This window comes from Strix uralensis, chromosome 15 (assembly GCF_047716275.1).
Source record: "Strix uralensis isolate ZFMK-TIS-50842 chromosome 15, bStrUra1, whole genome shotgun sequence".
Lineage (NCBI taxonomy): Eukaryota > Metazoa > Chordata > Aves > Strigiformes > Strigidae > Strix > Strix uralensis.
This window is the reverse complement of record NC_133986.1, coordinates 16,215,065-16,430,643: the sequence shown is the minus strand read 5'-3', so window position 1 is coordinate 16,430,643 and position 215,579 is coordinate 16,215,065. Positions and strand designations below refer to the sequence as shown.

Sequence of the window (215,579 nt, the reverse complement as noted above, 5' to 3'; positions counted from 1 at the left end):
AGTGACATAAAACACGTAAGTTGGTTGTATTTCACAAGAGGATATCCGTATGCTTTCATGTCACATTAAAAATGTCAAAATATCTTTGTCCAGAGCATGCATGCCAGGAAAGGGTCAGAGTGGCATTTTCAACATTGAGCCCATGGTGCCCATCACCAGGCCAACTCCTCTCTGCCATAAGCACCTCCAACTGAGTTATCAACTCGGATATCCTTCCCTCCACAGCAAAGTGATGAATTTAAAAGCAGAAAGCTTACATAGAGTGTGTGTATTTTATATATATACACACACAAAAAAGTACCATTTTACCTGAATCAAAACACATTTAAAAATGTAACCCAAACTTTAGATCAAACTTAACACACATCATTATCTCTGGCCAAGAGAATGTTAAAAATTTATTTTCTAATTGCTCCAGAAATTCAGTGAAGCAAGTACATCAGTAGTATGTTTGAGGAAAGAACTGGTAGCTCATTTATCTCTTTATAGTGGTCTATACATGTTCAAGGAAAGATTTATTGCATTGTGGGTTTAAAGTTACTCACATTGAAGCAGCTTGGAAACAGCTTTCAGTATCACCAAATGTCCAACGGCTCCATTAAATGAACAGGACACCAAGGTGCTCAGGTCTTCACACAAGCAGGAAGAATTGTGACTAAAAATGAACTAACTTAAGATGTCTTTTTCTATGAAGCTCTTCAGCTGATTCATCCTAGTTCTGAGGTAGCTGAACATTTATAGATCCCTTACTGCCTTGAGGCAGGGTTGTAGTGAGGAAAGTTTGGAGACCCATCAACTTTGACATAGGAATTTGTTACATTCAGAGAGCAGGAATTTAATAAAACTGGGGTTTTAAGAGGACTGCCAGAAACAACCAACTGATATCTCAGGGGAACTCTGGTCTAGGCTTAACTCAGCAGTCAGAAAAATATACCTCTGCACCAATTACCTAATGATTACTCAGAAAACAAAACAAATCTTCCTGCCAGTGACATTTCTTTAAAAATTAGATTTTAATGTAACTAATGTGGTGAGGACTCAAAAAGACAAGGAACTTCAGCACTCTACACTGTGTTTACAAAGTGTCCCATCTCCTCTGGGTGATATTTCCAAAGCAGAAGAAAGCCTTGAGACACTGGGATGAGTGCCCCAGGGATCACACAACTCTTCTCCAAATTCCATAATGCAAAACCAAGTGTTCATTTTCAGTCATAAGAAAAAAAAAGTATTTCTAAATTAAAGACTTCCTCAGGTGAATAGGTAGCTCCCCACTGATAAACGCCAACAGACAGTCTATTCTTAAGAGACAAATCTGAAAGAATGACACCAAAATCACTACAGTTGCATTAATGCAACTGTACTAAGCTCAACCATAATTAAATCTTCACTCTACTCTTAACATTTGCCTTTCTCTAAGACACTGTAAATCATATCCAGACTACCAGCTGGTATAAACTGACATAACACCACAGTGGTGACCTTTACAATTCCAGGACCAAACCCATGCAACCATCAATTGCTTCTTGCTGGTGTTATCTTTAGAGGAAATTGTGAATGTCAAAAAACATAGTTTCATGTTTAATGCGAAGTGAAATGCAACTCCATCGGAAGACACTTGATTGCTCTTAACAGATATTTTTCTTTTCTTTTAAATCTATTTCTTTATCTCAAGTGCTGTTATTCCTAGTCTTCTGGTCTACTAGAGACTAGACTGCCATTTTTTCCCCAATGTCCATACATGTCCAACCATACTGATCCATGAGCTGGAGCCATTTCTGTTTCTTATTTTAAATAGTCTTACTGATGCAAAAAGGGGACATTGCTTGGCTTGCTCTTATTGCAGCAAAATTTTGTGTATATAAGTACATATTTGGATGACATGTTATTTAGATTTTATTTCATCAAGTCCTCATGCAACCTGAGGATTTCAAACTGAGACGGTATTGACTGGTCAGAGACTCCTGTCTCTGTCTCTCGATGCTCAGGCCACTGAGCACCAGCACAGCTATGACCTTGTCAGCTTTCCTTGGTGCTGGGTTTGCCTGCCACCAACTAAACCATAGAAAAAATAAACACATTTCAGTTACATCTTGTCTGTTCTCAAGCTTGGTTTTAGGACATGTTTTAGTAGCTCTGCTTCTTGTTCATAATAGCTTTTCCATATAAATCAGTAGGGTTGTTAAGCTGTTAGGCTCATGCTTCCTTCAGGCTTCAAGTCAACTGATAACAGTTTCAGGCTTAATACAAGTGTTTGCTTTTGCAGCAGTAACTTAGAGCACTCCTCGCTATATCCAGTAACGCTCTTCAACCCTTATGGACTCTCAGGAGTGCTTTATTGACATCACTGCTGTAAGCCTGATGTCACCAAAAAAACAGTCCCATAGAAAAACAATAGTTTCACATTTTCTTTAGTTGTCCCAAGCCCCTTAAAGTCTCTTTGCTATTCTTATCAGTCTCAAGTCTATAATTCTTCTGTCTGCTTTTACCTTTTGTGTCTCCTATGTGTCCCATCTATTTTTACGAAAGCTTTTAATTAATTAAAAACAGTAAAGAAGAACAGTTTTATTGTTAGTTGTTCACCCCTCCCCAGAAGTCCTCTCTCCCCACATTATATCACAAAAGAGCGGGTATGCCCAACACCACCAAGAACAGTATGGGTCAACTTCAAAGCAGGCTCCCATTGACATACTAATTCCCCATCACCTCAGAGATTTCATGTGCCAATTTCTTCAATAATTAGGCTCTGCTAGCAAAGAGGTGAAATTATTATTTTAATATTAGCCTTCCTTTTATCTTTGAAAAAGAGCATTTGTTTTGGCACTATCAAGACAAACCTTAATAAACTGACTGGCAAACAGTATGTTTAGCAATGAAAATGATACCCGGTCAGGGATTATAATGTAAGCAATAAGAGGGAATAGGGAGATTTAGGAAAGGATGTGATTTATAATGACTTTAAGGAGGATAAGCTTCTACATCTGTGATTGCTTGATTCTATAATATTTTAATTGATTATCAGAGCTAACAGGTTTATTTTTTCATGTGAATAAAAGCTGTTTTACTTTAGCTTTCACTTGCATTTATTTTACAGCCTATATTAGCATGGATATTTTTTCATAAATTTTGGCTCCATCATGTTGTACTCATTCCATAGGCTTAGAAACCTAAATTAGCTCAGGCTGAAGGAGGGAGCAGGGAAAGCCTGTGGTTACACCTGTTGCTCTGCACAGTAGTGGAGGGGTTTGGGGGATTTTAGACCAAAACCAGTATCACTCTGCATTGATTTACCCTCCTTTACTTTCTGCTGACAGGTCCCCCAGCAATTACCACTCTCCCTTTCAGGTTGATTTTCAGCCATGTTGACAAATTCACTGACAAAACCAACACAAAAACAAACCAAAAACCACATTTTCCCTGCAATTTAGGGAGGCACCTAAAACCATTCAATGTCCATTTTTTGCACCCCACTGAAGGCAACAGGCCTCCACACCTGTTGCTGAAATGAGGTAGGGTTGGTTGTTATTTGTTTCTCTATATACTAATCATTGTCTCACCAACTCAAAATTCAGGGAAAACTTTTAGGTGCTGGTAAAAATGGACAGAAATGCACAGTGCTGCTCAGATTGGGCTGCTCTTGTACAAGTGGCTTTAACTCACATTTATGAAAAAGGTAGTTTTTTCATAAAAATTCTATCATTTATAGAATATATTGTTTATAATTATTTACAAACGGGGTGCAGGCGTGAGGAGGGGAGCACACCCTGAACTGTACCTACTCCTCCCTTAGCAACTTGCACAGGGTGGCCAGAAGTGCCTGTGTGGGAGCTGTACATTTACAATACAAACATATGCACCAGAGGGAGACATCTGCACCTGATTTTTATTCCGCACAGATTGGGCCCCCAGCAAAACCTAAGGCAGGCGACTAACACGTCATCTGTATTGCACACAAAAAGCGCCTTTTTCTCTCCACTGAGTACAAGCTAGCTTAAATACTGTAGGTATTTGTAGGTATCTAGTGTTACGCAAGATGAATGCCATGCTATATCGTCTAAGTCGATTAAGAAGTTTAGGAATTCACAATTTTTAAATGAAATAATCCAAATTAAGTTCAGAATTAAGGAATTTTTCACCAGCTTCACATTTCCCCAAGCTCTGTCGTTACCCCACTAATTGAAGCAATGATGAGGAGCAGCTACAGCCAGATGGCTGCTCAGCTCCAGCCTCTGCCTGGCATATCAGCAACATGAATATTAGGCACCTGTTTCCAAGGCTTCCACAAAAATGTTTAGCTTTTGTACAGTCCCCCAACCTCATTCAGCCTTTGGGGATGGAAGAGATGCATCAGTATACTTACAGTCTTAAAGGTTTTTCCAACCTAAATGATTCATGATTCCAACCTCTGTGACTCTACAAAGTTTTGGGGTTCCTGAAGATATGGTAAAGATGTCATAAAAGAAATCCTGGGGCAGCCCTTGGGAAGGGGGAAGAAGCAGGCAAAAGCTCAATGGCTTTAAGTAAAAATACTAGAAGAAACCATTTACATATTTTCTGCCACTCAGCTAAAAAAAAAATGCAATGGCTTTTAAATCTAAACTGCAATGACATTTTGAAGACCTGACATTTAAGAGCTCTTATCTCCTTTTCAAAAATGCAATTATTCATAGCAGTGCATTTGCATGACAATCATGTCATATTAAGTCATTCCTGTGCATGTCCTAGTTGGCTTTTCCAACCAAGATTTTTATAAATTTTTTATTAAGAGTTTTCAGAAACTTTCCAGCATAGCTTCTCAACAGAAAGCCCTAAAAGCCAATAACTTTAGGAAAAATATACTTCACTTGATTCAAGTAGCTAAGTGAGAGCTGACTTATTGGGGGTAGGGATAAAATCAAGGTCTACATGTAGATGCTAAACTTATAAGCAGTGAGCAATGCAGACATCCTAAATGTGTAAGTAAAATATCAGTTCAGGTCAGGAGGGTTCCAATTCCCATGGTGAAAGAAAGAAGCCTACAAATTATAGTGAAAGTATCTAAGCCTACAAATTATTTCAGTGATGTCTGTACATGTAGACCAGCCTTTATATCTGTTAACATTTAACAGAATAATTAAAATACACTCTTAAAATTCAAGATTAAATGACTGCTTACTTTTCTCTCCCTACAAATCTTACAACTCTTATTGTGCAATTTCAAAGGAAAGCAAAAAAATCTTTAGTTTTAAAGTCTTCAGTTGAATGTGATTTGCATACATGCAAAACATTTGCTTTTATTAGAACTGCTGGGGAAGAAAAAAGATCAGCCTTTAACTGGCCACTGCAGTGGATCTTTTTTAAGGGAGTAAGCATTAAATTAAAATTAAGTCCATCCCTTACAACGTTATGCACCTCAGAGTGAAATCTGTCCCTATGAAGATTAGTAGGGATTTTGCATGTTTTGCCTCCATGAGACACTTGGAGAGCGCCTTGCTTCGGGCCCAAGGAACACGTGTATTATTAGCATACCGCAGTGCCAGTTTTACCTTTCAACACTTGATGGAGCAGTTTCCCTGGATTTCTGTTTGCCTGGGTCCCACTCCAGTCTACCTTCATGCTACCTCAATCCATCAGAAGTGTTTCCTACCAGCTTGCTCCCTTGGTGCTATTAAGAACACAAGCCCACATTGAGAGCCTTGTGAAAAAGCATCCTACCGAGTGTAACCTTACACAAAAAGAAAAGTCAGGAGCTTAACATTCAATTCCTTACATTCATATTGCTAATTTTTAAAAATGCTGAATTCCTCTTTTGTTTAAGTAGAGGCATTACAATATAGTCTGACTTGGGGTGGCGGGGGGGGGGAAGAAATATATTAAGCAGGGATTTGAAGAACAAGCCTTAGGGCTGTCTTCCAGAAAAGAAATTGGATGTCAGGCAGGCAGTGTCAGATACAGTCAATATCCTCCAAAGGAGACTGAAGTTTGCTCCTGCCCCAGTGTAATAACAGACTTCAGCATGGGCTTCCCTACCGTTGAAAATCTCATCCTCTCTCACAAAAAACTTTATTGGAAAACAGAAAGAGAGATAAATTCACACAGACAGCCACAGAAATGGACCAAACTAATTGATTACATCTCAGCAATAAGGGACCTCACATTTCTTATGAAATAAGGTTTCCATTTTATTAGAGATATATAGTTACAAGCTAACATAGAAAGAAGGATACAGGATGTTGTTCTGAAGGCTTAAAAAAAATCCTCTGTAATCAATATACTGGCAAATTACAACTTCAGCAGCAGCAGTTTGGTATCTGGCTTACTTCCTAATCCTTTAATCTTGTCTGCTACAACCAAGCCGATACTGCCAACAAATGCCATGCCATAAAAGGTGGGTATTCTCACATACTTTCCTATGCTTTGCATGATTAGAGCTTAAATCTACTCATCACGAACTTCCTGAATGATAATGGGATTTGGGCAAACAGTCAAGATTTCATGGTGACACTTGTGAACTGTAGTCTTTGGCTGAGAAGCATCCCTTTAAGCATATTAAGAATCAAAGTTCCTTCTTCCCTTTTCCATTTGCAAATTTTAGCAGACTCACTTTTCACGAAGTGATTTTTATTCCATATTTTTAATGTAAGGCTTTGTACAGCCCCAATGGTAATCACTAACAGAGCTGATGCCACGGGTGACCCACAAGAACTGGGGAGACCCACATAAATGATTGCAGACTGCTTGCCTGGATCTATTTTAAAGAAAGCAGCCGTAAATTTCTTGTAATCTTGTGCTGCAAGGTATCTATTACATATTTTGGTTAAGAGACAGACATCCTAGGAACAGGCTACTGTCAGTTCTCACCTCAGGAGTTGAGCCAAAACTTCTTATATTTCCACTGGAGTTGACATTCAAAAGGAAAACAAAGTCAGGGACAAAAAACCCCAACAAACCCAACAACTCTGCTTTGATTTAATTTGATGCAATTCCAAAGAACAAACAAAAATGTACAAGAGTAGCGGGAGAGGGAAAAGAGAAAGAGGTAGCCCCCTAACATGGATGCAGAGCTGCTGAACTTAAGAGTCTTTGAAAATAAAAGTCAGAGGGACTTTTTCCTATCAATGGTTTAGCCTGACACCTTGCGCCAAGTCCCTGACCAGCATAAATCACAGCAGCTTTGCTGAAGTTGCCTCTATTTATAACAGATGGGGACCTAGCACTGTAAAGTCACCTAAAAGTTAAGAGCTGGTTTGCATGTGTGCAGTTCCTACCAAGTTTACAGCTGAGAAGAGTACAGAGGCAAACCTCACATACTATCACAGTGTCAAAAATTTTTCCCTCCTTCTCCCTAAACCATGTAGTAAACTGTATGAGCTGGTCTGGAGAAAAGTAATTTTTCCTTTGCCTTACTTCTCCTGCAGCCCTGGCACTGCAGGCTTGCAAGGACACCTAAACAATTTCTCTATCTGAATGAAGGTTAGAAATCACTCTTGCCCAGGAAGATAGATGGTCTCCTTTTCATCTGACACATAGTGTGACCAAGACAACGGAAGCATTTGTCCCCCATTGCTCCAGGGCTTCGCTGGGCACAATATGATCTACCCCACTTTTATTAAGCTGGGAAGTGCCCTATAAACTTGCTTAGCTCATTTGCTTTGTTATTCAGCTTAAAGAAAAACAAAACCCCAAAACAAAACCCACCCTGTGCGGGAACAACAGACCAGTGAAGATTAAAGCAAATAAAAGCAAGTTTCTTCCCCCACCACTCTCCAAACCCTATCAGGACAGCAGCAAACTCAGACCCCTGAAACTACCTGGCTTAAAGGGTTGTAGTGAAACTAAAACCCAAGACCACAATCTGGGAGCACACCCTGTCCCACCCTACGTCAGGAGGGCAGCAATGGACAGGCTCCCCACAGACTGTACATCGGACCATCCTAAAATTCCTGCTGTCAGAACCCAAAGTGAATTGTTCCCAGCTTTACATCCTAACTTTTTATGGTACTTGTCCTGTGTTGTAAACCGATTTCCTTTTTCCAAGCAGAAACAGCTTTCAAGCTCATTACTGATTGGGCCTTATCTGAAAGGAGCTGCTGTCCCTCAGGAACATAGTGGAAACATGAAATCACAACAAAAGTTCTATCTGGAAACTTCACATGTGATGAGCTGAAACTTTGTTATGGGAAATATGCTGCTTCTGTTCAGCAAGAACCTTGGCAGAGTTCATTTTTTTCCCCAGAAATCAAGTCCCACATTGTTACGTGACAAAAGTAAATAATGACTCATTAAATTATCCTAAGAAGAAAAACCAAAGGCTTGCTCCTCTCAAAGGTATTTGCACTGGGAAATTTGATAATGTCACCAACCACAGCAGCAAACATTACTTGAAGATTTTCTGTCTTCGCTGAGCCAGCCAGCAGCATGCTGAAACTGCTGTTCTGTGTGGTTGTGCAGTCACCTTCACAACAAAGCTTTGTTTTTTCATCCTCAGAGAAAGATGGATACAGAAAAAGTTATACATCAAGAAGCCTGTGTGAAGAATTAGAGAGAAGAACTGCCACAGCTGGTGGTCTCAGTGTCAGGCACACTGTGCTCGAGACCAACTCTCTCACTGGAAGGCTTATTTTAATTCTACTTGAGTTGGACTCCAAAACCAATTCCTTTAACACCCATTTCCACAGTACTCACAGCCCTTGTACCAAACTAAAACACTTGAGCAAGACTCTCAAAGAGAGGAGGCAGATTTATTTAACAAAAATAGGAAAGCATGATATGGAAAGTCTTGTGACATGTCTGATACCACACAGCAAACCCACCACAGCGCTGGGGGACTTGAAGCCAACTTCAAAGACATTTAAAATTAAATAAATTCTTTCCCTCCATTTCACAGCATAACATTAAGGTATCAGCACTGCACAGGTTAAGCAGGCAATTCCTTTACTCCTCCTAAGTTACCTCAACTGTAGTAAGTTGTCTTAGTTAGGGCTTTGGAGGGGAAGAGGGGAGGATGGGTTGTCTTTCATTTGCAAGCACCACTTCGACACTGTAAGGTCTCTGCAATATCATTCTTCTTAGCAACTTCTTTAGAACTTACAGGAATAGTGCCCTGACCTTTGGCAGAGACTACAGTAACAAAAGAGTAATATATATTAGATTAAAAACTAGATAAGTTCTATTTATGAACAAAGTAAACCCTTTTATGTATTTCTGTAGCTAAAATTTGTGGCATATTCAGACCTGGAACTTCAGTAGAGTCATTAAAATGCAAACAAATTAGATGTAGCTGTCTACGGTAATAAGGGCATTCATATTTGCAGCTTGCTTCTCAAATCTATTAAGATTTACATACCTTTAAATAATTTTTCATCCAAGATGGTACATATAATTAAATCAGATGCAATCTTTTCACAATGATTTCTTCACACTGTAGGTTTATAGCTACATTTATTTTGCTTTTAATGATTCTATCTTTCTGTGTGCGCTCCTTGGCTATGCATTGGCATCGCAAGGTGTTCCCTGTCACTGGCTGCCAGTGCTGGAAGCAAGAGCCAAGACCTGCCCACACAATCCTGGCCATGCCCAGCCACGAGCCCAGGTGCTATTCCAGCCCCAGCCTCTTCTGAAATAAGCCTTGAATGCATTAACTTTGGGGCACAGCTCATCATCCTCTTCAGCCTTCATTTGACAGTAAGATGAGGCTGTGTCTGTCTTAGGGGAAAAGGGAAGAGGAGGATATAGCCACCAAGAGAGGGACAATGCTTTATGTGCAACACTGGGCTAGTGGTCATCTTGAGATCAGTAGAAGTAGGTTGACTGTTTAACTGCTTGCCACGCACTGCTCCAGGCCTGGATGACATTTGCCAAATGCAAAACCTCGGCCTTTATCCAACTTGCACAAAAACAAGTGAGCTTTTTATATTTAGGACTGATACGCCTTCTTAAGAAGGCTCTTTTACATTCATAAGCTTTAAGGTTACAAAACTTTCTGAAATACTTCAGTTCCCATGCCCAAAAGTGATCTTGGACTAGGACTCTATTTTCTTTTCAATATCAAACTGCCTGACTTGACTTCTCCCATAACGCATGACCACCTTGCAGACATTGAGCACATGTTTGTATACAGTGTTTATTGCAAGAGGCACAGTGGTGCAGTTTTCCTCAGTTTATAAATACCGACATGCTCCTTAAGCCTCCCCTGATAATTCTAGAGATACGGAGAGAGCAGGTTTTGTATCTACCTGTAAAGCTTTAGGTCTGCCATTTCTAAATAACTCCAGCAAGGAAAAAGCTATTGGATTTCAACATTTTCTGTTCAGCAAGCACCATGGTGTCACACAAATATGTTTTCACCTTCTGAACTCCAGCTCAGCCAAGCAACTGCTTGTCATTCCTACAAGTGGCTGCAGTTTATTGAAACTTTTCCTTAAGCCTACTCTCCTTTACCATCTCTAGATCACAAAAAACCTTCTGATAATTAAAGGGACTGAATTCTGAATGTTGCCAATACAGTGATCTTCTGTATAAACCAAGTTGATGCTGTTTTATAGCTCCCTGGCACTTTCAGAAGCTGTCTTTACCGCTGCTGCAACTTCTTACACATATTTAGGCTCAAATCAACTACTGTCAATACTGCAGTCAATAACAACTGCTTCTTTATATGTAAAACACTCTTCAAAGCTTTGTTGCTGTAGGCACTCATTTACATAGTGGAAATGCTTTACCGTTATCAGTGGGTTTGAAGCAGTTCATTTTGTGGCAGTTCCAGTCTCAGCAATTTTTTTTTTTTTAAATCTGCATAAGAAATATTTAGATATTTTAGTCCACTTTAAGTTGGATAAAACCACCATCCTTTTCCTCATCAGTTACATGCACAGGGTTTAAATACAATATTGTGGGTACTCCTCAGCTCTGAATGTCTCTGAATTCTCTTTCATTTTCTCTTTTCTACTCCCCACCTTCTTCCCCGTGATCCACCTCCTGCTTTCTCACATGTCTGACAATACTCAGAATATTTTGGTGGGGAAAAAGAAGCAGTAAAATTTTAAAGACACACTGAAAGCCAGAACATTCTCCTGATGTACAAGAATCTTGTCTTCAAAGTCCACATTTCCTGTGAATAGCATACGCATGTCAAAATTAGCAGGCTGTGCCCACATCCACATTCATGTCTCATTTTTAACTCAGCCCTTCCAGCCAGGTTAGCACAAGCTGGAGGATGCTGTGCTTCCACCCCTGCACATGAAAAGGGATGTCAAGTATCTCCAGCTCACTCTCCTTGCTGTGGTCATTTCATACACAATGCCCAAAATGATCCATACTTGTTTGAGAACAATCTTTCTAGGGGAACGAAACAGCTCTTGGTTGCAAGAACAACAGGCACAGCCACCCACACTTAGCAGATGCCACGTACAGCAAGCAACATCCTAAAGCAACACCCAGCAACATTAAAGCAGGACCTCTGACTGCAGAAATTACTCAAGTTCTGCTGAGGTGCATGAACAGGTGACAATTATCTCCACTTGACAACCTGCTCCAGAGGACATCCTGCTGCAGCAAGTTACATCAGCACATACATCTAAACCACAGTGGACTATTTAAGGAAAAACCTAAAAGGAACAACTTGAATTCTTATCAGGGGGTGCTTTGGCTAGAAATACCTAGTCAGGAAAGGTTCGCAGAAAGAATAGGGCCATCTCTGACAAAGACCCTACCAGAGGTGCTATTAAAGGTTCAACAACTGATTTTTCCGATGAGTAATCCCTAACTTTCATCTGCAGGTGGCTGTTTGAGTGAATTTTTCCTGAGCAGCTCAGGCATGTCCCTGCACTGCCCTTCTCCTGGCGAGCCGCTGCCCGCTGCAGCGTAAGGGAAACCAGCTCGGCCCACAGCGGGGTGGAACTATTTTAAGTAATAGTGTCTGATACTAGAGGAGCATGAAATTCAGTCCTATCATAGCTGAAATACCTAAACCCCCCTAAAAAAAAAAAAAAAAGGGCTATTGCCAAAACCCTCCCAGAGGTTTATAAACTGAACTCTGGAAATTGTTCTTAAGTTGTAAGCCAGTAAAAGTTAAGTTCTATATCTTACAACTTACTATTAAAAAAATTTAACAAAACACATCTATCCACAGCAACAGTCACACAGAGTTTTATCTATTGCTCAAGGACTGAGTTGTAGAGATGAGTTTTCTTGCCTCTATTCTAGGACTCATTATTGTGTATACAAAAGCATCCCACGTAACAACAACACGTAAACAGCAGTACTGCTGACTGATTTATGCAAGGCAGCAGAAGACACAGGGGAGGAAATGCACTGTCACAACAAATACCTGTAGGCATACAGTCCCTCACTTTCTAATACAAAAACTAGGACCAAAGAGTTTCATTGATCTGGCTTTAGTCAAACCCTAAACCATACAGGATTCCAACTAGAGAAAATGAAACTCAACTAAAAACACAAAGAAAGGAAGAATAAGATCCATAATTACTCTTGATATTGTCTTCATCATCCCACATAACCAATGAAAAAACCTCTACCAAGAAATGCTTAAAGCTGATGTCTGCTGAGTTTAACACTAACAATTTTCCCTTCCCCAAGAAACCACAGACAGTGCCATCATGGGCGGCCCAGGTTAGCCACACCGTGGTGTATTACTTTTTTTTTTTTTTTGAGAAAAAACAAACCAACCCATTGCAGAACCAGAAAACCAAACTAAAATGTTAGTTGAAAATATGACCAAGAAGAAAAACAATTATTTGCTTAATAATGACAAATCCAGCACCCAAGTGCCCCAAAACAATAGACTTTTAACCCTCTCATCAATAGCATTTCCACAGAGCCAGGAAAGTGGGGTGCCTCCTGTCTGCTTGAATGCAGAAACAGCCACAAAGGAGGTGACCAGGGCTCCAGCACCCTAAAGGATCCCTTTTCCTTGGTGCAGGGCCAGAGGGGCAGCTCCTGCCCCCAGCACTTGGGCACCTCTGCCCTGAGCTCCTGCATGCTTTGCCCACGTCATAAGCACTGGGCTAGGAGCTTTAGGAATAGACTACCTCAAGCCCAAGGCAGGCATAAAATGAGGTTGGTTTGGTTTTGGGGGGGGGGGTTGTTTGGTTTGGGGTTTTTTTTTTTACTACACCTGGTCCTTTTCTCCAGTTTCTTGCATCATTCTTCCTGATTTAATACATAATTTTATCTCCCTGTGTCATGGGTTATTGGCACACTCAGCTCTTGCTTAATAGTGCAAGCAATCTTCATGTTCTGTCCTAGCCTACTAATTTCCTTAGCAGATTAAATGCATTTCTCAGTCACTGTAAATAAGTCATGTAAAAATATAACTGAAGCTTTTTTCAGAGTTGGCATTCAGCTGATGTTACTAATCATAATTTGCTGCACTTTTCTGTTGCAAGCAGAATGCTTGGTCAATGTAATTCAATAGTTGTGCAGGAAAGGGCAGGCCCTTCACTGGGGTAAGTTGTCAGAAATCCACTGAAAAACATAGGACCATAGTGAGACACCAGCTGAGCATTGGCCCTTAAACAGCCCTAGACATAAGATGCAAAAATTATTTCACTGAGTTGTGTCTTTGCATGATACCATTTCCAGTCTTAAAAAGGATAATAATAATAATACAAAAAAGAAGTGGGTCAGGCAAATTTTGGCACATCATGGAGGAGCAGCAACATTGCTATGGCTCAACAGATATCTGGCAAACATGTTATAAGTGCAATTGAGAATTGGAGGGAAAGCTAGTCCCACCTACCAGTAGAGAGTAGACTGTTACTCCCATTTACAACCTGAGTTTTCAATTAGTGGAAGAACAGACCTGAAAATTATACAACCACTTCAGAAGTGAGGAACATCACTTCTGGGCACACGTACTCCTCTTTTCAAAAGCTCATATGATGTCTAACACTCTGAACAGAGTTGGGAGACCTGCTCACAAAGGCAGCAGTAGAGGACAAAAGCATTGTTACAACTCCAGGTTGCTGAAACACTGGTATACTAATATGAAGATGTGAAAAGTGTTGTTACCCACACATAACACTGCCTGTCTTACTCAAATCTAAAATACCTCAGTTTAAAATTTGTATTCCTCTTGGTGATATTATAGAACAGCAGAAATACAAGCAATAACCAATGGGAGAGGGTTTTTCTAAATATTACGTGAAAACAGCAGCATGTGTCACTATTACTGACTACAACCGAGGCACAAATTAAAGCCAGGTTAAGGCAGTGACACACCATGCAGAGCTGTTAAAAACTTTTTGGCTTATGTGCCATTTTCTCCCATTTCTCTCTTGTAAGTGCTCAAAGCCTGAACCTGCGAGCAGCTTGTTCTTCTGCAGTCCAGCACGTACACTCCCTGCCACATTCAGGTGTCAAAGGCAAATGCAGCCAGCCAAAAAGCAGAGTGCACGGCTCCAAAGGCAAATGTTCAGCATGATACACAGTCAATTTGCTGTTCATGTGCTGTGTGCAAAATTTGTGACTTTAAAATGTCCACATTTAATGAAGGAACAATGAATAAGTGCACTTCAAAAGATCATGAAGGAGAAAGCCCTTCTTCTAAGTATACCTAAACACTGGTAGCACCTACCCATCCAGTAAAGCATCTGGGGACCACTTTGCCAGACACTATACAGACACACTTTCCTTATTTCTTATGAATGAAGAAGCCCTGTTTAAAAAAAGCAAGAACAGCTGTTAAGCTGAACACTGGGCTCTTTGAAAGTTATGTGACATCTTTAGAAGGCAAAAACTATAACTCTATCCACAGAAATGTGTTGCTTATATAAGTGATGAAATAGAGGAAAGAGTTGAAGGATTATTTTTTTTAAACTGCTTACACCGTGACTAATGCGAGTCCTCTTTGGTTACTTTCCACTGAAACATCAGAGTGTAAAAATATTACCCACCTATTTGGTGTCTGTTGGAGTAAGTCACTTTGCCTGTGCTACACTATAAATAATGATATTAGTGGCAGGGAGTCAACCGCTCAAATACTAGCAGATCCCCAGCACTTTACTTGTCTGGGCAAGCAAATGCTTCGACTCCACATGAGCAACTGTCGGCCACTAAATCTTATACTTTTGGGTTGTGTTTAGTTTTGGGTTTTGTTGGGTTTTTTAACAGTTTCTACTTTTCCAAATGCAGAGGGAAGTACAATCTCCCATAAGAGGCAAGGGTTTTTTAACCATTTCCTCTTCCTTCTGAAGGCCACCCCCCAGCTTTCTACTTGTGTTTTGTTTCATAACACACTTGCAACTGGATCATAGGTAGAAATAATTTATTACGCCATCTCTGTAATAAGAAACCCTCTAGAGGCTCATCACTGTAAGCACAAACAGGTCAAGTCCTACAAAACCAGGAAATGTTCAAAAACTCATTTTAGAAACTGTCTCTATTGCTCACCAGTTCTCTAGTAATGGGAAGACAAAGGTTTTAAAGGTGTCCTTCATAGCCTAGCATTCAACTTGGTTGCACATTTAACTAAGAAATTACCTGAATTAAAATAACTTTGCAAATGAGTAAAATGTTATTTAACTTGACAGTGTTTTTGCCAAGAGCCGCAATACGATCCTTCTCTCTATCTCAGAGGATCTGTTCAGTGAGGGCTTTTCGGCCCCTTAGGGCATCACTGTACTTCTGCTCTGAAGCACATAAGACATGTAAAAACTGCAGAGTGCTCAGCAGTGTTAATAGCATGTGCAATTGTAGGCAACTCATTTTAACAGCACACTATAGCAACTCTTGGGTAAAGCTGGATCGTCATGAGCCAGAAGAGCACTCTTGAGCCAAATGTATTTAATAGTTTCTCCTCTGGTCCTGCAAGTGTTTTTTCTAACCAAGCCGTGTAGTACAGGCTCCATAAATCGCAGATCCTTTGCTGCTTTTTGAGTCTGTATTTTATCTTTCCTGCATCCGCACCAAGCAACTGCATGAGATAAACTACAGAGTCACTGCTTTAGTTAGGGTTGGCCTCTGTTAACTCTACCCACATGTCCCGGGGAGAGGTAACCCAGTACCATTTTCCCCACAGCATTCACAAGCCAGAATTTCATAACAAGGATGTAGTTCTTTATAAATGGATGATTTGCCAGGGACATAGTTTAAATGTTGTTATACACTCCTTACCGGGGGCTTCACCACCAGCCAGCACTGTTCATCTTGTGCTTGCGAGCATTGCTACTTTCAGAAGGACAAAAACCTAAACCCCACATACCACAAACCCCAAAACACATTTTCACCGTGTTGTGTTAACTGCTCCTCAGGTTGCTAGATCTGGCACAACAGCTTTTCTTTGAGATCTGTTTAGAAGGGCTAATACATGTAATGAAAGTTTCTCCATCTTGAAGTTCAAGCAATTCTCTTCTGTCCTGGTTGTCAAGAAAAACTAATAACTTTTCTCATAATCAACAGCTCCTCATGCAGCCCCACAGCCGTTTCCCTCTTGCTCAGACCTTCAGAAACGCTTTGGTCTATACCATTGGCTGGAAGTAGCACCTCCTGAGGCATGCAATATGGAAGTGCAGGCGGGATTTAAGGATCTAACAAATACGGCATTTGCTGGGAACCATTTCTGGGTTCATACCCCCGGACTGTTTTCTGGTTTGCTCAAGCCAAGAGTGCGCAATGTGTTACTTCAAGTGTCAGTTCATGCCAAAAGCACCACCACCGCAACAAATATTATTTCACATAAACCACACAGAAATGACAGATACTGTATTATTAGGGGCAGGTAGTCTTAAAAGGAGTATTAAATACAGTCGATAGGCTATGATCAGGATCAGTGCTAGAAACACACAGGTTGTCCATGACTCAGCCATAGGACACAAGGCAGAAAATCACCATGAGGAAATGGGGAAAGTCACCAAATATTAGGTACTCCTACCACAAGAAATAATGCAAAGCCCCTGCTGGCAGTTAGAATAGAAGCCACAGGCTACTTGTATTTAATCAGCAATACTTAGTAGGGATCTATAGATATAGCAATTAAAATGATAATTCCAAATGAAGCCCTTTGTCCTATTGAAAGGCAGCGTTTCTAATAAAATAAATATATACCTATATATTTACTATATAAAATTTAAAAAGTTTTGAGTTAAGCCGTCATTCATTACGCCTACCTAAACCATTTAGGATTAAAAGTTGCTAAATTTTACACACAGAATTGCCAGATTTGACTAGTCTAATCTATACTCTTCCCCCTGCTGGGGAGAAGTATATTAGTCTTTCAGGAAAAAAAGAGAAACATTCACTTTCTTAAGTTGAAGAAAGTGAATTATGGGAGAAGATTAAAAAGTGATCTGAATAAGACTGCCCAGTTTCAGTTCTCATATTGAACTCAAACTGCTGCTTTTGGTGTTTAAGCATCATTTATGAAAATTTGAGAAGTCCTTTCAAAGACAGACAAAGTGAAGTTACTACTATCACACACATTCCCATTTTCACAAGTGTATATTCATTTTTCCACTACCAAAGATATTTGAGATATGTTGCTATCTGATGTCCTTAACGATGTATCAATATTTATAAGCAAATCTAATGGATTTTTTAATTAGAGATTGCTTTAAATATCTAAAGGATCACAAAAAAAAGTTTTGAAAGACAGGATAAGAAAATAAATTAGGTTCCTTTTGCCTACTACTGAACAACATAATACTCTGAAGTGTCTCCATGCCTGCAGGATAAATTGAAAATAAATCCATTGGTTTCAGCCTACAACCATACATTTCCTTCATTTCAGAAGTGATTCCCCCTAGTCAAGAAGCATTAAATATTTTTGTGAAAAAAATAATAAATAAAAGTCAGGCTCAGCCCCATCGATCTAGTGAAGTCTATGTCATCTACTGGAAAAGTAACCAGATACCTTTGCCAGGGCAACAAGAGATCATATTTCATGGCCTGTGACTTGTGAAAGTACTGATCTTTCCTTACAGCTGAAGGAAGCTGGCTAACATTGAACACCTTATTAAACATGGATGTTCCTCCCTGACCCATGGGGACACACAGCAGTCACAAGCTCTGTCTGCTCCAAGGCTGCAGCTCCTTCACAAGGCTGATGCCGAGATGGGGTAAGGACAAGGTTTTCCCCATGACCGGTGCTGCCCTATGCACCTTCCCAAGAAGAGCAACCCGAGAACATTATTTCAGCTCCCCTTTTTTCCTTTCTGCAATATACCTCTCCCCACCACTCTTGTGAGCTATGGCAGTTCAGACTGCGGTCAGGTCCACAGCACTTTCCATGGTTTGATGTCACTGCAAGAAAATTAACTCTTTGTTGCTACAGGACCAGGGAGATATAACACTACTGATAAATAAATGAGACCATATGACACATTCCCCACTATCAACTTCCTCTGCGTGTTGCCATCGCACACTTCGGGTGGAGTTGCTGGAAGAGTCGCAGCCCCATTTATGGAACACAAAGTTACAGGACTTCTCGTTAGGGAGACCCGCCATAGCTGTGAACTCTCTGGTCACTCACAAGTCATGTCCACCCCGCTGTACCACCCATAAGCCCCTGGCTGTGAGATGCTGCCACCCACGAAACAGCGCAGGCATTAATTAGTTCTGCCCTATACCTGGTAAGCACCAATAGCACAGCTTGGCTTCCTGCAACGGGGACCACCAGCTGCTTTTCGGGGGTCATGCTCACTGGGGGTCTGCCAGCCTGTGCTGTACCTTCATATTCACCCTGCTCTGCCCTTGAGGGGAGGGTGCAACACACTGACCCAACAGCCGGAACAACTCTGCCATGACCTGACCTCCACTCTGCCCCCCCGCAGGTGGCCCTGTGTAATCTCCAAAATTAACAGGGCACCATCTGCCAAGGAAGGCCACTTCTGTGCCCCACAAAACCAGTCGTGGGGCAGCCAAGGCAGTTGCTCCCATCCCTGGGAATTTGCAACAAAGTTGACAAGTTCTTCCAGGGGCAAACATCCTCCCAAAACCCAAACTGAGCAGGTCGATCTGATGACCTACACTGAAACAGATTCTTTTCTCTCAGAGCTGTCATTTGTAATGGAGCAAAATGAAGGCCAAGAAATATCTACACAATATCCCAATTTGCCATGATGTGGTATATAAACGTCTTGGGTATAAGCTCTTTGCACAACGTAGAATATAACACAGAAGTAAAACCAATGCTCTTGTTCATAGGAAAGAGAAAATTAAACAGGAGGAAAATCCACAGCATTTAGCAAACATTTACAAAATGAACAGACAGAATTACAGGCTTCAGACAAAATTAATTGAGTTTGTTCATCCCTACATTTCTGAAAAATTTAGTTTGGCACAGAGTTTATAACATAGCCCTGGAGACCACATGTTAGGTGACATATGGAAAGGTAGCCAACTCAAACCCAAGAGGATCTAACATAGCTCTAAGAGGTAAAAGTTTTCATTAAAAAAGTGTTATCTCCACAGACTATCTGCAAGGGTAGTAAATCCTTTACCCAAGTGTATGCAGAAATTCCTTAACTGAACATGCAGACACAAATAACAATGGACTTAAAACTATTCAACATCACTTTTTCCATTTTACTTTTTACACTTGAGTCAACTAAGCAAATGTTGTCTCTTTCCACAAAGTATTTTTTTAAATTTCTGCCATTTACCAGTGAAAGTTCTAGTAAAGAACTGAAGGTGTGGACAGCTTTTATTTTATGTACTCATCAGGCAGACCATGAGCCATTACATACTCAAGTTCTTTCTTGTGTTCATGAGTTCGATATTTCCGCTGTAAGATCTCAAATGCCAGCTCTTGCATAGCTGGAAGCATATGAGGAGCAATGATCAAACAGGTGAATATAAAAAATGCTTGAAGAGTTTGAATTTTATTATTAAATACAATAGGAGCCTGACACATGCATGCGTGTACATAGTATAACTTGCTGTATGTAATTTTTCACATCTTTTATTCATGCTGGAAGAAATTCTGACAGGGACATATATATAGTCCAGCAACTAAAGGAATACAGTGCCAATACATCTCTGTGTGCTTTTTGGTAAGTGAAAAGCACAGTAATATGTCTAGATAAACAGCCAAGGAAAGAAGGTATAGATTTTAAAAACTGATTTTAACAGGTGGAATGCATTAACATTGTATTATGACTTCTGTTGACAGATAACCTTGTGTCCAAAGGGAACAGAGTTCAACAACATAGGCTTTCACTTATGCACGAAGGTGTAAACAGTCACTCTGAACCTACCTGAACATTTCTAAATGAGTGTTGAGCTACTTTACATCCCATGTGGGCATAGGAATAGGAATAATGTAATTCTACAACATAAAAACAAACACTTATTATTTCAGCAATTACCTGGAACAGTATAGAAGAAAGAAGAGCAGCTGATGTGAAGGCCTAGAAGATTATTGCATACTTCGGTTAAAAAGAGTGTAAGCAGGCAAGCCCAGCACTAATCCCAAATCACCACTCCATGGTAGAGGTGGGACAGCAAAGAGATCTCACACCAGGTCCTGGCACCAGCTGCCAGGGACTCTGCTCAAGTTATCCTGTCCACAGACCACCCCCAGCAGCTCTTTGGGCAGTCACATAACCTGGACAATGACCATCTGCCACAGAGGTTAAACGGGCATCGGTGGGGGAAAAGCACCGGGACTCTGCAGGCACCACAGCAGGTATGAGGACCTGAGCTCCTCACATTTCTTCTTCTGAAATAGAAGAGGACTTACTAGCGAGGGATTAAGCACCACTGCTCAGGGAAAGTACCATGACACACGTGAGAGGCTTGAGGAGTATCCAGAAGGGCTGGCGGTGATTGTGTTTGCAGAAAGCATCATCAGATGTTGCCCAATCTCAAGCTATGAACAAACCAAGAGCTGCCATGTAACTTCTGTGGTCACGCTGCCAGACCCAAGCCCAGGTAGTGGCTAAATGTGACATCATAAGCAGCATCCAGAATAACCAAGAATAATTTCCAAGAAGCAAGTGAGCATATCACTTCTTCAGTTTCTGACATTTTTAACAAAAACAGGGATAAAGAACTCAACAAAGAAAAAAAACTATTATTTCTCAGTATTTGCTAATGCACAGGTTACAATAGTCATCTATCCTTAGTTAAATACAGAATAAGAGGGTAGTTACATCAACACCACTGACTTGCAACATCAGCTTAATTTACTTCTCATACATGTGCATCTTATTCCCAGTAAGTGAAGACAGACATATACAGAGGAAAAAAAAAAATCCAGCAAAAATCTTAAACCCCATACCCTGAATCTAGAGTACAGATCAAGACAAGAACATCAGTACAGCACTGCCTGATCCAAAAAGCATCAACTGACCTGAAATAACAAAGAGACCAAAAGGCATTAACATGATTTTTTTTCCCAATTTGTTACTGAAGTCTGTCAGGAACAGAGAGAGGGAAAGGAGTAGCTTTACCAAGTACAGTGCACCTCCAGTTATTCCTCTAACTTGTGTGTTATAAAGAATTAGATTTGTTCCTCTATTGTTGTTAATCCTTAGAATATTGGCTATCATGTATTAATTAAAAATTAAGAAAGGATATTAAATATTAAGTATTAATTTTCCAACATTAAAATCTGTATTATCCTTAATTTAATTTACCCAAAATAATAAAATCCAGAGAGCCTTATTTTGGCAGTATATCATACTTTGGAATAATTTAATTAATCTGGTCTTAGCAAAACTTGGAATCAAAGTACAGCTGTTGAGCCATAATGATTCTTGAATCCCTGGTATCACACTGAAAACTTTTCCTTTCTCGCATTACTGCAAGATGGTCTGATGTTTGGGAAAATTTAGAGAAATAGCATTGCAGTAAAATAATATTTGTCAAAAGTCTCATTGCTCATTAAAGTATTGATAATCAGGACTGAAATATGCTGCCTTTCCTGGTCACACCCTGTGGTGATTGAAGCGGTCCCCGATTTGCACGCCTTTTCTTTTAGCAAGAGCCCAGATGGCAATTAACTAGTGCAAAAAATAAGCGTTGAAGGGGCATTTCAGTCAACAGTCTGAGGTTGTTTTTCCCTCCTATTCAACATACCCAACATCCATCTTTTTGTTGCCGTTTGATTGTGGCTGATGAAGTTTGACCCCACCAATAACAACCCACACTGGAAGCTAAAAATCACCCCAAACACACCCCACCACTGACCACCTTCACTTTACACTTTAATTCTCTCAGCACAACCCCTGCATTACAACTGCAGGCAGAAATGCATTTCCTTTACAGCAGCTTTGAAACAGCCTTCACAGTTTATCTTTATGCTTAATTCCCTGCAGCTGTCGGGGACGGCGGCAGGCACCGGCCGCACGCAGAACCCCACTGCAGTGCCCCAGAAGCGTTTTGTCATTTCTGCCTTTCTCCCCCTAATCCCCTTTGCTGGCCGCAATCTGACCAACGCCTCGTGAAAAAACAGATGGCAGTAACCGATATGGTCCATAATTGTGGCCAGTTAATAGCAGAGGATAAGAGTGAGATAAGGACCAAGCGCTGGTGGCCAGCTGCTGCTGAGTTAACCCTTCCTGGCATCACCTCAGCAGGGCTCAGCTGCTTGCAAAATCCTAGGGATGAATTATGGTTATTTCCAGTTCCCCCTCTCTGCTTTTTGCCATTTCATTCATTTCAGGGCTTTTGTGCCTATCAGGATAATGAATTTAAAGCCTGATTCTTCCCTTCCACCTTCCAGTCAAGGATCTCAACAGCCCCTGCTATTACTGAATTTCTTAGCAGAGCAGGTACCCTCAACCCATTTTCAAGAGTGGTCAAAGAGGAGGAGAGAAGCTAAGTGACTTCTCTAAAAGCTCAGCACCAGATTTCTGCTGGTATACACCCAGCATTACCCAGTTTAAACAAAGGAGTTGCTCTGTGTTTCAGTCAAATTCAGCCCTCAAAGTAAATATAAACAGAAATTCCATATTCCAAGCTATAAATGCCAAACTGAAAAAAAAGAAAAACTGAAAAATAATCTTCAAATCTAAGATACATGAAGCACAACCGTTTAATGCAAAAGCAAGCTCTATCCTAAATCAAGTGATTGAGATACTGCAGTTTTATTTTCTAGTCATGTATTCCCACCCAATTAAATAAAACATACATCACTTCATGAGGTACTCATCATGCACTGCTCATGTTGTCAGCTTCTCACTCAGGGAAAAACCCCCAACTATTGCTAGAATTTATTCAAACAACTTTATCTTGTCTATCTCCCATTAGAACTCATGGATATTTTAAAGTCAAGGGTTTTTTGGGGAAAAAAAATAAAAATCTTACTCAACACAGAGTGAGGGCAAGATGCTAAAACTCCATTCACATTAAAATAGCTTGTTTCAACTTTCTAAGAAGGAGAAATATCTAATTTTACTTTGAAAGTATTTATTTGGGAACTTCCAGTGTTACTGATCCAGACAGTACAAACAGAAAAAGGTGAACTCAAATATAAACATCTTGGGGTTTTTTGCTAAACCAAAATGGTTTAAAAATTTACTTGAAGTTTTCCTTAACAGAAAGCTCGATTATTTTTTTTCCACTCTGAACTGAAAGAGTGATTTTCCAAAATCTTAAAATCCTATGCAAAAACCCAGTTATTTCCATTCTTCACAAGGACTGTGACAGCCCTAACTCACTCATGCAAAAGGGCAGTACTGGCCACATCCAGCAGGAACCCCCCCTATATACAGCTCAGGATAACCATAAAGACACTGCAGAGGCTTATGGGTTTGGTATTATATTTAAAAATATTTCTGTTAAAAAAAAGGAAGAAGTGGATATGAAGTAATTTCACCATATGACACAGTATGTCACTATTTTAGTCTAAAGCCTGAGGTTTATCAAATTTCTCCACCTTTTTTAGCAAATGACATTGAATCACCATTGTCTCACTTGTCAGTCATCCCTGAGCACATGCAGATTGTACTCCAGTAGCACCTTCCCAATCCCATGCCAGCTAGTACACTAGCTTAGGGCCACCCCTTAGGTAGCCAGTGCCATTTTCACAGTTATCTCAGCTCTGAATATACTTTAAACCAGAAGGAATTAGAAAGTTCCCTTCCCCTCTACTATAAACACTAATAGATGAACCCATTCTTACCCTCTTATATGCTCTCTATCTTCCTACGAACAAGGAGCACTTGCTGTTCTTGAGCATCAGAGTAAGTAAAACCCAAATGTCAGCCCACATGGACTTTCCATTTGCTATTCTCTGGCACATATAAGGCAGGTACAGTCTCCCATCTCAGCAGTAGTACATGCAGGGGCATATCCTATCCTCTTATTCATACTACCAACATTCAGAAAGAAAACAGGCCACAGTTTAATCACAGAAGACACCATCACCAAAACAACTTCAGTAGATACAGCAGCCAGAAGTCACGGTGGGATTGCGCTGTGTGGGTCAAGTGCAGAACGACAAAGTAGAGAGCGTGCACTACTGCAAAAAGCATCAACTACAGTTTTATTCACCAGGTAACTACTCTAATATTCCACCAGATGTTTTCATTCAGCCATGGAAAAACCTCTGAAACTATTTTAGAGACTTCAGCCTCTCCTGCTTAATAGAAAATTCCTTGAGGGTTTCTTTCCATTGTGTCTGCTTGGAGGCAGAAACGTGATTTGTGCTAATGTAGATCTCTTGTATGATGTTTGGGCATCCTGTGCAGAGTCAAACAGACTCAAAGTCTATCCTTCAAGACAAGTGGGACTGCAGAAATCTAAAACATTACATTTAGGGCAACACATAATACAAATACAGAAGCAGTTCTGCATGCCTTAAGAGGTGTCCAAAAAACACAGCAGACTTGGGTAACTCAATTGTTTTGTTCATCAGTTAGTAAGAAACTGAAGGTGTGGTTGCATATCCCATTTCCCCTTCAACCCTCTTCGGGCCACTTAGACTTCCATAAAATGCAGCTTTTTCCTTCAGCTCAGACCACAAGTGAGTTCGGCCTCTAGCTGTTAATGACATTCTTTTCTAATTCTACTTTTACTTCTTTGTGGATAAAAGATATCTGCTTCAGATAATTGGATTTTTCTTCTATTGATTATTTAGATTTTTGTTAATAATTTTATTGAGAATCAGTTCCCAGGCAGTAATTTTTAAACTTGCCACTTGTATTGTGGTGGGTCTCTGCAGCAACACAACAGAAAAAGTATCTCCTAGTAAGCCAATTTCTGCAGTGCCATAGAGGTATTTCTTGGGTAAAACATCCCAATGACTACAGCTTGGAGCACTTGATGATTTCGCCCAAGTACAGACTTTGGTGGGATTAAACGAAGTATGAGCCACACCAGCAATGGGAGAGCAACCGTCACTTGATGCTGTGTAGGGCAGGGACTGTAATGATTATACATTTTTTAATCCTGTTTCCTTCTGGTGAAACAATAGATTTACTATGAGTTTATGGCCCCCGTATGTCAATCAGTCAGTTTCCATCACCAGCATTCCTCCCTCACCGCTGACACGTTGCTTCCACTTGGCCATAAGCCGCACACTAAACCCTTTCGTGCCGTGGAGTTTGATTTAGGCAGGAGGAGCAGCCCAGCTCACGTGCCCCTCTTGCAAGTGCAGAAGGCTGCGGTTGAACATCTTGTTTTTTCATTTGCTATAGACATTTGTTCTTGCAGCTGACCGTGTGCAGGAGAATTTGCTCATGTTCCAGAAAAGGACAGCTGCACCACAAATTACCTTAAACCTCCTTGCTTCAGGGATTATCTGGGTACAGTGAAGTGTGTGTATCCTAGGGCAGGGGTCTTTTCTTACTATAAACAGAGTTATTAACCTCTTATTTACTAGAAGTGTTTATAAACTCAGTAATGGAGACAGTTTTGATATCACTAGTCACTTCTTTCTGATAATTTTTTTGGATGGTCCATCAGTTTACACTCCCAGGCTAGTCTCCTCGACTACTTCTTTTATAGTTTTCCCTCATTAATTAAGTCTGCTACTAGCTACATGTACTTAGAGGACAACATACACCTCCTGGGGCTGTGTGCATGCAACACTGGGGACTCTAGTCCCTCTTTCCACATTCCCCTTTTTGGATCCTGCTACAGTGACCTCTCAGAGGTCTTCCACCACCCTTCCTGAGCAATCTCTACAGTAATTATGCCAAGCGTCAGTCTTGGCTCTCAGCATACTTAATTTTGGCATTTACAAGAGGAACTACAGGAGCAGAAGGAGCATCATTAAAGCCAAAGACAATCCAAAGAAACATACCCAACTCTAAATTTGTAAGCATCACTTCAGTAACACAACGACAGAAATAAATCTAAATGCAGGCAGTGAGCACTGTCATCAGCTGACTACTGTCCAGCATCAGGTGAGGAACCAGTCAAGGGACAGGCAAAGACAAAGCCGTTGGTACAGGTCCAATGAGACTACCAACTTTTCACAAATCTAAGTAATAATGAACAGACCTTCCATACATAACAGCATTCTGGCTATTTAAAATTAATTCTTTTAGTCTTCTATTTTTCTCCTTTTACATTTTCCATTAATGCAAATATTTTCAATATAAAGAGGCTTTTTACATGTGCCTCACATAAAAACGTTTAGCCTCCCTCTGGCCAAGATCAGTGTACTACCTCCTGGCTCCTGCTCTAAAGCCAGTACCTGCACTTTGACACTACAGCAAATTCTCTGCTACTGCAAATAGCCTCAGAGGAGCCCTATCCATTTCCAGCAGCAGAGGTCTTGGCTCACTCCCCTCAAAGTTGTTCTCCTCTCTATTTAAAGCTTCACAATAGACGAGAGGTTGACATGTTTAAAACAGGCAAACACACTTGCTTTATGAAACATCTATCTGCAAGTAATGAAGCTGAAACAAGAATGAAGAAAATAGGGAGTTTAATGGGATCCCTCACAGAGAGTTCACTGTTTTCACGTCACCGATGCAAACATTTGTGCAACTAAAACTGTGTCTTCGGTCTAACTTCAACTAGGACTCAAGTGGAAATTTTATGCATTCTCCAAATCTTCATTTGTAACTGGATGCCAATTAAGAAGTCTGAAAACACACGTCAATCAAAAACCTGAACCATAAGAGATAACATGCAAATAAAAAAAAATACTAAAAAACACTGTGACCAGCAACTGTTTCCTGAAAATCATTTTTAAGAGTTACTGCTTTGTTAAGCACAGGTGTCCAGCTGGCACAGTGCTCCAGCAGACATGCCATCCAGCATGTTTAATAGGCCTGATGGCAGTATACTCTCATCACCAGCAGTTAACCAGCTACCTCATGGCTTAGGCCTAGACAAGGTACAGTGTTACCTTTCACTGTGGTTCCCAGGTACTAAACCAATTTGCATCAGGCAATGGACATGTCAAATGGCAGAAGGCACCATGAACCCAGAAGCCCTGACGCCATGTCGCAGTGCTGGCTTGATGGCAATTCTCAAATTTTTTTTTGAATTTTCACCTGAGTTGATCCAAAATTAAGTCTTCCACAATTTCTATAAGCTGTAGAATTGAATGTAAGTTCATATTTCAGGCATCCCTCTTAGTGTGCATATTAATGACAGATTTTTTTTAAGAACACTAGGATCTCATGTGTAGATCCAACAGAGCAATATATTGCTCTGTTCCAATAGGATGTTATATCCAATAGGATATATTTAGGGATATGTTTTTACATGCAGAAAAAAACACCAGAAATATCCTCAAACTTAGAAATTAGATTCCAGCTGTCAAGGCAAAAATTAATAACAGCTCTTTTTTTTTTAAAAAAAAAAAAGTACTCAGCTTCTTACCAATGGAAAAATCCCACTAAAGTGGTTTTCAACATTCTTAATCATAAGCTGCCCTGATAAAAGTACTATGACCCTCCATGTTCAATAGCATGATGCGATTTGGCAACATGTTGGCTGTTACGTCTAGAGCCAAACACTTCCTAGATCCAGATAACCCTGTATTTACATTTTAGGCCACCCTGTTGTTCACAATACTTGGTACCAACAACTTTGAGCTATTTACATATATCTCATATTTTCAAGATCTTATCTAATAAAAGTAAGGATATCACTATGTATTAATTCATCAAAGCTTTTGCAAGTACAAGCTTAACATCTTTCTAAGAAGTGTTTCCATTTGTTCCAAAACTTTCACTCTGATTCCAAGTATTGTATTACACTTCTAGAAGTCAAGGGTTAGATATTGCTGGGAAAACTATGCAACACAAATTCCTGAAGTGTACTGGCAGCCCACAGCCACATCAAGACCAGTCTAAAAATAAGTCAATTTGCTCTGGTCCAGAAAACAAAGTACCAACACCAGCTCCTTGAAACAATCTTCCTTCCACTGCTACCAAACAAGCCAGAATCACTACCTGTCAAGAAAGAAATTGTGGAAGGAAGCACAGACTACTGCTCTTTGTTACTGTAGTAAGCTATGAGCTTCAAGGCATATTTGAAAATCAAATGTCAATGGTGCCTCTGAAATTAGATTCTCAGCCTGTTTTCATCACACAGTCCTCCCTCTCAGCATCTGAGGCTGTCTGTAGGCCACATATAAATCTCAGTCTTAAGAGATCACAAAAACCAATCCGGCAACCAAAGAGAAAATAGACCAGATTTCATTTTTTTTTTTTTTTTTAAAGAGACCAAGAAATGAACACGTTTGTACTAGTATTCTTCACTTATTCATATGAGCTAGAGAAAAATCTCCAACTTCTCTCATCACTGCTTTCCACTACAGCATTTAGAGAAGTCCAAGACACAGAGCTGCCAGCCCTCTAGCACATCTCTTTGTAACAGTTTCCTTTTTACTGGAAAGCATGGAACACTGGTATGTCCTGACCTGGCGCACACATACCCACCACCCTTGCCAAAACTGCCAAATCTCGCTTCTATCAGCGGAGCAGAACACACCTGCAAGATCAAGCCATATCTTATTCTGGCTTTTACCTTTTTAAGACGCCTTCTTCTCAGTGAAGTTTCACTGGTCTAACATGTATCAGTCATTGTTGGTCCACCAAAAGAGTCTATTCCTTACTGATTTAGTACAAACCAGCATCTGGGAATGGGGAGGAGAGTATCTGCAACCTGGCAATCCTTTCCTGGTGGGTCAGATGATTACGGAAAAAGAAAAGTAGACTCTTATGATACATGTGAACTGCAATCAGTAGGGACACCTAAACAAAGTGTACCTTGCACCATAGGTTTTCAGACTGTTTCTCTGAATACTACAGCTATAAAAAGACATGATTCCCCTAGTGCTAGAAACACTCATTGATTTGTCCAGTTTTCCACAAGCCCGTGTGCTAGAAAACACACGTCTCAAACAAGAGCATGTTATTCTGTCAGCTGGAACACATGAAAGCATACCCTCAGTTTCCCCTGTCCTTCTGCACAAGAAAGAGCTCCCCAAATGCCAGGCACAGACTCCCTTTCCAGATATCTGTGTTTCCTTATGGGGTCTCAAAATCAGGGAGAGGGTCAAAATGCCCTCCTGCAGGATGGGAAGAGGCTGTATGTTGGCAGGGAACACAGCATTTCCTCTGCCCTAGCCAGAAAGGGAGACAAGAGGTCAGCAGCTGTGGTGAAATCACTGTACCTGAATGAGACTGGAAACCTAATGGGAAGGGTTTTGCTTTCTTGGAAAGTCTTGTGGGGTGAGGTAGAAGGAGATGGAGATTAATTTTTTTTTTTTTTTTTTTTCTTTCCTAGAGACTTTGTAGGTAAGAAGGAAAACAGAGTTGTTCAACTGGAATGCCAAAGAGCCTGAAAGTTAACACTTCAGATGCATTTATTTCAATAGACAGTTTCATACTTAGGGAGCAGAAGCTATAGGATATAAATTGAGTTTTATTCCCAGAAAGGAGACACATGGCTTCAGGATGTTTATGATCGACACAGACAGCTCTGGTGGAAAGCAGTGGTAGAGGCTCTTCACATGTGCACCCACAGGGACCAGAGACTCTACAGTGTCCCCCACACTCTAACTGGGGCAGCCAATGGCACAGAGTTCACCCTTCTGATTTCCCCATGGTTATAGCATCCACCTGATGCAGCAAAGTTGGCACTTACCACTTCCAGGACAGCCATTTGAAGACAGCCTGAAACATATCCTAAAGCCCATTTTGAAACATTCACCTTTTGAGATGCAGTCACACTACTGCTGCGAGTATCAGTCAGCACCCTCTTAACTATGGGACCTTTGTGCAGAGCATGCGAGATGCTGCCAGGCTCTTCAACGACAACGGGCATCCCAAACTTTCACAGCACATCCAGTACATTTCAACAAGACAGATCAACTGGGGCTTCTTTTCCACAGCTCTCAGAGTTAAACAAATCAAAGCCCACACTTCCACAGTGTTAATTATATTGTTTTACATTAAAACGATAAAATACGCCCCACTTGCTTTTTATGTCCTTTCAGTCTTACTTAACATGCATTAGCTAAGGAAAGAAAGTAACATTACTGAACTGGGCGACTGCAGTTTTTACACAAAGAAGGAACAAAGCCATCCTAACTTGAATGTCTTTTCACCTACATATATCAAAAAGTGTTCAGGTTTTGTAAAGCATCCTTATATTTTGTGTGGCAAATATTAAGTGACAGTCAAGCATCAGGAAAGGTGCACGGAGTAGACTATGGTTTTCCTGGCACCTTGTGTCAAGTTCCACATTGTCCAGTGACTGACCCACTGCAAAGCATTTGAAACCCCAAAAAACATTCCTATCTAAACAGCATCTCTCGGCTTATATCTCCTTCCCATCATTAGGTCTAAAACAAAGATCTATTTTTAAATGCTTAGACTCTCTGAAGAGAAATAAAATAGGGCTGAAAGAGTTAAAGAGTTTATTGTGCTTTTGCACATTTTAAGAGATCATCTTTCAACAATGGCAGTGAAATCAGCATGTAGCCCTAATTTTCTATGGTTGAACCTTGAACGTGAATCATTATATTACAATGTACTTATTGATTTCAACAGGAAGAGGATTAAGCCCAGAAAATCAGGTTAGGAACCTGAAACTGGCCTGAGGAAAATGGAATTTTTCTGGTACTAAAAACCTCTTATGTTATGTAAAATACATTAGAATTTTAAATATGAGATTTGGCCATTTGGAAAATATTCTTAACATCTCAAAACTCAGCAGGGATGTGACAATGTCAGTGAACTGTAAATCTGATTTGTAACCAGTTCTTTGAATAAAACCCCTATTATTACACATATTATACAGTAATATCTGATTTTACCTACTTGCATAAACAACATATATAAAATGAAAGGTGTTTTAATGGAATATTCAACAGGTTTACAGAGAAAACATCTGTGACCACCGAGAGCTGTTTGTTGGCCACCAGTACCACATTACCACTGTGTGCATATATAAAATACACACACACAGAGTATACACAGTGTACTTCAAGTACAACCAGAACATCAAATAAGAGAAAGCATTTTCAATTACCTGTTTATTGGAAGTACCAGGCTAACTTAACCATGGGACTTGCTCCTGCTCCTCCACCATTTAACTTGCTGGAAAGCAAGCAACACATTTCAGCTGCACATCCATCAACCTTCCTTGCATTATTATTATTTGCTAGAGTCACTGGCAGCACACATACACACACCCCCCACCCAAATAATTTACCCAGAACTCCCCCTTGTAAAAATCCTAAGTTTACGGTTTTGTCAAGCAAATAACTTGGACAGATATTTTCTGTAATGGGCATATTTCTCTCTAAATTTGCTATGTGTGCTATTGAAGATCCCAGCTGAAACAGTTATTTGCTTGTCCCTATAACTGAAAGATGTATGTCTGTGGAGTCATTTGCCTGGTTGTTTCTAGTACTTACAGGCTTTGGAACAGAAACAAGGCAAGGACTGGCCTTAGCACAAAGACGGTCCCTTTAACCTGTAAAAATTCACCTAATTTGCCCAGATAGAGTTGTTTCCCACACCCCAGTTGAGGCAATCTCAGCTCAGCCACACACCACCATCCCGTACCTCATACATGCCAGCCGGACCATGAAGAAAACCAATCACCTGAGAGGAGGAAGGGGGAAGGAGTCAGGCTTGGGGCAGGCAGACACAGAGAAAGCTGGCAGGCTTTTTCATTACTGTGTCGCCACAGCTTTCAGACAACCCACAAAGGAGAATAAATAATAACATAGAAAATACACTCTTTTTTTATATGTGCATGTGATGCCCCAACGTGCCACTCTGCCTTGTCTGTGCTTTTCTAACCCCTGCTGAAAACTGCAGTCCAGTCCCCTGCTTGCAGCAGCAGAACTGTGAAGTGGCTTGAATGCTGGCACGGGCTGGCACCCTGGCAGTCCCCAGGCACCTTTTATTCAAACGGTTTATAAGAAGTTTTGCCCAAATTCCACATCCAACAAACATTTCTTAAAACGCTCTGGATAAGGATTTTCTTACACAGAGAATAGCAGTGTGTTATTTTAAAGGGTACACTGCAAACATCTTGAACTACTTTGAACTTCAAATGACCTGGTAACAAAAACAGACTCTGTAAGCAATAAGGAAGTCACATACTTCAGTGAGTAAGCACACAACTCCTTGAAATTTCCAACTTATTACAAATACTTAAATCAGAATTAGCTGTGTCAGAGAAGAGGGAAATTAATTCATTAAACTTTATCAGAAGACCAGGGATACTGGTAACACATGGGGGCAAATCGCTCCTGTGGTACTACCTCATTTTTATTTGAAGCAGTTTTGGGCAAACATAAAAGGCTGATAAAAATATTTTGGTCTGTGCAAGGTGGCTTGAACTAGAATATGGAAGTACTGGAAGTGACAAACCTTTCATCAAGAAAAAAGATGCAGCAAGGATGGGAAATTAATCCAAATTCACAATCGCAAGGCTCCCCTCTCTCTCCATCCCCCCCACCTCCCCAGCAGCCCCCGGCTACCTGCACACCAGTGCTGTTTGCTACCACCAGTGCCTTGATCTGCCCTCAGTGGGTCACAGGCTCTTCTCTGTCACCACCATGACTTGTGTCCAGCTAACTGGCTCTCTCCCAGCCCTCACACAAGGGTAGAAACAACTCTATTCCATTTCACTCCAGTAGTGCTTCACTGAAGCTTCAGATCAGGAGAAACAGATCTATGGGATACATACTGCCTTAAAAAATACAAAATGGGGGATGGTGCAAGCCCAGAGAAAGTGAACTACTGCAGCACTCCAAGTCACAGGACAAAAGGAAGATCTCTTGTTAAGCTGCAAATCTTATAAAAGACCAGATGGCACTAAGTTGGCACAGATGGCATGAAGTTGTTTAGGGTAAATCACAGCCTAAGGTAAATCTCAGCAAATACTTTAATTCCATTTTTAATCATTCCATTGTAAATGGAGTTAATTGCATGGTCACTTGCGAATAAGCCTTTTGCACTGAAGTCAAAGGTAAAAAATTGCCTTATGGAAGTAAGCAAACACTTCCACTAGCCATTTTTACCAAGTAACTGTCCAAAGTTAAATTAACAACATAACCAACAAAAAGGCAATTTTCTTTGGATTATGGGTCTCCAAGGGTAACATGACATGTTTGCAAGGCCCTAAGACACCATGTCTCTCTTGGGAGCTGACAGAATTGGAGGATAGTGATAGCTGATAGTGCTGGAGGAACATCAGAGGAGGCAAGAGCCGTGAGCACCCAGCACCTCTATGCTAGCTCCAAAGTGGCCAGAATGGAGCAGGGGAATGGGTGTGGATCAGGAGTGTTGACACCCGACTTAGGACACCCATTATCAAAATGAAGCTTGGTGTAGAGAACAGAAAATTAAAGTTCCACAAAGGTATGGACAGGTTACACCCAGGGCATCTCATCTTTGAGCACAACTAACATGCACTACCTACCAGTGGCATGGTTTCCACTCAAGGTAAAAGGCAGCAATAATGGAGTTTGCCACCCATTATTCAGTCATGCATGAAATGGAGCATCTGAAAAATGTTGCTGCATTCTGGAAACATACTGCTCTTATTTGATATTGCTGTATAAGCATCAAACTATTTTGTTTTAAAAGCCATGGTAAATTTATGAATGAAGCTGTGCAAGAGGGATTTAATAAGAGATCCATAGCAAGTGTTCAGTGGTCTGGATGTTGCCTGCCACCAGGGTAGCATGAAATCATTTGATAATTAGACCATGGCCACGCAGGATTAGCATACCATAAAAATATAGGGCTGCATTATTTTTATTTATATAACAGATGGATGTTTAAAAAGGTCGTGCATTTTTAATGAATGCAACGTCACGCCAGTGTTGACAGAAGATTTAGAAGTGCTGCAATATGGCTAAATCTAAAGCCTAAAAATGCTACCTTCCCTCCCTCCCCCCTCCTCTGGTCATGGAGCTGAGAAACAAACGTGCAATAGTGCTGTGAATTTCATTCCAGAGATCAGCTTAAGTACAGTATTTATAGGGCACTAGGTTATATTTTCTTCCATTTCATGTTCATTGTAGGTAATTACAAGACTTCCATTACTAAAGCCACCTGAAGGCCCCATACTCCTTGTTTAGCCCCACAACACATGGATAAGACAGAAGAACAACTACTACTAAAAAATATGGTAAAGTGCTAAACCTGTATTTTTTAAGCAGATCCATATTTATAAAATTTTCCATTAAATACAGGTTTACAGAATATTTATTCTTATTTAAAAAAAAAAAAAAACAAAAAACAACAAAACAAAACAGGAGAGAGACCTGGTAATGAAGTACCAGTTCCCGATACTGTAACATCACAGAAATCACATCCTGGCATTAACTGTGATCTACAACTCTCTGTTTTGGGGGGCAGCCCAAAGCTGCACAGCCAAGCTATAACAGAGAATGAACTTTGTGGCCCTGTGCAGCCGCTATGTCTCCATCACTGCCTACAGACAAGTCCCAAACAGCAGCCAAAGCGTGAACACATCCAGATCTTAAATAATTCAGAGCCATCACCCTTCATCAAAAATCCCACAGGCATCTTCTATGGAAAACAGCAGCAGTCTTCAGCCCCTGCCTTTCTGGCTTGCTCTGACCCTATTCTGGCATCACCATCAAAACACACAGGCAGTGGGGACAGGATACACATGGCAAACCTATATTAATGCTACACCAAGAACTGCACTCAAGCCCATTCCTATCAGCGTACCCACAGAATACATTGTTCTTTCTCCCTTACCAAGGGTGGGTTTTTTTCCCCCTCCCTCTCTAACACTAAAACTGACAGTAAGCCCCTTAAGTACTGATTCTCACTTTCCCTTGTATAACAATTTCATGAGAATTGGGCTTTGCCAGTCCAATTTGAAGAGATAAACTTCTAAATGTTTTCCTCAAAAATCTCATCCTTCACCTCCTCTCTCCCCCTCTTCCAGAGGGGAAGAGAAAAGGATGAGGGTCAATATCTAAAATACTGATATTCCAACAAAATATTTGAAAATAAAGAGGTAGGCAGAAAACCATTTTTAACGTTTTAGGGATTTTAACCAACAGCGGGGCTTTTTTTCCACTTAAAGTTATCACAAGAAGATACAGTAGGCATTTATTTATTTTTTAAATAAGCTCTTTTAGGCTCCAGTTTTCTTCTAAAAAGTTTTCATATGGAGCACTTGGAGTTCCAAGAAAATACGTAAGCAGGAATGTGATATGAACTTGTCCTCCTTTTTCCACAGGGTTGGTCCTGCCCCGGGTGGTACTACTGCAATCCTGCCACACTGGCAGTGGAAAAATGCTTTTAAACAACCACTATTTTAAACAACAGCGCTGGAAGAGGCCAAGGAGATTTCCAGGCATAGAGCCTGAAACAAGTAGAGGTGAGGGGAAGCTATTTACCAAACTGAGCATAATCACTGCATCAGCAAAATCTGCTTCCAGTGCGCTCCAGCTGCCTGCACACAACATGGCCTTAAAGAGGCTCATGCACGTAACAATACATGCACGTAACAATAAATGGTACCAACAGACAGGGCCTGTTTCTCTCCTGTAAACTGAAAACCACCTAACTGTGAAGCCATGTTCTCTCACAGCATTCAGTTTACCTACAAAATTAATTGTGAGCAAACATAATTGAAAGGTTTTTTTATGATTCATAAGAGATGGGAGACTTTGCTATTAGTGTTGGACAGCCCATCAGTATTTTTAGGCAAATATACAAGTTTCACATGCAAAGATCTAAATCACCTTTTTTATTCCAAAAACACTAATCTAAAACTTCCCCCTTCTTGCAGTTTCCTCAGGAGCAAGAGGTTGGAAAGAGAATGCTGGGCTATACAAGCTACCATTCCAACACAAAACGACGATCTTCATGTGCTACTGACTGGTTATCTGGTAACCTCTAACCACTCCAGCAATATGTAACAAGAAAGCTTTGCCTTAGTGATTCATTGTCATACAGTTAACTTTTGCCACTCACTGAAATAGCTTTGCTTGGGCAGGGTGGGGTTCTTTGAGGAGAGGAAAAAAAAAAAAAAAAAGGAAATACAGCAGCTATCTTCTCTTGATAGGAAATGAAGGAGCACATTATTAGTGATGCTCCTGTTTTACAATCAAAGGACACCACCCTGCATACAGTCAGGTTAGAGATCAGGCCTATTAGGCACCTTGATGCCCTCGTCTCTGAAGGTCCTTCTCTGTTTTTTCACCTCTGTTTAGTAAAATAAAACATCAGTGTGAAGCTCAATAGGGAATACAGTCCAGAAAAGACAGTTGGGGGATTAAGAACAGAGATCAAGTACAGGCATGCTCACAACGTTAGGCATTACTCCAGCTATTCTGCCTTTGATATTTCATGCTTAAGATCAGACTCTGCATTATTAATAAAAAGAAATTTTATTAAAGTGCTCTGCTGGAAATTTTTTTTTTCTTTCCAATCTTCTACTACACAAGACACATATCAGACAAATCTCACATATTCAATTCATGAACTAAGATCAGTCTTGAGAAAAACCAAACACCAAATCTGATGTTCCTTTCAAGTACATTAACTGAGATCAGAATCTGCGCCTGGACAATTGTATCAATAAATCAGTCAGGAAAGGCCTGTATATTGAAAAGCCTCTCTGCTGCCTTGAACGCAACTCTAAAGAGCTAAAGCACAAAGATATTTCATAGGTGGGTTTCATTACCTTAAAGATCTTGGAAGCCAAAAGCTTAGAAAGCAAGATCATGAATCACAAGACTCAAGCCAACACCTACACAGCAAAAAGTCTATAAAACAGAAGTATTTTAAAATTCACTCACCTTATAGATCCAGCTAATATAACACCGTGTCATGGCAATAAACACAGTTGTGCTTCAGTTGCGCTCTTCCATCTTGAAGATTCAGCTGATGACGATGTCTTTCTTCAACTCTAGAGATACAGGGATAGTTTAGGTAAAGTATACTCATTTCATATTACAGTATAAGACATACAGGAAAAACTGTGCAAGACAAATTACATTACATTCAGCTTCATGCAAATCAACTATTCCCATTAATCACCTCATATGAGGAGATCAGATGAGATATGCCATATACACTATCAGAGTAGTTGACTTTTGAGTCTGTTGAGATATCTTTAAGGGTGATTTTCATTCCAACGAATTTTAACAACCTAAAAACGAGGTGCCTAACCACATCTTTCCATCCAGGTTCTCTCTACAGTGAAAATGAAAGATGATACATCTGGAAGATGATTCATCACATCCATCTTAGACACTTAATTTAGGATGGAATGAGTCACTCTCTGGATGCACCATGTCTTGTCTCCGTAATGAACGGAGCCTGGACACCCGAGCTAATTCAGATTATCTATGTTTTAAACAGGTAAAGTGAGCTGACATGATCAAAGCCTTTGTCAAAAGCCCATACAGAAAGCAGAGCTGAGGGGATGGCAGTCTGTCAGGTACTATTTCTAAAGAGGTTAGGTGTCTTCATCACAATGAGAGGGGATTTTTCCAAAAAATCACCATCTGTGTGGCAGCTGTTACCTCATTTTAATTACTCATGGCTAGCCACTTGCACTGGGGAGAAGGATGATGGTGTGGGCAGAGATAAGAGCGAGGATGAAATTTTTTGAATGATTTTGGTTCGACTTCATGGACTGCATACTTGAGAGGCCATCTGAGGAGATGCAAGTTATTTAACTTGTGACTAATAGTTTGCATTAAAGTGCAGACCAACAGATGCCAATATTTCAGATTAATTTACCAAACCACCAGGCAGCACTATTGCTAATTGGGGGAAGCATTACTCAGGAGGCTGTTATCCTGAGACCAGATCATGTACTAATAACCCAGACAGCAAGAGTTTAGATAGCACAATTGATATCATTATATTTCTTTTTAAGGCCTTTCTTAATGGCCAATATCCATCATACTCAAGGCTCCAGCTGCCAAATCACGTATATTTTTTGTGTGAATCATGGCTGGGTAAGCTTGCTTGAGGTAATGCAAGTAAAGTGTTTTTTAGAGGAGATGACAATGAGCAATCAGGACCATAACAAACAGGCAGTGTTTCCATACTCAAATTGCTAAGCATTTTAATCAAAGATGGCAAATGATCCAGCACTGGAAATATTTAAAATCCTAGTTTTAACAAGATACAAGCCTATGACATTTCTGTACCTACATTAGGAATCACTTTTGTGAAGAAACTCCACATATGCAAACACGTGAGGAGAACATGGTCCTCAGGGGTGGAGCAAAGTTTTAAGACTTGTGAAGAAACATTAACAGGCCTCAGTTTCAAGAAAGTTAGGGTTTCACACCCATAGCATTTTCATTCACATTAAACAAAAACAGATATTTACAGTGATGGTAAGAGATCAAGAAGAACACTATTCCTGCCCACTTTATTATATACCTCTTTTCTCCTACACCTCCCCCCGCCCCAAATTACTCAGTCTTTCACTTACCCTCTGAAAAGAATTCTTCAAATTTGTTTTCTTTTATTCAAGATAAACAACTCTACAACGCCCTAAGCCCTGCAGAGCAGCAGCCCCAAGATGTCTGCCAGAAGAGCACCAACAGCAATTGTTTGGAGGAATCACCTGAGCACTATTTTTGAGTTTGCTCTAAATTAACCAGCATCTAGAAGTCTATTTCTACAGATAGCCCTAAAGCCTGCAGAAGACAAGAGAACTAGAGAATATTCGCAGCTGTGCTTTCTGCTAGCAATCAGCACAGTTTCAGATTTACAGACGTGAAGCAGGTCTGCTCTGCAGCCAAGAGCCACCTCTCCCAGCAGAACCTGAAGAGCTAATTCAACATGGCTGTACAAGCACAAAGGTTTCCAACACCACCAGCATTTTTATTTATTTCTTTGCTGCTTTCACCACCTGGAAGTCAGGATAAAAGATTACCTTTTCAAATCTTTCTCACAGCCACACTGAGATAGACACAAAGGAAAGACTGAAGACCTCTGCCAGAGCCTCCAAGGCCACACACTTCCTGTCCCTCATCTTACAGCCTGCAGACCCCATATCAACCAGACATTTATCTCTTCTAAAATAAAGGGCTACCTGAAGAAAACAGCACTCACCAGACACTTACACTATGCTCTCCACACTACTTTTATCCATCAACCAACCAGCCAGCCCAGCGCCACTGCCACCTCCACCTTTATTGCCTCACAAAAACAGGCTTCAGATGGTGCAAACTGGCTGCTTAGCTGGTGAGCTGGAAGGAGGCCTCTCCTTAACCCCTTCCAGCCTCTGCTGAGGGGCAGCAAGAGCACAGCAACAGCACAGGTATTTTTTCCTGCTCTATCCCTGTGTTTGTGAGGGAGCAAAGTCTCTCTGCTGTGGCCTTCACACCTGTTGCTGCTCCAGCAATCACCCAGCTGAGGTGGCTCACCAAAAGACCACCCAGTATCTGCTAAATAAGCAGCTTTTTTGGTCTCTCAGGTTTCTAAAACCAGGTTTTTTCTTCTTCTTCTTTTTAGACCCCTAGGAAACACTGTTCTTCTACAAAATACTGCAAGAAATCTTGATTGAACTCAGTGAAGGATCCAGCCAGTTTTGTCTCAGAACAGTGCACCATACACTGCTGCAACAGGAACTACACCAACGGACCACGGCCTGCCAGCAATGCTTTTAGAAAGTGAGTTTCCCTCCAGTGGCTTGTTTTATATGCTGAATGAAGAATTTAACATTTGTCACTATGAGAACTTACATAAAGGCTCCACTGACGACGGCAGTTTAAACTCCTTGCCTCCGCCATTTCAGCTCAGTTGCTGAGGAGAGCGGCTCCGAAGAGGAGGACAGCAGCGGGAGACCCTCCTGAAAGCATCAAAAACCCGCGGCAAAACTGCAAGACGCGAAGGCAGAAGCCCAAGGGAAGAGAAAGAACGTCAAGGCGCCTCCCCCCTGAGCGGGAAGAGCTGCCGCTAACGAGGGCAGCGGGGACTCAGAGTGGGCGGAGACCGGAGTGACAACACCCCACGCCCCTCACAAAAGCAGCCCCCAAGGAGCGCGGCAACAGGGCGGGCAAACGGCGCGTGGCGCGGCAGGTCGCGCAGGCAGGGCCAGCGGGCAGGGCGCAGGCCCGCTCCGGGGTCTAGAACTTATCTGAGCTAGGTTCATCTTATCGTCCTCCATGAGTAGACTGAACCATGGTCTCCACTCGCGTCAAAACCACCACCAGAAAGAACGTGGCGACCCAGACGGAGCTGCCACGCAAACACGCAGCGGTCCAGGTCCCGGGCTGCAGGGAGTGCCTGAGCCTGTCAGTCCTGCCGGAGGGCAGCAGTGACAGCACCTGTGTGCGCTGCGATCAGCTGGGTGACCTGCTCAGCCTGGTGGCGGACCTCAGAGAAGAGGTCGAGAGATTAAGAAGTATTAGGGAATGTAAAAGGGAAATTGATGGGTGGAGTAGCACCCTAGCACCCCTAAAACAACAGGAGCAAATGGAGGCTCCAAACGAGGTAGGTAATCCCTCATCCTCTTGCTACCAGGCAGAAGGAGGGGACCTAAGAGATGGGGGAGGCTGGAAACAGGTCCCTGCTCAGGGAGGCAGGAAAATCCTCTCCCGACCTCCCTCACCCTCCATGGTGCCTCTTCACAATAGATTTGGGGCCCTGGAACTTTTGAATGAAGAAGAGGAGGAAGAGAATGAGACAAACAAGGAGGAAGACCAAGGTCCACCAAGGCCAAGTCATTCTAGACCAGGTATTAAAACCAGTTCTAAGTGATTACAAAGAGGCTGTGAGGCTATGCAGGGTGGAAATCAGGAGGTCTAAAGCCCAGCTGGAAATTAATCTGGCTTCAGCAATCAAGGACAACAAGAAATTTTTCTCTAAGTATGTCAGTAGCAAAAGGGAGAGTCTCCATCCCCTGCTAGATGCAGGAGGAAACATGGTAACAAGTGATGAGGAAAAGGCTGAGGTCCTTAATGCCTTCTTTGCCTCAGTCTTTAATAACAAGACCAGTTGTACTGAGGGAATCCAGCCTCCTCAGCCAGAAGACAGAGACTGGGAGAACGACCCCCCCGCAATCCAGGAGGAGACAGTGACCTATTGCATCACATAGACACACACAAGTCTATGGGACCGGATGGGATACACCTGAGGGTGCTGAAGGAGCTGGCTGGGGAGCTCGCCAAGCCACTTTCCATCATTTACCAGCAGTCCTGGCTGACCGGGGAGGTCCTGATGGACTGGAAATCGGCCAATGTGACGCCCATCTATAAGAATGATTGGAAGGATGATCTGGGAAATTACAGGCCTGTCAGCTTGACGTCGGTGCCTGGGAAGCTGATGGAGCAGCTCATCCTGAGTACCATCACACAACACATGCGGGACAAACAGATGATCAGGCCCAGTCAGCATGGGTTTATGAAAGGCAGGACCTGCTTGACAAACCTGATCTCCTTCTACGACAGGGTGACCTGCTTATTGGATGAGGGAAAGGCTGTGGATGTTGTCTACCTTGACTTTTGTAAGGCCTTTGACACCGTTTCCCACAGCGTTCTCCTGGCGAAACTGGCTGCCTGAGGCTTGGATGGGCACACGCTTTGCTGGGTAAAAAACTGGCTGGATGGCCGGGCCCAAAGAGTGGTGGTGAATGGAGTTAAATCCAGTTGGTGGCCAGTCACGAGTGGTGTCCCCCAGGGCTCGGTTTTGGGGCCACTCCTGTTTAACATCTTTATTGATGATCTGGACGAGGGGATGGAGTGTACCCTCAGTCAGTTTGCAGATGACACTGAGTTGGGTGGGAGTGTTGATCTGCTCGAGGGTAGGGAGGCTCTGCAGAGAGATCTGGACAGGCTGGAGCGATGGGCTGAGGCCAACTGTATGAGCTTCAATAAGGCCAAATGCCAGGTGCTGCACTTTGGCCACAACAACCCCCAGCAGTGCTACAGGCTTGGGGAGGAGTGGCTGGAGAGCTGCCAGTCAGAGAGGGACCTGGGGGTGTTGATTGACAGCCGGCTGAACATGAGCCAGCAGTGTGCCCAGGTGGCCAAGAAGGCCAATGGTATCCTGGCTTGTATCAGAAATAGCGTGGCCAGCAGGGAGAGGGAAGTGATCTTACTCCTGTACTCAGCACTGGTGAGGCCACACCTCGATTACTGTGTTCAGTTTTGGGCCCCTCACTCCAAAAAGGCCATTGAATTACTCGAGCGTGTCCAGAGAAGGGCAACGGAGCTGGTGCAGGGTCTGGAGCACAGGTCTGATGGGGAGCGGCTGAGGGAACTGGGGGGGTTTAGTCTGGAGAAGAGGAGGCTGAGGGGAGACCTCATCATCCTCTACAACTCCCTGAAAGGAGGGTGCAGAGAGCTGGGGATGAGTCTCTTCAACCAAGTAATGAGCCATAAGACAAGAGGGAATGGCCTCAAGTTGCGCCAGGGAAGGTCTAGACTGAATATTAGGAAGCATTTCTTTCCAGAAGGGGTTGTTGGGCGTTGGAATGGGCTGCCCAGGGAGGTGGTGGAGTCCCCATCCCTGGAGGGGTTTAAGAGTAGGATCGACATAGCACTGAGGGATCTGGTGTAGTTGGGAACTGTCAGTGTGAGGTTAATGGTTGGACTGGATGATCTTCAAGGTCCTTTCCAACCTAGACGATTCTGATTCTGTGATTCTGTATTTAATTAGCTCCAAGTGCACATATGCCTTTAAGGGTAATAAAAACACAAACAAGGTTGTGATAGCAAAATGCATGTATTCTAAAGAGCTTAACTTCAGTGCTGTATACCTTCATATTACACCAATATAATCAAGAAAAAGACAACTTCTTAGTAAAAAGAAAGTAAAGTTGTTTTAGGACTCAGATCTTGCTGAGTCTAAGCACCTCCTGCATGGGAGGGTCAGATGGAACCCACAGCTGGCTGAGATCCCTTTGGTTTCTGAAGATGTGGAAGTACAAATAAGGCAAAATCTTTTTCCAGCTGAGCTGCTTTGTGCAAACACAGTGTAAGGTAAATAAATATACGATAAGGGGCCAGATTGCTTTGAACTAACCACAGACAGGTTAAGCATCCGTGAAGGAATTTAACATGGAGGCAGGAATAAAAGTAGCTTCCCCTGTCAAGCCATAAGCAGTTGGGATCTCTCCTCCTGTTTCTCTTAGCATAAGCCTAATGTTTACAAAACCAGAAGTAGGGACTTAACATGATGTTTATTATTTTATTCCTGAAGTAGAAGCAGCAGCAGTGTTTGCTTACAGTTATTGCATACACTACACTCTGCTTTCTACTCCCACTGCCAGTATTAACTTTTCTCTTCAATCAAGAGTTGAAAGTTTGGATCTGGAATGGTTTTTAAAGTAACTGCGTTGTACTGCGGGAAGCAATGAGTGCTCTGCCATTAGCTCAAGTGGCAAGAGGAGGGACCACACCACAGCAGAGGGAAGCATGGTGGCTGGTCTAATTCCTGCTCTTAAACTCTGTCCCTCATGGTGGTGTTTGGCACTTCACAGCAAATACCATCTTGCTTGAGAGCAAAAGAAACACTTCTTTTTAGTATTTCCTACCCTCAATGGCATCTGCCAGCTGGTACTACAGGATGCTGAACTTCAGCTTTGCAAAAGGCTGAATTTTAAGCACTTAGGTTCAAGGACTTAGCTCTGTTTAATGTCTCTTCTGCTCCTCAATCCATGGTTTTTCAAAGGACACACTCCTACCAAACTCCGTCCTTTTTCATAATTCAGAGATTGTCTTTGAACAAGGAACATGACTTACTAAAAGGGGTAGGGACTGCACGTATTACAGTCAGATCTTAATGACTTATCTGGCCCTAAGTACTGAAGGGTAATTGTCACCATACAACAACCATATTGTAACAAAATGCCTACACTTACTCAAAACAGTCTACTCATTGCAGTCAAAGCTGAGGGACAGTTTAGGAAAAATCTGTGGAGGGGAAACGTGCTAAAATGTACTGGTTTTTTTCCCCGTTTTTCCAGAATAAACCACCTGACAGTGTCAGAAATGTGTTGCTATACTTTGATGAGCAATGGTTTTCCGGTTTTGAATAAAATTACATAGTTGAATTTTGCATTTCTGAGGATGAAAGTGAACAGTGGTGGAATCATAAAAAGATGTAGATTTTCAAAAATCCATATGCAGGTCTTCCTTGATGTAGTATTAGAGCATTAGTACTAGTGACAGCAGCAAACCCTAAAATTAACTGTGTGCACTGCTGAAAAAGAAAACAGTAAACAGTGTGTTGAATCACATGATAGTAAGCTGCTTTAACAATGATAGCAAAATTAATTGTAACAAAATAAGACTTCCTGTTGTTTATTAGATGTTGCAAGAATGAAATGTACAGTATACAAAATGAATATAAAAAATGTTCACGAGCGATTTTAACACATTTTTCTTTGGATTAACTGCAGACAAGCAGCTTTTAAGAAATTATGCTGAGATCTATTTTCTATTAGAGGATCTCAAGCATATCACTATGTGCTATCTACAATTTTAATCTACAAAATGAAAACTACTTAATTTTTGCTGAATCTTGGTGGCATTTGTTGGAAAAGAATAGAACAGCAACATTAGCTTAAAAAATTAGGAGAAAAAAATTAGTTCAACAAATGTTGATTGTTCAAGTTCATAAACAAAACTGCTTTTGAAATTTCAAACCTTACATTTGTACCTTTTCAATTTCAAACACTTGCCGTAAGAAGTTACATTCTACTATACTGGTGACAAAGATTTTCAGCTTTGTTTTTCTTTTAGACAGATACATAATCCTGGTTTTCTTTTTCCTGATTAATTTTCACATCTTTAAAATTAGTGTTAAACAAAGTTCATTCTCCTAAAGAAACAATTTAAATATGGTGCATTTAATAAGATGAATGTTTTAATTCAAGGTATATCTATAGAAAGGACTGTAAATTGGTTTCCATTTGTTAAATCTGTGTATTTTCAGTTTATGTCATATTGCTAAGCAGAAAGATAAAGTAACTACTAATGACTAATCTTGATAGCCTAAAAACAGACTGTCTGTTCCATACATTACATGTTTGCCATAATGCTTTTCACTACAATATAAAATACACTAGAAAAACTGAAATTATTACCAGGGAATATTACATACAGTTATCAGTACTGACAATGTTTCCCTTATTTAAAAAAAAAACAACTTTACTTGAATTTCTTATACATGCTCTACTTTGCAACAGGAATATGATTTAAACTGAAAATTCTTCTCACGTTGTCCAAACAATTTTTCTTAATAGACACTGAATGTATTTGCACAATTGCAATGCATTCAAAATAGTGAACTGCTGCCAGATAAGCCAGTCAATGATTTAAAGTAGGAATGGGTGCCTGACAAAGAGTGGGCCAGCCTTCCAGAACAAATTAGATGGTGTCCTTTCTCTTGAGGTGTCTCTAACATAAATCACTTCGCCTTTTAAGTTGGCACATATCACAAGAACTCTTAAAACATTGCCTGTGAATGAACATGAAGACAAATCACAATACAAATGATGCAAAGCCATTCTTCAGAAATTTAGAAGAGTCCAAAAATATTTCTACTCTTATCTTTTAGCATTAAACTGGTAAAATTCAGTGGTTTGGGTATTGTATTTTTAAGAAATGAACTATTCAAATTATCTTATTCTGGGAACAGCTGGGCTTGCTGTTTTCTTTCCTTTTATGTGTTTAAGACCATTGGCAAGAACAATCTGTAGGCTCTTGGATTGAATAGCTGACCCAGGTTGAATTACTGGTGCAATACAATTGCACAGTCCGTCTCTGTAGTCCGAGCTCCCTGCAGCATTTGCAGAATCTTGCGTATGTGTTGATGTTGTAGTTGTAAATGCTTGCAGATGGGCACTTTCCATCACATGAAACAATGTTCACCTGGTAACAAACATGAAGAATAATCAGCAAATTGAAGCAGCTAGGAAATAAAGTTAGGGGTTCTCAAGAACATCCGAAGACATTAGGCACCCAAATTCAGTGGCAAAGCAATGAAAAATGTGGAGGTGTTTCCTCTAGCCCCTTATAAAATCCCACCACGTCTGAGTAATCAACTGAAGTACGTTGCCCAGATAGCTCTCAATTTTTATCTCACAGAGATTAATGATGACTTTCCTGACAATCTCAGTACACAGTAACAGCAGATTTTGGCTATTAACAGATGCAGAGGAACAATTTCAGTTTTGAATTTTAAAGTATTCATAACAACCTTGGCTTGAACATAGCACCAAATGTTCTGTCCACAGCTCCCCACAGTATTAATTTCAGTGATACACTGATGCAGTGTTGCTGTACTGATATCAGGAAGGAGGAATATAAAGAATTCATCCTTTGGAAAGCCAAGGGGAATTATTACTAATGATACCAAAACTGTAATACAGACTGTAACAGAAACAGTCATACAAACTGATAATTTTTTCAAGCTTAATAGTCAGGATTTGTGTTTCTGGTTGAATGAGACACTGAGACTAAATTTCCTGGCTGCTCAACAGTTTACTCTACAAAACATACTCTGAGTCATTTTAGAGGTTACAGCTGTTTCCCTATACTCTTTTATTACAGCTTTTCCAGGCGCTCTTACACATCTCACATGAGACGTCTGTCTGCACCCTTGCTGCTGCTCACACTGCCTTACTGCCCAGCAGGACACCATTGGTGTCCTCCTACAGTAAATCCTTCAGCAGACACAGAGATAGTGCCTCATTCTTCCTACACATTTCACAGTATGCTCGTGCTGCTGTCTAAAAAAACCTTCAGGACCCAAGATTCCTTTCTTCATGAAGTTGGCATTTAAATACTTTCCTTAGACAGATGGAAAGTTAAAACACATCTGCAGCCGTTTTACTGTAGTATATCACTGGCAAGATTCAGTTATATCAAAGTTAGTTTGCATATAATAATTGCATTATAGGGTGAACTGAGACCTTAGATTTGCACTAAATCAACATGCACCTAAACACATACAAAAGCAGATGTCACATCCCCCTTTCTCTTATTATTTGACAAGATGATTGCTGAGAAAGTAGGAAAACACTAAAACAGCTCTCTGAAACACAGAAACCTCGGTCTCTGCGAGAAAGAGATGCACACAACAGTCTTGTGGAATTCGTGTTCCCTTTCTTCCTTCTTGTTTTTCCTTATATTTTTTCTCTTCTTTTAAAAGAAATGGTGATAGTTATTTACTTACTGGTGTGTTACTCCTGCAGTCATTCTTGCGGATAGTCATCCTAACAGTCACCTTTTTACAGAATTTGCCATCTTCCTTACCTGCAAAATGGGCATTGATTGAAAAAATATCAGCTCAAAATTCTAAACATTTCAGAGACAAGAACATTCCTGAACATTTTATGGGGTTAAGAGACAGAAAGAAAAAGTGACATTAGCTATACATTGTATTGCTTTTAAAACTATTCTATTTCATGCATTAAAGTATCTGTATCCTTATATCTTCAATAACAATTATAAAAGGTTCATTCTTCACTCAGAAGCCTCTTAAGAGTAAGTCCACTGTCTTTCAAAAATTTTTGTAAAACTGATCAACTGCTCCTGTGAGAAGTCTTGTTGTTAATAATGCATAAAATGCATTTTCTATTAAATAACTGTAACAAACTTTAATAGTAGCAATTGCATTTTTAAACAGTTTAAAATGAATACTTAACAGCAAAATCTGATGAAGAATAGGGCTTCAGGGGGCTTTATATGTCTGTATGTTTTTATTAAATAAGAAAAAACACCAGGGAACAAATTATTTTTTTTATTTACACTTTTATTAGTGTTATTTCCACAATTTTTCTCACAGAAGTATGTACAAAGTATATGGATGAAATAAAAAAGATAAAGAAAAATCATGAAATGAAATGCGGACTTAAACTTAATTTAAAAAGGGAGTCCTGAACATTTGAAGAAAAACAAAGTAGTTCAGTATAAAGTTCAGTTCAGATCTTCTTATGATGATCCTCTCTATGCTGAAGAAACCACATCACACTGTAGGTCTGTAAGAGAAATCAACAGTCCATTCCATTATAACAGCTTCCACAGTTTCACAGCAGATTTTACACACCATGATGCAGTCGCACATGACTTTCCACTTACAGAGCTGCATTTTCTTTCCGCCAAGAAATCCAAAGATGTTGACCAAAGGTGAATACTGTTAGCTCCAGAAAAGCAAGGGCAATGAAAGACTCACCAGTTTGATCAATACCCAGTACTGAACTGTGACAGAAATTTATTACATCTTGATGTGCAACATCCAATTCCCTGCTCTAATCACTGCAAACCAGGTAATACTGGTTCTCAAAGAGAAATGTTTTTTGTGGTGTTTTATTTTTTTTTAAATACATAAGCCTGTTACTGTTTCTAGACATAGCTGAAGTTTCTAGAATATGAAAGAAAGGACAGCAATGAATCTTCTTGGAAGCAAATAAAAATCTACAATCAGAAATGGCTGGCTACTGCTTGACCATCATTGAATTATATTTGCTTAGGGAAAAAGTATATTGAGAATGAAAGAAAAAAATAATTGTTTTTGAAAATAAAAAACTCACCATTATTTCATGTTTTTCACAGTCCTATTCATGTCCTTTCTTCTTTTACTTTATATATGGTGTGCAGGATGGAGAATTCAGTGCAGCTGTGGGTATGACTTCATCCAGGCTATAGTTAAAGTATATCAGATCTCATGAAGAAATAAATATATAACATATTTCCATGGATGTATTTTAATGTCCAGTGGCTTTTAATGAGCTCTACAACATAATATACTTTTCCATGAACAACCTCACAAAACATGTGAGCATCTTATACACGTCGTATAACAATGGGATTCTTTTTCACAGTCTGTATGGTTGAAAATCCTTGCTTGGTTTTTGGGTTGACTCATAACACCATTGTCATTTGAAGTGATGTCAATATGCAAGAGTAAATATAGATTTCAGTGTAGTACTCCTAGAGTCATGAGTATAATCTAATGAAGGATGTATCACTCAGTGATGTACGAAATTACGGTCAACATTTCTCTTACAGAAATACAGAGACGTTTTCACAAAACAAATGCCAAAACAATTGCATTCATATCATGTTACAATTCAAAAAATTAACTTGCTCTATTAAAAAGAACAAAGATAATTTTCATGGAGAAAACACAGGCTCTCTCTTTTCAGTATACTGTCCTTAATATGGATGAGAAAGAAGTGAGCTGCTTCTACTGTATATGCCACTGGAAGCAAAACTATATGATACATCATCTGTGAAAATGTTGCTTACATAATAAGCTTTAACAAGCAAAGCCATTAGTCTCTATGTTCTACAACCCTGTAAACAATTAGCTTACATTTTTAAACAGAGCAATTTTACACATGCAGCAAGCTAAAGACTACGCAAGTTACTACCAACAGTACATTGTTGGCTAACAACAATGCACCGCCCACACAGTGCAAAATGAAAAACAAAACCAAACCAAAATGTGAGCCACTCTGAACCATCAGCAGTTCTACTACACTGCAGCTTTTGGCATAATTGGGTAACATGAGGCCTGATGCTCCTATCAGGGAGTACATTGTTGGAAATCAACAATGATGCTGTTTGGGTTGGTCCTACGTATTTCCCGGAAATGTACCTGTGTAACAGCTAGCATAGGCTGTAGGAGTGACTGGGCTAACAGGGAATGGGAGGAACACTGACACTGAAGAACCTGGTAAGAATATTACATATTGAACAGAGAACATGTTACAGAGGATTCCCTATCAGTATGAAACATTTCTGAGTTACTAGGTTTTGGCATATTTGAGAAAAGAATTCAACCTTAAAATGTCTGTATACTACAGGATCCCAGAACAGCTGAGGTTGAAGGCACCTCTGGAGGCCATCTGGTCCCACCTCCCTGCTCACGCAGGGATCACTGTGTCAGCAGCTCAGGACCATGTCCAGGTATTACTTTCATTGCTAAGCCTAACATCAACCAGGAAGAATCTGATCTACATTGGTATAACTAAGACAATCCGGTACCTTTGGGGCTACAAGAAAGAAATGATACCATTTTCTCTGAGAAGTATTTGTAAAAACTCTCTCAGTTTTGATGGAACGCCTGGGACTTCTTTCCCAAATACCACTTCAAGCTGCAAGCAAAAACCACAGTGGTTTCTAATGGTAAAGTATTTCAAAAGAAAACAAAAACCTGATAACCCCTCTCATAAACATCTCACACAGTTGCAGTTGACTAAGAGCTCTCATGCCAGATTTGTTTGGAGTCAGGATGAACTGCATGATTTATAGAGGTACTATTACTATCTTGTCTATAAACACCTGTGAAATCAAAATCATTTGAATCTGCTTGTAAATGCATCTCAGAAGTCACTGGATTTTTTCAAGTGTTTAATTTTACTTTGTAATACATGCTCCAGATTAATAACTTACTTTTGTCTTAATTAAAGAGTGTGGTTATGCTCTTTCCCTAAGTATAGTAGCAAGATCTTCTGCCTTGCTGAAAAGTAGCTTAATGGATTTTTAATGGTCTTAAGAAATTGTTCAGAATCTGGTTTATATGGCTGCTAAGGCATTGAAGGGTAATATCAGATAATCAAAAACTAATCTCAAAGAGCCTATGGAGAACTGGCTACAGAACTAGGACGTGTGATTGAAAGAGAGGTCCATCAGCATGAAAAAGCATGAGGAGATATTACCATTCCCTTACAGTGATCAGGAGCAGGAAAAAAAGATAAATCTTCCACAGTTTCAATAAACTTTGTACTACAGGATGTTATACATAATGAGTAACACCGAGAGGCACCTCCCAATTGGCAACACATATCCTACAGCAGTAACTGTGCACATGGTACAATATCTGGTAGTCATGATTGATCAAGTCCATCCCACCCAGCAGGAAATCCCTGCATTTTTCTCCAGCTCTCTCCCACACTTTATCTCCTACTATCTTTAGCTTTTAGGTCACTATTCCAGCCACTTATGCACATGAAGTGAGATTTTTGCACCTTTTTATAGATAATATGATACTGCCCAGTATAAAATCTGCTTTTCAATTGCTTATAACATTGTCAGCTTCAAGTATTTGAGGTTAAATGCTTCAGGCTAGGTGCCTGCCTTAGGCTAAGTTCTTCATTAAATCAGACAAAATGTTTCATCTATGTACCAGTGTACATAGTGTACTAAAGAAAAAAGTGTACTTAGCTCTTGATTCATATTAAGAATTAGCATATTTGGAACATGTTCTAAGAGAATTTTTTTTTTTCCCCCCCAGAAAACCTTTATTAGCTCTCTTAGATGTCAAAACATATCTGGTAATGAAGAGGGAATTTTTTAATTCTAAGTTCTTTTAAAAGATATTGCCTGAAAGCTTCTGAACTACATCTGTTAATGGAACCTAGGACTATATTACAATCAGTTAATCATTACAGATTAACTTACAAACTGCATAGATCAATCTTTATTTTTACCAGATATGAAGATGTGAATGTAAATGAAGCATGTTTTAAGGTGCCTGCCAAAACAAAGTACCTTTTGTTATACTAAATGCAGTAACTAATATTTTGAGGAGTTTTACGTGAGAACTACATAATACTCAAGGTAGCAGTTTTAGTGACTTGGTCAGCCACAATCACTGTCAGTGGAGTAAACCCTTCAGTGTTAAACTACTTTCTTCTGATTTAACTCCGCTAGTTTCACTGGTACTCGCATGAGTAAAACTGGGAAAAGTGTGGCCTTTGAGATCAGTGAATCAAGCTTTCATGTGGGAAAAATTCAACCTTATTTCTAAGGTAACAACAAATCAGACTTGTGAGGCAAGAACCGTCATTAATCACTTACATGTTTTGCAGCATCCTTCTAAGAATGGCACAACATAGCCTCCAACCTGATCAAGAGAGAAATAAAGAGGAAAAAACTTGATTTTTTTCAAACATTCTTTCCCATATATCTGCACTATTAGAAATATCTTTCAGATAAAGCTCTGCAACATTATTCAGGCAAATGCAGCACTCTGGTGAATGGATAAAGGTTTGGCTGTAAATGATCTAACTTGACTGTTTTAGCACAAGTGAGTATTAAGTGGTTATCACCGAATGCCACTAAACATCATCTGCTATCAAAATGCCACATTTGGAGAGAGAATGACTGTGTTAAGTCTGACTCCATCACGTGTTACTTAGAGTAAACCCCTGACTTCTTGTAGAGGCCATATTGACAATCACAAAAAAACGATTCCAAATTCAAAGCAGGAAGAAATCTCATCTAAATGAGAAGCCACCCACTCCCCACAACGGAGATTCATGGCTGTCTGCAGTGCAGTAGCATGAAGCACTCCCCAGAGTTCTGTGGGAAGAATAGCTGCAGCTTTTTAAAAGCTCTCTCAGGATTACATTGAAGGAGAGTTCTATTTTTGATGTCCACCTCATTATCTCAAGCCATGATGACCTATCTCTCCGCCTTAACTTTTTTAGTTCATCTAGAACAGCAAAAAGCCTTTCACCAGCCACATAACTGAGACTTTCTCTGAAGAACCAATCCATTGTTATCCGTGAGAAAGAACTACAGCCACCTAGTTCCTTTAGGACTGTACCCTGCTTGTGTACCATCGTTCGTTAAGGAAAGCATCCTCCCATCCACATGTAACTGTAGAGTTAGAGAGCAATACAAGATTGCTCCCTGCACACATTTCCTGGCACTTAGCCTAATCTCATTTCAAAAACTCAAATAGACCTTTTGCTTCTGCTGCAAAACTAGTCCACAAAACCTTATGTCTCACTGTAGAAAAGATCTTCCTGATATTCAGAAAATCTTTGCTTTTTTTCAATGTTTTTAACCTCCGATGAATCAAATTGCTATGCACAGAAAATCGGTTAGAAAGGAGAAGTCCAGCCCAGAAAAGCATCCAAGTTCAGACAGCTGTATGAAGTCTAGTTTAATATTACAAGCCTCTATGGAAAAAAAAAAAAGTTTTCTGAGAATAAGAAGAGGTCTCTCCAGCTGTGTAACTGGGCAGTCTGGTGGCACACTATATGTGTATAGTTAGAGCTTTTCACCTTCAAAAGTCTGGGCAAAAATGCAGGCATTGTAACAATTTATAACTTCTCCCTTCTTGAGGTAAAAAAATCTTTTTTCAGTGTTAGTCTTTTCATGCAAACATAAATCATAGCTGGAATGCAAACAATGTGTTGAATACTGACCTTCACACATTCAGTTTCATTAAAGGGGGGGCAGCCAACCGAAGAGGAAACCAGAACTGCTCCTATTGCTGTATTGGTGCATTCGTATCTGATGCAGTTTGAAATCCAAACAGTACCAGGCTGTTAAAAAATTGTAAAACAGAAACTTTACTGAGCAAAAACAGTAATATAACTATTTCTAATACAAATCAATTGAATGAGATCTTGTCTGAATCAAACGTAGTACTTATAGCAAAATATAACTTAGATGCATGTTAAAGTTCTGTTTAAGTACAGAACTTAAAAGTCCACTAAATATAAAATGTTAAGCAGGTTCCAAAAGAGTCAGGTCAATGATAATTCTCTGATATATCAAAACCCCTTAATCTTTGTAGACAGCTATGTGATTGACTCTCCAAGAAATTAATGTTGTATACATGCAAAACTATTCCCAGTATTTGGCCAAATAAAGCTCCTCTTTGCACATTTTATACAGCAACACGTGTACAGTATCTCACAATTGTTTTGTTTACTTCTAACTCTTTTGAGGGAATAAGACACAGAAACTTACGTTAAAATTGGAAACTGTGCCATTGCTGAAAGTGTGGAGACAAGATAAATTCTTACAGCTACCACAGCAAGTTGTTAAATCTTCTGGAGGCTGATAGACTTGGTTCTGCCAAAATCAAATAGATTACTCCTTGTATGAGACCATCTTGCAGCTCAACATTTTACTACTGTAATGGGCAGATTTTTTCAGGTATCTGATTATGGGGACAGTTTTTAAATAACTTTCAAAACTGCATAGCTTACATTTGTACACACTGTACATTCATAACACTTTTATAAAATACCTTTGGTCTTAATTGAAGTAAATAGGGAAAAGTTCTAACTCTGAGAGAATGAAGTGGTCTTTCTACCATTTTCAGCTGCAAGTCTTAACAGCTTACTTCAAGAACCACTGAAATTTTGACTTTTTACACATTAGACATCAAGTATGTGCATAATGAGAAAAAGTAATCTATATAATATTCCCATGGTAATGTTATCATACTTTGTAAAAAGACAAGGTATAATTTGCTTATTTTATAAAGCTGTTTTCACCACATTAATAATTATTCTTCTGTTTATAATTATGCTCTTCCCAGTTCTTACTAAGCTAATGTCTCCAAGGAATTTGTACCCGTTTGTGCATAATGCAGCTAAAGTTATCAAGGGATGCAAGGTGGCAGGATGCTATTAGTCCAAGCTGGCAGTATGCTATGTACGTTAGTTTGTGTGATTTTACACAGGGAAGAACACAGTGAGAGGAGTGAGACTTCTACAAATTTCTATCATTAGTGCAGTAGCACATCATTAGAGGGAGATCTCTTCCCATCTTGTTCCTATGACTGTAATCTACTCAACAAAACCCAATGAAATGTAATTAAGAGCACCAGTCACAATATACATGTCTAAAATTCTGAAATTCTTACAGCTTTGCACTTGACAGCACAGTCTATTGAAGATGTGTTTATTTGGTAATGTTTAGTGGAGGGATCAATCACATTTGTACAATAAGAAATATGGCAAATGCCATCTGCACTGTGTTCCACGATTGTCTGTCCAGGAAACAGCACACCTCTCTCATTACTCAGGCAAACTTTGTCTCTCACTACAAGAAAGCACAAAAATAAACAGCATGCTCAGGACAATCAGCTTGGTATCAAAACTCCGTTAAAAAATGTTTCGAACAGTAAAACAGGAATGGAAAAAGCTATTCTACCTCTTTAGGAATTATGGGTCAGATTTTCAAATATAAACTGTTAACAGTAGTCTAATGCTTCACTACAATGATCAAATTATTCTAAATATAACCATGCATGTAATCTAAATAAATATATAGTATTCTATTAGCTGCACCACCAAAATGACAGTCCAGGCTTCTTCAACTGATTTGTTTTATAAGTTTACTAATAAGGATAAGAAATATACCCGAGAAATATCTGCCTCCCCACCGATTATTGAGGGCACAGAGGATTATTAGCTCAGAAGTATACATCTTCATTGTAGAAATCAAGGCAAGGACAGTCCCAACTCTTGGCCAACTGCATGCCCCACAAAAGGTATTTTTTCCTGAGTCTTCCCAAATGCTATTGGGCATGCTCTGGGATGAATTTGCATGGTGCTGAATGATATCCTTGATCTTGTAAAGCATTATAAGCATGTCTACCAGATCCTGAGCAGTCCCATAATGGGTTAGTGGGACTTTTCTTTATGTGGACATTGAGTGTGTGACTTGCTGGATAATCTTGCAGGCTGCTTAGTCAACACCATCCAACTTTGCCAAAACTGTCTGCTATTTCTCTGCACAGACCTCCTGCTGCAGGCACTAACAGAATACAAGGACAAGCCATAATCAAATATTTAGTGAGGGGTCCTATTTTCTTCCCTTTTCTTACACTATTTGTGAACTATGTCAGTTAATTCTTTCCTCCTCAGTATCACGTTCAAAGTGAACATCCACTTTATAATTACTAATTTACCTTAGCACTTGAAAGTGTATTTCTTTGAATTAAATTATTTTCTGACTTACCACATTTGTACTTAATACAGTTGCAGATATTTTCTGTACTGTTCTGAAACTGTTCATCTATCTGAAGTTTCTGCCCCTAAGTGTATAAAAGCAGAAAAAGAAAAGTAGTGAAACCAACAATGCTTTATCTGTATGATCTTTTAAACACCTTTACTTCAGGATTTGAGTAGCAGTATCTCTTCCCCCTAAAAACCTATTTTGGATATACTTTCATCACCAACAGGGTCATTTAATTTAGTAATAACCAAATAAGAATTTTTTTTGCACCTGAAAAACAAGAATGGTTGTTGGTGTCACTACAGCAGACATTTAGGACAGAAGAGACTACAGCAGGCCAACAATGAAATGCAGTGGCTTGCCTTTGTACAGAAATCTCCATGCAGTGTGGAGTGTATTCTTTCATGGAATAACTTAATGGATATAAATAGTATTGCCATAGCACAGATGTACTATTTATTTTTGCCTTTTATTGTTTATACGCATGCATAGTTCTGCAAGTCCTGATTCCTTATGCCCAAGTTACTTCATCTATGAAATGAAGTATTAACAACAACCTTACTTACAAAGCATTTCTAATTTCCTCCATAAAAATGTGTACTATATCCAATTCCTTTCTAGGACTCCAAATCATAATTTTTATAAATTATTCCTATTGCAATATTATTTTCTGGATAAAATAACGACAAGCAAAATTAAAGCAAAGTACTGACTGAGAACCTAACCCAGCAATGCTAATAAGTATTTTTGTAATGCAGAACAAGTCACAATGAAATACAGTTTTCAAGTTCTGCTTAGTCAGCAGTCTAAGCGCATGATGTATGTTAACATATTTGCTATAACAAATAATATTAACAAAACACTGATGCTTTAAAGCATTTAGTTCTGACACTTTAAAACCAAAATTTTATTCTCAGGTGCATGAAAGCAGTTCCACTCTACAACTACTTCAGGGCAGGATATGGTTATAAAAAATTCCAGAAATACCAATGCTATACAGCCATTTTATTCTGCAAGATATTTAAGTTTAACTAGCTTCATAACTATAAATATTTCTTGTAAAGCAATTTAAAAAAAAAGAATGACATGGCATTTCATATTTCACTGATAAAACTATTAGTAAGACACTGATAAATAGATTTATTAAGAAAATAATAAAAGAATACTGACAAAGAAGATGAATTTCATACCAGTTTGCACTGAGGTTTGGGGATTGTTTCGCATGCACATTCTAAATCAAAATACAATAACAGAAATAATAGTTTAGAAAGTTATATGCCATTTGCTTAAAACAGAGCATCAGAATAGAAATTCCAGATCTACAAGTCATCACTGAAGAAGTTCTGCTAGTTTTTGAAATATACCCATCTGGGGAGTCCAGAATTATGTTTGACTTCTGTTCCATCCTGAAAACCAATACTATGTTCTATGACCACATTTACTTATTATAACAACTTACAACATTGTTATCAACAGCAGTCCACCTGAACATCTTAAAAAAAAGATGACCACTCTAGCCACTAGCCTCCTTGCAGTGATGACAATCATTATAATCAATATAAAGCAACAGAGAATTGTGTTTGAGGCATCACAAAGAGATGTACTACTGTCTTTGTAAACTAGCAAATTCCTAACCCATGACCCTAACTTTTTTTTAATTTAGCCATAAATAATTTAGTAACTGTGGTGGGTTGACCCTGGATGGACACCAGGTACCTACCAAAGCCGCTCTATCACTCACCCCCCCCAGCTGGACAGGGGAGAGAAAATATAACAGAAGTCTCATGGGTCAAGATAAGGGCAGGTAGAGATCACTCACCAATTACCATCACGGGCAAAACAGACTCAACTTGGGGAAATTAGTTTAATTTATCAGAGTAGGGTATTGAGAAATAAAACCAAATCTTAAAAACACCTTCCCCCCACTCCTCCCTTCTTCCCAGGCTCAACTTTGCTCCCAATTTTCTCTGCCAGCTCCCTGCCACAAGAGGGGCAGGGGATGGGGGTTGTGGTCAGTTCACCACCCCTTGTCTCTGCCACTGCTTCCTCCTCAGGGGAGGACTCCTCACACTCTTCCCCTACTCCGGCATGGGGTCCCTCCCACGGAAGAGACAGTCCTCCATGAACTTCTCCAAAGTTAGTCCTTCCCAGAGGGCTACAGCTCTTCACAAACTGCTCCAGCATGGGTTCCTTCTGTGTGCTGCAGTCCTTCAGGCACAGACTGTTCCAGCGTGGGTCCCCCCTGGGGTCACAAGTGTTGCTAGGAGCCTGCTCCAGTGTGGGCTCCTCTTTCCACAGCTCCTGCCAGGAGCCTGCTCCAGCGTGGGCTTCCCACTGGGTCACAGCCTCCTTAGGGCACATCCCCCTGCTCCGGCATGGGGCCCTCCCTGGGCTGCAGGTGGGTCTCTGCTCCCCCGTGGGCCTCCATGGGTGCAGGGCACAGCCTGACTCACCATGGGCTGCACCAGGGGCTGCAGGGGAATCTCTGCTCCAGCCCTGGGCACCTCCTCCCCCTCCTCCTTCATGGACCTTGGTGTCTGCAGAGTTGTTTATCTCACATAGTCTCACTCCTCTCTCTGGCTGAAGTTGTACGGTTTTGGGGGGCTTTTTTCCCCTTGTTAAATACGTTATCCCAGAGGCGCTACCACCGTCACTGATGGGCTCGGCCTTGGCCAGCGTCGGGTCTGACTTGGAGCCGGCTGGTGTTGGCTCCATCAGACATGGGGGAGGCTCCCAGCAGCTTCTCACAGAAGCCACCCCTGCAGCCCCCCCCGCTACCAAAACCTTGCCACACAAACCCAATACACTAACCCTTACAAAATTTTCAAGATAAGTCACTTAGTTTGGACAGGCAAATTCTACACAGTATGCTATCACCCTCATGAAGCAAGAAAAACAGATTAAGTAGTTCTGTACCATGAGATGGCTTTTCTATATCATTTGTTCATGATCAGATCACAGTGGTATAGCTGGCTGAAACCAGACTTAAACACAAGAGGCCAAAGCTGTTGTCAGTGTCTTTCTAAGGCAAATAAAATGAAAATCAGTCATTTTACCACATGTCCGAAAGGGGCAGCACTTCTCTGGGCTCCATACCTCCACCAAAGACATGCCTAGCATACATCTGAATTCAGGACAACGATGTATTTCACAAACTAAAATTAAAGAAAAGAAAGTCCAATAAACACAAGTTTGTCATATTTTGATGAATGGAAATATGAATCACGAGATAGTAAATTATTTATTAATAATAAATAACTTTAGAAAACATCTTACTTGAAAATACTAATAATCATAATTTAATTGTTAGCCATCAGGTAAGAGTAGTGTGGAGTACAACTACTCTAGGCAAATATTTAAAACAGTTTTAAATCTCCAGAATTTGGGGCCTGAAATTACTCATTGGTCTCCATGATACAGATATTCAGATAATGCTTTAGGCACATGAAATTCTAAAAGTAAAGATTATTTGTTCGGGAATACAGATGATAGCTTGCTTATATGCACAAGTGAAGCTGTATCTCAAATCCACCATTCTTGGCACTAAATCACACTACAAAATTTGACATGATTTTGATATTTTAAGTAACAGAGAACAAGTCAGACTTACTACACTGGTATGTAGGACAACACCTCTCTGTAGTGTTGCCATCCACAATAAGAACTTCTCCTTCTTGACATTTGGGTATTTGATCAGAGCAAGCCCCGCATGCTGGAGAAAACAATTATTTAAATCTAAAACCTAGGAAGAAATTTTACTACTGCCTAGGAAACATGCCCATAAGAAACAGCCGCATATGAAAGAGAACAGAGACACTCTGCATTCATCCCTTACAGTCCCTATAGAAGAGGCTAATTTTCAGTGCAGCTTGGCTTTTCTTTGTCCCCTGCTAAAAGAATGAATACATTGTTTGTGAATCAGATCACAACAAACAGGATTTTCTTTGTCATGAAAAATTATGCTAGATTTTCTCTCCTACCAAGTCACCCTGAACCAAGTTTTCAGGAATGCTCCTCTGTCTGAATTATAGGATCTTTGATCCCCAATAAAGGGCATCTCCTGTGATCCCAGTATTATCCTTCCACTGGAACACATATGAAAAACACAATAGGTACTTTTCGACATGTACAGTGCAAAGACTCATTATATCATAAAAGAGACAGAAGGATGCTGTGCAGACAGTGAGAAGAACCAAACACAGCACACTGCTATCACATGATCAAAGTGACCCCCTGTTTACTGTAAATAACAGACATGTAATTCAAGTTTTCTATTAACACTCAAATTTTTGCACATGGAAGAGCTAATCAAGACAACTCAGCCTTTGATTCACAGATATCTATGTGCAAAACCAGAGTAGATTCCATAGGACTTCATTATCACATTATTATCATACTGTAAACAACTGTATGGTAACACTGGAACTCCTATACTGATGCCAAAAGTGCAATTTTTACTATTGAAATAAGTCATTAAAGCCAAACCCCAGAAGAACTGCACAAATTTGCATACTACTTTCATACGGAATATTTATCAATGAGTAAGATGGGCTATAGCTGATACAACAGGATACAGGGAGCAAGAGCATATATAACTTCAGTTTTCTTTCAGATAAAATATTCATGCAGCTTAGTCCACACACATGCAGAGTCTCTTAAAAGCCCTTAACTTCCTCATCCATGGAGCCCACCACCACTCCTCTACATGACCCAAGAATACTATTCAGTTGCATGAAGCTGTTTTGTGACTCTTGGTGATTGTTGCTATTTCTTATGTTTTGTAAACTTAATGCCTCTTTTTCTAAACCCTTTCAAGCCTTATTATGTTGGGAGAACTAAAGTAGTACAAGGAGCCTTACTTGGCAAGATAATAGTAGACATCATTGTATATGCAAAAACACTTATAGTCTCAACCAGACAGGATACTCTACCACATATATAGGAAATGCAGCAGGTACCCTCCACCCGAGCAGCAACCAGTGTTTGATCATCTTGACAGCTTGGCATCTGCTCCATTGGTTCACATTTTGCTGGATCACATTCTGAAAGAAGTACAACAGATGTATTTCTTTATACAAAGTATAGCATTCCTCCTTTGTTATGCTATATCCCTAAGAAATGGCAGTTGAAAGCAGAGATATACTACAAGATACTTTAGAAAAACTTTTACCTTGTATTGCAAGAGAGCAAAGACATTCTCACCTGATCGTTAAACACAAGACTCCTTCATCACTGTATCTGCTCAGACTGAGGCACAGACCAACACTGAGCTTTTAGATGAAAGAGAATTTTGTAAATGGCCATACTAACAATGATGTATACACTAACTACCTTTTTGCTTTTAAGTTGATCTACTTAGTTTACTGAATGCCTTCTACAAGGTAGAAGTTTCTACCTTTTCAAAAGAAACCTACCGCAAACATAGCTGGGACAACAGGATTCTTCACTGTAGTAAGCAACCAGCTTTTCCAAACCATTACACTCGGGGATCAGGGGTTCACAAAGACTCTGATTACAAACTGTTACATAAAGGGAAAGAAAAAGAAAACCTTCTAAACTGTTTTAGACATTTATAAGTTGAATAGAGCAGTCGCAAGTGGTATTTGCAGTTTGATACCACAAATCTCCAAATAGCAACATGCATATGAAAACCACAACAAACCAGCAAAAAAACATGAGGCAATATTCAGAAGTGTCTGGCATTTGCAACATTCTCCATGGAGGCAAAGTTAAACTAGAATTCCTTGTGAGAATTTAAAAAAAACCCAAAACAAACAAAACAACATTCCTGTGGAAAACTCACTGAAACATCATCCCAGGTGGTTAAAACATGAAAACTGCTTGCAATTTCTTTCTGAAGATAGACTTTCTAAGCTAAATAAGGATAAAAAAAAGCTTTTACATCCTTTTTTTACTGCTCACTTTGTAAATTAGATAAACAATCATCTGATTTTTTTTTCTGAATTAATCGTTTATTTGTATTTGGATATTAAAAAAATAAATCAGTAGCCTGTACAGCTGAGAGAAACACAATTCATATCCAAATAAACACTGTGCTATTTCAGTCCTTATAACCGTTGTCCCCTCACTCGACCTCTCCCCCAGACCCTACTGGATATTGAGTCAAATAGTCCAAAGTTTCTACAGTTTTCTACATAATCTGCAATTTCAAACCAAAGTAATTTCCATTCACTTCAAAAGTAGGATGTGTAACAGGAAAACAAACCACGGAGAAAGGATATCTGCACATTCCAGTGGACAGTATTCATAATCATTAAGGAATACTTACTACAGATCTTCTGAGGACAACATGTCTGATCACCAGGAACAAGCAAGGCCACCTCTGCAAATCGCTGACAGTCTAAATCATGGATATCTGAACAGTTGTACTCCACTGGAATAATGGTCTCACTGTCAACACATTTTTGCATACAGCATCCGCTCAAAGAAGTTTTCCAGATTTCACCTACTGCATGAGGGGCTCCTGAGCTGTCTGTACAAGCTAGATCAGGACAACAGAAAACAGAACTAATTCCTTTTTACTTCAAATTTTGACCATCATTTTCTTCCACAGCGGATGTGGATCTATGAAGTATAAAAAAAAAATCCCAGAGTTTTAAAGGCATCATCTATCCCCATCACCCCACAAAAAAGTGAAAGAGGAGACAGTCCAAGACTGAGTTGGTATGGGAAAAAGCAAGATGCTCAATACCCTCCAGAGGATCAGGGCCTCCACTTTGTTTTGTGTCTCCACTGCAAGGTTAGTCATTTAAAATCCCAATCTAATCCTTTGCTTTTAAAGCAGTGATCTGAAAAGAAGTTACTTTTGTATTTCACACACTGCAAAACTGTTAGTAATTTATGGTGCTTTATGTAATCAGATTTATAATAAACTACATCTGTAAGGTTTGTGCTGTTAGTATTAAGTATTGGTCCACAACTTGGTGCGCTCAGAAAGAATTGTAACCAAAATAAACATGAAAGCTGGCAGAAGGAACATAGAGGACATATACAGGTATTATTCAAAATGTGCAATTAACTGTTGCTGTATGTCTTTTGAATGTCATTTAGTACTAATATGTTGGACCTTTGGCAGAGGGCTAGGTGAAAAGGAGACCAAGACTAACATACATAGAATACTAGAACATAAACATAAGCAAACCCTTCCATTTTGAAGAGCATCCTCCAGCTGAGAGAAGATGAGCAAAATTGTACATCATAAGGACATTCCCTGCTTGCTCACCTGTACAGTTAATGTTTACTAAATATCTAGAATCCTCAACTGAATGACATATGCAGAAACCACAAAACACCAGGCCAGAATTTGATTTATTACTAACAAATTATCTGACCACCAACTCGCAGATAATAAAGAAGAAAATCACATCCAAATATACCGCATTTTTCTTCAGGAATACAGACAGCAGTGTGAGCTCGGTGAAGGATGGTCCCTCCAGCACAGACACAGCCTTCTGTCAACACCGAGCAGGAATCTGAGTCCAGAGAAGCAACCTCGTTATTCTGACAACTATCTGGAACCTCACAGGCAGCTATACAAGCCTGATAGGAGAAGTTTTCAGAGCACGGAAAAGCTAGGAAGGAAATAAACAAATCACTCATTCTGCAGTTGTAATCTTATGAGAGGCAGTATCTAAGAGAAGATATTACTATTGTCTTGTCAACTTCCTGTGCTTGCCAATTCAGTAGGATCTACCAACCTAAACCACTGATACAGACCACTTACCTTCTATATGACAAATTCCAACAAAAGGAAGTTGCGAGCACTTTTACTTCTCTTTTTCTTGTAGTAACATTTTCATCAGGCTTTGATTTGCATTTTAGCAGTAAGGGTATCAAACCATGCAACAGTGTTGACACAAAGTAATTTAAACTTCCAAAGCATTTGCAAATACTGCACAGACTAACAATACACTGTTGTGAATCATTCTAAATACGATTCACTGATTACTAAAGGGCAGAGCTTTGTCAACTACAAAAATATGTATGTAAAGGCAAATTCAGCATTGCTTTATGTGGAATTATAAAGAATGGGGTGAATTCATTACTATATTTAATAGGTAATGACATTAATTACTCCCTTGTGTGTGTTATTTTTAAGGCAAAGAATACAGTTAAATTTAACATTCTTTACACTACTGATGTAAGTTCATTGGCATGCTATGGGTGCATGCAGGAACAGACCAAAAAAGCATCTAATTTTGACTTAACTTTTGCTGTTGAAAACTTAACATGATCTTTCATTGGTTCAAAACAGTGATTAAAGCTGCATAAATATGGCAAATGGAGAATGACTACAAATGCCAACAGTGTGGTTCTGTGAACTACCAAAATATAGGATCCTCATCATGTAACGATACCTAAATCATACAGCAACTCCACATGGACTCATGGTAATGAGACAAAGTCCAGTTCACAAAGGGACTGTCTGCTCAAAAATAAAGAAGGTTCCAGTTTAGATTTTAAAGATTAATTGGGAAAGGAGGTTGATTTTATTCAGCTCCTCACTACTAAAAAAAAAAATGGCCACAATGCCCCACAGGAAATATCTATTACAGCCTTGTAAATAGAGAAACTAAGGCTTTTAAAAAATCGGTCTACAGCATATCAACACTCAACACTCGGTGATCACAAAATCAAGATGTAACTTCATGGTTCTTCCTTGCTAGGGACGCACCACGAGAGGTCACTGTGGTGTAAAAATAAGAGTGTCCCGTCACAGTGGATGGATTACATAACTATATTTACAGATATATTTTGTAAGGTCCCTTTTTAAACAGTTATTTGCTAGTAAAATTCATAAAAATGGAAGATTTTTTTTTAAAATTGACCGTTTTTAAGCTTTAGACTCCATTACTATTATTTGCAGGGCATTATGACCTGCTTGCATGAAGACTGTACACATGTATGCACTTCAAATCACTTAAAAAAACAACATAACTTATGATTTCTATGTACAGTGAATTGTCTTATTTTTGAGGATCGCGCTTCAGTCTTTCCCTTTTCAAGCACTGAAACCACAGACCTCCCTACGTTATCACTGCGTGGGGCTTTTCCTAGGTGATCATTGACAGCATAAAGAGATGCTGTAATCCAAATTTTCTGTTTACTCCACTGACAGCTACAGATCCCACTTGGCCTCATATTTTAGTATGTTTCTATGGGAGATGTCTACTGCCAGGATACTCTAGCTCTCAGGTTTTACTCCTTACTTTCCATCTAATCTCAAAAGTGTTTCACTTCTCTAATCCTTTCTCCAAACACAGCTTTCTGGAACAGCATCAAGCAGACATCACCAATTCAAAGTACCACAGAACTTTCTTTGACTTCCTCCTTTCCCCAACCAATTCTGTTGTGTTTTGGTTTTATCAATGGAAAGTGGCTAAGAGAAATGAACACTATACTGCAAGTGAGAAGATTTGACTTCTACAGTTATTACAAGCCAGAGGTAGACTTCTTAGCAAGGTTCTTTAGCTTACCTTTTCCATCTGTGAAATGGCTATAACGATCCTGATTCCTTTTGCACACTGCTTTGAACTCTATCATAAAAATTACTAAATTTATTATGTCAATAATGACTTCCAAAGTATCAGAGGACTCAAGGAGCACTGGTATTTTCAACTTACAGTAACACTTATTTTAGGCAAATTTTGTCTGTGTACACTAGAGGTATGCATACACGCAGAATACTTACGGCAGTAATCAGAGCTCCTCCATTCTATACAAATATTAAATTTGTTGCACATTGCCACATAGGCAGCTAGCGAAATGCATGGATTTCGAATGTACTCAGTGTCTTGAACCCATATATTACAGAATACCTCCGGTGGAACCTAATAAAGAAAAAATAGAAAATATTGCACCTTCATAGAGACCCTGGCTAGGCAGGAAACAGACTGACTTTTTTGAATATCAGCTACAAATACTGAGATCAAAAGTTCCTGGTTCACAGTAAGCAAGAGGCCACCAGCCTTCATTGGCGTACACAGAGAGACTCTACTAGTACTTAAAAGGCTTCCTTAGTGTTGAAAAAAATGTCATCCTTATATTCCTGTTTCATCTTTTCTAAGTGCAAAGGCAAGAGCTAATACACTTTTTCCAATAGAAGGCATAATTACTCATTGTTCCTTGTTCTTCCTTACCTCTGTTTTTGTCTATTTTTGGCCTCTTCTTCATCAGATTCACCAATATATAAAAGGTGAAATGGTAAGTGGACTCATATGAGCACAAAGACATACTTTATTTGCACACTGAGTTTGTTATTTGCTTTAGGTTTGCTTTAAATGGTCTGTTCTACCCTCTTATCTCTCTAACCTGGAACTCCTTGTCTCTAGAGCCTTTGAAAATGCAGGCTCTCAGATCACCTACTGTGATTTGGAACTTGTTAAGTTACTGAACACTTAAGGATTAATTAAATCCTAAAACTATTTTATTTTACTTTGCTCTACATCATATACAGTTGAATTAGCTGGGACTGTTTTATAAATTAGATGGTATTGTCAAAACTAACAGATATATTATGAATTCTGATTGTGTTAGTTGCACTCTCTCTCCTATCAAGCTGCCAACACTCTTCAATTGTTTTTACCTTGCGACTGTATAGACAAAAAAGTATGCATCTCATTCCACAGATATGGTTACATAGAGTTTCACGTTAATGAAATTATCAAGTATACAAAATTGTATCAGAACTGCATGTGTCTCAAAATGTAAGCTTCTGAAATAGTTAACATACATAAGGATGACAGCTGCTGAAGGTCTGGTTCAACACCAGTCTTAAGCACTCTGAGCAGTCCATGACTGAGCAATTAGTTTCCTGATGCCTGTCTTCTCCAACATACTTTAACGTGTCTGGCACTTGCCAGCTGTCTATAAAAGTCGACAGAGCATCACTTTTGCTTAAAACCGTCCTGTTGGGTAGCATCAGGTCATTTTCCAAGCTTCTATCACAAAAACCTGTGTATTACCAGAAAAAAAAAGCAGGTTAACACCAAACTGTTCATTCTGAAGAATGTTTGAAGTGGCACATTCAAAAAAGTAAATAGCTTTTAAAAAACCTACACAATGTGACAGTATCACAACCCACACAGACGCGGAAGGTCTCTGGTAGATCAAAATATACAAAATTCCGACAAATTAAGCAAAGCAAAAGTAAAGATGCATTTAAGAATTAAGATGGGTGAAAGGAAATCTATTGCATATCAAAGAGCTGTTCAGAGAGGTCAGCTATGGCACACTCGGAAGGCAGCATCAAAGTTTGTGTTTAAACTAAATAGTTGACAATTTTGAAACACTTTGAAGCAAAGGAGGCAATGTGACATACGGAGAGTGACTTTGGTCCACACAGAACATCCAAGTATTATAGTAGTCTCCTCGGGAAGGTCCTTTAAGAGCCAGCAGGTACAAAAAAGCAGAATGGTGGATCAGTCCCCCATTCTTTGATCCTAATCACATTTTCTGAGACTTTTGTATCAGACTTCTAGAATGTTTTCTTCTGATGTTTCCACAAGCTTGCATGGTAATTCTAAATCTTTATCTGTTCAAAAACTATTTATAGATTTAATGCTTTTCTAAAGAACTGGTCTGTTTTACCATTTTTCACCAATTCTTGATGACAAGTGTGAGCCATTGACAATCAGTGATACAGCAATAGGCATTCAGAGTGTCAAACAGCTTTTGAAACTGTAACCATTTCAAAAAAGTTTCTGGTTGAACTTTACAAGGTTGTGAGTCTGTGCAACACAAATAGGAAGTACTTGATGATTGAGAGACTTCAAGGGATTGCTATCATGTCTGGGATACCTTTGTCCGCTTCTTCTCTTACACACTGACAAGGAGATTTAACACAGCAAAACTAAGGCTTCACATTTGGCTTCGCAGGATCTGATTGCAGCTAAAACTGACATGCTTGCACTCTCTTTCACCACTTTTGCTATGGAGATGTCCATGGTCCCTTCCCACATTCCTCATCTCCCACACCAGCTTTTCACCAGTTGCCACGCTTGCCCGATCCACTGTAAAAGACACCGTTGTCTCTGACACAGATCCTTCCAAGGGATGCTTGTGCTACAAAACTGTAACAGTGTCTTCAGTTTTATCACTTCCATGAAGCTGAGAAATCAGGATCTATCAGTACTGCAGTTCAGCCAAAAGACATCTGAGAAAGCTCAAATACAAGAAGCAGACTAACACAGAAAGCACAGGAGATCAGGGTAGACTAATTTACCCTGAATGGATGCAGTACAACCAGCTCATTTAAAGCAGGCTCTGGTAGGTCGCACCACACAGCACTGTGCAGCCAGACTTAGGCAGAGAATCCCAATCAGAGATGAATGCTGGAAAAATACAGCACATTCTCTGAAGAAGTTGGACTTGGAACATCATTCATGGAAATGTGTTGTCATCTACTTAAAGCGCCTTGTAAACCAGGAATATAATGTTCCCAGTTGTCCCTATCACAGTACTCAAACAGGTAAAGGCAAAAGAGACTTTCAGGATAACTTGAATCAATACAGTCTTTATGTTCTTGTTTCTATTTAATCTAATTACAGTAACAACTAGCAGAACAGAGCAAGAATGATGTTTAAAACAAAAGTTAGGGTAAGTTACAGGTAATAATCCAATTTCAAAATGGCAGTAAATTCAAACCCTCTTCCTTTACGAGTAGCATATTACTGTCTGCAGAACTTGGAACTGGACTGAACTATCATGGGTATTTGATACTGAGCTACAGGCATTTGCCCTTTCTGAAACTGGAAAGATATCCACTGTAATTATATGAACTATGTAACCCTGGTTTCCAGCTCCAATTTACAGCAGATAAATTTACAGATTCAGGTGTCACAGTGGGGATTTACATCAACAAATACAGGCTTGCAAGAGCTACAGCACCAACAGCTTATTCAAAGCTATGTTTTCAGAAAGAAACTATGTGAAACTATTGAGCAGACCTAACAGAGTGCAACATTATGGTAATTTAACCCATTACTGGTAAGAAATTCCCTCTGAACTATTTCCTCCAACAGATAAGTTAAGATTAGTTCTCTCAAGTTAACGTTTTCTGTGAATTCTGACCTTTAGAAACTGAAAATAGCACATATCACTTCCTATTAGATGGATATCAAAAACTAAATTTGTAAATGACCTTATTTGACATTATGGATTTATGCCTGACTTATTAGGGTTTGGTTACAGCAATCATACCTGTGATTCAAACAAGCTTCAGTTAGAGGCACCACTATGGATTATACAGATAGGTATCAAACATCATTTCAACAATTAAGAAATTTAATAATAATAATTTAATTTTAATAGTATCTTAAACTTTGCAAAGTTTTGCAATAACTCTTTTGGGCCAGATCCTGCAAAAGATAATTTATATAAATAGGAAAATTGTGCCTCCCTAGCAAAGCATCTGAACGTCTTTATTTCTTGAACTACTCTATACTTACCACATAGTCCCAAAGCTCTTGGTTCTCTGGTACTATTAAACTCAATAATCATCACACCTGTGTTGTGAAACCACTGAATTCTGATTTTTGTTGGGGTCTCAACTGCATACTTGAAGCCCGAATCCTCGACTTTGTATCCATATTTTCTAACAGTTGGCCAAGCAAATCTTGAATTTACTGTTATCTAAAACACACACAGAAAAGATGTTAAACGTCAGGTACCAAGTGTTAGAGGTAGAAGAACTAAAGGCAGACTCTCAACAGCTAAGGAATCTAATTCATAACTAATTTCAAAAGGAGTCAGGCTCACCCCCACAAAGATAAACTGTTAGTCTCTTCAGTACCTGTATTATTTATGTACCTTGCTCTGCAACTTACCTCATTAACAGTCCTTGTATCACAATTTGACTCTTTGAATTTACAAGCTGTTTACTAAATTACATAGTTGGAACAATGAATTAAATTGCCTATTTTGTCCTACTTCAATTTCCGGTATCCACATGAGGAGGTAGTTGATTACAGAAGTAAGATGCTATCTAAAAGGCAAAAAAAACTAACCCTCAAAATACTTACTTTTCTACTTAAACGATTGATAATAATTTGGTTGGATACATAGGTTAAATTCAACATTGCCAGGCACAAAGAAGTTGAATTTGAATTACTCTGTGGAGAAAGCAAAAATACATCAGCCATAGTCATGATGTGCAAAATCTTTTTACATTAACTGCTTATTGGTTTTAGGTACTGGGACATTAAGGATTTTGGCAAGGGGTATATTTTTAAGAGAGGAAAACTGCTGCTGTTGTAGTTTCAAGTCTGGACTACAAAGTTCATCTAGATAGCATTCTTGCAAAATAAACAAACAAAATATTATGACTTCATCGTGTTCAGCAACTGTGTTCTGTCATCCAGTCTTGAAATTACAACAGAAATAAAGATTTTTCAGGAAAAAAAAAAAAATATGCCAGACTAGCTGTTTGGACAGCATAAAAAATGAACTACATATCTGAGGGTAAACAAGACTGGGAATGATGAATCTATATGGTATATGAACAGTACAGAAGCAATGGATCAGAAATACATCCATGCTTCCTAAGCTACAAGGTGCTGAACAAAACAGAAATCACTGAATACAACAGAAAAACAGATCTGAAAGTCATAAACAGATCTCCTCCTCCATATCAGTCATCTGGAATTAGCTGCCGTAAGGTACTACCTGCGATCAAGCTTTGCAATGGACATTTATATGGACATCAAAATTACCTAGCCTTCATAGAAGAGACTGGAGTTTAAAGAGTTTTGTAAAGGCTCACAAGAAATTAACTCTTCATGACTTAAAGCCAATCTACGCTACCCATCAGGCAGAACGGCCATTACAGTTTCTCTCTTCCCTCTGAAACAACAAATATTTGCCCCTGTCAGAGACTTGGAATGAACAGGGTGGTCTAATTTACTCTGACAATCCTACAGTCTTTTATGGCTCTGAAAACTGGTGTTTCCAGTGCAAATTTCTCAGAAGGAACTACGTATACACAGTCAGGTGATAAAGTCCTATACAATTCGTAAGTGTTGTAAAGTGGAAATACAATTCGTAGGTATTGGCCAGAAGTGAATAATTAACCACAACTGTGTGGTATTACTATGCCCTTCCATTTAAGACATATCTTATGAGCCATTTGTTAGCTGATAAATGTTAGTTACCATTCTACAGTCAATGACATGGATGGTTATAGTTTCATCTTGAGTTTGACTAACAACATAGGATGCTTCTTTGAATAAAGCCAAGTGATTTCCATCATAGGTTACAATGCTCAGATCAGAGAAAATTGTGCAACGACCTAAGAAAATGAAAAAGGAATTAAACATTTTTTCCAACTTATTTTAAAATTTCTGTAAATATTACAAAATATTAAGATAAAACAATAAATGTTACAAGATTAAGTTTTATAGATGCGCACATATTTTCAACTATATTTGATACTGTTGTGTCTCTGTAAATGGACAGCAGAGTCAAATCCTGTTTCAGCGGGACAATGTGCAGGCCTCCGCAATCAGTTATTTTCTTACAGTTCTTGCCAGCAGAGGTTTGTAATTTTTACAAACCGAAAACTAGCAAAAACCATGAATGACATGATCCTTAGTTCCCTTCTAGTCTTGTTCCTAAGGCGGTAGCCCATATGGAAAGTTTCCTTCTTCCCAAGCTTATTTATTGCTAAAGCTTTTATGTTTCCAAGGGCTTGGAGTTCTACTCCTAGTTATTTCAAACTCTAAAGCATAAGCAGAAATTTGCATTGCTTATTGCTGCATTCTTTCTTTGGCATTATGGACTAAATTGAGTTTTCTTCAAGGTTTGGATTCTTCCTGCCCAATTCAGGGTAACTGATGGGAGTGACTACAGTATGGCTATGCTTCCAGAGTCCCCAGACTGTTAAGAGAGTCTAAGGAATCTTCTCATCCTGAAGTAGATCTAAGATAAACCAAAAAAATCCACCAACTATATCAACTATGTGTCCTCTGATTAGACACAAGACAAGATGGGTCTAATTCACACCTAGACATGTCCACTGCAAACATCTAAAGCTGGGTAAGAAATATCCTACATTAGAGGAGCATTTTGATTTCATTTCTCTGGATGTAGAGCTAGAATTATAAATTGCATTAGACAATGAATAACCCATACAATATGCATCTTCTGTTTCTATGCCACAGTATAGAAGTGTTAGTCCTTAGCCTGCTTCAGTATGCATTAAATTGTCACCTAAATTAACTTCAAAAGTACTGCATTATTAAAACTTACATGCACATTCCCACTTTGGGCAGCATTTGTCACCATTCATTTGAGTAGCAAATCCTAAAACTCCACAGCTGGGTTGAGTTGCATTGTACGGGCAGTTCTGCGACTTATTAACTTGGATCAGTTGTCCATCCAAGCAAATGTGTTTTATGCACTCATTCTCTGTGATTGGCTAAGGCATATTTAATAAAAGACATAGGTTACCATTCTTACCAAGTTAGTATCACAATATTGCAGAGTATTTGCTCAAAAAAGGGGCTCACATTCTTCAGGTACAGAATACTTATGAATCCCCATGACACTGGTGGAAGCTACAAGTGAAGAGCACATTTGAAAACCCAACCATCCTGAGGACGGTTTAAAACTGCTGTCTTGTTGTAAAGCAGAGAACAGCATTACTGAATTTTTAACTTCATGTTAAAAGAAGTTGAGAAGGAAAAGTATGGAAGCTAGAAATAATAACAGGGATTTCTGGAAAGATGTTCTTTATGGAGGGCAACATATCAAAAAAATGCCACTGTCCAATATGAAGCACCGTATTTTGCCGAAAAACCAGTCTCGTAAAACACAGAAAACTGAGGCCCAAACCAGTGTATTATAGCACTTACAAAAACCACGCTGTGTAATGAAATCATCCAAAGTTGGCTATAACTGAGAAGATAATAGGACTCCCTGTTTGATACAGATATTTTAAATCTTAAAGATCAAAAGATGGTTCACAATTTTTTTTATGAGTGTGTAGAAGTAACCAGACATATTCAAAACCAAACAGATAAATATTTATAGTTACTCACTGTACAAGTTTGAAGAGTTGCTGTTTCTCTAGGCAGCATAAAAGCTGATGCTGTGACTCCTGACATGCCTTCAGGTGTTGCCAGTCTGTCAGAAAATGTCGTAGTCAAGCCATAAAGTGGTTTGGTAGATAAATGGGCAAGTAAGGAAACTGATGAAGCTGTTGTGTCATTTGGATGGTCAGATGTCATTAGCAGTGAACTCCCAGAAGGCATTTGCACCTCAGATGATATTTCAGGTTTTGAAGTTTGAGTAGTACTGACCAATGACACAGCTATAGAAGAAAAAGGTTTTGGTTCAGAGGATGAATGTATAGTGGACAGTACTGATAGACTTACATTAGAAGGAACTGCAGTTGTGTTTGTGAAATATGGAGAGTAAAATGTCTGAGGTGTTTGTGGGGTAACAGTAGCACCTTCAGTATGGACAGCTTGGACTTCTGTTGTTAATTCTGGTTCTTCAGATTTTACTGTATCAAAGGACATGGCTCCTTTTGCTTCTGATGTAACAGAAGAATAGGTGGGCTTCACAGAGCTTGTGATGGATTCTGTTACTGCTTCTGCTCTGTCTGAAGCTGCTGATACAATACTAACATTTTGCCCAGTACTGCTTATCACTGAAGACGCTGAAGCTGCAGCTGATGAACGGGCCATAGCTGACAACACTGTACTTGATAGAAATGTGGAACTGTAGGCGGTGGTTGAAAGTGTGACAAGCTTAGGCAACGTTGCCGTTTTCTTCGTATCACTTTTGCCCATTGATGTGGACGGCCCACTCCCTATCATAATGGGAACTTCTGTTGTTTCTGGTAACAAAACCAATGAAGAGGTTGACTTAGATTCTGGTGAGGCTGTAGCTGTTTCAAGTGTTTGACTTGAATCAAATGATTCAGTAAATGAGGCCTGCCATGTGAATTTTAGACCAGTACCTGCCTTTTGTGTGGAAAATGAAGGAAATGCTTCTTTTTTAACTGTTGCTAAAGAAGAAGAACCTGCGAGCACTTCTGGTGAGGAAGAGAGAATTCTGGTGCCAAAAATCAAGTCAGCTGTTGTTCTAGTTGGGACTGTAGACTGCAAAACAGAGGAAGTTCTTGATACATATGGCTGCGTGACTGCATCAGTTAAACGCAACTCTTTTTCAGTTGGCAAAATAACTTGCGTAGGACCTACTGAGGTAGGAGATATACTTGAATGAATGCCTTCAGGGAGTGAAGTGATTAAGGGATAGGAGGAAGTCAATTCTACTGTAGCTTCAGTTGTGCTAAAGACACCTTGTGGCTGACCAGTGGATTTTGTTAGACTTTCTAGAGGATACTGGTAAATTGGGGTACTGCTTTGGCTTGTCAACAAAGGCCCAGAAGTCTGACGACCAAATTCCATAGCCTTCTGAGTAGAAAAATGTGGTATAGCCATGGTCTTTGTGGTCTGTACTGAAAGTTTATCTCCTGAAGATGTCTGCCAAGAAAAGGGGCCTACTGAAGATGGAAGAAAGGATGGCTGAGCTGTAATTGCTGCAAGTTTTACTGTATCTGTTATACTTTGGACTGTAGATTTCGATGCTGGGTATTTTGGTGTGGTTGTTACTTCTGGTATCATTTCTGTTAAAGGAGGTGAAGAAACCAATTTATCTGCTATATGGGTAGAGGTGGAGAAAGTGTAAGACGACCTTGTTACTGGAAGTACAACAGAAGGGGACAGAGTTGATTTTTCTTTGGCTGTCATTACTTTTTTGCTTGTTATGAGCTGACTGCTAAATTCAGAGGGTGGGGAGAATGTGGCATAAGTGATATTTAAAATGGCTTTGCCTGGTGATCTGTCGTGTGATACTGTTGTTATTGGACTTGACTGTTCTGTTATAGTCGGTAAAGTAGAGAAAGTCAGGACTGGAGAGGTCTTTTCTGTTGGTAACATAGATTTTGCTATAGTTGTTCCTGGATATAAAGAGATCATTTCATGGGATGTATGCACAGGACTGAGAGCTGTCAGTGATGCTTCTTTTCCAAATGACGGTAGTGAAGGAAGAGAAATGTTTAAAGAGATTAGAGAACTTGATGGTGAAGAAGGGAAAGCAGATGGCTTTCTAGTAGAGATGCTAGTAATTCTTTCCACTTGTGATTTATCAGGCTTGGTTGTCAACAGCGTGGTTTCAGTTGCACTAAGGAGAGAAAGTGGAGATCCAGTGATGGATGTTCTTTGAGCTGACTCTCCTTCTGTAGCTACAAAAGGAACTGTGGTGGTTTCTTTTGATGAGATAGAGGTTTTCACTGCTGATGTGGTAACACTACCTGAATATCCTGAAGTGCTTGTCTTCTCTGTACTTGAAACCAGAGTTGACTTGTACTTGGTAGATGTTTTTCCAGAAAATAAAGTGGACTTTGCTGCTAATTCAAAAGGGGATGTTATTTTGGATGTTACCTCAACAGACAAAGGTGTCACTCCGATAGTCTCAGCCACAAGAGGATATTTAGTGTATAATGTAGTCAGGAACTCTGTTGTGTTTAGGACTATGTATGAAGGATATCCTGTAGTGGAAACAGTTTTATATGTTTTTTTTAATTCACCTGAAGCTGGAGAAGCAGGAGTAGGACCAGACACTGAAGGTCTTTTTGTAGAAAGACTGATAGATTTTTCAGTTGTAGAACTAGGATGCAGTGAATATGGAGGGAAATAAGAACCTGACATATGCTCCACACGTGATGTTGTTTTGGGAGTTTCCTTTTTTTGAGTTGTAAATGATAACAAAGTTGTTTCTGATGATCTCTTTTGAGTTTGCAGAGTTGTTGTCTTTGGACCTGGAGTTGTAGTGAAGGGCACCTCTGAAGTACCAGTCAGGTGTTGAACCATTTCAGTAGAAGGTTCTGTAATTGCCTTTCCTAATGAAATGGGTGGTGTGGATGTTGGTGAAAATGTAGTCTTCACGCTCTGTTCGGTTATAACAATTGCTGCTTTTGTTGTCGCTGAAGACATTGGTTTTAACAAAGTAGTTCTCACAGGAGAAAATGACGTTAATGTAACATTAGCTACTGTGGTAAAAGACTGTCCTACACTTATTCTTGTCCCTTCTGAAGTTCCTGTTATATTTACTGGTGGTGTATATGAAGGCATGCCCAGAGGTGGTGATGAGGAAAACTGGGGCAGATAGAGAGTAGTTTTTTCTGTTATTGACTCAAATGAACTGGGTGTAAGTGCTGTAAGTCTTTCTGGTTTTACTTGTGCTTCTTTTGTGGGAAGTGTTCTTGTGGCTGTTTCTGGTATTTCCATTATTTTAGTTTTGACTGGAAATTCTGTTGTTCTAAGCATAAGCGGTGTTCCAGTAAATATAAAAGTAGAAATTGGTTTGCTTTCTGATTCTGTGCTTGTAGTCACTGCATGTGTAGCAGTTACTGTCTGAGGTTCTGTAGCCCTCAATAGTTTAGTGGAAACACCACTGATTGGTTGTATCTTTGTAAAAGTTTCTGAACTGACAGTAGATGGAAACAATGGAGAAGTGTCAACAGGAGAAGACAAGCTTACATTAAATTGTGTTGTCTCAGTCATGGCTGTAGTGCTTCTCATAGATGTCATCTCTGTTGACTGTGAAGAAATATTTGATGATAAAGTTATGGTTAGAAGTGTTGTATTAGATGTACCAGCTGAAAATTCAGTTTTCCCTGTAGTTGCAGTGAGTTGCAATTTTGAAGCAAGTGTTGTTTCCATGTCCTTTGCTTCAGGTACAGGAAATGAAGTTGCTGCTTCACTGATCCCTGCCAAACTTGTACTTGATGTCATGTGTGAAACTGCTGGTGTTCGACTGCTGGGTGGCAAAGGTGGACTATCATCTGCAGGTTCAATGCCTGAAATCAGACACAAGTAAATAGTAGTCTGAAATTTATGAATAATTATAGTCATGAAGGTAGCAGAGCTAGAAGGAAATTATGTTAACTTACATAAGACTTTTCAATTGCCTTTAAACTTCTAAAATTCATAGCCAAATTAAAAGATAAATTCATTAAATCATTTGCTACACATCTAATGCTACTGGAATGTTTTATGAAGAAAGAACATCTTAGTTTAAAATTTGTCTCAGATTTCTGAGGAGTGAAATTACTTTAACAAAAACGTATGTTCCGTGAGCTCAAGATTCATGTAACTAAGGTCATAGTTACACAAATTTAAGCATCAACATTTGAAAATTTGACTGAAGATCCAAGAAATTAATAAGCTACATATCATACATAGTATATAATTTTGCAAACATACAGTCTTCAAAATACACGCATCTTTGAGTGATTTCATCCAGCAACATATTGAGAGGACAGGCAGGGATGCATCCTTCCACTCTAAAAGAAAAACAGTAAGTATTAACTAGTTGAACAGCATCTGGATTGAGCATTTAATTTTTGGAAAACACAATTTATTTAGAAAGTATTTTTAAGTAGACAAAGATTTAGATAGACTTGTTCTATCTAAATCTCATCACCTCAGCGTACCCCTTCTAAATGCCATTGCCATGGCTTCCATTCCTACTCAGATCGAAGCTAAAGCATTAACTTTGCAATACCCTTTGAAATGAGTCATTGCAGGTTCAATAGTGAATGCAATTGCTTAAGAAATGCCAAATATTCTTTGCACACCAAAATCCAAATGCCAGTTTTACCGGGTACTTAGCACAAATTCCAATTGGAAGGAAAAGGCAAGAAGGACAGATATGGCTTTTGCAACGTCATAATGAAAAAGTAGGGGCACAACTCTTTGAAAAAAACTTGTAACCACCTCTCTTTATTAATACTCTATAATATCCCCCCAGCTTAAAAGTTAAAAATATTCTATTCAGAATCTCACAATACTTACCTAACAACTGAAATGTCACTTTTATGTAGCTGCCACAGCAGGTTGTATTCCATTTCTTTTCTCCTTCACTTGCCTCCTTATACAAGAACACCATCCTGCTGTACCGAGACTACATCTGGTCCCTCATATTCTTACTATGCTGCATAACCATACCACCCAAGGTACATAATTTTCCAAAAAAAAAAAAACCCCAAACACCCAACCAGATACTTACTTCGGTACTGCCTGACAGGTTTTTCCCAAAGGGTCCCTGCATGTCTTGAAACAAGGGCTTGTACAGGCATCATAATGCCACTCACATGCAGAACGGGATAGAAATTTAAATCTGACATCTGAAAAACAATCAAGACCTGTTATTCTCATATATTTCTAGAAACACACACAGATACATATCACTAAGAGGCATGCTTTCAGTTCACTGCAGCTCTAAATCTCTTACTGTTTCTACCTGTATTCTCTACAAATAAATTTGGTAATATTTTATGAACTGCTAAGGTCTTTAAAGCATAGACAAACAGTTTATGCTTATGCAGAGTATATTAAAGAGTGTGGGCTCTGCAGCCTGTTTTACTCTTTGCAGTGTAAAACACAACACTGAATTACCCACATTTACTGCATATTACAATCACTTGAAAATGAAGCCAGGCAAGTTAGAGCTATTGTTTTTAAGTTTTAACAACTGTATCAACAATAAAACTATATGTTTGGTTATTCAAACAAAATGCAAAATTAAGATTATGTTGATTGAGTACAATTATTGCTATTAGAATCAAAATAAAAAGCACCAGTTGGATACACTGATACTCTTTATAACATCATGTATCATAACAGTTGTTTGCTTATATGTAAAATTTGCTGGTATAGCACAAAGGTGCACATAATTTATATGATACAATTGTATTTTAAAAGCCAAAACAAACACCATTTCAAATAAAGGAAGCAGAAAGTATGTCAGTTCAGGCTCTTTAAAGCAATACATCTTAACAGTCTCCTCAACACAGTATAAGATAGCCACTCAAAGAGAAATTAATTCAAACCGCAAAACATTCTGAATCTGAAATTCTAACTTCTCCTACAACGAACAAAGTAACACAGATGAGACATGTAGTCTTGCAAAACGTAACTGAAAACATACTTCACCAGACAAAACAGTACCAATAATGAAAACCTAGGGCAAATTAAAAAAAAACCCACCGTCAAACAAGAAAAAAAACCCCAAACCACCTTCAGAGTATCTATGCAGACATTGTTTATTGAAAGACTACAAATTCACATAATTCAATCCCAAAATACATATTTAGATAGAGAAAGAGTTAAACTTCAAAGTGAGGATAAACAGAAATAAGGAGCAGCTATACTTCTAGTGCTGATTAAATTATGCAGGAACTTTACAATATTAAAGCTAAGAAGAAATAGACTGTAAAATCTGAGAAACGAATTTGTGACAATCATCATGTGGGTGACATGCACTTTTATGTTCAAATGCAGCATCACGCTTTCTTTTTCCCTATAGTCCTGCCCCATATGCACACAGAACTGTTTCCTGTACAATGCTGCATTAGCCCAGTGGCTCCTTCAACACCTGCATGGCTTAGGCAATACATCTGGATTTCAGTACCTGAACTACAACAGCCCACCCCAGCTCCTTCCTGGAGCAGTGAGGACAGAGCAGTGTTCCCATACCTTTACGCCTGCAGAAGATCACCATCATGACATATGGGTCCCCTCTAGATTTGTAAACCTGATCTTAGAGCTATGTTGTTCAGAGCCTATGAAGAGCAGCTGTTCTTAAACAATGTTTATACTAATGACCAGAAAGAAAATGCTTACTACTTAGAAGTTTCCATTTTTGGTCTTTTGAAGTCTTTTTGCTTTATAGTTTTGCTGATCTTTGCTTGACTGAGATACAAAGAGAGTGGCTCTTTTACATCTTCTGTGAGACATTCAATTTTTCCATGAGGATCCTAAGAAATTGTTCTTCCTGCAGTTTAGGGACATTGGCACTTACGGGCAATTATCTCTCCGCCACTATTAACCATTAATGTCGTCTTTTTAATACAAATAATTCTCTTAAATCAAAGGTATAAATGAAACTCACAACAAAAGAGTGCGTACGTTGCCATCTAGTGTTAATGTTTTTACACGCCACTCCATCCAAGGACATGTCACTGTTTTTGAAAACATGATTCTTATGACAGTAACGAATGCATTTATAAAATTACATTCCACTAAAAAGCTAATTAAATGTCGCTGAATTCTTCTGTGACCCCTTCTAGTGAAACAAACTTAAGTTGCTTAAATCTAATGGAGAAAGGGAATTATTTCCATACATTTTGCTGACTGATGTATAGGGTTTTGTATGCACACTGACAGGTCAGGGTGGTAAGGTTTAAGGACAAAAGAAGAAAATATATGACAAAAAGACAGAACATATCAGAGGCCTGTTGGCACAGGCAATCACTAACAGTAGTAATAACCAGCAATAACAGTATATCTAAGTGGAATCTAGGAAATCTCATTCATCAGACTACCTAGATGAAGTAGAGACAGATCCATAACTTTTAACGCTTGCCACCAACTTCTCCATTAATGACAAGTTTCAACCTCAATAAAGGCACAAGCTTTGCAGAACACATACTGTAGTCTGATGAAGAACATTAGTTTCTCAGTTTAGCAGAAGAGTGATCATGAATTAAGACTTCCAAGTGCTGGGATTAATATACCATCTCCCATTCTCCAAACTTAAGACTTTTATGAAATGACTGCCACATTTCCCTCAAGCTTTCACAGTTTGCTGGTGTTGCATGCATTGGTAGGAAATAGAGTGAATGTCTACATGAAGGCGTAGCATTTGTTGAGTGGTTCATAAACACTGCTTTCAGTCAAGAGCAAACAAAGTCATGCTTGTCTGCAAATTTTGTCTCTACTTCTGCAGAAAGAAGTATGGACAACAGATGAATCCATGAACCTGGTCATAAAATATGATTTCAAAGAAAATCTGTAGAACCAATAGACATTTAATTTTCCAGTCAAGGGATTTTAGAGAATTGAGTATGCCAGGCCAAGCTGTATTAGGTTTTTTAGTGTGTAAATTACATAAAAGAACAGAACAAATCACCACAGCAAGAGTTGAATACATTGCATGAATTGGTTTCCAGTATCTCAAAAGTTTTCAGTATGTCTCAGTAAACCCATCAGATATAATGAAATCTGTGCTTTTTTTTGAATTATGAGAAAATGCCTTTCCAGCATTAGGAAAATGTCCATTCAGTCATTCATCATATTTAAACTTTTCACAATTGGCAGTATCACTTCTGGAATGCCTGAGCAGCCTAAAGACTGAGCTCATTGACTGTGCAAGCCAGTGTAAAAAACCAAAACACCTCAAAAAAAGCACAACAAGATGCAGGTTCCTGCTTACAAAGTTTAGACTAAATAGAGATTAGACAGAAAATGAAGGGGAGGAGAAACAGAGGCACAGAGCTGTGTTCTGAACAAACATGAATTCAAGACTAAGCCAAGAGGACAATAAAGTATCTCTATACCTAGCTAAAATACATTATTTTGCCTCTTCTTAGCACATACATCATATTAACTATGACCACAATACCCACAATCATTAGGGTATAAGGAAAAGCTTTAAAGGCATTCAAGCATCCCTCTCCCTAAACTGAACAAAATATTCCTTTTACTCTCTGTATTGATTTTAGACATTGACTTGCACATCAGACCAACCTCAGGTTTATTGTTACTACAATACTGCTATTCCTGTGACAGAAACTACCACAGTTCAGAAACTGAATTTCACCAGTGTCATCACACAAATGCTTTCTGCTAGCCAGGATGCTAATCAGCCACCTCCACCACATGCTTCCCATTTTTTTAATACTTAAATTCCCCCTCCAGCAACCAGTAATACGAGCTTACTGTACTCTGTGCAACAGTACAGTTCACTCACAACAAAAGAATGATACACAGTTTACAGACAATGAGTCAAGCTGCTTATATCAGGCATATGTTCCTCAAAAAGATTTGTCATGGCATTTGAAAATAACCATGTGTCTCCTGGTGAAGTCTACCAGCATTTGTCTTCTGTTTGGTGACACAGCAAATCCTTCACAAAATGGTAAATTATGCCCTGGATGACAGTCACTCCAGCTGACACGCCAACTGAGCCCACAGTTCTTTTACCTAACAGGAGCTGAGCATATTGACATGTTACAGTACTGCAGAAAGCTTTTGTATGAATGCAGGTATACATGTTTCCAAAGACAATATATTAAAAGATATTCCCTGACTCCACTGTATTCTCACTTGCTTGGACATCAGAGAAGCATTTTGTTCCCTGTAACTTACGATTTTCATTCTTTCTGGCTTTCAAAAATATTTCTGTAGTAATGAGGACAGTTGCTACATTTAATTTCTTTTTTTTTATCACTGACAAACTGTGGTGTTCTGTTGAGATACAACAACTTTTCTTAGTACCTTGGTCACTTTTTTGTGTGTTGACAAGTCCATCCTGACTTTTTTTTTTTTCCTATGCCAACTTTTACCTCACAGGAACAAAATTTGCCATTGTCACAATCTGCATATTATTAATAATTTCATGCTATGCTCAAAAAATGGCTACTTCAAAAACTAAAATTTGAAGTGTTCTAATGTTAATAAAAGGTTGTATTTAAAATAAAGGTTTTAAAAATAAGGAAAAAATGTTAAGTATTTGGATTTTCATTCTCACCTGACACTTTTTTCTGTTTTGCTACTTTTCCCAAAGATTTCAAAAAAATCTAGTAGGAACAAAATTTGCTTTAGAATTAGTTCTATTTATAATTGCAGCAAAACTCTGCTTAGTAACGCAGATTGCCTATCTCCTCAGTTACAAGTTTAGAAACATGAAATCCTATCTACCCACTTAACACACACAAACTACTAACAAACTCTGCCCATGACTCTTAAATTTCTGCAAGGAGAAATGTAACCAAGTATCACTGGAAAAATTGAACTTTGTGCCCAGCCAAAACATCACTGAAAACAAGTATAATTATCTACCTCTCAGATAGTTTTGGTTTAGTTTACTATTACCATCCGAGAGGAATATAATCTTGTTAACGTAACTATTTAATCTCTTCCCATTTATTCAGGCAAAAATGGGAGTTCAAATGTTTGTGTTTGTGGTATAAATAGGAAAGATGTTATAATTCTACAGTAACCTCAGTCTGATTTCAAGACCTACAGAGCAGATGTGTTCAGTGACATACCCAGGATTCACAGGTACAACAGTGGTTGCTCAGCATTATCCAGTCCCAGGTTCCATGTCATGATCTTTTGGACTGACAAAGCATACGAGCTCAAATTAAACTTAAGAGCAACTCATTATAAGTGAAACACAACATTCTAGAAAATTAATTCTACTGATGGAAATAGATAAGAGAAAGTTGAAGTTAAAATCGTCAATGATATCACTTAACACGCAAGATGCTTTTGTAAAAGAAATAAAATTAATTCAATTTTCAGTTCTGTACTATGTTCCTGAATGTGTTTGTTAATTAAGATACAAACATTAAAAGCAACCAAAAATGCCTTCTATCAAACTTAGACATCAATAGACACCTCTGCGCAGTGTGCATATACTTATTACATCTTGAGATTTTAACTTTGGCTGAAAATTCTCTCTGAAACAGGCCTTATATTTACAGCAAGTTAGCTGTTAAAGCACATAATTAACATTAAGAACTTTGCTGCAAAACTTATATTGGGCAAGTCACATTTTTATAATATATATAAAACTAAGTCGCAGTGATCTTAAAAAGGTAAAGCGTATTATGATAATTCTATGAAGTGTAAAAGGTAACCAGCTTGAGCATGTTATTTTAAAAAAGGGTAAGAAAACTGCAGCTATATCCATAAAAAGGTCATGAATTCCCTACATCCACTAATTTCCCAACAATTTCAAATGTGAATTGATCGCTCTTACATGACACCTCTGTGCTTGTCCATCTGGTAAGACTAAGTGTATTCTTTCTTTTGACTGAACACATACCAATCCATTGCTGGTAAAAATTCCTGTATAAAAATGCAAAATGTATTTTCTTGTGAGTAAGTATACTCTAGATACTCAAATTCAGTTATCAACTCAAAGCCTCAAATGTTTGTGGGGACAGGACAGCAGACAAATCTCAGCATGATGAAGATAACCCAACTTAAAAGCTGAAGTGACTTCTCATGGAAAATACTTTGCAGCGTTAGCCCATCACATCTGCGCAATTTATAGTCAAAGTATTTCAATGTGACAATATTTATTGCTGTGAAACTGGAAAAAGTGACTCGTCAGCTGACTTTAAACAAACATGTATCTATTGCTGTGGTGATCAGGTCGTTTAAAATTCTTCCTTTTGAATGTGCGTCACAGAGCATGAAGAAGTCTCATGAGGAACTTTCTGGCCAAGAGGATTTACTGGGCCTATTATTCTGCTCCCGATATTTATCCTCTGATTCCGCAGGAATATCTGTTCCCGGTTCAAGAGTTTCTGATCTAATATGCAAAGCATTTACAATAGTCAGCAAGAAACTCAATACGCTTTTGCCTGTGCACTCTGGAGCTGGTGTAACTTTTCCATTAACTTAAACAAATGCTGCTGTATTTTTAGACCATGTAATTACCCTACATCAGCAGGCTGGCCCTTGTGAAAGTACACTGGAGAAAGATTCGAGCTCTATGTTTCTTGCTTATAAAACTCTGAAACCCAAGCCTTCGGATGTGGTGATTAATGAAATGCCTCTTGATCATTTGATCTGATCCCACTTGCTGAGGTAAATTGTTTTAGTTTTCCATTGGCATAGATAGGATTTTTTGGTATAATGACTGGAGGGTAAAAAGACTTCACACTTGAAAAGACATACCACTCTGTGTTAATGGACGACCACTGAGAATTGGAACATGTTTTAAACTTCTTCATTCCTCCCTCAAAGATAAAAGACTAAGGAGATATTTTTGTTATGTCCAAAAAAAGTTCCTTGCTTGAAATGCTGTAAGAACATCCTGGTAATAGCATTAGCTCTGTAATTCTGCTGTTCAAAACCCTCAACAGCTCTATGATTACAACCATTTGTCAAGAAGCAACAGGCATTTGGCAATGACAAAATCTGTCATTTTTTCTGAAGTTGGAGTGTGCCAGTCAACAGCTGCATTAGGCTGTCAGCATAATGCACCGCAAAACATCAGCAGATTCACAATGCCACCATTAACACTTTAATTCAATGTTTTGATAACAAGAAGCTCCACGAGGCATACAGTTGGCCTCTTCTGTCATAGAAGTCAGTGCCTGCTTCAGATTTGTCTGTGCTGAGATTCAAAATGGTCACCATAAAACATGGCCAGGCCATGCTTCATTTGTTACAATATTTAATTTTCCTTCTCTGCTTGTAAAACAAGTTTCAGTTTCAGAGAATGAAAAACTGGGTTTTAAAAATGGTATTGCCAAGAATTGCTACCCCAGTAAATTAATTACTACTGCATTTAAAATTACAGCACAATAAAAAGCTTTAGAACATTAAAATAAACACTTGTAGTGACTTTGGAATTTTATATACCACACAAAGGCCAGTGGTTTCAGCAAGTAACAGTTGTCACTGAAGTTCATAAAGTCATATGAATGCATTTGCTGTATCTGATGTATCAAGGCAAGCAGACACTAAAGCAAATGGCAGTTTCATGAATAATCTGGGTTTTTTAAATTTATAGGCCAACATAACTTTCATATATATTGTTCTTAACCTGTAAGGCCATCTTAATTTCAGCACATGGTTCCCAAGTGTTTAAGAATATGTCAAAACAGTTACTACTTCTTTTCCTTACCAATCTAAAAAAGTAAGAACTTGATTGATTAGTAATTTTTTTTAATGCGTGTTTTTTGTCATCAGTTCTTGTAGGAGCAACTTTCTGATCCAGCTCCTACAGAGTACTATCTCCTACATTTCTGATCCTTATGTCTCAGTGGAACGGGACGACTATTACAAGAATGGGAATCTCTCAAGTAGGTAGAAACACTCTTACAGCACTCTATGTTGTGTATGCAAAAGCTGTAGCTGTCCAAGAAATATTAGAGAAACAGACATGTAGATCCCCAAGAAGAGGCATACATCTCCACCTAGATGATGATGCCTGAAACACTAGGGGATAACATCCCAAAAGGCACAGCCTCTGTCAGTGGGTATACAGATAAAGGTTAAGGTGTTTTTCAGGGAAAACATGGGGTTTGAGGAGTGTAATCTACAGGCAATGTCCTTAGCACTGGATGGCATGAGCTCTGAAGAGACCACAAAGCTTGCAACAAGAATGCACTTAATGGAAGACTCTCTCTTTGTGGCAAAGGGAAAGGAGGGGAAAATATCATCCACAGACCTTAGAAAAGAACTGAATGCATCTCTAAAAGCTATTCCCTTCATGAATCCACTGTTCATCAGCATGAATTTTCTAGTCCTTAAGAACTTCCTCACTGTCTACAAAGCAAATATTGACCAGAAACTGTACACTAGGTTATGTATTTCCAAAAACCCATCAGCAAATAGACCAAAGTTCTGTGTTAGTCTATTTAATGGCTTTTGACTCATACTCACTACAAACCTCAGGGAAGAAGATTTTGAGCCTGTGTGCCACAGATTACCCACAGCTCCCAGTGATGTAGGGGAGAAGTAGGCAATCTCATCACCTCAGAAAATATCAGTACCATTTAGCAATGGTATTTTCATGTATTTTCACAGGGAGCAAACTGCTGTTCATAAAATACAACTTTAATTACTTACCTACAAGTTTAAAAAGGGTCGACAGTCTGAACTCCTCTGAATGATGGTACTTCAAAAGCTCAACTGAAGAGGCTGAAATGTGGATGAAGTATCCTGGTTCTGCAAATGACTCAAAGGAACTGTATCCTGAAAGCCATGTATTCTTATGAATGACAAATGTAGATCTGTTGTGAAATGCTTCTCTTTTTTCCCATTTAGAAAGAACAAGAGTATTATTGGAGGCCAAGTGAAGAAAATAGTTTGGTCTCTCAGCTGTTTCAAATGAAATCAAGTTGGAATCTGAAAAACACATAGAACTCCTTTACTTGCACATATATTTGTAATAAACTAAACTCATTCTGATGTCCCACTACTGGTATTTGTAGCACGAGCAATGAAAAGTGACTTTGGCCCAGTCAGTGAAAATAGCCAGCATCTGGTAAGAAAATATACTATATACCCATTTCAGAGTGCTAGATTCTGATGGATATTTAGTTTTCTAAACACCCTACAGATTTCAAGAGGAATACAAGCAGATTAAGACATTTACCCACACCAGGATAAAGGAATATAGCCCCACAGTCAAGCAGAACTTCAGTTACAGCCTTCACTAAGCCATTTATTAAATAAAAATTTAAACTTCATGTAACTAGCTTTACAAGTAATGTTTGCCATCAGGAATTTATAGCTTAAGAGCTCAACCTTTCATTAAAAATAAATTACAAAAATGTATTCTGCATTCAGCTTACAGCTTTATGTCTTAATTTCCAAACGGTCAGCCCTCTAGCCCTTCCCCTAAGAATGTTAACAGCAAAGTCTGTTTTCTGGTAAACGTACCCACATAATACCTTACCCTGAAAACAGTACTGCTGATTTCAAGCAAGCCTCTGTACAACCAATTGCAGAGTGGCAGATCTTGAGCCTGTTATAGGCATCTGTCGCTCACAGAATTACTTCATTCTATTTTGCTCTGCTCTTCTCTTGAAAACAACCATTAAACTACTGTAAAATCAACTAACCCTCCAGGTCTGGGTAGCACTTCTTGAAAAAGAAGAATGCATAGAAAACAAATGATCTCCATTAAACAGACAAGCTATCACATTCTGGTAGAACACTGCTGGAAGAACCACTTGTTTTCTGAGCATAAAAACTTCTATTAATCTGAAAAAGATAGTGGCACTTATGAATATCTTTTTATTAATTGTCTGCAGCAAGTAGATATTTGATAAGTAACAACAGTCAGTGTGATTTATAATACCTGCCATATAGCCAATCTGTACATCAATGACCAAAACTTTCCACTGTCCATGATTTGTCTGAAACTGATGAAAATACATCTATTTTTCTGAGACACCAGAAAACCATGAACACAGATATGTAAATGAAGACATGGATATGAAAAATATCATATTGATTCTATAAACTCCTCCAAGGCTAGATGATGAAATGCCATTTGCTCAAATGGGACCATAAGGCACAAATTCCATTTGCCAGGTTAAATTCTGAGTGAGAGATTTTTATATGGGAATAAAACAGGAGGACGGACCTTCCCTTTCCAAACCTAAATTGAACGCAATGTTCAAGTGTCTCAAAACTATGACTAATAAAAGAAATCTGGCCCTGGATATTCTGTTACATGAGTTCTTGTGTCAGTTCTACAGACAGCAGTATTACTAATCAAATGCTTGCCATTTTTTCAACTGACCTATATCCCTTCTTTGATTACACAAAGACAGCCACCTTCAGGCTGTCCAAGGAGCTAAATCAGGGGACTCTGGGCAGTTAAACTGTATTGAGACTCTAGTGGGCATTAAATGCTTGGTGGGAATAAAAATTGTGTATGCAGATGCAACGGCAACAAAGAAATCAGTGTCACAAAGTGCTGAATATATTCTCGTAAGCTTTCTCCACCTGTCTGAATGTGTGCAAGACCTCTTTCGTCTGCTGAACAAGCAACACAATCCTTCAGTAGAAACTTAAGTTGGGATCTGAAGGAGACAAATTTGCAGTATACACCCTTACAGAGCTCAGGTTAGTGCCAATGGGCATCTCTGTACAACTGGGCAGAAAATGAGCGATGGTGGAAAGCGAGTGAATTAGGGAGTACTTTTCTTGTACCATTTCTCTCCCATTCTTTCCCATGTCCCAGTCCTGCCAGATGAAAGGTGGAGGAAGCAACACATTATCTGGAGCACTGGGCTACACCACTGGTTTGGTGCTTCTGAAGGTTGGGGCAGGGAGCTGTTGTTTTTAATCTAAAAGTATCTGTTTATAGAGCCACAATCACCTAATTAAAACCAAACACATGAAAATTTTGGCAGAAAACGTTAAGGTACACAATCAACTGACAGGTAAAGAAAAGATTTTTTTGACCCAGGTGTATCCTTAAATGTAGGCTTATATTCAAGGGCAGAATTTACTCTGCCTTATGGAAGCCTCTAGGTTACAGCAACTTGAACTTTACCATGTGCTTTGGGTTTATAAAGTCCTGAAGTCAGCATAAAGCTCACTGCATGTCCAGGAACAATATCTTCTTCTCTCACTGGGAAAACAATACCATCCACCAGTTTCACCGCCATTACAAATTCTTCATCCAAATAGCTGACCAGTTTGTAGGGGCCCTTTCCCAAAGCTGTTAAAGGAAGAAAAAAAAAAAATCAGAATTACCTTTCATGTCAAATGTCACAATGCTTGAGCCCTGAATATTGTGATACAGCACAAAGAAAAACACACCTTCACTCTGAAAACAGCTCTAGGTGCCATGTGCTAAACTATAATGACTATCAAAACAAAGTCAAATTTTTTAGAAAATACTTGTGCTGAAAACTGTCCAGAATACCCAGTTACAGTTTTCAAGATTAGCTTCTCCTTTTCCTCCCTCTCATTCACTTCGGTTTCATGGTCACTTTAATAAAGTTAGCTCACTCCTCAGTTATTTGATTTAGAAGTAAACAGTGTTCTATAGACCACCCTGGGATCCCTCTAAATTGTTTATTTGTATGGTTGAACTGATTATACATTTCTTACTATTCTTGAAAACCTATTTTATTAGTGTCCAAAGTGTGAGGCATTTTGCAAGGAACAGAAGTTTGTTGTCATCAGGTATCAAAGAACTTGAACAGTGTATACACAAACGTAACCACTGGGAAGTAAGACAGGAAGAAATCAGCATCATAAGCAAACAAATGTTCATATTTTACCTATAAGAAAAAAAGCCAAAAGCATGCAGTTATTTTACAAATCTTACAATGTCACACCTCCTCACTTTGTTCCAATTTCACTGCAGAAAAGTATTTTAGAGTTTATTTTTAAATGTTATTTGAAATTATTTTTGTAAACTTCTCTGCTAAAACCAGGCATTTTAAACCACATGTGAGCGATTCACCTCACTACCATTTTACCCACAGGCCAGGACATGGCTAGCATACATCTACAGTAGAAGAGTCCCAGAACTTCCCAGCTGATAGTTGCAGCTAATACCATTGACCCTTAAAATCTATTCCAACAGGTTAAAAGTTTGGACTGCAATTTGCAGCCTACCCTCATGTTCTGGTTCTCCCTAATCTTAAAATTTGTTAAGTTTTGAAATTCTGAGGAGGCTGCACTGCTACCAGAGGTTTAGATTCTGAAGGCATGAATGGCCAGTTAGGACAGAAGCCCATGCCTAAACATGTACAGTGATACCTGGTTACTTTCAGTGCAGGAAGTTGGAAAACATTTTAAAAATTACTTAAAACATCTAACGTTCTGGAAATGTTAATATATGTTTAAGTCTCATATCTCAAGTCCATTCAAAACTTGAGAAACCACAGCTACCAGCTGAAAATTTCCCCTTAAAAACAAAAACCTTCTGCTCCTGCTTCTAGTACTGCAACTCTTTCACTCTGGATTCATGACAAAGTTACATAGACTAAACCTCTCTGTGGTCTAAGACAGTTTGTCTCCAAAACCAACTAATTCTGGAGAATGCTACTATATTTGAAGTAGAAAAGAAAATCTTCAGCTTAGAGATGATTTTTTTTCCCCCATTGGCAGCTCTGAAACATCCTGTGTTGAATACAGATGAGATGGATTAGCAAACAGTAAGAAGCTCATAGATGAGAAGTATATGCTAACCATATTTATTACAAGCTGATCATATGCACAACTCTCCACTATTTCAACTTATTTCTGTCAGTGACAATTCAGTAACAAGTAAAACTAATTAAACACTTTAAAAGTATCTGTTATCCTCTAACTTCACTTTGCTACTACTGCAGATGTTAGAGGCACTGCACTTTGAATCCGTTACAACTGCACTAAGATTATCTAGTATCAGACTGTATTTCATTTATAAAGCAAAAGCAACCAAAAAGGAAATACAATCACCTCTTATATTCAACTGGCCTTTATTTAAATTAATTTAAAGGCTTAAATAGTGATTTAGAGAAAAACCCACTGCATTAGCAATTTGACCCCACTCAAAATATTTTCAGCAGTCAGTATATCAGAAAAATGTAAATTTCTTGGCCTTATCCTTTGGGCCTGGCATGTTGCACAGGTCTCTTCTAATTTAAACTCAGTCCCTCTCTGAGATCTTTCTGGGGTTGAGCTGCTGCTATGTGAAGTCTAACAGAAGACCAAAATATCACAAACCATCTGCATAGACGGGCTGTGATACGAGCTTGATAAAGAGATTTATAGAATAAATAGCAGGACTCCTGACCGTTCCTCACATCAGGCTGGCTTGCAGGGCTTGAATGTATGTCACATCTAACTATGCAGACACTCGCTTTATGACTTTAGAATAGTCTGAATAGAGATTCCAGTGTTAACACAGCAGTACAGCACCCAGCGCACATGCAAGGTTTACTCTAGCACCTGGTCCAAGTTTTGCACCTCTCTCTGAGATTAAATCTAATGCAGCAGCAACGCTTGTTGCTCAGGAACTTAAAGCTAGGTCAGAAATACCTAACGGGGGAGTTATTCCCTATTTGGGCACAGAAAGCTGAAATATCTTAATACCTAGCTCCCTCTGGAGGCTGCACAGTAGATCAAGAAGGGTTTAACAGACCCACTGGGTCTCAGTTCTGAACTGCAGTATGCCTTAAGCAAGAAGTGCCACCAGGACTACTGGGTTGAACAGTCTATTAATTACTTAATCAATTAATTCTTTAATCATGATCCATAAAATGAAAATTAAACACATATTCTTGGGAGAGGACCAGAAATGAAAAAATATCATGAAATTAAAAGCCTTTGAAAAAGCAAAAGAAACCAGTAAAACAGAATCTTGGTTATTTAAATAATGTATCATTTGCAACTGTTTTCATTAACACAATTATTTTTATACTAAGTACTAAGACTTATATAAAGAAACCAAAGAGTCTATTGACATTTTATCAGCTCCTTTAGGGCTTACCTTTGTTGAAATATTCACAATCATAAGCTATAAAATAAAAAGAAATGCAGTTACAAGCATTCTGCAGATAAACAGGTTTTCTATTACCCTTTACAATTAAAGGGTAAGCCAAATGCTTGGCCAAGTTTGATCATACACAAACATTTATTAAACCATTATTGCCAAATATTTACTTTACTGCTTTAAATAAAGTACAAATAATTTAAACTACACTGATTTAAATAAAATGTTTTCGAGCAGGAAATACTAAGCTTACATACCCACCGCTGTCTTTTTGTGACCTCTAGTGGTTAAGACTAAGCTTTGCTGTTTTTCCATACTCACATTAAAGCACACGTACCATTTCTATCAAAAATTAGTAGTAACCCTCCCACTCTATGGCAAATTTCCTGGTGACTTTGAGCAAGCTGCATATTCTTTCTGTGCAACTGTGAAGCCAGAAAAATGCTTGTTTTCTTCCATTCTTTCTCTCTTGCACTTTTTTATCATGTCTTTGGGGAAATGACTGTCTCCTGTTAAGGCATTTGCACTAGGTACCATAGAAAAAGGCTTCAGGTTTTTTTACAACTTCTAAGCACTGTTGAATAGGGATACAAAGGTAGTGACAAAGTCTTGCTTAAAAACCTACTTGTTTTTCTGCAGAAGATCTTTATATTTCACACTTGCTCTGGGGCAGCAGTCAGGCAGCTATGTTTCCTAGACCCTGTTAAGAACTGAAGTCCTCCCGCAGATGGAAATTACTTGAGCTGTTCACTTTGCAACTTTAGTTTGAGGGATGCATGCCATATCCTAAGATAGACTTCCCACGACTTTTCCTTTCACATCATGGGACAAGGCATTAAAAACAGGAGAGTACCACCCACAAACATGGAAAGCAGCAAATAATCCAGCTAGATCAAAATGGACACAGAGAGCAGTGAAAGTCACCTACTCATCTTCCTACCAGTGTGGCTTCGTGAATCAATTCATGGCCCCAGGCAACTTAATGTGATTGATTTTTCAGGTCTGGGTCTCATGAATGCCGGCAGCGGCAGCCACTGGCAATGCTAGTCATGTAAACTTACGACACACTCTAGGAGACCTCCAGTCTACAGCAACTCCATGCTGGCAGCACTGATGGGCATATGCCGATACACTTGTACAGAAACACTCACAGTCACCTCCTTGGTTACAGCCACATGTATCTGTCAAGCAGTTTGAGTAAAACCAGGTGACGTCAATCTGGAAATACAAATACCACTTATCAAAAATATTCATATAGACACTGGCAACAATCACCTCAATACAAAGCTATGATTCTTTCAAAATTTAATATATAAGACTTTGAAGTATTAAAGATTTTAATTTAAATGTCTCCTGAAACACAAGAAAAACAGTTTATTAGAACACATCATAAAATCTTGTACAGTACTCAGTAACACAATTAAATCAATGACCCATTAAGAACATGCACACTAAGAAGTTGAAGTGAGCTTGTGTTTTCCATGGGTTTGTAATACTTAAACCATAATAAACTACAAAGAAGCTTATTTCATGAGAGAAACCCTCTCTAAACTGGTCACAAATCAATAAATCTCAGAAGTGTTAAGAAAGTTAGAGATACAGAAAATGTAAGACAAAGTAGATGGAAAACTTCTCATGAGAGTGGTTCATTCTCTTCATATTATTAGACAATTTCACAAGCAAATTTGTGACTTTTCACTTACATTATTTTTAAGTCTTAAGTGACAAAATTCCAAAGAGAACTTTCAATGCTAATTTGCTTATTGAATTTTTACATATTCTATTTGGATTTAGACTTGAGTAACACATACTTAAGAACTCCATTGCTACCTATATTATACAGTGGACTAAACCCACATCAAATTAATACAACTTTAACATCAGCTTTCCCCTTTCTTCCAAAATAATATACAAAGCAACCCTCCAAGATTCCTGGTTATCTTTCATACAAAATCTCCTTTCTTGCTAGGAACCCTTCTGACACTTACACTCTTTAAGCCATGCATGCAGTCTCACTACCTGAACATCTTGGGATGTGTTATTTTCCATATAAAACCTAGCTCTGGAAATCATTCCCCCCTCATTCTCCAACTGAACCTGAGACTGTTGACTATCAAAACATGTTGTATGGCTCATTTATTTCCTTAGGTGGTTGCCTGAGTGAGGAGATATATGCTTTTTTTTTTTTCTAGGAATGAGTTCTTCCCACCTGATACTGCCTAGAAGAAACTGACAATTTATTTAAAACATGCCTGAAAAACGTGCATGCTATGTAATATCTTTGAGCAAAATAAAGTAAGTGGCTATGCTTATGTAAATAATGCTTGGGATAAAACAAAAGATAACACAAATTGGGTATAATTTTGTCTGCATTAATTACAGAAGGGACTAATAGGACTACCCTTATTGTAGAATGCTAAATTGGTGCCAACACTGCTTACTGCCTAGGTCAGCTAAGTGCACATAGTCCTTATAGCAGATCTAGTTAAACATTCACATTTTAGAATCAGAACAGGTATGGGTTAGACTTTCGTCGCATTCCCTTTTGCTATAGTAGTCAAAATTATTACATTAGGGATGACAAAATGAAGATTTCAAGTGATGCACACTGAAGAGTAGTTTCTTTCTAGTGATATGTTCACTTTCATATCTTTCTATACGTGACCACAACTCACCACTGGATGGCAAGCTTCAAATGCTTCACTTAACAGTATTCCACATTCCTTCTTGGCAAATGGCTCTCTAAGAGGATTCAGACTGCACGGATTTCGAATGTCAGAGCTGTCAACACACTTAACCAGAAAGCAAAATCAAGGTGAGAAACTTGTTTCATAACCACTTTGTGTTTGAACTTGCAAAGCATGGATTTTTTTTTTTTTTTTAAAGAGATGTAAAACACAAAACAAATGCATCATTTATGAAACTAAATCCAGACTAAGATGTGGAATTAAAAAGGGGATGATAATCTGCAGAAAAGTACATAATCTGAAGAAATGTTTCATTTGTCTGACAGCAGCAGAAAAACATATACGTACATTTAAGTCTAAACAGAGCTGCCATGCAGTCCCAATCTGCAGTCCTTACACCGGAATAGCGTAGCTTACATAAATAACCAAGTTCACTTGGATGACACACATTAGAAGTGTCAGAAGTCAGATCTTTTTACTCTAACTACTAGGAAGGAACATATCTATGAACACCACCAGAAACATGACATTAACAAAGTTCAATTTTTAACTTTACAGCATATGAAAAGAGTATTTTTTGTTTCCATTGCTATGGTTTCACAGTTAAATATTTTCCAGCTATGAAAGATCAGCTAAGCTGACAACACAGGCTAAAGTCAACCCACGATTCTTCCATTACATAAAAAAAATTACTACTTTACTGTTCAATGTCTTCAAAACACTTGTAGATTCAGAGTTTTCTAAAGCATCTTCCTCTATACCATAGTGCTGTGTAGAAGAAACAGTGATTATTTTCTTCTCCTCAATGGATTATGGTATCTGCAAGAACGCTTGATATTGCCATTTACATTGCTGCCCTATTGATACTTTCAGGAATGATTTTCTGATTTCATTCTAGAGAATTATATGATGTAACAGCAGAAAATCTACTAGAAAACACATTCTTTTCACTATGTACCTCTACAGCTGTCCAGCTGTTTCCAAACTCTTGCGAGTTTGTTAACTCAAAATTATCTGGAGTCCTCAATTCGTTTACTGTTTTCAAATCAAAATTTCCACATAATCCAGTCAATTTACCCTAAGGAAAAAAGAGAAAGAGAGAGCACGAGCTATTTCCACATGATGTAAATTTGTCAAAATTTCATCCTTTTCAGCTACATTTCAGCCAAAACAGTTCAGCTTTTTGTGATAATGAAGCTATAGAAAATACTTTGACAACATCAATATTATTCCCTTTTGACTAAGTAATTCCAAGCCTTTGAGAAATAAACTGATCTTTTGTTCAGAGAAGTGACCTGTTTGCTAGCTATGTGCTTTTTTTATGCTTCAGCAAAATAACACCTGCTCCAGTCATATAAGGAATGAGCACTGAAGGAGAATGTTGCCTCAAAGATATTAGTTTCTGTTGTTAAAGAAGTAAAATAAGGTAAATGAGAATGAATATTTTAATTGACAAGTTAGTTGAATGCTTCTCTCCTTGACTCTGCCCGAGTTACTACGTAATTTCTGACATGTTGTCTATTCTCTGAATAATGACAACACATCTTACTTAATAAGACTTACATAAATACCTCAAAGAAATGACAATAAGAGTGTTGACTTTAACTTACCTGCCACTGATGACCCATCTGTACATGAACTGTTGTTCTCTGATCCCAAAGAATGGTGATGTGCTCATCAGGAAAATGAACAATGGTGAAAAATCCAGCTTTCCATAACTGTATTTTTTGTAGTTCATCCATATAACTAGATAAGCTCTGTTCAAAGTAAAACAAGGCAGCTTATAATGTAATGTCTTCACAAAATGTTCACTTGACAGAAAATGAAACACCTAAATAAAATGAACGACACAGTTCAGACAGAAGTCCAAAAACTGACAGAAGGCCACATAGGGATAAATGCTTAAACAAAAGTCTAGATTTGGATTGTGAACCATGTTGTATTTTTATGATCTTCCTATTTTAAAAGTTGATTTTATATCGAACTTACAGGATCGATAACAGCAACTGGAGTGAAGATTAAAATGTTAATGGTTCCTCTGGGAGGTAAAAAATTAGTCTTAGGGTTCCTGGTTATGATTTTCACTGAGTTATACATCACTGTATTCAGAAGGTCTTAGCCACATGCTTTTTTTGATTATGGATAGGTATAGACATGAATGGAGCATCTTCTTGAGATAAGGAATTGTCTAAATATGTCCAGATTGCCACCTTATTTACATAAAGCATTCTTCTCTCCATCCAGTAACAATCAGATTCCAAATTATTTGTAGCATGGACTAAGATGTCTGGTTTAATTATACAATATCTGATACAAAGAGACACAACTTCCTCTGTATAGTCAGTCTATAAACTGTAAATATACTAAATGCTTATACTAAAATTACTAAAAATATTAAATATTTAGGGCAGTAGAGTTTGCAGTTTGGCCAGAACAAACATTAAATTCAGGCTGTGGAGGATATAACAGGGACTGTAATTTATTTTTTACAACTGTATAGGAATATTCCTCCTATACATTCCAGACCAGTCAAAACTCCTAGTTCTAGTGGAATTAATAGCAAAACTCCCACTGACTTCACAATATCTATATTTCTCCTAAGACACTAAAAGAAATTAAGTCTAAACAAAAGAATCACAATCATCTCTTCTAATATTTCTGTGAAATAGACAGGATTTTGTTTAAGGTTTCTATTGAACAATCCAGATGTGATCAGCATCCATGGTAAATATATTTATGCCTCTGCTACTTAAGTGGTACAATAATTTTTTGCTTACAAAAGGAAAAAACTCCCAGAGAAGTACATATGCTACCTTTTGATTAGTGTTAAAGACTGAAACTTACTGGATTTCCAGTTTCATCATCAAATATTAAAAAAGATTTTCCAATATTAATGAAAATGTTTTTTCTGCAAATGATTCCAGTATTAAAGCAGTTAATATTCTCTATAATAACAGAGAAACTAGTTGAAGAAGTACCCTGAAGAAAAAAAAAAAAAAAGAAATGGACACTTTAAAATATACTAATTTAAATACATATATTGTTACATAGTTCAATTAGCAGAAAACTATGTTATGTATGATTCAAAATCCAAGCAACATCAAATCTTAAAAAACAGTACATAGGACTCAATAAAACATACAGATTGGAAATAAGTAGAAGAGTAATTTTTAACAGGTACTTTTAAAATCCAGTTTTAGAGAAGCTTTACAAAAAAGTCTCACCTTAACTAGGTAAACCTTACAAGTTCCAACAAAGTCAAATGTTAGTCCATCAAACGTTCTGTAATGCCGATCCCCATACGCAGTACACATTGATGGGCAAGGATGGAAGGTGCATTGAAATGATCCATGCTGGCAAATGCTGAAAAATGTATGACCAATAATGGTAATATCAACTGTAACCACAGACAAATGATTACAGCTATTGCACTGAGAAGCAAAAAACCAAGAGTCATGCAAGTATGATGACCATGGACAGAAGCATTTTGAAATGTTAACTAGAAGCAGCATATATAAATTTATATTCTGGGGGAAAAAAACCCCAACATATTGAACTCATACAAGTCTGTGTTTCTCTCTGTTAGAATGTATAGGTTCCAGAATATATAGACACTGAAAGGGCATTTCTTTTGTTGAAACAAGAAAACAAAAAATGCCATCTGAAAGTAATACAATTTATTCTCTAGTTACTCAGATCAGTAATGCTCCACAAAGGTTTCTTTTTCAGCTTCTCACACGTTTGTTTCTATACAAGCTGAATCTTAGCATCAACAACCAATGTGTCCTACTACTACAGTCTTTATTCACTCTCCGCTTGAATGAGAATTTCACAGAAGTGCAAAAGGAAAAATTTCAGCAGCACTATTTTGGTGCTTAAGTTCCTTAAAAGAACCATGGTTTGAGTTGTTGGATTTTTTTTTTTTTTTTTTTTTCAGATGGGTATCATCATCCCCTAACCCTAGCCTAACAGTTTAAGGGCTTCTGGAATAGTTCAAGTTCTGTCTATGGCCACCTTAAGCATAAAAAAAGCTCTCACACATACACTAAGTGACTGTTCAGACCTTTCTGAATTACCCTTGCTTTGTAACTGCCTAACAGCAAGGTTCTGTAGCACTGGATACTATGTCTATGCATCACCCTGTTGCAATCTAAATAACATTTTCAGAAATTACGTAAGATTTACAAATAATGGCTAGAACTTCATTTCCTGTATCCACAAGTAATTTTTAAGATATTACTGTTTATGTGTCTAAATCACCTGGACACAAAAAACTTCCCTTGATAAAGACAGCAGAGCTGGTGCCCTGGTATAGCTTTACTACAGGTATATTTTACCAATACAGGTTAAATTAAATACAGCATATGATGTAATTTTGGCACATATCTAAGTTTATTTTCAAACATATTGAATTTTAAATTTTCTGATTGAGTGCTTCACATTTGACAACTAAAGTATTAATCTGATTCATGGAAATACTTGATGAATCACTGATGTTTGACATCTCATACTGAAGCACCAAGAGGTATGAAGCTTTTTGTCAGTATAACTTTTCCTTTTCTGTCCATATTGCTATCATATATGACAGGGTCAGAACATGGACGTTTTCAAAAGAGCCGGAATTATCTAGAAAATCTAGGCAGCTCCAATTACTAGTAGCATCATGTTTCCTTCTGTTCCCTTACCATGCAACTTGCACCAACCTGGAGCAATTTTCCATATTTTCCAGGACTCTGCTTATCCCATCATTGATTTGGCCCACTGCTTGTGTTTTGTATAACTACATATACAAATACACTAAGCACATGACTAAAATAAGTTAAAAGTATGAAATGTGAAGTGTTTGCTGTACCAAAGCACTAGGAGATAGATGGCAGTAGGACTCGCCCAGCAAACTCTAGTCACCTCAAAGCAATACCTAAGGCAGGAACCTCATGAAGCCAACAGAGAGAGGGGAAATAGAAGAAATTATATTTGGACTGAAAGAATAAGTGCTGCTTCTCATGCTCTCTGTGAGACATTAGGTTTTAGTTTTACTCCCAGCCTACTCAAATCCTCCTCCACATGCTGATCCGTTAAAGGCTTGTGAAGAAACATTTCTTAACATGTAAAGAGTAGGGAGCTCCTTAGCATACTTTCTTTTTCAGTCTTACCACATTTACAGTCAGAAGGAAGGCTTTAAGAGGTACACAATGTCTTCAAAGTCCTTCGCACCAGTCTTGTTTCATTCTAAGTAAACTAACATTTAGTTACCAGAATCTAGAGAGTCCTAGTTGGAAAAGCAGACTACTAGCATCTTCCAAACTTTGACCAGCTTTTTATAAAAGTATTTCCTATAAGTAATTGTTTAAGAACACAGAAGGCCCAATTCAGCAGCTCACAGAGACTAACCAGCATTTGCTCAACGGTCTCAACATATGACAGCAAATCAGCATAGCTAACTGCACCACCCACCTTACCTTGCCAGTTAGTGTAATAACTTTTTGTGTTTAATCTCACCAGCACATAACAAATTCAGTCAGCTGCACTGAAAACCAAACTTGGGAAACCTAGAACTGCAGTTCAGCCAGACCCCAGGCCTTGGGTTGAAAGTTCGTGGCGCTCCACTGGTAGTTTTGGCCATTTAAGAAATTATTTTATTTGCCATTTTACTGTTCAATAGACAAATCAAATTAATAGTTATGTTGCTAATACTAGATCAGATATGAATAAGATTATAAGATGATATTAAACATCAATGATGATATTTAATATAATCTTATCAAGATAAGGTGATATTTAGTATCAACACTACTTCTGTACACTAAAAAACACTGAAATCATTATAACTGCGGAGTGCCTAAGTGGGTTTATTTGCATGGGAGTATTCTCATACTTTGCACAAGCAAAAATGCACATTTCCCTTGATGTATCAAATAACACCCCTGCATACACACACAGCAGTCTCAAAGACTTTATACACTTTGTATCAAGCAGAGCTTGTTGCAGACTTCCCATCTTTCAGTGGGCAACTGATTGCCAAAAAAGACATTATCACTAACCTGTCTTTGCTTCTGGATGTGGAAGACTAGAAAAGCCATGACAACCTTAAGGGTTTGTACATGAATTAATGGGCCTGGCCTCAGTAAAAAAAGAGAAGGCTAAATATCCAGTCTTTCTGCCTGCACTGCTGCTGCCTTTGGTGAAGTCTCATACAGATTAAATGGGATATAATAGTTCTTTCTGATGCAAGCAATCCCACGCCAGGTCCAATTGGAGAGGCCTTTGGAAATAAGGGGGTGAATAACCCGGGTCGCTTTACCTGCCTGCCCAGTGGAGATGGCTTGTAAGTCGCTTCACCAGTCGACCAAAGGGCTACAAATATCTTCTAGAGCAGATACTGAGGACCTGACGAGAGGCAGAGGTAGGCAGTCAGCACAAGGCTGGAGGGGGCAACGACATCCAGACAAGGCAGTGATTAGTGCTGACTGGACAAGCCTTCACTGTTCTAGGTTATACTGAGCTGTGCAGGCCAGGAGCAGTAGTTTACCAGGTGACACCAGTTAAATGTTCCTGGTAAGCTAAAAGACAGGAACAAAAGGAAGGAATTGCTCTGCTGAGAAGCTGGAGGCTACACCACTACCATAGTATCTTGGTGTTTGGCAGTACAGCTGATTTTCTGAGGCTCTGGTATGACAGAGAGTGCTGCTAAATGCCAACTTGCAACATTCAATAGTGGTCAGAAGAGAAAACAGGCAGGGACCACCATGAAACAAGTTTGTTTCAGGATCATGTAGGTGTGGTATATTTTCACATCTAAGCTCTTATGAAGCTTATTGAAATGGTAGTGAACCATGTTCTACTGAGAGTGCTCAAGGAAACTTTGTGGAGTAACACAGCTACAGGGTATGTGCTGCATTTACAACACTGAATAGTAAAAGGAGTAGGTTTCTGCATGCATTTGAGTGATCCTATCAACCCTTGTCTATTGGAACACTTCCTTTAAAAGCCAACTGGTCCATCAGTTATCCACACACGCAAAATTGGCAACTAATTTATCTGTTACTATGCTCAGTACATGATGTTGCTCAATACTCTCCTTAAGTTATCACTGTAGCGGGAGTATACTTATGGCCACAGGGTTACGTTTTGGGTCCTTAGACTGTTCAGATTCAATGCTAAATGTGAAAATGAGTAAGTAAAAAGATTTAACAAATGTCATTCAGGTGTAATATTTTTTAAGGATTGTACCAGCACTTTCAGAACACTGGTCAAGGAATATTAAATTAGGTTACCTTGATAATAATAAAAAAAAATTTCTAAGTCAAGCTTTTTTAAAAAGGAATCCCAAATAGCTATTATTTTGTATGTAAAAGTTCCTTGAAACAACAAACCTTAAAAAAAAGTCACTTCAATAGCTCTTCAAACAAATGTAAACAGCTAGGGTAAACTACCAGACTCTGGTGTGAAATTTATGATTAAGAAACATGAAGGAATAATCGGTCTATACATAAACAACTAAAATGAAATAAACACCTACACAGATCTCTGCTTACCATGTATGACAGGAAGAAATCACTTTGTCACCTGGAAAGTATTCCTTTCCTTTCCATGAACATGGACATTCATCTGCGTCCAAGCACACATCCCCATGTTTAACAAGACTATCAAAAAAAGAACAAAAAATATACATTCAGTAGAAGTACACCTGGTATCTAGATACAAAAATATTTCCCTAAACTTTTACATTTTTAGCATTATTATTATTGAAAAACATATAATATTTAAAGTCTTCTGAAACTGAAAAGGCACAATTTTATTAATAATTATATATGAGTAATTTTGTGATGTCTTTTCACAGGTAACTGAATATTGTATCTTTAGTAAGTGCTAGCACTTTAGGCACTAGCCCTCAACCACTAATCCTGTGAAAACTTATTCATTAACACAAATTTTAAGGTCTGGAAAACTAAGATTTTCCAGACCTCCTCTAAATCTCACCAAATTTCTTGTAACTCAGCCAATTAACTTATATTTAACTAAAGCCAAGAGATCTTCCATGAGATATAGGAGCCATCACATCCTTTTGCTCTAATGGTATGTGCTCTTACTATCAAGTATCAGTGGCTTATTTATTCTAAGAATTTTTAAATGAGGATTTTTTTCTTGCTCATTTCTTCACCCGATTTAAAGAGCTTCCATTTTGCTGCATAGTTTTCCTACAGATGTAGTTACACCTCTTGCTCTGTGAATAATTTAGTGAGTATCAGAAGAGCTATCCTAGTTGCACAAAATTAATTATGCATTTCCATATGATCGGCACCTTCATACAAGCAATCACAAATATACTTAACTTTATTGGCAGAAATATCCTCACAGCCTTCAAAGGAGGTTCTCATGATAACACAAATAACCATATGCATAGCTATTTACAGTTCAAGAATAATACTATAAATTTGTGCTTATAATCACAACTCCTAGAGTAGCAGATAAAACTGAAGATTCAAAAAGATGACAGTCCTTTTCTTGTGGTAGCTTTTCTCAGATGAGGTGCTTGACAAGGAAGGGATAAAAAGAACATATAGCTGGTGTACACCTAATGTTCAGTTTTCTCTTCTAGTAGGGATATTTTGAAAGATTATTAGTTATATAAAAATACTTTTTAAAACCTCACATAAAGAAGAAAATTGCCTTTACAAAGAAAGATCTGTTAATAACTAATTTTTTTTTAATGACATATACTCAGTTTTACAAATTTTAATCCATTCTTCATTGTAGGTTCATTTGTTGGTTACTTCAGAGAATCAACTAAGATCAGGAAGCAAAGAGCAGAAACTACCTGCCCAACTTCAGTCTACACTTTATAAAGATACATTTGTCCTCTCTTTAATCCCCAAAGTGCTATTAGAACCTGCTGTAATTAAAATTAATCCATCAGAAAAAACCAAAATTGATAAAAATAGGATTAGCACAGGTATCAGACATCACTGGTTGAATTCACGGTGTGCATCTTACCTGGACTGAACTAATATTAATTCATGCACTTTAACAATTCCACTGCTCCATGATGAGGCAAGGCTGTTCATGTTACTCAGTGTTGTAAGTTCTGTAACTTCCAGTATTTTTATATATTTAAAAGATTGACCTCTTTGGTTATTGAGGGGCCCTCTATTCAGAGAGGGAAAACATTAACAGGGGGAAAATGGCTTTATAAAAGACATGGGATTCATTATATCCAGTAGAGCCTGAATGTTCTATATCATGATCAGATAAACCTGTAATACTGACACATTTTATCTCTCAGAACAATTAATATTTCAAAAGCCTTGTAAGGTAATCCTTTAGCAACAAATCCTGTGTTAAAATTTTCAGTCCTTTTTCATTTCTGTGTGCCTCCTAGAACAATGCACAGGGAACATTTGCAAATCCTTTCCAAGGATCCTTGGCATTGCACTATGGAGTTTGGTTCCTTCCTGTGGCCCCAAGGATTACATGAATCCTTCACCACTACTACTGGATCACAGAAGGACAGCAGGGAAGCTGCTCTAAAATGTTGCTGAACTAAGTGAAATAATTACGTAGGCAACGTGGTTGTGGCCTCTCCACTGCAGTGATATGATTAATAAATTCCAAAACACACACCCACACAAATCAGTACCACATAGTCACCAAAACTCCAGCTAACCATCAACTGTCAGTTTGAAAAAATATATACATTTTATATACAGTACAGTTTTTTATACTGTACATGATATAAAGTTCAGAACAGCCAAGTCCAACTCATGCTGCAGTCAGCGGTAAAATCAAAGGGAGAAGTGAGAAAACACAAGTACGTATCTTCAGGAAAGTGACTGTTTTTGTTGACAGCAAGAGTAAGAGCAAGTTATAAGGAACAATGAACAGAAGCTGACTGTTTCAGAGATCATTATCAATCTGAGTGGAGACCATGAAAAATTAATGGAACAGGACAGGCACAAAGCAGCATATGTCCATTTGTGGTAAGCAAGTCACATAGTATGCTGAAATATAGGAAGAAACTACTGATTTTTCTCTCTTTCTGTCTTTTCTCTTGGTTTCTTCTGCAGTCTCACTAAAGACGTGTCAAATCATGCATATTTGGTACAGTTCAAGAGGAAAAAAATCATTTGGATCATCACAACCCAGAAGTGGAAAGTGTATTTCAAAGATTGAACTTGAAAAATTACAAACTGTGCTGTAAATAGAATATTACTTTTCTGGAATGCATCATGGAAATATAGGAAATAGGCAGTTAAACAGTGACAGATGAAAAACAGAAAAAATGCAAATAAAAATCTTAAAAATCACTAAATATGTCAGCAAAGCAGAGTGGAACAACATCAGAATGTGTGTTCCAGAGAATTAGTGTTCTATCTCAATCACTTCTAAAACAGAGGCAAAGTATATGATCATAATTTTTACACTGTAAGAACTGTAACCGATAGAATGGGAATGATCTGTAAGTTTAAATATTTATAGCATAGTTACTTGCATCTGATTTATTCACTGCAGATTAAAAAGGAGGTCAAATGAATCACACTCAGACAACTGCTACTTTTCACTATGATTTACTTATTTTTGTATTTAATTTACATTTCATGCAAGTTCCTCTAGAATGTACTCTAAGCACAACAAAGAAGGAAAGCTAGAAATAGTGAAGTACTTGAAAGAATATTTCACTCTCCAGGTATCAGAAAAATAGCCTGAAAATATTGCCCTCTTGAAATCTTAACCCCACTTTTTGCAAATACAGGTTCTTTCCCTCTCTGTGTTAAATATCTTTCATGGTATCACTGAAGAATAATCATCCCACTAAAAAGATTTTAAGATCCTTCCTGAAAAAATGTAGCTTCCCATACAGGTTTCTTAACTGTGACATATTCAGTTTTCTACACTACATTTTTTTTAATTGTTTGCCTAAATCAGCTAAAACTAATCAAACATGTTAAACTGATTATGATAATGAATGAAGCTAAACTGATGCAAGATCAAGAACAGAAACAAAAGCATGAATAAAGGAACGAAACTGAAGATTTCAGGTAAAGAGCTAACGTTAAGATCTAAGAAATTCCATAGCTGTTTTACCCTTGTAAAGTGGAAACGTCACCTCAGTTTTATATTTCACCAGTAAGAACTGATTACCTAGAAGAGGGATTTTGAAGCTGCACAAATTCACAGTGCATACAAATCCTGCACTACTGGAACCGCCATGAACATAGCATAAGTTACTGTTTGAAGGTAATGGTATTTGTTCCATTTTTCTCTTTCAACAATTTGTTTTTGGCTTACAGTGTTGCTCTGACTTATGTGGTCAATCTACAGTACAAATCATTGGGGTGTGAATTCAGTAAGTGACTTAAAACATTAGGGATATTCAGATCCAACAGCTTATATTCAAAAGCAACTTAATGTATTAGTTACTTTAATAATACAGTACTCTAAAAAACTCACATAATTAATACATTGCAGAAGTCTCTTGTGTTTCCTAAAAGCACACCTAAAAACACACACACCTTCAGGACCATCTTAATTTTTCTTAAAGCAATCTCAAAAACATAAATATACATGCAGGATAGGACCACCAGTGCCAAATATTTAAAAAGACATCAGATTTGACTAGCTTTCAAGTAACTCTGTAAGGGAAAGAACTGAACAGCATTTACAGTGATTGTGAATTTAGTTTAAAATAAAGACACGTGATTCTTGGATTACACATTATATTCTAAACCATGCAGTTCGTGATCATGGAAGCGAGATGCTGCCATGTTAAGTTTCCTATGAAAGGACTGGCAGAACCTGGAAACTTTTTCCCTTGCCTTTGTTTGGGAAGTGTCCCTCAAACACTGAATAAGCACTTTCCTACCAGTCAGAACCTGGCATTAAATGTTAAGTACATAGAAGCAAATAAATACTTTGTCATTTCTACTTCAACAGTACAGATTGATATTCCTGGTTCAAATCCTGGGTTTGCGACACCATTTCCTAGTTCTACCTTAAGCACTGTCCTACAAAACAAACAAGACCCTTTCCCCACAAAAAAACAGCAAAAAGTTTGTGTCGGTATCTCTACAGGCAGTGTACAGCCATAGGAGAACAGAATTAAGTTTGCCAAAGTTAAATATAAAAAGCATGGAACTTCTTAATTTTGTATTTGTCTCTAGAAAATTATAAAATTCTGCCTCCTGTAACTATACAAATGTATTGTCAGAGCTTTGACAGCACTGATACTTGACTCTAAGCCTTCCAATGTTAAAACACATTTTAATAGCTTAAATTCCAGAACTAACCTACATCAGGAAGCAGTAGAAAAGTTCAATCTCAGTGGTCTTGCATAGCAAAATATGTCATATAAACTTCTTATTCTCTGCTGAGTTGCCTGCCATATAATGCCGCTGAAAGTAGCCACTGGCTTTGAAGGGTATCAGCCAGCTCCAACAGGATGAATTTTTGCAATTCTGAAAATGTCTGCCTCCAGTTAATTTCAAAATCTACCTTACCATGCACTTTTTCACCGTGGTACCATACTGTGAGTCAGACTAATTACAGGTTCCATTTCATGTGAACAATTTGACATTCCATGTAAAACACAGAAGTCTGAGTAGCAATCTTTTACTATGACACAAAAACCTACACATCCAGGAGTGTGAGTCCACAGACCTCAACTGAACTACTTCAACCCAGTTCAACTGAACATGTGGCTTTTAGTTTTTGTTTTGAGGAGGCTCTCAAGGCATAAACGGTAATTTTAGAGTGACAATACTCAAAAACTGCAAACTATGTGCTTAACAGACTAAATCCCATCAAAACCAACATAACTTAAACACATAATTGCTATTTATATATTCAAAAAAATCTCTCAGCAATACAGTGATTGATTCCAAAACACGACAACAGCTCATCTGCACATTTTCAGCATAAATGCCTGAGACAAAAAATACCCTTTTGAGAGAGAGAACACTGAAAATAATGCCTAATGGTACAGGCTCCAAAGGAGGTAAATGCCTGAGCCATGCCCAGAACTCCTCTAGGAAGCCCTCAAAGGCACAGAGCAAACAAAGAACATTGTGGGTACAAGAGTCTCGTGCATACCTCTCCCATTGTACACAATTTGACTACAAGCCAACTATTTTATTCCATAAATACAACTGCCTAAGTGAGCCTTCTTTGAGCTCTCCCTGCTAGGCACCTGCATGGCAGTGATCTCCCCTTGAGCTGGGACGCCTCTCAAAATTGCTCCTCGAGGCAGAGAGATCTTTTACCAACAACAGATCGTTGGATGAGCCCAACCGGAGTTCTCCATGGATGATAACTAGACTGCATGCCAGGCAACTCTCCCCTTGAGCAGGGATGCCTCTCAGTGTTAAGAAATACTAGTCTTATATCTTAAACAAGTAAGTTTGAAATAGAATTAATCACTTAGAGTTATAACATTGTGTGATTTAGTATGCTGTTTGCTTAGCTTTACTTATTTAGCATGAATACCTAAACTTGCCAAAGCCTTAGGCTGCAAGCTGTAAATTTCTACTTAGATTTACTGAATATGTACCTACTTAATGAAAACAGGGGCCTCCAGAGCCAGCATAAATCAGAAGATAAGGAGGCTTCAAGGTTACAACCAACAACAGCACCTGCAACTAGACAAGATAATGAACGGCCTGTTTGCAGACAGTGAAGGAATCCAGTAAGGTATCAGAAGGCATCGGAAGAGCTCAGCTCAGAGTCACCACTGGCACATGTGAGGAGAGTGCGTGAGGGGCAGGTGAACAGTCTGTAAGGGTGCAATGGCCCAGGGATTTTTTTGTTCCAGTCCTTCCATCCCTCTCCAGAGGCATCCAGCCCAAGCTGATCCTGCTGCATCACACTATTAAATTATTTATTTTTATAAAACCCGATGTCTGAGAGTCTGCTTCAGGAGATCTAGGGCTTTAACTTCAGAGTGAACTAACATCAGATGTCCAGATGGGAAGTAAGTGAACTGGGAATAAGCACGATGAAACTTTGAAGTCTTAGCTAAGTGACATAAAGAATTGGGTGTACACACATAATCCTTTCATCAAAAACAATCTTTTAGACATAAACTGTTGACCAAATCTAGGACTAAGTCTGGATCCAGCTGCACCTAGGCTTCATCAGGAGTTTAGGGGGTCCATTTTGAACCTCGTGACTCAATGGGAGTGTCTTCCTTACCTTTTTGCACCTCCAATCTCTGCGCAAATCATTCTAAATCAATTTTAGCTTGGTTTTCCTCTGTGTGTTTCCTTCATGTAGTAAGTAATAGAGTGAACCTTGCCATTGAGCTCTGTTAAGTTGCTTTAAGTGATCATAAATCAGGATCCACAACAAATTGGCAAGATCATAAAACGCTCATTGCAACAGAGGTTAGATATCTGAAAAAAAAGTATCTAGGTAGACACAATTTTGCTGAAGTACAGGGACTGGATTGAATCATGTCAATGTCCTTTCTATATTCCTGTTATTTTGTTTTTATTATTGTGAGGTATTAGACCTTTGGCTTCACCTGTCTCTTGGTTTACCACTTCTTATGCCTTCAGTGGCCCATATCACTGTGTGGTAAGCCTTCACAAGTTGGATGCTCACCCCTTGACACCTCAAATTCTCCAAGCAGAAATGTGGTACGTCCTCAGAAGAATTAATTTTCTTAGGACTCAAGTCACCACTGAAGATAGTCACCTATGTTTGTGCACCAAAAGATGCAAATCTGTCTGTACTCACCCAGGTGGGCAGACACAACCTGAAACACAAGGAAGGTGTGCTGAGAAAGTGAGGTTTAGCAACTGATTCTCACAAGTTCTCTCTCTGCTGAGTTCGGGGTCAACTTGTGGATTACTGCAGTTAATGTAAATCTGTCCAACTGGGCAGCCATGTGCTGAGGGAAAAAAATTGACAAACACATTAGTCTTCACACCTGAAATCTTGTATTCCATAAAGGTGTGCAAAACATTTAGAGTAAGAATATGTAACACAAAAGTGTAACATTCAGTAACACATCCAAATGACTGTCTCTCCTGAGCATAGTTGGCTTCATAGAACCCCTACAAGTCTCATACAAAATACTGAAATGAATATATTCATTCAGTAGGGGGCATGACTTTATAAACAGTTAGTCAGGAATCAGCCCTCCAAAACAGAAATGCAAAGTACTACCAACCGAGAAACAGAAAGAAAAATATTTCAAGAAAAGGTCCGAGGGATGGATGTGACTTTCCAGGCTGGAGCCACTGACTAACAAAACAACTCTATTGCACAATTGCTATTGTGTTGCGCTGAGCATACTGTGCATGTGCAACAGAAATGCCTGAAGTGGTGGCAGTGTTTTAAAGTGTTTTTCATTGGTTGCTGGGTTTTGTTTATTTACTTATTAGGGAGAGAGGTTCTGGGTAATTGTCAAATCACTGCAACCTTCAAGTGCATGGGGAACAGATTTCTGCTAAAGGCCAAAGAGTTGGCAATTCTAGAACTGAAACCTCAAATAAAAGTCTTTCTCACTGAAGTAAAAGGAGCATCATAAGAAAGTACAGACCATAATACTTAATGACATAAAATATATTGTAACAGAAAAAGCACTTGTTACATTTTTTCTTAAGCATGACAAAAAAAATATTATATTATATATTATAATTATAATCTATAAAATATATAACATTTCAGTTACTCAGGTTTGTGGGGGGAAAGAAAAAATACCTGAAAAGTTACTGACAGTGTTCAGTTCCTACAACCATGTTTCATGGGGTGAAGCTAACCCTTATTCAACTGAAGTTCTGCTGTCTGTCATGCAGCTAAGCTTGTTTACATTAGCACCAGCCTTGCTTTCAATCACACAAATATATAATTCCACAATTACAGAGCCCTCCTGCAAGTTATTAATTTGTACATATTGCACAGTCTTCTACTACAGATAAGGAGTTCCATGGAGATGGAAGATACATACATATTTGTTGGAATAGCAGTATCTTTTCCCTCTCTCTCTTCACTCACCTATTACATTGTTATCACAATTCATTATTCCATCCCTGCAATGGCTGCAATAAAAATACATTAAGAAACAATGAGAGGCAGGAAGATCTGAAATTTCAATATTTTTTGTTTAATAATGAAGCATACAGTATGAATCAATACAAAAATAGGTATAAATGTTTATTGAGCAATGACTGATCACTGCTTATGAAAAAGCCTTTAATCAAGTATATAATAAGTAACTGCTTGAATTGAGCAGTGAGCTCAAGGACAAATATAAATTGCATTCAACAGGTGATATTTGTCCCAGGCCTTCCACCCAGTACAAACAGGATGTGAGCAGGACCGTCCGGACAATAATATATTGTGTGCATCTGTGTCGTGACAGTAACTCGACCACGCTCGGACATCTGGCCAGCATCCCGGGCATGTGTGGACCTTACGGAGACAGCGCACACCTGCATTTGGCCCAGATTCAAGAGCTTACAAACACTAAGTTGTTTGTTATTGAGTATAAAGGCAGGAAAGCTCTGGGACTGGGTCAGAAGCCTCACCTACAGGTGGACACACCACATAGGACCTTCCCAGTTACCAAGAGACTCCTGGCACTAGCTGCAACAGGGCTTCCCCGCCAAAGTGTGCACCTGATTATGTTATTAAGGTGTTAATTGGTGATGTATCCTTTCCTTAATCACTATAATGCTTTGCAGTAATGAACTGATGCATCGCTAACTAGTATCGTTTCCTCTTATTATATTGCAGACTATTATCTTTTATTATATTGTATATAATAAACTATATTTATTTTTATATTTATTTTGGAGTCTGTTTTAATTTGGTATTCAGCCATTCAGCAAATCAATGTTTCCACTGAACATTAAAACTGTGGATAAAGTGTGCATTGCCTTAACACCTAAAGAATATTAATTACGCTTTAAATTTTTACTTTCTGCATAATGTTACTGTGAGTTAAGATGCCTGGGCTGACATAAAAATACATGCAGAAATACACCACTATAATGGTCCCAAAGACATCAGTGCAGTAAGAATAAACCGAGCCCTGTACCTCACAGAATCATCATTATCTAAAACCAAAATACAATGAGCAATAGCTGGAAACCAAAACCAAACCCTAAACATACATACATATATGTTATAGCAAGCTCTGGGTATGTACTCTTATATGAACATTCTTAACACTATTATAAATACTCCATTTTCCTTGCAATCAGCTTAGAACTCTGTTGGAAAGTAAGCTATTAGCTTATGTGAAAATCTTGATGATACCAGCAGTTAAGTTATCCCACAGTTGAAGGTAAAACCCCAGTGTTGAATATAATACAATCTATTGTGATTGCAACAATTTATTGTTCTGACCTGGAATTACTTTTCCCCAAGCAAAACTGCGTAACAGCAGATTGATAACTTTGTCTTCTCTCAACCATTCCTAACATGGATCATAAACAAACTATCTTAAAACATCTCACAATATCATGAATTTCTATCTCATTTACAACAAAATGAATCTTTCTATTATTTTTGTCTTCTTGGCTCACAAGAGGAAACAGTGATGCCGTTGCTAATTTTTATCCTCATGCTGTCTCAAACTAATTTTGCTTCAGCAATATGAAAGGAATCTGGAACAGCAACCTCCTGTGACTATTATCAGAACCAACTGGAACTATAGCTCATAATCAGAACCTAAAAAAACCAAAAAACAAACAACTTTATGCTCATCAAGATTCAAAAAATTCTAAGTTTGTGTATCACAACACTTGTAGTATGTATACCCATTCACATATGTAAAATATTATACAGACAGGAATAGACATGTTCCTCCTAGACAACAGGTCAGCAAAGAAAGAAGCCAACTGCATAAAACTCAACCCTAACAAGATACTGTATGCAGGGAAGCACTGAACAACATAATACTGGCTGCCCCTGTCTAATTCCAGCCAAAATAGTCTAGTACTTTTATGAAATGGTAGCAGATCTGATAGCAACTCATTGTCAGGGAAAAATGTAGCAGCACTGGCTTCATTTCAGGTTCTGGTTGAGCCCATGAACTCCAGCACTATTCTCCCTTTCTTTTGCAATGGCTAAGACATCCCCAGTACACCTACTGCTAGACAGCAGATTCAGAACCAAATTGTCTATGCACTACATCCACTCCTCTGTCATGTTAGGAGTTGTGTAGGTACCCCAAGCACTGCAGGAAGTGTCCCAGCTCAAGGACATCACTATAACTCAGACAACAGGCAAAGCAATACCAAAGGGAACTGATACCCCCTTAACAGGGACAGATAAAAAACTTTTTTTTTTTCCAGTTCATCCACACGTATAGTTCTCCATGATTCCTAATATATTACTTTGCACAAGGTAATTCATAGGAGCTGACAGTCTGTACCTCCATGTTTAAAAGCCTTTCCTCTCAACAGATCTGTATACAGCCTTGTTAGAATATGTCAAGCAAAAGTCATGACTGAATAGGAGATACAGATCTCTTATTTTATCTTAAAGACTAGCAGATATAAACCAGTAGATGTATTTTTAACTAACACATTCACATGAAACATAAGCTGTCAGATCCCAAATAACTCCACTGAAACCAAGAGAATGATGATTTTCACCTGTAGTCATTTCTAAAAAAAGCATTTGTGGATGATCACATGATCACTGCGCATTCAGCCAACTATCCACCAGAGTGCTTAGTATAATTAGCTAAACTAGACCCTTGAGGAGAAAGATGAAGGGAAATAAATCAAAGAATCTAGAAGGAGAAGCCCCTTCCCATGACTGCCAATGCTAGCACATGCCCTGCGAACAAAAATATCCAGGAAGGCAGGCAACAGTGCACCCAGCCTTCACACAGCCCCATATGCAGAATGGGTTGCCTGGTACTCTCCTGGGAATCTGCCCTAAGGTAAAGATAACCTAACTGGACAATTAAGACAGAGTATAACAATCAGTATTTATGGCCACTAGTCTGCTGGCAAGAGTGAGAATGAGTGTATGTTTTTACTAAGTGTCCCCATTGCAATAGGTGTCTGACAACATTAATCTCTCATTTGTTGTACAGACCATATAAAAGTATTACACTGACCTATCACAGACATGATTTGGTCTGTTCTGCTTTTAATTAAGTGCTGTGCTTTTAATTAACTGATACAGGCAGCGAGAGCTCAAACGTTACTTCAAGAAAAAGAATTCTAAAAGCTTGGTTTTTTTACAGAACTCTTTGTCCACATTATTTAACCTTTTCCAGACAAAACTGATTATTGAAAAGGATGCTTCTTTAATGTCATGACTATAATGCTGCAAATGGAAGAGCAAGAGGACAAGAACAAATGCTAAAAGTAAGGAACAGTAACGGCCATGCTTATTTACCTTCGGCTGCAGTTGACAGTTATTTGTGTTGTTTCTTACTTGATAAAGCCACACAGCTCTTTTACACTGACTCTATACTAGCAGAACGCAGATTCTTAATAATTCTTCATAAATGGATTTACCATCTGGTATAGGTAAGGAGAATAGCAATGAAGGTCTAGGTGAACAGACTTCAGCGGACAGCCAGGAAGTGTCTGGGGTTTTCTGGAGCTCTCCACATTATTACATATCTACAGAATGATAGTGGCTTTCCTCTCTACTTTCAAATTCAGTGTCTTGGATTATAAACACAGCAGCCCAAAAACCCAAGTTCTGCAGAAGCTCTGTCCAAATATGCACAGAAAACTGGTGTATGTTTACTTTGTACATTTCACTATAAAAACACCAAAATAACAACCAAAGACCCAACAGGCTGGACAGAATGATTTGACAGAGCTCTTAAAAGAGACACTATTTAGTCAGAGGAAAAAAAGCAGTTTTGTGTCTTACCATTTGCCCAAAGATGTCATAACATTTTCTCCAGGAGGATAGTCAATTCCTTGAAAATAACAAGGACATTCATTTCTGGAGTAGAGGAAAAAAACATGTAACTGATTAACTCAAATTGAAGCAAAAAAAGAATTCCCATTGACTTAATTGCTGTTCAAAGTTCAAATGGTTGCTTTGTTGGTTTTGGTGAGGTTTGTGGGTGGGTGGAGTTGCCATGTTTGGGTTTTTTTTTAAATACAAGAAATTGATCTCAGTAACTACTGATACATACTGACATATAACTCAAGTACATTCCAAACCAAACTGGTAACAAAGCAGAACCTCTACACAACAATAGACACCTTTTGTATCTCTTGTATGCCAGATACCAGACAATATATAACAAACCAGCTTTGGTGATGTTGGGTGAGCATCAGTACTATAAAAGAACTAGTTTTGATCAACATACAGGTTCGGTATAATTCTAAAGTCCTGTCAAGTTTACAGATGAATAATATCTACAAGCCTACATGTTTATAGGTCTTCCCTGTGACATGCAAATGTAGTTGTCTAAAATAGTGAGTGTGACTATTAGAACTGCAACTTTACCTACCTCTGTACACATTGTTTAGTCTTGGAATTCAAATACATTCCAGAGGGACAAGCACAGCCTTCAACACAATCACTGCTGCATGTCTCTGGCACAGACAGTGCTTGGCAGGTTCTGCCACAGGTAGATATACAAGTACTGTACTCCTTTGTATCTTCACATGAAAGAGCTGTCCAATTGAAACAAATCTCTCAAATTACAGCGCAAGAGACTCAAGTACCTCCCAACAGTTTTCTGATAAACATCTCTATTCTTTCATTCCCAATCACATTAAATTCCACTAAAATTGCTATCTTGGCACTATGCTGTGTAAACTACACAGATGTAAATCCGCAGTAATATTGAGTACAATGAAGTCTGCACAGGTAATCCAGATTTACACTGGGGAAACCAAACAGTTGAAGCTTTTTTCCCCCTCCAACTCTGAAAACACTTGGCTCTTGTGCATGGGCTTTGGGAAATGGACAGCATCTTCAAGGAAACATTAAAAGCAATAAATAAAATATGTGTACTTTGCAGACATTGTGCAATACCATCTTAATTATATGCTATAAAGCCCTACTTAAATAAAACAATAAAAATCTTAAGTTCTTGAAATACTGAAGAGATTCACCTATTTTAAACCCTACGAGCATGACTTTTAAAATATATTTTAATAAACCTATACTTTTTTCTAACAAAGCAAAGTAAGTTAAATGGTTTAAATGATTCATTCAGTCATAGTGGACACAGCCATTCATGCCATAAAGACTGCAAGCAAGCCAGTCTTTTTAGATACACATACAGGTACTCCAGCTTGAGATAATTAAGGTGGACCAACTTTCCAAAATCCTCTTTATCATGCATTACAGCGTGGATAATTACATGGTGTAATGAAAACTACCAGATGTTAAATTCTTGAATGCTCCTTAGAAAAGATTTTCAGCCTTGGTTATGGAGCCAAGCCTACTGAAACATCAGGGGTGTCAGTTTAGGTAGGTTTTATAGGGTTTCCAATTCTATAATTTTTAAAAAAAAAAAATGTACGTAAGGGGACTATGTATCCTATCAACATCATCTGTATCACTAAAATTCATATAAACTGAAGAATTTAATATTGTTATCCCCCTCTTCAACTTGTGTGGCGTTATAGAGCAGGTAAGAGATGTCACCTATGGCTATCTCTACACTACTTATACTCTTCCATTCAATTGTAAATTAAATATTAACAATACTTATTCTCTACATTTATTTCAGCACTCCATGTATTTCAGTGTCGCTGACAGTAAGAGAATAAGCTAAAAGAGATTGTCAGCCAGAAGTTAACAACAATCCAGCTAAAACTGGTAAATACATCACCATCATTTTTCATCTCATTCATTTAAAGAATTAGATAAACCTAGCACCTACGAGGAAAAGAACAAATGTGTTTACACAGTTCATCAATAATATCAGCATGGGTATGAGCTATTCAAAGCCGTATGAAATACAGACATTTTTAATTCTGTATACATTTGAAGCCCTCCAACTACCAAAAAATTTTTGCATTGTTTCTGAAGTCAAAACTAAAGAAAGCCAGCCAGGAACAATCCTCTAACAACACTAGTAGTAATTCTGTCTTGACAAAAAAAAAAGAACCTTGCCCTGTACACAAAAGATCATGCTAGAATTAATCCTCTTATTTGGAATATTAATTTATTTCTAATTTTCTGATTGTCATTCTAAAGTCCTCAAACAGTAATTATTTAAGACTAGAAGTGAAAGGCAACTCACCGCAGTCTGGGACACCTCCTCTGAAATCTATCACAACTCCAAATCTTCGGCAATGATGAGCATAATGGGCCAGAGCAGAGCAAAAACAAATCTGTCCACATTTGCAAGTGTCACTTCTGCACTGCTCAAAATAGGGAACGGGACTCAAATAGGGGTAGCATGGAGCAAAAAGTTCTTTCGTAAGGATGCTACAAGCTTCTGCTGCATAAGAGGCTATACAAATAACAGATTAAACACTGTTTCAGTGAGGGAGTTTTAAAAATACTCGGAATAAAAAGTGACTTCTATACAATGCAACTGATTATGGTTATATACTTTTACCATATATATCTTTCTGTCTTTGATATCTATAAACTGTATGCAAGGACAGAAAATAAGTTAGCTGCTCAGTTTTGAACTTGTTCTGTGATTGATTTTAAGGTATTCGGAAAACCTTACAATACGCAGACAGTGCCTATCTTTAAATTGATTCATGGATGTGGGTTAGGCAACAGATGCTATGCACTAGCTAGTTTCAGATACAGGATTACATCTCTCTTCTATTTAAGTCATTGCAAGTAACTACCTTCAACAGGTCAGTATTTTAAAGATTAATCTGTTTTGCCCATTGTTTCAGCTGTGTAAGGCTGCAACCACACCCAGAGCTGCTAGCCTGGGATAACATTATCGCACAAGAGAACATGAGCATTATCAAATAGTTTACTTAAGAAGCTCTAAACACAGCACTCCTAAGTATCTTAATTCTGAATGCAGTAAGTAATTGTGCAATAATGGTCAAAAGAAATAATATGCTATATTAGCATACCCAGAAAGGGATAAATTTATTTCCCACAAAATGAGAGATGCACAAACTAGGACTTCAAAATTCCTTTTCCAAAATTTCTGACTTCCTGTACAGGCCCCTTTTTTCTACATTCACATCCAAAACCATTAGCAAGAATGCAGCTTCTTAGTGCTGCAAATTGTATAAATACTCAAAAGACAGGATGATGAGATAGCAGGATATGTGCTGATTTCCTAGCACTGCTGAAATTACAGGTAAAACCTTAATCAATCTTTTACCTCTGTATCTTGCCTAAAAGTGTGTAGAGTCCAAGACAAGACATGGTAGGAACTGTGAAATGGATATGACTGATGATCTACCAAGTTCATCGTTATTAAAGGATGAATTCATGACCACCTGTGGTCCTCATGGCAGCACCACTAGCATCATTCCCCAACTGTACCCTTTCAGCTGAATCTAAAGGCTGGCAGTGCATATGTAGCTTTCTCCTACTCATTCTCCTCCATAGCAGACACTAAATCAAATTCAGTATTTTAAAAAATGAATACTGCAATACTTTTGAGTCTCCATCTTAAGTAGCAGCATCACCAATATTAGACGTTTTACCAAACTTTAATGCATGTCTAGCTTTACACATTGTAATTGCACACCAGAAATAAAAAGGGGGTATTTCAAGTGCCTCTGCAAGTATCAGAAAATATTTAAACAATACACTACATGATTTGTTAGGGGATTGAACTCAAATGCTACCTATAAGTATTCATTTTTTCACCTGATCCAACTAGGAAAATCAACACAGATTTAATAAATAGAAATGCATTTGTCAATAACAGTTGACCTTCACAGCCCACCTGCCTGCAGATGAATATCGCATGGATCCATTTGTGAGCTATCATGCACAACAATGCATGCCAATGAAGTTTTCCACGTGTTTCCAAACAGCTCTGGTGTGCTTTCAGTTACTCCAACTGGAGATCTTTTACAAAACAGAAGTCAGTAACAAAAGATACAGTGAATTTGCAGAATGGTCTCAGTTCTACCGCCCCCTTAAGCAGAGCTGATTTAAACTCCCCTTCCACTACTCCATATTCTCAGGCACTCTCCTCTTAAGTTTCAGGACTCTTCTCTTTCTTTCCAGGTAAAGGCCCAGAAAAGGAAGAGAAAATCTGCTCTAAAGCCATTAGATACTCTGTAAGGAAGGACTGATCAAAACAGTATAAGTTCCATTTTCCCAAGAGAGAAGGAGTCCTGAAAGTCTGTACTCTCTTATTCATACTTCTGCCTCCTCAGTGGTATCTGATCCATTTTTCTCTCTCCTGTACCTAAAATTTCCTGTCTGTTCCTAGGAAGCTGACTTCCAGGCTCTCCAGTCCCTGCAAGAAAGAGGAAGGAAGAGAAATTCAACAGTCCAGAGATATAACTGCAAAAGCAATTGGATAGATATCCATAAAGCCTAGGTAAGCAGCAGGACAGCAGAAGCCGAAAGATAGAAAGACTTTGATCAAAACAACCAGGGCGCATTAATATTGTATAGGGAGAATGACTGCAACCATACGTTTAAATACAGGATCTTACACTCCAGGAAAAAGACTGCATTAGGCATACAACCAGTAGTATTACTTCTTGTAAAGTAGCTGGTGGTGGAAGTGTTGCAGAAGACACCACTGCCTGTGGCAAGTCTCCCAAGTCTCGTGTTGATCAGGAGTTTTGTGTACAAGACAAGATGTTTGCACATTATAGTCAGTGCCATGTCTCAGCCCAACTCATAACTTCCTGTAGTTTAAGGGCTTTTTTCACAAATATCAACTATTGAACAATTTGTCACTTATTTGAGAAAAAGGTTCAAAGACTGTCATCAAAAATACACTACAAAACTTACTTGCTTCAAAGAGGGAAGTATTTTAAGTAGTTTTACATAAATATCTCCTCATTGAGATCCTGTCCATATATTTCCTAGTCTCATTACAAATGATATTCTAATACTACTTTTTAGTCTTTAAGATAGAAATTGTTCAAAAATTCACTAGAATACTTGTGTGTGTGTGTTTTTAAATGGTAACTATTAAGGAAAGTTTTCCCATTTTTCTATGGGCTTTGATTTAAAAAATTCCAACTGTTTTAAAAGAAAAACGTTCTCCTACTCTTTTTTTCCCTTGGTTAAAGAAATTTTCTGTTGTGCTCTAAATTCACGTTCTCTTTCTCTCACTTCCATTAAGCTGCTCAGTCTTCTCGAAGCCAATTCTCTTTAGTATCTGTAGGAAACAAGCAAAGCAGCTGGACAAATAGCAATCTTGACTGTGATGCTCAGGCAGCTCTGACCACTTTTCACTGCATCACAATGAAGCCAATTCCTGTTGCTGGCCTGCAGACACTGAACAAAGGAGGCTCTGTCAGAGAGAGCAGATCAGAACTTGCAGCAGAAAACAGGAGCTGGAGAGACATAAAGAGGCTTGCAGGTAGGCAGAAAGTCCCTTATATAGACCACTCCATATTTTGGACAAAACCTTTCAGATAAACTAGCACTTATTAGTCATATATATTTCACTGTATTTTGATATTAAAATATTTTAAGCAAAACCTGACTTGATATCCTATAGTTGAAGTTACAGACTCTATTAGCAAACTAAAACCTACTATCTATCTTACTAACACAAAACTTAAAAAAAATTATTCTGGGTATCTATCCATTCAGCTTCAGTACACACTTGATCTACCACTCTAAGTGTAGATATTCATATACTGGCAAATAGAAATCTTGCAGCTATTCATACAAAAAATCATCCTCCATATTTCCATTGAAGGTTCCACAAAGGCCCACAGTATCATCTTTCCACCGTCCATCAGCTTGAAGATAAAGCCTCAGTCCTTCTCTGTCATACAGTATCTGTAATCCAATGTTTGTCTTTACTTGAAGAAATACAGAGGAGAGCTTCCGTATTTCAAATAACTCTGGTGAGTAAAAACAGAGATTGTTGAAAGACAAAAGAAAACCTGCTTGCTATTTGCATTTTGTCATTTCACTAGGGTTTTTTATATTATTTTTACTTAAGTTACTTTTTTTCCTATTAAGGCCCTATTTTGCCCTCATCATTGATTTCTCACAAAAGGTGTAACCTTTTCAGATGTCAATGAAGAAAAAAAAAAAACTTATGACAGCCAGTACCCTTCTTAAAGATGTATCCAGAGTTCACTGGAATAGTCATAAAGGTTAACTAAAAGCAAATCAATTTAAAGATACAAACATTGCAGACCACTTATTTTAGACAACCTAATCCTAACACCAGCAATGTGCTTCCTGTAATAAAGCCTTTTTTGGGGAAATTCCCAAAGAGCCGAGGCCCCACAGGCATCAAATGTACTAATGATTTGCATAAAAAGCTCACACTGAAGCAAACACTGGACCTCACAGAACACAGTCACGTACTCATATGTAGAAAACTTGGTAATATCTTGCCAAGGGAAAGATTCAAAAACCTCATTGAAGCAAAAAGAAAAAGAAACAAAACCAATTTTTTTGTCTGAAAATCTGCTGCTTATCTGTAAGGGGCAAGAGGGCTCTTTCCCATTACATTTACTCAAGTTGCCTACAAAAAACAGAGAAAATAAATTTTTCAGTCAAGAATCAGAGAAAATAATTTCCCCTCAGAAAAGAGCTAACCAACCTCGTAAATGTGAGGCTTGGCATTTGGACTTTCGATAGAGACAGAATATACTCCATCTCAACATAAGAGACTAGTCCACTACAGCTACTGTATAATTCCTACCAGCAGCATAAAAAGTATATCAGCACTTAATTTGTGAAATATTTCATATGAAATTAACAATGTTGATATTAACAATCTACCACTTCAGTATGTTAGCAATATTGACAGTATCACAATATACAAATATGCCATTAAAATACTGCTTTAGCGTTTGATAGGTGTTATATGCTTATATATTATTCCTTACCATCTGCATAAGGAAGGTTAATTTTGTATTGGTCATATATCAAAACATCTCCTGAATGAGTCAGAGTCACTTGCCTCTTGGGGTCCTGCTTAAGAATAAGGCTGATTGATTGGATACATGATCCATCCTGGTTCTACAGGTAAGAGCAAAACAAATTATTAAAAAAAAATAATTAAGTAGTATGAATGTTAAATAAGAGCACAAGTAAAGCTGTAATTAGTGGCAATTAAAAATTTTCAGTTGTATCTTGCTTATTAGCAGAGTGGACTTGCAAAACATACAGCCTTAAAGCTAAGTAAGAAAACTAGTATTTTGAATGATTTCACATGTATGTTTAAATATAACGCTAACCTATTATGCAAATACAGCTCAAAGGTGGGATTTGGAAAGAGAAACAATTCTTAGATAGATTAGTACAAATATACCTGCAATTTATGAGACCCCCTTGATTAAATACCCACTGAGGCTGGGTTAATGCTCGCAAAGAAGGCTGCATTATCCACATAGCTGTGCACAGAAAACCAAATTTGTACTTTAAAGTGTTCTGATATACTCAGGTCCTTTTAAAGCATATTTAAGATATAAAATTCTTTTTAAGGCAAACAATAATGAAAAACAGAAGCATCTTGTGAATCATAATTTAGAACAGCATTTAAGGTCATTATTTCTGCGAGGAGTTGTGGAGTATCTTCATAAGCTCCCTGGATGGATATTGATAAAAGAAAGGCAACATCATGTCAGCATACAATATCACAACATCCAACTGGCCCAACTTGCTTAGTGTTACCACCATTGGTTATTCTTATTACCACTTCAGCTCAAGTCAAAACATCATATAGAAAAAACATGAAAAGGAATACTGGGTTTCAGTCTGCATGAAACATATTCAAAAAAATCCTAGATCAACCTCATCTACTTTACCTACACCCACCCTCTTCAGTGGCACTTAATTAACTGCTTTTGGTAATGTTGACAATCAACTGAAATCCTAAAAAACAAGTATTGAGACTCGTATGCTAAAGTTTCACAACATAAAGAAGCTACATTGCCTACAAAAGAAAATTTCACAACAACTTAAATATCAAGATTTGAATTCAAGTTAACTGCTTTCATCAAAACAGAAGTCAACTATAGTTACACTTGTTCTACAGTAGACTGAATTATTTTTCCATTCATGATTCTGGTTCATTATTTTCAAGTGTCTAAGGAACTCATTGCTGAGGGCCTATGCTGACATACAGACAGAATTGTTTTTAAACCTTCAGCCATTTGTTTTAACTTTAATTATTTTTCAAGGTGGATTCTCACACAAGACATGAAAGTCCACATGGCCGACATTTTATAAACTTCAACATCAAGAAACCCAAGCAGACAGAAGAGCCTTCAAGACAGCCTAAGAAAAGTCCTAAAGCAAGTCCTGAAACTGGTTGGTACCTAAATGAAATCCCAAACTACTTAATTCCTGCATGTTTTATGTTACTGTAGTGGTCTTCAACTAGACACAATATCTCACAGGTGGAAAGCAGCACAAGCATGAGACCTATTGAATATTGAATGTTTTCAACATATCACAGTAACAAATACACCTGTACCAAATAACGTGGCAACTACCCAGATAGATAATGAACACTAGTCAGTTCCTTACCAAAGTTCCCAGGCCAGGACTTCCACCTTTCAGAGTAACTACAGGTACTTTGGCTTTCAACACCAATAGAGAAAGAACGCTCATAAAAGCATGCTTATTAATCACAGAAGATTACCAGATTTTTCTTAACAGAATGAATTTGTTCACTGCAGGGTTTTTTAAAAAGAAAAATGTTCTATCACAGAGAATCAGGCACAAAGGTTAATGGAGAGATGACTTGAACTTCACCATGTCAGCATCCTGTAATTCACCTTGATACATGCTGAAAGACATCAGAATCACAGTCTACCTTCTATTTTCTCTTAGCTCTAGGAAGGAATTATGTTTCTGCCACTCCTGCTATACTCAAATCTCTTCACTATAGCTTCTGAGGCATCAGATTATTTACAATGGCTTAGTGTAGCTGGATAAAGTTAAGAGACTGTCTATTTCCTGACATATACAGAGGAAAAGGGGGAAGCACCCAACTGCTCTTTCTTCTATTCAGCCTCCTTTACTCAATACCTTGTAACCATTTAAAAGGTACTCAAGAACAATGACAAAAATTGGGTCTAGTCACTTTTGGCACACTATTTGCTCGTTTTACTCTCATTATGCATCTTTCATGTCTTGTAATATCTTATATACCAAAACATACACAGACATATCTGAAATGACTTGGTTAAAGAGCAGCCTACGTCTTACTGCAGGAAGTTTCTCATTGATTAGACCTGACCCTGAGCTGCAGTCCAGCACAGCTGTTGGAGGCTGCACTTTTCAGTCCCACTGCCTACAGAGAAGGCATAACTGATGATGAAATAGTAAAATGTTAAGCATCTTCAGTGCTGAAAACAGCCCTGAACAAGATTTAGATACAATACCCCTGCCTTTGGACAGTCGCACTAACAGCAAAATTATACTGTGAATAGCACCATTCACAGTGCAAACAGATTAGGATGTTCAGTTCAAAGATATACACTTTTATCCAACTCTGACTTTTACTGAGACTTATGTAATACAGGGCAAATGTTGCCCAACTTGTTGAATACAATGACTAGAGCTGCAAGGATCTCTGAACACTACCGTGTGGCTTTGACAGATGCTGAACTAGCACAGAGCAAATCACCTATCATTCCTTCAAGCACCATGGACACACAGGTACACAGTGGTGTGTAAAGATTAGAAACTTCATTCAGAATTTTCCTATCCCCAAATAATAGTGCAACAGTGATCTTTTACCAACAGTTGAAATGATAAAATGAAACTTATAAATAGCAAATTATGAAAATAACTGGAGATCTTTCATCAGTTCAACCAGCTCTCCTGGACTGAGAGTGAAGACAGACATGTGCATTGTGAAGCCATGCTCTTGTAGCTTACCTTGTTGTCTTGCCTCTTTACTAAGAAATTAGGTTTCTGTGAATATCATTCAGCAACAGTGGCTATAAAGTGACAATTTTGTTGACCTTTTAAGAAGCTGAAAATAAAAGAATACCAGCTGGTGTGCATAGCAGACCAGAGCCAAGAGAACAACCCTCCACAGTATATACATTACTACACAATATTGACAAAAGCTTTACTATCCCTTCATGCTGAAACTAAAGGAGAAATTCTGGCTGACAATTCTTCTCTGTTCCAATGAACTGTTTCTTTCACAGCACTGCCCCTGCCAACTTTCAGCAGGTGTTTTCACAGGAACAGCCATTTCTCTCACTAGACATTTAGAAAAAAAAAAATCTGTATTCAGAAGATCTTCTCATCATACAAACTACAAAGCCAGTGAGGTTGTCACCTGAAACTCAGATAAGGCTAAGTCGTGCTGATCACTTGACTGATTCTCCTTCCAAAAAGTGCTTAAACAAAATTTCACATCGTTTTGAAATAACTTGTTGCCTGATGACTGCTTATGTCACCAGCTCTAAGGCTCTAGATGACTGGATTCTTTGTGATTCAGCAAACTATAATCTCCCCAGGTATTTTCTTTCCACATTTTTTAATCTGATTGAATGAGATGGGACTGATACTTTTTTTTTTTTAAAAAAAAGCACATAAAATTTCAAACCATCAAGAAATATGAGATTCTGCACTACAAATCTTTTAGCTTTCCATTTCAATTCATTAATTTTCATAAATGGGAACAAGATAATGGATGGTGTCTTGGGAACTGTAAAGCAGCTCTTCTGCCAAGAGGTACCAGCTAGTTGATAGTCAGACAGTTGAATAGCTGCACTGAAGCCCCACAGTCTTGCCTTACACAAACTGTTCTTACTACTCTCTCACCACCTACTCTCTCACTGCTTGCACGTTGGTAATTAAATTAGCAGCATGTAGCCTCTGGAACACACCACATAAGTCTGTGATCATCTACCCGGCTGTTAATGTCCGGAATGCTTCACTCCAACCTCTGTAGAGTCTTACTTATTAGGGACTAATAAGGCTATCTTTGTTAAAGACTGGACGAAATACAAAGCCCAACATGTAGTACAAGTCAAGAGAATCTGTTTTTCCACCTACAAACCACTTGGACACAGAGACAAATTAAGCAAAGTCCCTAAGTCAGGATGAAGAAGATGCAAGAATTACTGCAAGGCTCTTTGCAGTCTCATGAGTGCTGCAGAAAGCTAACTAATTTGATTATCATTTCCCCCAACGAAAGTATCACCACAACAAATAAATCAAAAGGCACATTTCTGTCTGTTTTGCACAGAGATAAGTGTTCTGTGACACAGAAGGGAATGAGATCCACAATACATATCCTGCACATTACCATAGCAGATATTTGCTTCAGACTTCTATTGCCCATTGACGGGCTTTTCAACAGGACAGGCTGAAAGATATCTCACTGTGGCCTTCTGCAAGAAGTCAAACATGTCTCAAATTTTATTTGATAAAAAAGTTGCCTAGAGCATTTCTTTGGGGATCCCCTTTGCTTATCTTCAACCCCGTAGTATGGGACACAGCTTCCACATACAATCACCTTTCTCAAGCTTCTTGGACTCTGCAAAGTTCTGAGAATATTATGCTGCTGACAACAGAGTTATGCCTATGTTGCATGCCTATGTTTATATTTTGTTTCACAGCTACTCTTTTTTTTTCTATTGGATGATGACACTGACTTAATTGACTCCTCAGGATCCCAAGGTTAGCACAGAATGAAGCCAGCTAAAATCATTAACATCTGAATAAGCTAAATCAAATATACACTTGAAATAGGGAATTGTTGCAACAATCAGATATATTACATCTTGAAACTGTCTCAGTCTTCCTATCAACAGGAAATACTAGCAGGATCACCAGATTCTTCTCAACCCAAAGGATGGTGCACACAGAGATTAAAGCCTAGAAGGTTTTTTTTTTTTTGATGTGCATGTCCTCACCAACATGTCATTTCACAGCCCCCACTGTAACTCTTCTATATCAAGGAGCTAGAGGCTATTAGAGTGTAATAAAGTGGTTGTATTCACAACACCGGAATCCACTTTTTCCACACTGGTAACTTTTATGCCCTGTCACATGCCTCACCTCATGTTCTGATACACTTCTCCTAGAAACCATAGAAGAGATAGTGGAACATGTACTTAAGGATCATCTAGTTGGAAAATATATTTGGTCTCGATCCAGTTCAGCTATTCTTCTTACCCCTCAACTTTTATTACTGAGATAAGAAGGGGTCCATGCACTCAGTCTCCCATCCCTTACCCGGATTGCAAATAAAGCATTTCTATTATTATAAACTTGTCAACTCCGCTTTAATATGACACCTGTCTGCTTAAGGGTCTTCATACAGAGAAATAGGTTTTAGTACACAAAGACAAAAATACTTTACTGAAATATGCCTTTGGAAAGGGTGGCATGACAAGTTATATGACCATTTTTCTTCCCAAGGAAATATCAAATGCATGAACAATATAAGCTGCAGAGAAGAATAAATGCAATGGTTAGTGTAAAAGGACTTATAAAATCATGTGTTTATTTAGAACACAAAAGAAAACTACTATAATGAAGTATAAGTAGTTACCTCCACAGAAGTAAAAAGCAATGGTGCTAAATCTGATTTTAAGCAAAGAACGTAACTGCAATATGGAAGCTCATCACACCAAGAACTAAAATTTGGCCCTAACATACTAGATGGTCTAGAAATTCAGCAAAAAGAGTAATATTTAAGTCTATATACACTTCCAGTATCTAGTAGATAGATACATATAGTATATATAGTAGATGATCCAGAAACACAGCAAAGAGTCTATATACACTATATACAAACTAACAAATGGTCCCAGATAAAAATCATTACACAAGACCACTGGAGACAGATCATAAATCTGGCCAAGACACAAAGTTTAACATCTTGCTCCTACAGCAAATCCAGCAGCATAGTAAATAGGCATCCACAGTAGCATTATGACTCTAATGCAAATGTGGGCCAAATTCTGCCCTTACGTGCATATGTAGAACCCAAAGTCAGTGAGAAAAGCCTGACTCCAGACAACAGCTCAACTACACTTCTCCCACCACCAATGTGTGTTTAAGAGCTATTCTAACTTGCCTTAACTTCCTCAGAATCACAAGGCCTATCAAGATTGTAGTAAGAATGAAATGCTATAGTGAAAAATCCTACCAGTGTTCTATACCTCACCCACACAACATTATAATACAGGTTAGAAATCCAAATACACAGAGGAAAGAGAACGGGTCTTGGTCAAAGCAGATTAAATCCTTAGTCACTTCTGTGTACACTATCAGAAACTTTCAACTCTAAAGTAGGAGCACCTGTAGTATGAGCTAAACATATGCACATGTATGTTTGGCTGAAGTCAGTTGAACAGGATACCAACTTTACAACAGCAACACAGATGCATACATACACCCAAATGCGAGAGCTGTCCCAAAAGCTATCCAGTGTTTCATATCAATGTAACTAAAAGTGAATTTCAAGCTGCAAGAACAAAGCTGAAAGAAATATATACTCAAGGCACAAAAAAACCCCCAAACCACTCTTTCTTCGAGTAGTGAAGACCAGTAGGGTTATTTTGTGTTGGCTGCAAATTCGCAGAGAGGTACTCAGGAAGCTCAAGAACACAAGTCATCACCCAGGGTTTGCTGCACAAACCCCCATGTGCTACTGAATGACCTCAGTGAACACTGAATCAGAACGCTCACATAATCTATCCTATTTATCACAAGCAAACGTGAGAATTTATGTACAGACTTCCTCTGCACTGTTGTTCAACTATTTCATCATTAAGGAAAATTGTTCCTCCTGATTAATTTTAATCTATTCAACTGCAAGTAGCTTTCATTGGTTTTAATACTCCCTGACCCCCTAGTTAATAAACCCTTCAGGATATAAACATTACAAGAAGGTTCTAAGCCTTACCTGTCCACAAGGAGCATTTTGCAAGGATATGGTAAATGCTTCAGATGTACGGCTTTTTGCTAGAATATATTGGCAGGTAGCTTGGAAAGTGTATTTGCGCCCATCAAAGGTCATGAAATGAATGTCTCCCGAAACTGAGCATTCAGCTGACAAACATAAGGTATTTAAGTAAGTAGAAAAAACAGTGTACTCTCAACAATTATTACTGCTGTGAAGTACATACACTCTGACACATACTATAATTTATGAAATTGCATTCCTGTTATAACCAGGTACTAGGAACACGATTAGGAACTCAACTTGCTTTTGTGATGGACTTCCTACCTGATGCCAGGCTAGGATACCTAAACAACTTTTCCCCCCAAAGGGAGGCAATAATATGTGTGATACTTACATTCTGGGTATTTGATTTGTGGCTCTAAATCCAATTTGCAGAAACATTAAGGACTACAACAGTTAACTGGTAACTCTGAGACCAGTACTTGAATCTACTGGCAGCTATAAAACCCACGAGGCCATGAGTACCTTTAACATGCAAAATCCTTCTGACCTTAGTGTCTGTAGTTAAGCTGCCTAGCTGTGAAGTGAGAATAATGCCCCTCATTCCACAGGCATGTTGTGAAAATCACTAACTGATATTTGTACAATACCTAGATGCTGTATCGCTGTCCAGCAGTACTGTGGGGAAAAAAGAAGTCCTCTTGCCATAAGTCAGTCAAGTGAAGATTGCAGAGGAAATTTAGTTGAATGACAAGAATGACCAGGTGGTGCCATCTACCAGAGACATTTTGTTGATGTACAGGGAGGCACATTACTGCCTAAGCTGAAAGGCAGATGTCTGCTATTCAGACCATTTTAATCTACTGTGTGTGTTGATGCATTTATATGTAGGTAGAAATAAAACCACAAATTATATAGTGAAATATCACATTAAGATCTAACAGTAATTTTTTACCCCAAGTAAAAATTCAGTTATTCAAAAACTATTCACGACTTTCACATACCTGGACATGTAAGATTTGTACAAATCCACTTTCCTCCAATGCAAGTGCTAAAATAAAAACAAAAAAGTTTCATACTTTTTTCTTTTTTTGGGTGGAGTATATACGGCTGCCCCTCAGTAGTTCTTCCTGGATTCCTTCTCTATGAAACTAGCACCAAGTGTCTTGAGCATCATAGAAGGGTCACCATAGTCACTAGAATGCCTGGGAGCTGTGGCAGGAGCTTGTCATGAGAATATGGTCAGGTGAAATTTCATCCATACATCCAGTAACGCTTCTCTCTCTTTTTAGCTACTCGATAACCATTATAAAAGTTAGGGATTATTAAAACTGAGAAGAATAAAAACAAGCAATTTGAATCTTCTCACTTTAAAAAAATAGAACTGTTGTGAAAAAAAGTTGTACATCTGCAAGGTCATCCGTTTCCTTCAATTAAGATGATCCAATAAAAAGCATTATCTCTTCCTGAAAACTTTTCTTTCCAATGCATAAAATTAACTTAGAAATTCCAAAAATAGCAGCTCAGCATCATAATGACATTAGGCTCTTTGTGACCAAGTGAGACAACACAAACAGGAGACAAAGTCAGAGTAATTCTCCTGTTAAGATTTTGAGTTCTAGATTCATTTTAATTTGAGGCAGAGTTGAAGGTGAAAAGAGTACTAAACATTACAGTATTCTCTGCAATATCTGTCATTTGCTCTTCTCCCACATTAACAGCTCTATAGTTTCTTTTATCTTTCCCTTCATTGCAAAACATATATTGAAAAAGAGTTTTTGTATGTAGAAACAGTGAAGACTTACCAACTATATTCAATTTAAGAGAAATAGGCCTTAAAGTTGTCTCTCATGACCATGAAAGGATTAAGCATAAAAATAAAAATTACTAACCAGTTATTACATTCCTCATAAACCACTGAGCCCATTTCAAAGAAATTTCCATGGTAGTCACAAGGACAGTCCATAGGCTTGACACACATTTCATTTTCATAAATTAAGCCTAGAAGAAATAAAACAAGGAAAAAGTGAAGTATCATTGCTCCATCAGCCATTTGTACAAACTAGTATACCCAAGAACAACACAAATGGTCATTTATGATTATAAAACTCTAGACTATTAGTAGTCAATTTTGCAGAACAAGCATGCATTTGAATTATATGAAATAAATTATATTACATGGAACAAGTCCCTAAATTGCTTGAGGTACACTAAAAATAGTATGAATATCAAGTATTTAATACTGTGGGAGGGGGGGAGGAACCACCCACACAAAAAACCCTAAGCCACACAACCACCAAAGTGTGCTGCTTTGATTACCTTTGGCTTCTTTTTTGACACCTTTACAAATCTTTGCCTCTATGTTATAAGGCATAGTTTTTTTCTGTCTTCTTTTAGGTAGAATTATGTACCCAAGAGAAGCCAGTAATAAATGGAAAAAGGGACATCAAAGTATATTTTGGTAATAAGGGTAAAGTTTTGCTATAGGCTGCATCAGTAAATACCTCACTTGTCAGAACCATAGAACAGTGTAAGAATCTCAGCATCAAAACCTGTTGCTGACCACATGAATGAGTTTTAGTCATATCATATTTCTGAGCTCTCCTAAGCACCTGACCTTGCAGATATTCTTCAGGAAAACAGACAAACCAGCAAAAACAAACAACAAAAAAACAAACACCACACCAAAAACCCCAACAAAACAACCAAAAAACCCCACCAAATCCCAAGTAGCAATCATCAGCATCCAGAGGATGCCTGCCCTGTCAACAACAGAGCAAACCCCATTTTTGATTCAAATTGTGAAGCTCTACAGCTAGAATCTGGATCTGTGCTGAAACCTATACCCACTTGTTAGAGGGAGGAAAAGGTTCTTGTCAGTTACAAGGAAAACAGGGTCATTCATCCACACTCTGTTGGCACTGCATTTATAAAGAGCTCCTGTAAGTGCGTTAATCTAGCCAGACAATATAGGTATGTAATCTCGGGGGAGAACAAACTAAAAATTATATGGAATCAAATAATAGGTATTTGAGAAGCAAAACCTACCATCTGGACAGTAGCATCCATCAATGCAGGGAAGCTCACTGTCAATGCAGTGTGATTGTTGATGACAAGAAACAGGGCAACAGTTGATGCATTCATTGTAGGTCAAGGGCTCAGCACAGGTAATCACTAAAAACAGCAACAGGTAGAGAAATGAAAAGGTATTGTGCTACTGCCCCAGGGCTTAAATAGATTGCACATGTTTTTCAAGATATTTACTTTTTGGTAAGTCAGTTGAGTATCTGGTGTCTAGAACAATGAAACAACGGCTTCCATAACACACACAAAATAAACATTTATTCCTATTCTGTCCATTAAAGGTGCATTGAGAAGGAATAATCTTAAATTACACCAAGGGAGATTCAGGGAAACTTTCCGACAACAGAGCTATTTAGATGCTCAGACCAGCATAGGAAGTGGTAGCGCATCCATTAACACACATTTTTGGAACCACAAGGGAAATCATCTGTCATGAATGACAAAGCAGTTTTGGTCCTGTGTTCCAGACAGAAGGACAAATTAGACAGTCTCTTTCAAACTTACTTTCTATGACTTCAAAGATGAAAACTTACATAAGTGCAATCCAAATTTATTCTTAATACTCATGACACATTTTATGTATCAGAAAGCCATGAAGACTTTGACAATATTTGAAAGAGTAGCTCTGTGAAAAAACAAATGGTTATTTGTCTTAAAAAAATCTTTGATGTTTTAGTAAGATGGTTCTTAAAACACATTCTAGTAAGCTTAGTGCCTTAAATATATTCAGTACAAGTTACACATATAAAAAAAGAAGTTCCATTACATTTATGTAGCCTTGAAGTGAGTCCATAGTTATGCTTTCATTGGGAACTATGAGTTCAAAATGGGAGGAAGGACCAAGAAGTAAAAGGATGAAGCACTCTTTTCAAAATACATCTACTAAGCAGCATTTCCAAGTACAAAAGCATCTGCATACCACACTGCTGAAAGTGCATTCGCCATCCACGAAGTGGCTTTCCTGCGTGGGCACATGCTCTGGCATATTCCGTTAATGCTCGACACCAAGTTGCATCATCAACTGCTGACCTTACACAAATAAAAATTGACATATTATTTTCTACCTATGTTCAAACATGCAATCGTAACCTCATGAATGCTCCTGCATTGCATACAACCACATTGTCTGAATCTAACACTGTTCCAAAGAACTGTGTTTGGCTAGGTTAAAAGTCTTTGATGGATAAGACATTCTGCCGCACACTTGAAGACAAGTCAGCAATTTGAGACCTGATGATAATTTCTTGAATAAATCCATGACAGCCAGAGATATAGCAATATAAACAGACTCGAATAAAAATCTTTATTTTTACAAAAGGAATAACGTCCTTCAGAAAACTCACAAGAAGAAAGTGTAAGATTTCCACCAGTGAGTCACTACGGTACAAGAAATGGAAATTATCTTCTTTTGTCCTACCAACTGAACTAGTCAAAACTCCTTGGACAAGGAACATTGCAGGCAGTGAACCAATAGCATAAATTTAAATAGTAATCAAATTCCACTTTTCATTGGATTAACATATAGCTTGTGGATGCCAAACTCAACTATTCACTATCACTTTTCATTAAGGTTAGAAATACTAAAGAAGTTGCACACTCAGAATCAAAACAAATGCCTTATAGAAGGTACACTAACAAATTATGAAAATATCCGGGCATGATTTTGGTCATCATTATACTAAGAAAACCCAGGAACAGAAATTCCTGGCAGTAAAACTAGAACAAATGAGAAAAGCAAGATAAAAGCATGTTAGATAAAACCTGATATGCAGAAAAAGACACACATTAGTTCTGTTAACATTTAGAATTCATTCTCATGATAGAAGGACAATGTTTGTTATAATAGCTTTGGAATTACCCCAAACCATTCACTTACATGCAAAGATCATTGGTGCAGCTTGCCATAAAAGGAAGAGGACTCACATATTCATGACATTGTTCAAACGGGGGTTGTAACAGGATATTACACAGAGCATATGCCCTCTGAAATGAATGAGATAGCTCTTGTGAAGAGAAGTTTTGCAAAATTAAAACCTAAGCAGAATAGAGTACTATGGAAAATCAGAACAGACATCTCAGTCTGGGACTAGGAATCACTTTCCTCTTGTCAGCTGGAAGCAGTGGCTAGTAACATTATCGCTCTCCATGCCAGAGTATTCATAACATTGAATCTTTTATCCAGGGTCATACTAATGATAGTAAAACATATCCCTTCATATCCCTGCATAGACCATGTTGCAGCTAAAGCCAGACAAGCTGTAATAGCCTTCATTTTACTTAAATTACACAGTAAAAGGCAACAGAAATAAAACGTGCCTGGCACCAGCTTTAGTTTCAAAGCACTTCATTTCAGGGTTATATTTTGAAAATAATACTTAAAAGGAAAAACTGGACAAAAGTAACAATAATGCGTTTTTTAAAAACACTGGCAAATTAACTGTGCTCTCATTCTGATTTTGTCTTATCTGCTTCCTTCTATCCTTCTTAGGGGAAGGGATAGGTACCAGCTCTAGAACACACCCCTACTCTACAACTTGTCACTTGTTTAGCCTCAGATTCAAACACTTCTATTGGCTGCTATGCAGACAATAGAACATTTGAAAGGATCAAGAATTAAATTATAAACTCATACAGAAGAAAAGGGGAGGGGGAAAGGAGGGGACAAGGAAGCTCTGCTGCAGCACCCATTTTAACCCACCCCTCCAAAGAAGAGCTGAGACTACTTCTAGTCTCCTTCAGAGCATTAAGTCAAATTCTCGCTCTAATTAGAATCACTAACTGTCATAATAATCCTTTTGTGTTGATCCAAACCTGTAGAGATTCATGGCTTTGTGTCAGGCAGGGTGGTTCATTGAGAAGAGATTTATCCCAACTGGGTGTTCCTTGTGGAGGATTTTCCTGCCAGCTCTCTACAAATTCTGTTACATCATCTGTCAGTTTTCCTAAACAAGACACACACACACAATCACATAGTGACTTGGAAGAACAGCAACATTTCTATAGGATTTCCCAGAGAAACATCTCAATAATCAAAACATCACATTAAGCAGAGAGCAGCAAACCCTTCCTACAAGTAAATGAATCAGCTGTTAGTCTGAAGACAATCTGGACCTTTGAAGAAACAACAACTTTTAAAAGGGACTTTAATAAGAAGGCTTTAGAATGGCAGAAAGAAGCTTACTAATGGAATTTGGTAAGGAAGGGCTTTAGGGAGCAGGACTGTGCCTACTGCAGTCCTTGAATGGAATAAAGGTAAGAAAAGCTGTAATAACCTGTATAAACATAGGTCTATGCTGTTACTGTACACGAAACTCCCAACAGAGTCTAAAATCCAAGAAAAATCAGGCATTCCTTGGGTCACTGCAAGGGTACAAAATGATTGTGTATGTTAACCAAGTAAAGGCATGACTTTTTCACATAAGTAGTAATGTCCATGCTAGCTTTAAACTATCTAAGAGAGGTTTTATCCATCATCGACAAGTGGTGGCATTGATTACTACTTGGATTACCCACAAATGCATATCTTGCCATATCTTCATTACTACTGCTCCCCAAGCTAATTGGATAAAGCTAGTATGCAATGTATTGACTCGTGCTACAATCACAGCTTTATGTGACTGAGATATCCTGAGAAAGGTGAGAGGGTAGAAGAAAGTCTCTGAAGGCAATGAGGACAAAGAGCTATTGATCTTGGTATTATATTAAGCATTTTGATTCAATGAGCAAGCTATTCAATGGGAGTAAGAGCTGATATTAGTGCAGGGTTGATGCTTTCTAAAATTGAGTGGCACACAAACAGAGGAAGCCTAGTACATATTGTACTCTGAGCTTTGAAGTAGTACTCTACAGAAATACATTAATTTTAAAGAGGACCAGCAAAGAGTTAAACAGCCCAAAACAATACCAGCAAAGAGTTAAACAGCCCAAAACAATTATTTCTAGAAGTTTTTATCACCTAACTTGAAAAACCTTTCAAAGAGCCTGATTTTTTTCCCCTAGTTCTTTATAGAGGTCTTCACTCAGTATTTATTGAAAGCCAAGACTCTTGAAAGTATCTGAAGTTGGTAACCAAGGATCAGTGGTCACTTCTGAAAGTGTTCGCATAAATGAAGTGCCAGATCAAATGATTTGGCAGTCTTCATTGATTGGATTTACTAATTAAAATTATAAATTTATTTCCCATAGCACTATCTCAGGCTCCCATATAAAATTGCTAAGAGGGCAGTGAACATTTAAAGGCAGATTTTACCTTTCAAGTCCTAGGAAACTGAAGTACAAACACCATTTTAAGTAATGGAGTAAGACAGCTTTTATCATGCTTTTTAAAGATCTTTCTCCCCAGAGTCCCATCTACATTGAAATTGGCCCTCTTCAACAATATCATCTATCAGAAGTATTCCCAGATCGTATTTTCAGAAGTTGCCCATCTTATATTCAATTAGCATTGCAATTAAAAATTAAACAAAGTAACATTTAGTTCACCCAAAAAAACCCACATGCATTAACACAAAAGGAAGTACTTTAAGTACTCACCATAACTAGTTTCAAGATCATCCTGCAGAATAGCGTTATTGTTTCCACACAGTCCATGTGTTTTACCCAGATACTCTGGTGCCATTTTGATATACACTGCAGATGTACCATCCCAAGCCAGTGTAAAGGCATACTGGTGCCTGACTAGGAAGTATCCCGCTAGCTTCTGGATTTGTAAGTTCCCAATAATATAAGGTAACTGTACTCTGAGAAATAAGACAGAATCAAAAACAACTTTACATGAGAAAGTATCACTACTAAAAATCAATTACTTTGTGATTTAATGACTTCCTCATACATCTGAAAATCCCTGATATAAATATTGAGTAATTCCACTAAAAAAAAAAAGATGAAATTGCAAATAAGAGCAAAAATCAAAGGATCAGAGTCAACAGTTATGCTTCTTAATACTATGTACCACTCATTTAGATGTCACCTTACTCAGACACCACTCTGTAGATGGGGAGTAATTATTACAGCTGTGGTCTGGATAGTTATTTCTTAAGCTACCAACAAATAAGTGATAGTTTACATCTCTTATCAAATCGGTATCATGAGATTAGTTCCAGTGTAACTACATCATCAGAAATATGAGTGCAATTACCCAAATCCTTTATAGGTGACTTCACTGCTCATCTTTATCTGTTCACCTCCAGAAAAAAATAAACTAATGGACCTTTTGCAGGAGTACGGAGAAGAATGGCACTCAGGATCATTATTCACCTGCCAAATACAATTACTAGCATCAAAGTCAAGATCTGAAAAAAAGTCTTCACAATCCACATTACACAATTAATACTCCCATTCCCACCCTCAGCACATGAACTAGTTTGGTTCTACTCTTCCCCATAAACCCGAGTACAATTATCACTCTTTAGAGCACTCTTCACAGCAGCAGCAGGTTTTGAAAGTACACACATCAGCTTCCTTCCAGCTATAGTAACTGGTAGCCCACATAACATTAGAATTACATCTAGATTACATTCTAGAACCCCGTACTATCATCACATGTTACTTTGAATTTCTAAATATTAATGCATTATTAGCAAGCTCAACAACAGCTAAAAGGAGCGTAGAAGTGCAGTCCCCTACCTGTATGGAAAAACTCTGTTCATCTAATTCAGTATGTCTCACAAGCGCATATGTGGATTTCCCAGAAAAGTAATAATAGAGTCCATCAAAAGTTTCAAAATTATATTGACCCCATGTTCTGCATATGTGATCTCTTTCAGCACCTGTATTATACACTAAGGAAAGGAGAGTCACTTGAGAAGTACCACTGGTTTTTGGATTCAATCTGTAGTTCAAATATATGTGGTATGCTATGAAATATCACCACAGCAAAGAGAGGGAAAAATACTAGGGCATAAAAGAACCTGTAGGCAGAGGATAGTCACTCTTGTAGCTGCGGAAACCTGAGTACAATCCCAGACACCCGGTTAGTTTTCTCTCTTTACACACCTGTCTGGCATCTTGGTCCAGTTGCATTAAATCGACTGCAGTTGCACTGCTCTCTGTAGACACACTCACCTCCATTAAAACATGTAAACAAATCTGAGTGGAAAAAACAAGGCATGTTAAAAATAAATTACGATAACTTTCATTCTTAAAACTCAGTTCTGTCATCGGATGTGACTCCATGAGAGACAGGAGATGCCGGCTTAGCATTGAAACGTCCAGGAGAATCCCACAGGCCTCACAAACAGGAAACAACTGCAAAAGCTTCGCCTCAAGAAATACAACCAGATGAAATAAATCTAGTACACCTTTAGAGAAGCCAAACAAAAAAGGCTCTGGTATCTGTTAGTCTGACATGGGTCTAGTCCCCTAAGCTTTAGTAATACACAACAAAAAGGCACAGTACCTGTATCCTTATATAAAAGGCTGCTACAAGTAACACCTTGTGGGTAAGCTGTACCAAGATGAGAGCATGCTACCCTAGAAAAACAAGTGTTGAGATCCCAGCTGTAAACCTTTCAGCTGCCGGCCTTCCTTCCATCTTACAACTTAAAGAGTTTACCAACTACAAACTCTTTCCATAAAGACACAGACCACTGCTCGTGTTTCTAATTTTATCAGAGACAGTTTTAAGAAAGGAAAAATGTAATGCTTAAATATAGTGAGCCTACTGTAGAGAAAGCAAACTCCCTAACTTGCAATGACAGGTTTGGGTTTGGGGGAGGGAGGTGTTAGGGTTTTTAGCTTTTTATTTTCCCTTGGAAGATCCCCCTGAAAATCTGACAAAACAAGTTTTCACACTCTAAGGAAAGATATGCACAAACAGAAACAAAGCTACTTACTACTAAATTTAGACTTTGCGATTAAATGCTTTTCTGACAATTGTGAAATATTCACTTATCTCATTAATATTTGATCTTTTAAAGTCTTAAGTTGCTTTAGGAAAGCATTTGAATTTTAATAATTACATATTATGCAATCATAGTAATTATTGTGTTTGGAGAACAGAAACTGAGATTGTATTTGTTGAAGACAAGAAGACAAGTTCCTCAGAAAAAACTATTTCAGGAAGAGACAAACTGAAAACTCAGCCTTGTTTTCTTTACCTTCATAAACACATTCTCGGAAAATAATCTTATATATTAATTTAAGTGCTGTCCTGAAAACCAGAATTCACAGAAAATCTTGTCTGCCATTTCAGTAGAACCCTTGCTTATGAAACATCTAATCATCAGTAGTATACAGGGAAGTCCTAACATACAAAGATCACTTTCAGGTTTTTGAAAAAGTTTTGCTCAAGAGTTTGAAGCTTTGCTGATGCAGGCAAAATAAAGCATGGACCACTTCTGACAATACAAATAAACCCTACAATCGATTTAGCCTTGACAAAATCAGACTTCAGAGGAAAGCCTTCTAGGATATGGACCACTGTTTTATGCTTCCATGGGTCACACCATCTTTAAGTTTTGTTCTCACTACTGGCATTCATTAAACAGACCTGAAAAGCACCAACAGCAAAAGTAGATTCTGAACTACTTTACAGAATGGTTGAAATGTTTTGTTTATAAACTGACTGAAAGGAAACAAATGGTTTGTAACAAGTCAAGAGTTGATCCTTGACATCCTACTGCCATTAAATGAATGCTGAATTCTTGATTCCAGCAATAGCAACAGAAAAAAAAGCATCAATTACAAAGGGTGTTTCCTCCCTAACTAATTTTTCTCTCCTCTTCTAGAAACGCATTTTATTGGTGTTTTACCAGTACCAAGTTCCTACCAACAGCTTTTATGGCACATATTTAGTTTGTTTTGCCAGCAGCAAAGATCAATAGAAGCACCATTAAAGAAGCCAGCAAGCCACACCCTCTCACTAAGAGCTTTAAATACACTAAAATAATCCAAAAGCAAGCTGCATACGGAGGGAGCAACTAAACATCTGTTAAAAATCAGAAATAACATTTTTAGCAAGATGATACAAACACTCTCCAGCTTCCTTTTAAGCCTCTACTTTAACTGGAGCAGGACTTCCCAATGACTCTTAAAAACTTCACCGGGTTTGAAAATGTTATCTACCACACACAGATTGCTTTCAGATGTACACACCAAGTAACTGTACATTCAACATTTACTTCACATGCAAACTCTTGTCAGAATTCATGGAATGAATGTTGTTAAGACTTTGCTCTTGTGAGGCTACCTCAAACGTCATCACCAGCTGTTTTACCAGTGTGGTCAATGTAGAAGTTTAATGAGAAAAAGGTCAAAAGGTCATATTTAAAGTTCCTTCTGCTTTGTAAGATTGTAAAAACTTCCAAGAAAGAGGCTTTGTGCTCACCACTGGCTATAATGCTAGAATGAGGAAGACTCCAAGAAACTTATGATGTACCACAATTAAAAAAAAAGAACTTACATGTTAATCTACTTCAGGCCATATGATTTTACAAAATATTATCTTCAGTTACAAGCTCTGTCAAAATTTCTCAATACAGTTTATTGGTGTTTATATGGCCATTTACATTTGCAAAAACATAAATGCTAATTACTTATATGAAGACTTTTAACATATAGAACGATTAATTTTGATTCCTTTGTCTTCAACACACATCACACCACCCCTGCCAAAAGAAAAAAAAACAGAAAACAGAAAAAAAAAAAGGCCATGCTGAAAGAACAAGGCACAGAGACAACGTTAAAGAGAATGCTCCTTTGCCTAGCCAGCCCAAATATCTAGCTCCTTTCCCTACCAGGCCAGCATGAGTTTGATTTAAAAACTAATGCAAGCAGAGTGTAGAAAGGTCCCTACGTATTCCGAGTCACCACATTTACCTACTCAGTGACCAATCTAGTCACTAATGCAAAAGCCTCATTCCTCTTGTCAAGAGAGACAGACATCAACCTCTTTCATCTTGAGTAGTGCAAGACCTGTGTAATTAGAGCTCAGGTCTCTGCTCTTTGCTTCTCTAAGATTATGCCCTATTGCTTGTCCAGTTACAATAATCTGCAATTAGACTGCAAGTCATGTTCCTCTTAGCTGTAGAGGAAACTAGCCCCCTTTTGATGTTTTGAGTTGAATGATTCCCCTTTAAGCATGGCTCAGGTAACCTGCTTCAAGCCACATTTCCACAGATTGTGCACAGAGTCAAGTGGGCTGGGGACCCTTGCTGTCACTGGGAAGGACCTCCCTTGCTCCCTTTTAGAGAGGAAAGGCAGTTGGTCAAATCTGAATTGGGAGTCAAATGAGTCAATGAAGAGCATTTTTCTCTTTATGAAGTTCTCTTCTGTCTGTGCATGTGTGATTGTAAGAAAATGTGTGTGGTGGCTTGGCTCTGGCTGGACACAAAAGCCACAGTATCACTCCCCTCTTCAGCTGGACAGGGGAGAGAAAATATAACAAAAGGCTCATGGGTCAAAATAAGGACAGGGAAAGATCACTCACCAGTTACCATCATGGGCAAAACAGACTCAACTTGGGGAAATTAGTTTAATGGATTATCAATCAAATCAGAGTAGGGTAATGAGAAATAAAACCTACATCTTAAAACACTTTCCCCCTACCCCTCCCTTCTTCCTGGGCTTAACTTCACTCTCAATTTTCTCAACTTCCTTCCACCAAGTGGCACAGGGGGGCAGGGGATGGGGGTTGTGGTCAGTTCATCACACGTTGTCTCTGCCACTCCTTCCTCCTCCTCACACTTCTGCCTTTCTCCAGCATGGGGTCCCTCCCATGGGAGACAGTTCTCCACAAACTTCTCCAACGTGGATGCTTCAAAACGGGCTGCAGCTCCTCCCGAACTGCTCCAGCGTGGGTCCCCCCCGGGGTCACAAGTCCTGCCAGCAAACCTGCTCCAGCATGGGCTCCTCTCTCCACGGAGCCACAGCTCCTGCCAGGAGCCTGCTCCAGCATGGGCTTCCCACCAGGTCACAGCCTCCTTCAGGCATCCCCTGCTCCAGCGTGGGCTTCCCACAGGGTCACAGCTCCTGCCAGGAGCCTGCTCCAGCGTGGGCTTCCCACCAGGTCACAGCCTCCTTCAGGCATCCCCTGCTCCAGCGTGAGCTTCCCACAGGGTCACAGCCTCCTTCAGGCATTCCCTGCTCTGGTGTGGGGCCCTCCCTGGGCTGCAGGTGGGTCTCTGCTCCCCCGTGGGCCTCCATGGGTGCAGGGCACAGCCTGACTCACCATGGGCTGCACCAGGGGCTGCAGGGGAATCTCTGCTCCAGCCCTGGGCACCTCCTCCCCCTCCTCCTGCATGGACCTTGGTGTCTGCAGAGTTGTTTATCTCACATAGTCTCACTCCTCTCTCCGGCTGAAGTTGTACAGTTTTGGGGGGCTTTTTTCCCCTTGTTAAATACGTTATCGCAGAGGCGCTACCACCGTCACTGATGGGCTCAGCCTTGGCCAGCGTCAGGTCTGACTTGGAGCTGGCTGGTGTTGGCTCCATCAGACATGGAGGAGGCTCCCAGCAGCTTCTCACAGAAGCCACCCCTGCAGCCACCCCGCTACCAAAACCTCGCCATGCAAACCCAATACAATGTGATAAACATAGCTCTTGTATTTGCTTATATTCCTTTTTACATTACTGTGGTATCTTGCCTTACATTGCATAGAAAAGCTCTGTGTGCAAAGATTAGTTATCCTTAACCAGGTAATGAGAGGAATAGTGTTGATTCAGATCACGTTTAGTGATCTTACTACTGCAAACAGTGTGGCCCCTTTAATCATCCAATTCTGCTCAATTAACACAGAAATACTTCCTCAGGTATCAAGAATAAACATCCTATAACAAAGGGTTCACCCTGATCTTTGTCATTAAAGGAATATAAGCTCCCTACATAAGTTAATGCATACAATCATCACAAGTTTAGGTCTGTCCTAGGGACATGAGAAACATTGTATCACCTGCAGTAAGGGAATAAACATCAAGACTAAGCAAAGTTTAAAATTAAGAAAGGTTATGGAAGAATATTGGGTCCTTCGTTTACCTGAAGTACCCTCTATTACAAAGTCCTGAGCTCCTCTTTTTCCTTTGACATTATGCCAGCTGAGTGCATTGGGGTGGAATCTGAAATTGAAAACTGGTGAGACTTTTCTAACAGAAAGTGGTAGGCCTAAGTAACACAATTTGACTTGCATAAGTAATAATGCGATTTCTAACCAGTTCTAGCCATTACAACCTGCAAGTCACTCTGATAATATGACCATTGTTGTCATGAAGCAACTTGTCTCAAATTCCTTCGTTATTGAACAGGGTGAAGACTTGGGATCATCTTATAACACAGATCTGAATTCTTCTCTGCTCTTCTCATTGCTTAAATACTCTAACCATCTAGTAATTACTGATTAGGCTGCAACCCCACTCAATTTGTGGATAGGGTTATTTTAGTCCCTTGGGCACCTGGATCTCCATTTAGTTCACCCCCTTTCTTCATTCATCAGTGTCTGGCAGTGAGAGCCTTCAGGCCAGAGCTGGCATCCTATAAGCAGTAGCAGAACCTCATGCCCATTATTTATCACAGCCTTTGAAAGAGACTGTAATCTAGCCTGTCTGCATCTCTTTGCAAGTGTTTCTGGAGATCCGGGTCCAAGCTTCAGAGGTGACTATTGTTGCTGCTCTCTGAAAAGAGATGCCTTAATAGCATCATGTAGACCTGACAAGAGGAAGTCCCAAAATCCATTTTTAACTACAGTACAATCCCACCAAACTCTGGTTGGCCTTTCAAATGTTCTTCACCTGGGCTCCAAGCACAAGTTCCATCAATTTCATATGGTAACTGTTCATCTTCATCTAAACAAGCATTTATTTTGAATATTATTATAGATGCACTATATTTTGTGGGTTTATATCTATGAAATTATCCCCGCTTAGTTTAGTATGCTTTTTTATATTACTACCTTCTCCAATGAGTATTTAAGATGTATTGAACTTATTTCACTTGCAAATCAACTCTATGTCCAGGTATACTCACCCATGACTTCTTATTCTGATCTTCTAACATGTTTATTAGGAATAAAATAAGTATAGCTGAAAGTAATTTATATCATGTGAAGGTGTTCAGCATGAAGTGAGATACAGTCACTAAAGAACAGCTCTCCTCTTGGAGCACAAAGAGCTTAACTGCAAAGAAAGCATGTATCTGTATCCCACAACTACACCAAAGAGACATCTAAATTAAAGTTTATTCACAAAAGTAAAAGCAAGCCAACACATTCAAGAAGATGTCTAATTACTCAAATTACCATGCATATCAATTTTGAAATACTTGGTTTTTGTTTTAACCATCACATGAATCCTGATGCTCCAAAACTCATTGACCTCACTGTAATACACCATTATCATAAATACACTATTAATTCTTGAAGATTTGTGACTGATGTGGACCTTCCTATGGGCATTCTTCCGTAAAACATTAAGCACTTGCTAGTGTTGGAATTCTGTATTTTGTTACTGCTTTTTAAGACATGGCAAGAAAAATTTGCTTAATGCAAATCACTGAAGACACATTTCCTTTCAGGATATTCATTATTAGATTCACTTGGACAGAAAAGTTGAAGTATGAAAGATTAATTCAGAGAGCTGAAAGTGATAAAGTTTTACTTAAGCTTTACTTAAGCTAGGTAGGTACAAGGTTCAGTCTGTTCCCTCAGTTCTTATGTTTCTGCTTATTTACCAACTTTGGCCCAAACAGTTTCAGAGCTCCAAAGCTATTTGCAGAAATAGACAAAAGACTTAATAGTTTTCAGGATTCTTTAAAAGATGACACATTTTAAAAGCTTTATGAACATGTAGAAGAGAGGTTTGCCTGAAGGTTATCAAAGTATTAAAAAGATCTATTAAAACCAGCAAATTTTATTCTGAAATGGAAAAATGAGAAAACAAAGCAGTTCAGGCTAAGAATCCACAAAAAAACATCAACTAGACCTACAGCCATACGTAATAGAGTAGAAGGTACACTTAAAATTGAATAATTAAACATTTGCTGTCACCATTCTTGGAAGTTTTTTATTTTTTAACTCTGCACAATTTCCATTGCACACTTTCCCTAGAAAGCTTTCAGGTGTCCTTTTGACTATGGGAGAACTAATACAAGTATTTCTTGCATTATCTTTTATCCTTCAACTTCATAGCCTTTGAAAGCATCTGCCTGTAATGGCAAAATTTTCTGTGGCACACAGGCTTCAGCAGGATGCAATACAGCCTTGAAATGAGGACAAAGATCTCATTACACTAGGTTGTAAAATTTTTGTTTTTAAGATTGAGGTGAATGAGTAGGATGTAATTTCAATCCTTCAATACCAAGAGCCTTCCTTCCAGTTAGCTGCAGATTTTCTGCTCTGGTGCATCTCTTGAAGTCAGCACACATATTGGAAGGGACAAGTATCTTCTACAGTAACAGCGACTTTAAACATTAGACACTCATGCCTGCTGCAACATTTCAACACAAGAAGATCTCAAGTGTGTAACCTATTAAGAATTTTCAAAAGTAGTTTGAAACTTACTTCCAGAAATAATGTGTCTTGCCTGTCCCAGGTTTTTAATATGCATTAGCTCTAGAGTTTTTTTGTTTCTTTTTTTTTTTGTTGTTGTTGTTTTGGGGGTTTTTAACTTCCCATGAAAACCAGATTGCATAAAAGTAAGTTACAAGTTTAACAGCTATGTAGACTACATGTTAACCGCTGTCAGTTATTCTGACAAACATTTCAAGACTCAAATCCCATATTCCCTGGGTACAAGAAACTAAGGAATTTATCCTGGTATTTACTTATCAACTTATCTGTTCCATTGACATATAAGATGTTACACCACTTTCTAAACTACCTTCAGTTGACTAATATGACACAAAAGGTAAAGAGTTCTACCGCACAATAAATCATGCACCCACTGTACAAAAATTACATGTCAAATATGTTTATATATAATTATAGGAAGCAAGAAAAAAGTTATTGCAACAAGAACTGACTGTAATAGGATGAAATATAAGTCCATTATAATTAGTGTTCTAAGTATGTTCTAATTTTCATAGAGACATCACTAAACTGGAGAAAGAAGCTGACAACCTACCTTGCTGGTTTAAAAAAAAAAGAAAAAACACAACACAAAACCTTTAGTATTTCATATATCTCCCAATTGGTGCAAATCCCAGTCCATGGGCAGAGGTATAGCAGCCTGCATCTCTCTTCAAACAGGAAGGGCCAGAACAAAACTATTGTTCTAAGCATTTAGAGCGTGTTTAGAGAAACTTTCACAAAGCAGATCAGGTTGTTCTTTTGTTTTGTTTTTAATCTATCTTTTGCACACAGTCAATGGATTCCATTTCCCACACTGAGTTTATTGGGACTTAAAAAGGAAACTTCCACGTCTAGTTATTCCACTGTGTAGAGAGTTTAATAATCCTGATTTTATTTGCCTTCAAGTATGGGCAATCATCAATAATTTTTAAAGCACGTCTTCAACAACATTGTCTTGCCAAAGCAAGTACATCAGAAATGGAAAATCCTTATGCATATTTTTGCTCCATAGAAATAGGAATTAGAAAGAAAACAGGAAGTTTATCCTATTACATCTGCAGAAGGCAATGAAACCTAATTCTTGCCATAACTACATCCTCCTTTAAAAGCTTAGATATGTGATGAGTTAGTATGAGATACTTGCTACCCACTTCATTCCCCCTCCCTATAGATGAGTTCTTCCCTTTCTTAAATATTAGGCCTATTTAAGATATCATGAACTTGTACACTTTTTCATAAGTTCTGTTAAAATAGCACAATACATCTTAAAAGTGTTTTTTCTAGCTAATTGTTCTGAACATATATACATATGAACATATATAACATACAATTTGCTAGTCCCATTAAAGAAATTTTCACTTGGCAAAAAATAAACCCAGGGAACAAAATTATTATGGCAACAAATTTCTCCACATGATTTGCACATCTTCTCTTTGAAAGCTGCTTTATTGGGTTAAAAAAAATAGAGAGAGGAAAATATCTACTTCTTGGTAAATAAGCTGGTGCAATCCTGAAAAACAGAGGAGTGATACTGGTATAGACTGCTACATTTGTAGAGCAGTCATACGCAATACATATATATGACATTTTTCATATACTGGAGAGGTTCATACATAACAGTTTTGGAGTAATACTATGCTTCTCCAAACCTTTCTATTTTTCCTCCACATTCAGTCACACACTTCTCAAAAGGTGCTGAAAACAGTATGTATTAAAGAAATTACAAGCTTTTGGAGATGGCACAACCCTAATCACAATTGACGAGAGCCCAGTCTTGCATTTTGAGCTATAAAGCCAGGGGATGCAAACCCAGACTATTCGTTATTAGGTAGGTCCCAGGCCCAATGCAACCAATCAAGCTGACTGAAGAGAAACTAAAGGTTTCACATCCCCAAAACTATTCTGAATTACTTTGCCTCATGTTTCTCCTTTGTACAAGACAAGCATGGCACAGGCTCTACAACAGAGCTAACCCAGAGGATCTTTACCCTTGAGCAGAGATGGAAAGCCTGTCCTCTGCTGACAGTAAGATGAACCAAAAGTGCCAAGATACAAATTCCTCAAGCAAATGCCCACCACTGCAAGCTGGTGGCTGAGAGTACCTCATCCTGCTAACCCATAGATTACACACACAAAAAGCACCCATAGATTATAGTCAAAAAAGTATCAAACAAAAAACCTCCAAGCACAGAAAGAGATACAGGACTGGTAATTTAATGGCACCTAGGCAGAAATCCACACTTTTAGGTGTATCATTACAATAGCAGACTGCCCTCATGAAAGCTCTTTGTTAGAAAAACTAGTTAGAGACAGTCTTTCAAATGTAAACTTTCAAGTGTAAACTTAAAACCAAGTCAAACCCCATGATAAATTGTCAGACTCCTGTAGTCCTTTGAGACCAATGAAGGCAGAGCTTCCTAACCCTGAATGCCTGTATTAGCTATTTTAGTTTTTTATTCATAAAATTAATTAAATTATTCAGAATATAACAGACAAGTTAAGATACTTCATGTAGAAACATAAAAAACTTACTAGATGGTCCACATTCCATACTGTGAAGTCTCCTGTTCCGAGATAAGGATATCGTAGTAGACGAAGCATTAGAAACTGCCATTCCAGTTTCCTTTCAGAAAGAACAAAGAAATCAGCAGCTATAACAAAGACACCTTAAAAATCTCTTCATGGTCTATCAGTAGATTTACCATTTTCAGTAAGTTCATTGCTTCATATTGACTTACTAAAAAGTTATCAGAAAACACCACTGTAAAGTAAGAAGTATAGTCACTCAAGACTCCAGTAAAGTAGCAAAGTACATTAAGCCTGAAGACAACAGGCAGATTTTAAGCCAGTTAAGCCAAAAAGCCTAAAACTGCATATCCAAACACCGTCCTCTGTGCCCTTCTCCATACTCCTTTTACTTTCAATTACAGCCTCTATACCATCATGTGTATTTAAAGTAACTCTCAGTACAAACATTCTACTGCTTTGGAAATTCTTATCACTCAGTTACAGTTATTTAAAATAATTTTAAAATTTATGCATGCATAAATCACTAAACGTCATACTAATTAACAAAACACCTTATAAGGTCCTAAATCCACACTATTTTCCAAGAACCCGATCCAAAATGCAGCAAAACCAAAAATTGTTTTGTGGTGGGTTTTTTATTTGTTTTTTTAAAAAATCATAAATACCCAGGTTAGTTTTCAAAACATTTCCTACCATTTTCTCTTTAATCTTTTCCTGTTGTTCTAACATTCAAAGACATATGATGACAAACTATAGCTTTTATTCTCATGTTTCCTTTCTCATAAGTACTTCTGCCTTCAACAGTCAGCAGCAAGATACCTTAAGTTTTCTTGTATTAATTCTCAGTACTGCGATGAATTAAGCTTTCTTTTTCTTGTCAATAAATTGTCCTTTGGAATCCCAGTGTTTCTAGTCTATTAGGCTTTGTAATCATTTTTATAAATTGGTATGCCATAACAACATTGACTCCCCTCCTTCTCATTCTTGCCATATTCATCTATTAATCCAACTTTCACTTCATTCCTTCATCTAGCCGTGCTGCCAGTCACAATCCCTCCACTCTCTGAACTCAAATTATTTACACAGTGGCACCTGTAGCACTTCAGAACCAGAAATATGCTGAGCCCACCAGAGCACCATGACAAGAACTCAAATCGATACTTTGTGGGGCAGGAGGGCAGGGAAGAACCCACAGGTTAGTTGTTAACAGCTTAAAAAACAGTCACAATCACTAGTCATCTGACGGCATCTAGGCAAACTGGAGGGACAACATTCTTTCACATCTGTTTTACCCAAGGATAACGCATAATTTAGGTATGGTGTGTGAATGTATGAGTTCCTTCCCATCTTCTTGTAAGTGCAAAGTTTTAGCACCTATAAATTTATGACCTTTTCCACCCCATTTACAGAGAAGTGGGACTAGGTACAAACTCATTTACACAAAGAGGTACTGTAGATAGTATTTTGGAAATTGCTCTTTAAGATGCAGCTTTGAACACCCAGGTTCAAGGAAAATGGTGAACATTTTCAAGGAAAATGGTGAGTTTAAATTTCTCAGTCCTGTGCACAGTTCTGTATAGTATTTTTAAACAGCAAGTGTTTTCTGTGTTCTAAGTACCTACTTAGAGATTTGACTGAAAACTGATGTCAGAAGCTATATCATTAGCCAAGTCTTCATGGACATAAAGTTCTGCAGAGGGCTTAACGACCATCATTTAATGTTGCTTTATCTTTTCCTCTTGAAGAAGCAAGAACGCGTAAAAATGCATTATTGTTAGTTTTAGACAGTTCAAATGACTAGAGCAACTACTCTTTAGGTTCTTCTAAGAAGTAGTATTGAATTTATTTTTTTCCTTTCTCCTAAGCATATTTCTTACTGAAGTTTTCTGCTCAGTAGGCTAGCACAGGAGGAAACAAAGAGCCTAATTACTGGGTCTTGAATTCTTGGGGGGGAACCTCAATCCACAAGCATTTGCTCTTATCAGTGGTTGATTTTGTTACCTGTTTGCAGTTATGTGGCATGACTTTCTCTCCACTGAGCTTTTCCCAGAAAGAGCGGGGAAAAAGCAGAAAGAAATGTGACTCCTCTGCAGAGCTGTGAACAAGGGCTACAAAGCAAACTTGCCTTTTCCCACCCTCAAACAAGGGAACAGGAACCACACACCCTAATTACATTTCAGCAACATGCCACGAATGATATAGTTGGGTTGCCAAGATAAACCACATCCAAAAACCAGCACTGAGTTGTAGTGATCTGATACTGCCAGCTTGTTTACTTTTACGGGGAAGTGAAAAGGCTCCCACAAAGCAATTATTGCTAGATGAGCCAGACTAGACCTCAGCTTTCCTTAAAGTAAGGATGCTTCATACAACATATAACAAACTATTTCTGAACAAGCTGAAGCTCTAGCTACCATCTTCCCTCACAATTTAAATGCTTTAAACCCCAAATTTCCTTCCGTTCATGACTGACACTCATTATGGTGGGGATAAAATACACCTTCAACGCTGTCTGAAGGACAGGTCCTGAAGAATCACAAAGGCTAGGACAGACATCAGAAATACAAACGGAATTACAGTAATGTAGGGGTTCATTCAGGTAAGGTAAGAGAAACACGTTATCCTGACAACCCATCCCTCAGAGCGGCGCCGCTAACCACCCCTCAGAGGGGTCTCGCCGGGCGGCGGCGCAGCGCGGGAAAGCCGGGCGCCATCTCGGGCCGCGAGCGCCGGCACCGCGTCGCCTCATGAGCCCAGGTCGGTTCGAGGCAAGCGACGACGGGAAGGGGCTGCCTTCCCCGCGGGGTCTCCTCAGGGAAGAGCCGCACGTCCCGGCGGCCTCGTCTCCCCGAGGAGACCCCGCAGCTGCCGACCCCGCCGTGCCCGTCCGCCGCCCCTCACAGCGCCCGGCCCACAGCCCCTACCTGCATCGCCGCGGCGAGGCCGCCCCCTCTCCGAGGTCCCGCGGCGCTGCCTCGGCTAAGGACAGGAGAACAAGGCAGGGTTTGCTCAGCCCGGGCAGCCCACTCCTCCCGGCCCGCCTCAGGGCTGCTGCCCGCCCGGCCGCGCCCTGCGGCGGCGAGAAAGGAGCCCCCGCCGTGTCCCGGCTGGCTCTTACCTGGGCAGCGGTAGGTCCCCGCCGGCAGGGAGCTGCGCCCGGGCACCCCGCAGAGACAATGCTAGAACGCAAAGGCGACAGGTTAGTGACGGCCGGGACTGCCCTATCCCCCCTCTCGTCCCATCCCCACACCCTGCCCGGCGGGACGCTCACCCCGCGGCAGGCAGGCGCACAGCAGCGCCCCGAGGAGGAGCCGAGTCTCCATGCGGGCAGCAGCAGCTTCCCCACAGAACTCCGGCCCTCAACACAAGCCGCTACCTGCGCCCCGGACTCATCCCGCCCTCGCGGGCGGGGCGGCCGAGGGGTTTATCAGCCGCCCGCCCGCCCTCCGCCCCGGCCCTTCCCCGAGCACCCACCCCCGGCCACCGCCCCTCGCTCTGACCGGGGCTGCCCCCACAGCCGAGCGGCTGCGGCCCCACTAACGCTTCTCGCTCGCTGCCCGTGCCGGGCGTTGACCTCCCTAGCTCCGCACGTTTATTTCCACTTTCCCACCTTTGTGGGGTTTAGGAAATGATGAGGCTTTAGCAGGAGAGGCGGGGTGCGGTGTAGGCTGCGTCCCCCTCTAACGCGAGCAAGCCCGGGGCTTTACCTTGGTGCCTGGGAATGTCGCACGACCGCAAAGTGCCCGGCTGCGGGAAGCCGCCTGCCTGGGCTGGGCTGGGAGGCAGCAAACGGGGTCGGTACTTAACGCCGAGCATTGGCGCCGGCCCCCTGAAACAGGTGTCAGAGCTCGAGTAGTGACAGGCATGGACTGAGTGCAGCATGCAGCTGATGTGTATGGGTTATTTCCATAGCTTCTGATAACTTTTTTTTTACTATAAATTCACACTCTTGAATTTGGAGCTCTCTGTGGACCCTTTTCCAGGTTTCATCTTTTTTTTTTTTTCCCCTCATGATTAAATTTTCTGGTTTACCTTACTTCCATTATTTTCTTCCCTTTTCTCTTCCCTCTTCCTAACGCTGTTACCTTTTTTCTGCTCTTTTCCCTTTCCCATCTGTTGCTGCCTCTCTCTCCCCATCATTCTTCAGGTTTGCATATCTTATAACAGAAGCTTTAGAAGCTGCCTATACCAGGTGAGAAACTGTCTCAGATGAAAAGGGGCCTTTTCTGACTGCTTTGGGAAGTCTGTTAACAGTAAGTCATTAAAAAGATCTCTTTTCTGCCTTTGTAATTTGTCCCTGTGGATTGTGTTTCTTGCTGCAACAAGTGTTTCATTTCTAACGAAATGATGGAAAACTAGTGATGTTTTCACTGAGAATTCTGTTCCCTCCTGTAAATGTTGGAGGGAGAATGTGTGTGAAAGAAAAGGTGAGACAGAAAAGATATTCTTTAACTTCAGCACAGTCTTTTCCCAATAACCCCAGATTTTTAGAATTATGTGTTAGCCCCAGCCTGTAGCAGAGCCCATCTACTCTAAATGCACCATGCACTTGGCTTTGGTGCACTTTCTGTGATCCAGATTACATTAATGGAAGTAGAGAAAGTAGATCAAAAGCAGCAGGAATCAGTTTACACAACACACATTTTAAAGTTTTTCTTTACCTATTGAATGGGCTGCCCACTTTATTCATTTTCCCTTAATGCCACTGGTAGCAAATAACTGAAACTAAGTTAAAGCTAATTTAGATGTAGTTTGATTTCTTGCTGTGAAATATTTCATTATCCAAAATTAATAAACAGTCATAACTGTACCGTCTTTTAATAGGACATATTTGAAGTAATGGAAACTTTAGAACCGTCTCATCAATTTACTGATTAACAAACTTCCAGTTTGGAGCATGGGATAGCTTTGTGGGTTTGTTTGCTTTGTATTTATGCACAGTAGAGCACAGAAATTCATGTACCAAAGCAGACTAACAGCCCACCAAGTTCATTATTCTTTCTGTGTTGTGTCCATTACCTGATGATTCAGAGCAGTTTTCACATTAACAAATGAAGTTAATTCCACAATATTTTACTACATGACGGAGTTTCTGACTCCTGGAAAATTTATCTATATGATAAAAAAAGGTTAATTTCTTTCAAATGTACATAACTTTCAGCTTGTAAAAGATCTATTCCTGTAAAGTCTTTTAGACATGATTGATAGATATCAGACTGTTATAGTCTATATGTAAAATTAAAGGAAACATACATAGTATTTTATGTATCCTTTAAATTTTATGTATCTCCTCTTTTCAAATATAAGACAATTTTGTTTTGCATATACAGGGAAGGAATTCTATAGCTGTGTGTCTAATGCTTGGATGGAATAGCTTTTCAGTACTGTGTGGTACTGGTACTTAGGTAGAAGACAAATGATCTGTGTACTAGTAGTTGCACTTCTAAGAGAAAATTGTTTTCTGAAAACAGATTTTGTATTTGTTTGTATACAGGCTAAAAATGCATTCCTCTCTTATTCCTGACACCTGATATGAGAAATGGGTAGTGTACATACCACTGAAATGTTCTGATACAGCAAAGCTATCTTCTGAAAGGGGTAAGAGCAACTTCTAAAGGAGCTGGTGTAGCTTACGAAGGTTAGCACACAGCAGTAATAAGACAGATTCCAGTTTGTATTTGGGGGTATGGATTTTTTTTTTTTATCATCTCGTTATATGTATTCATACAAGTTTCCACTCTGTTGGGAGGAGGAGCAGGTGAGCTACCTGTGCTTACATAAACCCCCTGCTCTCCAGAGTTATGTGGGTAAAGCTGGGGAGAGCTAAGGGAGACTAAGGGAAGTGGGTTAACGGGTCTCCTGCTCTTGCTTCCAGGCTTGATTGCAGAAATCTGTACCAGGGAAAGTGGGAGAAGAACCAGCCCAAGACAAACTAACCTAAGAGAGATTAGCCTGAAATAGTCTCCTTCACAGGTGCTCTGAGCTTGATTCTTACTTCTCACAGTAGACATGCCAGAGGCTACATTTGTAAGCAACAATATTCTGTTAGTGAGAAATCAGACTTAGTGATACCGGATTCACCCTCCTTACTTCCAAATAAAAAAAATGAGATGATTTGCAGCAGAGCAATTTATTGAAGCAAAGTTGGTTCTGTTTTTTTTTTCCCTCCAGGTGTTAGTATGCTTTAGATTGCACATCTCTGTGCTTTTCCTAACTAGTAGGGCTGGTGACATACATACCTGCATGTGAGCTCTGTGCCGTGGGAGAAGAACCAGTTGTAAAAATCAGCGTAGGGAAAAGAAGGCCAGGTAACATACTGCGTGCGGGGGGGGGGGGGCGGCTTTTCTTTTACTTGTTCTTTCTCTTTTGCTTTGGCTTCAGACAAACCGAGCCTGGGGTCGCGCGGAGCTTATCGCTGCCCGCCGGCTCGCACCGCTGCAGCCGCGGAGGCCGGGGGTGCCGTAGGCGGCGGCGGGTGCGCCTCCCACCGCCCCGGGGCGCGGCCTCGCCGGCGCAGCCGCCCCGCGCAGCGTCCGCACCCGCGCAGCGTCCGCACCATGGAGCGTCGGGTGGCCCGCGAGTTCCGGCACAAGGTAAGAGAGCGGGGCCGCGGCGCCCACCGACACCCGCGGTCGCGTCCCGGGGCGCGCAGAGGGTGAGGGCGGAGCTGCTGCCCCGCGGCCTGGAGCGGGGCACGGCCGGGCGGGCCCCCGCCGCTGCCCCCGGCTGAGCGCCCCCGGCTGAACGCCCCCGGCGGGCCCGATTGCGCGATGGCGAAGGGAGAAGCTCGGGGAATTCGTCTCTGCCGGGCCAAACGGCGCGGAAAAGCGGGCGGCAGCCTCCTGTCAGAGGATGGTTGTAAAACTTGAAAACCCTTAGAAAGGGAGGGACAGAAGAGGAGGAACATTCCCCAAGGCGTGAGCTTTTTCAGAGCTTGATACAATAGATTTTATTTTAATATCACGTAAAAAATGTCGCCCGCAGTCCAGCTCAGGGAAGGCTGAAGTCCGGGCCCAGGCGGTTCCCGCTGCCAGCCCTGCGCGCTGCTCGGCAGCCTCGGCTCCACCTTAACATTCACGAGTGCAATTGTGCATGTGCAGTCATGTGCAAATGCATTTGATACACGGAGCGACTGGGTCTGCCTGGCACGTCACTTTGTCATTTACCCAGTTAAGTAAGTGCTCAGCAGGGTTCACAACTGTCTGAGCAAAATAAGCTCAAAAAGCTCTATTTAAGAAAGGGTGGGGAAATGGTTTTCACGTTTAAGAGATGTTTTTGCATAACCATTTAGGACTTTCTCAGACTAAAAATTTCAGTACCGTTTTGTGGGATTTTTTTCTGTGGAGGAGGTTGTGGTTGGTTTGGTTTTTTGTCAGCTAGGAAATGGAATTTCTTCGAAGTAGTGTAATGTTGTGTTTTATAGAAGTATCATCTGGTAATAAGCTCATTAACTAAAGAATTGTTAGAATGAAGTAGAGGGGATGCAAAAAAGCACCTATATGTCAAACTGAAGTTCAAAAGCATTAAAGACGTGGATACTCTGTAGTGATAACCATAGCCCTCTAGAAAGTTATTCTGCCTTGCTACCTATTACTGTATAACTCAACAGTGGGTTGTGCAACATATTTATATGGTTCCTAGGCGGATGGTTGCCATTTGAACTTTAAACCTTTTCCCTTTCACTGCTGCTATAATTCATAAATCATTCTAGTCCCACCCCTGGTAACACAAGATTTATTGTCAGTGTTTGTTGGTGCCAATAAGTATCTGAGTGAAAACTTGATCTGAGTTAAAGGATACTGGAACGGTTTTTTTCTTTAAATTACTTTGTATCATCCTGGTTCTAGGGGCCCCTGTGGCAATTTTTGTATCTTGGATACTTACTTTTTCTGTTTCAAGCCAGTGAAAATGCTCAGCTACAGGATCTGAGTTTCCTCAATTATTTGTCACTTTTTTTTTTTTCTCAGTAATTTTAATCAGTTCTCCCTATCAACCAAGAAGCAATGCAAAATATGTAACATATCCAAATGTATTGGCCAGTTCTTCCATTTCCCTCAATAGTTTTTCAAAGGCTGTGATAGAACTTAATTTTATTCTTTGAAGGTTGACAGATTAGGTAGTGCTACAGTAGTGCATTACTGTAATCTGAACTTCTTCCCCACAACTTCTATCCTACTGAATAAGTTTACATAGACTTGTTACCAGATTTTAGTTTTCTTCTGTATGTAGGTACAGTTTCTGTGATGACTACTTATTAATTTCTGTGAAAACCAGTGCAATTTATATAGTAAGAAATAGAGCATAAACAACTCTTTATTTGTGTTCTAGATTGAGAATTATACAACTTCTGTGAAGATACCCTTAAATAATCATAGAAAGGTGGAGGTTGAAAGTGACAAGTGGAGGTCATCTGCTCCAACAAGGCCACCTAGAGCAGATTGTCCAGGGCTGTGTCCAGATATTCTGTTAATATTCTTGGTTTAAAAGCTGTGAAATCATCCATTCCAAAACTCTACAGTTTTTTTCTCGAGAAATAGAGAGATACTAAAATACTTCTCTGATCTAAGTTACAACATGTCACCACTGACTTTTTTTTAATTATTTTTTTTTCTCTTAACATGTGGGGGCATAATCTAGGATTTATGAAATTATCAAGAGCCAGCTCTTGGAAGCTGTTGATAAGCCTAGGTAAAGTGTATTGCAAGAAGTTAATGAATTAGCAAAATGGTAAGAGATGCAGGTTGCTACAATGAAGTGATAATTGGTGGAATAGAAGGCAGCAGGAGAAGAATGACCTAATTTGAGAGATGGCCCAGCAAGATTAACCTAGCTGTAGCATTCTGAATATATAAGTCACTTGGGTGTTTGTTTTTGTCAGAGGAAGTTGCTGGTTAGGGTGAGAAGTGCAAGAATCAAACAGGGAGACTGAAGGTTTTGTGAGAAGAAATGGAGGAGTTTAGATATGGCCCTCTAGTTCCTGAGCAGGTGTGGGGATGTGTCCATCAGCTAGCATATCAGGAGGAAAATGTGATGTTGTTAGTGGTTGCTTTCCCAATCAGGAGAAAACATTTAAAGTTTTTCATGAGACACTGTTCTTACAGTACCTTAGCTAGCACTGGAGTTGGAGCTCTGGATACCAGAACTGAAGCTGATTTATACGTTGTATTCCTGATGGGGAAGGGGAAAATGGATGTTGGACTTAGTTTTACATGTATCGCCTTGCCTTGAGTCTGTGTACAGTATTGGTGAACCAGTCAGTTTTGATTGCAACTATTTTATTTGCTTTTAAGGCAGATGTTTACTGTGTGTTTTGAAATTCACCGTGAATAAATTGGATTACTTACTAGTATTACTGTCAAGCAATCCTGTCCTGCATGTAGCTTTTTGGCCTTTAGGTGTTTTGAAAGTGTTTTTTTCCAGAGGAGACAAGTAATAGAAAACCACCTGGATGTGCAGTCTTGCTGGCTTTAGAGAGCCAAAAGGGACAAAGAGAATATGAAGCATGTATTTAGTTTGGAATATAATGCAAACCTAGAAAGAAAGGGCCTTTCTTTAAGTATGCAAATTGGTCCTCAGACTTTACGTCACAGTAATATTAGACTTTAGGTCAGATGTAAATTGTTTTCCTAAACATTAAGCTTGTCCAAATGTAAAACTAATGTGATGTGACCTCTCACTGCAAGTAACATCGATGGGGGTCTCACTGTCACTGAATATAAATTGGAACTCCTCATGTGAGAATTCTTAGGGGTTTTTTTTGGTTTATTTTACTGTAATTATCCAAGAGCAGGCATAGTAATATGACACTGGTTTAAGTAAACGTACTATTAGTGGGGGAGGAAAGAATAACTAGCAAGTTCTATCAGTTAAGAGCTGGAGCAAAGAGGAACAGAAGTATAGCAGTTTGCATAATGTTATAAGTGAGATCCTGCAATCAGTGGTTTGGACGACAGAACATAGATTATAATCATCTCACTGTGGTGGTTTTATCTGTGACGGCATGTGCTATATTAATGAATGGCCAAAAAGGTTTCTGAAAACATTTATTCAACAGTACAGTGATTATCAGGTAAGGCAAATATGATATTATTGTAGTAATACTACTGCTGAGGGCAAATCTAGCATACAGAATATATCGGTATTTACCACCTTGTCCAATTGTTGTAATACTAATTTTAAAGTCTTGTTCTAAGTTTCACATTGTGAGGTAATGCTCTGTTGCAAAAATGTATTTGTCTTTAAACAAACAAACAAAACGTCTTTCCTTGTTGAAATCTTTGTTCTATGGCTTACGAATTTGTGAAAGTCTTGTATGCTCAACCTTTGTGGCTATTTAGTCAGATATTTACGATCATGTCCTTGGGTTTTCAGGTTAATCTACTAATTGACAATGAAGCAGAGAAGGATTACCTTTATGATGTGCTGCGGATGTACCACCAGTAAGATCTAACTTTATATACGTTTGTGTAGAATTTTGCTGGTTTTAAATGTAAAGCATGAATATTCAAGATTTTAAGTCTTTCTGTATACTGCTGGGTCTTTCTGTATGCTACTAGAAAAGTGTTGAAGTAATAGGTTTTTATCCTGTCTAGTGAAGTCTTATACTTTTACAGCGTAGACTGCAGATAAGGAAGGAGCATGTCTGTGATCACCTGTAAAGTTGCTTTGGTTTTATGACTTGGCAGTTTTGTAAAAGAATTTGGTGGATTTGTATTGGTGTGGGGGAGAAGCACCTGGATGATAAAACCGTTCTTAGGAAACAGAGCATTAATCCAATTCATTAGTATTTCCAAATAATGCTTATTTATTTGCAACAGAGGTTTTCATTGAGTTCGCTTTCCAAAGAGTTTTGCCAACTATTCAGATAAAAATTTATTTGTAACAGTTTTACCTGAAAGATGAAATAAATTAGTTTGGAAATTGTTTGGCATGTTTAAGAACTCTGGCTTATTACAACATAATGGGAAAAAAATGGTAAAGTGATAGGCCAATCCTTTTGCTGAACTGATTTAAACCAGTTGCTTAGGACCTATATCATTGCAAATGAGATCAGCCTCTGATCCATTGTTTTTCAAAGAAGATGAGAATGTATTTTCCACTCATCATGGACAAGTGGCTCTGATAGACATTGTTTCCATTCATATCTTAATTAATAGCATCTCAGCTGAGTGAAATGTAGACGTTTCCCTCTGATGTTTGCACTGAGCTATAGTTATGGGTGTATTCAGCTGCATATCTGATTCAGTTTCACTCAGGTCTGTCTAATTGCTTCTCCATTCATAAAGGCTGTTGTTTGGAAAGCCGGTTGATTCAGTAGCTCTTAATTATTTAAAATCTTCTTGCAGTTACAAAATTAACAATGCATATAGTAACGTTTCTTCTGTTTCTAAAATTGCAATGACTTGAGCAAAATTTTCAATATCTCTGTGAACATATGTTGATGATGTATCACTTTTTTGGAATATGTTATGAAGTATTCCAGGGCAAAAATACGTGCAGTTGCTGTTGGAGTTAACATTTAATGTCTGCTTCATTGTGAATAGAATTTCCAAAAGTATTTGACTTCTAATCCCATGTAATATACATTCCTGATCTGTATTTTCAATGCATATGCCTCAGAAGTACTGTATGCCAGGAAATGTAAATTATAAGAGAGGGAACAGCAAATAATATAGACTAAGTTTAACTGGATGTTGTGTGGGAATAGCTCCACTGAACCTTAGGGAACTGTTCCTCTGCTCTTGAAGCTGGGTAACAAAGTATATTTTCTAGACCTGTAACTATCTCAGAGCTGATAATACCAAGGAGACTACTTTGCATAGCTCTCATAAAACAGATGTTCGCAGCAGTTTAACTTCTGTAGATTTGGTTTAGTGGTTGATGGCCCTTCAATTTTGATTTGAAAAAGAATTTTAAAACTTAAAGCAAGTCTTTGTTCTAGCTGCTGAGTATTGTGTTTTTTTTTTTTTTTTTTCCCCTGGATCAAAAGAATTTGTCAGTCCCCTAAGTTCAAGAAAGGAAGGAGCTTGTAGCCTAGATTCACTTAGAAGGATTCCTAACTAGTAAGGAAACAAAAATCTAGTAGGCAGGTATATTTGATCTAGAAAGTTATTTCCAGATGGTTCCATAAATCTTTTGGGGACTCTCAGAATGAAATTAAAGATGTCATCTATAAAAGTGATGTTCATGACCTTAGAAGATAAAGGCAATATATAGGAGATTTCAACTATTTTGAAGCAGGTAGTTGTCATTCCTCTTAGCTTACAGAAGACTTGCTTTCTCAGAGACTGTTTTGCTTTGGTTAAACCAATATTGGCATAAATAACTATTTTCATAGGTTGAAGGGACATGCAAATACTGAGGCCACATGTACAGCAAGTTATTAAATGATGTTTTGTGTTGGTGTGTTGATTACCTGTGCTTGTTTTTTCACTATGTGTTTGCAGGTCTATGAATCTCCCAGTGTTTGTGGGGGACCTAAAACTTGTGATTAACGAACCAAGCAGATTGCCTCTGTTTGATGCTATCCGCCCACTTATCCCCTTAAAACACCAGGTAGAATATGATCAGCTTACACCCAAAAGATCACGGTAAGAGAATGCAGAACAATGCAGCTAACTTAAATACAAGCAAGAAATGCTGACTGAACTTTCAGATGAATTCAGAGTAAAATATCAGTCACCTGTGTAAAGCTGGGCATAATTATTTTACTTTTGCTATATTTGCTAGAAGTACAGTTTTGAGCTACTTGAAATTGTTTGCCAAGTAGTTTAATCTAGTAAAAGCAGGATAAGGGAGTCAAAAACAATGCTTTCCAGTTGAAACAATCTTTTCTCATTTTTTCCTGCATTTAATAATAAAAAAATTTTTATAGCTCTAACCCTCTAGAAGCAGACAGCTTTGATGGTTGCAAATGTCTTTTCTTATGAAAAATCTTGATGGCTTTAGCTAACACACATCCATCCAAACTTGAGTCAACTTGCTTTTTTCCATGCCTAAATGTTGTAAGAGAAAAATTATGTGTAACTTACAGATGAAACATTATTGCCACAAGTGTTATGCACCTGAACAGTCAAGTCTCTTCCATTTATGCAGAAAGCTGAAAGAGGTGAGATTGGATCGTTTGCATCCTGAAGGACTTGGAATAAGTGTGAGAGGTGGACTGGAATTTAGCTGCGGCCTCTTTATCTCCCAGTTAGTTAAAGGAGGACAGGCAGACAATGTTGGACTTCAGGTAAGAAAACTATATTCGTGGCTGCTGTGCTGCAAAAAGCCTTTTGTGACAATGGTAAGGAAGTGAGCAGTAAGAACTGTTCTTTAATATTTAGAAATAGCTATTGCTAAGGTGCTATTTCTCTCTTGTAATAAAATTCATAAAATATGTAAGTCAATGCCACGATAAATACTATTATACCAATAGTGAATCAAGTCATTAAAACTGTTCTTTTCACCATTTTTAATGATATGTAAACCTTTTTTTCATATTTGGAATAAGATAATTTCTGAAGATAAAAGGGCTTTCTGGAGTGTTTATCCAAAATGTATTAGACTGGCATGATTCATTACAGTGTTTAATGAAAGTGTTATGTAGATATGCTTCAGTGTAACCCCTGGATGCTTTTAGAAACAACTACTTAGAACAAAACCACAAATTTTGTATTTAGTTAGAATTGAGAGGGTGGCATAGGACACCACAAACACTGTGCTGGATGTGTCCGTAGCTTACTTTTAAGCATGGGATTTGCCAGTTGGTAACTCTGGAAAAGGGCATTGATGCCCTTCCCAGAGTTTCCCTACATTACACATGAGAATAGGAAGTGTAGACAGGAGAGTTGTTCCTGGGTTGTGATCAGCTCAGTAGAGAGATTCCAGCTGCATCCTTGCTCCAGTGCTAGAAAACTGAGGAAAAGACAAAGACGAGTCACATATATGACTTTTGAAAACATCTCCTGGAAAATACTGGAAGGTGTTAATGATGCTGAGCAATAACAGGCTTAATAGCCGCTGTCTTAAACTGTCATGCTAGTGCATTCATCGTAATGCTGTGTTGCAGCTCTGCTTCTCTGCTTGTTTTGAACTAATGTTTTGACACAATTGATGGATAAGGAGTTCTGCTTGGTTGTTGTGCTGCTGTAAGGATGTCAATTTTCATTTTTTTTTCTCAGTACACAAAAAGGTTCTACAGGCTTTCTGTGACTGAGGCCATCGTACTACGTGTTGGTGACAGTGAATGGGATTGTGAAGGATCTTTGGGCTGGGTTGTACAAATTGTACTGCCACTCAGAACATGGTTAGAGTTTGGCAGACAAAGTAGGGACAGTAAGTGGAAAATATGCTTGAGACTGACTATGAGTTTGTTAGGCTTAGATTATAAGTATTAATATGAGCAGATGGATCTTTGCAGCTCTTGTAACTGTCTGACTTCGTTTTTTGGTATGTGGTGTTAAAAGCTCAGCCTAAAGTGCCTTCATAATAGGTGGCACTAGGCACTTTCTGAACCCCACTGGATAACAAGAGCTGACAGGCAGTCCATTGTTATAAATCGCTGTCTCACAGTAAAGCCAACTGCTTCTGAAATTTCACCCACCTGCTTTATTTAACTAAATCTCTACACATTTTCTATCCCAAAAATGCTGTCTGAGAAAGGTATAATGATCTTCTATTATAACATCAGTTTTACATCCTGCTGCTTTTTAAAAAATTCCAATTCATTTTGCATGATTTCTCCTTCGAGTAGTTTCCAAGTTACATTAAAGTGCCTGAATAATCATGAAGGCTCACTAAAGCATTTGTAGTTTTGACCCTTTTCTGACTACAGTTTCTCTAAAAGGCAAATGTTTTGTGCTTTCATGAAGAAATGTACTTTTTTTTCCCCCCTCCTCTGCTTTCTGATACTTATGTCTGTGGGGATTCTGCTGAATACAAAGAGATGGAGATTGGTATGAATGATGAAAGTGGAAGAAGTATACAAAATGAGAAATTTGAAACAGTGATGATTTTATGTAAAAACCCTTTCATTTCCTCGAAGCACTAAATATTATATTTCTCATGTTAAAAGTTACAAATAATAGGCATTTTACTTTGGAAAAGTTAGGTTTGCAGCTTTTCTTTTGAAAGTCTGTCATCTCCCTGTTTGATAGAGAAAGGGGAAACAGTGATAGATAATAATATAATATTACTGTTCTAATGTGCTCAATCCTGCAGACTTTTATCTCTACTGCTTCTGATTCAGAAGGTTGGTATACAGTGATACCAGTACAAAAGTAACAAAATATATGAAAACAACTATTAATTACTTCAGTATATGGACACATTTTTCAGGAAAAGCCATTCAAGTGTCCTTCAGAGAAGCAGTTTGTTACATGCCTATGTCTCCTTTAGTTCAGCCGAGACTGGGGTATTTCTAAAGCACCATCAGTAATACATTGTCAGTCAGTAACACAAATGTCATTAGGATGAGCGAAGAGTACTAGACTGTCTTTTCATTTTGTTTCTGAAGCTCAGCAAAGAGGAGTATTAAAAATATCTATATGGGAAAAGCTCATTCCCATAGGGAGGAAAAAATAAAATAAACTCTTGGCTACATTTGTAATTTTGTGTGTGCCTTCTAGGGAGATATATAATACTAACAGGTATGAGTTGCTTAGTGAATGATGACATCTTCAGAGCAACTTGTTTTGCTGATACAGAAGCTACATGGAGACTCACAAATGGCACTGCCATTTGCAGTCCTAAAACTGGGGAGCTTTTGTGTGTTAGGGCATTGCAGTTAATAACAGTAGGTTAGGTTACCCTTTTAAAAAGCTGGGTTTGTGCAAACTCATGGTCTGTTACATATAGCCATTGTCTGTTATAGCCCACGTGATGCGGAAGATGTGAGTAAAGAAGGGATCTCGAACTAAACTAAAACCAAACAGAAAGCCCTGCCAACAACAAGTACGTAAGGTCAACAGAAAAGTCTAGGTAGATCAAGTGAGGTCGGTGTTGCATACCTGAGGTTAAATAGTTAGACACAAATTTATGGTATTTTTGCAAGTGAGTAATCCAGAGACTGGAATGGAGGAAGCTTTTTGAGCATTTTATTGAGGTAGTCAACCTTCTTTCAAAAAGCGGGGGTCACTCGCTTTTCTACCATTTCCTAGAACAACCAGCAGAATCCTAAATAGGCTGAGAGTCTTTATGGTTTGTAGAGGATGTTAAGTCTTTATACACAGTGCCACAAGTCTGACTTACCTCTGAGCCATTTTGCTTCTTGGCAGTACAGTTGCATTGCCAGTTAATCCCAGTCCTAAAAGTGCATTATTTACAATGGATTTCCTGAAGTGTTGAGGGCAGTGGAACAGCTCTAGACTAAATTCTTGGTTTTGGGGTGGGGAACTAGGTTAGAATTTAGTGGTGTATTTGCAGGGGAAAGAGGACTGCAGTGGCACAGCTGCCAGGCCTGTGGCCTGGATGAATGGGTGGGTAGATGGATGTGGTTTTGAACAAGTGGGTGAAGTGACTTCTTTCTTTCTTAGTGAGACCTATCAGGGGTGAGATGCTAAACTGCAGGGCTAAGTGCTTTTCATTGTCTGATTCTGCATTTTTACCAGAAGTTGTATGTTCAAAAGTCTTCAGTACTGACCTATTTCCACACTTATAAAAGATCATATTAAAAATCTGACTGGCTTAAATGAAAAAACACTCAATCAAGCTCTTAGGAGTGCTGCAGATTGCACACGGCGACTGCCCCGGGTGAGATGTTTGGATGTCCAGCAGGCGGAGCAGCCGTCCCGCTGGTTAGGGGCTGGGGACCAGAGGAGTGTTCTGCAGGACAGTCACATATTGCATTTCCTTTGCTTTCATAGTCTTCTGATGGTGCGTTGTGTCAGATAAAAATCTTTAAGTTCAGTGGAGAGGAAACTGCACTAGATGAGCTATGCTGGTACAGTGCACATGTTAATGTTTTGTGTACTATTGCAGAGCATATGGCACTTCCCAGAAGAAGTAGAAAGGTTTGTGAAAGAAGTGAAGAAGATAAGTGGGTGGTTTCTTGTTTTGCCTTTTGGTTGATTTTTTTGTTGGTGTTTTTTTTTTTTACCAACTGAACAGATTACAGTAGGAAGATTTGATAATACTTATTACATATGAAAAAAGGCAGATGGTGGTGCAAATTACTGTGCCTTTCAGTGAAGTTATCTTCATCGAAATTTGCCTCGAGGATAACACTAGTTTTGTCTCTGCTATTCAGAGTGCATGTTCTTGGTCTGCTCTGTAGCTGACTATGCTCCCTGTCCCCCATGAAGCCCAAATATATATATTGTGTACACACAGAAACCTGAGTAAGCTCAGGAATAAGTGATCGACTTGCCTTCTGTCTGGTGGGAGTTTCCTCCTATGTTTCTGTCTCAAGTTTTCACTTCTTTTCATGTCACACAACAGGGGGAATACCATGGCCTAGGAGCCACGGTAGGGTGGTGGTACCATCTTCTCAACCATAGTATATGATGAGTTGCTGCTGTGAAACACTTGAAAATCTGTCACACAGGAGTAGCATGCAATTTTGTATCTAATGTAGATGATCCAAGAAGACTTAAGCTACTGCACCTCAGAATAAGCATTCCTTGTGCTAGTATGTGATTATAGTTAATCTGAAGTTACACCTGAAATGGAGGTATATAATGCCTTGATCAATAATGCTGAATCCAGAATCAAGCAAGTTAGTAAGACCAAGTTTAGTTTCATATTGGTCACAATAGTTAAGAAAGTATCTCAGAGAACATATGGTAAAAGCAAACTTAAACTGCTGAAGTATAAAAGAAGAAAATCACTCCAAAATTATTTAAATTGAAATATGGGTACTTAAATACAAGGTAAGCTGTGGGGTACAAGTCTGATGTGTAGGCGCTAGATATTATTTATAAAATTGTTTGGTCATTAATCTCCCCTTTTGTTGTTAAATTAAGTTCAGACAAATACAGATAAACCTGATCTGGATATTACCTGAAAATCAAAAAGTATTCAGGACTGAACATTTTCAAACCTTTGCATCAAAATGATTGCCAGATTGCATCATTGATTAAAAACCTTTAAATGTTAATTCACAATTTATTGTTTCTTCTCCCTTTCATTTTGAGGTTGGAGATGAGATAGTTCGTATAAATGGATATTCCATTTCATCATGCACACATGAAGAAGTCATAAACCTCATTCGTACAAAGAAAATAGTGTCCATAAAAGTAAGACGTAAGTAACGTAAAAAATCATCTGTATCACTAAAGATTGGTGTTAATAGATTGCTGGTGATCTGTAGAAAGTGTTACTTAATGGAGTATTTTTCTTTTTCAGATATTGGCATGATACCTGTCAAAAGGTAATGGTATTTAATTTAAAAACAATGTAGACTATTTATTTTTACATAGCCTCTTCAATACACCAAGAACCTCTGTGTTGATCTGTATATTTGAAAAGGTGTGAATAGGCATCTTTGTAGCTGGTTAAAATGTTACATCCTTTGTGATAAACAGGCAGATGTCTTGTTTGATGAATCTGACTTTTTATGCCAGTTGCCTGCTTAAATGAACCAATTTCTATTTCCTCATTATTTGTGGATATTACCTGGAAATTTCATTACCAATGCATCTAGCTTAACAGAGAGCTCCACTGCTTCTCTATGTACGTAACATTTGAGGATTGCTTCAGAGCTTAGAAAAAAATACAAAGTATTGTCCTCTTCCAATTTTTGTTGAAAAGTTGAAACTTTAAGTGGAATGTTTGAGAAATGTTAATGATGGGAGGTGTCTTGCTGCATAGATATTTATATAAGCTCTTCAAGTTGCTATGGCTGTTTTCACAGTCTTAGAGTTTCCCCAAATTGTTTCACTTGAGGAGGTTTTCTCAATTTTATGTTTTACCAGCTTTACTAGCCTAAATAATTGTGTGCTTGATTGATGCTCCATTTAAATTGCTGGAAAACAAACCAGTTGTTGTGAATGGTATCCAAAGGAACATGTGGATGCAAAATAGGAGGCTGTGTTCCAAAGTAGCTTCTTGAATACATTTACATTTATTTTGTCCTTGTTACTTTAAATTACTTTTTCCTTCCAGTTCAGCAGATGAACCTCTTAAATGGCAATACGTGGACCAGTTTGTGTCAGACTCTGGGGTAAGAGATAAATATTTTATTAAGATGTCTTCTGGGAAATCTGTAATGGTTTTGAAACAATTTCTCCTCTGACCTTATCACAGAAGTTATTGTATGTATTTCTATGATGCAATATTTTGTTCAAGGGTTCTGGAAGAAACATCTTTTGTGATATGAAATGATTATGAAATCATTTAGTATGGAAAGGGCAGGATACAAATAAAATACCTTTTACTCATTAATTGGTGCTTTATTTTACTTGAGTTTATTAACTTACCAGGCTATAGTTCTACTGTATAAATCTTGAACTGATTATTTGGCCTATCTTAACTATATTAGTGGAGGAATGACAGGTATGAATGCAAGTGAAAAGAGATACCACAATTACTGCTCTTTTGCTTTCAGGAAGAAAGACTTAGTTAAATAGTGAGCACTATCGTGTATTTTTCCAGTTCTTTTGTTAGGGAACTTCTAAATGATTATTTTGCCGTATCGCTTTCCTCTAATTTTCCTTCATCCTTTTCCGAAGACAAGTTTGACTATTTAAACAATTTTCTTCAAATAGTTCAGTCTTTCACCTCAGCCATGGAGCTCCACTGAAATGACTGTACTTCACATTCATCTCCAGTAGGACATCTTATCTTGATGTTTGCAGGGCTTGATCCTGGCTTCATGAATTTTTATAGTTGTCTGCATATGAGTTCAACACAGTAATATCTGCAGCATTTTTTAATCCCCCCACAGGAAGGAAAGGGCAGTGTTGCTGGTCTTGCTTCTTCTGGAGGGAGAGACAATAAAGAGAAGAAAGTCTTCATTAGCTTGATTGGTACAAAGGGCATGGGATGCAGGTGGGTACATGTTTCTTATTTAATGTTACTGGTTTGTTAAGTAAGACATCCAAAGCAGTCCTTTTCTGTCCTTCATTGGTATGATATCAGGAAAATGAAAATCCATGCTGGATCAGGAAGGCAAACTGGAACAGGAAGGTATCTGTGGCACACGTTATGTATTATTAGACAAAGCATAAATACCTGTGTTACAAGTTCTGACTTAAAACCAAAAAAATCTTTTAAATTTAAAAATAAGAGCAGGCTGAAAGTGACATAGTACAAGTTATCGTGGAATTGGATCTTTTAAATGCTTTTACATTTTAAAATACTTTTAAATGCTGCTCTGTGATGTTACAGGTTCCAGTACTGTCCAGTGTCATGTTCACTCCCTGAACTTACACTGCTTTGTAGCCCTTTTCAGAACAGAGAAGCCATCACACAGATAGATCCAATTCCTGAAAGTAAAGTTGAATTTGCAAGATTCTTAGAAATATGAACAGGTGCTCTTCAGGCTCCTGTCCTTGCAGCTAGTTATGGAGGTTTTGAGGTAGAAGGAATATTGTAGGATTTCTTATATATTTAGGAATATATAGTTGAAGTTATTAGGATTGAACTGCACAGATTATTTTCTGAAGCATAAGTTTTCTTTCATATTATTTGGAAGATCTAAAGGTTTAAAGAAATTATTTACAAACCTGGAAAGGTGGTTCAACATCACTTCCTGGATATATTATCTACACAAATCATTGCTGTGTTTAGGCCCAGCTTAGACTGCAGCTTAAAGTTTCCAGGCTAGATGTTGGCCCCTGACTGAAACATCCTTCTTGCTTCTAATAAAGAATCCTGAAAAATAACGTTGTATTATACATACAGTATACTGCTGTTTAGTGAGCTAATGTGCAAGCAATTAGTATTCTTCATTGTGTTACATGCTTGCCTTTGAATGTCATTAGTGTCCCAGTCCCTTAGACAGTGTAGGTCAGTATACTATGTTGGTTTCAACATCTAAGGAAAAATGCAGAAGCTTGAATATTTTTCTTTAATCTTTTCTTAAATCACAGTATTATTCTATAAATATTGCCCTATAAATGTTTTGGTTTTTTTTTTTTTTTTATTGCACTAGTATTTCCAGTGGTCCAACACAAAAACCAGGCATTTTTATCAGCAATGTTAAGCCAGGTTCTCTTTCAGCAGAGGTGGGATTGGAGGTAAGTATGCCACCTTCCAAGGTAGGTACCACAAGGAAATCTTGTTCAGTATTTACTACCTCAAGGATTCTGGATCACTGTAAAGTCACTAACTGTGGGGCTTTTTCCATGGGAAAGAAATACATTGTGGTTACATTTGAAATTAAGTGAGTTTCTTAAAATTTAAGAACATGACAGTGCCATCCTGGGTCAGACCAACAGTCCATTGAGCTCAGTATTTGGTCTCAAACAGTAGCAGTAGGGAATGCTAATACAGGATGATGTTCAAGCATGGTTGATTTCTGGTCTGTTCCCCTTGTACTCTGCCAGTACCTATATTATTGTATTAAGAATGTTAGAGAGTATATTTCTTTCTGTTTTCATTTAATATATGTACTGATTTAGCATCTGTACTAAAATTTAGATTAACTCCTTTAGGTCGGTGATCAGATTGTTGAAGTAAATGGAGTGGACTTTTCTAATGTGGATCATAAAGAGGTAAGATCAAGTCTTACTAACTCCTTGAATTCATAGTTGTCAGCTTATTAAGCGTCTCTCTGATTTTCCTGGCTGCAAAAGTATGTTTTGATACTGGGCTACTTAACCAAAGAGGTTGTGTATTGAACACGGGAATTTAGAGGTCTGAATACCTACCACCCTGTTTAGTTCAGGTAGGTCTGGAAATTCCAGCCTTGACAAGCAGCATCTTTTATCATATTTATACAGATCTTTATTACTTAATTCAGACTGATTTTTGTTTTGTTTTAATTTGCAGGCTGTCAGAGTGCTCAAAAGTAGTCGTACTTTGACTATCTCTGTGGTAGCAGGCGCTGTAAGTAGTATATTTATAAAGGCATAACATTTGTGAAAATTACTGTGTGGGCAAAGAAATGGTAAAAATAAATAGATAAGAAGTAAACCTATGTTTCCTTGCAATGTCTATACCACTAAATTCTGTCAAACCAGGGCAGTGTTAAATGGCTTTTATTTTCTTGACAACTATCTACAGTATTCTCAAATGAAACAGTTTCATGACTGTGGGCCAGTGTTAAGCTGTTCTCTTGACAAGGAATGGAAATTAACTTTATTGTAATGGTTTCTCACATTTGAGAGCTTCTGTTCTCATAGATAGCTGCTTCTGCTGGAACATGAAAGGTAAATTGGATTGGAATCAATTAATTTTTTTATCCTGAATAGCTGATGTCTTAGACTTATTCCAAATGAGTTCCTTGTGTAACTGTTTATCTGATCTTTACTGTATCAACACACTGAAAATTGTTCAATTTTCCATTTCCACTGTTTTGTACAACAGAACTATATGCCTTTGGGGTCTAATCTAAAGCCAGCTGAAATTAATTAAATCTTCCCACTGACTTCAGTGTGACTTTCCATAAATGTTTAATGTTTTTACTGCTTTAATCCTCTTATAGTAAAACGTATAGTTATATACAAGAGGATACTCAAGTTCCATAGAGCAATCAAAGATGGTATTTTCTAATTGCCTTGCAACTGAATTAAGAGCGGAAAACAAGATTTAATAATCATTTAAGCTACTTCCTGAGGGCTCATGTATACTGTGTAGCTATATTAAGGAATTTGTGGTTTAATTAACTCTGACAGTAACAAAAGATCCAGTTGTCCAGAGGAATTGTAGACACTGTTTAAACAAATGCGTCAGACTAGCTGATTAAGCTCCAGGAACACAACATCCTAAGGACTTAGTTTCAACTCCCAGATATGTTACCAGCTGTTAGAAAAGATGGGATCTACTCCAGCATGTACTACTGTGGTTGCATCCTTAAAATGGTGAATTGTTGCTATGGCACTCTCCAGCTCCACCCTACTTCACCTTGCATGTCTCTCCTTTCCTCACATCTTTGAGCTAAAGAAGAAATTGCAAAAAGAAACAGCTTCTCTACTCCTGTTTTTCAGTCAGCAAAGACCATGGTGCAGAGGTGTTCTTCACTGCCTGTTTCTATTTGAGCTGTCTCCTTTGAGCCTTAGACACATGAAAAATCCTGCCTTCCTAATTAACGTGAGATTTTAATTTCAGTAATGAAAATTAGATCAAAGTTATCAAAGTGTTCGACAAATAGCACCATGGAAATGTATTTCCTGAATAGAAAATAGTACTGGTGTCTTAACTGTAAAGCAAATGAAACAGGACAAAACCAACTGATACACATGAACCATTTGGCAGTGTACATTCCCTGTATTTGGGTTCCCTGAGTGATGATACATTGCCACAGCAGTCAGGCACAAGAGCATTAAAACGCGGTAACTGTGTAGTTGTCTTCCACGCTGGGGTTCATTCAGGGTGCTGTTCCCTGGCATTGCATTGCTCAGTTCGATTTCAAGAAAGTATAATGTGGAGTTTTTTCTGGGTGACACACTAAGCATGGCTGGCATGACCCCCTACACTGTTGTTGCTGACTTTAGTAGTTGCATGCCTCTTCTGAGGTGTTCAGCAGCTCATAACTTTGAGACTGAAACTAGAGTAGCTCTTTGGAAGCAAGTGATCAGAATTTTCAGGGTCTTTCAGAAAGCGTTCCTCAGAAAAAGTGATGTGAGGAAATGGCAGATGTGCTAGTATGTAATTGGTTTTTGGATTATTTCCTAGAACAACTACATTCATGAGACTTTTTCACAACTGATCTGGATGACGGTTCTGATTGCAGGGAAAGGAGCTGTTCATGACTGAAGAAGAAAGGCAGAGAGAAGCACGTCTCCGTGAGCAAGAACGCCAGGAGTTAATGCATCAGAAGCGACTTGCACTGGAGACTAACAAAATCATCAAAGAGCAGCAAGAGAAAGAGAGATTGTAAGGACTCTGTATAGCACAGTCTGAAAAATTTAGCTTGGATTTGGAAAGGGCCTAGAAGACAGGAGCAACTGTGAGAAGATTCCCAACTTAGATAAACTTAATTTTGCTGTTGCAAAGTCTCTGTTCCTAAATCCTTATCCTATGCTGCTCTTGAGGTTCTGGGTTTTCAAAACTGATATCATTCAAATGCGTTTTGAGTAAAAGGGTTGTTTTGTTCCCCAACTGTACCCCTATGATTCACTGTGATATTAGTTATATTCCTGATGCCATTCCCTCATCCTTTATTTTCAGCAGGACAGTTACAAATTTTATACTCTTGCAATAATACGCCATGGGACAGTCTCAGAAGGAGATAGTGACTTACAGAGTTAAATAGATGATATGCCCTTATTATCCAGATGGTCAGAAATGTCCTCAGGGTTCCTACAAAAGTATATTGAACCCTTGGTATCTTACAGACGACTTTTAAAAAGGAGCATTTTTCCCCAATGCATATGTCTTTACTGTCTATATCCTTTACTAACTATATGCTGACACACTTTGTGCAAGTTCTTACTCAGAAAATACTATTTTTATCATGGTGTCCTAATTCCTCTTATTATAGAAGAAAACTGGAGATTTCCCAGAAGGCTGCAGAGGAGGAAGAGAGATATCGCAGAGAAATAGAGCAGTAAGTAAAAACCTTACATAGGCAATATGCTGCCTGAAGAAGGGTTCTTAGATCTGACTGTAAACATTCTGCATGTTCTTTTCTAATAAAGTTGGATACTATTTCCATTTAGCTAAATGTACGGTCCAATGCATATGAGTAAGTACACCACAGTTACAGAATAGGAAACTGATCTGAAAATCAACACCTGGAAAACATAAGGGTTATGGTGATAATAAATCCAATTTGAAATTGAAATTGAGTGCTTAATTTAAAAATGTAATAAATGTATAGAGAAACTTAAGATTAAGGAAGTTCTGTGTCTCAGAATTTGTTTGTTCTCACTGAACCACTACATTTAATTCTAACAGAAGAAAAAATAAATTAATACTGCAAGGAAATGGATCAGGGAAGAAACAGAGAAGAATGATGAAGGAATTGGAAAATGTGCCTATACTCAGGGACTTGATGATGTATCTACTTAGCTTATATTTTAAAAAAACAAAACGCAGGTAGTTTGTTCACGATCTGTAAGAGTGTACACAGCGTGGAATTTCATAGCCTTTTCAGTCTATCAGAAAGTTCCCAAAGCAAAAGCTGTGTAGATTTAGACTCAAATAAGGAGTAGAAATTTTTGTCATCATAAATTTTAAGTAGGCTTTTGCTTATCTAAGGAGAGAATTAATTAAATTCAAACTGTTACACCAAGAGGAGGAAGTTCTATAACCTATTTTATTCAGGAAATCTGATTTTTATTAAAACAGTCTATTCTGGTTTTTAAAAATCTGTGATTCTAGGCACTAGACACGTTTAAAGATTCTATCATAATAAAGTCAGTACTATAAATGTAATTTAAACATTATTTTACATTTGGAGCTTTAAAATTAACCAGTATAACATGTTGTTGTTATCACAGTAATTAATTTGCCTTCTAAATGACAGTGGGAAATTGCATGAAAGATAGTGTGAAATTGCACAGTATCTGTTTTGATGCAGCCTTTTAGAGTGAAGATTGACCCTGAAGTATTCATCTTTGCAACTTTTACTTCTTAAACAGTTTTTAATTCATATTCACTTAAGTCCCTTTTCACGTACCTGTATTAGCTAGAATTCTCTGATAGAAAAAGTGCAGGGACATCTGAATCTGTGAGGTGCGAAAAGGAATATATTCCCCAGCTGTCACAAGAGAAAAATCTTCTGACAGTCCTGCTGTCAGCTCTACTGCAGCATGTGGATGAATTCTTACACGTTTTGTTTTTCTAATTCCTGGGGAATAGATAACATCCTGGTTTTTATTGTGGTCTGCTGTAGAAATTCCTGTAATAGCCATGGAAAGCTGCTATAAAAGCAGACCATCACAGGTGAAGAATGGTTCCGTTCTCCAAATCCAGATTGCCTTTCTGTTATAATGAATGTTCGCTATCTGCAGTATGCCTCTGAACTAAGTGCATCTCTGCTCACTCAGGGAGGACTATCATGATTAGGCTGCCCTGAGGAATGCTCATTGTAAGGTCTAGCATGTCTTTATACTTCCCTGTATAATTTCCAAGTGCTGTTCAGGCACTTAAGCTTTTCCATGTTACAATCCAAACTGTTAAGTCAGTGTTAATCTCCTTGGTGTAGAGGAGGGAAGATGGTAGTATGGGAACATAGATTTAATCTAAAGGTTAGATTTAATAAGCAATTGCAGGCAGGCAGTTTCACTAAAACACAATGCTTTCCTGTATTAACAGTTTGTGAGGATGACACTTTGCTCCATTTTTAAAATCCATTCTGCAGGAATTCCTTGTATAAAGGCACTGTGCCCTTTATTAGTATCCTGCATACATTTTAGGAAAAAATTTCAAATGTACCTAAATGGCAGAGGTCCTTAACTCTGTGTACTTCAAGTTACATTGTAACCCCATATTTTTTTTAATTGAAATGTAAACAACAAATCTAAACCTTCTGTCCAATGTTCCCTCCTATTAACTATGCCTCCAAATTTAAATCCTGACCTCAGCTGCAGGTTTAATAGTGCTTTGACTACGTGGATATTTTTTAAATTTACCTTAGCTACTTCAGAGATGCAAAAGGTAATACAAGTAGAAACAGCATAATATATATCTAAGACCTGGTAAACTTTGGCACCATATATTAGTTTACCAGTTCAAGACAGGCTACAGCCAAGAATAGATCTTGGATCACTTAAAGGCACCATATATGAAAGTACAGACTCTTAGGTTATATGGCAGTTCTCTTGTGACCTGCTTGAGATTTGCTGAATTTTCCTTCAAAATGTCCTTTTTTAATCATGGTGCCTTTCTAGGTGCCTTCTAGATAATTTACTTGTTTTATGAGCTCCTTTGTTCCAAAGTGACAATTATTTTTTTCGTATTATTTTTTTTCTTTTTTCCTAGGATGCTGAATTTAATGTAGTTTGTGTCTCAACAGTATTTAGTTCTTTCTGTGAAGAGTCACTTTTTAGTGTAGCTTAGAAGTATGTGTTTAGGAAGCAGTTATCAAAATGGAGATAAGATATATATATATATATATATAGATAGATATATAGATATATGACATACAGTTTTTAGGTATAATTTACCATTGTAACATCTGATTTAAGCACGTGGTAGATGTTCTGTCACTTAGTATTTTAGTTAAAACTGACTGTTTCTCTAATAGATTCTTCCCCATTTTAAAAATGAAAAATTATTAGGTGAGAGATGGTTTTTGGCTTTAGTTAAGGTGACAGTCAGTATTACAGTGCATCACTTGGGGCTTAATATCTGTGCAGGTGTTTGTATAACTGGCCTTAGAAGTCTCAATATTAAATAAGAATATTTCAGTCAGTCACATTGTATTTTGCACGTTATCTTAGTAGCTTAGTAAATGAAACTTAGATTGTTGAAAGGAACTTGGTTTGGGGGAAGGGGCAGTTTATTTTGCTTTATGTTAAAGTGAAGAAAACAAACATGGTGAACACTAAATAATTGTAGTGAATTTATATTGATGCTGTTGTTTTTATACTCAGAATTGCTAGCTGCATTTTTTCCCTATAGGATAACAGCAGAAGAAGAGAAATTTAAAAAGGAGTGGGAAGAAGACTGGGGTCCTAAAGAACCTCCCAAATCACTAAAAACTGTAACTGCAGAAGTGCATTCTGCCCCTCGTTCCAAACACAAAAGTAAGTAATTGATGCTAATCTGCTTCCTAGGGAAAGTATTTGTTTCAGAGCATCACTGAGCTGTATGGCATACGTCACTAGTTTGTGTCCAAGCCAATCTAGTTATGACTTCGTTATTTTCAGAAGGCTGGAAGCATATGATAGATTAATTTAATAGCTCTTATTTAACAGGTACCTAGCTCACAAAATCTACAGCCACTCAAACAGCCATGGTTTTTACAAGCAGGACCAGCAGGGACGAGAATTAAAATAAAGCTCACTAAGAATTTGTCTGAAGTATCAACCTCTTTAGCTTGGGGTTTTGGTGCATTGCTTTCCATGTTGTTTGTGTTCTAGTATTTTACCTTTTCACAGAGCAGTTCTTGATCAGTAGTTTAGTGCTGATTTCCACTGTGTGCCCAAATGGAAGTAGTGCTGCATTTTTTATATGATACGTGATTATGTTTTATGTCCATGTGGACTGATACTCAAATACTAAGTTATATACATATGAGTGCTTTCATCTCAGTGAAAAAAATATTATTTACAATAATAAGTAATATTTTAGGTTTTATGGGCATTTTGTTACTGGGTTTTGTTAATTTTCAAAATGAAGGTATGAAGAAGGGGAGATAAGTGTTTGGTTTTGTTCTTTCATTTCGAATTAGCTTTGAGCTTTCTGCATTAATCATATCAGCAAATAACATTTTTATATTTGAGAAGAGGTCTTGGGAGGTGGAGTGTTTGAATGTAGAAAACTAGTACTAGATTTGGAGTCTCATTTGGAGTTAATGAATGTACTTTGTACTATTCCTATATGTTACCTTTTTTCTTCTCTAAATCAGTGTATTATGAAGGGTGGAGATTATGGGTTTGAGTATTTTTATCTGCTTCTCTCTAACTAAAAAAAGATAGATATGGAATCACTGCTTTTGGCTTGGAGGAAATGAATTCAATGCTTAGTTTTGAGAAAAATCTAAAGATCTTTTCCCTCATCTCTTCAGCAGGACCTAGGTCCTCTCTTACTTTGACAGTCTTTGGGGGCTGTAGGAATGTCTTGAAGCTCCCTTGCTTCTCTTCCATGAGGAGGAGTAAACAACTTAATATACTGAATGTCATCAAAAAATGCAACAGAAATAATTGTTGTAAAACAACAGCGAGACACTAAACAAAAAAGAGAAAAATCAAAGATTCTTAAGAATCAGTGACTTTTTTTAAGTGTTTTTACTGGATCTTTTGACAGATCCCTTTCTTGCCAGCATGCCTTTCACATCTACTTTATTCCTTCTCAGGCTAAAGTATTTACCACTTCATTTTTCTGCATATCACTTTCTTCAGCTCATGCTCTTTTGACAACTGTCTTAAAAATGAAATGGTCATGGTATAATGATGTTTACAACTGGTGCAAAAATAATCTTGCATGCTGAGCACTTGCGGAGCAAAGCGTGTAAGCATGTACTAATTAAACACATACAGTCAGAACTACTGTAGCAGTTCCTAGTGACCTAATCGTGAGAAAGCTAGGCACGTTTCTAAGGATTTGCAAAATTCAGGCATCTGTCCATGAGTTGCTATGTGTAGTAGCAGATCTGCTAATATCTTGAATAGACCATTTGTCAGAGTGGAAAATAAATCCTGCTTTTTCAAATGTAGATTACCTGTAGATTTTGAAACACCTATTCCTTAGTTTTGTTTTTTCTGTTCCCCTCTTGCTATCATTTTCCTTACTGAATCTGTCTCTCTTTTTCCTCCCCTGCCCTACTTTTTCCTGTCTCTTTCCTCTTTTCATCCATTGCAGCAAATCTTTCACAAACAGGCTATAGTCTGCACAGACTGAAAATTGATTTCATATCACTGGGCAGGCTGCTTCAGAATTAGTCGAGAGATGAGGAGGTACTGTTTGTACACTGCAACTTTTCCATGAAGAATTGCCCTGAAGTGTAAGTCTGACTTAGTTGTCCAAAGGAATTTAAGGCACTTGGAGCTTAATTGGCAGTTAAGAAGCTAAATTGGAAGCTACAGATAGTATGTGGAGAGTGTACTAAAACGGTATTAGGCAAAGGCAGAAGTGGAAAGTGCTTGTTGCATAACTTAAGGAAGACCTGGGTTGGTTCTTAACCTGATTATGTAATTTTTCTGGTGACTTTGGGGAAGTCACTTAACTTTTCATGGATGACAAACTGAGATGGGGAAATGTTTCTTTTGCAACCATCTTTTATTCATTTAGTTTTCTGATTCTTCAGGACAGTGTTTTCTCTGTATAGCATCTACCCCAGTGATAGTGCAGTAGAAGGCTGGTATTTCTTTTTGAAGCCAGATATCCCAGAACTGCTGATGGTTTAATTACAGGAAAAGCCACCTACCTCTGCAGGCTTCTCTTCATAGCAGAACAGACTAATTGGCCATGTGCAGATCTGAACTGCTCTTCAGAGTTGGAGGAAGTTGGAAATTGATTTGATTTAAGCAGGACCTCATTTTTTTTCAATTATGTGAAAAAATGTCCCATTGCTAACTTCTTTTTGTTTCATGGAAACTTCTAGTCACACATTGCTGATCTCTTTTTCATTTCATGGGAACCTCCAGTTAGACTGTCATTTCTATCTCCTCACTCCTTTCCTCCTTTGTTTCTCTAGTAGATTTAAAGGGAGTTGCACATGACCAACTTGAAACAGATGACATGGATGAAGTGATCATGAAGCAGGACAAACAGGTTTGCTGCTCAGCCTTAACTTCCTATCCTGATTCAGATTCTTCCTGTGTTTCACTTCCTCCTGACAGTCAGTCGTAACACCAAGCTGATCATTTGGTTTTGCTAGGGCAATATGTGTGGTCTTCTAGTAAATGGTGAAAGGTTATGACACTGTTGCTGTCATTGCTTTCTAAATATCTTGATACAAATACACAATCTATCAACCCTACTGAAAGATGGATTATATTGAGAGCTGTGTGTGTTATCAGTGTTTCTTACATAAAATTATGGTAATGGATTCTTTTGTATGTTTTTGCTTAGCAATGTTGTTTTAAATATTTATACACTTGGCTTGAAATATTTTATACTAGGAAATGGAGCTTTTCTTGTCTCCTCAAATGCCACTGTGTTCTGCCACAAGCCTGAATGAGTTTGAAAGCTTGTTTCATTTTAAGAAGGCTTGTTAAAACTAGTGTAAAGTAGGACCATGACCATAGCAATCTTAGCAATGCATATGGATGTATGTTTCTGTATGACGGTTACCTGTTGCATTTGCTTTGTTTAACATAAAATGTGTACTGGTAAAATAAGGGTAACTTATGACTAAATGTACTAGCACAATTGATCAAGAAGTCATCTAAGAACTTGTCATGTAATTATGAACCTTTTGTGTGGCGTCTTCAAATAAATTTTAATCAGTTATGTGTATTAGCATGGATTAATCTGAATCTGAACCAGTCCTTGACTTTTCTTCAAAAACCAGCTTTTCCTTTACCTTTTGTAGCTTTTGGATGGTTTTATCGGTATGAAGGAAAATTTCCCACAATCCGCAAGGTACAAAGTTTGATATGTAAATCTGTTTGCTGTGCATTTGTATTATAATTCCTCTTTTTTTATTCTTCTTCTCTGTTATTACTAGACATTCTTTATAGTCAAATGCTTCCTTTAACACGTGCACAAATTCAGATGCATTTGGGATGCATCTGCCTAGGAGTTTGTTCTTTTGAATACTTTGGACTTTTCAAGTTCTGCCAGCTGCAGTGGGAATTGTATGTTAATACTTTGCAGAAGGTGTTCAGTACAGGTGGGCAGTGTACGTCTTTATGTTCTCCAAAAGTCCTCAGCATAATGTATTAAAGTACAAAGACAAAAATCCAATGGGAACCTGGTATGCAGTTCCCAGTTACACCTTTGCAAATCTCCCAGTAAGAGGAGTGCTGAAGGCAAAACGTTTAGGCATGTACATCATACAGAATGAACAACAAAAAAATGAAAACCTTGAAGTTTGATACAATACTTTCACATCTGTAGAGCTGCTGCTAAAGTATTGCAATTTCAATTTGTTAGAGCTTCTAATAATACTGTGTTCCTGCTGTTGCTTTACTCTGTTTATTTCTTTCAATGTATATTAGCCATATTATAAGGGTTTTGTGGTTGTGTTGTGGTGGTGTTTGGTTTTTTTTGTGGTGGCTGATGGTAATTAACTGGGGTAGAAGTGTCAAGAAGGGTTCCTATGTCTATCTTCTGAGAACTTGGGGTTTCTGAGGAGGTCAGGATTGTGTCTGACAGAAGTATTTGTGTCACTGTTTAGGACAGTTTAACCTTCTGTGTGGACAGGAAATGCCTGTTCTCCTTGCTAGAGAATAGGAAATGATGGTGCACTCCGATACCATTCTGTACCGCTAGCGACTGTAAATCATCATGGACCCAATGCAATTGCTCACCACCCGCTGACCAACGCCCAAGCAGCAATCTGCCCCCCAGCCAACTCCCCCCAGTTTCTATACTGAGTATGACATCCTGTGGTATGGAATAGCCCTCTGGCTACTCGAGGTCAGCTGTCCTGGCCATGCTCCCTCCCAACTTCATGTGCACCTGCTCACTGGCAGAGCATGGGAAACCTAAAAATCCTTGACTTAGGATAAGCATGACTTAGCAACAACTAAAGCACCAGTGTGTTATCAACATTATTCTCACACTGAATCCAAAACACAGCGCTGTACCAGGTACTAGGAAGAAAATTAACTCTGTCCCAGCCAAAACCAGGACATCAATATGAAGTAGGCCCTAGCAGTACAAACAGGAGAGGATAGCAGAAATATGCCATCGTTAAAGCAGAAATAAGGAGCAAGGTATATTTGAAGACAACAGGAAGAAAGGATCCAAAAATACTGTGTAGTTTTTCCCTTTGGTTGCACTCTACGTGTAAAATTTTAGTTGCTTTGTGCTGTGTTAGTTCACTCACATGAATAGATTTTATCTAGTGCCTGTAAGAGCTGCTTGGTCTTTGTGATGCAGTGGTCTTTCCTGGGAGCAATTCAGTTTGTGCACTGATCTAACCCTTCCATTTACAATTGCTTATTTCTGTTGTATTAAGGCATGCAATGCTCATTTTAGGACACATGCATGAAGAAGTTTTATGCATAGAATATTCACATCTACCTATATATGAGCATCTGTCACCTAAAAGCAGTCAGTCTATATATATACACATATATACATATTCTGGCATATATATAAAAATGCTAGAATGGAGAGATGGCAAATCAAGACCTAACCAAAACTGTTTGAATATGTAAAGTTTTGTAGTGGGCCTGTGTGCTCTAATGTTGTAACTTTACATGGAAGCAAAACAGTTTAACTGTCTGATCTTGTCCAACTTACATTAATGTTCACAGACCCTCCAGATAAGGTTGAATTTCCTGCAAATTGCTGGGGAAATGGACTTTAGATTTTCTTTTGAAAGACCATCCCCATACTTGCACAGACTGTAATTAAATTTTCAAGGCAGGCGCTCATGTACGGAGCTTGAAGTTTGCAGTGTTTTTAGCTGATGTAAAAATCTGTTTAACTAAAAAAAAAGAAAAAAGAAAAAACAAACCCACCAAAACTTCCCAGAAAGGAAAAGAAAGAAAGAAGTCAAAAAGTGACAGTTTTTGTGAACAGAAGAAGAATAAAAAGGAAATGGAGTTTGAGCAAAAACTTGCCAAAGAGAAAGAAGGAATGTTGGAGAAAGAAAAACAGCTGAAAATAAATCGTCTCGTGCAAGAGGTATGTTGTGTTCTATCAAGTGCAAAATTATACTGAAATAAAATGAGCTGAATCTTTAGTGACATTCTCAGCAGGACACTTGTTTAATTATGTCAAAGATAATGAAGCTGAAAAAAATTGCTGTTTCACTACAAAACTCTGCTTATTTCTACAGTCAGTTTTTATCCTAAATAAGGATACCTCTGCAGTTAATGAGTGTCCATGTGTAGCGATGAATTTAATGAAAGACAGCAAAATAGGAAATAATTTGACAAAGCATTATTAGTTTTTAAACTAATTAAATGGTATTTCATACTTTGAAACCTATTAGTATTGTAATGATACCTATAACCTTTTTTCATGCGCTGATGTTATGGTTAAGGTATCTGAGACAGAACGAGAAGACCTGGAAGAATCAGAAAAGGTGCAGCACTGGGTGGAAAGACTTTGTCAGACACGGTTAGAACAGATTTCCTCTGTGGAGAATGAGTCGCCTGAGGTAAAATTCTGGCTTCTCCATATATTTCATGATCTCTAAATAACTCACTAGTGTCCTAAAAGCAACAGGCTTTTACAAGAGAAAAATCTGTCTTGATCTTTCCCCCTCAGCCTTCTTTCTAAGAGAGGAAAAGCATGTCAGTAATTCATGAATTACAATCTATAGCATTTTCTGTTCCTATATTTTATGGAGATGTTTTAATTATTTTAATGAACTGGCTTTATTTTATCCTTTTAACATATACTATCACCACAAAATTAACAGTTTTATTGGCTCGTGAGCTGTTTGGGCTAGGTGGGACTTGCTACCAATAATAAAACTGAGACTAGAATACCCAGCCATATTTTTTAGAATCTGATGAAAATAAGAACATCATTGATGATGAGCTCTTGGATACTTCCTTGTATTGCATGGAAAAAAGATTAAGAAGATTACAAGAAGATAAGAAACTCCCGAAGAATAGCTTTTGGGTTTGTGTTTTAAATAGTCCCTTTAAATGAAGGGAGTTGCAGATAGTGATTGTGCCTTGGAGCCTGATGGTTCTAGATGTGAAGTGAGGTTTTCCCACCATCCTGCTGCCCTGGCTGCCTTCCAAGCACAGCTGCTTTCAAGAGGAACACTGCAATCTGCTGAACTCCCCCAGGATCCCCAAGAAATTGCAACCGCAAAGGGGACCCTTGGGGAACACTCTTGCATGAATTTCCTTCAGGTCAATGTGGAGCAGCTCTGAAAAAAGCAGCTGGTCTTCTGTTCTTCCTGGCCTCAGGCTCAGATCCATGTGGCTCTTCAGTGCAGGTCTCTAGGACAGTGGAATTATTATGCTGAGTTTTGTCTTGCTACCTAAATTTGGCTGCCTGTGTTCTGCTAGATCTTTGTCCCCCTTACTTCATAAAGTAAGAGGGGACATTTCAGATTAAAACTACTGTTATATTTCCAGAGCTTTACCCTGATTTAAGAGAAGCACTCTGTGTTGTATTTGCTTCATGAATTACATTATATATAAATATTCCATTACAATTCTACAGAAGTACCTAAGCAGTTAAACTCATGTAAAACACAAACCCAGAATGCTTTTGAGGGATAAATGTAGCTGAACAATATTCAGGTATTACAGGCTTGAACTGCTACTTGGGTACAAGAGCAGTCAAGTTCTCTTGACTTGTGCCAAAGAAATACCTGGGTTTTAGTACCAAGGGGTCAGTATGGCAGATAAGGAGATCACAAAGGATGTCAGCAGAGATACCAACCTGAGGGAAGTATTGTCATATTAGACTAAGATTCATGTAGATGTGGAACAGCTCATCTCTAATATTTCCTCAGCTGAGTCTATAAAACAGCAAAATGAAAGAATATCAACTGGTTTTTCTTAAATACTTCAGTTTGATCACTGATAAAAGAAGTGTCAGCAACTCTAACAGCATATGTAGAATCCTCCTTCACACACAACCGTATTTTTTGGGTGAGCTGCTCATTACGTTCAAACTCTGGACTTTGTTAGCACCACAATGCATCTGGTGTCAATTAACAGAAATTAGAAGGTCCAGAACCTCTTGAGGATCTGAATTTCATAGCGTCCTAAGCTTTCTGTTTTGAATAGCTGCTTAAGCTTGCTTCCCTCTCTTGTATTAATGTCTGGTTACGTTTACACCAGACTTTAGACCCTTTCCCTTTTTTAATAGCATGGAATTTCAGGGCCCGTCTTCATTTGCTTCCCTTTTATATAATCATCTTTGCAAGGAGCAATTCTTGCTTTCTCTTCATAAGAGCGAGAAAGGCAAGAGTTGTGTTATCTGTGATTTGTCCTATGATTTTTACTTTCTGAAGACGCCATGCAGTTGGGTTTTTAGGGTTTTTTTTTTTTTGTCACCCCCCCACCCCAACGGCCAAGGCTACTGTCACAGCACTCCAATTTTCTTCATTTTAAAATGGAATCCCAAGGAGTGCTTTTAAAAAGGCTTTCAGAGGAAACGTTTATGTATATTCTGTGTGGGAGAAGCCAAGAGATTCCTGTGCAGGAGCAGTTAGGCTGAGTGATGTTCTAGAATTTGCCATTAATTTCTTCAGATCTGTGGCAGGCAGAGGAACTGTTAAGGCAGATTTCTGTTCTGTTGCACATAGTTGGCAAGTGGACGTCCTTCTGCTTCTCCTTCTGCCACATCAATGCGGCGTTTTGCCGGTGGCCTGCAGCTTCACACCACAGATCTTGATGATATAAACTTAGATGAAGTTGACAAGCCTAAACAGCGTGTGGCACCACCTCCGCCACCACCACCCACCGTTACTCCAGCACCATCAACTCATCTACTTCCTACACCAAATGTTCCACTTCCAAGAGGTCCAGCCCTGGCAGTAACACCAGCTTCCCAGGTGACCTCATGATCTGTTTGGTTGCATGTGCCTTTACCATTCCCCTGCCTGGCCTCCCTCCCCTGCTCTATCACCCACTTTATCCACTGGATCTACCCATCTGCCACATGCAATGTTAAAAGAAGCAGTGAGATGGTTTCATTGTTTTATAGTAGTGAATGCAGTCCTGAGGTAGTTATATTTGGTGGGGTTTTTCAAAATTTAAATCAAGAGGGTTTTACTCTCTCCTCCCTACAAACGTTGCAACCCTACCACATGTAGGTATCATGTATCACTTAGAAAGACAATTTGGACTTGAGTGTTTAAAGATTAAAAAAAAAAGCAATGACAGGCAGCAGATTTAACTCATCGTTAAATTTGAGCAAAATTACTTGTGAAAGTGTCTTAAATATGTCATCAAATTGCTTTGTTAGGTGAGAAGAGTGAACAAAGAAAGTTAGCTTAAAATGAGAAGCTCAAGCTTTTAAAACATCAACACTGTATAAATTACCAGTAAAATACTTTTAAATGAACAAGAGCTGGTAATCAGGTTTGACTTTTTTTACACACACAGGAGTTAAGGACTTCTTTGAGAAAACATTCTGATGTCCTCCTTATTACAATCTCAGTCCAAAAGAGAATCAAATATAAGAAATTTTGTGCCTTCTTTAGGAGAGAAATGGCAACTGTTTCATCATGATTCCCTTTTCTAAGCACTGTAGTGAGATTCATGTACTCGTTCTTGTGGCAAAAGAATCTTAATTGTTTTAAACAGCAGAAGAGGATCCCATACAGTCACTTTTTGTCCCCGCCCACAGTTTTCTGCATGGATTGGCTGACTGCATTGTTGGTTTTCATGGTTTTTTTGCATGTTTACTTGGAAATACTAGGTTTTGCATTTGCATGATTCTAGTTGGGGTGGGGAAGGATATGCAAATTAATCACTTGTCAGGGGAAACTGGCAGATTATTTCTATATGAATAATTGCCCTAATGTGAACTATGAATCTCTTCTTGTAAACTTAAGTAGACCTCTGATAGTGCTCGATCTATGTGGTTTATATGTTTGAAGTGCCAAGAATATGCTAGATCCAGTGAAATGGAGATATCAGATATTCTTATGGATAACATGTTTCCCAAGCTGTTTGCAAAATAAAAATGATGTGAAATGACATAGGTGTGCAAAATACTAGCATTCAGAGGAGAAATACATTCTCCCAATGCTAGTAAAAAATATTCAGATAAAATAATTAATATAGGAAATGCCATACAGGATCTGATCCCAAACCCATATATTCCAATATGTTTCTGGCAGTTTTTCACTAACAGAGAAAAGAGGTTAATGATTAAGGAAAAATATATTGGTTAACAACAGAAAAATAACCTAGCCTTCAAAAATGCTGTCAGTTTTCACTGAATACAAGTAGTGTATATGAGGAGAGAGCTCAGCTCTTTGTAAAGTATTAATACTGAGCCAAAGCTGCTTTGTTTATAAGTAGATAACTCAGTATTCCTGATGTGGTTTTAGAAATGGAAGAAAAATAAGAAGCTGGACAATTTATCCTTGCTGTTTTTTAAAAAGTTGGGTTTTAATACCACAAATAAGCAGAAGCAATGCATTTACTTGACTTCAGCCAATAAAGATCTTGTCTTTATGCCTGCTAAAGCCAAAAATAGAAACTTGTTGTCCTATAAGTTTACTTTTCTAATATTATTTAAACTGGTAAATCTCTATGTTGCTGATATTTTTTTTTTCCCCCCAGATTGCTTAATTTCAAATTCAGCTTGAACAAATACCTGCAAAAGGAATGAAATCCTGTCAAGTACATTCTTGACAACTTATTAAAGTATCTGGTATAAATTGATCTGTTTTTCAAAAGTATTATTAGCTATATGCTTTGTACAAACCTAGTGCTATACTAAGTCTGTTACTGTTTAGGTTGTAAGAAACACCTCCCACGTTGGCAAAGTATCTTCTGCATCAAGCAATCCGCTGGTATGTCATGTACTGTTAATAATGACTGTAGTTTTATGAACTTCCTATGTAATGCTAATATCAAGGGTTTGACTCTGCATGACTAATTTATTTAAAACTCAGCACTTGCATCCATGTGTGTGGATCCGTTGCTGTGTTACAAGATACCCAACACCAAGTAGTGGAAGTGACTCCTAACGGTCTGAGGACTTAATATTTCAACACTTCAGTAACATACGGTCCACGTTTGCCTGTTCTGTATGTCTTGGAGCATATACTTTGTGAAGACAGACAAAAGGAGCTAGGACCAAACTATATTTTGAACATAATGGGTATTAAGAAGCAAGCTTTCTTCTCAGAAGAACCAATGTTTGTTTGACAACTCCTTATACTGACTTTGTTTCAGGATGGCTGGATGTCATGTTTCCCCATTCTGAGGCACTCTAGAAAAGTCTGTCTAAATTGTGCAAATCCAGGAGAAATCATCCAGATCCAGTCCAACTTTAACAAGTTGGTATCTGTGAACCTGCTGATTCTTCTAAGATCAGAAAGCCTGACGATACATTTTGCAGTGTGGAACAACATTAGTTGAGGGATATCCACAGGGACTTTCAAAGATCTGGTTCCAAAACTTTTATCTTAAATTATTTAAAAAAGGAAAAAAAAAAAAAAGTACAAACAAAAAACCACCCCAAAAATTCCCTTATTACAAAAACCAAAAAAACTGGCTTAACCAATTTGCTGGAAGCGATTCAAATCGTTTCAGAGGATACAGCTTGTACTATATGAATGATGTCTGGAATACATCACATTTCCTATGAGAAACATTGACAAGAGTGTGCTGAGAGTTGCTGGGGTTAAGTCAGAAACTAAACCCACAGGGCTCAGTTTTGAACTCTTTTCTTGAATAAAACTATGCTTGACGTCAGTGGGAGTTTTGACTGAGTAAGAAGTGTACAATCGGGTTAGTACGTGCTGGATGATTAGGTCTCAGATGCCTCTGGGTATCTGTACTTTGTAGAGTCAAGGGTGAGTAATTAGCGTAACCCTTGCTCTTAAGTCAAGATAAGTTAACTTGAAATTCTTTATGGAAAGCTGATTGCTGCAGTCCTGGTGAATTTCATCTTAAAAGATCTATTTAGCCGTAGATAAGTTAAAATCTCATTTCAGGTTCACTATGTTCTTACACTCAACTCTAGCATTTTTTTCTCCTATAGTTTCTCATTCAGTTCATTGCCTTTATGGGATAAATGCCAAAAGCAGGGATGAGATTTTTCCATAATCTTGCTGGTGAAGTCAGCGTTTAGGGGAAAAAGCTACTATTTGGATGCAAGAGAAATTATGTTTTGGTTTGTTGACTTTTTAAGTCTTAGTTATAATATTTCTGTAGCCTTTTGTTGTATTAGTGTCATTAAATTCATTACCATAAACTATTTGCATTGAGGCATCTTGGTGAAATGATGGATTTGCACAAATTGTGTTGTGAATTGTAATTTTCTTAAATTAACCCCATAGCAACTTGCTCCAAGTCCACCTACACAACGACATCCAGGGGTACCAATAGTCTCTAAACCAGTCATGCTGCATCCTGACCCAAACTTTGTGGTCAGGCCAACAATCAAATCAGAGGCCCTGGTAAGCCTTTTAATGTTCCTTTTCCAAGTGCTACAGTAGTGGTATTTGTTGTTGACTTGTCCTCGGAGAATCAATGCTTGTCTCGTTTTCTGTTAACTAAAATTAATGTAGATTTTCAAGTGATCTCTAATGGTAAGTACAAAAGGGTACGTTTCCTTTTTTTTTTTTTTTCATGATCTAAAAGTAACTTTTAGTGACAATTTTTGTACTGGGGTGTATAGTTCCAAAGCAGTGTAGAGCCTTAGACTCTGTAGATCTTCTTCATTTATTCACATGCTGGGTTTTATTTTTATAAATTCTGAATTCATCAGAAATGAAAGAGTAAAAAGCAATTACACTGTATTTTGTCCTTGTAAATAGTCATGAACATACTTGAAATGTAGATCTATACCTCATCATTTCATTTCTAGAGAAAAAAATGTGTTTTGTTATATCTTAGACTCCAATATACTGGTCATGCAGTGTTACTGCAAAGTTGACTCATAATCACATTCTTTTTCTTATTTCTTTTCCATTTCTGTTTCAAATGTAAATGAAGACTAAATATTCTAAATGAAGGCTAAATATTTTAGGACCAGCTATGTAGCATCTTTGGGAATTGCGGTATATGAAGGAAAGTGAGACAAGGCTTACTGAGAAAAAATATAAATACTGTTCTGACAGGTGATAACTCCTAAGTGACAGCCCTGAAAATTCATCTACCGATTAGTAGTATTTATTCTTAAGGGTCATCATGACTTATGGTGTTAGAATTAGAGTTGTGTGTCTTCTATACATATGTGTGGACAGGTGTGCATATATACATTTATAAAAGCAAGGCGATGTATTGCAACATGAGCTTTCTAAGTGATGGAAAAAATATCACCTTTGCATTTCATTCATTTAATTACAAGTTTATGCTATATCTGACAATAAACAATGTGCACAATATTCCTACCTTTCATCAAAGTGCAATGGATTTTTTTTGTCTTTTTATGCTTAATAATTTAGATGCTCTTGTTCTTTTATTTTCCCAGTTACAGTTTGAACAAATTTAAGTGATACTTAGTAACTAGTTTCCCCACAGACATAGTAATCTTGAAATTTATATTTTATAAATGGATTGAAATGATAAATGAAAGCACTTTTTATAAATTGCTCAAGAAAAGGTAGGTACACAAGATAAAAATAAATTCAGATCCCTCCAGCATAGATATTTCTTTCAGTTGTATGCGTTGGAGCTTTCATTTTAGTTGTGTTCAGTAATTCAGCATCTCTAAGCAATAGAAAATTCCTTAGGGGAGGGATGAACAGAGTAAAATCATAATCTGCAGTTAATATAATCTAGCTCTTGAAAATAAATAACTGGTGTGCAAGTATAAACTAGTTTGTAAAATTGATAATAGTCTTATGTGTGATCAGACAGTTTTGGTACAAATTGAACATGTTGCTTGTTCGATTTGGGGGTTTTTTGTACTGCTTACAATTAGTTTGACAAATTGGCAATGAGATCCACCTCCATGAGAAAATTTCTTAGAATTTGTTATGCATGCATGCACATTTTCCAAATCACAGGTCTGCTGAAATATTTCAGATGTCGATCATCTTCATTCCCAAACTGCCTTATATTAGTTGGAAGATCAGAATTCAGTGGGAGCAATATTCTGGTAGGACTTTGAGAGAAACATCAGTCTATAAATTGGTTTTGCAGTCCTGTTACCTCTTACCTCCATTTATGACTTAATGCAGCAAAGAGTATTCATCCTCACTGCAATGAAGTCACAGTAGTATGTGGAGTAAGACTTGCATGGATACTGAACTAAAGAGCGAGGCTACTTCTGTTAGTTAAAAAATGAAGAGAGCAGCATATGACAAAAACAGACAAGGAGGTACCTGCCTGTCTCCAGAAATGTCTAAAAATTATAATTTGATTTAATGCGGAAGGAACGTTTGAGAGGGAGGTGTGTCCTTATGTAGGTCAATGGTTCAGGTGCAGGACCGGTTCAGCTTCTCTTAGCGAAGGGAAGTATCACCAAAGGCAAAGTAACTTTTGCTACTCTATTTGTTGTCTTGCTAGATTTCACACACCTTATGGAACTCCAGTCTGTAGGTCTTAATATGACATAATGCACTTAATTTCTTCTACCTTGTTTTTAACTGAATTCAGCTGTCCTGAGTACCAAACTCTAGAAACTGATCTTCATGGATTTACTTGATTCAAGCAGCTAATCAAGTGAGCCTACACTTGAGCAATTCAGTAGTAAAGAAGATGAAAAGCATGAACGTAAGAATAAAATAAACATGCAAGAATAGGTAAAATGTTCCTGTTACCTGAAAGGTAGTTGGAGCAGATAGGAAAAGTGAAGTCTCTGTTTTGACTTAAATCTTCAGATTAACCGAAATTCAGATTAGATTGCCAGGTCTTTTAAGAGTTCATGAAAACAAAGATGTTCTTACTTATAAATAGGAAAATGATGGGTGAGGATTAAACCTTGAGTGTGGCCTTGAATGCTGAGGGCTGCTCTAGGTCAAACTAGTGTGAACTGTTTGTCTCTGCTGTACTAGAGTGAATTGGAATACATTCATGGCAAAGCTAATTAAATTTTGGCTCAGAGAAAAGGAGAGGTTTGTTATGATTTAGCAATGGGGTTTTCAGAGAAGCAAAACTCTGCTCTCCCAACTATCACAAACATCCTGTTGTGTGAGTTAGAAGCCTTTGATGCCTCCCTCACTCCTTTGTGGTTGGATGCAGCATTTCTGAGAGGAAAGACGAGTATTTAAGCTTGCTCTATTTGTAAGATTTGAAGCCTGATTCTGCAGAATAGCACTCAAGGGACCCAAGACAGGTGCTTAGATACTGTGTGGTAAGACGTGCAATGATTGGAAATTTCAATTATCATTGGCCATAGCTATACCAAAACCATCTGTGTTGCAAAGGAAATAAATTTTTTTCAAGTGAATAGTTTCTTCTAAGTTGAAGAGTTTTGTGGAATATCTTGCCAGACTTGCCCAAAAGTCCTTCAAGACAAAAACTTAGTTCTTTGTATTAATTAAACTCAGACCACAGATCTTTCGTTAACTCAGGAATAGATATATTTTTTCAAGTAGTCTGACTATAGGACACTGATAGAATCAGTAGTGAAACATACAGTCATTTGTTTTAAAGCAAATTGAGTTTGGAAATGTAAATACCATAGTTCAGTCTGTAGAAAGTTGTTCTTGTTTCAGAAGACTCAAATGATGCAGGGTTTTGAGTGGAGGCTGGAGAAGTGTGAGGAGTGTTTTGTATAATTTTTTTTTTAGACCATTTTATTTTTGAAAATTTTTATAACATAGTAAGAGGTACTGTATTTTAAGTGATTCCAAACTACCATGTACCATTCTGTTAATGCACAGGAAATGAAAGAAAACCAAAATCAATATGGGATTAAAATCATTGAAGTCCAACACAATAAAATAAAATCCAGCAGTTATTAATCAGTATTGTGAAATTACTTGTAGATATCCAAATTGAATCAAGACCACTCAGAATAAGTCAATTAAATTCAGGAATAATTTTTCCTTAAGTAGAATAAACCTGTAATTGGAATTTAGGTAATATCTTCTTTCAGGATGAGCCCAAATACACATATTTTTTCTTTCAGCTTATCAACTTCATCAGGAATTTAATAATGAAATTCACCCTTCAGTATAGGAAATCCCTGGTAGGAGAGCAAATCTTAAACGTATAACATATATTTATAATGACTTTTCAGTATTTTGGAAATTGCTTGTCTAGCATTTTGTCCATTTTTTTTTCAATTACTTTTTCAAAAATCATGCAGAAGACACCCAGCACTGTTCTGTAGAAAATTAGGTATTAAAGGACTCATGGAAATTTTTTTTAAGAAATCTTGTGGTATGGAAATGTGCATTATTTATGTAGTTTCTCTAGAATTCTTTCCTCTTTGTATTCAGTACTCTTGCACTATGCGTATTCTCTCATTTTGAAATGGTATAGGAACAAGCACTAACAAATGCAAGTGTGATTCAGTCCCTAGAAGAGCTCAAAAAGCAGTGAGATTATTTGTAAATAGGTGATACTTATTTACAGCTAAAAGTTAATATCTGGTTTGGCAATTTTCTTTCTTTTGCAGCCACAAGAGATGTTTAAAAGGATGGTGGTTTACAATTCATCATTTAGATCTAACAAAAAACAAGTAAAATAACTTTTTCCATGTTTTGTGTGGTACTTCTTGTTTTGACTGATCATAGATTTAAAACTTTCCTTTCTAATCCTCTTGCTCAGTTTCTAAAACAGAGGATGCAAGACAGCCCTTGTGCATGAAAACTGCTAGTATTTGTAAACTTTCAGTGTGTGTGTGTGGATCCTGCTAGTCTAGACAAAGAATGAGAGGGTAGTAAATCCTTCAGGTTGAAGAATCTGTATCTACTTATATGGTTAGTGCAGTCTTTAAGATAGTTGAACACTGATAACTGATCTGACATTGGCAATTTTTTTTTTTTATATTCCTAAGGTTTCCTTGTTTCTTTTAGTCTCCAATTGCAAGGCTTTCAGTGATAAACTATTTTCTTAATTTAACAAATAGAGCTATTATCATAACATAGTTATTGATACAAAATCAGAGGAACTGGAGGCGGAAAGCACTTATTCATATAGCCTTTCTGTATTTTGTAGGATTTTTTTGCTGTATTACTACTTCTATTGCTTTTCTCTGTCATAATGATGAAGTTTTCGTCTCTTCCTCTTTGACTGGTGGTTCAATAGATGTTCCCTTGAAGAAGTGTACTTTGTGCCTCACTTCTCTGCTGCTGTTAAATGTGCCAGTTCCTGTGCAAACCACCTTTATTAGTGCAAGCTAAGTTAGATACATTGCCATGTTATATGAAAATGTTGGCATGTAGTTGTGAGCTTTTAAGTGGTAAACAATTAAGATTAATTATGGTTTTTAAATTATTATTTTGATCAGTTTCAATCTAGATCTAGAAGGGAAAACTGGATTTGACCAAGATAAATCAAGCTTTGAGGTTGTTCAGTTGCCGTTGAATGTTAGTATGTTCTGTATATATAACAGTTGTGATCTCAGCCAATGTGTCTTTTGGAAAATTTTGTTATATCTGGTCACTGTTTTCTCTTTCAATTCTTCTTTGTTTGTTTATTTCAGTCAGATCTCAGTTGCTATTGACTATTGATGCTAGAAACTTCAGTGAGCAGTACCATTGGCTTAGGTACTTCTGTTTTGGTTTTGTTTGGGGTTTTTATTTTCTTTTTTTAAGTAGTAACTTTATCTTTCATCTAGAAATCCAGACAGATAATTGTTTCAGTGCAATCAAACCTTTTGATGTTCCAGATTCTACTTATGTTCAGTCCAATGAATGTTAGTGTAAGTCAAGAAAGGATTAGAATGGTCTTAACTTTTTTGCCTGAGATGTCCCGAGTAGTGGGAGGGTAGGCTTAGTACTGTGGTTTCCACTTCGTGTTGCTTAGTTCAATAGTCCCTTCTTGGATATGGAGTGTGCTCTCTACTCTCTGAATTTGTGATGCCCATTTCTGAGATTTATTACAGTTCAGCAGATATCTTCATTGTATCACAGCTGCACTTGTACGTTATTGGATCCAGATCATATCACTTCTTTGCTTGCAGGTTTTTTGTTGTAGGGTTTAGGGTTGGTTTTTTTCCTGTTTAAAAATTATTTTCCCAGGAAAACTTTCTTCAAGGGCACCATCTGTTTTTCATGAGGGTGACCTGGGGCAAAGAGAGTTCAATGACTTCCTTTAGATTACATAATGAATTAGTGACTTGGCTGAGATTGGAGTTCTTTCCTGTAAATTGCTTGCTCCAAGACTATAGATGTCTATTTCAGCCATGATTCCAAAGGTCAGTACAAATTCAGCTATTAAAACTATTAGTTGTTTAGGTAGCTATCATTGAAAAATGCTTCTCTTACAGTTTTAGTAAAACTATTCATGATATTAATACGCTTTGTAAATGAATGAATGATTAGGATTTTTCCCTCAGGATGAAATTCTGCACTCACTGAAGTCTGTGATCAAATTCCCATTTATTTAGTTCCTCAAAGTTAGCAGTTAACAAATGTAATGCAACCCATACAAATTTAAATGCTAAATAAGATCTCTCATTTCCTGTTCCCAAAAGATTCTTTTAATGCATATTTCCTTACAACAAAAACCCTACTTGTGGCAGTAAGCAAAAATTCTGCAGTTGTGCCCTGAAGATTTAGGTCTCTGGAGCCTGGGGAGACAAAGTCATGCTTTAATCCTTGCAAACGTTTCTTCTCTCTCTGAAGAAACACAGAACGAGGACATGATTTGCTTAAGTTGGTCTTCTGATCTCAGAGAAAAGGTGAAGAGAGAGGCAGCCTGCAGGAAAGCCAGGGCTCCTGCTGTACGATTCAGTCTGCCTGTGTGTAATGACTGCCAGTCCATGCAAGAGTCATCCGCACCACTGTTGCATGGCCTGTGCAAGTGTGGTTGGACAGCTGGACAGTGCTGTTGTACATCTGAGGGTCTAATGCAGAGCTGTGTACTAGTGCTCAGTGACTTTGTCAGAGGCAGTGGTGGTAAGGATGAGATCTGACCCCAGAGGATCAGTCATAGGCATGTCAAAATGAGGCAACTGAGGGAGTTGATAAAGATGATAACAGGAGGAGGCATGAGTATTTTCTGCTGCAACTTTAACAGCCAACCCTTAGAGATACCAGAGGAACCTTAAGCTGTGCATATGATTTACAAGTGGAAAAAGGCTTAGCTGTGTCTGAGAGTGGAATAGTCTTTGTGATCAGATGGATCCAGTAGAAAAGAGGGCAATAATGAATATATCAGCTTGATCACACACTGAACTGCTGGTCTGCTTCAGATACTGGCTTGCTTGCTGTGTCAGCAAAGGGTTGTGTGGCTCTGTGTTGTTCCCATATCCCCGGGTTGTTGCAGCTGGAAGCCACAAGAGTCATACAGCATTTAGGTGACTCAGTAAAGATTTCTGTTTAGTCCTGGAGTCCTTACTTTAAAATGTGGGATAAGTGCAGTGTTTTTATAAATCTCCAGCATTGCCCCTACAGTCTCACCCAGTAACTAGTAATCTTCCTCAAGAAACCACCACCAAACACCATTGATTTCTGATTGCTGACTCAGGAACTCTCATCTTTGCAGAAAAGTGAACTTCTGCTTTTTCCCCACAGTGTTGGTCTGACAAGGGTAACACGCTAGGTTTTGAAAGTTTAAGAAGGTATGGGTCCTCTCAAACCTTAAATCTTGCTCTACCTAACTGCAATATTATCTTCCCCATTTCAGACACTCCCTGCCAAAACTTTTAAGTCATCCACAGAACCATATGAGAACAAAATCGGTTGTTGTCTTGCATTCGCTTGTGGTATGGAGCCAACTCCATGGAAAGGAGGAGAGAAGGGGGCTAGAAGAGGGTCCTACAACCCAGACACCATGCAGTAATGTTGCTGACAGGCAGCTTGGAGCCTGTCACTTCAGCCTGTGTTAGATAGTGCTCAACATGGTGACAGTCCCAAGAAACATTGCTCAGAAGAGTGTGGCAGAACATACCTGCCGATGATGCTTTCCAGGTTTGTTTCTGTTCTGTCAGGTGTAGAGAGGAACTGCAGAGCTGACAGAGTGGTAAACTATTCCTTAAAACTGCTCCATAGTATGACCAGCTCAAACCGCTGATCTGTCATAAGGATTTGAAATGTCTTCTGACTGTCAGGATGGACTATTTGCTGCCTTTCTGTGCTTTTCTCTATTTACTGTCGTCTTTCATAGCTTACAGAATTACATGTTCTCTCACTGATAAATAAAATGGAGTTTGTGTGTTAAGTGTGTCCCATGAGGCTGATGTTTTTACAATTAAGTACTGTTTTATTCTCAGGGCTTCCAGAAATATGTGGAAGATTTTGATCCATATTCAATGGTAAGGAGAGAATTCAAATATGTCTCACTGTTTAATATGAAATATATTGAAAAAAACCACATCCTTTATTTTGAGGGCTGGGAAGGGAGTAAGATTCTAGCTTGTTGGTTTGCTGGGGCTTTATTTTTTCTAATCATGTTGAAAAGGAGATTTCTTACAGGAGAAGATGATCTGGTGTTCTGATCTTCTTCTAACACTATTTTGGAGGAGGGAAAGGTCCCTTTTCTCTGATAAACTACATAGATCAGCTTAATTATTTTGTGTTTCCAAGGTGGAAATGACTAATCAATATATTTTTTTCATAGTTTACCCCAGACCAGATTATGGGAAAAGATGTACGGCTATTACGAATTAAAAAGGTAAATACTATATGATTTGATGGATTGATATTTAAAGGGTTAATGTAAGCATTTCATGCACAGTCCCATTTACTGGGAAGAAGGAAAAATTAAGCTTCTGTTGATGGCAAAAATTAACAGCCTTTTCTGTACTACAACTCTTTTTTAATAGGAAGGATCATTAGATCTTGCAGTCGAGGGAGGAATTGATTCTCCAATTGGAAAGATAGTCGTGTCTGCCATCTATGAGGGTGGTGCTGCAGACAAACATGGTGAGTAACAATGGGGAATCTGAATGCTGCTGCAAAGTGGCTCCTTACGCTGACTGAGAGTTGTTGTCTGACTTCATAGCTCTGCCGAGTACTGAGAGGCACACTTAGATTGTCCAAGGCAGCCAAGTTCTGTGTCAGCTCTAATGACAGCTCAGAGAGAGGCTTATGGTTTAAAGGATCCTGCTTAAAATAATATTTGTGTATATATTATAAATAATGTTTAGGAGAAATGGTCACTGTTGCTGTATTTTTATCATTACAGAATTTTCAATAATGTGGCCTGAAAATGTAGACCTGTTGTTTTAATAAGGACTCCCCTTTTTCCAGTATGATATTAAAAAAAAAAAAAAAAACCCAAACCAAAATGAACACCTGGTCTCTGGTGTAATCTGTTAATTAAGGAAAGCAGAATATGGTTTCCATTATTTCATAATTTCCAAGTAATGACATTTGTTAGTATTTCCATGTGCAAAGCAATTACCTGAGCATGGCTATACTACACTGCTTAGTTTTGTTCTTAATGCTTCTTCCAATAGTAATTTGTTTTGGAAAACACCTGGCTTTACTCCCCAAATCCCACTACAGTCCGGTGCCTTCTGGCTAACAGCTTAGCTCTCTGGAAGGCACAAGAACATGCATGCCAACACATCCAGGCTTTGCTCCTGGTGGCCAGTATCTCACATCCTTTCTTTGAGAATTCTGGTGATGACCAGGTAGATGCTCAGGACAATATCTCCTTATACTGTCTTTGCAAACCTTGTCCCAACCTAAGTACAAGTGACTCTTGCTGTGAAAACATCTCAACCACTTGATCTCTCAAGTACTGTTTCTTTTTGACTCTTCACTGTTGTGAGGGTCTCTTATAGCTAAGGCTCTGTCCTCTTACCATCTGTGTTTTCCCCTCTTCAGTCCTAGTTAGCCGATTGTGCTTCATTCCAGATTAGCAAGTCAAAATCAGTTCTAAAGACTAAACATTACACATGCTCTTGCAAAGGAATGACAGTCCTGCAAACCCTCGACAAATGCCACCTTCAGGTCTTTAAGTAATGCTGCCATTTTCATAGTAGTAACAGCCTACAGTCAACCTCAATTTGTAAGCTGTATAGATTGATTACCCAGACAGGCAAACTGCTACTACAGAAAATCTTACTGAGCTAGTTTCTTACTGGTCGTGATCAATAAGAGATTAGTGTGGCTTTTCAATGCCTAAAAATTCCTTTTGTTTTTGCCTGTAGGAAACTTTCTTGTCTATGTCAATTTTTAGTGTAAGCCTTCACATCTAGTGAGGGCACTTTTCATTATATTCAGTACTTCATAAATATGGGACAGAAAAGACTCAGAGAATTTTTTTTTTTTGCTTACGTGTATATACCATATTGGTCTTTTCACCAGGAGGCATAGTGAAAGGGGATGAAATATTAGCTGTAAATGGCAAGATATTACTTGACAGCAGGCTGTCAGAAGCACAGGCAACTCTAGCAAAAGCTTGGAACATGGGTGGGGTAAGTATCCTGGAATACTTCTTCATTCTACTACCTATAACGCTCATAAGTTATACTTTTCTTTCATGACATTAGCACATCAACACAAGTAAGGTTGAAAACATCAAAAGTAACAGGTATGCCATGTACTACCAAAGTGAGCTGAAATCTGCAGAAGATATTGACATACAACATCTCTGAAAATCATGCATGTAATTTACTGTGAAAGTTGATGGCATTTAGCCACATGTCAAGATTGGCATTTAAACACATTACATTCTGAGTGTTTGTAGTACATTTTATCTGTAGAATCTCTCTTTGATACTGAGAATGACTTGCAAGCTGATTGGAATTTTATCATAATAGCTTATCTGATCTTTGATTTCTTAATGTACAATTAACACAGCACTTCAGCTACAGTGAGATTTTCTCAGCAAGAACTGTATTAATTGCTAAAATTACCAAATACGGGATGATTCTTAGAACAATTGTTTTTAAAAGCTTGTTGCAAGACCAGTAGATTTTTTTTTTTTAATTTCAGGATACAGATCAAGCAGTTCAATCTTGAAATGGTCTTCCTATAGAAATCTTTGATAGAGATCTTTCTGCTGTTCCCTGTGTTTTTCCATGAACAGATTGCCTTCCTGATTCTCTATCTGATACTCCATGGTGGTCCACTAACTGACTCTAAAAGCAGTATTTAGCAGCACATGTTTGCCTGTGCATTTCTTTTTCAGGATTGGATTGACTTAGTCATTGCAGCATCACCTCCAAAGGAATACGATGATGAAATGTAAGTGCATAAGCTTTCCTTCTCCGGAGATTAAAAGGCTAGTAACAGTAGTTCTTTTTTTTTATCAGACATATTTCAAGTATTTCCTTCTTGTGAACTACATAATCTTCTGCATCACATTGTTGCTAATTTGATAGTTTTAAGTAGCTATCATGCATTACAGCAGTGGTTCCCAGACTTTTCAAAATGGTGATTCTCAGAGTGGTTGTCTGTGATTACACACTCAAACGTTCAGTTTAAAGTTTGAGGATTTGGGTTTGGTTTTTGTTTTTAAGAAATTACTTATATCAGTCTGGATCATTTACTGTGGTCCCATGGATCGTAATTTGGGAAAACAAATGCCCATAAGCATTCTTCATCACATCCAGACATTTAATTCTGTTTTGTGGGGTTGTTTAATTAAGATTGCAGTTATTATCCTCATCTAAGCCAACCTAAGTGTAAAATTTTTAAAAGAGCTAAGTGATTTTGGGTGTCTTGTCAATTTGTGACACTCACAGAGTTCCTTTTTTTTAAAGATAATCAGCATAGGTGTGAAACAGAAGAATTCATGTCTTAAAGTGTGATAGAGGTATCATGTTGAGACAACTTGCTTTACTTTGGACGAACAGTTTCAAAAGCAAGACCAGTATTTTCTAGCTTGACTGAAGGAAAAGATTTGAAGATATCCTTACTACCAAGTAAAATGGCAGAGGAAAGTTTCATAGTCACTGTTAACTCGGACTCTTGCTCTATGTGGAATACTAGAGTATTAGTTGCTGTAAATCAGTATAGTTTTACTGGCTAACACCAACTGTAAAATTGTGTTTAATACCTGTGCATAAACTAATAAGCAAGGAAATAACTCTCATTGTTATTTTTGTTTTCATATCCTGTATATTTAGCCCTACTATTCCCTCATCAACAGTCAGTCCCAACACACACAGAAAGGTTTTTGAAGGCAGTGCACCTGTGTACAGACAAGGCTATCTCCTGCAGCTGTAGCCACTGCAGTGTTCCCTCATGGTGAATAGCCAGACCTGGGTTAACATGACTGTCCATTGTGAGGCTGCGTTATTTTTTCAGCATGTGCCTGCCTGTGAATTGCATGCCATGCTTGCTTTTGTTCCTGGCATGCTGGAGTGTTCTTTGGGCTTTTGCCATGCCTGTCCTACTAAAATATAAGTATTTAGTTTTGACTTCATAATGTCTCTTAGAGGTCCTCTGCAGAATTGTTTTATCATCTGCCAGACTATAAAATAAATAGGCCCTGTCTGAACAAGTAGGATTAATCTAATTGTTTTTCCTTATCTGTGGACCACTGCTGTGGCTTTGCGAATTCATAAGTGTATAAGTAACTACAAATTACTTCCTTGTTAAGGCTTGTCCAAAGAACAAGTTTCCATTTGTATTATATGACAGTGTGCCTGTAAACAAGTATTCATGACTGTTTGGTTTTCACTGAAGTTTGCCTGTGTTAATTTGTCACTATACAATGGGTTTGTCCCAAATTTATCCTCGTGTCACAAACTCAGTTTACTGTGTATGGTTTCTCTATGCTGTAATTACTGTAATAGTAATACTGTCATAGATCTCTAGAAGAACCAAGGTAACATTTCTTGGTGCATGTGGGTATTTGTGGTCTTCTCAATTATTATTTACAACACAAATCAAAATGACTCAACTGATATCCAGTTATATAAAATTGTGCTTATCAGAAAGACTAAAAATTGCACTACAGCTAGCAGCATCTGTTTCACTATCTCTTTCTTTTTTCTGCAGGACATTTTTTTAAAGAAGGCTACACTGAAGAAATGAAGTCTTTCCCCTGCAGAAACCTGCTGCTCTGTAAATTAATACAAAATCAATAACCACATGAAATACATCTTTATTTGAAATAAATGTCAATAATCAGACCTGTAAATTGAACTAGAGACTTCAGATTCTTCAGGTAATTTGAGTAATTTTAAATCATTCTACAGACATACAGCAAGACATTTTTGCAAGATCATTGAAAAGGACTGCCAGTGAGCATAGTTTGGTCTGTGAGAACTCAATCTATGTTTTGCTATTTTGGGGGGCCAAATTTTGAAAATTATCTTCCCATTTTCCTGGAAATAGACACTAAAATGACAAATGAAGATAGAACACAGATGTCTGTTCCCACATGCAACACTTGTGATTACACGTTCACAGGCCAGTTTGGGTGTGAAAAGGATTATATTTTTACTCCATACATAGTGATTTTCCCTGGGGAAGCGGGAATGTATATAGGTAACTTCTGTTCTCACTCGTATTCTTGTAGCTCTCTTAACGTCCATTTCTATTGCTCAGTTGTGAGTTGTTTTGAGTATAAAAACCCTGCCAGTGGAAGAACCAGTAACACTAGGAGTGCTAGCATTATAAGGAATAATTTTGGTGATGCTTATACAGTATAGAGAGTCTTCTCTACCAGCAAAGTAAATAGCTAGCAAGTAGTCCAGATAAAATCATTATGTATAGTCACAGTTATGCTACCAAGTATTTGTATTGATGGCAAAAATTACTCTCTCATATAGTCATGCATGGAAAATTTGGGTGTGATTCAGTCTGCAGTTAGGTACTTTGTTCTCAGTGAGTCTATATGTGTGACTAAACTGTGCAGGAAGTCACTAAGTCTAAGATTTCACTCTTGGTGACTATATGTCTTCTGATAAGAAAATTCCTCAAGACCATAAAATCTATACTAACCTGGCTTTAAATAAGTATGATTACAGTTGTAGACTTAGTAATTTTTTTTTTGTATTATCAAGATATCTCCTTAGAAATGTCATTGTCTTCCTTTCTTCCTTGTATGTGCCAGTTTGTATTCTGATTTTTATATTGTGTTTAGATGTGTCTTATCTGGACTAATGAGAGCCAGTTTATAGTTCTTTGGCATATCAAATTCCCACTGAAGTCTTGCCTTTCCAAGGTTTGGAAACCCTCCTCTCTGTAATACAGAAAAATAACAATTATGTTCCTGAGAACTCTGTACTTATATGGAGATGATTAATTACATTGACTTTCTTCATTTGCAGTATTGTTCCAGTATGCCAATTAATATGTCTGGCAGGGTACACATGTTAGAATGTTTTAAATTTTAACTCTTAAAACTAATCCAGAAATAAAATTGCATTTGCCAAATGGAAGAAGTCTTGTTTCTTCTTTATCTCTGGGTTTGTACACCATAGTAATAGTTAATCTGCTAAAGTACACAGATTTCTGAGTTGATCTTTAATAACAGACCCATTTGCAACAGAATGCCACCCTTGTGGAATTCAAAAGAAAATTCACTCTGCACAGTAGGGAACTGTCACTTGGCTGAGCTGCAGGAATCTTTTACTGAGTTTTTATGGGCAAATCTGGTCATTTGTTAGTTGGCAAGCTACTGAGTGCAGCTGCTTCGGTTTATTTCGTTTGCTAGGTCTTTGGGTGCATCTACCCAGAGCTGTAGGCTTCCTAACCAACCATCTAATCTTAAATGCATCAAGATTAGCACCAGAGGGAAAACTGCAGCAGGATGTACTCCTCCTGCTGCTCTGGTTCTCAGTTGCCTACATACTGCAACCATCTGGACTGTATGACAATGCAGATAGATGAGTGATGCTATCAAATGTTCTCTTAAGGGATGCTCTGATGCTACGTACCAGCATATAGAGAGCCACAGTAATGCACCAGTAATGAACTTTAGCCTGCAACCAGTGCTTGATTGTGCTAATCGTTGTCTCAGCACACTAAGAAACATAACATGGAAAACTTAAGGATTAGATATTAGAAACATTTTTACTGGTGTTATTTCTTCAGAGACAAAAGGAGCACAGAAGACTGAGCTGGGAAATCTGTGGGAGTACCAACAGTTTAGTTGTAGCCTTGCTTTTTAGTCACAAAGCTATCTTTCCTCTCCCCGTCTAACCTGTTAACTTGATTTGCTTGGATATAGCTTAAAATGCATGAGAGGCTGTTGAGGAAATAGTTACTGCTCATTACTTCATGTATATAAGGAAGTGTTACTTTGTGTGTTTAACCTGTGTTAGGATGGCAAAGTCGCTTTAGGCAATGTAAGGAGTGTTAGAGAAAAGGAGGCTGACACTTCTGAAATCTTAAAATGATCTTAAGCCACTAGTCGGGTAGCTTTTTACTTTATTTCTGGCTTTCAGTGCCCTGGGACTGGATCACATCTTTCATTTGCCAGATAGCTCAAGGACTTAGAGAAAGCTACAAGAAAATACAGTTTTCAAGCAACTTCCCTTTCAGTTACTTTGGTATGTGTGAGCAGAGTGTCCCAGATGTAAATCATTTAAACAGGAGTGCCCATTTGAGTTGCTACTGCATTGTTTTCTGCTGGCTGTAGTAGTCACTACATGTGCCCATGCCTCACCCCTGTTCAATCAAGCCAGCTGCGAAAAGATGACAGTAAGGGTAAATGAGACTTTCTCTTTTTTTCAGCCAATGCTGAGTTTCCTTTGGGAGTATGGAAACTGTGACCTGATGCACAAAGCAGGAAGAAGTCCAAGTACTTCACTGACAGTATCACGAACGCTTCAAACCCTTTTTAACATAGAATAGTTTTTGTTTTTCATTTGCTGTAATCTCAGAGGGAATACATCTAGTTTCTCAGAGCTGTTTGTTTGGTTAAGACTGCTAAAACCCACTATCTCTCTCTATGGGATAATAACCCAGAGGAAGAGTTTCTCAGAACTGTTAACAATCATTCTTATTCTCTCAGGAATTTCTTGGCCATGTTAGTCACAGCGTTGTCTTCAGCATGCACTCAGTTGCTGAACTGGGGCATGAATTCCATTAGAGACTTGTGACTTTTGCATCTACTCTGTGAGCCTGTGCGTGCCTGTGCGCAGGCAAAAAATGTGAAACCTTATGGATCAGAACCGTGACATGCATTACAGGATAGGAAATACCCTTGTTTATTACTCATATGGATATTAGCGTAGGGAAGTCTTTGATCTATTTATTACTGCCATTCTACTACTTTAAAAACTCATAGTTTAGCCATTATTTAATCAAATGACTATGGCATCTTTTAAAATTCTTAAGTATGTTTCAAAGAAGTTATGATTTTTTAAAAATGCTCAATTCATAAACAAATTTATATACATAAAGAATATATGTGTATAAGTGTACACACACCAGTAAGATTTTTTTAATCAATTCAATTTGAGTAGCACATGTACAGATAATCTCAGCACTTCACAAATATGTGATACAACCTCTGAATATAAATGTTATAAACACTCTTACCTTAAAAACAGGACTGAAGGACATGGTTTCATGTCAAAGGATGTATATCTGGTTGTAAGGAGCTTGGTACGCAATAGCTGATAACATGTTTTCTGTACACTTTAACTGTATGTTGACTTTACTGAAGCAGAGTCAGACTCAGGGTAGCTGCTGTGGAATTCTTAGCCACCCTTCACCAAAGAAATGTCCCCCTGGTTCTGTGCTGACATGAACAAAGTGTCACCTTTACACCATCTAAAGACTGGGTCTCATGTAGAAAAGCCAGAGTCTCACCTGTAAGGAGCTGACCCTTAGGATTATAAATCAGATGAGTCTAAAACCCCTTATTATCAATTCACAATAAGCTAATAAGTGTTTGATCCTGATACTGAGTTTGTCCTCCATTTTTTTCCTGCCTTTTGCCATTGTTCTTGTTCTCGGGGGTTTTCTGTTTTTTTTTTCCTGGCTTTCAGAAATTTCTGGAGGAGATTCCAAAATTTCCTTCTTGCAGACTTGAAATCTGAGGAGGCTCCAGGTGGGCTGCTCACAAGTCATGCAAACTATTTTCATAGAGATTGACTAGGATGCTTGCTTTCCTTCCTAAGGAAGGCAGCAGGAAGTTTGCCTCTGCTGGAATACTGGGGGCCTCTGCTGGAATACTTCTTCCTCTATCGCTAGATCTGCATTTGCTGTGTTATTGCAGGAAACAGATTATAGTACAGACTTTGGAGGGGCTCAGGGTCTATCTATATTTACAACAGGTAACTTGGGCTAACTTTGATTATCACTGAAAGCACCTAAGATGAAAGAAGAAGTGGAGACAGACATAGAAAAAGCAATCAGTAAGATGTCTATTCTCTAGTTTGAAATGTGAAGCATATTCAGCTTTAGGAGGATCATGGATTACAGGTAAGAAAAAAATGTTCTCTGGACTGTGGTGCTGAATGTGTATGGTAATGTCCAATGAAGGTGCTAAACTATTAGTGTAACAACCACTGGTGGGAAGTCTCAAGGAATTAATTTTGAACAAGTACGTTGCAGACTGGCAGCTCTTGGATACTTAGGTCTGAATGGCTGGTGTTCAACTCACACTGTTTCTCTACATGGAAAAAATGTGACGTCTGATGTACTGCAGATAGCTGCTTCATCCAGTATCACAAAACCCGCTGCATGACTAGCAATGGATATCCCTTACGCAGCTGAAAGGTAATTGTGCTTGATAGATACTTCCCACTTATAAGGTAACCATAGACTAGAACAAGTAAGGCTCTGATCCAGCAAAGCACTCAAGTACATGCTTAAATTTAAGTATATAAGCCAATCCCATTGACATAGGTTGAGTTCAATAATACTACTCGGGCTTAAGTACTTTGCTGGATTGGGGTCTGAAGTCAAAATCTGAAGGCAAAGGATGCGTTAGCCCTGGAGATGCTTATTATGGAAAGTTGTCACTGTTAATGCTGAGGTTCTAGTATTCATATTGAATTTCACTTCCTCTTAATTTTCATAAATAATCTTTAAAGGTTATTCTTCCCACCAGCCCCCACTGCCCATTTTCTTGGATTGTCCTCCTCTTATCTTTTCTCACCATTTCTCTTCCAGACATCAGTAGAACTCATTAGCCTTCAATAGCTATAACAGAGTTTGTTTATATGGTGCTTACAAGAAAGTTTGGGAGAGAGTGAGACCCTCCCAGCATAAACTGAGTAAGATAGAAATCAGACAGCTTTTTTGAGGACAGGGACTTTTCTAAGCAGTAAGGAAGTAAGAGGGAAAGTTGCTAACAGTTATTCTTTATGTAACACTACCCCACCACCCCTCCCCAAAGTTTCAAATTATTTTTCTCTGACTTTTTTTCTTTTCTCTCTGCCTTTCCCTAAGCAGTTCTGATGCTTTAGCAAGCGGGGGACTGAGACCCTGTGTTCATGCTGGCAACAGCTTGAGGTTTTTGAGTGTTAATGCCACTTAACAGAGAGAGTGTAAATAACACTAGATAGAAAACATTTAATTAGAAACACTGGGCACAAAATTAAGCTTTGGTTAAAATCTTGTGATAAGTATTTCCTTGACAGGCTGAAATAGCTTTTCTGGGTTATCCTCTGAAACTGAGTGGATTATAATTTTTCAAGTAACAAGAGGTTTTTGTTACCCTTTCTCCCCCTCCCAGCATAAAACCTGAAATTTTCAGAGAGACATCCAGGAACACTTTTTGATCAGCAGCAATTCCAACAGCAAGGAAGGACAGAGGGAAAGAAAGAGAAGGAGAAATGTATGTTTCCATTTTGATTATTCACAAGGAATTGTGATGAAACAGATCTTTGGATGTGAAGTATCAACCTGGTAGGACCAAAGAAATTGCATACTGTTTCTTAGTGAAATTCAGGCAGCTCCATCTTAGTGCAGAGGAGTGACACGCATAGCAGAAATCAAAAACTGAAGAGTTCTTCAAGCTGGGTGAGAGAATTCTAGTTCAGAGCAATCACTTGTAACAGACATCAAGCCATTTATACTGAGATTGTAGCTGTTTAAGAGAACAGAAGGAACTAAGATTGAGGTGTGTCCATTGTGCTCCTGATTCCAGGTTGCTTTTTCTTCACAAAGGGGAAGGCAGCTTCCCCATCACATATCTCACACATCTGGGTATGGGCAAATTTTCTATTTTCAAATAAATCAGCATTGGTATAAAGAAGTTAGTGCGCATGGCATGCTGTGGTCTACAAATAATGCAAATAATCAAGGCACAAGGTCCAGATTGAGAGAAGGAGAACAGACACAAGTCTATTCTCCAACCAGCATATACATTTCTCACCAGTGATTTCAATGTTAACAGGTGGGTACAATTTAGTTTATAATGTTGCTTTTCTTCTTGGAGTAGAGAATTTGATTGCAACAAATTTGTGCTAACACTCATAGGACAGATTAAAACGGAGTGGGTGGGTATATTTTGTGGTTGGATTGTTCACGAGGAAAAGTTATTTGAGTGTATTAAGTTGTATGGCTTACTTGTAATGATTTTGTCTAGATTGTACTGCTGCAGGAAAGCTCTGTGTGTGTGGGGGGGGTTTAAACTATGTCAGTATTCACACTTGCATACCTCTAGCCAGACAAACAGATGCAGACACTTTTTTGTCTGTTGTGTTATTGAAGTACTTCATGAATAACATACCTTCTCAATGATAAAATTACCTGGTATTGCCTTTGCTAATGTTATATTTAAAACCATGTGTACATGAACAGATATGTTTAAAATAGCATGGTAAATAGATGGAGAAAACTGGCTAGATTTATAAATGACACTTTACAGCAATGCAAGTGACTTTTATACAAGGCACATCACCATTTTCTTAGAAAGCAGATTATACCTGAGGATTAAATCTCACCTATTCTTAATTTATTGTTGATGTCGTCTCTCAATCATGGGGCAGCCATGTTTCTGATAGTGGAAGAGAGCGGAGTCTTTATCTAGTTCTAGCATGATCTGTTCCTTATCTTCACAGTATCTTGAACTTTCATGGCCCAAAATACGAGTAAATGGGGAAATGGCCAGTGCTCTTCTATGCTGTGGTGAAAAGAATAGGCAGTTCAGCATTTGTTAAAGAAGCCCTGGCCAGTTTCAGGATTGGGATATGCAGAAAGCAAACGTACATTTTCTGCCCACTTACTTTGGGCGTGTGCTGAGGATGTATCGCTGGCACACATGAGAAAATCATCACTTGTCAGTGCTCTCCAGCTGGATGTGGTTGTTCTTGTCTCCACTGCGTTGCTGTTACACTGTACATGAAAAACAGACAGCCAATGATTGGATATGGAAAAACTTCACGCCTCAGCACTTGACATCCCCCTTCACATTTGAACTGCTAAAATGCAGACATGCAGAAAGTTCCCACTAGCTCGTATTGCCTTCTTATCACAGAAGACAAATATAGCCTGGGGAAAGCATTCTGAGACAGGCTACCTACGACCATGAGAAAAAGAAAAGAATCAAGAATAATGCCACATAGGAGGGAAGATGAGAGTCTGGTAATTGTACCCTGCATAGGTGGTTCTGACTTGTCCGCTTGTGGTATCAAGTGGGCAGACAGAGCGTTTGTGCCTGCATGTGGCTGCCCGGTGCTTACTGAGGAGCCATGGACTTAGGCTGAGGAGCACCTGGGACTGTATTAGGACATCACTCTCCTACCAAGGAGACTGCAAGCTATTTCCTACAAACTCTCTACAAAGTAATTCCTGAAAATTAAGGCATTTCTCTTTACTGTGTTTTACAAACTGGTCTCATAAGCTATTATTCTGAAAATTATAAAACCGAACACAGTGTTTGTTCATGTTACTTGTCAATTCTCATTATATCTTCAGTGTGATTTTAGCTCTATCAATCACACGTGTGTGCAACTTTGAAGTTCTTTGACAGTTTTAGCAAACTGCAAATTGACAGTTGTGCTCGTGAGTCAGGGTTGTTTTCTTCACTAATGCTGTAGAGTGAAACAATGGAACATATGCTGTTATTGAAAACATTCAACTTTGAGAAACAGATTATTTTTTTTCAGAAAGTCTTCTATAACAAAAAAAATAGTGCTTCTCTTAAGAAGAAATGTACAACACAAAGCATTATTTTTAGCCTTCTGTTACCACCAGCAAAAATTTAATGCATGTGCTGAAGAGGATTACTTCTGAAGGAAAAGGGTTTATTCTCTTTATAATCATTGTCAGAAAAAAAGCAACTTTTCCAACTTTTTTTGTTTTAAACCAGAACAGTTTATTTAGATTTTTTTAAAAATCAGAATGTGAGTTTTCATATTTAGGCACATAATATTCCTACCAATAGCTCATACTTTCCCAAGAGCGGTTCTTAGAGAGATCTACAGCCGCTTTACATCCTGCACTGAAGTGGATACCTAGAGTTGTTTGCTGCCATTTGTATGATAATAGTGCACATAAGTGCCATTCAGCATCAGACTCCCAATATATCTTAAACATGGTCCCACCTCTAAATCTTTTTTTCAAGAAATTCCACAGCAAAAATGATCCTAATGTAGGAATAAGATTAGCTGTAGTGTTTTATTTTAAATGCTCCATTATTTTCAACCCATTCTCTACCACACTAACTTTAGAAGGATGCTGTAGCTATACAAGGCTCTTGTTTCTATTATTCACTCTTAAAAACAACTTGTAAATGTACTGTGTAACATTAAAACTAACCTGAATATTCACCACTCCCACACACCCCTTATTTCAGCCACTTAAGGAATTTCTAGTTGTAAGAGTGGGGTAAGAGTTCAAAATATTAGGGCAGGATCATTCCTCGAGGTAAGTCCTCTGTGTTATTCACAAACTGCCATGGTGTTATGTGCTGGGCAGTTGTTTTTGCTCCTATTTAGAATTTTCCCTCTTTTCTTTGCCCCAAACCACTAATTTAAGGTGACCCAAACTTGCAAATAGTATTAGGTCCCTTGATGCTGCATTATTTTGTCCAGTTCAAGGGGCTTTTTACAGAGCACACTGATTTGAGGGTTTGGTATTCAGTTTGTCTTATTCTTGTTACAAATTTGTGGGCAGGATCTCTGGATATTTAATATTTAAAAAATATTTTTCTCCTGATACAGAGGACAAAGAATAGTGCCAAGTTCCATTACTGGAGAGAGTTGTGAAGCTATCTTTTTATTTTTTCCCCCCCTTTTACAAAAGCTACTTGATTCTTCCTAAATACTGACAGTATGAAGAATCCCCATCAAGAGGAAAGGATCTCTGGCTGGTTTGAAGGCTGAGGCTGTGAACCATCTGCCATAAGTGAGCATTCAGGATTTACTGCTGTTGGGTAACAGTGTCACAGACTACAGTTACTTCTGTGCAAAGCCTCCACACCTACAAATGCAGGTACAGCACTTTGCTGTACACAAACAACACTGTACTGCTTCATGAGATAATGAGCTTCAGGCTGAAATCATCATGGAAAAATGAAGAACAATAGGGGGGAAAAAAGTTCCCACTGGCTAGGAGTTCAGTTACTAAGTAGAAAGTTAGTAAATTAATTTTCTTTATATTTTGTATGGGTATTGATTGTTTTAATTCCCTTGAGCCTCTGAAAATCCAAAATGTAATCTGTGTGTGGATTGAACTCAAGAGGAAAGTCTCCTGAAATAGGCCTTTGACAATTAATTAGTTACATGATAAATTATAACAGGGAATAATGGTCTTGGCTATACAGGATCAAGCTTTTTGTGCATACACATGAGCTTTATTTTTTTAAACTAATCCACAATGTGATCTTTTTATGTCATTGTTTTATTTTAAGAGCTAGAATAAATGCCATTTTGCAATCTATTAAAAATAAATAGAAGAAAAACTTGTAGTGCAAAACCTCATTAAACTGCAACACCCTTTTTGTTAATATTTCATGTAATTTTGTCAAAGAACGGCACAGGAAAAATACATTCCAAATCCGAGTCTGAATTGATAGCTTTAAGCTTCTCTCTAATTGTTTTTCTGATTTTTACCCACTGGATAAATTGAGGATAGCCTGTAACAATTCCCAGGTGGTGAGTAAACAAATCAACTAGTGTGCCTGAGCAGAAAACCATTTTCCATTCTGAAAAGGGAAGACGGTAGCTTCATTTTGTTTCTAATAATCTTTAACAAACAATTCAAATCTTAGTTTTTAGTCTAATTTCTGGTTTTGGAAGAGTTCCTAGAAAGGCCAGTGACTTTTAGCCCTGTTATCTTTCAGAAATGAATGCTGGTTATGTGTTTATTTGTTAGTGTGTGTGATTTTTGTAGCATAAACAGGCAAAATAATATTTTATATACAAGAGTCCGTATACAAGGCAAGCAGCATAAAGGCACTTAACTGCATCCGTAACTAAAATAACATTTGCTGAAGAATACCACACTGGAGCCATCATACGAGTTGTTTATTGGCATGAATTAGTCCACAGCACTCAACTTATCCTCCTGAGGAAAACACAACACTTGAGGTACAAGTACTACACAGGGAGTACTCAAAGTATTAACCATTTAAATGCTGGAGAAATAAACTAAGGTACAATGTGATCAGTGAGATCATGCAGAGATTGTAAGAGTACATCTATGCACAAGGATAGTCAGGAGTAAATAGACAATCAGTTTAGGCCTGATTTTTCAAAAAATTACTGCTGCTTTGGTTGCCTCAGCATTTCTCGCCTCCACTTAAAATATTTTCAAGTGTTGAGCCCCATCCAAGCTGGGGTAATAAATTACCTCCCAAAATACTTACAGGATAAATTAGACCTTAGGTGGAGTAAATAAGTGGGCAGGTAAGAGGAAAAGCAAACCTTTTACTGAAAAGCTAGTTCTTCTTTTGGAATGCTCAGAGGAGAGAGAACTGATGAGTGTGACAGTAAACCCTCTGCCTAGTGAGAGCAAGATGCAGAGCACCATCACTCGAGGAAAGCATTGAACCTGGAGAATATTGTCCTAGTCATGAAGAATCCTGGTGATGTGGGGGAGCAGTGGAGGATCAGGTGTATCCTTAGGTCAACCTCTTAAGGGAAACAGCCTGCAGTCCTTAGTTGATTCACCATGTGTTTTGCCAGGTATCACCAAATGCATGAGTGCTTGTTTAACATTTCAAAGGAGAGTGAGCAAAGAGAAGAGCAAGCTTTTTCCCCAGGTTTCAAGTGCCATGTGGTATTGCCAAGTCAGCACTGCCCTGGCTGTATGGAACTAGGAAGCTACAGTTCAGCAGAGGAGGTGGTTCAAAGCAAGTGTAACTGCCTGAATGTTATGCTGTATGTTGGAAAATGTGCTTCATAAAATGACCTAACGATAGAGGTCATGTATCCAGCTGAAGCCACAAGATGCCTGAAGAGTATTAAAGGACTGCAATAACATAGTGTGGCTTCCTCAATCATAGGTAAAGGAGAATGGCATTCTGTGAAGATCAAGTGGAGAAAAGAAGTGCTGGTAACCATTCTTACTATGTGAAATATGGGAAACAAACTGAACATTTGAATCAGTAATATGTGTGCTGCTTTTTTTGGTGATGTAACAAGTGGATGCAAAAGAGTTCCCATTCATTAGTTGCAATGGAACTCTGTGGCACACACTTAAAAATAAGCTGTTCTAATCTAAAACACTTATCTGAGTATTTGCCTAAAGATGATTGTATTTTGTTTTCACTCTAAGATAGATCTGCTTACTCATAAGTTCTTTCTTCATTTTTAATGAGGGACAGCAATTAAAAATTAATAAGGTTTATTTAGAGAAAAAAGCCATTTCTGTGAACGTCTGTGGTATTATGCTTATTGCACTATTTTTACTAGTACGAGGTTAGACCATTTTTACAAAGAAATTTCATTTGCTTTGTCAAATGGTATCTTCTGTGAAATTAGACTAGAGTTCTTTGTTCCACAAGAATAAAATAACAGGTTTCTCTGGAGGTGATTTTCTCCAATTTTTTCCTCTCAACCTTTCCCAAGGTGCTTTTGAAAGGGATTGGTACTTTCCTTGAATTCATGTAAATTGCTTTTTCTCTCTACCTCAAAAGCAGAATTTAATAGGAAGCAGAGGTCATAGATCAGTACATCTTGTTTGGCAAATTCTAAATCACAATACAGATTTGCTTTATTAGGCTTTTTTCTGAGTAAGATTTCCTCTTGATACTTTTTCCCATTAATGACTTTAAAATACATGGGAATAAAATTTTCCTGCTCGATGCCTAAACTTATATGCTTAACTAACTAAAGTTGAATATGAGCTGTGGCTGTTCAGAACTTTCACAAGTTTATTTTTCTTTTGTATCTGTGTTTCTAGATGCAAGGACAAGCAAAAACCTGCAGAGTGATCCACAGTAGCAAAATGTGATTTTTAGGAATAGACCACTTCCTGTACATAGCACCGTTGAGAAAGAGAGGTCAGTGCAAAGCAGCTGAGTAAGAGGAACAAGAAACAAATGACAAAGGTAGAAAAGAAAAATGAAAACTTCCACATAAATGAATATTCTTATCTGTTAAAAACCACTATTAGGTTTTAAATTCCAAAGTATCAATACTTTACTGCAAATACCAAAACTTGTCTGCATCCTGTAGACAAACTCAAATTCCAAGGCAAGCATAAAAAGTGATTTTTTTCCTTGAATGAAAAATATTGCCCTTGTCTGTCTGGAATTCAATTTCAAATAATCAAGGTGCTTCCAGAGTGTTTCCAGTCAGCTATTAAATATGCCGGTGGCTGCCAGGATCTAACTTGATTTCTCATTTCTAATAGATATGCTGAAATGATGAAGTAGAAAACTGATGGCTTGTGATATGGAAATAGTCAGAAAAGAATGAGGGAAACAAGATCTAATGGGACTTTTATGAAAAATTAAGTTGCATTTTCAACATGCAGATAAACGTAGCTGTCTACCTGTTGGTTTCATATTGTTATTTGCCTTTTCTGTACTTTGAGAAGTAATTCTGTTCTCACAAAGCTTCACAAAAATGCAGCTTTGAGGAAAAAACTATTCCTCTGTGACCTGCTCCAAAGTCCACTGGACACTGGACTAGCAAAGATAGTCTGGGTTTCAGAGGTTCAGTCCTTTGACACCACAGGCAATTCATGTCTAAGCTTTTCAGAAAAAGATCAAACTGTCTTAGAATTATTTTGTAAAGTCACAGAATAGCTCTTTGACCATTTGTGAGTGAAAAAGAAATTGTCATTTGATACTTTAGTGAGCAAAACCAGTATTAGTCCAAACTCAGCACTCTTGACTTCATTGTTACAGCAGGGACAAAATTGTGGCATTGTTATTGAAAGTGAGTTCTTCAAAGAGTTTGTGTGTGTGCATATGTGTGTTTCTTGCTAAGAATGCTCAATTTACTGATTTCAGTTTGCCAAATGTTTGTACTTCTGTCAGGGTGGGTTTTTTCAGTATTTCATTAAGTAGTTATTTGTAATTCAAGACTCCTCCCAGTTTAATCCATCCCCTCTCTGTTCAGGTTGCTGACACATTTCTCACTCAACTTTAGCTCTGTGGTTGGTGCACATCTGTTGTAGGACCTGGGCTGAGACCACTCATTTTAAACCACTATGTTAACTGTGTAATCTTGGCTGCATTTGAAAACCATTGAAAAAATATTCCAAACTATGGAGTCTCCTGATGTTTTGACGTTTGAGAAATATGTTTTCAAAAATATCGTGATTAACACCTGGTAGTAAAGGAAGATGGTCTCAAGGTTCAGAGACCTTGCAGAGGCTGGGGGTGTGAGCTCAGTTCCCAGATTCCTTTAGAGACTTTGGGAAACTTCAGTTTCTGTGTTTAGTTCTCCAATCACAGTGAAGGTGATGATGATTCCTCCCTCAAATCTTGCCCCATGATTTCAGTCTCTAGAGGGTAAACTCTCAAGAGTTCTTTGCTGCTATTTGTTCATCTGTAACACAGAGCCCTTGTGTTACTTGGGGCCTCAGGAAATACTAACATATAAATTATTTTAAAATTATCTGCATGTAAACTGCACACACTGTTTATTAAATAACTATTAGGATAACAGAGATGAGCTTAACCAGAAGCTCAGATGAATGCTGAGTTCTGTCCAAAACTTAAAATAATTATAGTCTTTCCAGTGTGGGTGTAACTTTAATATTTGAAAATACATATATAGAGGATTTGGCTTGGGGGTTAGTCTTTTAATTGTTATTTTTAACTACACTGCTGTAGCCCCGAAAGACCATATATAGGAAATAATGTTGCATGCAGAGAATTACCTTTTCTTTCCTCCTGTCCAACAGCAAGATCAATAAAAGCAGCACGACAGAAGTAATTTTCAAGTCTATTAGTAGAGCTGTCTGTCCTAGAAATCGAATGCTCTGTTACGTTGAGCATCCAGGGCTTGATCGTTAAAGGAAACACAAGGAAATTTTTCATTTATGGGGTCATTTCCCTTAGAGGCATGTAGCCAACTTGTAGCTTTTGAATGTTGAAGAGTTAAGCCTGGATATGTGGCCATTCTTTGTTTGCATTTCGTTTGTAGGATGTGGCAAGCTGTATTAAATACTCAGCTAAGCAATGGATAAGTGTGACTGGGGACGAAAGGAGCTCCAAGGTAAAGGATTTGGTACAAATCTTAGTGTGAGTATTTCATGGCTACATCCCTGGAGATATTTGATTCTCAGAATTTGACTCAACCCCTGCTTGGAAATGTAAGCCAGGTGCAGACTTGTGATGCACATCACATTTTACTTTCCGGTATTATCCCCCAGCATGGACGTATTTGTTTAGAGTTTTTGTTTGGCTTTGGCTCTGCTGAGCCTAACTTCTACTCAAGACAAAAAGGTTTGAAAAGTTTGATTTATAGATTATTTTGGTATACATAAAATTGCTCAGGGAATGATGCGGAACCCATTCAAATTAATGGTCTGATTTCCACAGACTGCAACAGTCTGGGTGGGGAAAAAAAAAGTTAGACTTGAACTCATTTAAGGGGTAAAAAAACATAAAGCACAAACATAATAGCTGTTTGGGATACGATGGTGAAGTCTCCTTTGAGGACAGGGTACAGCTGTTTACACGATTTAATCTAGTAATATCTTCATCACAGTGGAGGAAAAACGTGGAAAGCTGGCAAGTTTAAAAAAAAAAAATTTCTTGTAGTCTATAGTTCCTCTGTCATCACTAATTTAGTGCCTTTTTTTAAAAAAAAAAATGTTCTGCCTTATTAATGATGCATAAAAAGCTTAACTACTGCGAAAGGGCACCCCAGCTTGCTATGGCGCTGAGGTACCCGCGGGCTGTGGCGGTGCTTTCCCCTCTCTGCAGC

At 38.3% G+C, this 215,579-nt stretch overlaps 2 protein-coding genes and 1 long non-coding RNA gene across 5 annotated transcripts; 2 read left to right on the top strand and 1 right to left on the bottom strand.

Moving 5' to 3' along the window:
• The first annotated feature begins 35,598 nt into the window (after positions 1–35,598).
• On the top strand, positions 35,599–36,756 carry LOC141950244 (uncharacterized). Its single transcript, XR_012630969.1, has 2 exons — positions 35,599–35,733; positions 36,148–36,756. It is a non-coding gene; the product is annotated as an uncharacterized LOC141950244 (long non-coding RNA).
• Positions 36,757–44,619: 7,863 nt separating this feature from the next.
• On the bottom strand, positions 44,620–151,190 carry OTOG (otogelin). The gene is made up of 56 exons (XM_074884401.1): positions 151,114–151,190; positions 150,961–151,021; positions 150,767–150,821; positions 147,846–147,936; positions 137,813–137,905; positions 137,444–137,598; positions 136,956–137,074; positions 136,352–136,557; positions 134,630–134,760; positions 133,695–133,801; positions 132,738–132,847; positions 131,783–131,908; positions 130,627–130,735; positions 129,739–129,785; positions 128,735–128,880; positions 121,734–121,866; positions 120,554–120,731; positions 118,634–118,758; positions 116,999–117,211; positions 115,250–115,415; positions 114,658–114,732; positions 110,803–110,846; positions 109,540–109,693; positions 102,345–102,452; positions 98,034–98,172; positions 97,654–97,788; positions 96,420–96,566; positions 95,768–95,887; positions 94,798–94,914; positions 93,184–93,340; positions 92,120–92,146; positions 89,183–89,350; positions 86,740–87,018; positions 78,152–78,269; positions 77,347–77,426; positions 73,111–76,940; positions 72,320–72,488; positions 71,224–71,360; positions 70,096–70,185; positions 69,523–69,706; positions 66,807–67,027; positions 65,766–65,904; positions 63,451–63,645; positions 62,343–62,555; positions 61,468–61,572; positions 60,985–61,095; positions 59,664–59,765; positions 59,110–59,208; positions 57,244–57,284; positions 56,057–56,132; positions 54,957–55,135; positions 54,053–54,157; positions 53,503–53,622; positions 52,145–52,190; positions 47,514–47,593; positions 44,620–46,207 (listed from the first exon to the last, which is right to left on the bottom strand). The coding sequence occupies exons 1-56, from the start codon at positions 151,163–151,165 to the stop codon at positions 46,007–46,009; spliced, it is 10,734 nt and encodes a 3,577-aa protein (XP_074740502.1). The 5' UTR covers positions 151,166–151,190; the 3' UTR covers positions 44,620–46,006.
• Positions 151,191–154,354: 3,164 nt separating this feature from the next.
• USH1C (USH1 protein network component harmonin) lies at positions 154,355–201,728 on the top strand. Of its 3 annotated transcripts, XM_074884803.1 has the most exons (27): positions 154,355–154,435; positions 158,214–158,281; positions 160,289–160,432; positions 160,938–161,076; positions 165,959–166,067; positions 166,170–166,194; positions 166,929–166,986; positions 167,710–167,813; positions 168,919–169,003; positions 169,421–169,480; positions 169,758–169,814; positions 171,661–171,803; positions 172,411–172,476; positions 175,497–175,621; positions 179,074–179,123; positions 181,188–181,340; positions 181,702–181,818; positions 183,937–184,185; positions 186,103–186,159; positions 187,654–187,773; positions 195,651–195,692; positions 195,998–196,051; positions 196,203–196,302; positions 197,695–197,804; positions 198,521–198,576; positions 199,461–199,618; positions 200,338–201,728. In XM_074884803.1, exons 1-26 carry the CDS (start codon positions 154,400–154,402, stop codon positions 199,558–199,560), a joined length of 2,427 nt encoding a protein of 808 aa, XP_074740904.1. In that variant the 5' UTR covers positions 154,355–154,399; the 3' UTR covers positions 199,561–199,618; positions 200,338–201,728. The 3 variants fall into 3 exon arrangements, with proteins under 3 accessions (XP_074740904.1, XP_074740902.1, XP_074740903.1); XM_074884801.1 differs by lacking the exons at positions 179,074–179,123; positions 181,188–181,340; positions 181,702–181,818; ... (1 more) ...; positions 186,103–186,159; positions 187,654–187,773 and adding an exon at positions 178,234–178,310 and having other exon boundaries at positions 199,461–199,581; XM_074884802.1 differs by lacking the exons at positions 179,074–179,123; positions 181,188–181,340; positions 181,702–181,818; ... (2 more) ...; positions 187,654–187,773; positions 199,461–199,618 and adding an exon at positions 178,234–178,310.
• Positions 201,729–215,579: the final 13,851 nt, after the last annotated feature.

Bases quoted from the DNA above. Each gene is read 5' to 3' on its own strand.
- OTOG (XM_074884401.1), bottom strand. From the start codon at position 151,165: ATGGAGACTCGGCTCCTCCTCGGGGCGCTGCTGTGCGCCTGCCTGCCG. The intron at 95,888-96,419 runs GTAAGTTAAAGT...TTTTTTCCTTAG, and splicing joins AGATGGGTCATCAGTGGCAG to GGTAAATTGACTGGATTATG. The intron at 92,147-93,183 runs GTAAGTTTACAT...TTTATTTTATAG, and splicing joins GAGGTCTCCTAGAGTGTGTC to CTTATGATTGTGAATATTTC.
- USH1C (XM_074884803.1), top strand. From the start codon at position 154,400: ATGGAGCGTCGGGTGGCCCGCGAGTTCCGGCACAAG. The intron at 167,814-168,918 runs GTGGGTACATGT...TTATTGCACTAG, and splicing joins ACAAAGGGCATGGGATGCAG to TATTTCCAGTGGTCCAACAC. The intron at 196,052-196,202 runs GTAAATACTATA...CTTTTTTAATAG, and splicing joins GGCTATTACGAATTAAAAAG to GAAGGATCATTAGATCTTGC.